This window comes from Chlorocebus sabaeus, chromosome 6, assembly GCF_047675955.1.
Source record: "Chlorocebus sabaeus isolate Y175 chromosome 6, mChlSab1.0.hap1, whole genome shotgun sequence".
In the NCBI taxonomy this organism is placed as follows: Eukaryota; Metazoa; Chordata; class Mammalia; order Primates; family Cercopithecidae; genus Chlorocebus; species Chlorocebus sabaeus.
In genome coordinates this window covers 56,042,005-56,271,877 of record NC_132909.1, presented here as the reverse complement: position 1 = coordinate 56,271,877, position 229,873 = coordinate 56,042,005, and the positions used below count along the sequence as shown (strand labels likewise).

The window sequence follows — 229,873 nt, the reverse complement described above, 5'->3', positions numbered from 1 at the left end:
CTCATGTATAAGTGGGAGCTTAATGATGCAAACACATAGTAACGTGATGGGGAACAATACACACTGGGGCCTGTCGGGGGTTGTGGTAGGGGAGGGAGAGCATCAGGAAAACCAGCTAACAGAGGCTGGGCTTAATACCTAGGTAATGGGATGATCTGTGCACCAAACTGCCATGGCACACGTTTACCTACGTAACAAACCTGCATATCCTGCACATGTATCCCTGAACTTAGAAGTTGGATAAAAAATAAATAACTCCTATTTAAAAAATCAGGTTGTTGGGACACACGTTCTCAGGATCTCCTGTGAGCTGTGTCATGGGCAAAAAGTAACAAAATTATTTAAAAACAAAGAAAAAAAATCGAGACGGGAGGATCACCTGAGGTCAGGAGTTCAAGACCAGCCTGGCCAATGTAGTGAAACCCCGTCTTTACTAATAATACAAAAATTAGGCTGGCATGATGGTGGGTGCCCATAATCCCAGCTCTTCAGGAGGCTGAGACAGGAGGCTTGCTTGAACTCGGGAGGCGGAGGTTGCGGTGAGCAGAGAGTGTGCCACTGCACTCCAGCCTGGGTGACAAGAGCAAAACTCTGTCTCAGAAAAAAAACACATACACGAAAAAAACAACCAGATTGTTTTCTCACTTAAGTGTCAGTCAAACATTTATTAGCTAGCGGGGCCAGTGTTTGCACTGAAGAACAAACAGCACCAGAAAATGAATAACTTTGGAATGAAAGTAAGTCCAGATGAAAACTCTAAAGAAGGCCAGATCGCTGTCATGGTAACACCACCATGCTTTTTAATCAAGGGCAGGTGGTGCTGGAAAGAAAAAAAAAAAAAATGGAGATCATGCTGAGAAAATAAGCAGTGATTTAATGTTGATACATTTTTTGTTTTTTGTTTTGTTTTTTGTTTTTGTTTTTGTTTTTGTTTTTGTTTTTTGAGACAGGGTCTTGTGGAGTGCAGTGGTGCAAACACAGCTCACTGCAGCCTTAACCTCCTGGACTGAAGCGGTTCTCCCACTCAGCCTTTCGTGTAGCTGGGAACACAGGTATGCACCTATTTAGGTATGCCTATTTCCCACATAAACACCACGCCCAGCTAATTTTTTAAAATTTTTGTAGATAGCCAGGTGCAGTGGCTCACACTTGTAATCCCAGCACTTTGGGAGTCCAAGGCAGGCTGGCCACTTGAGGTCAGGAGTTTGAGATCAGCCTTGCCAACATGGTGAAAACCCATCTCTACTAAAAATACAAAAATCAGCTGGGTATGGTGGCACATACCTGTAATCCCAGCTACTCGGGAGGCTGAGACATAAGAATTGCTTGAACCCGGGAGGCAGAAGTTGCAGTGAGCTGAGAGCCAAGATCGTGCCGCTGCACTCCAGCCTGGGCAACAGAATGAGACTGTGTCTCAAAAACAAAACAAAACAAAACAAAACAAAAAATCTTGCCCAGGCTGGTCTCAAACTCCTGGTTCAAACAATCCTGCTCCCTCAACCTCCCAGAGTGCTGGGATTATAGGTATAAGTCACTGCACCTGGTCATAACTTAAAAAAAAAAAAAAGTTTTAATCCTATCACTGGATGTAAGTAGATCAGTGTCTTTAAGTAGTCCCCAAAGCAGCAGAGTGAGCATCACTTGGGTATGTTGCTATAAATGCACATTCTGTTCTTCTCCCACCCTTGTTTATGGAATCAGAAATTTTACGTGCTTGGACAGCAGTGGCTTAACCAACCCTACAGATGGTTCCAAGGCTCTCCTAAGTTTCAGAATCGCTGCCCCAGGTAAAGGGACAAAAATGGGAGTCAGGGGTAGCTATCTACCTTTTTTGTGTGTGTGTGAGACAGAGCCTTGCTCTGTTGTCCAGGCTGGAGTGCAGTGGCACAGTCTCAATTCACTACAGCCTCCACCTCCCAGGCTCAAGTGATCCACCTGCCTCAGTCTCCCAAGTAGCCAAGAATAAAGGCTCACAGCACCATGCTCAGCTGATGTTTGCATTTTCTTTTTTTGTAGAGACAGAGTCTTGTTGTTTCCCAGTTATGTTTCCCAGTCTGGTCTTGAATTCCTGGGCTCAAGCAATCGACCTGCCTCGGCCTCCCAAAGTGCTGAGATTATAGGCATAAGTTACCATGCCTGGCCAGCATCTGTCTTTGAAGGAAGCTTGCAGGAAATAATCTTTAGGCGATGCTTGCTACAAATATGAGCTTCTGGAACTCAACCCCCTTCCCCTTATGCAGTTGGGAAATTACCATTTAATTAGGTTCTACATTGTTGGGAATTTTCAAAACTGCATCCCTTGGACTCCCACTGGCTGAGGTGGAATACTTTGAACATTGAAAAGAAGAATGGGGAACGGCCACGCGCGGTGGCTCGTGCCTGTAATCCTAGCACTTTGGGAGGCCGAGGCGAGCAGATCACAAGGTCAGGAGATCGAGACCGTCCTGGCTAACACGGTGAAACCCCGCCTCTACAAAAAATACAAAAAAAAAAAAAAAAAAAAAATTAGCCAGGTGTGGTGGTGGGTGCCTGTAGTCGCTGCTACTCGGGAAGCTGAGGCCAGGGGAATGGCGTGAACCCAGGAGGCAGAGCTTGCAGTGAGATGAGATTGCGCCACTGCACTCCAGTCTGGGCGACAGAGAGAGACTCCGTCTCAAAAAAAAAAAAAAAAAAAAAAAGAATAATGGGGAAGGAACTGAATGTCTACTGACACATGAGCTGATAGACTAAACATGGCTTATCTGTGCAATGGAAGCTTATTCAACCTTAAAAAGGAAGAACATAGGATGTGGTGGTGTGCACCTGTAGTCCCAGCTACTCAAGAGGCTGAGACAGGAAGATTGCTTGAGCCCAGGAGTTCAAGGCTGTAGTGGGCTATGATTGCACTGATGGCAGCAGCTGGCCATCTGGACCAGCCACCACCATCATACTAGCTGCAGCACAGAGGCACGGCCAGGACTGCATGCTCCATAAATCTGGCAGAAGCTGGTGACAAGTGGGAGCCCCGCCCCTTCTGAGTTGAGGTGGGAGCTCCCTGGATGGTGCTGCAGCCACTCAAGCCACGGCTACAGACCTGGGCATTACTGGGCTCTCGGGCCCGGAAGCAGGCAGGAGCCCCACCCTCCCAGGTGCGGCTGCACTGTCAAAACTGCAGCTGTGGACCCAGGAATCCCTGCACTCCTGAGGGCCCGGGAAGGTTCCCCCTGCCCTTGCAGGCTCAGAAATATCTGCTCCCACTGCTTGCCTTCTCCCTGCTGTCAATGCCCACTCCATCTCAAAGCAAAGCTGGGGCTGAGCCCCAGAGCTGTTACAGGCAGGCAGGGTGTGCCCACACTTGGGGCAGTGCAGACATGCCAGCTCCCTGCTACCTCAGCCCCATCTGGACTTTGGGCACCAATGAGCATAGGAGGGAAGCCAAAGTGGGGCTGAGGACAGCTCAGTGCTGACCTGCATGTGCCCCTTGGCACCTATAGCCTGGGCACCATGAACAGCAGCAGGAGGCAGACAGGTTCCTGGGTGGAAGCAGATGGTCCCTGGTGAGGCCCCACCTTCAGGCCAGGGAGGGCCTGAAGGCTAGGGGCTGGGCTATTAGCCCCATGGACTGGAGTGGCAACATGTGATGCCTTTTCCAGGCCTGCTCATGGACCAACCAGAATGCACTTTTTCCCCTCTGAGGCCCATAAAAGCCCTGGGCTCAGCCAAAGCTGGGCAGACATCAGGATGACCAGCTTTGGAGAACAGCTACCCATTCCAGGGCCTCCTCTCTGCTGAGGGCTGCAGAGACATCGGGACTACCAGCTGCAGAGAGGAGCAACTTATTCTAAAGCCTCTTCTTTGCTAAGAGCTTGGATGAACATGGAATGACCTTCCTGCAGAGAGAAGCAACCCACCCCAGGGCCTCCTTCTATTGAGAGCTGCAGAGAATGATGGCACAACGTGCCTGCAGAGAGGAGCTACCACTCCAGGGCCTCCTCTCTGTTGAGAGCTGGACAAGCAATGGGACAATCTGCCTGCAGAGAGAAGCTACCCACTCCAGGGCCTCCTCTTCTCTGAGAGCCACAGAAAATAACAGGATGAACTGCCTGCAGAGAGGAGCTACCCAGTCCAGGGCCTCCTCTGAGCTATTCTGTCACTCAATAAAGCTCCTATTCACCTTGCTCACCCTCCACTTGTGCACATACCTCATTCTTCTTGGGCACAGGACAATAATTCAGGAACTGCTAAACAGCAGGGCTGAAAGAGCTATAAAACCCACAGGGCTGAAACATGCCCCTTGCCATGTTGTGGGTAAAAAGAAGGAGAGAAGAGCTGTGGCCCTTCAGGGACCTAGGAGCTCCCTGAGCCAGGACTATGACTCCCTCTCTGGGGCCTGGTGGTTCCTGGAATCTCCAAGCTTCTGAGTGCCACTGCATTCCCTGGTGGCAGCTGTGGAAGCTGCTTGTGGTGCACCTAGTCTGGCTGCAGCCTGTCAGACAGTCAGGGTCCCTGCCAGCACCTGGAGCTGCCTGCCCTGCTGCAGCAGCTGGTGTGCCTGGCTGCACGCAGTGGCCAAACCTCATGCTTACTTGCTCACACATCCCTCACCCTTCCATACCTGGCTCACCCTTGGCAAGTATGAGATCCAGCCTAGTAGTGTGAGCTGAGCACAGCCTGCCAGGCCGAGTGGGTGGACTGAGCCTAGTGGGCCCGAGCAAAACTCAGGCAAAGGTGCCACCAGCCACAGAGGTTTCCAACCAGAAATCAACACCCCAAGGATCCTACAATATTTTTGAGGGCTCGTCCAGGATCTGCAGAAGGGTGAGTGAAAGGGTGAGTAAAAGCAGATCTGCTCTTTCTATCCCTTTCTCAGAGTCCCTAAACTCAACAATAGCTAAAATGGAAGAAAAATACCAGGCCTCTATTAATAGTTAAAATTGACCAGCACAGCTGCTGGACTTAAGACATAGATGATAGGCTTGCTGGGGAGGACACTGTCGATCCCTCATCATCCTCAACTGTTGAAAAAGTTGGGTTTGTTTCAATCCTGTTTCCTTTCATGAGGTCTACCTGTTACATGAGACCAGAAGGAGGTCCTGGGACAACTGAGGGTATCTGGCTGAGGCTACGCCTCAGTGTTATCCAAAGGCCCCGGACTAACTCCTGCAACTCAAGTCCCTAAGCGTCCATTAGGGTGTTGGCACTAGGACCTCCAGTCTCCCAGTCTCCAATCTATCTTTCTTTCACGGTTGTCAAGGTTCTCATATCTTCTTTTTTTTTTTTTTTTTTTTTTTTTTTGAGACGGAGTCTCTCTGTGTCACCCAGGCTGGAGTGCAGTGGCATGATCTTGACCCCTGATCTCAGGTGATCCACCCACTTTGACCTCCCAAAGTGCTGAGATTACAGGCATGAGCCACTGCACCCAGCTCCTATCTCTTCTTTATATACAATGTTAAGTGTGTGTGTGTGTGTGTGTGTGTGTGTGTTTGAGACAGAGTCTCGCTCTGTCGCCCAGGCTGGAGTGCAGTGGTGTGATCTCATCTCACTGCAACCTCTGCCTCCAAAGTAGTTGGGATTTCAGGCATGCACCACCATGCCCAGCTAATTTTTGTATTTTAGTAGAGATGGGGTTTCACCATGTTGGCCAGGCTTGACTTGAACACCTGACCTCAGGTCATCCATCTGCCTCGGCCTCCCAAAGTGCTGGGATTACAGGCATGAGCCATTGCATCCAGTCTACAATGTTAAATGTTAAGAATGTTATTGCAAAACAGAGATATTACCGGGTAGAATGAGCATTTGGCTTAGACAACAAAAGTATAAAATGGAAGGTTAAGAGTAGCACAGATGAGCAAAGTGTGCCTTGGTGTCTGTACATAAATTTGTGACAAAAATGTTATTGTCATTCCCTTGGTTGCCACCTTAGTGCCAGGCACCTTGAGGCACAGAACAGAAGCATGGCCTCAGGAAGGAAACTTTTCTGTAAACACGAGGGCAAATAAATGGTCCAAGGTCCCATAAAAGCAGGCCTTCTTTGCCTTGCAGGGTAATCTGGACCTTTGCCGACATTGTAGGATTGATTCAACTGTCCTAATGGCCTTCTCAGGAAAAGCTGCAAGGGGTAATCCCAGGGAAATAGGGAAACATACCCCAGAGATACCTCCAGCAGGGGAATCAACCCCTTCAACTCCTCCCTACCTAGGTTCTCTCTCAAGCTTGCCCCAGCATAGGAATCCTTGTTTTAGGCAGGTCCCAGTCTCAACTGCCCCAAAACAGATGCCTGGTGAATATGGTCTCATTGAGGTTCAGGTCTCCTTGTCTCTATAGAACTTAAGGCAAATTTAAGGGGAAATGTTGGAAGTTTTCAGATGGCCCTCACAGGTATATAAAAGGTTTCCAGAACTTAACCCAAGTATTTGAGCTCTCCTGGAAGGAGGTCATGTTACTCTTGTTTTTGTTTTTGTTTGAGATGGGGTCTCACTCTGTCGCCCAGGCTGTAGTGCAGTGGCACTCTCTTGGCTCACTGCATCCTCTGCCTCCTGGGTTCAAGTGATTCTCCTGTCGCAGCCTCCCAAGTAGCTGGGATGACAGGCATGCACTACCACACTGGCTAATTTTTATATTTTTAGTAGAGATGGGGTTTTACCATATTGGCCAGGCTGGTCTCAAACTCTTGACCTCAAGTGATCTGCCCACCTTGGTTTCCCAAAGTGCTGGGATTAAAGGCATGAGTGGCACCCAGCTTCATGTTACTTTTGAATCAAACCCTGACCACCACTGAAAAGCAGGCCACCCTGCAAGTGGCAAAGAATTTGGGGGATGAGCTTTATATCTTATATAGGGCCAGGGAAGGGGATGAGACTCATCTGATTGGAAGAATAGCAGTGCCACTGAAGAACCCTAAATGAGACCTCAATGATGAAATAAAAGAATGGGGCCGGTCGCAGTGGTTCACGCCTGTAATCCCAAAACTTTGGGAGGCTGAGGTGGGCAGATCATGAGGTCAGGAGATCGAGGCCATCCTGCCCAACATGGTGAAACACCATCTCTACTAAAATACAAAAAAAAAAAAAATTAGCCAGGTGTGGTGGTGCTTGCCTGTAATCCCAGCTACTCGGGAGGCTGAGGCAGGGGAATCACTTGAACCTGGGAGGCAGAGGTTGCAGTGAGCCAAGATCGTGCCACTGCACTCCAGCCTGGTGACAGAGCAAGACTCCGTCTCAAAAAAAGAAAACAAACAAACAAACAAGAATGGAAGAGGAGGCCAGGCACTGTGGCTCACACCTGTAATCCTAGCACTTTGGGAGGCTGAGGTGGGCAGATCACGAGGTCAGGAGTTCAAGACCAGCCTGACCAACATGGTGAAACCTCATCTCTACTAAAAATACAAAAATAAATTAGCTGGGTGTGGTGGCATGTGCCTGTAATCCAAGCTACTCAGGAGGCTGAGGCAGGAGAATCACTCGAACCTGGGAAGTGGAAGTTGCAGTGAGCCGAGATCATGCCACTGCACTCCAGCCTCAGCAACAGAGTGAGACATCATCTCAAAAAAAAAAAAAAAAAAAGATGGAAGAGGAAACACTTTCAGGTGTGCATACCAGAGGGCATATGAAGGACTAGGACTAAGCCTCTCAATTACACCAAGCTATCCATGGTAGACCAGGGACTAGGCGTGAGTCCCGCTGCCTTCCTGGAAAGGCTAAGAGAGGCCTTGGTAAAACACACCTATGTCCTGATTGAGGAGAGGCACAGCTGATCCTAGAGGATGAGTTTATCTCACAGTCAGGCCCTGATGTCAGGAGGGAGCTTCAGAAACAAGCTGTGGGACCAGATGGTACTTTGGAGGGCCTCCTGGGAGTGGTCACCTTAGACTTTGCAGTGGGAACTTGAAGGAAGTCCAGAAAAGAGAGAGGAGATACAGGAAAAAAAGGCAAAAGCTCTAATACCTGCCCTGCAGCTTCACAGACTCCATAGTCCTTGAAATGCATCTGTTGTCTGCTGCAAATATAGCAGGCCAGGCCACTTCAGGAGGAGCTGTCTGGGCAGTGCAAGAAGGTCACCTCAACCCTGTCTGGTTTGCAATGGGGATCACTGGTGGGGAACAGCCTGTCCCTGGAGACACATGTTGCTGGGTCCAGGACCAGACTCCCAAATAGTCCAGCAGGACTGGTGGATTCTAGGGCTCCTCTCCCAAGCTCTGATGGTTCAGACCACTATTACCATCCAGGATCCCTAGGTGATTCTGGAAGTCGAAGGGAGGAAGGTACACTGCCTTCTGGACTCTGGAGCAGGCCTTTCAGTTCTCCTCCTGAACCCAGGCCCCCTTCCTCTCTTAGCACGAACATAAGCAGCATCTCAGGTCTTCTTCCTCCACCACACCAGGAGTCAACATAGTCTTGTGACTACAGGGAGCTTTTCTATGTGTGGGGTTACTTTTTTTTTTCCTTTAGGGAGTATATTAGTTCTTTTCATGCTACTGATAAAGACATACCCTAGACTGGGAAGAAAAATAGGTTTAACAGACTCACAGTTCCATATGGTTGGGGAGGCCTCACAATCGTGGTGGAAGGAGAAAGGCACTTCTTACATGGCGGCACCGAGAATGAGGAAGAAGTGAAAGTGGAAACACCTTATAAAACCATCAGATCTCATGAGACTTATTCACTACCATGAGAACAGGATGGGGGAAACCACGTCATGATTCGATGACCTCCCACCGGGTCTCTCCCACAACATGTGGGGATTATGAGAGTACAATTCAAGATGAGATTTGGATGGGGACACAGAGCCAAACCATATCTGGGAGGCACTTTATTAGGTCAGGTCCCCAATTCCCGGGACTCCCTTTCTCTCCCTTGTTTGAGAAGGACCTGGCCCCACAGCTTCACCTGCTTGTGATAAGGAGGCAGTAGAGGACCAGCCTCCTTCAGTTGCTATCTGCAATTTGATGAGGGCCATGTGGGACTAATTTAATGGGTCCATAGACCCATCTGAAGCACCTTTTTGTCCCATGCTTCAGTTTAAAGTCCTGAAATGGGACATTAGACCTGAGGCAGCGGGACTTGACAGTGGGACTTGAGAGGCACAGCCCAGGTGAGCATGATAATTCCTGCCAATTAGGCCCTCCTGCTTCATGGATGGAAGCATAGATAAGGTCTAGGGAACCCAAAGGTTACCAACAGTAGAAGGATAGGGTGGTATGTAGGTAAGTGCAAATATTCCTACCCACTAGGCCTTCCTGCTGCATGGGTGAAGGTCTCACTTGCACCTATGAGTGGCACCTGCAAAGGTCACTGGGACTCGGGGATATAAGGTTGGAAAAAGGAAAAAAGATGTCTTTTCTTTTTTAAATCTCCATCACGAACCCCAGGTATTCGCTGGAAGGACAGGAACAAAGAGATATCCTTTCCCTCTTTCCAGATGGGTAACCAACCAATCATTTTCAGCCTGCACTCCTCTCAAATGCATTCTAAATTACTGGAACTGAGCTGGTTGCAGCCGCTCATGCATGTAATCCCAGCACTTTGGGAGGTCAAGGTGGGTGGATGACTTGAGGCCAAGATTTTGAGACCAGCCTGGCCAACATGGCAAAACCTCATCTCTACTGAAAATACAAAAAAATTAGCCGGGCATGGTGGCACACGTGCCTGTAATCCCAGCTACTTGGGAGGCTGAGGCAGGAGAATCACTTGAACCCAGGAGGCAGAGGTTGCAGTGAGCTGAGATTGTGCCACAGTACTCCAGCCTGGGTGACAGAGCGTGACTGTATCAAAAAATAAAATTAAATTAAAATTTTAAAAAATCACTGGAACTCCTTTGACCCTTAGACTCTGGAGAAAAAAACATTTTTCCTTTATTCCTCCTCTGTCCTCTCTTCACAGATGGGTAATCACATCCCTGTACCACAGGATACTCTCCTGGGATCCATCCCCCAAACTGGGAAAAGTTCAATTTCCCCAAGTCTTTAACTGCTTGGCAATTTCTTGAGGAGGGACAACTCTTTGGCTGCTCCCCTTCACAGGACTCCAGGGTCAGTAGGGCTCCCTGGCTCAGGGGAATGGAACCCAGAAGCCTAACATGCTGGCAAAAGGGTAAGAGTTCTTACCAGTTGGACTTCTGGCTTCTCTCTGTGCAAACTGGTTGCAGGAATGACAAAAATCACTGTATTCTCTGCCCCTCCATGAGTTCAAAAGTCAGAAGTATTGGCCATTTGGCATGGCTAAGCTCAGGTAGTAACATATTTTAAAGTACCTCTTTTTTTTTTTTTGAGACAGAGTCTTGCTCTGTTGGCCAGGCTGGAGTACAGTGGTGCAATCTCAGCTCACTGCAACCTCCATCTCCCCCGGGCTTCATCAATTCTCCTGTCTCAGCCTCCTGAGTAGCTGGGATTACAGGCGTGTGCCAACGTGCCTGGCTAATTTTTGTAGTTTTTAGTAGAGACAAGGTTTCATCATGTTGGCCAGGCTGTTCTTGAACTTCTGACCTCAGATGATCCACCTACTTTGGTCTCCCAAAGTGCTGGGATTAGAAGCAAGAGCCTCTGCTCCCAGCCAGGACTTCTTAAAAAGGAAGTGCTATGGTTGGCCGGGCGCAGTGGCTTGCCCCTCTAATCCCAGCACTTTGGGAGGCCGAGGTGGGTGGATCACAGGTCAGGAGATCGAGACCATCCTGGCTAACATAGTGAAACCCCGTCTCTACTAAAAATACAAAATAATTAGCCGGGCATGGTGGCAGGCACCTGTAGTCCCAGCTACTCAAGAGGCTGAGGCAGGAGAATGCCACGAACCTGTGAGGCAGAGCTTGCAGTGAGCCAAGATCACACCACTGCACTCCAGCCTGGGTGACAGAGTGAGACTCCGTCTCAAAAAAAAAAAAAAAAAAAAAAAAAGGAAGTGCAATGGTTAAAAGTCAGCTTAATTAAAGATGGAGGATATCCAAACTATAGGTATATTTAAAAGGCCTTTATGTTGTTTATTTTTGTAGATTTTGTTTTCCTGGAAAAAGGTGTCTTCTTCTCAATCAACTGAACTATTTTTCTACATTTTTGTCTTGCCACTCTTTTTTTTGTTTGTTTGTTTGTTTTGAGACAGAGTCTTGCTCTGTAGCCCGGGCTGGAGTGCAGTGGCCGGATCTCAGCTCACTGCAAGCTCCGCCTCCCAGGTTCACGCCATTCTCCTGCCTCAGCCTCCGGAGTAGCTGGGACTACAGGCGCCCGCCACCTCGCCCGGCTAGTTTTTTTTTTTTTGTATTTTTAGTAGAGACGGGGTTTCACCGTGTTAGCCAGGATGGTCTCAATCTCCTGACCTCGTGATCCGCCCGTCTCGGCCTCCCTAAGTGCTGGGATTACAGGCTTGAGCCACCGCGCCCGGCCGTCTTGCCACTCTTAATGCACATATGAGAGGTTCCAGGATGACTTCTGGTGGCCTGAGACTCCTTGGGAAAAACAGAGGAGGCTCCACTGACCCATTTTGGGAAAAACCTCTGTTTTCCTCATGGCACTTCAGGGATTAGGGGTAGATGGATCCCTCTCAAAATCTATTTTTGTCTTCCAGCTATGCCTACTTATTAGGCCTTAGAAACTGCAAGTTTTCCTAGCCCTGATTCTTAAAGGGCTCCACCCCCAGGCCAGTAATCCAAATTAAGAAACTGGCACAAGAGGCTGGGTGTGGTGGCTCACACCTGTAATCCAAGCACTTTGGGAGGTCAAGGTGGGTGGATCACCTGAGGCCAGGAGTTCAAGACCAGGCTGGCAACATGTCGAAACCCCATCTCTACTAAAAATATAAAAATTAGCTAGGCGAGTTGGTGGGCACCTGTAATCCCAGCTACTTGGGAGGCAGAGGCAGGAAAATCACGTGAACTTAGGAGGCAAAGGTTGCAGTGAGCCAGGGTCATGCCAGTACACTCCAGCTTGGGCAACAGAGTGAGACTCTGTCTAAAAAAATAAAGAAAAAGAAAAAAAGAAAAATCTTACAACTACTACTGGATCTCCTTCTGTCTATCTGTGTAGTTATATATGTGTTACATGTGTGATGTTTATATAAAAGAGCTCTAATTGATTAGCTTAAGGAAAAATAAGCACTTAGGGCAAATATTCTTTTTTTTTTTTTTTTTTTTGAGACGGAGTCTCGCTCTGTCGCCCAGGCTGGAGTGCAGTGGCCGGATCTCAGCTCACTGCAAGCTCCGCCTCCCGGGTTCATGCCATTCTCCTGCCTCAGCCTCCCGAGTAGCTGGGACTACAGGCGCCCGCCACCTCGCCCGGCTAGTTTTTTTGTAGTTTTAGTAGAGACGGGGTTTCACCGGGTTAGCCAGGATGGTCTCGATCTTCTGACCTCGTGATCCGCCCGTCTCGGCCTCCCAAAGTGCTGGGATTACAGGCTTGAGCCACCGCGCCCGGCCAGGGCAAATATTCTTGAAGAAAAATAGAAACTGTAATGCCTTTTAGTTCTCATACTTTAATCTTAGAGAAATAAAAACAGTCTTAAAGATTATTGATAAAATAAAAATGTCTTCAAAATGTAGACATGTGGTCCAAATCATGCAGGTCAGATATTAGATTTGCTAAATGCTTTGAAGTCATAAACTGCTTTTTTGGCTTTTGAAAACTGTTTGACTTGCCTGCTTTACAGTTTGGTAAGGACTAGGTACATATGGAGTTAATCATGTCTGTAGATGTGCTGGAAATATTCAGATCTTATCAGCACCTAGGACATAATTAAAATAACTTACCAGGTTTTGTTTCTTTTCTTTTTTTTTTTTTACCAAAAGGAAGAATTGCTAAGAGTTACCATTATAACATGTAATTGAGACTGCTGAAAATAGATTTACATGCAAGGTGTGTAAGAAAAGTAAAATGTATCTTTAGTAATAAAGAATATAAGAGGGCATGGGAATGTGAATTTTTGCCAAGTTTAGAGATTTAAAGGATTGTTTCAAATTCGATAAGATAAAGCTAAGGGTTTAAACAAGTTATAGAAGGTTTGTAAAAATTAATCTTGTAAAAGGAATTCTGTGTGTAAACATATTGACTATTTTTTTTTTTTTTTTTTTTTTTTTTGAGATGAAGTCTCACTCTGTCACCCAGGCTGGAGTGCAGTGGCATGACCTTGGCTCACTGCAACCTCCACCTCGCAGGCTCAAGCAGTTCTCCTGCCTCAGCCTCCCTAGTAGCTGAGATTACAGGTGCATGCCACCACGCCTGGCTAATTTTTGTATATTTAGTAGAGACTGGATTTTGCCATGTTGTCCAGGCTGGTCTCGAACTCCTGACCTTAAGTGACCTGCCCACCTCAGCTCTCCAAACTGCTGGGATTACAGGCATGAACTACCATGCCTAGCCCACATTGACTAAATTCAAAAGGGTATTATTTGGTTTTCCTGTAAGTTGAACATTGGAATGGAAGCACAATCTGCTATTCTTAGGGCACTGATCTATTTCATAATAAGTGTTATAAGCCTTTAATATATTTGATAGGCTTCCTGAAATCAAATTTCAACTTCAAAATTGTCTTTTCTAACCCCTAATTTTTGGATGCTACAGAGGATCCCTGGAGTGTCCAGGGAAGAAGTAGACAGGGTGATTTGACATGTTTAGCTACATAGGGTTGTCAAAATAAGGTGGTGTTTGATCTCCTGCAGGTTACATTTTAATGAATGATGTTAATGTGTGTTCCAAAATTGTATGGGATTTCTAGAGTTCTGGTGTCTAAGGATGTGTTATGAATCATAATTAGGGTTATTGTGTTCATTTATTGTAGACCACAGCAGTTACCAAATTTCTTTGTCAATCATGATTTCGACTGTGACTCTCCTAGGACATTTTGACATTCATAGACAATTGTTGTCTTGTTTTGATCTTCTTCAAAGGATGGATTATAGACCTCGAGTGCAGGTTTCTGCTGGCTTTGGAGATTGTGAACAGGAGTTGACTGGGTGAACTGAACTAATGGAAGGCCAAAGTAATCTTTTCTGAGTGTTTGCTTGGAACATTGCTGATCCTTTGTTTTGTTTTTCAGAATCAAGGAAACTTGGGCCGGGCGCGGTGGCTCAAGCCTATAATCCCAGCACTTTGGGAGGCCGAGAAGGGTGGATCACGAGGTCAGGAGATCAAGACCATCCTGGCTAACACAGTGAAACCCCGTCTCTACTAAAAAATACAAAAAACTAGCCGGGCGAGGTGGCGGGCGCCTGTGGTCCCAGCTACTCGGGAGGCTGAGGCAGGAGAATGGCGTGAACCCGGGAGGCGGAGCTTGCAGTGAGCTGAGATCCGGCCACTGCACTCCAGCCTGGGCGACAGAGCGAGACTCCGTCTCAAAAAAAAAAAAAAAAAAAAGAATCAAGGAAACTTTTCTTTCAAGCTATTTGTAGCCTTTGACAATTGTGGGAGAGAACCAATCAGTGATCTCTGACTACAGCTCAGAAGAAACTAAAGGGACGGACTGTCAAACTCCAAATGCTCATGCAAATAGAGCCTCAGACGATGGCTCCCTTTTACTGCAGATCCTTAGATAGGCCCCTGAGGGAAAATCTGACTGCCATTTTTCCGAAAACAATGCCCCCTGTCAGCATGAAGCAGTTAAGAACGGTCATCATCAGCCAGGCTTGGTGGCTCACGCCTGTAATTCTAGCACTTTGGGAGGCTGAGGCAGGTGGATCGCGAGGTCAGGAGTTCAAGACCAGGTTGGCCAGTATGGTGAAACCCCATCTGTACTAAAAATACAAAAACCAACTGGGCACCGTGGCGTGCACGTGTAGTCCCGGCTACTCGGGAGGCTGAGACAGGAGAATCGCTTGAACTCAGGAGGCGGAGGTTGCAGTGAGCGGAGATTGCGCCACGGCACTCCAGCCTGGGCAGCAAGAGTGAAACTCCATCTCAGGGGAAAAAAAAAAAGAGAATAGTCATCATTCCTACCCTAATGACCATTAGATGTACCTCTTCAGAGGGGAGATTGATGGCTGTGTCAGGGTCAAGTGGGAGCCCCGCCCCTTCTGAGTTGGGGTGAGAGCTCTCCAGGTGCTGCTGTAGCTGCCCAAACCACAGCTGCAGACCTGAGCCTCCTACTCCACAGAGTAGGCAGGAATCCCACACACCCCCAGTGCAGCTGCAGCCACCCAAACTGGCTTCTCCCTGCTGTCGGCGCCCATTCCAGTCTCAGAGCAAAGTTGGGGACAAGCCCAGGCACTGTCACAGCCCAGCTGGGTGTGCACACACTTGGGGCAGTGGCGACACTCCATCCCCTGCTGCCTCAGCTCCCTCTGGACTTCGGGTGCTGATGAGCATAGGAGGGAAGCTGAGGGAGGGGTTGAGAGCAGCTTGGTGCTGGCCTACAGATGCCCCTTGGCACCTACAGACTTGGCACCATGAACAGCAGCAGGAGGCAGACAGGTTCCTGCGTGGAAGGGGGAGGATCCTCAGTGAGGTCCCACCTTCAAGCCAAGGAGGCCTTGAAGCTCATGCCTGCAATCCCAGCACTTTTGGAGGCTGAGGCGGGTAGGTTACCTGAGGTCAGGAGTTCGAGACCAGCCTGGCCAACATGGTGAAACCCCGTCTATACTAAAAATACAAAAATTAGTCGGGCGTGGTGGCACACACCTGTAATCCCAGCTACTCGGGAGGCTGAGGCAGGAGAATTGCTTGAGCCTGGGAGACGGGGGTTGCAGTGAGCTGAGATCGCGCCACTGTACTCCAGCCTGGCTGACAGAGCAAGACACTGTCTCAAAAAAAAAAAAAGAAAAAGAAAAGAAAAAGAAAAAGATAAAGATAAAGAAAATAGGCTGGTGCATGTCAGGGGCAGGGGAGGGTGCTGGAGAGTGAGTGTTTCATGGGGACAGTTTCATGCTGGGAAGATGAGAAGGTTTTGGAGATGGATGAAAAAGTCACTTTCACTTACAAGTAGTATCTAATAACGTGTACACATGGGCGTAGAGTGTGGAATGATAGACATTGGGTGGGCTAGGGTGGAAGGAGAGAAAGTGATGAAAAATTGTTTAACAGATACAAAGTATATTATTCAGGTGATGGATACACGAAAAGCCAAGACCACCATTATGCAATATACGCATGTGACAAGCTGCACTTGTACCCCTTCAATTTTTTATATATATATTTTTTTTTCTTTTTTTTTTTTTTTTTTTTGAGACGGCCTGATCTTGGCTCACTGCAAGCTCCGCCTCCCGGCTTCACACCATTCTCGTGTTAGCCAGCATGGTCTCAATCTCCTGACCTCGTCATCCACCCGCCTCGGCCTCCCAAAGTGCTGGGGTTACAGGCTTGAACCACCGTGTCCGGCCGAGATTTTTAAAGTCAGGGTCTCACTCTGTCACCCAGGCTAGAGTGCAATGGCACGATCACAGCTCACTGCAACCTCAACCTCCAGGGCTCAAGCGATCCTCCCACCTCAGCCTCCCCAGTAGCTGGGACCACAGGCATGCGCCACCACATCCAACTAATTTTTAATTTTTTTTTGTAGAGATAGGGTCTCCCTGCGTTGCCTAGGCTGGTCTTGAACTCCAAAGAAAGTAACATTTTGGATGTTCTGGTCTTGCTTTTGATCCGTAACTGAACAGTTACTGTTAATACATTAAGTCTCTTCCGCCCTCTAGTGGTTCACTTTATTTGCACCCCGGGAACAACATATGAGTGTTCCCTTTATATGATGGTCCAGCCCTCTTTTGGATATTTTTTGGAATCCCTTTGGCCTCCAGCCTGTTTCCTGTAACCTCCCAGTTTGCTGCCCGCCACAAAAGTATACACACAGCCACCTGTTGCAATATACATATATAAGTATATATATTTTTTGATATGGAGTCTGGCTCTGTCACCCAGGCTGGAGTGCAGGGACGTGATCTCGGCTCACTGCAACCTCAGGCAATCTGCTCACCTTGGCCTTTCAGAGCGCTAGGATTACAGGTGTGAGCCACTGCTCCAGACTTTTTTTCTTTTTCTTTTTCTTTTTTTTTGAGACAGGGTCTCACTCTGTCACCCAGGATGGAGTGCAGTGGTGTGATCACAGCTCACTGCAATCTCCACCTCCCTGGCTCATGAAGCGATCATCCTGCCTCAGCCTCCCAAGTAGTTAAGACCACAGGTGCACACCACCATGCTTGGCTGATTCTTAATTTGTTTGTAGAGACAGGGTCTCGCTATGTTGCCCAGGCTGGTCTCAAAAACTCCTCCCACTTTGGTCTCCCAAACACTGGGATTACAGGCGTGGGCCACCATACCCAGCCTGTGCCTGGAGTTTTGAGTTCACTTTTAAACTTAGAAGGAAGGCAGGCAGCCTAGCCCTCCTGGTGGCCACTCCTACCCATGAAGCCAGTCAGAGGGATAAGGAGAGCCTGGCCCTGGTGACATCATTTGAAGCCTGGACCCAGCCAGGTCTGCAGCCTGGGGCTGAACTTCAAAAGCATATATGCTGGCCGGGCACAGTCGCTCACGCGTATAATCCCAGCACTTTGAGAGTCTGAGTTGGGCAGATCACCTGAGCTCAGGAGTTCTAGACCAGCCTGGGCAACATGGTGAAAACCCACCTCTACTAAAAATACAAAAATTAGCCAGGCATGCTTGTGTGCACCTGCAATCCCAGTTACTTGGGAGGCTGAGGCCAGAGAATTGTTTGAACCCAGAAGGTGGAGGTTGCAGTCAGTCAGTGAGCCAAGATTGTGCCACTGCACTCCAGCCTGGGTAACAGAGCAAGACTCTGTCCCAAACAAACAAACACAAGTATATATTGCTGATTGTCCATTTGTGATTTCAGCCAGTTTGGGTTGAATATTTTGTCCTTTTTCACCAATAGACCTTCCTGATTAAGCAGACCACCTGAGGTCAGGAGTTCAAGACTAGCCTGGCCAACATGGTAAAACCCCGTCTCTACTAAAAATACAAAAATTACCCAGACATGGTGGTGGGTGTCTGTCATCCCAGCTGCTTGGGGGGCTGAAGCATGAGAATTGCTTGAACCCAGGAGGTGGAGGTTGCAGTGAGCCAAGATTGCACCACTGCACTCCAGTCTAGGCGACAGAGACTCTGTCAAAAAAAAAAGTATATATGCTGATTGTCCATTTGTGATTTCAGCCACTTAGGGTTGAATATGTTGTCCTTTGTCACTAAGAGACCCTCCCGATGGAGACTAGGGTGTACAAGGGTCATGTAGCTTGTTAGAATTACAGCCTGGAGTCCGGGCACAGTGGCTCACACCTGTAATCCCAGCACTTTGGGAGGCTGAGGCAGACGGATCACAAGGTCAGGCGTTCGAGACCACCCTGGCTAACACGGTGAAACCCTGTCTCTACTAAAAATACAAAAATTAGCCAGGCGTGGTGGCGCGCGCCTATAATCCCAGCTACTCAGGAGGCTAAGGCAGGAGAATGGCGTGAACCTGGGAGGCGGAGGTTACCCAGGCCTCCTGCTTTTCGGCTACCTTTATGCCCCAGGAGGAGGCTGTGAGGAGGGACCAGCGGAGCCAGAGGACAGATACTGGGGATAGAGTGGGATTTTTTCTTTTTTTTTTTTTTTTTTTTTTTGAGACGGAGTCTCGCTCTGTCGCCCAGGCTGGAGTGCAGTGGCCGGATCTCAGCTCACTGTAAGCTCCGCCTCCCGGGTTCACACCATTCTCCTGCCTCAGCCTCCTGAGTAGCTGGGACTACAGGCGCCCGCCACCTCGCCTGGCTAGTTTTTTGTATTTTTTTGTAGAGACGGGGTTTCACTGTGTTAGCCAGGATGGTCTCGATCTCCTGACCTCGTGATCCGCCCGTCTCAGTCTCCCAAAGTGCCGGGATTACAAGCGTGAGCCACTGTGCTCAACCACCCTCCCCAGGAAGATTTTGAACTGAGGTTCTCAACTCTTTGGGTGGTCAAACACCTCTTTAGGGGATGTCATGGAATCACAGCTCCTCTCCCCCAAATACACCAAGACACAAAACATTTCGTAGATAATTTTACAAGTTTATAGAAATCCCCAATTCCACCTCTTCCTACCACCATGATCCATCCTGGAGCCACAAGTGAAAAAACCTCTGGTTTCTAGGACAAGAAAGGAAGAAGGACCCAGAAGCAGATGACCAGGGATCTAGGTTCAAGTCCACTACTGACTCACTGCAGTGCAAGGAGCTTTGGAGGACAGACTGGGTTCGAGTACAACTGTGTGGCCTTAGGCAAGTGACTTGCCCTCTCTGAGCCACATCTATAAAATGAGAGTATTCTCATCTATCTAAAGTGATACACTCCAGGTGCCTAGATTGTATGCCCAAACACCATCTTTTGCACACAATGTCAAGTGGTCTGTGGAAGCTGAAACCCATCCAGGGCCCCCAGATTAAGAACCTCTTACTATGTGTCCAGGCTGGAATGCAGTGGTACAACCTCCACTTTCTGGACTCAAGCCATCCTCCACCTCAGCCTCCCAAGTAGCTAGGACTACAGGCTCATGCCACCACACCCAGCTAATTTTTTAAAAATTTTTCATAGAGAAGGGGTTTTGCTGTGTTGCCCATGCTGGCCTTGAACTCCTGGGCTCAAGCGTCCTCCTGTCCCAGCCGCCCAAAATGGCCTTGCCCTGGCTTTTGATATCGTTGGTTTCCTCTTATCATTGAGGGCTCAACTGCAAAACGCACTCCCTGAACCACCCATGTGATAGTGCTGCTCCCACAACCATCATCTTCCAGAATATTACTGTGTTTTATCTTTTTTAGCATCCATCAGTGTCTGGAAGTGCTTTGTGTGTGTGTGTATTTGTTTAATATCTATATCCTTCATTAGGGCAAGGACGTTGCATGTCTTTGTTCTCTTGGATCCCCAGAGGCTAGTGTCTGATATATAGTAGGAGCCCAATACATGTATGTGTGTCGAATGAGTGAATGAATGAGCAGTTGAAACGTAGATGAACAAAAGGATGGTTGCATGATTTGGATGGATAAATGAATGGACAAATGAATGGCTAAATATAGGTGAATGGATGGATGGACAGAGGGAGGCAGGGTAAGGTGATGGATAAATAATTGGGTAAATGAATGGATAAATGGCTTAATAGGTAGAGGAATGAAAGGATAATAAATGATGGATGATGATGAATAATTGATAATGGATGGATGAATGCATAGTTAGATGGATGATTCAATGGATGAATAGATACATTAATGAATGAATAGGTGGATTAAAGGATAGATAATAGGTGAAAGATAGAATGGTTGGATAAATTATTGGATGGGCAAATTAAAGGATAGATAGATGGATAGTTCAATGGAGAGTTCAATAGATGAATGAATGGATGGATGGATGGATGGATAGATGGATAAATTAATGGTGGCTGGATGAATGGATAAAGTAATGGATGGGTGAATTAAAGGATGGATGGAAGGATAGAGAAATTAATGTGTGCATGAATTAAAAGACAGGTAGATGGATAAACTAATGGGTAAATAAATTAAAGGATGGGTAGGTGGATGGATAGATAGATAAATTAATGGATGGATGAATCAAAGGATGGGTGGATGATGAATGGATAGATGAATAAATTAATGGGTAGATGAATTAAAGGGTGGGTGGATGGATGAATGAATAAATCAATGGTAGATGAATGAATGAATGGATGGATGGATGAATAAATTATGGGGCAGATGAATTAAAGATGAGTGGGTGGCTAGATGTTTGTCAAACTCTATGCTAAGCACTTCACACACATTCATTTGTTTTAACCCCACAAAAACCCCCACAAGACAAGGAATATTATGTTTATTTTACAGACAATGTCCTTGAGCTTCCAAGGAAGGAAAAATCACTTCCCCAACATTGTACAACTAGAAAATGGGGGAGCAGGAATTCTAACTCAGGTCTGCCTGACTCGAAGCCCCGTGCTCTTAACCATCATGAAAACCGCCCTTCCCCACCATCCCACCACTGCTTTAAAGACTATCCTCACTTGTCTCTCATGTCCACATGTCCCCAAAGCACACAGATTGCCCACTCTGGGACTCTGCTTTCCTCAGCTGTGAACCTGAGGACCTCACAATTACATGGGAGGAGGTGGGTGGGTCTGCACGCAATGTCTCCACATGTATGTGTGGATGTAGAATGAGGTGACTGGAAGTCATGTTCATTCTCTGGGGTGCCCCACAAGAACCAGGGACATTGCCATGGTCAAAGACAGATGAGGGAGTCTGGTAGTGACCACCAGTATTTAGAAGCTAATATTTATTTATTTATTATTTTTTGAGATGGAGTCTCGCTCAAGTCGCCCAGGCTGGAGTGCAGTGGCGCAATCTCAGCTCACCGCAACCTCCGTCTCCTGGATTCAAGCGATTCTCCTGCCTCAGCCTCCCAAGTAGCTGGGATTACAGACGTGCACCACCACGCCCGGGTAATTTTTGTATTTTTAGTAGAGATGGGGTTTTGCCATGTTGGCCAGGCTGGTCTTGAACTTCTGACCTCAGGTGATCCGCCCTCCTCGGCCTCCCAAAGTGCTGGGATTACAGGCGTGAGCCACCGCGCCCGGCCTGGAAGCTAATATTTAGATGCCACATCCTTCAGTCACCCCAGTACCTGGTGACTCAGCCCCACCAGCTCATGTGACAATGGTCACTGGGAGGCTGTGGACACAGAGGAGGAAATGAAAGAGGGTGTGGGGGGTCATGGAGGGGAGATGCGCGAGACAGCCCCCCACAGTCACCAGGTTGCTGCTCAGAGATGTCACAAAGTCCATCCTTGGCCTCAAGGCAGGGCAGCGCAGGACAAGGAGGACACAAAAGGGGAAACAGAGGAAGGAACCATGAGCGTCCCTCAGGTGCAAGTCCTGACTGGGGCTCTCTTCTCAAGACACAGGCAAGTTGAAGGGTAGTGGTTGCATAGTCAAGAGACTGGCAGGTCTCAGCAGTTCTTGTCATCACCCCGGATTTCCACATAGGGCAGCCCCACGGGCCAACTGTCCCGAGGCCAGTAGCGGACTTTGAGGGTTTCGCCTGGCATCTCATAGTTGGCATCCACCAAGGCCATGGTGACCATGCCATAAGGGAAGGTGATGCTGATGAGCACGTGCCTGTGGAATGCAGAGCGAAGGTGGTGATGGCATAAGATGCCCATAACCTCACACTGGCCCTCTTTTTATTTCTCATGGATCTTTTTTTTTTTTTTTGAAACGGAGTCTCGCTCTGTCACCCAGGCTGGAGTGCAGTGGCCCAGGGTCTCTGCTTACTGCAAGCTCCACCTCCCGGGTTCACGCCATTCTCCTGCCTCAGCCTCCCGTGTAGCTGGGACTACAGGCGCCCGCCACCACGCCCAGCTAATTTTTTGTAGAGATGGGGTTTCACTGTGTTAACCAGGATGGTCTCGATCTCCTGACCGCATGATCTGCCCACCTCGGCCTCCCAAAGTGCTGAGATTACAGGCGTGAGCCACCACACCCAGTCTTTTTTATTTATTTATTTATTTTTTTGAGGTGAAGTCTCCTTCTGTCTCCCAGGCTGGAGTGCAGTGGCAGGATCTCCGCTCACTGCAAGCACCGCCTCCCAGATTCACGCCATTCTCCTGCCTCAGCCTCCTGAGTAGCTGGGACTACAGGTGCACCTCACCACACCCAGCTAATTTTTGTATTTTTAGTAGAGATGGGGTTTCACCGTATTGGTCAGGCTGGTCTGGAACTCCTGACCTCGTGATCCACCCGCCTCTGCCTCCCAAAGTGCTGGGATTACAGGCGTGAGCCACGGCGCCCGGCCTTCCATGGATCCTGACCATCCAAAGGGACCTTCTGGGTCTGGCCTTCTGACTGCAGCCTTCCCCTACTGCTAGGACCCAGTATCTGGTTCTCCTCCCTCTGCTCCTCGACCCCCAGCCCCCAGGCTCCTACTCCGAGCTCTGGCATCTAAGATTCTCTGACTCTGGGCCCCTCACAGCCTCAGAGCACGCGCTTACCAGATGCTGTGCAGATAGAAGAAATGAATCCTCTGCCAGAAGCTGCAAAGCAGACGGTCACTGATCCAGCTGGTCAGAGCAACAGCCCATAAAACCACGGAGACCTCAATCAGGTGCCGAAGCTCCTTATTGCTGGTCCTAGAGAGGGGAGGGGGGATCAGAGAGCAGCACCTGAGGGGATTGATGGGAAATTCCTCCTTCCACAGTGATGAGGCTCAGAAGCTGGGAGAAGGGCAAGAGCAGGAATTGAGGGTGTGAGCAGAGGGGGCCCAATCTCGTGCTTAGAACTAACACTGAGCATTGCCAGCACACCAGGTGCAATTTCAAATGTCCTTCAAGCCAGGCAAAGCAGCTCATGCCTGTAATCCCAGCACTTTGGGAGGCTGAGGTTGGGAGGATCGCTTGAGCCCTGGAGTTTACAACCAGCCTGGGGGAAAGTAGCAAGACCCCTAAAAATACAAAAATTAGCCAGGCACGGTGGCAGGCCCCTGTAATCCCAGCTGCTCGGGAGGCTGAGGCAGGATAATTGCTTGAACCTGGGAGGCGGAGGTTGCAGTGAGCTGAGATTGCAATACTGCACTCCAGCCTGGAAGACAGAACAAGACTCTGTCTCAAAAAATAAATAAATAAACATAAATAAATAAATATAAATAAATAAATAAAGATAATGTAGGGTGGATGCAGTGACTCATTCCTGTAATCCCAGCACTTTGGGAGGCTGAGGTGGGTGCATCGCTTGAGCCCAGGAGTTCAAGACCAGCTTGGGCAACATGACAAAATCCTGTTTCTACAAAAAAATAAATAAATAAATATAAAAGTTATCCTGGCGTGATGGCATACGCCTCTAATCCCAGCTACTTAGGAGGCTAGAGTGGGAGGATTGCTTGAGCCCAGGAGATAGAGGTTGCAGTGAGCCAAGATCACACTCCTGCACTCCAGCCTGGGCGACAGAGCGAGGCTCTGTCTCAAGAAAAAAAAAGAAAAAAAAAAAAAAAAAAAAAAAAGGACAAGCTCTGCAGTCAGTCAAGTTCAAATTCTGGCCCTGCTGCTTGTTAATGGATGACCTTGGGGAAGGGACGTCCCCTCCGTGATCCTGGAGTCAGGGGTGTTAGGAGGGGTATGGGAGCCCCCTGCCCAGGCACCTGCAGTGTTCACTCACTTCCTGTACTCCTGGCACACGATGTAGACAATGTGCAGGGCAATGCTGTTGAGGACGTAGGCGTTGACCGTGGGCCGCAGGAAGGACAGGGGGGTGCTGACCACGGTGGTGACGAAGACCAGGCGGATGAACTGGGACCTGGGGAGGAAGGGCCTCAGCTGTAGGTGGGAAGGACCGTCGTGGAGTTGTCGGCAAGGTCACTTGGAGATCTCGAGGCCCAGGTGGGTGAGGAAAGGAAAGGATTCTGGGGAGCCCAAATAGGCTCAGAAAAGGGTCCTTGCCAGGCAGGGCACAGTGGCTCATGTCTGTAATCCCAGCACTTTGGGAGGCTGAGGTGGGCAGATCACCTGAGGTTAGGAGTTCGAGACCAGCCTGACCAACATGGTGAAACCCCATTTCTATTAAAAATACAAAATTTAGCCAGGTGTGGTGGCGGACACCTGTAATCCCAGCTACTCAGGAGGCTGAGACACAAGAGTCACTTGAACTCAGGAGGCAGAGGTTTCAGTGGGCCAAGGTCGTGCCATGGCACTCCAGCCTGGGTGACAGAGGGAGATTCTGTCTCAAAAACAACAACAAAAAAAGGGTCCTAGTCAGGCACGGTGGCTCATGACTGTAATCCCAGCACTTTTGGAGGCTGAGGCAGGAGGATAGCTTGAGCTCAGGAGTTCGAGACCAGCCTGGGCAACATAACAAAACTCTGTCTCTACCAAAAATACAAAAAAAAAATTAGCTGGGTGTGGCGGCGTGTGCCTGTAATCTCAGCTACTAAAGAGGCTGAGGCAGGGATCGCTTGAGCCTGGTAATTGGAGGTTGCAGTGAGCTAAGATTGTGCCACCGCACTCCAGCCTGGGAGACAGAGCGAGATCTCATCTCAAAAAAAAAAAAAAAAAAAAAAAAAAAAAAAAAAGAAAAAGAAAAATAAAGAAAAGAAAAGAAAACAGGTAGAAGAAGAAGAAGAGGAGGAAGAGGACGAAGAGGAAGAAGAAGGAGAAGGAGAAGGGGAAGAAGAAGAAGGGGAAGGAAGAAGAAGAAGGGGAAGGAGGAAGAAGAAGAAGAAGAAGAAGAAGAAGAAGAAGAAGAAGAAGAAGAAGAAGAAGAAGAAGAAGAAGAAGAAGAAGAAGAAGAGAGAAGGAGAAGGAGAAGGAGAAGAAGAAGGAGAAGAGGAAGAAGGGAAAGGAGAAGGGGAAGAAGAAGAAAGGAAGAAGAAGAAGAGGAGGAGGAGGAGAAGGAGAAGGAGAAGAGAAGAAGAAGGAGAAGGAGAAGGAGAAAGAGAAGGGGAAGGGGAAGAAGAAGAAAGGAAGAAGAAGAAGAGGAAGAGGAGGAGGAGAAGGAGAAGAAAGAAGAGGAAGAAGAGGAAGAAGAAGGAGAAGGAGAAGGAGGAGGAGGAGGAGGAGAAGAAGAAGAAGAAGAAGAAGAAGAAGAAGAAGAAGAAGAAGAAGAAGAAGAAGAAGAAGAAGAAGAAGAAGAAGAAGAAAGAAGAAAGAAGAAAGAAGAAAGAAGAAAGAAAGAAGAAAGAAGAAAGAAGAAAGAAGAAAGAAGAAGAAAGAAGATCCTGAGGCTCCCAGGTGTACTCAGCAGAAAGTCTCAGGGAGCCCCAGCAGTGACTAAAGGGGGATCCCAGGGAGGATTGAAGAGGATGAGAAGAGGGTCCCGGGGGCCCAGGAGACTGTGATGGTTTCCAGGACCCAAGTGAGGTCAGGCAAGGAGTTCACGGGAGCCCAGCTGGGCTGAGAGGATGGATCCCTGCATCCGGGTGAATTTAAGAGATGTCAGACAGTGGCTCTCCAGAACCCAGTAGGGATTAAGGAAACATGACAGGGGTCCCAAAGGACGATCGGGTGGGCTGGGGGGTCCTGGAGGGCTCAGTTGAGTTAAGCCGGGTTAGAAGAGAATTTCACATGCCTGTAATCCCAGCACTTTGGGAGTCCAAGGCAGGTGGATCACTTGAGGTCAGGAGTTTGAGACCAGCCTGGCCAACATCGTTATCCTGAGTTATCCATCTCTACTAATTATCCACCTCTACTAATTATCCATCTCTACTAAAAATACAAAAATTAGCCTGGCATGGGGGTGGGCACCTGTAATCCCAGCTACTTGGGAGGCCAAAGCAGAAGAATTGCTTGAACCCTGATGGCAGAGGCTGCAGTGAGCCGAGATTGCACCACTGCACTCTGGCGTGGGTAACAGAGTGAAACTCTGTCTCAAAAAAGAAGAAGAAAAAGAAGAAGAAGGAGAAGGAGAAGAGGGAGGAGGAGGAGGAGGAAAGAAGGAAGAAGAAGAAGGAAGAAGAAAAAGAAGGAGGAGGAGGAGAAGGAGAAGAGGGAGGAGGAGGAGGAAAGAAGGAAGAAGAAAGAAAGAAGAAGAAAAAGAAGGAGGAGGAGAAGGAGGAGGAGGAGCAGGAGGAGGAAAGAAGGAAGAAGAAGCAGAAAGAAGAAGAAAAAAAGGAGGAGAAGAAGAAAGAGGAGGAGGAGGGGGAGGGGGAGGAGGAGAACAAGAAAGAGGAGGAGAAGGAGGGGAGGGGAAGAGGGAGGAGGAGGAGAAGAAGAAGGAGGAGGAGGAGGAGGAAGAAGCAGAAGGAGGAGGAAGGAAGAAGAAAAAGAAGGAGGAGGAGAAGAAGAAGGAGGAGGAGGAGAAGGAGGGGGAGGGGAGGAGGAGGGGGAGGAGGAGAAGAAGGAAGAGGAGAAGGAGGGGAGGGGGAGAGGGAGGAGGAGGAGGAGGAAGAAACAGAAGGAGGAGGAAGGAAGAAGAAAAGAAGAAGGAGGAGGAGAAGAAGAAGGAGGAGGAGGAGGAGAAGGAGGAGGAGGAGAAGGAGGGGGAGGGGGAGAACAAGAAGGAGGAGGAGAAGGAGGGACAGAGAGGAGGGGGAGGAGGAGGAGAAGAAGAAGAAAAAGAAGAAGAAGAAAAGAAGAAGAAGAAGAGGAGCAGGAAGAAGGAGGAGGAGAAGGAGGGGGAGGGGGAGGAGGAGAAGAAGAAGGAGGAGGAGAAGGAGGGGGAGGGGGAGGAGGAGAAGAAGAAGGAGGAGGAGAAGGAGGGGGAGGAGGAGGAGGATGAGGAGGAGAAGAAGGAGGAGGAGGAGGAGGAAGAAGCAGAAGGAGGAGGAAGGAAGAAGAAAAAGGAGGAGGAGAAGAAGAAGGAGGAGGAGGAGAAGGAGGTAGAGGTGGAGGAGGAGGGGGGAGGAGGAGGAGGAGAAGAAGATAAAGAAGAAGAAGAAAAAAAGAAGAGGAGGAGGAGGAAGAAGGAGGAGGAGGAGAGGAGGAGGAAGAGAAGGAGGGGGAGGGGGAGGAGTAGAAGAAGGAGGAGGAGAAGGAGGGGGAGGGGGAGGAGGAGAAGAAGGAGGAGGAGAAGGAGGGGGAGGGGGAGGGGAGGGGGAGGGGAGGGGGATGGGGAGGCGGAGTAGGAGAAGAAGAAGAAGAGGAGAAGGAGGAGGATTTCACAGAGGTCAAGGGTGGGTGTGGGGATCAATTAGATCAAGAGAGGGACCCAGGGAGTCTAAGAAGATCAGATGAAAGCTGCCAGGGGCCCAGGTGAGAGGCTCAGGGAGCAGTCTCTTGGGGCCAGGTAAGTGTAGACATGAGGTCCTGGAACTCCTGTTGGATGCAACAGAGTCTGAAGAAAGTTCCAGGTTGTACAGGTAGGATCAGGGGAGGGATTCCAAAAAACCAGGTAAGCTCAGGGGAGGGGTCTCCAAAAGCCCACGTGAGTCAGACAGGGTCAGGAGAGAACCCGAAGTGGTCAGGGGAGGAATTCCAAGGGCCCCAAAAGGGGTCAGGGGTGGGGACCCAGGGGACTCAGGTGAGCTCAGGTAGAGTCAACTGAAGACTCAGACCCCACCCAGTCCAGATGGCCAGCCCCTGACCCACCTGTTGCCCCCCAGGAAGGAGGGGAAGTAGCAGCGGGGCATCCATATGCTATAGCCACTGCCCAGGAGCCACAGGATGGCGATCTCGTCCAGCAGCTGGCCCAGGAAGCTGAGCGTCATGTGGAAGTACATGGAGAACAGACCTGCAGCGGCAAGGGCAGGTGGTCAGTGGGGTCTGCCACCTCCTGCACCCCCACTGCCTCCCGACTATCACAGACCTGAACCACACCTCCCTACCTATGATCATGAAGAGGATCCAGAAAACGTAGATGTAGCGGGAGCGCTTCTGGGCATAGGGGTGCATCAGGAGCATCATCAGTGGCCCGAAGATGAAGAAGGGGATATTGGTGAACTGGAGCAGAGACAGTCATAGGGAGGAGCTTGTCAGATAGAGGAGGCGGAGGAGGCTGCCCTCTGTCCAGACCCTCAGTCACCAGCCAGTCGGTTACCTGCTGCATTTCAGGCAATTCATCAACCCAGGATTTGTCAATCACTCACCTGTCAACCTTTCAGCTGACCTCTTTTTTTTTTTTTTTTTTTTTTTTTTAGATGGAGTCTTGCTGTGTTACTCAGGCTGGAATGCAGTGGTGCCATCTCGGCTCACCGCAACCTCCACCTCCCAGGTTCAAGTAATTCTCCTGTCTCAGATTCCTGAGTAGCTGGGATTACAGGCACACGCCATCATGCCCACCTAATTTTTTATATTTGTGGTAGAAACAGGGTTTCACCATGTTGGCCAGGCTGCTCTTGAACTCCTGACCTCAGGTGATCCACCTGCCTTGGCCTTCGCAAAGCGTTGGGATTACAGGTGTGAGCCACTGCACCTAGCCACTTTTCAGCTGATCTTGACCATCAGCTGGTCATCCACAGATCAATTTCTCAACCTGTTATTGGTTCATTCATTCATTCAATGAGTGTGGCAAAGACTATCCACTAAACTTCCATATATATTCTCCTTCTTCTCTTTTACTTTTTCTACTTATTTATTTTACAGGCAGGGTCTTGCTCTCCGATGCCAGGCTGGAGTATAGTAGTGCGATCACAGCTCATTGCAGCCTCAATCAGCTGAGCGCAGAGGATCCTCCTGCCTCAGCCTCCCAAGTAGCTGGGACTACAGATGCCCACCACCTCACCTGGCTAATTTTATTTTATTTTTTGTAGAGAAGGGGTCTCACTATGTCACCCAGGCTGGTTGCAAGCTCCCAGCCTCAAGAGATCCTCCCACCACAGCCTAAAGTGTTAAGATTACAGGTATGAACCACTGCACCCAGCCTCTTTTCCTGTAGAAATAGTATCTCCCAAGTTTGAGATGGGCACACAGCTTACCCAGTGAAAGACTACATTTCCCAGCCTTCACTGCAGCTCACTGTGGCCTCGTGACCTGCTCTGGCCAATGAGGTAAGAACGTAAATGATATCTACTACTTCCAGGTCAGTCCTTTCAAAAACCACTTAAGGAAAGCTTGCCCCCTTTCCTCTTCCTGTGGACTGAAATGTAGACATGGGAGTCATGAGTTGACCTTGCCCTTGCAGACAAGGAAAGATGATGCAGTACCCTTTTGACAAACAGCATGAAGCAGACATGATACTGTGTGACTTCTGAGGTTAGGTCATAAAGGAACTGTGGCTTCCACCTTTCTCCATCTCATAGGAAAAGACGTCAGGACCCTAGGCCACCATGCAAGAAGACTGGCTACCCTTGAAGCCACCATGCTAGAGAAACCATGTGTAGAGACCACACTGAGATGGAGGGAGATGCCAGAGGAGGGCCAGTGGTTCAATTCTTCCCCATACAGTCATCAGACACATGAGTGAATGAAACTTCAGGTGATGGCTGGATGTGGTGGCTCATGCCTGTAATCCCAGCACTTTGAGAGGTTGAGGCAGGTAGATCACCTGAGGTCAGGAGTTCGAGGCCAGCCCAAACAACATAGTGAAATGCTACAAAACAGCACGTGAATATACATATATAATATGTGAATATATATTTCACAATAATGTTAAACAATACAAAAATTGGCCAGGTGCAGTGGATCACACCTGTAATCCTAGCACTTTGGGAGGCTGAGGCAGGCAGATCACTTGAGGTCAGGAGTTTGAGACCAGCCCGGGCAACATGGTGAAATCCCATCTGTACTAAAATACAAAAAATTAGCTGAGTGTGGTGGTGGATGCATGTAATCCCAGCTACTTGGGAGGCTGGGGTGGGAGAATTGCTTGAACTCAGGAGGCGGAAGTTGTAGTGAGCTGAGATCACACCATTGCACTCCAGCCTGGGCAACAGACTGAGACTCCATCTCAAAAAAAAAAAAAAAAAGTTACAAGAACATTTGCACCAAAATTAAATGGCTCAAGACCCTGACGTGCTGACGCCGGACTTTGACTCCCCACAAAATCTCTCCCTGATATGTCTGAGCCACAGCAGGTCTCTCACATGACAAATATTTATATAATATTGGTGGAAATGTAAATTGGTACAACCTCTATGGAAAACAATATGCAGAATTTTTTGGTTTTTTGTTTTGTTTTGTTTTTTTTGAGACAGAGTCTCCCTCTGCCACCCAGACTGGAGTCCAATGGCGCAATCTCGGCTCACTGGAAGCTCTGCCTCCTGGGTTCACGCCGTTCTCCTGCCTCAGCCTCCCTAGTAGCTGGGACTACAGGTTGCCACCACCATACCCGGCTAATTTTTCTGTATTTTTAGTAGAGATGGGATTTCACCGTGTTAGCCAGGATGGTCTCCTGACCTCGTGATCCACCCGCCTTGGCCTCCCAAAGTGCTGGGATTACAGGCGTGAGCCACGGCGCCCAGCCCCAGTTATTCCTTTAGAGCAACACAAACCGGACTAAGACAGATATGGAAAGAAAACCAAGCGATTGATATGAAATGGACAACGTCAGTAAATAGATTACTACAACAATTCTGGACTGCAAGCCCTTCTTGTCAGTGGTCCAAGAACAGATGAGACAGGGCCATGCCAACGTCTCCATGGGCCTCTTCTCAGCCCGTGACCCTAGCTCAGTTACCTCCGTTTGTGCTGATGCACACATACTCCCAAACAAACCCAATGCTCCCGCTGCCTCCAGCCAAATACCAGCCCTTGGATACCAATGCATGCCTGAAGATACTGACCCAACCACTTTCCCAGATTCAAAAGCATCTATTAAAACATGTCTGGGCCTTCCATAAATAAAGTCTAAACTCTTAAACTTGCCTTATAAATTCCTTCCATAACTCATCTCCAACTTTTTCTGTTGTTGTTTTGTTTTTTGTTTGTTTTGTTTTTGTGTTTTTGTGTTGTTTTTTTTTGAGACAGAGTCTTGCTCTGTCACCCAGGCTGGAGTCCAGTGGCGCAATCTCGGCTCACTGTAACCTCCGCCTCCTGGGTTCAAGCGGTTCTCCTGCCTCAGCCTCCCGAGTAGCAGGGATTACAGGCGCTCGCCACCATGTCTGGTTAATTTTTGTATTTTTAGTAGAGGCAGGGTTTCACCATATTGCCCAGGCTGGTCTCGAACTCCTGAACAAAGTGGATCCACTTACCTCAGCCTCTAAAAATCTCCATTTAAAAAGTGTTCAAACTGGGCGTGGTGGCTCACGCCTGTAATCCCGGCACTTTGGGAGGCCGAGGTGGGCCGATCACCTGAGGTCGGGAGTTCAAGACCAGCCTGGCCAACATGGAGAAACCCTGTCTCTACGAAAAATACACAATTAGCCGGGTGTGGTGGCACATGCCTGTAATCCCAGCTACTCAGGAGGCTGAGGCAGGAGAAACACTTGAACCTGGGAGGCAGGAGTTGCAGTGAGCTGAGATCACACGATTACATTCCAGCCTGTGTGACACAGTGAGACTCTGTCCCCCAAAAAATAAATAAAAAATAAAAAATAGGCCAGGCACAGTGGCTCACACCTGTAATTCCAGCACTTTGGGAGGCTGTGGTGGGCGGATCACAAGGTCAAGAGATTGAGACCATCTTGGCTAATACAGTGAAACCCCGTCTCTATTAAAAATACAAAAAAAAAAAAATTTTTTTAATTTTTTAAAAATTAGCTGGCTGTGGTGGCAGGCACCTGTAGTCCCAGTATTCCCAGCTACTCGGGAGGCTGAGGCAGGAGAATGGCGTGAACCCGGGAGGCAGAGCTTGCAGGGAGCCTAAATCGCGCCACTGCACTTCAGCCTGGGCGACAGACGGAGACTCCATCTCGAAATAAATAAATAGATAAATAATTTAAAAAAAAAACATGTTCATGCCTCCTGTAAATAAAATCTAAACTCTTTTCTTTTTTTTTGAGCTGGAGTCTCACTCTGTTGCCCAGGCTGTAGTGCAGTGGTACAATCTCCGCTCACTGCAAGCTCTGCCTCCCGGGTTCACGCCATTCTCCTGCCTCAGCCTCCTGAGTAGCTAGGACTACAGGTGCCCGCCACCACGCCCGGCTAATTTTTTGTATTTTTTAAAGTAGAGACGGGGTTTCACCGTGGTCTCGATCTTCTGACCTCGTGATCCGCCCACCTCAGCCTCCCAAAGTGCTGGGATTACAGGCCTGAGCCACCACGCCCGGCCAAAATCTAAACTCTTAGACATGCCATATAAAATTATTCCTAACTCATCTCTCCCCAACTCAAAAAAAAGAAAAAGAAAAAAAAAAAACAAAGGTGGAAAGACTAGATGGGGGGTGGTGATTAAGAGGGCGCTCCCCTGCTGCCTGACCCTGTGACTAATGCCTGTTGGTTTCTCTCTGCTTGTATCAGTAAAAGCAGAGTACATCATCAATGGTACCTTGCAGGCTGATATAGGGCATGCACAAGACAAGGCATTGCCCAGGATGTGATATGAGCTCAAAAAATAGCTGGGGTTGCTGCTGCTGTTATTGTTGAGGGAGAAAATAATAACAACAGGCCTGTTACGGGTATCATTATTCCAAGTTTAGGGGCCAGTAGAGTCCAGCCAGGGATTATCAACAGTGCTCCCAAGCGCTCAGAAGGAGGACAGAGCTGTGGGTGGAGAAACTGACTAAAGGAGGGCCCCGACTGGCTCCGGAGTCTCTGAGAACATCAGAAACCACCCGGATGCCAGGGTCTCCCTCCCTGTCCTCTGGGGCTCAGCCCCCACATTCCCTGCTTCTCACCCCACCCAGGCCCTCCCAGGGAGGGGAGACACCTGTCTGGGATCCCATCCGAAGCCAGCCCAGTCCTGAACTCTGGACACAAGTGAGCTGGACCTTCTGGGTCTCAGCTCCAGCAGGTGACATCACCTCCTTCCCTTCATTCATTCATTCATTCATTCATTCGTTCGTTCGTTCAAGCATCCCTTGAGTACCTACTATGTATGTGCTCAAGGACCATACCAGTGTCTGAAAACAAAGTCCCTGCATTCTTGGGGTGCATACAGTCAGGACAGCAGGACACGTCCTGTGCCTGGTTTTCCGGCTCCTACTTCCAGAGGCTGCTATGAGGATTACAGAGCTAAGTGCCACGGGACCAGGGAGCTCTGTGTGTTTTGCCCCCTCGCCACCCTGTATCTAGAACAGTGTCTGGCACACAGTAGGTGCTAAATACATTTTTGTAGAAAAGAATGCACGTAAATAATACAAACGGGGCCAGGCACAGTGGCTCATGCCTGTAATCCCAGCACTTTGGGAGGCTGAGATGGGCAAATCACTTCAGGTCAGGAGTTCAAGACCAGCCTGACTGACATGGAGAAACCCTGTCTTTATTAAAAATACAAAAATTAGCCAAGTGTGGTGGTGGATGCCTGTAGTCCCAGCTACTCAAGAGGCTGAAGCAGGAGAATCGCTTGAACGTGGGGCCTGCAGTGAGCCGAGATCACACCACTGCACTCCAGCCCCCGTGACAGAGCGAGATTCTGTTCCAAAAAAAAAAAAAAAGGAAAGAAAGAAAATGTGTTGAATACATCTCCAACATCTCCTCATTCTTTGTCCTCGTTACCAAAGCTCAAACTCTCTCCCACCACCCACACCTGGCCTCTGTCACCAGTTGGGGACAGCCACCTGAGTTCGTTCCAAATGTGCCTGCTAATGTTGGAGGGATGAAGCGTGCACCGGCCATAGCACAAGACTTAATTGCATGAATTAAAATGCACATATCTTGCTCTGTCGCCTAGGCTGGAGTGCAGTGGCGTGATCTCGGCTCACCCACCATACCCTCTGCCTCCCGGGTTCAAGCAATTCTCCTGCCTCAGCCTTCTGAGTAGCTGGGACTACAGGTGCGCGCCACCACACCTGGCTAATTTTTGTATTTTTAGTAGAGACGGGGTTTGCTATATTGGCCGGGCTGGTCTCGAACTCCTGACCTCAGGTGATCCACCTGCCTCGGCCTCCCAAAGTGCTGGGATTACAAGTGTGAGCCGCTGCACCATCCAAAATGCACACAATTCCTAATCACTCAGTAATTAAGTGGTCTCACCGCACTGTAGTTAAGGGAGAGACTCTTAGGACCAGGCTCTTGGAGAAGCTGTAACTTTTGCACAACTGTAATTTGCATACTGTGTGGCCCTGGGAAATAAATATACCCTCTTCTGAGCCTGGATTTCCCCATCTGAAAAATGGGGAGCATAATTGTACTTACTTCATAGGATTTTATGAGGATTGTAGTCGGTGCTAATTATTCAATGAAATGAATAAATATGTAATAAAATTAATGAATGTTACTTTCACATCTCTGGGTGCTGTATTCACTTGTAATAATAATAGCTACAATGTATTCAGTGCTTAGGATGTGCCAAGAGCTGTGGGCTGTGGGTTGTTTTTTTTTAAAACATCCCTATTTTTAAAATCTAGACATAAATCACATACTATAAAATTCGCTCTTTTAAACTATGCAATTCAGTGGGTTTTAGTATATTCATAAGGCGTGCAACCATCACACTAGCTAATTCCAGAACATTTTTTTTCTTTTTTTTCTTTTTTTTTTTTTTTGAGACCAAGTCTGGCTCTGTCACCCAGGCGGGAGTGCAGTGGTGTGATCTTGGCTCACTGCAGCCTCCGCCTCTTGGGTTCAAGTGATTCTCCTGCCTCAGCCACCTCAGTAGTTGGGACTACAGGTGCCCATCACCATGCTTGTTTGTTTGTTTGTATTTTTAGTAGAGATGGGGTTTTGCCATGTTGGCAAGACTGGTCTTGAACTCCTGTGCTCAAGTGATCCACCTGCCTCAGCCTCCCAAAGTGTTGGGATTACAGGTGTGAGCCACCACATCCGGCCAAAATACATTTTTCAAAAAAAGAGGGTGAGAGGCTGGGCACGGTGGCTCACGCCTGTAATCCCAGCCCTTTGGGAGGCCGAGGCGGGCGGATCATGAGGCCAGGAGATCAAGACCATCCTGGCTAACACGGTGAAACCCCATCTCTACTAAAAATACAAAAATGAGGCGGGCATGGTGGTGTGCATCTGTAGTCCCAGCTACTCGGGAGGCTGAGGCAGGAGGATGGTGTGAACCCGAGAGGCGGAGCTTGCAGTGAGCCGAGATTGCACCACTGCATTCCAGCCTGGGCGACAGAGCAAGACTCTGTCTCAAAAAAACAAAAACAAAAACAAAAAACAAGAAGAAAGTAGCTAGCCATGGTGGCAGGTGCTGTAATCCCAGCTACTCAGGAGGCTGAGGCAGAAGAATGGCTTGAACCTGGGAGGCAGAGGTTGCAATGAGCCGAGATCGTGCCACTGCACTACAGCCTGGGCGACAAAGCCAGATTCCACCTCAAGACAACAAGAACAACAACAACAAAGACCTTTACATATGCTATTCCCTCTGCCCCCAAAGCCTTGAGCTGGGCATGGTGGCTCATGCCTGTAATCCCAGCTACTCCCGGGACTGAGGCAGGAGGATCACTGGAGCCCAAGAGTTCAAGGCTGCAGTAAGCTATGATCACACTGCTGTACTCCAGGCAGGGCAACAGAGCAAGACCCTATCACTAAAACAAACAAACAAAATTCAAAGCCTTAGAGGACATCTACTCATTCTTTTTAGACTTGGTTTCCATGGTACTGTTTGTTTTCTGTTGTTGAGTCTGTTTTTGTTTTGTTTTGAGGCAGGGTCTGGTTCTGTCGCTCAGGCTGGAGTGCAGTGGTGCAATCATAGCTCACTGCAGCCTTGAACTCCTGGGCTCAAGCAATCCTTCTGCCTCAGCCTCCAGAGTAGCTGGGACCACAAGTGTGAGCCACCATGCTCGGTGTTTTGGGTTTTTTTTAGAGACAGATTCTTACTCTGTCCCCCAGGCTGGTGTGCAGTGGCGCGATCTCGACTGACTGCAAGCCCCGCCTCCTGGGTTCACGCCATTCTCCTGCCTCAGCCTCCCAAGTAGCTAGGACCACAGGTGCCCGCCACCACGCCCGGCTATTTTATATTTTTAGTAGAGATGGGTTTCACCATGTTAGCCAGGATGGTCTCAATCTCCTGACCTCGTGATCCGCCCGCCTCGGCCTCCCAAAGTGCTGGGATTACAGGCATGGGCCACCATGCCCAGCCTTTTTATTATTATTATTATTATTAAATTTTTTGTAGTGATGGAGTCTCACTATATTGCTCAGGCTGGTCTGAAACTCCAGCCACACCCATTTATTATCATACAGTCACACCTATTTATCATACAGCCACACCCAATTATTGTCATACAGCCACACCCATTTATTTATCTATTATCTATGGCTGGTTTTCAGCCACAGTGGCATAGTTGTGTAGTTGAGACAGAGTCTGGATGGCCCACAAAGCCAAAAATGTTGACCGGGTCTGGTGGCTCATGGCTGTAATCCCAGCACTTTGGGAGGCCAAGAAGGGTGGATCACCTGAGGTCAAGAGTTCAAGACCAACCTGGGCAACATGGTGAAACCCCGTCTCTACTAAAAATACCAAAGTTAGCCAGGCGTGGTGTCAGGTGCCTTTAGTTCCAGCTACTCGGGAGGCTGAGACAGGAAAATTGCTTAAACCAGGGAGACGGAGGTTGCAATGAACCAAGACAGAGATTGCACCACTGCACTCCAGCCTGGGCAACAGAGTGAGACTCTGTCTCAAAAGAAAAGTCAAAAATATTTACTAGCTAGCCCTGTACAGAAAAGGTTGGCACTGGGTGCAGTGGCTCATGTCTGTAATCCTATCACTTTGGGAAATGAAGGCACAAGGATTACTTGAGCCCAGCCTGGGCAGCATAGCAAGATCCCATCTCTATACAAAACAGTTTTTTTTAGACAGGGTCTCACTCCGTCACACAGGCTGCAGTGCAGTGGCACCATCGCCACTCACTGTGACCTCCACCTCCCAGGTTCAAGCAATTCTCCTGCCTCAGTCTTCCGAGTAGCTGGGACTACGGATGCATGCCACCATGTCCAGTTAATTTTTTTTTTTTTTTGATAGAAATGGGGTTTCATCATGTTGTGCAGGCTGGTCTTGAACTCCTGAGCTCAAGTGATTGACCCACCTCGGCCTTCCAAAGTGCTGGGATTACATGTGTGAGCCACTGTGCCCAGCACCCATCTGTATAAAAATTTAAAAATTAGCTGTGTTTGGTGGCACGCACCTGTGGTTCCAGCTACTTTGAAGGCTGAGGCAGGAGGATCACTTAAGCCCAGGAGCTCAAGGCTGCAGTCAGCTATGATGGCACCACTGCATTCCAGGCTGGGCAATAGAGTGAGACAGTGTCTCTAAAAACAGTAAAATAAAAATAAAATAAAATAAACATGAAAAGAAAAATGCTGCCACCCACCCCACCCTTTTGAACTGTATGATTTATTAGCTATAGGTTTGGGATACTCAGAAGAGTTTTGGAGGAGAAGGTCTTGGGAAAGCCCTTTCTCACATAACTCTGATTCTATTGATTCTATTCCTCATCCCCTGACCTGCTTGAATAGAGGCTTTTTGATAGAATAGAATAGAATAGAATAGAATAGAATAGAATAGAATAGAATAGAATAGAACCGAACCGGGTGTGTTTGTACCAGGGAAAGGTAAGTCTCATTTTGTGCAACTTTTGTTTCTGTATGATACACATCTGGAAAGGCAGGTATGGGACGATGATGATGTAAAATCTCTTTCCTAATAGGTGTCGTGATCAGAGGAGTTTGACACTTGCAGCCTTACCAGGTAGCTACAGGTGGCTCAATTTATTTTATTTGGGGACAGGCTACAGGAGAATCCAGTGGAGGACAATTTTGCATGCAGTAAGAACACACAGCTATACTCAGGCTCAGCACACACCTGAATCAGCCCTTTCTAGATGCCTTTTATTTTTTAGAGACAGGATCTCGCTCTGTTGCCCAGGCTGGAATACGGTGATGCAGTAACAGGGTACTGCAGCTTCAAACTCCTGGACTCAAGCAATCCTCCTGCCTCAGCCTACCAGATAGTTTTCATTTTTATTTTATTTTTAATTTTTTAATTTGTAATTTTTGGCTGGGTGCGGTGGCTCACGCCTCTAATCCCAGCACTTTGGGAGGCCGAGACGGGTGGACCACGAGGTCAGGAGATCGAGACCATCCTGGATAACACGGTGAAACCCCGTCTCTACTAAAAGCACAAAACAATTAGCCAGGCGAGGTGGCGGGCACCTGTAGTCCCAGCTACTCGGGAGGCTGAGGCAGGAGAATGGCGTGAACCCGGGAAGCGGAGCTTGCAGTGAGCTGAGATCAGGCCACTGCACTCCAGCCTGGGTGACTGAGCAAGACTCCATCTCGAAAAAACAAAAACAAAAACAAAATTTTTTAATTTTCAATTTTTTGAGATGGAGTCTTGCTCTGTCACCCAGGCTGGAGTGTAATGGTGTGATCTCAGCTCACTGCAACCTCCACCTCCCAGATTCAAGTGATTCTCGTGCCTAAACCTCCCCAGTAGCAGGGATTATAGGCATGCGCCACCATGCCCAGCTAATTTTTGTATTTTTAGTAGAGATGGGGTTTCACCATGTTGACCAGGCTGGTCTCAAACTCCTGACTTCAAGTGATCTACCCGCCTTGGCCTCTGAAAATGCTGGGATTACAGGTGTGAGCCAGCGATGCCCAGCCCACAGGTAGTTTTTAAATTTTGTGTAGGGACTGGATCTTGCCATGTTGCCCAGGGTAGTCTTTTTTTTTTTTTTTTTTTTTTTTTTTGAGACGGAGTCTCGCTCTGTCGCCCAGGCTGGAGTGCAGTGGCCAGATCTCAGCTCACTGCAAGCTCCGCCCCCGGGTTCACGCCATTCTCCTGCCTCAGCCTCCCGAGTAGCTGGGACCACAGGCACTCGCCACCTCGCCCGGCTAGTTTTTTGTATTTTTTTTTAGTAGAGACGGGGTTTCACCTTGTTAGCCAGGATGGTCTCGATCTCCTGACCTCGTGATCTGCCCGTCTCGGCCTCCCAAAGTGCTGGGATTACAGGTGTGAGCCACCGCGCCCGGCCGCCCAGGGTAGTCTTGAACTTCTGGCCTCAAGTGATCCTCCTGTCCTGACCTTCCAAAGTACTAGGAATAAAGGTGAGAGCCACCACACCCAGCCTCCCAGCGCCTTCTGCAGGGGCTCTCATCTGGAGGTGGGATGAAAAGAGAACACTGTACCGCAGTGGATGCCGGGGACTCCAGAGAGAAGAGCTCTAGAGTCCTTACCCATCATCTCAGCCTCCGAGAGCCAATCATTCAGCTCCCTGCCACATTACAGGTGGAACTGCTGAGGACCCGAAACCATCTCTGGCCAAGGAAGAGAAAGAATCGGTGAGACCATGAGGATCCCGGAGTCTCATAATCCCACTTCCCAGATATGGGAAACCCCGGGGTCAAAGGTAACAGGATCAGAGCAACCTGAGCATCCTAGAACTGAGCCTCCGACCCTCCTCCCAAAGAAGTCTCCTGGACTCACCAAGTTTTAAGTCCTGGCTCTAATAACCAGGGTGACCCTGAGCACAGCCTTCAAACTCCTTGAACACCTGTTTCATCACCTGGAAAATGGGAAGAAGTCTATATCATATAGATTGCGTCTAACTCCCAACGCCACTGTGCAGATTAAAGGAGGTGTTTCATGTAAAATGTTTGGGGCCATGCCTGGTACACAGCAAGCACTCTTTTTTTTTTTTTTTTTCCTTTTGAGATGAAGTCTCACTCTGTCGCCAGGCTGGAGTGCAGTGACGCAGTCTTGGCTCACTGCAAGCTCCGCCTCCCAGGTTCAAGTGATTCTCCTGCCTCAGCCTCCTGAGTAGCTGGGATTACAGGTACCCGGCACCACGCCTGGCTAATTTTTTGTATTTTTAGTACAGACGGCGTTTCACCATGTTGTCCAGGATGGTCTTGATCTCTTGACCTCATGATCCACTCCCCTCGGCCTCCCAAAGTGCTGGGATTACAGGTGTGAGCAATTGCACCCGGCCAGCAAGCACTCTTTTGCTCACCGAGCAGGGGTTATGTGCAGGGCATAGAACTAAGCACTACGAGGCCGGGCGTGGTGGCTCATGCCTGTAATCCCAGCACTTTGGGAGGCTGAGGTGGGCGGATCACCTGAGGTTGGGAGCTCCAGACCAGCCTGGCCAACATGGCGAAACCCTGTCTCTACTAAAAATACAAAAATTAGCCAGGCGTGGTGGTGGGCACCTGTAATCCCAGGCTGGAGTGCAGTGACGCAATCTTGGCTCACTGCAAGCTCCGCCTCCCGGGTTCAAGTGATTCTCCTGCCTCAGCCTCCTGAGTAGCTGGGACTACAGGCACCTGCCACCATGCCCGGCTAATTTTTGTATTTTTAGTAGAGACGGGGTTTCACCATGTTGGCCAGGCTGGTCTCAAACTCCTGACCTCAGGTGATCAGCCTACCTCAGCCTCCCAAAGTGCTGGGATTACAGGCATGAGCCACCGTGCCTGGTCTTTTCCTTTTTTTTTTTTTTTTGAGACAGGGTCTCCCTCTGTCGCCCAGACTGGAGTGCAGCAGTATGACCTCAGCTCACTGCAGCCTCCACTTCTTGGGTTCAAGAAATCCTCCCACCTCAGCCTCCCAAGTAGCTGGAACTACAAGCACGCACCACCACTCCCAGCTAATTTTTAAAAACTTTTTGTAGAGACACGGTCTTGTTATGTTGCCCAGGCTGGTCTGGAACTCCTGGGCTCAAGCGATCCTCCTGCCTCGGCCTTCCAAATTGCTGGGGTTACAGGCATGAGCCATGGCGCTAGGTACATCCATGACTTTTTAGCACTTCCCGTGTGGTGTTTTAACAGGGAAAAAGAAGACCACACAGAATGCCCAGAACTGAGGGGTTTCCCAGGAGGTGGGACTTTTTTTTTTTTTCTTTGTGAAACAGTCTCGCTCTTTCACCTAGACTGCTGTGCGATGGCACGATCTCAGCTCACCGCAACCTCTGCCTCCTGGGTTCAAGCGATTCTCATGCCTTAGCCTCCTGAGTAGCTTGGACTACAGATGCCTGACACTGTACCCAGCTAATTTTTTATTTTAGTAAAGATGGGCTTTCACCACGCTGCCCAGGGTGATCTCAAACTCCTGAGCTCAGGCAATCCACCCACCTTGGCCTCCCAAAGTGCTAGGATTACGGACGTGTGCCACCGCGCCCAGCCAAGAGGTAGAACTTTTTAAATACAGAAACCAGGATAGTCCTGGGCACACCGGGACAAGTTGGTCAGAGGGTACAGCTGCAAACAAGACAGACACAGTCACCTCTTCCAGGAAACCTTTCCTGATTGGCCCATTCCCTCTGGCTCAAGGGCGCCCTCTGCTTCCCCCAACCACAGCTACCTCTTTGCCCCCAAGAAGACACCATCCCTCCCGGTTGCAAATGCCTGCAGTCACATCAGCGTTAGCTTAGGGAAGACAGAGACCGGCTCTTTTCCTGGCCACCGATGTGTCTCTAAAACCTACCACAGAGCCTGGCATCAAGTAAAGACGAGTAAATGAATGAAAGCTGGCACTCTTTGGCTAACAGATGAGAAAACTAGGGCTCAGACAGGGAAACCACTCCAGCAAGATTCCCCAGTAAGGATGTATGGGGAGGAACCGGGATTCGAACCGGCAACTGGAGAGACTCCTTCACACACCCGCTCACTCACCGTGTTGTAGAACTCAGCCACCAGCTCCGAGTACTGGAAGTTGCTCTCACACCAGTCCACCTCGGAGCTCTGATAGGCGAAGATGCTAGGCATCTTGTCTCAGTGGCCACCGCCAGCCGGCTGTGCCCGGCAGAGAGGAGAAGGCAAGTTTGGGAAGGCCGGGCCCTGGTGAGGCGGGGAGAGGACAGCCCGGTGCCCCGCGGCAGGCAGACTGAGAGGAAAAACCTGCTGGGCCGCTCCCCAGTTGCACCAGGGCAGCCTGGCTGTGCAGTGAGAGCAGCCCTGGGCATAAGCCATGGGGCTAGCACTGTCCAGGCAGGGCAGGGGGCAGGTTTACGCAGGGAAGAGGCCTCCCATCCAGACTCCCCAGGAATAGGAACTGGGGTGGGGGATAGTGCAGGCAACTGTTTTTATTTTTTATGTACTTATTTATTTATTAGAGTTAGGGTCTTGCTCTGTTGCTCAGGCTGGAGTACAGTGGCATCATCATAGCTCACCGCAGCCTCAAACTCCTGGGCTCAAGCAATACTCCTGCCTCAGCCTCCTAAGTAGCCAGGACTACAGGCACATGCTGCGACCACGCCTGGCTAATTTTTTTGTTTGTTTGTTTTATTTTGTTTTGTTTTTGTTTTGAGATGGTGTCTCACTCTGTTGCCCAGGCTGGAGTGCAATGGCGCAGTCTCCCAGCTCACTGCAACCTCCACCTCCCAGGTTCAAGCAATTCTCCTGCCTCAGCCTCCCAAGTAACTGGGATGACAGGCACCCACCACCACACCCAACTAATTTTTGTATTTTTAGTAGAGGCAGGGTTTCACCATGTTGCCTAGGCTGGTCTCCAACTACTGACCTCAAGCAATCCGCCTACCTCAGCCTCCCACAGTGCGAGGATTACAAGTGTGAGCCACCACACCTGGACTATTTTTTATATACTTATTTGTTAGAGTCAGGGTCTTGCTCTGTCAGCCAGGCTGGAGTGCAGTAGCACAGTCATAGCTCACCGCAGCCTCAAACAACTGGGCTCCAGCAACATTCCTGCTTTAGCCTCCCAAGCAGCTGGGACCACAGGCACAGTCTGCCACCATGCCTAGCTAATTTTTTTAATATATATTTTATATTTTGTAAAGTCATGATCTTGCCATGTTGCCAAGGCTGGTCTCGAACTCCTGGGCTCAAGTGATCCTCATGCCTCAGCCTCCCAAGGTGCTGGGATTGAAGGGAGGGGACTGTTTTTAGAACTGTCATTCAAAAATAATAACGTAGAGTCCATTGAGATGAGTAGCATGGCTAGCCCAAGTTTACAGACGAGTAAACAGAGGGATGAAGCACAATCATTGGAGAGGGCACACAGGTGGTAACCCTAGGCTGGCTCTGAACTCAGGTTTTACTGCCCTGGCACCATCCAAAGCCACACGTTGCTGCTGCCTAGGTTGGGGCAGCAGTTGGACACCTACCCCAGTGGGCTCAGCTCAGCTCCCCTGAAATCCTTGTCTCTGTAACCATGACATTCATTTCCCCTTCAAGGACCTCCGACTTCCTGTTTCGGCTAGGGAAAGTGGGGCTGGATTGAGGCCCCCAACTCTTAGAGAGTGAAGACCTCATCTGCTCAGAATGTCCCATCTTCCACCAGAAGCCACTTCAAAGCCTCTGTGAGGAGAGGAAACCTTTGAGGTTTCAGGTCTAGGATCCACAGTCCTGGCTTCCAAGGGTTGCGGAAAGCTCTGAGTGACACAGGCTTGGGTTTGAATGCTGAGTTCCTCTACTTGCCTTTTTTTTTTTTTTTTTTTTTTTAATTGAGATGGAGTCTGGCTCTGTCACCCAGACTGGAGTGCAGTGGTGCGATCTCAGTTCACTGCAATCTCCGCCTCCTGGGTTCAAGCGATTCTCCTACCTCAGCCTTCCAAGTAGCTGGGATGACAGGCACCCGCTACCACACATAGCTAATTTTTTTTTGTATTTTAGTAGAGATAGGATTTCACCATGTTGGTCAAGCTGGTCTCAAACTCCTGACCTCAGGTCATCTGCCCGCCTCAGCGTCCCAAAGTGCCGGGATTATATACGCATGAGCCAACTCACCTGGCCTGAGTTCCTCTGCTTTAAGCTGTGTGACCTTGGGCGAGTGAATTTACCTCTCTGATCCTCTTTTTGCTCACCTGTCATACGGAGAGGATGGTGACAGAACCAACCTCAACAAAGGAAGATGGAGATAAAGCATGTCAAAGGCTTAGCTCACTGCCTATGTCAGAGTAGGCGCTCGATGGATGGTAGTGAGTTTTCTTACTGAAGCTGGCCTTGAACTTTAAGTCAACTTTGTGGGAATAATAACAATTATTATTATTATAATTAAAAGAGCCTGGCCTGGCCGGGCGCGGTGGCTCAAGCCTGTAATCCCAGCACTTTGAGAGGCCGAGACGGGCGGATCACGAGGTCAGGAGATCGAGACCATCCTGGCTAACATGGTGAAACCCCGTCTCTACTAAAAAATACAAAAAATTAGCCGGGCGCAGTGGTGGGCGCCTGTAGTCCCAGCTACTCGGGAGGCTGAGGCAGGAGAATGGCGTAAACCCGGGAGGCGGAGCTTGCAGTGAGCTGAGATCCGGCAACAGAGCAAGACTCCGTCTCAAAAATAAATAAATAAATAAAAGAGCCTGGCCTTAGCAAGCAGTTAGCAAAAGTGTGCATAACAATACTATTATGTAATTACTTATTATATAATAGCAATATTATTATATCAAAATATAAAATTACTATATTAAAAATAATATTTTATATAATATATTAAATATTTTAGTGTATTATTTTTAATATAATAATGTGATATAATAATTAACATATAATTTAATAACTAATTAATTATATTACTTATTATTTTTCTTTTTTAAGTGCTTGATGTTCAGTATCATCTCATTTAATGTTCTTTTTTTTTTTTTTGAAATGGATTCTCGCTCTGTCGCCCAGGCTGGAGTGTAGTGGCGCGATCTCCGCTCACTGCAAGCTCTGCCTCCCGGGTTCACGCCGTTCCCCTGCCTCAGCCTCAGCCTCCTTAGTAGCTGGGACTACAGGCACCCACCATCACACTTGGCTAACTTTTGTATTGTATTAGAGCCGGGGTTTCACCATATTGACCAGGCTGACCTCGAACTCCTGACCTTGTGATCTGTCTCAACTTCCCAAAGTGCTGGGATTACAAGCGTGAGCCACCGTGCCCAGCCTTCATTTAATGTTCTTAACAATCCTACCCCAGACGTGGTAGCTCACGCCTGTAATCCCAGCACTTTGGGAGGCTGAAGTGGGTGGATCATGAGGTCAGGAGATCCAGACCATCCTGGCTAACACGGTGAAACCCCGTCTCTACTAAAAATACAAAAAATTAGCTGGGCATGTTGGCGGGTGCCTGTAGTCCCAGCTACTTGGGAGGCTGAGGCAGGAAAATGGCATGAGCCCAGGAGAAGGAGCTTGCAGTGAGCCGAAATCGTGTCACTGCACTCCAGCCTGGGTGACAGAGCAAGACTCTGTCTCAAAAAAAAAAAAAAAAAAAATCCTAAGCCAGGAACTATTGTTATCCCTTTTCTTTTTCTTTTCTTTTCTTTTTTTTTTTTTTTTTTTTTTTTGAGACAGAGTTTTGCTCTTGTGGCCCAGGCTGGCGTGCAATGGCATGATCTCAGTGCACTGCAACCTCCGCCTCCCGGGTTCAAGCAATTCCCCTGCCTCAGCCTTCCGAGTAGCTGGATTTACAGGCACCCACCAGCACGTCCGGCCAATTTTTGTATTTTTAGTAGAGACGGGGTTTCACCATGTTGGCCAGGCTGGTCTCGAACTCCACCCGTCTCGGCTTCCTAAAGTGCTGGGATTACAGGCGTGAGCCACTGCACCTGGCCTCTTTTTCTCTTTTGGGACAGTGTCTTGCTCTGTTGCCCAGGTTGGAGTGCAGAGCATAGTTCACTGTAGCCTTGAAATCCTGAGCTCATGCGATCCTATCTCTTGCTAATAACCACTAGCAAGGAAACTAAAGCCCAGAGAAGTTAGGGAACTTACCATAAATCACACAATTAGGAAATGATAGAGACAGGCAAGCCACACCACCCGTCTGACGCCTCAGTTTCCTCACCTGTAAAGTGGTGAAAATAATAATGGTACTGCCCTCTCAGGCCTGTTGTGAAGATTTAGTGAGCTGACACGATGTTTCCATAGAAAGATAAACTGTGGCCGGGCGCGGTGGCTCAAGCCTGTAATCCCAGCACTTTGGGAGGCCGAGACGGGCGGATCACGAGGTCAGGAGATCGAGACCATCCTGGCTAACACAGTGAAACCCCGTCTCTACTAAAAATACAAGAAAATTAGCCGGGCGAGGTGGCGGGCGCCTGTAGTCCCAGCTACTCGGGAGGCTGAGGCAGGAGAATGGTGTAAACCCGGGAGGCGGAGCTTGCAGTGAGCCGAGATCGCGCCACTGCACTCCAGCCTGGGGCACAGAGCAAGACTCCGTCTCAAAAAAAAAAAAAAAAAAAAAAAAAAAAAAAAGAAACATAAACTGTGGGCTGGGCGCGGTGGCTCATGCCTGTAATCCCAGCACTTCACGAAGCCAAGGCAGGCAGATCACGAGGTCAGGAGATCAAGACCATCCTAGCTAACATGGTGAAACCCCGTCTCTACTAAAAATATAAAAAATTAGCCAGGCGTGGTGGCACACGTCTGTAGTCCCAGCTACTCGGGAGGCTGAGGCAGGAAAATTGCTTGAACCTGGGAGGCAGAGGTTGTAGTGAGCCGAGATCACGCCACTGCGCTTCAGCCCGGGTGACAGAGCGAGGCTCCGACTCAAAAAAAAAAAAAAGAAAAAGAACAGAACAGAAAAAGAAAAAGAAAAAGAAAGAAAGATAAATTGTGGTGCTATGTTGCCCTGCATTCCAAATCACTGAACTGGGCCAGGCGTGGTGGCTCATGCCTGTAATCCCAGCACTCTGGGAGGCTGAGGCAGGTGGATCATTTGAGGTCAGGAGTTCAAGACTAGCCTGGACAACATGGTGAAACGCCGTCTCTACTAAAAACACAAAAATTAGCCTGGTGTCGTGGCACACACCTATAATCTCAGCTACTCAGGAGGCTGAGGCAGGAGAATTGCTTAAACCCAGAAAGCGGAGGTTGCAGTGAGCCAAGATTGCACCACTGCACTCCAGCCTGGGTGACAGAGCGAAACTCCCTCTCAAAAAAAAAAAATAATAATAGTAATAATAATAATCCCTGAACTGTCTGAAAGTAATCAACTTTTTCAATTTCCAATTCTTGGAGGAGAGAGGCTCAGTCAGTGCTAATATGTTTTATGTCTCTTAACACTTAATGACTTTGACAAAAAAGAAAAGCCCTTCATTAAGCAACAGCACTCGCTTGGAATTTAGTAGCATGATTTGTTTACATTGTATTTATTTTTTGATAAACTTGTATTAATGGTAAGCCGTATCTACTTTCCATTCACAGTAGGGTTACAAAGTTTCCTTTTTTTTTTTTTTTTTTTTGAGATGGCGTTTGCTCTGTTTCCCAGGCTGGAGTGCAGTAGCATGATCTCGGCTCACTGCAACCTCTGCCTCCCAGGTTCAAGCAATTCTCTTGCCTGAGCCTTCTGAGTAGTTGGGATTACAGGCGTTAGCCACCCGGCCCGGCCAAAGTTTTCTTTTTCTTTTTTTTTTTTTTTTTTTTTGAGGCGGAGTCTTGCTCTGTCGCCCAGGCTGGAGTGCAGTGGCACTATCTCGGCTCACTGCAAGCTCCGCCTCCTGGGTTCACGCCATTCTCCTGCCTCAGCCTCCCGAGTAGCTGGGACTACAGGCGCCTGCCACCACGCCCAGCTAATTTTTTTTTAATATTTTTAGTAGAGATGGGGTTTCACCGTGTTAGCCAGGATGGTCTCGATCTCCTGACCTCGTGATCCACCCACCTCGGCCTCCCAAAGTGCTGGGATTACAGGCTTGAGCCACCGCGCCCGGCTTTCTTTTTTTTTTTTTTTGTAATGGAGTCTCGCTCTGTTGCCCTGACTGGAGTGCAGTGACGTGATCTCGGCTCACTGCAAGCTCCGCCTCCCGGGTTCACACCATTCTCCTGCCTCAGCCTCCCGAGTAGCTGGGACTACAGGCACCCACTACTATGCCCGGCTAATTGTTTTGTATTTTTAGTAGAGGCAGGGTTTCACTGTGTTAGCCGGGATGGTCTCGATCTCCTGACCTCGTGATCCACCCACCTTGGCCTCCCAAAGTGCTGGGATTACAGGCGTGAGCCACCGCGCCCAGCCCCAAAGTTTTCTTTTTAAAATAATAATATTTTGGCCCAGTGCAGTGGCTCATGCCTCTAATCCCACCGCTGCACTCCAGCCTGGGCAAAAAGAACGAAACTCTGTCTCAAAAAAAAATTAACTAATTAAATAAAATAAAAATAAAATAATAAATATATATTTTTTTAAGAGATGGAGTCTTGCTCCGTTGCCTAGGCTGGAGTGCAGTGGTACAATCCTAGCTCATAGCAGTGTCAATCTCCTGGGCTCAAGCAATCTTCTCACCTTTGCCTCCCCAGTTGCTGGAATTACAGGTATGAGCTACCGTGCCCTGGCCAAAATAAATTTAAGTTTTACAATTGTGGTTCGGCCGGGCACAGTGGCTCACTCCTGTAATCCCAGCACTTTGGGAGGCCAAGGCGGGCGGATCACAAGTTCAGGAGATCAAGACCATCCTGGCTAACATGGTGAAACCCCATCTCTACTAAAAATACAAAAATTAGCCCGGCGTAGTGGGTGCCTGTAGTCCCAGCTACTTGGAAGGCTGAGGCAGGAGAATGGCGTGAACCTGAGAGGCGGAGCTTGCAGTGAGCCGAGATTGCACCACTGCACACCAGCCTGGGCGACAGAGCGAGACTCCATCTCGAGAAAAAAAAAAATTGTGGTTGTGTTTGCACAAATCTATACATGTGATAGTATTGCATAGATTTGCTCCCATTTTTCTGAGAATATGAAAAGAAAATTGCCTAACACATGAATGCATGGGAAAAGCTGTTGAAATCTGAATATGGCCTATAGGTCATATTTATGTCACCGTTCTGGTTGTGAAATTGTATAGTCATAAAAGAGGTACCACTGGGAGAAACTTAGTGAAGGTTACCTGGGATTGTTCTATACTATTATTGCAGGTTCCTGAAAGTTTATAATTATTCCAATTTTTAAAAATGTTTTTGATAGACGGTCTCACTCTGTTGCCAGGCTTGAGTACAGTGGTGCAATCACAGGCCACCGCAGCTTCAAACTCCTGGACTCAACTGATCCTCACACCTTCGCCTCCCAAGTAGCTGGGACTACAGGCCAGGCAAATGTTTTCTATTTTTTTGTAGAGACGGGTTCTCACTATGTCTCCCAGGCTGGTCTCTAATTCCTGAGCTCAAGCGATCCTTCCACCTCAGCCTTCCAAACTGCTAGGATTACATGTATGAGCCACTGCACCTGGCCTAAAAATCTTTTTTTTTTTTTTCTTTTGTTAAGACCGAGTCTCTCCCTGTCATCCAGGCTAGAGTGCAATGGCACAGTCTCGGCTCACTGCAACCTCCGCCTCCCGGGTTCAAGTGATTCTCCTGCTTCAGCCTCCCAATAGCTGGGATTACAGGCACCCACCACCATGTCCAGCTAACTTCTACATTTTTAGTAGAGATGGGATTTCACCACGTTGTCCAGGCTGGTCTGGATCTCATGACCTCAGGTGATCCTCCCGCCTCAACCTCCCAAAGTGCTGATTACAGGCGTGAGCCACCGTACCCAGCCTAAAAATCTTTTTTTTTTTTTTTTTTTTTTTTTTTGTTAAAGGGATTGAGTTAGAGTTTTAATTAGTACATGAATGGATAAACACAATGTGTGTGGTTCATCCATACCATGGAATATTATTCAGCCCTGAAAAAGGAAAGAAGTTCTGACACAGGCAACAACATGGATAAACTCTGAGGACATCAAGCTGGGTGAAATAAGCCAGATACAAAAGGACAAATCTTGTGTGTTCCCATTCCTAGGAAGTCCCTAAAGTCCTCAGAGTCACAGAGACAGGAAGTAGAATGGGGGGTATGAGGGGCTGGGGAGGGGGATGTGCAGTGAGTGTTTCTTGGGAACAGAGTTTCAGTTTGGGAAGATGAGAAAGTTCCGGAGGGGATGGTGGTGACGGCTGCACAGACATGTGAATGTGCTTAATGCTGCTGAACTGTGCACTTGGTGATTAAAATGATCAGTGTCCTGTTATGTATCTTTTACCATAATTTTACAAAGTATTGATTTAGGTTTTTAAAAGAGGGTTTTGGGGCTGGGCATGGTGGCTCACACCTGTAATCCCAGCATTTTGGGAGGCCGAGGCTGGCGGATCACTTGAGGTCAGGAGTTCAAGACCAGCCTGGCCAACATGGTGAGACCCTGTCTCTAATAAAAATAAAAATAATAACAGGGTGTGGTGGTGCGTGCTTGTAGTCCCAGCTACTCGGGAGGCTGAGGTATGACGATCGCTTGAACCTGGGAAGTGGAGGTTGCGGTGAGCCAAGACCGCGCCACTGTACTCCAGCCTGGGGGACAGAGCAAGACTCTGTCTCCAAGGAAAGGCAAGTCAAGGCAAGGCAAGGCGGAAAGAAGAAAGGAAGGAAGGAAGGAAGGAAGGAAGGAAGGAAGGAAGGAAGGAAGGAAGGAAGGAAGGAAGGAGGGAAGGAGGGAAGGAGGGAAGGAGGGAAGGAGGGAGGGAGGGAGGAAGGGGGGAGGGGAGGGGAGGGGAGGGGAGGGGAGGGGAGGGGAGGGGAGGGGAGGGAGGGAGGGAGGGAAGGAGGGAGGGAGGAAGGGAAGGAAAGGAACTAAAGCTTGACCTGGCTCTGTATAGCACCCCTCCACAAACATACACCATTTAGCCACAGCCCTAGCCCCCAAATCCCCTCCCCAGGTGGACCACGAGGGCAGACAGACACCACCACTGCCACCCCAGCTCCCTAGTAGCGACCCTGACTCCTTCCCCATGGAGTAATTTTGAAACAGTCTCCGCTCTGTGTGTAGGTGGAGCAGATGGTCTCTGAGGCCCCTTTCTGCTCATAGCTGGAACAGGACCCAGCTGCTGAGATCCTGAATCTTGGCGAGGGTTTAATAGCAGGCAGTAAGGTAGTGACTGGCGCCCACGCCCAGCCCAGACTGGAGAACTTGGGCAATCATGGTGCTGACTGGGGAGGACAGAGCAGCCAGGCAGGTGGGTGGGAGCCTGGGGAGAGCTCTGCCTCTGCTAGGAGGAGAGGAGGGGCTAGAGAGAGGGTGACAAACAGAGGCGTGTGAGCTCTCAGTGGTTATTGTAACAGATGCCACAAATTTAATGACTTAGAACAACACACACTTACCATCTTACCTTTCTACAGGTCAGGACCCTGAAATGAGTCTTACAGGCTAAAGATGTCATCACAGCTATGTTCCTGGTCGAGGCTCCAGGAGAGAACCCATTTCCTGCCCTATCCAGTGTCTAGAGGCCACCCATGTCCCTCAACTCGGGGTCCTGTCCTCCACATTCACAGCCACAGTGCAGTCTCTTCCAGTCTCTCTCTGACTTTCTTTTTTTTCTTTTGAGACAGAGTCTTGCTCTGTTGCCCAGGCTGGAGAGCAATGGTGCAATCTCGGCTCACTGCAACCTCCACCTCCAGGGTTCAAGCAATTCTTGTGACAGGAGAATCATTTGAGCCCAGGAGGTGGAGGTTGCAGTGAGCCAAGATTTCGCCACTGCAATCCAGCCTGGGCAACAGAGCGAGACTCCATCTCAAAACAAAACAAAACAACAACAACAAAAAAAACAGTCCAGGCAACATGGGGACCCTATTTCTACAAAACATTAAAAAGTTAGCCAGTGGGGGTACACACATGTGGTCTTAACTTCTCAGGAAGCTGAGGTGGGAAGATTGCTTGAGCCTAGAAAGTCAAAGTTGCAGTGAGTTATGTGTGCACCACTGCACTCCAACCTGGGCCACAGAGCAACACCTTGTCTCAAAAAAAAAAAAAAAAAAAAAAAAAAAAGGAGTTATACCCATCTTAGCATTGGGCTTTTTTTGTTTTCTTTCTTTTTTTTTTTTTTAATTTTTTTTTTTAGGATGGAGTCTTGCTCTGTCACCTAGGCTGGAGTACAATGGTGTGGCCTCCACTTACCACAACCTCTGCCTCCTGGGTTCAAGCGATTCTCCTATCCCAGCCTCCCAAATAACTGGGATTACAGGCACCCGCCACCACACCTGGCTAATTTTTTTAATTTTTAGTAGAAACAAGGTTTCACCATGTTGGCCAGGCTGGTCTCGAACTCCTGACCTCATGATCAGCCCGCCTTGGCCTCCCAAAGTGCTGGGATTATAAGCGTGAGCCACCACACCCGGCAGTATTGGTCTTTATACTTACTTTCTATTTATTTAGTAGCTTTCCATGTAGTGGAGCAATATAAAATTTCCTTTTGAAGTAAAGGTATGCGTTAATGTTTTTGGAAAGTGAACTTGTTTAAAGACAATGTTTAAGTCAATAATGGTTACCGTACAGATTGGCAAAATTTTAGTCTGACAATGCCCAAAGTCACAAAGAACATTACTGGGTAATTGGTGAAATTTGAATATGGAATATAAAGTAGATAACAGTATTGTGTCCGTGTTCATTTTCTGAAGTAGATAAATGAATTCTGGTTGTGTAAGAGAGTTTCTTAGGTTTTGTTTTTTTTTTTTTTTTTTTGAGATGGAGTTTCCCTCTGTTGCCCAGGCTGGAGTGCAGTGACTTGATCCCGGCTCACTGCAGTTTCTGCCTCCTGAGTTCAAGAAATTCTCCTGCCTCAGCCTCCCGAGTAGCTGGGATTACAGGTGCTCGCCACCACACCCAGCTAATTTTTGTATTTATAGTAGAGGCAGGGTTTCAATATATTGGCCAGGCTGGTCTGGAATTCCTGGCCTCAAATGATCTGCCCACCTTGGCTTCCCAAAGTCCTGAGATTACAGTCATGAGCCACTGTGCCCAGCTCTTTTTTTGCAACCTCTGCCTCCCGGGTTCAAACGATTCTCATGCCGCAGCCTCGAGTAGCTGAGATGACAGATGCCTGCCACCACACCCGGCTAATTTTTGTATTTTTTTTTTTTTTAGTAGAGACAGCGTTTCCCCATATTGGTCAGGCTGGTCTTGAACTCCTGACCTCAGATGATCCACCTGCCTCAGCCTCCCTAAGTGCTGGGATTACAGGCATGAGTCACCGCACCAGGCCAAAAGATTTTTCTTTATTTTTTGAGACGAAGTCTCGCTCTGTCGCCCAGGCTGGAGTGCAGTGGCACGATCATGGCTCACTGCAAGCTCCATCTCCTGGGTTCACACCATTCTCCTGCCTCAGCTTCTCGAGCAGCTGGGACTACAGGCGCCCACCACCACACCCGGCTAACTTTTTGTATTTTTAGTAGAGACGGGGTTTCACCTTGTTAACCAGGATGATCTCAATCTCCTGACCTCGTGTTCCCCCACCTCTGCCTTCCAAAGTGCTGGGATTGAAAGTTTTTTCTTTAAGTTGCTGATGCCGAGTACTGGTGAGGGTGGGAAGTGGGGGAGTGGTAGAAACGTGAGAGGCCAACCACTTTGAAAAACTGTTAGAACAAGACAATTCAACAAATATCTGTGTCCTAAGAGTTATATCTCACATAAGCAAAGAGCATGGAGGGTGAAGTCATCCCAGAAGGCTCAGGCAAGTGAGAATTTAGCAATCCAGGCCCCTTCCTTCCTTCTCATGATGCTTCCATCCCAGCCTGTGGCCTCCATCCCAACACGTGATCTCCACTCACAAAATGTGGCCTCCACTTTCAACATGTGGCCTCCATACCCATCATGTGGCCTCCATCTCAACACGTGACCTCCACTCACAAAATGTGGGCCTCCTCCCAACTTGTGGTTCTCAATCCCAACATGTGCCCTTTGCTCCCAACATGTGGCCTCCATACCCATCATGTGGCCTCCATCTCAACATGTGGCCTCCACTCCCAATATGTGGCCTCCACTTTCAACATGTGGCCTCCATACCCATCATGTGGCCCCCATCTCAACATGTGGCCTCCACTCCCAATATGTGGGCTTCACTGCCAACTTGTGACCCTCAATCCCAACATGTGGCCTCCACTCCCAGTATGTGGCCTCCACTTTCAACATGTGGCTTCCATACCCATCATGTGGCCCCCATCTCAACATGTGGCCTCCACTAACAAAACGTGAGCTTCCTCCCCAACTTGTGGCTCTCAATCCCAATATGGCTTTGGTGTGCCTCCTATTGGTCAGAACTAGTCACATGACCTCCACTAGATGAAAGGGTTGCTGGGAAATGTAATCTCTAGCACAGCAGCCACTTCCTGGTATCCACTTTACCCTGTGGGAAAGGAGCCTGAATCTTTAAACTACAACAGGCTGCCTCCATCACATTTAGTAAAGGCAAAAATGAACATGTCCTACAACTAGGAACTCACTTCCTGGATTTATGTCCCCCTGAGAAACTCCCACAAACGGACCCAGGATTCCGGTACAAGATTATTCAGAGCAGCCCTGCCTGCAATAGCAAAACCATGGAACTATTCACAAACATGACTGAGTTAAAGACTTGATAAGTAGGCCAGGCATGGCAGCTCACGCCTGTAATCCCAGGAGCCCAAGATGGGTGGATCACCTGACATCCGGAGTTCAAGACCAGCCTGGTCAACATGGTGAAACCCTGTCTCTACTAAAAATACAAAATATTAGCCAGGCAATGGGAGGCTGAGGCAGAAGAATGGCATGAACCTGGGAGGTGGAGCTTGCAGTGAGCCGAGATTATGCCACTGCACTCCAGCCTGGGTGACAGAGCAAGACTCCGTCTCAAAAAAAGAGAAAAAGAAATTAGTCAGGTGTGGTGGGGATGCCTTTAATCCCAGCTACTCGGGAGGCTGAGGCATGAGAAGTGCTTGAACCCAGGAGGCAGAGGTTGCAGTGAGCCAAGATCGCGCCATTGTACTCCATCCTGGGCAACAAGAGCAAAATTCCATTTCAATTAATTAATTAATTAATTAAAGACTTGTTAAGTAAATAGTGGATTCTCCTGCCTCAGCCTCCCTAGTAGCTAGGACTACTGGCGCCCACAATCATGCCTGGCTAATCTTTTTGTATTTTTAGTAGAGACAGGGTTTCACCATGTTGGCCAGGCTGGTCCCGAATTCCTGACCTCAAGTGATCCTCTTGCCTCAGCCTCCTAAAGTGCTGGGATTACATGCGTGAGCCACCATGCCCGGCCTGTGCGGATGTAAGTTTTCAATGCATCTGGGTAAATACCAGGGGGCACAATTGTTGGATTATTTTGTTGTTTTTTTCTTTAAACCATATATGTTTGTTATATATCCTCTTGCGAAGGTATATTTCACAACAATCAATTTATTTTATTTATTATTATTATTATTATTACTTTGAGACGGAGTCTCGTTCTGTCATCCAGGCTGGAGTGCAGTGGCCGGATCTCAGCTCACGGCAAGCTCCACCTCCTGGGTTCACGCCAGTCTCCTGCCTCAGCCTCCTGAGTAGCTGGGACTACAGGCACCCGCCACCATGCCCGGCTAATTTTTTATTATTTTAGTAGAGGCAAGGTTTCACCGTGTTAGCCAGGATGGTCTCGATCTCCTGATCTCATGATCCTCCTGCCTCGGCCTGCTAAAGTGCTGGGACTACAGGTGTGAGCCACCGCGCCTGGTCTTTTTATTTTATTTTTGAGATAGTCTTGCTCTTTTTGCACAGGTTGGAGTGCAGTGGTACGATCAGCTTATGCAGCCTCCAACTCCTGGGCTCAAGCCATCATCCTGTTTGGCCTCCCAAGTAGCTGAAACTACGAAAGTGTGCCACCTGGCTAAGTTTTGTATTTTTGTGGGGTAGGGATGAGGTTCCACCATGTTGCCCAGGCAGGTCTCCAACTCCTGGGCTTAAGTGATCGACCCACCTAAGCCTCCCAAGGTGTTGGGATTACAGGCCTGAGCCACCATGCCTGAACAACCACCAATTTAAAAATTAGAAGTGTGGGCCGGGCGCGGCGGCTCATGCCTGCAATCCCAACACCTTGGGAGGCCAAGGCGGGCAGATCACGAGGTCAGGAGATCAAGACTATCCTGGCTAACACGGTGAAACCCCGTCTCTACTAAAAAATACAAAAAAATTAGCCGGGCGTGGTGGCGGGCGCCTGTAGTCCCAGCTACTCAGAGAGGCTGAGGCAGGAGAATGGCATGAACCCGGGAGGCAGAGCTTGCAGTGAGCCAACAGCGTGCCACTGCACTCCAGCCTGGGCAACAGAGCAAGATTCCGTCTCAAAAAAAAAAAAAAAAAAAAAAACATAGACAACTTATAAACAAATGGATGTGGCTGTGTGCCAATAAAAATTTATTCACATAACTTCATTTACAAACAATACACGGAGGCCAGGCGCGGTGGCTCACGCCTGTAATCCCAGCACTAGCACTTTGCAGGGCCGAGGTAGGTGGATCACCTGAGGTCAGAAGTTCGAGACCAGCCTGACCAATATGGTGAAACCCCCATCTCTACTAAAAATACAAAAATTAGCCAGGCGTGGTGGCGGGTGCCTATAGTCCCAGCTCCTCAGAGAGGAGGCTGAGGCAGGAGAATTGCTTGAATCCAGGAGGCAGAGGTTGCAGTGAGCCGAGATTGCGCCACAGAAACTCCAGCCTGGGTGACAGAGCGAGACTCTGTCTATAAATAAATAAATAAATATAAAACAAAATAAAACCCAAACAATACACTGGTTGCAGTTGCCAACGCCTGGCCTAGATTCTACAATTAACATTTTGTTCTATTTGTTCAATCACATAGCTGTTAATATATCCATACTTTCATCTCGTCATCACTCCATTTTATTTATTTATTTATTTTAATTATTTAATTATTATTATTATTGGAAACGGGGTCTCCCTGTATTGCCCAGGCTGCTTTCAGACTCCCAGCCTCAAGTGATCCTCCCACCTCAGCCTCCCAAGCTGCTGGGGTTCCAGGCGTGAGCCACGGAGCCTGGCCATCACATTATCTTCCGAGGTAGGCTAATTCCATGGCTTTCCGGAAGAAGGGTTGCCACATAAAATACAGGACACCCAGTTAAATCAGAATTTCAGATAAATGAGGGATAAGTGTTTAGCATAAATATGTTCCAAATATTGCATAAGATCGGATTATCCTCAAAATTATTCTTCATGTGTCTGAAATTCAAATTTAAATGAGCCTCCTGTATTTTTAGGTGCTAAATCTGGAAACTCTAATCTGGAAGTATCTCTTCAACTGAGTCTGTCTCATTCCTTCCTCCAAAAAAGAGTTTGAAAAAAGTTTTCATTAAGTGGCATTATGTCATTTCTATTGCCTCCTCTACCAAAATCCAGTAACCTCAAATGGATACTCTGAGGTTAACCTTTTATTTCACTCATTCTTTCCTCCTCCTCCTCCTCCTCCTCCTCCTCCTCCTCCTTCCCTCCTCCTCCTGGGCGACAGAGCGAGACTTCGTCTGGAAAAAAAAAAAGAACATTAAAGACTGAGCCCTGGAGCTCTCCAAGACAGAAGGGTCTCTTAAAGGACCAATCTGATGAGACGGAAAAAATCTTTCATCACAAAGAAAACATCCATTTACAGGGGACTAGTTAACTAAATTATGGGTTTTGATATCATGGACATGGAATGCTCCACAGGCATTTTAAAAAAAAAAAAAGATGACAAAAGTTCTGAGTCACCATTTGGATTCTCCAGAACAGATCCTGAGAAATAATTTGGGGTGTGAGATTTTTATTGGGAATCACAGTTGTCAAAGAAAGAAGCAGAGCAGGCCGGGCACGGTGGCTCATGCCTGTAATCCCAGCACTTTGGGAGGCTGAGGCGAGTGGATCATGAGGTCAGGAGTTTGACACCAGTCTGGCCAATGTGGTGAAAACCCGTCTCTACCAAAAATATAAAAATTAGCTGGGTATGGTGACGGGTACCTGCAGTCCCAGCTACTCTGGAGACTGAGGCAGAAAAATCGCTTGAACCTGGGAGGTGGAGGTTGCAGTGAGCTGAGATAGCACCACGGCACTCCAGCCTGAGCAACAGAGTGAGACGCTATCTCAAAAAAAAAAAAAAAAGAAGAAGAAGAAGAAGCAGGGCTGGGTTTGGTGGCTCACGCCTGTAATCCCAGTGCTTTGGGAAGCAGAGGCAGGTGGATAGCTTGAGCCTAGAGTTTGAGATCAGCCTGGGCAACATACGGAGCCTCAATCTCTTCAAAATAAAAGAAAGAAAGAGAGAGAGAGAAGAAAGGAAAGGAGGGAGGGAAGGAAGGAGGGAGGGAGGGAGTGAGACAGGGAGGGAGGCCAGACAGGACTGGGCAAAGGGAGAAGTTAAAGTGGTATTGAGCATGGACAAAGCCTTGGCTAATCAGCGAGGGACTCTAGAGCCAGCGCGCCCCATCAGAGCATCCCACGTGAAGTCAGAATACCTAGACCTTTATTCTTCTGCCTTGCCCAGTCACTGGCTGTGGGCTGCCCTGGGACAGATGGGGCTTTGAGAGAAGTGGCTCTCTGCACCTGAAGGTGACCCTAAACATGGAAGCCGGAGGTTTCTGCTCACCATACATCCCTTGGCTGGTCAGCAACTCCCTCCTTGAAAGGGGATCTGGGCGCCGGGCATGGTGGCTCATGCCTGTAATCCCAATACTTTGGGAAACTGAGGTGGAACAAACACTTGACCCCAGGAGTTCAAGACAAGCTCAGGCAACATAGCAAGACCTCGTTTCTACCAAAAATACAAAAAGTAGCCCAGTGTGGTGGTGCATGCCTGTGATCCCAGCTACTCTGGAGGCTAAGGCAGGAGGATCGCTTGAGCCCAGGAGGTTGAGGCTGCAATGAGCCATGATTGCACTATCGCACTCCAGCCTAGGCGACAAAGTAAGACCCTGCCCTGTGTCAAAAGAAAAAGGAAAGAAGGGAAAGGAAGGAGAGGGGAGGGAAAGGGAGGGGACGGGAGGGGCGAGGAGGGGAGGGGCCGGGCACGGTGGCTCACGCCCACATTCCCAGCACTTTAGGAGGCCGAGGCGGGTGGATCACAAGGTCAAGAGATCGAGATCATCTTGGCCAACATGGTGAAATCCTGTCTCTACTAAACATACAAAAATTAGCTGGGCATGGTGGCACACGCCTGTAATCCCAGGTACTTGGGAGGCTGAGGCAGGAGAATCGCTTGAACCCGGGAGGCGGAGGTTGCACTGAGCCGAGATCGTGCCATTGCACTCAGCCTGGGCGACAGAGCAAGACTCCGTCTCAAAACAAAGACATAAAATAAAATAAAAGATGAGAAAAGGAAGAAGGAAGGAAGGAAGGAAGGAAGGAAGGAAGGAAGGAAGGAAGGAAGGAAGGAAGGAAGGAAGGAGGGAGGGAGGGAGGGAGGGAGGGAGGGAAGAAGGGAGGGAGGGAAGGAAGGAAGGAAGGAAGGAAGGAAGGAAGGAAAGGAAGGAAGGAAAAGAAAGAAAGAAGATGTGGGAGCTGCAGAAGGAAAACTCCGTGAAAGCAGGGATTGTTATCTGTTTTTCTTTGCATTTGCTTGCTTTGTTTTATAGGAATAAAAACATCAGGAGCTGTACCCCAATGCTGTGTACATAGTAAATGCTCAGTAAATATCAATGGAATAAATAAACAAATTTCCCAGCTCCTCTGCAGCCAGGTGTGGCCATGTGAATAGATCCTAGCCAATAGAAACTTTGTGTGACATAATCACCCTGCCAACTCTGGATGCCAACCTCGACTGTGACTGGGAGAGAGAGACATGTCTATCTTATCTAAGTCTTTGGTATTTCTCTCCCTCACAATCATACTTAACCATGTAATTAAACCAGTGAAGGCACTCAATAAATATGAGTTACAGGCCAGGCGCGGTGGCTCACGCCTATAATCCCAGCACTTTGGGAGGCCGAGGCGGGCGGATCATGAGGTCAAGAGATCGAGACCATCCTGGCCAACACGGTGAAACCCTGTCTCTACTAAAAATACAAAAAATTAACCGGGCATGATGGTGGGCACCTGTAGTTCCAGCTACTCGGGAGGCTGAGGCAGGAGAATCGCTTGAAGCTGGGAGGCGGGGGTTGCAGTGAGGATCGCACTCCATTGCACTCCAGCCTGGGCAAGAAGAGTGAAACTCCGTCTCAAAAATAATAATAAATAAATAAGAGTTGTATTCCATACTATGGATGCTTGATAATTTGGTTTAAAATTTCGCCAGGCACAGTGGCTCATGCCTGTAATCCCAGCACTTTGAGAGGCCGAGGCAGGAGGATCATTTGAGACCAGGAGTTTTGAGTTCTGCCTGGACAACATAGCAAGACCCTGCCCTTACCAAAAAAAAAAAAAACTTAGCCGGGTGTATTGGCGTGCACCTGTGGTCCCAGCTACTCAGGAGGCTGATGCAAGAGGATCGCTTGAGCCTGGGAGGTCAAGGCTGCAGTGAGCCATGATTGGGCTACTGCACTCCAGCCTGGGTGACAGAGTGCGATGCTATCTCCAAAAATTAAATAATAAACTAGTTTTAAAATTCAAGCCATTTAAGTCGTCCCCTCTTACGAGGCATTTATTTGCAATTCTTTGCTAATATGGGTATGATAGACTGTCTCCAGAGATAGTTGCCATCACTTTCCATCCTGTTATGCCCCTGCCACTCCTCCCCTGAGTCTATTTCATTTCCTCTTCCCCTTGAATTTGGGTTGGGCCATGTGACTTGCTCTGACCAATGGAATGTGGCGGAAGAGCTACCATGTGGCTTCCAAGCCGAGCATTTAAGAAGACAAGTAGGCTGGGCGCGGTGGCTCACGCCTGTAATCCCAGCACTCTGAGAGGCCGAGGCAGGCGGATCACGAGGTCAGGAGATCGAGACCATCCTGGCTAACATGGTGAAAACCCGTCTCTACTAAAAATACAAAAAACTAGCCGGGTGAGGTGGCGGCCGCCTGTAGTCCCAGCTACTCAGGAGGCTGAGGCAGGAGAATGGCGTGAACCCTGGAGGCAGAGCTTGCAGTGAGCCGAGATGGCGCCACCGCACTCCAGCCTGGGCGACAGAGCGAGACTCTGCCTCAAAAAAAAAAAAAAAGAAGACAAGTAGCTTTTGCTAACTCTCTCTGAAGTCAGTTGCCATATGAGGAACAAAGACCACCATACTGTGAGGGAGCCCAAGCAGCCACGTGGAGAGAGAAGGACTCACTGGGGCTCCAGATATGTGAGTGGAGAATGTTCCTTGTGGATGTTCCAGCCCCAGGAAATCCTAGCTGAGCCCAGTCCAGATTCTCAAATTATGAGAAATGATAAACTGTGGTTGTTTCAAACTCCTAAGTTTAGGAGTGGTTTGTTACACAGCATTAACTAACTGAAACACAGGTGATGAACAACTCTGCCATAAGCAACTTTGTGGTCAAATCTTAGTGCACAAGTGCACACCTTTGATCATTTCCTAAAAACAAATGACTAGAAGTGGGTTCTGTGAATTTGAAATTTGGTGTCAACTTGATTCCCAGAGAAGCTGTAGGGCAAAGTCCATGAGCCATTTATTGACGCATCCATTCATCCACAGCCTCTTCAACACTGAGAGTTTCCTTTTCTTTTCCTAATTTTCCATTTCTATCATTTCAATAGGCCCATTTGCATTCATTCCAGAGAAGGTAACAGCGATGACAGCTTCTCTCTCATCATGGAGTGATAACCAAAAACCAGTAGGGCAGGTTGATTTGCAGCCAAGAGCCAAAATACTCATTCATTTAGAACTTACTGAGCAAGGTTTAGAGGAACAAAAACATTAAATATTTATAGAGTCCAGGTGTGCTGGCTCACGCCTGTAATCCCAGCACCGAGAGGCCAAGGCATGAGGATCATTTGAGGTCATGAGTTCAATATCAGCTTGGACAACAACATAAGAGAAATTCTGTCTCTACAAAAACAAAAACAAAAATTAGCTGGGTGTGCTGGCTTGCACCTGTAGTCTCAGCGACTTAGCAAGCTAAGGTGGGAGGACTGCTTGAACCCAGGAGGTCAAGGCTGCAGAGAGCCATGTTCACGCCATTGTACTCTAGTCTGAGTGACAAAGCAAGGGAGACAAACTCACCTTCAACTCCTTCGCTGTGTCGGCATCCCAGCACTTTGGGAGGCCGAGGTAAGAGGGTTGCTTGAGACCAGCCTGGACAGCATAGTGAGGCTCTGCCTCTACAAAATAAAAATAAATAAAGTTGTTTTTTTTTTTTTCATCTATTTCAGATCACTATCCACTTTCATCTAAATCGTGGTTCTTGGCCAGGTACAGTGGCTCACACCTATATTCCCAGCACTTTGGGAGGCAGAGGCAGGTGGATCACCTGAGGTCAGGACTTCGAGACCAGCCTGACCAACATGGTGAAACTCCGTCTCTACTAAAAATACAAAATTAGCCGGGCGTGGTGGCACATGCATCTATTCTCAGCTACTTGGGAGGTTGAGGCAGGAGAATCACTTGAACTGGCAAGGGGGAGGCTGCAGTGAGCTCAGATCATACCATTGCACAACGGCCTGGGCAGCAAGAGTGAAACCCCGTCTCATAAAATAAAATGAAATGAAATAAAATAAAATAAATCGTGGTTCTCAGGCCAGCTGTGATGGCTCACACCTGTAATCTCAGCACTTTGGGAGGCTGAGGCGGGTGGATCACCTGAGGTCAGGAGTTTGAGAACAGCCTGTCCAACACGGTGAAACCCCATCTCTACTAAAAATACAAAACTTAGCCAGGCATGGTGGTACATGCCTGTAGTCCCAACTACTTGGGAGTGTCAGGCAGGAGAATCGCTTGAACCCGAGAGGTGGAGGTTGCAGTGAGCCAAGATCACACCACTGCACCCTAGCCTGGACGCCAGAGCGAGAAACCGTCTCAAAAAAAAAAAAAAAAAATAAGTAAATAAATAAATAAATTGTGATTATCAGCTGGGAGCGACTCTGCCCCCTGGGGGATACTTGGCAAATGTCTGAGACACTTTTTATCGTTAGGGGAGCATTTTTTTTTTAATTGATGGGGGTAGGGGTGGGGGTGCTCCTGCTATCCAGTGGGTGAAGGCCAGGGATGCTGCTCAGCACCCTACAGTGGCCTGGGTGGCCTTTTGTCCTCTCAAAGAATTCTCCAACTCAGATTTTCAATCGTGCCAAGGTTGAAAATCCCTACTTTAAGTGAAATGCAATAGAATAGGATTAAATAGAATAGAAAATATCAAAGGACATTGCTCAAATAATAAGTTTCATTTCATAAGACTTTTGTATTTTTGTGTACTCAGACACTATATTAGATACGTTTCTCCTTGTGAGCCCGAACCAAAAAGCTTTAATGGACTGAGTGCAGCGGCACACGCCTGTAATCCCAGCACTTTGGGAAGCCAAGGCAGGAGGATTGCTCGAGCTCAGGAATTTGAGACCAGCCTGAGCAACATATTGATACCTTGTCTCTGCAAAAAAAAAAAAAAAAAAAAAAAAAAAAAACCACTTTAAAAACATTAGCAGGCCCTGTTGGCGTGTGCCTGTGGTCCCAGCTACTTGGTAGGCTGAGGTTGGGAGGATTTACCTGAGTCCAGAAGTTTGAGGCAGCAGTGAGCTATGCACCAGAGCCAAACAAGATAGCAGAATGTTCTGCAAATAGAAAAAGAAACAAATGGGCCGGGCGCGGTGGCTCACGCCTGTAATCCCAGCACTTTGGGAGGCCGAGATGGGCGGATCACGAGGTCAGGAGATCGAGACCATCCTGACTAACACGGTGAAACCCCGTCTCTACTAAAAATACAAAAACTAGCCGGGCGAGGTGGCGGGCGCCTGTAGTCCCAGCCACACGGGAGGCTGAGGCAGGAGAATGGCGTGAACCCAGGAGGCGGAGCTTGCAGTGAGTGGAGATCGTGCCACTGCACTCCAGCCTGGCAGACAGAGCGAGACTCCGTCTCAAAAAAAAAAAAAAAGAAAAAAAAAAAGAAAAAGAAACAAATGAATTAATGCGATTGTTTATGATGGCAGTCACACCAAAATAAAAATTAAACAAGGCAAATGTTCTAGAGTGCCTGGGATATTAGCAAAGCTGTTCAGGGAAGGCTTCTCTCGGGGAGGACATTTGAACTGAGATTTTTTTCTTTTTTCTTTTTCTTTTTTTGAGATGGAGTCTCACTTTGTCGCCCAGGCTGGAGTGCAATGGCGTAATCTTGGCTCACTGCAACTTCCGCCTCCCAGGATCAAGTGATACTCCTGCCTCGGTCTCCCAAGTAGCTGGGACTACAGGCACGGGCCACCGTGCCTGGCTAATTTTTGTGTTTTTAGTAGACACGGGGGTTTCACCCTGTTGGTCAGGTTGGTCTCGAACTCCTGACCTCAGGTTATCTGTCTGCCTCGGCCTCCCAAAGTGCTGGGATTACAGCCATGAGCCACTGTGCCCGGCCGTGAGTTGAGATTTACATGTTGGAAGAAGCCAGGACTCCAAGCAGAGTAAAGCAAAGGCTTTGTGGCTGGACTGAGCTTGGTGTGTTTGGGGCATGAAAAGCGGACCAGGGTAGGGAAGGAGATAAGGGGAGTTGGCAGTGGGGATGGGAAACCGTGGTTCAATTCAGCTTTCTCAGCTGAGCTCGGTTGCTCACACCTGTGATCCGAAGACTTTGGGAGGCCGAGGCGGGTGAATCACTTGAGGTCAGGAGTTGCAGACTAGTCTGGCCAACATGGTCAAACCCTGTCTCTACTAAAAACACAAAAGTTAGCTGATGAGTTAGCGTGATGGTGGGTGCTACCCGGGAGGCCAAGGCCCGAGAATCGCTTGAACCCGAGAGGCGGAGGCTGCAGTGAGCCAAGATCGCTTCACTGCACTCCAGCCTGGATGACAGAGCGAGAGACCCCGTCTTATTAAAAAAAAAAAAAAAAGAAAGAAAAATTGGCTTTCTTGGGGATCTCTTAGAGTGAAGAATGAAGAAGAGACAGTGCGTCACAGTGACATGGGCGAAACTGGAGTACCTGTTAGGGAGCTATTAACAATGAAGAAAGTGAAAAGCAGTTGCAATGCAGAGAAATGAAGCTGATTAAACAAAGGAAGACAGGGAGGGCATCTAACATCTAAGAGGACCTCGCCACCCCACGTCAGAGGTTGGGCAGGCAGGGGGTGCGGGGCAGCGTCCGGAGGAGTGGAGGAATGGCTGCAGGGATGGTGGCAGCTGCTGTCCTGGCCCTTCTCCCCAGGGCGGGGGCAGGAGCTGGGGCCCCGGGGGAACCGGCCCGGCAGGGCCACCCACCTGACTCACAGCAGAAACTGGGACAGCGGCTGTAATCCCAGCTACTTGGGAGGGTGAGTCAGGAGAATCACTTGAACCCAGGAGGCAGAGGACGCAGCGAGCCAAGATTACGCCACTGCACTCCAGCCTGGGCATTAAGAGCAAAAGTCCATCTCAAAAACAAAACAAAACAAAACAAAACAAAACGAATCACAGCAGACTCCTGAAGTGGATTTTGATGTATAAGAAGGAGTCTACCAAGCAGTAAGTGGTAGACTTTTTTTTTTTTTTTTTTTTTTTTTTTTTTGGTGACAGAGCGAGACCCTGACTCAAAACAGAAAAAGAGTCTATCGGCCGGGCGCGGTGGCTCATGCCTGTAATCCCAGCACTTTGGGAGGCAGAGGCGGGTGGATCCTGAGGTCAAGAGATCCAGACCATCCTGGCCAACATGGTGAAATCCCATCTCTACTAAAAAAAAATACCTCCTACCTCCTCAATCCCAGCTGGAAATAAAAGTAAGATTCCAGACTTCTGCCCAACACTCTTGAGCCCAAATGCCAGCTCTCCACCTTGAGGCCCTGTCTGCCAGCGTTGGCTGCTATGTAGGCTTTCTGCTTTGTGAACCTGCAAGACATTCGCCTAACTCTGTCACCTTCAACTCCTTCCCTCTGTCTTACTCCTGATTCTACGGAACTGGGAGTGTCGGTGTCCCCTTCTATCTCCCCATCGGACTGGAGTACCCTCGAGGTTACAGAGGGCACAAAATTATTCTTATCTAGGGTACCCAGCATCAAGTTTAAGAGTCTAGTGTCCCAGTACTTGGGAGGCCAAGGCAGGAGAATGGCGTGAACCCAGGAAGCGGAGCTTGCAGTGAGCCAAGATTGTGCCACTACACTCCAGGCTGGGCGACAGAGCGAGACTCCGTCTCAAAAAAGAGAGGGAAAAAAAAAAAAAAAAGTCCAGTGGTCGGGCATAGTGGCTCATGCCTGTAATACCAACACTTTCAGAGGCAGAGGTGGGCAGATCACCTGAGGTCAGGAGTTCGAGACTAGCCTGACCAACATGAAGAAACCCCGTTTTTACTAAAAATACAAAGTTAGCTGGGCGTGGTGGTGCATGTCTGTAATCCCAGCTACTTGGGAGGCTGAGGCAGGAAAATCACTTGAACCTGGGAGGCGGAGATTGCAGTGAGCCAAGATCGTGCCATTGCACTCCAGCCTGGGCAACAAGAGCAAAACTCCGTCTCAAAAGAAAAAACAGTCCAGCACAGCTCGGTATGATGGTTCATGCCTGTAATCCCAGCAGTTTGGGTGGCTGCGGCAGGAGGATCACTTAAGTCCAGGAGTTCAAGACCAGTCTGGGCAACATAGGGAGACCCTGTCTCTACAAAAAAATTTAAAGTTAGCTAGGCATGGTGGCATGTGCCTGTAGTCCTAGCTACTTGGGAGGCTGAAGTGGGAGGATAGCTTGAGCCCAGAGGTTCAAGGCTGCAGTGAGCTCTGATCACAGCACTGTGCTCCAGCCTGGGTGACAGAGCAAGACCCTGACTCAAAACAAAAAGAGTCTACCGGCCGGGCGTGGTAGCTCATGCCTGTAATCCCAGCACTTTGGGAGGCCGAGGTGGGAGGATCACGAGCTCAGGAGTTCAAGACCAGCCTGGCCAACATGGTGAAACCCCATCTCTACTAAAAATACAAAAATTAGCCGGGTGTGGTGGTGTGTGCCTGTAATCCCAGCTACTGGGGCAGCTGAGCCAGGAGAATGGCTTGAATCCAGGAGGCAGAGGTTGCAGTGAGCCAAGATCGCGCCACTGCACTCCAGCCTGGGTGACAGAGCAAGACTTCGTCTCAAAAAAAGAGAAAAAAGAAAACGAAGACGAATTGGTTGGTAAGAGGACTCGAACTGTAGACTCTAAAGCTTCTCCAGCCCCGCCCACTCTATTTACTTCACTGGCTCCTCCCTTTCAGGTTCCGATCCTAGCCCCGCCCCACCCTTAACGGCGCCCGCCCACACTCCCGGAAGTGGGCGGCCTACCGAGCGTGCGCCTAGGCGCAAAGCACGCCGGAAGTTGTAGTTCCGCCATCGGACGGAAGCCGAACGGGGCGTGTGGAGGGATGTGGCCCGCAATATTAGTTGGGGGGGCCCGGGTGGCGGCAGGCAGGTACCCCGCGCTGGGGCCTCGCCTCGCCGCTCACTTTCCAGCGCAGCGGCCGCCGCAACGGACACCCCAAAACGGCCTGGCCCTGCAGCGGAGCCTGCACGCGACGGCGGCCCGGGCTCTCCCGCTCATTCCCATCGTGGTGGAGCAGACGGTACGGCGGCCGGGCGGGGACACGGCCCGGGGACTCAGGGCTGGGTGGCGATCGGTGGGCTGCCCGCGACCCCTCACCTACATCTTTCTACCCCCAGGGTCGCGGCGAGCGCGCCTATGACATCTACTCGCGGCTGCTGCGGGAGCGCATCGTGTGCGTCATGGGCCCGGTGAGCGCGCCGGGACCCTCCCCAGGACTCTCCCAAGCGCCTGCCCAGACCCCCTGCGCCCCTCCTTCCCTGGCCCCAGACTTTCTTTCCCCAGGCTCCGCTCCCCTTCCAACCCCCTTCCCTCTCCTTCTGACTCCCCTCCTGGCTCCCGGTCTCCCCACCGGCTCCTCACCTCTTCCCCTCTGCTCCTCGCCTCTTGAGCTCCCACTGCCTTCCTGACACCTGGCACCGCTCTTCTCATTACTCTCCCCAGCCGTTCTGACCCTTTCCTTTCCTGTGTCCTGAGCCCCACCTGGGTCCTAGCCACTACTCTCTCCCCATCCGCTTCTGGGTCCTAAATTCTTCCCCACCCCTTTTATTTGGGCCCTGGTCCCCCTTCCTGGTTCTCTGACCCATCCCCAGCAGCCTTAAAACTCTCTCTCCCCACCCCGAATCTGGGAACACCCCTACCCTCTCCACCTGCAGATCGATGACAGCGTTGCCAGCCTTGTTATCGCACAGCTCCTCTTCCTGCAGTCCGAGAGCAACAAGAAGCCCATCCACATGTACATCAACAGCCCTGGTGAGTAGGGGCTTTCCTAGGTGCCAGGGGCGCTCGTCAGGGCGCACGGGTGACTCAGGGGACCAGAATCCCGGGTCAGGGATGTTCTCTCTCTGGGAAAGGGTGCAGAGCGTCAGAGTTCCAGAAGTGGCTTGAAACCGCCAAAAGGTGCCTGTTGCTGGCTTTTGAGCCTCGGTTCACAAGTCAGGATGTGGCCTCTTTGATCCTGCACATACTGGTCTGCCAACCTGACCCGGCTGACATTTAAAAATTGTAAATTAAAAAAAAAAAAAATTGTAGATTTTAGGCCGGGCACGATAGCTCTCACCTGTAATCTCAACACTTTGGGAGGCTGAGGTGGGCGAATTGCTTGAGCTCAGGAGTTCAAGACCAGCCTGGGTAACATAGTGAGAGCCCATCTCTACAAAAAAAGTACAAAGATGTGGCGCGTGCCTGTAGTCCCAGCAACTCGGGAGGCTGAGGGAGAAGGATCACTTGAGCCCAGGAGGTCGGGGGCTGTAGTGAGCCCGTCTCAAATATAATAATAATAATTGATAGATTTTCCCCTCCCCCAAAAAAGTAGTCAATTTGGATTGAGCACTTACAATTGAGGCTTTTTTTTTTTTTTTTTGAGACGGAGTCTTGCTCTGTCACCGAGGCTGGAGTGCAGGGTCGCAGTCTCGGCTCACTGCAATCTCTGCCTCCTGGGTTCAAGCGATTCTCCAGCTTCAGCCTCGCAAGTAGCTGGGAATTACAGGCGTGTGTCACCATGCCCATCAAATTTTTTGTATTTAGTAGAGATGAGGTTTCACCATGTTGGCCAGGCTGGTCTCGAACTCCTGAGCTCAAGTGATCCACCCACCTCGGCCTCCCAAAGTGCTGGGATTACAGGCATGAGCCACCACGCCTGGCCTGATTTCTAGTTTCTCTTGGAAATTTAGTAGATCTGGTCCCATGGGTCCACTGGCACATGTGGCAAGAGTCAGCATACTGTAAAGCAAGCACTCTCCCTTTTGCCTGCACCTGGCCCGTGTCACCTGTTTTTGTCATCTCCCACGGCCAGACTCTGTCTCAAAAAAAAAAAAAAAAAAATTAACCGGGCATGGTGGCGTACTTGTAATCCAGCTACTCGGGAGGCTAAGGCAGGAGAATTGCATGAACCTGAGAGGTGGAGATTGCAGTGAGCCAAGATCACACCACTGCACTCCAGCCTGGGTGAGAGTGAGACTCTGTCTCAAAAAAAAAATATATATATATATATATATATATATGTATATTTGGCTGCTTCTGGCTAGGCGTGGTGGCTCACATCTGTAATCCCAACACTTTGGAAGGATCACTTGAGCCCAGGAGTTCGAGACCAGCCTAGGCAACATAGTGAAACCCAGTCTTAATTTTTCTTTTTTTCTTTTTTTTTGGAGATGGAGTCTCGCTTTGTTGCCCAGGCTGGAGTGCAGTGGCGCGATATCGGCTCACTTCAAGCTCCGCCTCCCAGGTTCACGCCATTCTCCTGCCTCAGCCTCCTGAGTAGCTGGGACTACGGGCGCCCACCACCACGCCCGGCTAATTTTTTGTATTTTTAGTAGAGACAGGGTTTCACCATGTTAGCCAGGATGGTCTCGATCTCCTGACCTCGTGATCCACCTGCCTCCGCCTCCCAAAGTGCTGGGATTATAGGCGGGAGCCACCGCGCCCGGCGGTCTTAATTTTTAAAAAAGGAAGGAGGCTGCATCTGTTCCGCCCTCCCCAGGGTTAGGAGATGAAATAGGAAAAGGGTCGGGGGAGCTGGTCCAGCCCCTCACTTGCTCCCCTACTCACAGGTGGTGTGGTGACCGCGGGCCTGGCCATCTACGACACAATGCAGTACATCCTCAACCCTATCTGCACCTGGTGCGTGGGCCAGGCTGCCAGCATGGGCTCCCTGCTTCTCGCTGCCGGCAGCCCAGGCATGCGCCACTCGCTCCCCAACTCCCGTATCATGATCCACCAGCCCTCAGGAGGCGCCCGGGTGAGTGCCAGACACACGAGCTGCTGTCAGGATTCAGGACACAGTCTAGACAGAAGAACTGACTGGGCGGAAGTCAGGTGTGGGAGTGGATGGCTTAAAATGTGCAGGCAGTGCTGGGTGTGGTGGCTCAGACCTGTAATCCTAGTACTTTGGGAGACAGAGGTGGGAGGATCATGTGAGCTCAGGAGTTCGAGGCCAGCCAGGGGAACATAATGAGACCTCGTCTCTATTTAGAAAAAAAAAAAAAAGGCCCAGCATGGTGGCTCACGCCTGTAAATCTCAGCACTTTGGGAAGCTAGAGCAGGTGGATCATTTGAGGTCAGGAATTCGAGACCAGCCTGGCCAACATGGTGAAATCTCGTCTCTACTAAAAATACAAAAATTAGCTGGGTGTGGTGGTGCGCACCTGTAATCCCAGCTAATTCGGGAGGCTGAGGCGAGAGAATCGCTTGAACCCAGGAGGTGGAAGTTGCAGTGAACTGAGATGGCGCCACTGCACTCAAGCCTGGATGACAGAGCAAGACTCTGTCTCACAACAAAGAAAAAAAAAGAAAGTACACTCAGGAGTTGTTTGCTATCTCTTAAGAATTAGCTTCAGCCGGGCACAGTGGCTCACATATGTAATCCCAGCACTTTGGGAGGCCAAGGCAGGAGGATCACTTGAGGCCAAGAATTTAAGACCAGCCTGAGCAGTGGTGAGACCCCATCTCTACCAAAAATTTTAAAATGACTCAGGCGTGGTTATGCTTGCCTCTGGTCCCAGCTACTCAGGAGGCTGAGGTGGGAGGATTGAGCCTGAGAGGTCAGGGCTACAATGAGCTGTCTTGCACCACTGCAGTCCAGCCCTAGGGACAGAGGAAGACCCTGTCTCAAAAAAAAAAAAAAAAAAAAAGCAAGACTACAACAGGGCATGATGGCTCATGTCTTTAATCCCAGCACTTTGGGAGGCTGAGACGGGAGGATCACTTGAGGCCAGGAGTTTGAGACCAGTCTGGGCAACCTAGCAAGACCCCATCTCTTAAAAAAAAAAAAAAAAAAAAAAAAGGTTTAGCTAATGCAAGACAGAGAGACACTGTTCCTCCCAGTCTGCAAGGCTTCAGATGCAGAAAATAAGAAAACATACTTAATCCAGTCAGAAAGCCTTCCTGGTGGTGGGTGGCAAGATTGAAGGAGGATATCAGGGGATTTACACAACCCCAACCCACCAACCTCAAACCAGAAGCCCAAAGCCCAGGGAGGGCTCCTGAGTACCACCTCCAACCTCCCTGTGAGGGGCTGACACTGATGCCAACCTTTACCCCCTCACTTCCCTTGGACGTCCCTCAGGGCCAAGCCACAGACATTGCCATCCAGGCAGAGGAGATCATGAAGCTCAAGAAGCAACTCTATAACATCTATGCCAAGCACACCAAACAGAGCCTGCAGGTGATCGGTGAGCACCCTCCTTTATTTCATCCTGGTCCACGCACAGGCGGACTAGGTGTTGTTCTAAGCCAGGGCTTCTCCAACTGGGCCCTGTGGACTTTCAGGGCTGGATCATTCTCTGGGATGGGACCATCCCGGGCACTGCAGGATGTGTGGCAGCGTCCCTGGCCTCCACCCACTCCACGTCAGTACCCTTCTCCAACTGTGACAACCAGAAATGTCTCCAGACATCACCAAGTGTTCCCTGCTGGGCAGAATTGCCTCCAGCCAAGAAACGCTGTCCTAAGCCCTTTAAAAATATCCTTGGGCGTGGTGGCTCACGCCTGTAATCCCAGCACTTTAGGATGCCAAGGCAGGTGGATCACTTGAGGCCAGGAGTTCAACACAAGCCTGGGCAACATAGCGAAACCCCATCTGTACTAAAAATATAAAAATTAGCTGACCATGGTGGTGGGGACCTGTAATCCCCACTGCTCTGGAGGCTGAGGCACGAGAATCGCTCGAACCTGGGAGGTGGAGGTTTCAGTGAGCTGAGTTCGCACCACTGCATTCCAGCCTGGGTGACGGAGCAAGACTGTCTCAAAAAATAAAAAAATCAGCTTAGCCAGGTGTGGTGGTACACATTTGTAATCCTAGCACTTTGGGAAGCCAAGGTAGGAGGATCACTTGAGCCCAGGAGTTCGAGTCCAGCCTGGGCAACATAGGGAGACCCCATTTCCGTAGAAAATTTAAAAATTGGGCACAGTGGCTCACGCCTGTAATCCCAGCACTTTGGAAGGCCGAGGCGGGGTGGATCACCTGAGATCAGGAGTTCTAGACTAGCCTGGCCAACATGGTGAAACCCCATCTCAACTAAAAGTACAAAAATTAGCCTGGTCTGGTGGCAGGCGCCTGTAATCCCAGCTACTCGGGGGAGCTGAGGCAGGAAAATCGCTTGAGCTCGGGAGGCGGAGGTTGCAGCGAGCCAAGATTGCCCCATCACACCCCAGCCTGGGGGACAAGAGCGAGACTTTGTCTCAAAAAAAAAAAAAAATTTTTTTTAAAATTAGCCAGGCAGGCCGGGCGCAGTGGCTCAAGCCTGTAATCCCAGCACTTTGGGAGGCTGAGATGGGCGGATCACGAGGTCAGGAGATCGAGACCATCCTGGCTAACATGGTGAAACCCCGTCTCTACTAAAAATACAAAAAATTACCTGGGCGTGGTGGTGGGTGCCTGTAGTCCCAGCTACTCGGGAGGCTGAGGCAGAAGAATGGCGTAAACCCGGGTGGTGGAACTCGCAGTGAGCTGAGATCGGGCCACTGCCCTCCAGCCTGGGCGACAGAGCGAGACTCCGTCTCAAAAAAAAAAAAAAAAATTAGCCAGGCATAGTGGCTCGTGCCTTTAGTCCCCAGCTACTCAGGAGGCTGAGGCGGGAGGATCTGTGGAATATGAGAGTTTGAGGTTACAATGAGCTAATTTTTTTTTTTTTTTGAGACAAGCTGTGGCTCTGTCGCTCAGGCTGGAATGCAGTGGCATGATCTCGGCTCATTGCAACCTCTGCCACCTGGGCTCAAGCAATTCTCCTGACTCAGCCTCCTCAGTAACTGAGACTACAGGGATGCACCACCATGCCTGGCTAATTTTTTGTATTTTTTGTAAAGACGGGATTTCACCATGTTGCCCAGGCTGGTCTCAAACTCGTGGGCTCAAGTGATCCAACTGCCTCAGCCTCCCAAAGTTCTGGGATTACAAGTGTGAGCCACCACGCCCAGCCACAATTTTATTAAAATCAAAAACTGAGGCCAGGTGCGGTGGCTCACACCTGCAATCCCAGCACTTTGGGAGGCTGAAGTGGGAGAATCACTTCAGTTCAGGAGTTCAAGACCAGCCTGGGCAATATAGTGAAACCCCATCTCATAAAAAAAATAGGCCGGGCACGGTGGCTCACACCTGTAATCCCAGCACTTTGGGAGGCTGAGGCAGGTGGATCACCAGGTCAGGAGATTGAGACCATCCTGGCTAACATGGTGAAACCCCTTCTCTACTGAAAATACAAAAAATTAGCTGGGCATGGTGGCGGGCACCTGTAGTCCCAGCTACTCGGGAGGCTGAGACAGGAGAAGGGTGTGAACCCAGGAGGCGGATCTTGCAGTGAGCAGAGATAGCGCCACTGCACTCCAGCCTCGGCGAGAGCGCGAGACTCCCGAGTGTCTCAAAAAAAAAAAAAAAAAGGAAAAAAATTTTGCTGGGCGCCATGGCTCATGCCTGTAATACCAGCACTTTGGGAGGCCGAGGCGGGTGGATCATGAGGTCAGGAGTTCAAGACCAGCCTGACCAACATGGTGAAACCCTGTCTCTACTAAAAATACAAAAATTAGATGGGCATGGTGGTGCGCACCTGTAATCCCAACTACTCAGGAGGCTGAGGCAGGAGAATCGCCTGAACCTGAGAGGCGGAGGTTGCAGTGAGCCGAGATCACACCACTGCACTCCAGCCTGGGCGACAGAGCAAGACCCTGTCTCAAAAAACAAAAAAAAGAAAAAGTGAATGTACCACAGCATCACATATGAATCTTGCAAATATAATGTTGCATGAAAGAAGAATAAACACTCTGTGATTCCATTTATTTAAACCATAAAAACAAGCAGAGCTAATTTATGCTGTTAGAGGAGTGGTTGCTTTGGGGCATGGGGAGGGGGGTAGCAAGGATTCGTGACCGTTGTGGGCCCAAGTAGGGTTTCAGAGGTACTGGCAGTATTCCATCTCTTGGTCTAGGTGCTGGTCCTGTAGGGTATGTTCAGTCCAAAAATCCATCCCACCAGACATTTATGAATCATGCCCTTTCCTGGGTGTATATAATACATCAATAACAATTTTTATTTTATTTTTTTGAGATGGAGTCTTGCTTTGTTACCCAGGCTGGAGGGCAGTGGTGCAGTCTCAGCTCACTGCAACCTCCACCTCCCAGGTTGAAGTGATTCTCGTACCTCAGCCTCCCTAGTAGCTGGGATTACAGGTGTTTGCCACCACACCTGGCTCATTTTTGTATTTTAAGTAGAGACAGAGTTTCACCATGTTGGCCATGCCTCCCAAAGTGCTGGGATTACAAGTGTGAGCTACCGTGCCTGGCCCAGAAACAATTTTTTAAAAAACAAAATTGAAATTGGTATTTTACTGATACCTAGGGGAAACGGAGGCACTGCAGAATGAGGACATATCTCAGTCAGCTTGAGCTGCTTAACAAAACACCACAGACCTCCACAGAGATTTATTTCTTACAGTTCTGGGGGCTGAGACGTCCAAGGTCAGGGTGCCGGCTGATGTGGTTCTCGGTGAGGGCTGTCTTCCTGGCTTGCAGACAGCCGCCTTCTCCCTGTGTCTTCACATGGTGGAGAGAGAACAAGTACACTCGTGTCTCCTCTTACAAGGCCACTAATCCCATCAGGGGGCCCCGACCCCATCTCTCCCTAAAGACCTCCCAAGGACCCCGTCTCCAAATCCCATCCCACTGGGGGTTGGAGCTTCAACATACGAACTTGGGGTGATGGGCACAAACATTCAGGCCAAAACACGAACCAGACCTGGCCCCGGGTCTCTGCTATTACCCTAATGTGTATCACCTCCTGCTTCCCCACCAGAGTCCGCCATGGAGAGGGACCGCTACATGAGCCCCATGGAGGCCCAGGAGTTCGGCATCTTAGACAAGGTTCTGGTTCACCCTCCCCAGGATGGTGAGGATGAGCCCACGCTGGTGCAGAAGGAGCCTGTAGAAGCAGCGCCAGCAGCAGAACCTGTCCCAGCTAGCACCTGAGAGCTGGTCCTCCTCTCCAGAATCACATGAAGGGGCCAGAGGCCAGCCAGACCCCCAGCTGGGCCCTGCTCACCCCTTGCTGCTGGGCCTGGAGGGGCCCCTTGAGGAACTTTTAATTTGCAAGGGCGCCCCCTATGGACGGGGCATTCCAGCTGAGACACTGTGATTTTAAATTAAATCTTTGTGGTCTTTGCGTCTGGGACACCCTCCCTCTCTGCACGACGATGGCATGTACACATCTGTATTTCACAGGCCCCTTGTGTTTTTGTCCTGACCCCAAGAGGTAAGCCATGTCTTCCTTCAGCAGATTCTCCTGATCATATCCTATATTCCAGGCAGTGTTCTTTTGTGAAGAAGACACAAGCAACCATCCTCAAAAGAGCTCCATTCTTGTGGCAGTAGACAGTTATTTAAAAAAAAAAAAAAAAAAAAAAGGCCTGGCCTGGTGGCTCATGCCTGTAATCCCAGCACTTTGGGAGGCCGAGGCGGGTGAATCACAAGGTCAGGAGATCAAGACCGTCCTGGCTAACACGGTGAAACCCCGTCTCTACTAAAAATACAGAAATTAGCCAGGCATGGTGCACTTGTAATCCCAGCTACTCCAGAGGCTGAGGCAGGAGAATTACTTGAACTTAGGAGGCGGAGGTTGCAGTGAGCAGGATCACACCACTGCACTCCAGCCTGGGCAACAAAGCAAGACTCTGTCTCAAAAAAAACAAAAAACACAGGAAAGGTGGCATGCAAGTGTGAGGGTAAGTGTGTTACGGTTTTCTATGGGGTAATCAGGGAAGCCCTCACTGAGAAAGTGGTGTTTAAGCAAAGCCTCAAAGGAGGGGAGGGATGGAACCTGTGTCCAGGCAGAGGACACAGCCAGTGCAAAGGCCCTGTGGCAGGACGGTACCTGGCATGTGAGAGGACCTACGAGGAGGCCCGTGGCTGAGGGAAGGTGGAAGAGATGAGATCAGAAAGTAGAGGTGAAAATTAGCCAGGCATGGTGGTGTGCTTGAACCCGGGAGGCAGAGGTTGCAGTGAGCCAATATCACACCACTGCACTCCAGCCTGGGCAACAGAGTGAGATTCTGTCCAAAAAAAAAAAAAAGTGGAGGTGATTGAGGAGAATAGATTATAAAAGGCCTGACATCTAAAAGGAGGGAGGTGAACCATGGAGGGTTTTGAGGAAAGAAAATAAGGATGACTGTGACTCCTGAGGAGTGCACCCTGGATGGAAACTGGAGAGCAGTTAGGACAGCTGGAGTAATCCAGATGAAAGCTGATGGCAGGCCTGGCCGAGTGGTGAGACAAAGTCAGATTCTAGCTAGGTGGGATGTGACAGAGAGCAGTTTCCCGAAACTCCGAGCTGATGGCCCAAAGCAGGAAGATGGAGACCTGTCACCTGAGATGGGAAGTGTAGGGAAAGGAACAGGCTTGGGGAGGGATCAGGACTTGATTTTGGATATATTATACCTGGTGTTTGTTATGTCCCTCGACATCAGGGTCAAGAGGTTGAAATAAAAATGTAGGCAGCAGGCCGGGCACGGTGGCTCAAGCCTGTAATCCCAGCATTTTGAGAGGCCGAGACGGGCGGATCACGAGGTCAGGAGATCGAGACCATCCTGGCTAACACGATGAAACCCCATCTCTACTAAAAAATACAAAAAACTAGCCGGGCGAGGTGGCCGGCGCCTGTAGTCCCAGCTACTCAGGAGGCTGAGGCAGGAGAATGGCGTGAACCCGGGAGGCGGAGCTTGCAGTGAGCTGAGATCTGGCCACTGCACTCCAGCCTGGGCGACAGAGTGAGACTCCGTCTCAACAACAACAAAAAATGTCGGCAGCATTAGCATGTAGGTTAATTACCAGTCAGACTGAGACCTGGCTATTGGATTCGGTGCTGTGGATGTCACTGGTGGACTTAAATCAGGGCATTTCTGGTACTGTGGGAGCCAAAAGCCAGGCTGGAGTGGATCCAGAAAGAATAGGAGGAAACATCAGACATAGACAAGTCTTTCGAGGAATTACACTATCTCCTCGATAGTGTAGTGATTACTACACTAAGTGGAGCAGGGCGTTGGGGGGCGAATGTAGCCGGAGGGAGAAATGGGGTCAATAGTTTTCAAAATTCAAGCATTCGGAAGGGGGGCGGGCTATGCTTTGCAGTTACAGTGTTGCACTTTGCATTATGGACATGAAAAATACAAGGCTGGGCGCGGTGGCTCAAGCCTGTAATCCCAGCATTTTGGGAGGCCGAGACGGGCGGATCACGAGGTCAGGAGATTGAGACCATCCTGGCTAACATGGTGAAACCCCGTCTCTACTAAAAAATACAAAAAAACTAGCCGGGCGCGGTGGTGGGCGCCTGTAGTCCCGGCTACTCGGGAGGCTGAGGCAGGAGAATGGCGTAAACCCGGGAGGCGGAGCTTGCAGTGAGCTGAGATCTGGCCACTGCACTCCAGCCTGGGCGACAGAGCGAGACACCGTCTCAAAAAAAAAAAGAAAGAAAAATACATACAAAAGTACCCTGAGCTTTGAGAGGCTGAGGGGAGAGGATCTACCTGAACCCAAGTGTTCGAGGCTGCCGTGAGCTACGATCCTGCCCTTGCACTCCAGCCTGGGCAATAGAGGGAGAAAATAATAAAACATTTTATTATTATTCTGTAAAAAATAATAAAAAAAATATAGGCCGGGCATGGTGGCTCACTCCTGTAATCCCAGCACTTTGGGAGGCCAAGGCAGGCGGATCACCTGAGGTCAGGAGTTTGAGACCAGCCTGGCCAATGTGGTGAAACCCCATCTCTACTAAAAATACAAAAATTAGCCAGGCGTGGTGGCAGCTGCCCGTAATCTCAGCTACATGGGAGGCTAAGGCAGGCGAATAGCTTGAACCTGGAAGGCTGAGGTTGCAGTGAGCCAAGACCGCAACATTGCACTCCAGCCTGGGTGGCAAGAGGGAAATTCGGTCTGAAAAACAAAACAAAAAAAGTTGGGCATGGTGGTTTGGTGCCTGTAATCCCAGCTATTTGGGAGGCTGAGGCATGAGAATCACTTAAACCCAGGAGGCAGAGGTTGCAAATCTCCAGGGCCCAAGATCGTGTCACTGTGCTCCAGCCTGGGCAACAGAGTGAGACTGTCTCAAAAATAAATAAAAATAAATATAAACAAAAGTAGAGAAAACAGGGTAATGAGACCCCATGTACTTATCACACCAGTTCAACAATCAATTCACGGTCAAATGTGATTCTTCCCTACCCGACCCCGTCCCTGCCTCCACAGCCTGGATTTATGTGGAAGCAAATCCCAGAGATCTTTTCATCTGTAAATATTTTTTTTTCAGTTTGCATTTGTAAAATACGAGGACTTTTTTTTTCTTTTTTTTTTGATACAGAGTTTTGCTGTGTCACCCAGGCTGGAGTGCAGTGGTTGGATCTTGGTTCACTGCAACCTCCGCCTCCTGGGTTCAAGCAATTCTCCTGCCTCAGCCTCCTGAGTAGTTGGAATTACAGGCGCGCGCGCCACCACGCTCGGCTCATTTTTTGTATTTTTAATAGAGACGGGTTTTCACCATGTTGGCCAGGCTGGTCTCGAACTCCTGACCTCAGGTGATCCACCCGCCTCGGCCTCCCAAAGTGCTGGGATTACAGGCGTGAGCCACCACGCCCGGCCGAGGAATCAAAAAGACAACCATAATGCCATTTTCAAACCTAAAGCAAAGTAATACGGAGACAGAAATGAATGAAGAAGCCTTGCTTTGACCTTTGACCATAAGCCCTAACTCTGAAGAGCTGGCCCCACCACACACATAATCGTGGCCTTAACGTTAGTCCCCTAACCCCGGACCCTTATGTCGGCCTCACTGTACTCTGCCCTTAACCTCTAGCCCTAGTCGACTCCATAACTGTGGCCTTGGCCCCAGTCCCCGTGACCTCCGGACTTCAGACCAGATACTGCCCATATCCCCTTGTGAGGTCTTGGTCAAGCATCACCTGGGTTGTACGTTTTCTCTTTCATCATTAAAAAGGCGGTGCTAAGCTGCAGACAGACTTCCGACTCAGCCAATGGTGTAAGCCAGGCAGGCAGGTGGCGCCCAATAAGCTCAAGAGAGGAGGCGGGTTCTGGAAGGAAGCCAATAGCTTGTGACGGCGAGTCTAGCAGCAACCAATAGACATGAGGGAGAGGCGGGACTCCGAGGGAAGTAAATCGTTGGAGGCGTCTGGCGCAGCCACAGCCAATGACTTTTGGCGGAGGCGTTCCCCAACCCTGGCCTCTCCCATGACCCCGCTCCGGGGCTATGGCCGGGACTGGGCTGCTGGCGCTGCGGACGCTGCCAGGGCCCAGCTGGGTGCGAGGCTCGGGCCCTTCCGTGCTGAGCCGCCTGCGGGACGCGGCCGTGGTGCGGCCTGGCTTCCTGAGCACGGCCGAGGAGGAGACGCTGAGCCGAGAACTGGAGCCCGAGCTGCGCCGCCGCCGCTACGAATACGATCACTGGGACGCGGTGAGACTGGCAGCGCGGGGGGCGAGGGGCGGGGGCTCGTCGGGGGCGCGGCCTGGGGACGTGGAGCACCGGATGGGGCGAGAACACGCTGGGGGCGGTACGTAGAGCGGGGATTTGGAGCGGGGACAGAGGATACGAGCGCCGGGATGGGCCAGGGTTACACTGGGGGCGGTTACAGTGCAGTCTAGCGTTGGGGCGGGGCTACGGTGCTGGGTGGGGCGGGGCAGGGAGTCGGGCGCAGGGATGGGGCGGGGCCACGCTGGGGCGGGGACAAAGACCAGCTCAGGGATGGGGCGGGTACACTCTGGGGGCGGGGACAGGAGTCTAGCGTACGGACGGGGCGTGGCCACGTTGGGGGCGAGGACAGGGGACCTGTGCTGGGATGGGGCGTGGTCACGCTGGGGGGCGGTTACAGCTCAGTCGAGCGTGGGGGCGTGGCTAGGTGGGGGTGGGGCCAGGGAGTCGGGAGTGGGATTGGGGTGCGATTATACGCTGGCAGCGGTAGAGCGTGGCGGTTGGGATTGGGGCGTGGTCAGGTCGTCGTGCGCATGGATGGGGCGGGACCAAGCTTGGGGCGGGGTCCGAGGAGTCAAGAGCATAGATGGGTTGGGGCCATGCTGGGGCTGGGGGCCGGGAAAGTCGTTTAGAGACGGCAGAACCAGGCTGTGAGCGGAGATAGGGGAGACACACATGCTGGGATGGGGCAGGGCCTTGTTGGGGTCGGTAGCTAGAGCAGGGATTTGGGAGCCGGGCTATGGTGGGAGCTGGGCTGAAACTCAGGCTGTGGGAGGGGTGGGACCTGGGGGATGAGGACATTGGGGTCAGGGAGAGCACTTTTGCCATCTGGGACCAAGGTTAGGATCAGAAACGGATGTGGAACCAGATGATGAGAGACAGAGACAGGACACTTGGGTGGGGTCAAGTTGTAGGGAGACTCAGCCAATTGAATATTGGGGCCGGGCCAGCATTGGGGACCTGAAATTGTAGCCTCAGGGTGAGTACTAAGGGCTGAGGTCACACCTAGGTAGGGCCATGGTTGGGGGGCTAGGGGAGTTTGAGTTGAGGGCAGGGTCGAGAGTCACATTAGGGAAACCAGCCCCTTGCCCTGTTTTCTGCCCCTCCATGCCTCCATTTCCTTTTTCCCTCTGGGAGCTCCCAGGCTTGACCAAGCTCTCTGTGCAGGCCATCCACGGCTTCCGAGAGACAGAGAAGTCGCGCTGGTCAGAAGCCAGCCGGGCCATCCTGCAGCGCGTGCAGGCGGCCGCCTTTGGCCCTGGCCAGACCCTGCTCTCCTCCGTGCACGTGCTGGACCTGGAAGCCCACGGCTACATCAAGCCCCACGTGGACAGCATCAAGGTGGGCAGAGGTCTACGCCTTGGCACTCCCAGCCAGGGGGTAGGGAGGCCAGACCAGAGCCTGACCCATCCCCGCGCCCCTTTTGCAGTTCTGCGGGGCCACCATCGCCGGCCTGTCTCTCCTGTCTCCCAGCGTTATGCGGCTGGTGCACACCCAGGACCCGGGGGAGTGGCTGGAACTCTTGCTGGAGCCAGGCTCCCTCTACATCCTTAGGTACCTCCAGCCAGGCAGCTGATTGTGCCATCCACCCCCCCAGTGCCCTGGGTACCCTCCCTCACTCCAGCCCTCCCCAAAGAAGCCCTTACCCCAGGGCCTGTGTGGGAGGCAGCAGGGGGCTGGAATCCAGGTCTGCCTGGAGCAGGGGCTGCCCTCCTTGCACCCAGTCACAGCCTGTTTCCTCCTGCAGGGGCTCAGCCCGTTATGACTTCTCCCATGAGATCCTTCGGGACGAAGAGTCCTTCTTTGGGGAGCGCCGGATTCCCCGGGGCCGGCGCATCTCCGTGATCTGCCGCTCCCTCCCTGAGGGCATGGGGCCAGGGGAGTCTGGACAGCCGCCCCCAGCCTGCTGACCCCCAGCTTTCTACAGACACTGGATTTGTGAATAAAGTTGGGGAATGGACAGCCTAACTGGAATATTGCAGTGGCTGCTTGCTGGGGCCGGGATCTGCAGGGGAACCCAGGATGGCACTGGCCCACAGGGAGCTCCAGGTGTGGCTGGCTGGACACACGGTCAAGGTCACAAGGCCGGGAGAGTGGTGTCCTTTATTGCATTCATTGCTGGTCGCCCCAGCCCACTCCCCTCCTTGTTGTCTGTGCATCCAGGTCTCCAATAAATAAGTCAGCCGAGCTCCCCCAGCACTGCAGCTCCTGGGTGCCAGGCCGGGCACTCTCAGCCACCACAGCCGCAGGCAGCTGCCGAGAGCTGGGGCAGCCGCTGCCAGCGGTGGCGGTCGTCAAGAAAGGCCACGTCGGTGTAGCGAGTGGGCCAGCAGCAGGGCCCACCGTGGGCTCGGCCCTGGCCCTGCAGCCGGGCCAGCGCCAGGCCATGCTGGGTGCGGGCACCACGGGGGCAGCTGCCGGCGCAGTAGCGGAAGATGACCTTCTCCTCTGAGGCGTAGCCCAGGCCCAGCTCTGCCACCGATAGGGTCAGGCTCCACAGCTGGCATGGACCGGACGGGGCTCGGCGCAGGCGGGCAAGGGGGCGGTGGGTGCCTGTGGGAGAGAAGGGTGCTGACAGTGAGCAGGGTCAGGGCTGGGGGAATTTGGGAAGTCACAGAGGGTCCCTGGGGGTTCTTACCCAGCCAGGTCCCTCCAGCCTTTGCCACCTGCTCAGACGAGAACTCCCCATCGGCCACCGGAGCCCCACGGGCATCAGGGCCCCAGCCCTGTCCCAGCTGCAGGGACAGGAGCAGCAGAGAACCCAGCAGGACCTTCCCCACAGCCATTGTGACGGGCAGGTCCTGAGGGTGGGAGCTGTGCCCCGAATTTATGCCCTGCCTGGGCTGGAAGCTAACCTCTTCACTGCCGGCCCCTGCAGCCAGGAGGCCCCACGTCTCCACCAGCCCATCTCTTGCACCCTGGGATCCAGGCATCTCCTGCCCCGCACCCCACCCTTCTAAGGGTTAAGGGCTCACCCCCAGCCTACCCCACCCTGACATTCCACACACCCATTTCCTACGCCCCAGACACCCCCTGATTTACGAGTGCTGTGCTGGCGGCCAGGGCAGGCAACTGGTGTTCCCCCGACCTGCTGCCTGGAGCGGAAGTCGGGGGGCTTCGTTGGGACCCCATTGGGTTCCCTCCCCACTAAGTCAGGATGCTGGGGCTCAGGAGCCCCCACATGTATCATGTGCCAAGTGGGGCATATGTGAGTGCTGGGAAAGGTGGCTTGGCAGGGGACCGAGTCCACGGGAACCCTCCGTGGTGGCTCCCGCCTGGAGGATTAGGACATCATGCCCCTGTCTCCGGGCCTGGCTGAGCCAGCATCAAAACAGGAAAAGGGAGAGGCCTGGGGACAGCCAAGGGTGGGGACACAAGGGGACAGGGACGCCTGTCTCGGGAAGGCCAACCTAAGACTCCCATAACTGCAGCCCCATCCTGGGATCTGAGCGCGTCAGAGCCCCTGGGGTGATGGAGGCTGTCCAGGTCATGGTAATGCCTAGCATGATGCAGCCAGTGAGGATAGGGCTCTCCAGGCTTCCATACCCAGCCCTGTGTGAGCCCAGTCCCCTTCCCGGTACAGGGGAGCTCCTCAGAACCCGTCCTACTCAGCTTGGTGAGGAAATAAATGGGTACTTACAGAGTGTAAGGCAGTGCCCGTAGCTTTGAATGCAAAAACAAGCAAACAGCTTGTGATTGTCCGAAGGGGTACTTGACCCTAAGCACCCACAAGATTGGTGAAAATCAGAAAACCCTCACACACAGCCCGTGTGTGACCCAGGCGCGCCCCCGTGCTGTTCGTGGGGGTGTAAATTGCTAGCAGCTCTTTGGATGAGCACTGCTACTGGGGAATTGTAAATTACACCCTCTGCCCCAGGAGCCCTGTTTGTGGGGTTCCTCCCACACAGGCCAGTGAAACAGCTGGCACAGGGACGTCCGATGCCTTCTTCGTATTAGGAAAGACTGGAAGTGACCGCAACTCCATCCACGGGGGATTGTGACGATGATGATGATGATGTGGTTTTTCTTCCTGAAGTGCTTATTGAGATAATTTTCAGATGGAAAGAAAAGCCTGGGCTTGGCATGATGGCTCACTCCTCGGGAGGCTGAGGCGGATGAATCACCTGAGATTGGGAGTTTGAGACCAGCTTGACCAACATGGTGAAACCATCTCTACTAAAAATACAAAAATTAGCCAGGCATGGTGGTGGGCGCCTGTAATCCCAGCTACTTGGGAGGCAGAGGCAGGAGAATTGCTTGAACCTGAGAGGTGGAGGTTGCAGTGAGTTGAGATTGTGCCATTGCACTCAAGCCTGGTTGACAGAGTAAGACTCTGTCTCAAAAAAGCCTAGCCAGGCCCAGTGGCTCACACCTGTAATCCTAGCACTTCGGGAGGTTGAGGTGGGAGGATCATGGATCATTTGAGGTCGGGAGTTCGAGACCAGCCAGGCCAACATGGTGAATCCCCATCTCTAATGAAAATACAAAAATTAGGCTGGGCGCAATAGCTCACGCCTGTAATCCCAGCACTTTGGGAGGCCAAGGTGAGCAGATCACCTGAGGTCAGCAGTTCAAGACCAGCCTGGTCAACGTGGCAAAACCCCATCTCTTAAAAAATTAGCTGGGCGTAGTCCCAGCTACTCAGGAGGCTGAGGCAGGAGAATCACTTGGAACCCAGGAGGCGGAGGCTGCAGTGAGCCAAGATTGCACCACTGCACTCCAGCCTGGGCAACAGAGTGAAACTCCGTCTCAGAAATAAACCCAAAAACCAAAATTAGCTGGACGTGGTGGGGCATGCCTGTCATCCCAGCTACTCAGGAGGCTGAGGTAGAATTGCTTGAACCCAGGAGGCGGAGGCTGCAGTGAGCTGAGATCACACCACTGCACTTCAGCCTGGGCGACAGAGTGAGACTCCATCTCAAAAAAAAAAAAAAAAAAAAAAGCCTGAAGTCACCCAGATTTAAGCAACGGACCTGGCATTTGAACCCAGGTCCATACCTGAATGCAAAGCCCCTGCTCCTAACCACGGGGCCACACCACCCAGCCTCCTTAGATGAAGGTCCATGCAGTGGGGATGGCTGGGGCGAAACTGCTGAAGCAGCAGCTCCCTCTAGAGCTGCCTCTGCTGCCCAAGAAGGCCTGGTGGGAGAAGCAGGGAAGGGGGGGAGGTTGGCCTGAACTAGGACATTCCGAGGAATTAGCCGGACATCTCAGGCATTCCTGCTCGGCAGCCAAGGGCTGCAGAACTGGGTGGGGAAGACTTCCACCTGTAAGTTTCCAACCACCGGCAAGACGGAAGGGATCGCCTGGAAGATGGGTTCAGAAGTAGTGGCTGCAGCCAGATTCCATTTCCAGCTACATTGCTGACCAGGAACTGGAAAAGCCCTACCTTACAGAACGCCTGGCACTGCCAGATCAAATATATGCACGACCAAGCTTGTAAGAAGGGAAGGAAGCCCCCCAAAACATCACTGGGAACCTGAAACACAGGGACCCACAATCGGGGGGGAGAGGGGGTTGGCTTTGGTGGCCACCTAGGGACAAAGCCTGCAAGCCAAGAACCACACACAAAATGAGCTGGGTAGCTAGCAAAAGCCAAGGCAGAACCATCTGGAAGGACTGCCTGCAAAGTAGGCCACCCCGGATTCCCACAGAGCCCCCAGCTGGCCATGAGCATCCGATCCCAAATCACAAGAAAATCTATCACCACGGGGAGTCACAAGAAACAGAAGGCTGCCCAGGAACTTCAGCTTCTAGGTTTATCAGACTACAAAGTCAGGATGCGTAAAATAAAAACATCAGCCGGGCGTGGCTGGGTGCGGTGGCTCACGCCTGTAGTACCAATACTTTGGGAGGCCGAGGCAGGCAGATCACCTGCGGTCAGGAGTTCGAGACCAGCCTGGCCAACATGGTGAAACACCATCTCTACTAAAAATACAAAAATTGGCCGGGCGCGGTGGCTCAAGCCTGTAATCCCAGCACTTTGGGAGGCCGAGATGGGCGGATCACGAGGTCAGGAGATCGAGACCATCCTGGCTAACATGGTGAAATGCCGTCTCTACTAAAAATACAAAAAACTAGCTGGGCGAGGTGGCGGGCGCCTGTAGTCCCAGCTGCGTGGGAGGCTGAGGCAGGAAAATGGCATGAACCCAGGAGGTGGAGCTTGCGGTGAGCTGAGATCCGGCCACTGCACTCTAGCCTGGGTGACAAAGCGAGACTCCGTCTCAAAAAAAAAAAACAAAAAAAACACAAAAATTAGCCGGGCGTGGTGGCGGGTGACTGTAATCCCAGCTACTAGGGAGGCTGAGGCAGAATTGCATAAGCCAGGGAACTGGAGGTTGCGGTAAGCCAAGATTGCACCACTGTACTCCAGCCTGGACAACAAGAGTGAAACTCCATCTCAAACAAAACAAAACAAAAACACATTAGCCAGGCATAATCGTACATGCCTGGCTGAGCCATGAGTTCAAGGCTGGCCAGGGCAATACAGTGAGACCTCACCTCTACAAAAAATTTAAACATTAGCTGGGCATGGTGGTGTGCACTACTTGCAAGGCTAACGGGGGAGGATGGCTTAAGCCCGGGAGGTGGAGGGTGCAGGGAGCTGAGACAGTGGACACTGTAGTCCAGCCTGGACAACAGAGCAAGACCCTGTCTCAAAAACTAAAAAATAAAAATAAAACCATGAAAGGTGGGACCAAAACATAAGAAATAAGACATTTATCCTCAACAGAATAGCAGATCTAAAAAGGAAACAAAGAAATCTGAGCAATTTATTTTTTTATTTACTGAGACAGAGTCTCACTCTCATCCAGGTTGGAGTGCAGTGGCGTGGTCTCGGCTCACAGCAACCTCCACCTCCCAGGTTCAAGTGATTCTCATGCTTCAGCCTACAGAGTAGCTGGGACCTCAGGTGCCCACCACTATGCCTGGCTACTTTTTCGTGTGTGCCAGGATCTCATTCTGTCACCCGGGCTGGAGTGCAGTGGCACCATCAAAGTTCACTGCAGCCTTGAACTGGGCTAAGCCTCCCAGGTAGTGGGGACTGCAGGCGCGTATCATCACACCCAGCCCAAACTGAAGACTTCCTGGGCTGTGCGGTGGACAAGTCACGGCTGTAGAGAGAACTAAGGGAGTGGAAGGGAGAACTGTGGAAGTGGGCAGCACAGGCCCTTGGTCAGTGTGAGGGAGGCTGAGCCAGGAGAAGGAGGACAGTAAGAAGGCCTAACAGGCATCTGAAGATTCCAGAAGGAGGGGCCAGAGGAGGAGATGGCTTAACCTTTCCAGAATTGCTAACTCTGGGGCCCTGGGAGTCAGGGAGCAGGATAGTGAAGGGGCAGTGAGAGGCTGAGTTTCGGGGGCAGGGCTGTGTGCCGGACGGCGCCTCACTCCTTGAGGGAGAAGTGCATTTTGTCGTTGACCATCTTGCGCTCAGGGTTGAGGCGCTTGAGGATCTGGGCCAGCACGTTCACCGTCTGCTCGCTGCTCAGCCCTGTCTTCTTGGTCTGGAACTTTTTCAGCAGGTCCTTAGTGGTCATGGGCTTCCGTGTCAGGTAGCGGCGCACGGCATCCTCGGTCACCTGCACATCGCTGAGGATGGGAGGGTGGGGAAGGTGGCATCCGTGAGCTTGTCCCCGGTAGCCCTTGCCCTGCCCCCTGCCATCCTCGTCAGCTTACCCGCTACTGGGTGTTGACTTGCCCGATGGCGGCTGGGGGGTCGACTTCCCGGACAGGCTCTGGGGCCCCGCGTCCAGCCGCAACCGCTTGGCTACAGGCATTTCACTCACCCGCTTCCCTGTGGGAGTGGGGTCAGGGCTGAGTCTTGGGGGCAGGAGGCCGAACCCCTGAGCAGGACCCCGGGCTGGGCAGTGCCAGGAGTAGGGTTCAGGGGGATTGGGGACAGACAGGCCTCCACCCCCATCTCCATCTCCTCTCTGTCTTAAGCCCCAACAGAGGTCGGGAGGCCATGGCTGCAGGGAGTGAGGAGGCCACAAGCGCTCACCTTGCTCGAGTTTGCTGGCAGCCGCCCGCAGGGTGGAGGAGGTGCTGCTGCCCTCTGCGCTGGGCGTGCCTGGGCGGCTGTTGCCCCTCGAGCTCCCCCCCGACGGCTTCCGCTCTCTCTTGGGTGGCGTCTTCTTCTTCTGTGGAGGTCAGAGTGCGGTGAGGGGTGTGAGTCTGGAAACAGACGCCCAGGCCTCCCCTGTCACCGCGCTGGGCCTTACCGCCATGAAGAGGGCCGAGGAAGCCTCGCTGTCAATGTCACTCTCCTCTGAGCTGTCGGACTCCTCGCTGCTGTCTGCGGGGCACAGGAAAGGGGTCAGGGCCAGAGCAACCCCGGGACCCGGCATCCACCGGTACCTCCACTGCCAATGAGGGAGACCTGCAGGGGAGAGGGGAGGAGGCAGCAGAGGGCCAGGCCCTGACCCGAGCCTCCAACATGGGGGCCACACCTTTCCTGCGCTTCTTCTCCTGCGGGGTGGGCGCCTTCTTCTCCTCCTCCTCTTCCTTGTCCTCCTCGGGCGGCTTCTCCTCCTCACTCTCCTCGCTACTGTCGCTCTGCTCATCAACACCTGGGGGGACAGGGTATGAGCAAGAGCAGGGACGCACTGCCCGCATCTCCCCGGGGCCCGCCCAGCCCAGCCGCCGCCTACCCTTGGGCCCCTCCTCCTGCTGGGGCGGCTTGGCCTTGCTCTCAGGCTCGTCCTGGGAGCTGCTGTGAGACAGGGACGGCAGAGGGTGAGTGCGTGCCCGCAAGGCCGCACGGGGTCTCGCAGCCGCCTCGCGTCGGCCTCACCTGGAGCCGTCTGACATGTAGTCCACCTCCTGGCCCTCGAAGTCCCCATCATCGCTGTCCTCGAAGGCCTCATCATCGGAGCCCTTCTTCTTCTTCTTCTTCCTGCCACCCTTGGCCAGCGGCACCTTCTTCTTAGCCTTGGGGGCTCTGCCGCCTGGGAAGGGAGGAAAGGAAGGAAAAGGAGGGGGAGGCAGTGGGTATTCTGTGCAGTTTTGACATCCTGGGGGGCCTCACTGGCTGGGGAAACTGCCCCACCAAGGCCAGCCCAGGAGCTCAGCTCTCCTAAACTCCTGGTCCAGACCCCACACCCCAACCCACGTTCTCTAACGCTCACAGACCACTCCCCCTCTCCCAGACCACCCCAGGTGAGGCACCTGATAACCAGGGACAGCCCCTACAGCCCAGATCGCACAGGAATTACTGAAACTGGCCAACCCAGAGTTGCAGTTTCTCATAGGAACCCCCGTAAAGACCACAGCCAGGCCAGGTGTGATGGCTCATGCCTGTCAATTCCAGCACTTTGGCAGGCTGAGGTGGGAGGATGGCTTGAGCCCAGGAGTTTTCAGACCATCCTAGGCAACATAGTGAGTGAGACCCCAGTATCTACAAAAAATACAAAAATTAGGCCAGGTGCGGTGGCTCACACCTGTAATTGCAGCACTTTGGGAGGCCAAGACAGGCAGATTACCTGAGCTCGGGAGTTTAAGACCAGCCTGGCCAACATGGTGAAACCCTGTCTCTGCTAAAAACACAAAAATTAGCCAGGCGTGGTGGCGCATGCCTGTAATCCCAGCTACTCAGGATGCTGAGGTAGGAGAATCACTTGAACCTGGGAGGCAGAGGTTGCAGTGAGCTGAGATCGCACCACCGAGTTCCAGCCTGGGCAACAGTGCAAGACTCTGTCTCCAAAAAAAGAAACCAAAAATTAGCCGGGCATGGTGGTGCATGCCTGTAGTCCTGTAGCTACTCAGGAGGCTGAGGTGGGAGGATTGCTTGACCCTGGGAGGTCAAGGCTGCAGTGAGCTGTGATTGTACCACTGCACTCCAGCCCTGGTGAGAGAGAGAGATCCTGTCTCAAGAAAAAAAAAGAAAGAAGGGCCACAGCTCAGTTCTCCTGGGCTCTGGCTTTGCCTCCTGACTGACATCACTGCTCATCCAGGCAGCCTTGCCTGACTCATTCTTTTTTTTCTGAGACGGAGTCCCTCTCTGTCGCCCAGGCTGGAGTGCGGTGGCGCGATCTCGGCTCACCACAACCTCCATCTCCCAGGTTCAAGCGATTCTCCTGCATCAGCCTCCCGAGTAGCTGGGACTAGAGGCATGCACCACCATGTTCAGCTAATTTTTGTGTTTTCAGTAGAGACAAGGTCTCACTGTGTTGGCCAGGCTGGTCTCGAACTCCTCATCTCAGGTGATCTGCCTGCCTCAGCCTCTCAAAGTGCTAGACGACAGGCGTGAGCCACCGCACCTGGCCCCACGTGCCTCGAATTCTAGGGCCACTGTGAGCGACGGTAGACTTTGCCTTCACTGGCACCACCTGAGCAGGTACCTCTGTAGCCTAATGCCCGGGCCCCCGTGCTCACCCTCCTCACCGCTGGCGTCACTGGCATCAGACGACATCTCCAGGTCATCCTCCAGGTCGTGGATGCGCAGCTCGCTTGCCTTCCTGCGGCCGCGTTTCTCCTTCTCCTCCTCGTCCTCATCCTGGTCCTGATCCTTCAGCCGCCGCTGCTGCATGATGCTGAAGTGGTTCAGCACCTTGTTCCTCCTGGGGGCCAGGCACAGGGTGCTCATGCTGGGCCCGGCACCACCCTGCACCTGCGCTGGCAGGGGGCGAGCCCTAGGGCACCACCCACACAGCCTTCAATGCGATGTGGACCCCGGGGACTTGGGCTGTGGCCCAGGACTCCCTGAAACCACACGGATCGAACCGGCCCTTCCTGCCTTCCCTTTCCGCCCCGAGTCCCTCAAAGACCAGGTCCCTACGTGCTGCTGGAGTCTCAGCACCTCCCTTGGACTCAGAGTCTGGCCCCAATCCAGTCACACTGGTTTCTTGCTATTTTTTTTTTTTTTTTTTTGAGACAGACTCTCAGTCTGTCACAAAGGCTGGAGTGCAATGTGCAATCTTGGCTTACTGCAACCTCTGCCTCCCAGGTTCATGCCATGCTCCTGCCTCAGCCTCCAGAGTAGCCAGGACTACTCGCGCCCGCCACCATGCCCGGCTAATTTTTGTAGTTTTCATAAGGACGAGGTTTCACCACGTTGTGCAGGCTGGTCTCAAACTCCTGACCTCAGGTGATCCACCTGCCTCGGCCTCTCAAAGTGCTGGGATTACAGGCGTGAGCCACTGCGCCTGGCCAGATCTCTTGTTATCTTAATTTCTAGATGTCTTTTTCTTTAATAGCAAAACCTACTGTTTCCACTGGAACAATGTAACGTTGTCTCATTGCTCATGGAAGCTTCAAAAAACAGGAGTGCAGGCCGGGCTTGGTGCAGTGGCTCACGCCTGTAATCCCAGAACTTTGGGAGGCCGAGGCAGGTGGATCACCTGAGGTCAGGAGTTTGAGACCAGCCTGAACAACGTGGTGAAACCTCGCCCCTACGAAAACCACAAAAATAAGCCGGGTGTGGTGGTGGGTGCCTGTAGTCCCGGCTACTTGGGAGGCTGAGGCAGGAGAATTGCTTGAAGCTGGGAGGCAGAGGTTGCAGTGAGCCAAGACTGCACCACTGCACTCCAGCCTGGGTGACAGAGTAAGACTCTGTCTCCAAAAAACAAACAAACAAAAAAGACTGCATGTAATGAGAAGTGTTAGGAATACATGTAACATGGGCAAAGCCCAGGCTGGTGTGAAAGATAATGAAACTGCTGCATAACACTGTGAGCGGCTTTACCGCACTGAGCCGTGCACCAACAAAATGACAAGTTGGGTGCAGTGGCTTAAGCCTGTCATCCCAGCACTTTGGGAGGGGAGGCCAAGGCTGGATACTCGCTTGAACCCAGGAGTTTGAGACCAGCCTGAGCAACATAGCGAGACCCCATCACCATTTTTAATTTTTTTCTTGTTTTTTTTTTTTGAGTCGGAGTCTTGATCTGTCACCCATGCTGGAGTGCAATGGTGTGATCTCGGCTCACTGCAACCTCTGCTTCCCGGGTTCAAGTCATTCTCCTGCCTCAGCCTCCCCAGTAGCTGAGATTACAGGTGCCCACCACCATGCCCGGCTAATTTCTGTATTTTTAGTAGAGATGGGGTTTCACCAAATTGGCCAGGCTGGTCTCTTGGCCAGGATGGTCTTGAACTCCTGGCCTTGTGATCCGCTCTCCACGTGCCCAGCCTGAACAGTTCTTAGCTAAGTAGATTTAATATCTGATCAAGAGATGGCATTCTGGCTGGGCACCGTGACTCACACCTGTAATCCCAGCATATTGGGAGGCCAAGGCGGGCAGATCACTTGAGGCCAGGAGTTCGAGACCAGCCTGGGCAACACGGTGAAACCCCTTCTCTACTAAAAGTACAAAAATTAACCGGGTGTGGAGGCACACGTTTGTAGTCCCAGCTACTCGCGAGGCTAAGGCAGAATTGCTTAAACCCGGGAGGTGGAGGTTGCAGTGAGCCAGGGAGCTGAGATGGCACAACTGCACTCCAGCCTGGGCGACAGAGCGAGACTCTGTCTCAAAAAAATAAAAATTAAAAAAAGGCCGGGCACAGTGGCTCACGCCTGTAATCCCAGCACTTTGGGAGGCTGAGGCAGATCACAAGGTCAGGAGATCGAGACCATCCTGGCTTACACAGTCAAACCCCATCTCTAGTAAAAATGCAAAAAAATTAGCCAGGCGAGGTGGCGGGCGCCTGCAGTCCCAGCTACTCAGGAGGCTGAGGCAGGAGAATGGCGTGAACCTGGGAAGCGGAGCTTGCCGTGAGCTGAGATCGTGCCACTGCACTCCAGCCTGGGCAACAGAGCGAGACTCCATCTCAAAAAAGAGATGGCATTTCTCCTTTGGTTAACATCCAGGTTTTACACAATTCTATAAAATGCCAAATTCTTCTCCCTAAAACTTCCAAAGCAGATTCTAAGGAAAATGCAGCAAAAGGGAACCTGCCCTCCCAGCAAAGACTGATCGATGGATTTTACAATGGAGCCCCAGGAACTCAACCAACGTGGAGCAGGCAGGAAGACCGGGGGATGCTGTTCCAGGGTCCAGGGGCACAGAAACTGCCCCACAGGCTCGGAGGCTCATTACCTGGAGAGGAGGATGCTCTCACTGTGTGCTATTTATGGGGTTGCTTTTGGAGCTGAGCCAACCTACAACTCCAGAAATTTTAAAACCAAAAAAAATGACTAAAAACTAAAGCAGGCCAGGCATGGTGGCTCATGGATGTAATCCCAGTACTTCGGGAGGCCGAGGCGGGCAGATCACCTCAGGTCAGGAGTTTGAGACCACCTGGCCAACATGGGGAAACCCTGTCTCTACAAAAAATACAAAATTGGGCTGGGCGCGCTGACTCACGCCTGTAATCCCAGCATTTGAGAGGCCGAGGTGGGCGGATCACAAGGTCAGGAGATTGAGACCATCCTGGCTAACACGGTGAAACCCCGTCTCTACTAAAAATACAAAAAATTAGCCAGGTGTGGTGGCGGGCGCCTGTAGTCCCAGCTACACGGGAGGCTGAGACAGGAGAATGGCATGAACCTGGGAGGTGGAGCTTGCTGAACCCAGCAGGTGGAGCTTGCAGTGAGCTGAGATCGCGCTACTGCATTCCAGCCTGGGTGACAGAGCGAGACTCCGTCTCAAAAAAAAAAAAAAAAAAAAATTACAAAATTAGCCGGGCGTGGTGGTGGCCAACTGTAATCCCAGCTACTCGGGAGGCTGAGGCAGGAGAATGGCGTGAACCCGGGAGGCAGAGGTTGCAATAAGCTGAGATTGCGCCACTGCACTCCAGCCTGGGCAACAAGAGCAAAACTCAGTCTCGAAGAAAAAAACAAAAAACCACTAAAGCAAAGAGGGAAAAAGGTGTTTTTTTTAACCCTTTGTGAGCCATCAACTCTTTGAGCATCTGCTCATCTGTGACCTGTGCAAATCCCATTTTGCAGATGCATCCAAAGTGCCCTCCCCACCATCTGCAAGCACCCTAGGGTGGTGGTGGCCCTAAGGTCTCATCCAAAGCCATAACATCCAAGACCAAGTGCTCTGGGCCCCCAGCCTCGTCCCTCTGCCCACAGTCACTCTGCACTGGCCTCATGCACTGTCTCTCCACAGCCCTTAACTGTACCCGCCTCACCTCTGAGATCAATGACACTGCTAGAGAAACCCTCCCAGGATGCCCTGCGTGGAGCTGTTGCCCTGCAGTGGATCAGGCTGTGTGACCTGCAGCCTGTGAAAGCCAAGGGGGCAGTTAGATCCCATCCTGCTCTGCCAATTTCAGCTCCAGATCACCCCTTCCTATCTGTTTCCCCCTGAACTGACAGCTCCGAGATGGCTGAGTGGGGTCTGCCTGGTTACCCCTGAGTCCCCAGCTCCCAGCACAGGGCCTGGTGATATACCCACAGCAAGGCACCCCATTTCCCTCACTTCTGTCCCCAGCCGCCACACAGTCCACTCACCTCTCCCACTCCTCCTCAGCCTCCTCAGCAGTGAGCGTGCGGTGCCGGGCCAGTGGCGTGAAATTATACCAGTTGTGCACGGGGAAGGCCTCGAAGGCCCCGTCGGGGCACTGGGTGAAGATGTAGTAGGACGTGTTCTCTGTCACGCCTCCCTTCTTGATGCCCTTGAACCTGCAGGGAGCCACGGTCATGGCCTGGCCCACAGGGACCAGCCCAGCCCTGCCTGTGTCCCCCCAGGCCTGCCTCCTTTATGGCACTTGCCATAGGAGGAAGACCAACGAATGCCCATGAGGCCTTCAACCAGCTGGGCCTCGCCAATTCTCACATCTGGGAACAGCGCCGGCACACCTACACTGCAAAGGGCTGGGCATGTGCGCATCGGGATCATTTCTGGAAAGACCGTGTGAGATTATCTCAGAAGAACCCAACCCTGTAGTCAGACCATCTACATTTGCCTCCAGCTCTGCTACTTGTGGGCCATACCCAGGAAACTGAGGAGCCAAGTGAGAGGATGGGGCGGGAAGGCATGGCCAGATATGTTTTTTTGAGATGGAGTCTACTTATTTATTTTGAGACAGGGTCTCACTCTGTCACCCGGGCTGGAGTGCAGTGGTACAATCTCAGCTCACTGCAACCTTCGCCTCCCGGCTTCAAGCGATTCTCGTGCCTCAGCCTCCCAAGTAGCTGGGATGACAGGTGTCCGCCACCACGCCCAGCTAATTTTTGCAGTTTTAGTAGAGACGGGGTTTCACCATGTTGGCCAGGCTAGTTTTGAACTCCTGATCTCGAGTAATCTGCCCGCCTCGGCCTCCCAAAGGGCTGGGATTACAGGCGTGAGCCACCATGCCCAGCCATGGCATGGCCAAATCTGAAGTGGACACCTGGCCCAGGCCACCATTCCCTCAAGCCTAAACAACTGCCCAGCCTCCTAAGGCCTCCACTTCATTCTCTTCTACCCTAAAGGTCCAGGCAATCTGGGTGAGCGCCCCTTCCCTGCCTACAGCTTTCCAAGGCTCCACTGGGTCCAGCACATCCTGGCACCTACTGCCCTGTGTGAGCTGCCTGTCTCTCTCACTATCACCCAACTGCTGTGCCTGGAGCGCCCTTGATCAACCTAACCTAGACCCCTCCCATTCTGGCCTCAGTCTGCCCCCTCTGAGAGGTCATCTCAAGTGTCATGAGCCCCCAGGGTTGGCCACCCAAGCTTCCTGCACTGGGTACTCAGAGCTGCCTCAGAGCCAGGCACAAGTACCAACTCAGTGAACTATCTTCAAAAATACAACCCCAGGGCCTGGGCAGTGGCTCACGTCTGTAATCTCAGTACTTTAGGAGGCCAAGTTAGGAAGATCACTTGACCCCAGAAGTTCAAGACCAGCCTGAGCAATGCAGCAAGACCCCATCTCTACCAAAAGTACAAAAATGAGCCAGGCATGGTGGGGCACGCCTGTAGTCCCAGCTACTCAGGAGGCTGAGGTGGGAAGATCTTTTGAGCCCAGGAGTTGGAGCCTGCAGTGAGCTAGGATCGCGCCACTGCGCTCCAGCCTGGGCGACAGAGTGAGACCCTGTCTCAAAATAAATAAGTAGGCTGGGTGGCCGGGCACGGTGGCTCACACCTGTAATCCCAGCACTTTGGGAGGCCGAGGCGGGCAGATCACAAGCTCAGGAGATCGAGACCATCCTGGCTGACACGGTGAAATCCCATCTCTACCGAAAATACAAAAAAATTAGTCGGGCGTGTTGGCAGGCGCCCGTAGTCCCAGCTACTCGGGAGGTTGAGGCAGGCGAATGGCATGAACCTGGGAGGCGGAGCTTGCAGTGAGCCAAGATCAAGCCACTGCACTCCAGTCTGGGTGACAGAGTGAGACTCTATCTCAAAATAAATAAATAAATAAATAAATAAATAAAGTAGGCTGGGTGGGGTGGCTCACATCTGTAATCCCAGCACTTTGGGAGGCAGAGGCAGGAGGATCACGAGGTCAGGAGTTCGAGACCAGCCTGACCAATATGGTGAAACCCCATCTCTACTAAAAATACAAAAATTAGCCGGGCCTGGTGGTGGCAGGCACCTGTACTCCCAGCTACTCAGGAGGCTAAGGCAACAGAATCGCTTGAAACCGGGAGGTGGAGGTTGCAGTGAGCCAGGATCATGCCACTGCACTCCAGCCTAGGCGACAGAGCAAGACTCCATCTCAAAAAAATAAATAAGTAAAATAAGATAACATAAATAAATAAAAAATAAAACCCTACAGGGATGGAAGTGCCAGCACCTCCATCGCAGCAGTGGGAATCCGAGGTCCAGAGAGGGCACCCCACAAAGTATGTAAGTTGAGGGGGGATATGGACTGGTCGCTAAGCCGGCACTGCCACCGCCCCACCACTTACTTCCTGCCAGATTTGCCGTTGACCCGGAGCAGCCAGGGCTGGTCCTCGGGCCGGAACTCCTTGAGGACGATGCCATACTTCTTCCTCCGAGCCTCCTCCCGAAGCTTGCGGTTGAACTCACTGCCCGCGCCCGATTCGGGCATCTCCTCCTCTTGGTAGATTTTCTTGTTGCTCAAGTCCCGCTCCAGCCGAGCCTAGGGGAGCAGGAAGCAAAGCCTCTCAGGGTCCCTGGCTTTGCTTGGGCGGTGCCCCGCTCCAGGAATGCCCTTCCTCACCCTAGGCCAAGCTCTAGACGCTCAAAACCAACTTACCACTTGGCAACAAGGGAGGAGAATGGTAGCCTTTGATAAATCTGGGTAAAGGGAATTTGAGCGAGCCTTGTGTTCTATTTTTGCAACTTAAAAGCTTGAAATTACTTCCAAATTAAAATTAAAGAGAAAAAGACCACCTGGTGGCCATCGAGCAGGCCATCGAAGGCAAAATTCCTTATCTGAGGAAAGTAGAAGTAATGAAGACTTCCCTACTCTGTACAGCAGGCATCTGGTTCCAGGCTTCTTTTCCAAATTTTTTTTTGAGACGGAGTCTCGCTCTGTCGCCCAGGCTAGAGTGCAGTGGCTGGATCTCGGCTCACTGCAAGCTCCGCCTCCCGGGTTTACGCCATTCTCCTGCCTCAGCCTCCCAAGTAGCTGGGACTATAGGCGCCCGCCACCTCGCCCGGCTAGTTTTTTGTATATTTTTTAGTAGAGACGGGGTTTCACCGTGTTAGCTAGGGATCTCCTGACCTCGTGATCCGCCCGTCTTGGCCTCCCAAAGTGCTGGGATTACAGGCTTGAGCCACCGCGCCCAGCTCTTTTCCAAATATTTATAACTAACTAGAATGGCTACACATCTCCAGAATGCATGCATATCAAAACTCCTTGTGTGGTGGCTCGTGCCTGTAATCCCAGAACTTTGGGAGGCCAAGGCAGAAGGATCGCTTGAGCTCAGGAGTTTAAGACCAGCCTGGCATCAGAATGGCTTGAACCTGGGAGGCAAAGGCTGCAGTGAGCCGAGATCACGCCACTGCACTCCAGCCTGGGTGACAGAGTGACACTCTGTCTTATTTTAAAAAAAGGCCAGACGCGGTGGCTCATACCTGTAATCCCAGCACTTTGGGAGGCTGAAGCAGGCGGATTCACCTGAGGTCAGGAGTTTGAGATGAGCCTGACTAACATGGGGAAACCCAATCTCTGCTGAAAATACAAAATTAGCAGGGTGTGGTGGTGCATGCCTGTAATCCCAACTACTCGGGAGGCTGAGGCAGGATAATTGCTTGAACCCAGGAGGCGGAGGTTGCGATGAGCCAAGATCACACCACTGCACTCCAGCCTGGGCAACAAGAGCGAAACTTTGTCTCAAAAAAAAAAAAAAAAAACGGCCGGGCTCAGTGGCTCAAGCCTGTAATCCCAGCACTTCGGGAAGCCAAGACAGGCGGATCACAAGGTCAGGAGATCGAGACCATCCTGGCTAACACGGTGAAACTCCGTCTCTACTAAAAAAATACAAAAAAACTAGCCGGGCAAGGTGGCGGGCACCTGTAGTCCCAGCTACTCGGGAGGCTGAGGCAGGAGAATGGTGTAAACCCAGGGGGCGGAGCTTGCAGTGAGCCAAAATCCGGCCACTGCACCCCAGCCTGGGCGACAGAGTGAGACTCCGTCTCAAAAAAAAAAAAAAAAAAAAAAAAAGACCAGCCTGGGCAACATAGTGAGATTCTATATCTATTTTTAAAAAATAAAAAGGCCGGGCACAGTGGGAGGCTGAGGCAGGTGGATTACTTGAGGTCAGGAGATCAAGACCAGCCTGACCAACATGGCGAAACTTCATAAAAAGACAAAAATTAGCTGGGCGTGGTGGCAGGCACCTGTACTCGGGAGGCTGAGGCAGAAGAATGGCTTGAACCTGGGGAGGTGGAGATTGCAGTGAGCCCAGGTCATGCCACTGCTCTCCAACCTGGACAACAAGAGACTCTATCACAAAAAATAAATAAAATAAAATAAATAAAAAGAATCTCATTGTGCAATATTTGCTGACATTAAGGCACCAAAATCTCTACAAATGTTACCATTTATTGTGACCTATGTGGCTAATATGATCCGAATTACCCTTAAGCTCTTGATTTAAGGTCCATATATACCATTTCCAAAACACTCTAGAATCAGCCACATCTCATAACCTCCACTGCCCCCAGTGCCCACCAGGACTCACCTAGACCAGACCAGTTGCTTCTACCCGGTCTCCCTTTAACTGCCCTCAAACCCACAGTCTGTCTCCCTACAACAGCCAGATCACACGACAACCTCCCAGTTGAAGACACTTTAATGGTTCCCAAAGTCCTTTCTAGAGCCTCTGATGGCAGGGGCTCTGGGAAAGCCCCCAGCCCAGTCCCCTCCCTTGCCCAGATAAACCTTGGCCAAAAATGCCCATCAGTGGGCACAACTTCTAAATGTTCTCCTTTAAGGAGAGGCCTCCGGTGGGCCTACCAAACCTAACTTACAGGGACACCCAAGAGCTTGACCTGGGCCTTTGCCATTCTTTTTTTTGTTTGTTTTTTGAGATGGAGTCTTGCTCTGTCGCCCAGGCTGGAGTGCAGTGGCCGGATCTCAGCTCACTGCAAGTTCCGCCTCCCAGGTTTACACCATTCTCCTGCCTCAGCCTCCCGAGTAGCTGGGATTACAGGCGCCCGCCACCTCGCCCGGCTAGTTTTTTGTATTTTTTTAGTAGAGACGGGGTTTCACCGTGTTAGCCAGGATGGTCTCAATCTCCTGACCTCGTGATCTGCCCATCTTGGCCGCCCAAAGTGCTGGGATTACAGGCTTGAGCTGCCACACCCAGCTTTTTTTTTTTTTTTGAGACAGGGTCTTGCTCTGTTATCCAGGGTGGAGTGCAGTGGTACAATCATAGCTCACTGCAGCCTTGAACCCCTGGGCTCAAGCGATCCTCCTACCTCAGCCTCCTATATAGGCCTACAGACCCACACTACCAGCCCCAGCTAATTTTTTAATTTTTTTGTAGAGTTGGGGTCTTGCTATTATATTGCCCAGGCTGGTTTTGAACTCCTAGCCTTAAGCAAGCTTCCTGCCTTGGCCTCCCAAAGTGCTGAGATTAGGGGTGTGAACTACTGCACCCAATCCTTTGTCATCTATCTTTTCTTCACTTTGAGAAAAGTGAGAAAATTAAGACTTAGTTACTATGACAGTTAAGCAACTATTACAATCACCAAGGTCAGGGTCATGTTCTCCCACCACCCCAGCCCCCAACCCCCAGGACCCAGGGACTTACCTGATTCCACGTAGCAAAGTTGACTTTATCGGCTGCATTAAAAGCCATGATGTTATATTTTTTGGTTGTATTCCTGCAGTGGATTAGAAGAGGTGGTGTCAATCCAAACAGCAGTTCAATCATTAATTTAATGAATTAATGCGATTGAACCATTAATTCAATCAGCCCTCCAACTGGATCATTAATTCAATCAAATCGTTAATTCAATCGCTCAATCCAATTGAACCATTAATTCAATTCAATCATTCCATTCAACTGAATCATTTATTCAATTCAATCACTCAACAAACCCACCCCGATTCATTCAGCCTGTTTTGCCTGGCAACACTGGATACAGAAAACTCCAAGGATTCCCAGTCTGCCAGAGAAGCTAGACCCATCCCCTCTTGACCCCAGGCAGAAGAGCAGATGGAGGGACAAAGATTTGGGGGAACCCAAGATGTGGAGATTATTGTGAACTCAGCCTTGGGGAGGAGGGAGGACAGGCACGGAGTGCTTCCTGGAGGAGGAAGATACTGGGGCTCAGCTTTGCAGAATCAACAAGAATTCACCCAGCAGAGTCACAGTCTAGGGGTTGAGGGGAGGCACTCATGGCAGAGGGAACAGGATGTACAAAGGCCTAGAAAGGAAAGATAGCCCGACCATTTTGAAACAGGACGAGGAATATGTCCTTACAGCTGGCCTGGGCATCATGGGTTCGAAGGTTAGGCCAGGGGACTGGATCGCCGTGTTATTAATGCACTCATTCATTCATTCGTTTAAAAAAGCTGTGTTGTCCCCAGGGAAGCCTCAGCTTAATCTCAGCCCTGCCCTTCAAGTCTCTCCCAGTCTGGAGGGAGAATCACAGACAGGGCCAGAAACGCCTGGCTAAGAAGACCGTGAAGGTTTTCATTTTTGGAGGGTGGAGAGGAGTGGGAGATGGGCTGGGGACTTACTTGGGAACTCGAACGACGTATTCAGTGACATTTTGGCTGCTAGGGCCCTGCGGAAAAAGGAACCGGACGGTGAGTGAGGAGTTGCCGAGGTCGCCGTCGGGACCCCGGAACCCCGCCAAACCCACACTCACTAGGGCCGCCATGGGCAATGGTCAGTGGTTCCGATCTGGTCTGACCCGGGTTCCTTTCGTCTCCTCTGGCGTGCGCGTCCCTCGATCCCTGGGAAGCCGCCGCTCGCTGTCAGGTCTCTGTCCCTGAGCGAAGACCCCAAACCCAGGCGCCTCCGGCACTGGGAAAAGGTAACCGGAAGAGGCGCTGCAGCTACTCCGTCTATGCGTCTGCGGCCGCTTAACCCGGAAGCGAAACCCTCCAGCGGCCGCGTCGCGATGGCAACCTTCTTAGCGACTGTGGCCGCCTCAATGCGCAGTCACTTATGCTTCTCGGCGGCTATGGTCACCTCAAAAGGGCCACCACGGTCCCTTCTTAGACTCAGCAAACCCAGGCCGAGTCTGAGATAAACTAACCGGCCTCTGTCGCTGGCGCTCTTTTATACAACAAGGTTAACTTCATCAAATGGGGGACCGCCCTCCCTCGTGACGTCACGCCCAAGGACCGCGGGGCATCCTGGGTGGGGAGAGGGAGAAGAGTCCTCCTTGCCGGCCCCCAGGCACTTTGCGCATGCGCCATGTCGCTCTGGACCTGGGGGGTGCCCAAGAAGGCCGCGTCACCATAGCAACCGAGGCCTACTCCGGTCGGGTCGAACCGCCGCTTGGCTCCCCATGGGCCTGTTTGGGGTTCATTTCCTCCCCCTACCCCGAAGGGATGGACCCCGTCATTGTCGCAAAATGACCGGGGCGGGGACCCTTGTGACGTTGTGCCGAGCCAGGAGGGGTCAGAGCCTGGGTGGGGTCGGGGAGCGACCACCCCAAGGGCTGCTGGCTGGATGGGTCTCTGCAAGTCCAAGCTGCCCGAGATGGGCAGGGCTCTGAGGCCCCAGGAGAAGGGTAACGTCGCGGGGGCGGCTGGCTGGCTTCCTGGGGGGAAGGGAAGGAGGCTGCAGAGAACAGTAGGGAGATGCAGGATCCCCTACCCCGTTCCAGGCATGCACACACGCCCCAGTCATGGCAGTAACACAACTGCGCATGCTCACGGCGCAACCATTCATTGCTCCACTTCGGAAATACTCGAGCACCTCCTGGGTTCGGGGCCCCGCAAGGTGAATCTGTCAAACCAGCTCCCAACGGAGGGTTACAGTGCCCTCTCGAGGGTTACAGTGTCGTGGGGGAGACAGACTCATAACATGGGAATCTACAACCCAGGAAGGAGCAGGAGAAGCACAGTGGGCTCTGAGGGCTCAGAGAAGAGGGGAGGTTTCAGTTGGGCACTGAGGGATACATAGGAGTTGGCTAAGCAAAGGGAAGGGGAGCAAGACACAAAAATTGGGCCATGAACTACAGACACTGTCGATGTGTCTGGTTTCATTTATTCCTCATCCACCACTAAATGTGAGGAACTGCCAACTCCTAGGAATATAGGAATGAGAGAGGCAGAAATAGTCCTTGCTCTCATGGAGTTGAGTCTGGCATGGAGGAGACAAGAACAAGTAAACGGCCGGGCACGGTGGCTCACGCCTGTAATCCTAGCACTTTGGGAGGCCGAGGCAGGCGGATCACCTGAGGTTGGGAGTTTGAGACCAGCCTGACCGACATGGAGAAACTCTGTTTCTACTAAAAATACAAAATTAGCCGGTCGTGGTGGCTCATGCCTATAATCCCAGCTACTCAGGAGGCTGAGGCAGGAGAATCGCTTGGACCTGGGAGGCGGAGGTTGTGGTGAACTGAGATTGCGCCATTGCACTCCAGTCTGGGCAACAAGAGTGAAACGCCATCTCAAAAAAAGAAAGCAGGAAGAATAAAGAAGAAGAAGAAAAAAATAAAAAGAACAAGTAAACAGGGAAGATCATGACTGACTGTGGCCATTGCTGTGGAGGAAATAGGTGTCTGAGACAAGGAGTGATGGGGGGAAACTCTAGATGGAGGCTAGAGAAGGCCAGATGGAAGTTGTGGCCAGAAGGAACTGGTGCAGGCAGGGATTTTCCAGGCAGAGGAAACAGCAAAGGAGAAATGAGTTTCAAATTCAAAGAACTGAAGCCCCCTGGGGCTGGGACAGAGGAAACAGGAGTATGGGATGGGGCTGGGACAGAGGGAAGGGGAGTATGGGATGAGACTGGGACAGAGGGAAGGGGAGTATGGGATGGGGCTGGGACAGAGGGAAGGGGAGTATGGGATGAGACTGGGACAGAGGGAAGGGGAGTATGGGATGGGGCTGGGACAGAGGGAAGGGGAGCATGGGATGAGACTGGGACAGAGGGAAGGGGAGCATGGGATGGGGCTGGGACGGAGGGAAGGGGAGCATGGGATGGGGCTGGGACGGAGGGAAGGGGAGCATGGGATGGGGCTGGGACGGAGGGAAGGGGAGTATGGGATGGGGCTGGGACGGAGGGAAGGGGAGTATGGGATGAGGCTGGGACGTAGGGAAGGGGAGTATGGGATGAGGCTGGGACGGAGGGAAGGGGAGTATGGGATGGGGCTGGGACGGAGGGAAGGGGAGTATGGGATGGGGCTGGGACGGAGGGAAGGGGAGTATGGGATGGGGCTGGGACGGAGGGAAGGGGAGTATGGGATGACACTGGGAGCATGGGTAATTCCCTGCCTCTCTCTGAACCTCAGTTCCCTCCACCGTAAAATGGGATGAGACTGGGACAGAGGGAAGGGGAGGGGCTGGATGCTTTAAGGAGATGCCATGTGCGAAGGGCCTGGCCTGCTCAAGTTCACATCATTTTTTTTTTCTTTTTTTTTTTTTTGAGACGGAGGCTTGCTCTGTTGCCCAGTCTGGAGTGCAGTGGCGCAATCTCGGCTTACTGCAACCTTCTGCTCCTGGGTTCAAGCGATTCTCCTGCTTCAGCCTCACGAGTAGTTGGGATCACAGGCGTGCGCCACCACACAAGCTAACTTTTTTTTTGTATTTTTAGTAGAGACGGGGTTTCACCATGTTGGCCAGGCTGGTCTCAAACTCCTGACATCAAGGGATCCACCCACCTCGGCCTCCCAAAGTGCAGGGACTATAGGTGTGAGCCACCGCACCTAGCCTCAAGTTCACTTCTTCATCCAAGCGGCACAAACACACAACGTGCCTGGCTATACCCTTGAGAACAGAAACATACCTCCAAGATGCCACCCTACAGCAAAAGAGAGTATGCCAAGAGACTTTGTCCAGTGTCACCCAGGGACACCTGTGCCCCTACAGGCACTAACCCATCTCCTTCCCTCTTCCTGGGTGCCACAGACATCCTCAAGTCCCCTCTGATCATCTTCGTGATGGGCGGCCCAGACCGTGGCAAAGGGATGCAGTGCAAGAATATGGCGACCAAATATGGCTTCTGCCACGTAGGGCTGGGCCAGGTACTGCAACAGGAGGCTCAAAGGAGCACGCAGCGGGGCCGGCAGATCCGTGACATCATGCTGCAGGGGCTCCTGGTGCCCCCGGTAGGAGCTCATGGGAGGGGGTAGGAAGGAAGGGGGTACGTTGGGACAGCCACCCACCAGGAGGGCTCACAGGACCCAGAAGGTTGCAACTTCCCACGTGGCTATTGCCTTGCTGCACTAAGCTTTCATTTCCTTATCTGTGAAGAGGGGAGATCCCATCAAAAGGCTGTAGGGGTCCGGCCCAGTGGCTCACGCCTGTAATCCCAACACTTTGGGACGCCAAGGCGGGTGGGTCACCTGAGGTTGGGAATTCAAAACCAGTCTGACCAACATGGAGAAACCCTGTCTCTACTAAAAATACAAAACTAACTGGGCGCGATGGCGCATGCCTGTAATCCCAGCTACTCGGGAGGCTGACGCAGGAGAATAACTTGAACCCGGGAGGCGGAGGTTGTGGTGAGCCGAGATTGTGCTATTGCACTCCAGCCCGGGCAGCAAGAGGAAAACCCCGTCTCAAAAAAAAAAAAAAAAAAAAGAATCACTCACTAGGGAAGCTCTCGCTGTTTGGTGAAGTGGAGGGTGCCCCATTCATAAATTGCAAATAAAGGTCAATTTGAGCTAAACAAAAAATCACTCAAGGACAGGCACAGTGGCTCATGCCTGTATTCCCAACACTTTGGGAGGCCAAGGTCTGGGCATCACTTGAGCCCAGGAGTTTGAGACCACCCTGGGCAACATAGCAAGCCCTATCTCTTTTTTTTTTTTTTTTTTTTTTTTTTTTGAGACGGAGTCTCACTCTGTGGCCCAGGCTGGAGTGCAGTGGCCGGATCTCAGCTCACTGCAAGCTCCGCCTCCCGGGTTTACGCCATTCTCCTGTCTCAGCCTCCCGAGTAGCTGGGACTACAGGGGCCCGCCACCTCGCCCGGCTAGTTTTTTTGTTTTTTTTTAGTAGAGACGGGGTTTCACCGTGTTAGTCAGGATGGTCTCGATCTCCTGACCTCGTGATCCGCCTGCCTCGGCCTCCCAAAGTGCTGGGATTACAGGCGTGAACCACCGTGCCCAGCCAAGCCCTGTCTCCTAAAAAAATTAATTAATTTATTTATTTATTTTGAGATGGAGTTTCACTGTTGTCGCTCAGGCTGGAGTGCAATGGTGTGATCTCGGCTCACTGCAACCTCCACTTCCCTGGTTCAAGCGATTCTCCTGCCTCAGCCTCCCAAGTAGCTGGGATTACAGGCGCACACCACCATGCCCTGCTAATTTTGTATTTTTAGTAGAAACAGAGTTTCACCATGTTGCCCAGGCTGGTCTCGAACTCCTGACATCAGGTGATTCACCCGCCTCGGCCTCCTGACGTGCTGGGATTACAGGCATGAGCCTCTGTGCCTGGACTAAATTATCCATTATTTAATTTATTTGTTGACACGAGTCTCACTGTTACCCAGACTGGACAGCAATGGCATGATTTCAGCTCACTGTACCCTCTGCCTCCCGGGTTCAAGTGATTCTCGTGCCTCAGCCTCTTGAGTCGATGGGACTACATGCGTGCACCACCACGCCCAGCTAATTTTTGTATTTTTAGTACAGATGGGGTTTCCCCATATTGCCCAGGCTGCTCTTGAACTCCAAACGTCAAGTGATCCACGCGCCTTGGCCTCCCAAAGTGTTAGGATTACAGGTGTGAGCCACCATGCCTGGCCAAAACAATAATTTTTTTTTTTTTTTTTTTTTTGAGACGGGGTCTCACTCTGCCACCCAGACTGGAGTGCAATGGCCGAATCTCGGCTCACTGCAAGCTCCACCTCCTGGGTTCACGTCATTCTCCTGCCTCAGCCTCCCGAGTAGCTGGGACTACAGGTACCCGGGACCACGTCCGGCTAATTTTTTTGTATTTTTAGTAGAGACGGGGTTTCATTGTGTTAGCCAGGATGGTCTCGATCTCCTGACTTTGTGATCTGTCCACCTTGGCCTCCCAAAGTGCTGGGACCGCCCCTGGCCCAAAACAATACATTTTAAAAAGTTAGCTGGCTCTACAGGGAAAAGGTATATACTGAAAATGAACCAAAAAAAAAAAAAAATTTTAAAAAGAAAAAATTCAGCTGGGCATGGTGGCATGAATCTATAGTTCCAACTACCTGGAGTCTGAAGTGAGAAGATTCCTTGAGCCCAGGAAGTGGAGGCTGCAGTGAGCCATGACTGCACAACTGCTCTCCAGCTTGGGCGACAGAGCAAGACCCTGTCTCAAAAAAAAAAAAAGAAAAAGAAAAAGAAAAGAAAAAGAAAAGTTCCAGGCGTGGTGGCTCATACCTGTAATCCCAGCACTTTGGAGGCCAAGACAGGTGGATCACAAGGTCAGGAGTTCAAGACAAGCCTGGCCAACGTGGTGAAACCTCTTCTCTACTAAAAATACAGAAATTATCCGGGCATGGTGAGGGGTGCATGTAATCCCAGCTAATCGGGAGGCTGAGGCAGGAGAATCGCTTGAACCCGGGAGGTGGAGGTTGTGGTGAGCCGAGATTGTGCTATTGCACTGCAGCCTGGGCGATAGACCCAGACTCAGTCAAAAAAAAAAAAAAAAAGGCCGGGTGCGGTGGCTCATGCCTGTAATCCCAACAGTTTGGGAGGCCAAGGTGGGTGACTCACTTGAGGTCAGGAGTTCAAGACCAGCCTGGCCAACATGGTGAAACCCCATTTCTACTAAAAGTACAACAACAACAAAAAAATCAAAATTAGCCGGGCATGGTGGCACGCACCTGAAATCCCCAGCTACTCGGGAGGCTGAGGCAGGAGAATCTCTTGGACCCGGGAGGTAGAGGTTGCAGTGGGCCGAGCTCATACCATTGCACTGCGGTCTGGGCAACAAAGTGAGACTCTGTCTCAAGAAAAAAAAAAAAATTGGCTAGGTGTAGTGGCTCATGCCTGTAATCCCAGCACTTTGGGAGGCCAGATCACCTGAGGCCAGGAATTCGAGACCACCCTGGCCAACATATAGTGAAACCCCATCTCTACTAAAAAACACAAAAATTAGGCCGGGCACGGTGGCTCACGCCTGTAATCCCAGCACTTTGGGAGGCCAAGACGGGTGGATCACGAGGTCAGGAGATCGAGACCATCCTGGCTAACACGGTGAAACCCCATCTCTACTAAAAATGCAAAAAAAAATTAGCTGGGCGTGGTGGTGGGCGCCTGTAGTCCCAGCTACTCGAGAGGCTGAGGCAGGAGAATGGCGTGAACCCGGGAGGCGGAGCTTGCAGTGAGCTGAGATCCGGCCACTGCATTCCAGCCTGGGCGACACAGCAAGACTCCGTCTCAAAAAAAAAAATACAAAAATCAGCTGGGCATGGTGGTGTACACCTGCAATCCCAGCTACCTGGGGAGCTGAGGCAAGAGAATGGCGTGAACCCAGGAGGCAGAGGTTGCAGTGAGCTGAGATTGCGCCACTGCACTCCAGCCTGGGAGACAGAGTGAGACTCCATCTCTTTAAAAAACCAAAACAAACAAACAAAATCACTCAACAGAATTAGCTAGTATTTATTTCCTTTGTCACCCCGTGAAGTCGCTTCCTCAACCGGAAAATCAAGGGGACCTCAGTACCTGCCTCACAACTGACCTCAAGTGATTTGCCCGCCTCGGCCTCCTAAAGTGCTGAGATTACAAGCCTGAGCCACCATGCCGGCCTGTTTTTTTTGGTTGGTGAGGACAGGGTCTCACTCTGTTGCCTAGTCCGGAGTGCTGTGGTGTGATCATAGCTCACTGAAGTATTGACCTCCTCCCACTTCAGCCCCCCAAGTACTTAATATCTTTTTTTCTTTAAGACAGAGTCTCTCTCTGTTGCCCAGGCTGGAGTTCTCTGTTGCCCAGGCTGGAGTGCCATGGCGTCATCTCGGTTCACTGCAACCTCTGCCTCCCGGGTTCCAGTGATTCTCCTGCCTTAACCCACCGAGTAGTTGGGATTACAGGCGCCTGCCACCATACCCGGCTAATTTTTCTTTTTTTTTTTTTTTTGGTATTTTTAGTAGAGATGGGGGTTTCTCCATGTTGGCCAGGCTGGTCTCGAACTCCTGACCTCGGGTGATCCACCCACCTGGGTCAGCCTCCCAGAGTGCTGGCATTATAGGCATGAGTCACCGCGCCTGGCCAAGTATCTTTTTTATTTTTATTTTTTTTATTTTGATTGTTTGTAGACATAGGTTTCCTCTATGTGGCTCAGGCTGGTGTCTAACTCCTGGCCTCAAGCAATCCCCCCACTGCAACCTCCCAGTGTGCCGGGAGTACAGGCCTGAGACCCTGCACCTTCCTGGGAAACGGAGTGTTCTATTATCAAGGGAAGGTCAGGGTGTTGGAAGTTTCTGGGACTCTGATAAGGAGTTAAGGAGCTCTCTGAGGGCAGGGAGGAAGTCATTTCAGTATCTTCCTGCCCAGCTCCGGGCATGTGGTGGGTGAACCATTTGCCCACGGAATAGCGTGTGGGTTTAGCTCCTCCCTAGGCCACACAGAGGGATTCGTGTTGTTCGTTCGTCTGTTTCTGCAACCACCTGTCCCCGAAGTGTTCTTAGAGCAAGCCCTGCCCTCAGGGCTGCGGTTACAGAGTTTACAGGATGCCGACATCAGAGTGGGAAAGAGAGGCACGGAGTCATGCCGAACAAAGACATTTCTGGGCCGGGCGCGGTGGCTCACGCCTGTATTCCCAGCACTTTGGGAGGCCAAGGTGGTCGGATCACCTGAGGTCGGGAGTTTGAGACCAGCCTGACCAACATGGTGAAACCCCCTCTCTACTAAAAATACAAAAAAAAAAAAAAAAAAATTTAGTCAGGCATGGTGGTGCGCGCCTGTAATCCCAGCTACTCAGAAGGCTGAGGTACGGGGATCGCTTGAACCCGGGAGGCGGAGGTTGCAGTGAGCTGAGATCGCGCTGATGCTGGGAAGGTTGGAGTAAATTTCTTCAGGTGATTTTCACACTTCAGCGTGGCTTTTGTGCAAGCAGCTGTCTGAACACATGAACAGTGATGATACTGTGGACTGAGCAAGCAGGAATCTTTTTGATTCCATTTGGAAACAGTTGAGCAGGAAAAGAGAGGCCGGGTGCAGTGGCTCATGCCTGGAATTCCAGGACTTTGGGAGGCCAAGGAGGACAGATCGCTTGAGCCCAGGAGTTCAAGTCCAGCCTGGGCAACATAACAAGACCTCTGTCTCTACAAAAAAATTTAAAACATTAGCCAGGCGTGGTGGTGCATGCCTGAAGCCCCAGCTATTCAGGAGGCTGAGGTGGGAGAATTACTTGAGCCCAGAAGGTGAAGGTCACAGTGAGATATAATTACACCATTGCCCTCCAGCCTGGGTGACAGAGCGAGACCCTGTCTCCAAACAAACAAACAAAAAACAGGGAGGAAAAGAGAAGAGAAACTGTCCGTCAGGCTACAGACCTTGAAGCTTCTCTGAGGATTGCTGGATTCCAGTTAAAATACCTTTCGATTCGAGATCAGCCTGACTAACATGGAGAAATCCCATCTCTACTAAAAATAGAAAATTAGCCGAGTGTGGTGGTGCATGCCCGTCATCCCAGCTACTCGGGAGGCTGAGGTAGGAGAATGGCTTGAACCCAGGAGGCAGAGGTTGCAGTGAGCTGAGATCGTGCCACTGTACTCCAGCCTGGGCAACAAGAGTGAAACTCAGTATCAAAAAAAAAAAAAACCTTTTGAAGAAGCACTTTGATGGAATCAAAGGTCATAGGGGCCAGGGCAGCTGTCCCCACCTGCAGGTGGGGGCCCTGCCCTTTGTTCACACCTACAAGCAAGGAATTCTGTTGGGCTCGTAATTCTCGTTGTGATGGGGTTAAAGGGCAAATCTCAGGCCCCCGCCTCAAGACTGGGAGTTCTCCGAGGGCAAAGGCTGGGCTCATTCACTTCTATGCCCGCCCCAGCCTCAGGCCAGTGCCCGGAAGAAAGCAGGTCCCCAGCTCCACCAGTGTCTTCTAAATCTCAGAACAGAGGCTACAGACCGTGGCGTGGGCCCCTTTGGGTCCACCAAAGTGTTCGGTTTGGACTTTACAGCATTTCGCATTTTCCTTTTTGGATTCACGGCCAACATTCGACAACAGGGAGCTTCCACATCAAAACTCCCAGCTTCTCTTGAAAACCGACTGACTTGGCAACGCAGGGCCTGCACGTCCCCATGGCAACAGCTGCGTGAACGCTCCCTGAGCTTTTATTGAGCCCAGCTCTGTTCTCAACACTCTGCACGGATGAACTCATCTTCTGGAACGTTCCAGGCATTAGCATCCCGATGTTTTGCAGAGTGATCAGGAAACTGCAACAGGGTCACACAACGTAGGTGGGGGAGGCAAGGCGGAAGCCCAGGCAGCCCCACGCCTTGGGCCCATATTTTTTAACTTTTTATTTTATTATAGAGATGGGGGCCAGGCCTGGTGGCTCACACCTGTAATCCCAGCACTTTGGGAGGCTGAGGTGGGTGGATCACCTGAGGTCAGGAGTTTTGAGACCACCCTTGTGTGATGGCCAACATGGTGAAACCCCGTCTCTACTAAAAATACAAAAATTGGCCGGGCGTGGTGGCTCATGCCTGTAATCCCAGCACTTTGGGAGGCCAAGGCAGGTGGATCACTTGAGGTCAGGAGTTCAAGACCAGCCTGGCCAAGATGATGAAACCCCATCTCTACTAAAATACAAAAATTAGCCAGGCATGGTGGTGAGTGCCTGTAATCCCAGCTACTCGGGAGGCTAAGGCAGGAGAATCGCTTGAACCCTGGAGGCACGTGTTGCAGTGAGCTGAGATTGCGCCACTGAGCTCCAGGCTGGGCAACAGAGCGAGCCTCCCTCTCAAAAAAAAAAAAAAAAAAAAAAATTAGCTGGGCTTGGTGACGTGAGCCTGTAATTCCAGCTACTCAGGAGGCTGAAGTAGGAGAGTCTCTTGAACCTGGGAGGCAGAGCTTGCAGTAAGCAGAGATCGCACCACTGCACTTCAGCCTGGGTGACAGAGCAAGACTCTGTCTCAAAAAAGGGGGGGGTCTTGCTGTGCTGCCCAGGCTGATCCTGAACTCCTGGCCTCAAGCTCCCACCTTGGCCTCCCAAAGTGCTGGGATTACAGGCGTGAGCCACCATGCCCAGCCACCAAGGCCCCAATTTTATTTCCTCTGCTGTGCAACTGACTTTGCCACAGTCACTGCTACAGGCATTTGAGTCTGCAGTGGCCCTGCCTTAGAGTCTGTCCATTAGTTCCTAGTAGCACAGCATCCCTGGAGCCTGAAACACAGACCATGCCTAGCCCCATCTGGGACCCCAGCTGGCTCATGCGTCTTTGTTTGGTGCATTTTGGTGCAGCAGGTCTGGCTTGATGATGGGTCCCCAGGATGGAGATCTCCGTGCACAAGAACACGATGTGCAGGAAGCGTGTGTTGATTCCCCTTACGATTCCCACTGTCCTGTATACTGCAGACACCATGGGGGGCCGTCCTGGATCAACCCACTGAAATCCACGGGAAGCCAAGGCTGCACACAGCCTCAGCATTCCAGGGAGACTCTCGCCCCTATTTTACAGATGCGGAAACCAAGCCCCAAGGAGGAAGGGTTGCCTCCTCTTAATTAAAAGTTGTAGGGCTGGGTGAGGTGGCTCATGCCTGTAATCCCAGCATTTTGGGAGGCTGAGGCAGGTGGATGGCTTGAACCCAGGAGTTCCAGACCAGCCTGGGCAACATGGCAAACCCCCCCCCAAAAAAAAAAATTAGCCAGGTGTGATGGTGAGCACCTGTGGTCCCAGCTACTAGGGAAGCTGAGGTGGGAGAATTGCTTGAGCCCAGGAGCGTTCAGTGAGCTGAGATTGTACCACAGCACTCCAGCCAGGGCGGCAGGAGTGAAACCCTGTTTCAGAATAAATAAATAAAATATGTGTTTTTGTTTTTCTTTTTTTTTTTTCTTGAGAGAAGTCTCGCTCTCGTCCCCCAGGTTTGAGTGCGATGGCTTGATCTTGGCTCACTGCAACCTCCGCCTCCCAGGTTCAAATGATTCTCCTGCCTCTGCCTCCCAAGTAGCTGGGATTAAGGTGCCTGCCACCACGCCTGGCTAATTTTTATATTTTTTATAGAGATGGGGTTTCACCATGTTGGGCAGGCTGTTCTCGAACTCCTGACCTCAAGTGATTCCCCCGTCTCAGCCTCTCAAAGTGCTGTGATTATAGGCGTGAGCCACCTCGCCCAGCCATGATGTCTTAATTTATGGAACTGATGGTCATGTAACATCAAAACCAGCCAATTGACATTGATATGTATTTGTTTATACAATTACCTGCATGTGGAGATGCCATTGTCTTTTTTAAAAAAAAAAAAAGGTTGCCAGGCATGGTGGCTCACACCTATAATCCCAGCATGGAGGATCTCTTGAGCCCAGGAATTGAAGACCAGACTTGGCAACATAGCAAGACGCCATCTCTACAAAAATAAAAATTAAAAAACTAGCCAGGTGTGGTGGCCCACACCTGTAGTTCTAGATACTTGGGAGGCTTAGGTGAGATGATGGCTTGAGCCCAGGAGGTTGAGGCTGCAGTGAGCTGTGATTGAGCCACTGCACTTCAGCAGAAGTGACAGAGTGAGACCCTGTCTCACAAAACAAAACAAAACAAAACAAAAAACAGATCACTTAAGGTCAGGAGTTCAAGACCAGCTTGGCTAACATGGTGAAACCACATCTCTATGAAAAATACAAAAATTAGCCGGGCGTGATGGTGGGCGCCTATAATCCCAGCTACTCGGGAGGCTGAGGCAGGAGAATCGCTTGAACCGGGAGGTGGAGATTGCAGTGAGCCAAGATTGCATCATTGCACTCCATCCAGCCTGGACAACAGAGTGAGACTCTATCTCAAAAAAAAAAAAAAAAAAAAAAAAGAGAGAGAGAGAGAGAGAGAGACAGGGTCTTAAGAAAAGACCTGTCACTGGGGGTAGGAAGGAGGGATAGCATTAGGAGATAAACCTAATGTAAATGACGAGTTAACGGGTGCAGCACACCAACATGGCATATGTATACATATGTAACAAACCTGCACGTTGTGCACATGTACCCTAGAACTTAAAGTATAATTTAAAAAAAAACAACAGCAACAAAAAATATATATATACAAAAAACAAGAAAGAAAAGACCTGTCACCCCGACTGGAGTGCAGTAGCGGAATCGCGACTCACTGCAGGCTTGAACTCCCTGGCTCAAGCGATCCTTCTGTCTCAGCCTTCTGGGTAGCTGGGACCATAGGCCACCTCTATTTTTCTTTCTGATGCTAGAGTGGTCACATCTTGGGCTATTAGGAGCAATTTCATGTTGATGCTGGTGTCCTTTTGGGTTGAAGGCTGCTTTTTTTTTTTTTTTGAGACGGAGTCTCGCTCTGTGGCCCAGGCTGGAGTGCAGTGGCCGGATCTCAGCTCATTGCAAGCTCCACCTCCCGGGTTTACGCCATTCTCCTGCCTCAGCCTCCCGAGTAGCCGGGACTACAGGCGTCTGCCACCTCGCCCGGCTAGTTTTTTGTATTTTTTAGTAGAGACGGGGTTTCACCGTGTTAGCCAGGATGGTCTCGATCTCCTGACCTCGTGATCCGCCCGTCTCGGCCTCCCAAAGTGCTGGGATTACAGGCTTGAGCCACCGCGCCTGGCCTTTTTTTTTTTTTTTTCTTCAAGACAGAGTTTCGCTCTCCGCTCACTGCAAGCTCTGCCTTCCGGCTTCACGCCATTCTCCTTGCTCAGCCTCCCGAGTAGTTGGGACTACAGGCGCCCGCCACTGCACCCGGCCAATTTTTTGTACTTTTCTTAGTAGAGATGGGGTTTCACTGTGGTCTCGATCTCCTGACTTCATGATCTGCCTGCCTCGGCCTCCCAAAGTGCTGGGATTACAGGCGTGAGCCACCGCACCCGGCTCAATTTTTTGTATTTTTAGTAGAGACGGTTTCACTGCGTTAGCCAGGATGGTCTCGATCTCCTGACCTCATGATCCACCCGCCTCGGCCTCCCAAAGTGCTGGGATTACAGGCGTGAGCCACCGCGCCTGGCTGTGGTTGAATGCCTCTTGTTTTCTGGTACAAGACTTTAAACTCCCAGTTTTTTTTTTTTTTTTGAGACAGAGTTTCATTCTTGTCACTCAGGCTGGAGTGCAATGGCGCGATCTCAGCTCACTGCAACTTCTGCCTCCCAGGTTCAAGCAATTCTCCTGCCTCAGCCTCCTGAGTAGCTGAGATTACAGGCGTCCGCCACCACACCTGGCTAAATTTTGTATTTTTAGTAGAGATGGGGTTTCACCATGCTGGCCAGGCTGGTCTCGAACTCCTGACCTCAGGTGATCCACCCACCTCGGCCTCTCAAAGTGCTGGGATTACAGGCATGAGCCACCATGCTCAACCTCGTTTTCCTTTAATATGTAGGCCCTCTGTATCTATGGGGGATTGGTTCCAGGACCTGTCTCAGATACCAAAATCCATGGATGCTGAAGTTTTTTTGTTTGTTTGTGTGTTTTTGAGACGGAGTTTTGCTCTGTCGCCAGGCTGGAGTGCAGTGGTGGGTGCAATCTCGGCTCACTACAACCTTCGCCTCCCTGGTTCAAGCGATTCTCCTGCCTCAGCCTCCCGAGCAGCTGGGATTATAGGTGTGCACCACCACGCCCGGCTAATTTTTTGCATTTTTAGTAGAGACAGGGTTTCACCACGTTGGCCAAGCTGGTCTCAAACTCCTGATCTCGTAATCTGCCCACCTCGGCCTCCCAAAGTGCTGGGATTACAGACGTGAACCACCACACCTGGCTGCTCACATTTCTGATATAAAGTAACATAGTAGTGGCCAGGTGTGGTAATCACACCTGTAATCCCAGCACTTTGGGAGGCCAAGGTGGGAGCCCAGGAGTTTGAGGCCAGCCTGGGCAACATAGTGAGATCCCATCTCTAAAAAAATTACATATTCAGACAGGGTGCGGTGGCTCATGCCTATAATCCCAGCACTTTGGGAGGCTGAGGCGGGCAGATCATGAGGTCAGGAGATCGAGACCATCCTGGCTAACACGGTGAAACCCCGTCTCTACTAAAAATACAAAAAATTAGCCGAGCGTGGTGGTGGGCACCTGTAGTCCCAGCTACTCAGGAGGCTGAGGCAGGAGAATGGTGTGAACCCGGGAGGCAGAGACTGCAGTGAGCTGAGATCGTGCCACTGCACTCCAGCTGGGGTGATAGAGTGAGACTCTGTCTCAAAAAAAAAAAAAAAAAAAATTACATATTCGAAGAGTTAAATAATAAAATACCGTAGTATTTGCCTATAACCTATTATCACCCTCCCATATACTGTAAGTCATCTGTAGATGACTTGTAATACCTAAAACAATGTAAACGTTATGTAAATTGTTGTTATAGTGTATTGCTTAGGGGATAATGACAAGGAAAAAATTCTGGGCTGGGCGAGGTGGCCCACGCCTGTGGTCCCAGCTGCTTAGAAGAGTGAGGTGAGATCGCTTGAGCCCAGGGGTTCAAGGCTGCAGTGAGCTATGATTGCGCCACTGTACTCCAGCAAGACCCTGTCTCAAATTAAAAAAAGAATTTTAATTTGGACATTATGAGGTATGGGGAAAAAACCAGACCCTGTCTAAAAAAAAAAAAAAAAAGTCTATACATGTTCAATACACAGGCAACTTGTTTTCCAAATATTTTCTTTTGTTTTTGTTTTTTTTTATTTTCTGAGACAGTTTCCCTTTTGTTGCCCAGGCTGGAGTGCAATGGGGCCATCTCGGCTCACTACAACCTCTGCCTCCCTGGTTCAAGCGATTCTCCTGCCTCAGCCTCCCAAGTAGCTGAGATTACAGGCGCCCGCCACCACGCCTGGCTAATTTTTTGTATTTTTAGTAGAGACGGGGTTTCACCACGTTGGCCAGGCTGGTCTCAAACTCCTGACCTCAAATGATCCGCCCGCCTCGGCCTCCCAAAGTGCTGGAGTTACAGGCCTGAGCCACCATGCCAGCCCTTTTGTTGTTGTTGTTGTTTAACTTTGCCATATATCCAGAAGCTCTCACATTAGTGTAAAAAGATCTTCCTTGTTCCTTTTTTTACAGCTGTGTAGTATTCCATTGTTTGGCCATGCCATTGTATATTCAGCCAATCTCCTATGGGCCATAAATTACTTTCAATCCTTTGCCACTACAGATAACGCCACATTAAATAATAACCTTTGCATGTCACCTTTTTGCTAGTATCCTTGAAATAGATGAAGGGTGCAATAGCTGGAATAAAGAGAAATGCATAATTTTGCTAGCCATCACCAAATTCCTCTTCATTTTACATTTACAGCAAGACCTACAGAACATGCTGCCAAGCTTTTGGATTTTTGTCAACCTGTGTAGGTGAGAAGTGGTATTTCAGTGTGGTTGTAATGAGCATTTCTCTGGCTACAATTGAGTGTTAATATCTTTTGCAAAGTTTAAGGGCCACACTGGGCACAGGGGCACATACCTGTAGTGCTAGCTATTCAGAAGGCTGAGGTGGGAGATCGCTTGAGCCCAGGAGTTCAGGGCTGCAGTGAGCTATGATCTTGCCACTGCGTTCCAGCCCAGGCAACGGTGAGACTCTGTCTCTAAAAATACAAAAAGCTTGAGAAGTGTTTTGTTGTCTTCTTCAGTGAACTCTTTATATCTCTATATGTTTGGGGTCTTTTTTCTAACAGGTTGTTGACTTTTTCCTTCTTCTGTTTGTTTTGTTTTTGTTTGTTTGTTTTTTGAGGCAGAGTCTTGCTCTGTTGCCCAGGCTGGAGTGCAGTGGTATGTAATCTCTGCTCACTGCAACCTCCGCCTTCCGGGTTCAAGCGATTCTCCTGCTTCGGCCTCTCTCGAGTTTGCTGAGACTACAGGTGTGCACCACTATGCCCGGCTAATTTTCCTGTTTTTAGTAGAGATGGGGTTTCACCATGTTGGCCAGGTTGGGCTGGAACTCCTCATCTCAAGTGATCCACCTGCCTTGACCTCCCAAAGTGCTGTCATTACAGGCTGAGCCACCATGCTCGGCCATTGCATCACATTTGGATCACATTACAATTATAAACTAGTTTGGGGAGACTCAACTCCTTTATAATGTTGAGTCTTTCTATCCAAGAATATATATCTGATCCTTTTGTGCAAGTATCTTTTTGAGTCACTTAAGAATATTTTACTTTCTAGGCCAGGCGCAGTGGCTCACGCCTATAATCCCAGCAATCTGGGAGGCCAAGACGGGAAGATCACCTGAGGTTAGGAGTTCGAGACTAGCCTGACCAACATGGCTAAACCGCGTCTCTACTAAAAGTACAAAAATTAGCTGGGTGTGGTGGTGTGCACCTGTAATCCCAGCTACTTGGGAGGCTGAAGCAGGAGAATGGCTGGAACCTGGGAGGAGGTGGTTGCTGTGAGTGGAGATCTTGCCATTGCACTCCAGCCTGTGCGACAGAGTGGGTCTCTGTCTCAATACATACATACATACAGACAGACAGACAGACAGACCAGGGCGGCCTGATTATTTCTTATACCTGGTTTCCAGGGACCACCGTGCCTGGAACCTCCTCATCCAGCCCCCTTGTTTGGGTTCCTAGGTGGGCCGGACCCCCAGTGTCGTCATTATATTTGACTGCTCCATGGAGACGATGGTCCAACGAGTGCTACACTGGGGCCAGATGAAGCAACGGGCAGACGACTTGGAGCTGGCCATCTGCCAGCCTGGACACGCACTACACCTTGTGCGAGCCAGTCTTGACCTTCTACCAGAAGACCCTGCTCCGAAACGTCGGTGCTCCCCGCTTCTGGCTCACTACACCCCAACCCCTAGCGAACAAGTCCTGCTTCAACAGCCCAGGGTCACCTGGGCCTGGTCCTCGCTTTCCTACCAGGTAACCTGGGGGATTCCCATTCTCCCAGGAAATGCCCTGGGAACCCAGCCTCAGCTCACGTGGGCAGGTGATGGGACGCTGGTGGGGCCTCCCTGCACACCCTCACACAGCAGTCAGCAACGCAAGCTTTCCTGACCCTGTCCCCACTCTCTCTTCACGTGCATGCCTCTGGGATTTTCCCACAATCTGAGCGGGAGAGGGTGATGTCCCTGCCGTGGGGCCCAGACCTGACCCCTGCGGCTCCCCCTTCTCTAGATCCTGGCAGAGGAAGCACCAGAGAACATCTTTGCCAAGCGCTGCTCTGTGATTGAGAGTCTGCAGTGAGATGGAGGGACTGGGGGCGGGCCTTGCTCCTCACCAGAACCCGCGCAGGACCTGGGAGGGGTGCATGCCTGGGAGATGAGACCTCCAGGAATGAGGGATGATGCCCCCTGTGATTCCAGAGCAACAGCTTCCCCTTCCCTGGGTCTGCTTCCCCATGAGGCAGGTTGGCCAGGGGCCACCAAGGAACACGCCCCACCAGGCCAGGTGCCTGGCACACCTGCATGGGTTGGGGGGCTGTAAACAGCCCCCCCTAGAGACCACATCTGTTACTGGAACCTGCTGGGGCTCTCACCGGGCCTGTGAGCCCAGGACATTTGAGATGAAGCCAGTTTTAAATGCTGGCATTCAGCCACAACCTCAGAGACCCCGCAGCTGCATGGGGAGTTACAAGATGCCCGCCCAGGTCCAAACAGCTCAGGTGGGCCCTCGGTGCCCTCTCCCACCTCACATCCGGTCCCGTCACCCACGGAGCATTGGCACGGGCCTGGCTCCTACCTCAGAGCTCTGAATGTTAACAGGCCAGAGGACTTCCTGTGGCAACAGCCCATCCATGGCAACACTGGTCCCTGAGGCCCTCCTGAGCGCCTTGCTCCCCAAGGTGCTGGAAGGAAACTGGGTTAGGGAAGACAGCAGTGCTGGGCTTGGCCAGCCTCCCCTTCCCACATCGGAAGGGGAAAGTCTTGGGGGGCCACACCCCACTCTAATCGGCCGAGACTTGCTCCTCAACTTGTTTCCTCTCACAAACACAACTGCGGCCGGCACGCAGTCTTTTTTTTTAAACAAAAAACACTTTATTTAACAAAAAAAAAAGTGAGGGGCAGGGTTAGGAAAGCACATTGCGCCTGAAGAAAACTATTTTCTCTTATATTTTTCTTAAAAAAAAAAAAAACAGTTTGTAATTTTCAATCACCATTATCAGGCTTTTTAAACAACATCTATAAAGAACAAACATCTGCTTCAAAACTACAGGGAGGGAGGGCAGGAGCGGGGGGAGACAGACAGCACCCGCAGACGGGGAGGTTTTGTTATCATTTATTTGTGAAGTTAAAAACGAGCGATAAAAAGTAAAAACTGCCATACAATTTTTTTTGTTGTTCTCATTTTGTTTTCAGTTTCAATCTCCTCTTGAACAGATGAAAAGACAACAGACCAGTCCTGGGAGGGGGGACGGGCGGGGCCGCAGGAGCTGAGCCAGGGCGGGAGGAGAGGAGAAGAGGGGGCTTGGCTGCTGGGGGAAGGGGTCCTGCAATACAACACCTGGTCCAAGGAATGTTCCACCTCTAACTAAAAAAAAGAAATAGCAAGAGTGACTTTTTTTTTTCCTTTTTAAAAGTTTATTTTAAAAACAAGAGGGCCGAGGGTGGGAGAAAATGAATTGCTTTATCCTCAGAGAGGCAGGTTCAGGAAGGCTGGGGGGTGAAGAATAGAGACTTTTTAATATATATATATATAATTTTCTAAGTTCTGCTTTGCTCTTTGTGTTTTAATGTTTAAGGTGTTTTTGGCAGAGATCGAGATCTCGCTATCTTCTCTGGCTGGCTCAACATGAAGAATCCCAATTTTGAAAGAAAAAGCATGTGAGACACAGAACAGGCGAGAGAGTGAGGGCCCAGCAAGCCCCCAAGCCCCCTCCCACCGCTTGCCGCGAGGGCTCCCCGATACTCCCCACGGCAGCCATCGCTCTCTCGCCAAACAAAACAGAACCCCCAAACAGAACAAAATGGAAAAAAAAATAAAGATTTTTCACAGATGAAGAAGTTCACATTCATTCGATTCATTGAGCCTGCGGAGAGGGAAGAGATAGGAATTGGTCACTACGGGGAGGGGAGGGTGGGAGACTAGGGGGCGGAAGAGAGGAGGGGCTGGAACACCGTGGGGGGGGGGGCAGGAAGCCCCCTCCCAAACCTGCGCTGGCTCAGGCTGGAAGGACGTGCTTGTTAACTGTCTAGCCAGGTGCTCGCGGGACTCGCTGAAGTCACGCTGCTCCCTGATGGAGAAGGAGGGACAGAGCAGGAAGAGAGGAACGGGGGCCGCGGAGGGTGGAGGCGCTAGGGTCGGAGGGGAGCTGCCCTGTCTCCGGAGGGCGGCGGCTCCCGGCGCAGCACAACAACATGAACAATCCAGAGATCATGGTGTCCCCACAACACCCCTGTGAGGTAGGTTGGAAGGTGGCAACGATCTTCACGCCCACTTCACAGACAAGCCCGGGACACAGGCAAGCGCGAGCGCATGGGAGGCTAAGCCCGGCGGGGCAGGGGCCTGGGCCGCTCCCCGCGTCCCCACCAGTCCCTGCCAGAGCCGGGCCGCCTGCAACACAGTCACTTGGACACGGGAAAAAAGATCATGGGTTAAAAAAATAAAAGAATAAAAAGAACAAAAACCAAAAAAGTGATGCAGAGAAGGGGAAAAAATAGACGTTTTCTTCCCAAGTGGCCAGATTGTGAGCAAGGTGGCGGCACCGTCCGCGCTGTCTGCCTGCCCCCCGACTCCCCAGCAGTTCAGAAGTCCCGCCTGCGAGTCTCAGCGCTCCCCAGCATCACGACAGCGGCACACAGGAACGAGCAGCCGGCGCAGGGAGGCCTCTTCGTTTAACCTCTGGACCCAGCGAATGCTTGCCTGGTGGTGCGTGGGGACTCCCGGAGACCTCCAGCCACACGGCCCCCGCTGCAGGCATCAAGGGCACACCCCGCAGGGGAAGGGGTTTCCGGCGCTACCCACTAAGGCAGGATGGACGGTGGCCGGGGGTTGGAAGGAGAAAGGAGGAGGAGGAGGGTGGCAATTCCCACTTGCCTGCTGCTGTCCCTGCTGCGTGGGCGGTGGCTGGGGGCCGCCAGGACCTGGGGTCTGTCCGTAGTAAGCGGCCTGCTGTCTGTAATATTCCGCCCAGGCGGCACTGTAGTCTGGCTGGGAGCCTGGGGGAGCTCCTGGACCCCCTCCGGTGGCCACTTGCGCTGTGGGTAGACAGACACAGGTGAGAGGCTGTGGGTGAGGGCTGCCCCTGCCCCTGTTCCCAATCGGTGGCCACTCACCTTGCTTCTTGTAGTACTCCTCCCAGGCCTTCGTGTAGTCCTGCTGTGGGGGCGCTCCGGGCTGCTGGGGCTGCTGGCCTGTGAGGGTGCCAAGACAGGTCAGAAACCACTCCCCCGGCAGGGCTGGAGCCCCCCCGCCGCCCTGCAGACTCACCGATCTTTTTGTAATACTCTTCCCAGGCCTTAGTGTAGTCCGACTGGCCGGTGGGTGGGGGCTGAGGGGGCTCACCCTGAGCCGGTGGGGCCGCAGGGGCCGGCGCAGGGCCTGGGACGGGGCCCGGGGGCTGCTGGTAGTAGTGTGAGTAGTAGGCGGCCCACGCGGCGTTGGGGTCCGCGGCCGCTGCAGCTGCTTTGCCTGCAGGAGATACCCCGGGTGAGACATGGGCACAGAACAGGGCCCGCCCTCCCCAGGCGGCCCATCACTTACTTGGGTCGTGAGGAGCAGGTGGTTGCCACTGGGGGTAGGTATTGCCCCAGCCCTGGGGTGGGTACTGATGAGGAGGGGGCCCCCCGGCACTGCAGGAGAGAAGAAAGGGATGCTTGAGCAGCGGTGCAGGGGTGGCCGCGGTCGGCCCACCTGGGGTGGGGATGTTTTTCAGTGGGGGGGAACAAGAGACCCAGACCACCAGGCTCAACAGGGTGCCTGGGAAAAGCCTAGACAAGAGGCAATTCGAAAGACATGCACTGTGAGCTCGAGGACACGAAATAAGCCCCTGAAACTTCCACGTGGGCAGAGAGATGCTGAAAGGCGTATGTGCTGTAGCAGTGGACAGGAGAGGGCCTGTTGATGGTATCCACAAAAACGGGCTGGATGAGGCCCCCCACCTGCACTTCTAGGGAAAGGGGAATGGGGTCTGTTATTCTTCTTGCCAGCTCAATGAACCCCCGCCCCCAAAGCCCAGGAGGCAGAGAAGGATACTCACTGTGGGGGAGCCCCGGGTGGCCCCTGGTTGAAGGGCCCAGGATTGAAGGGCCCCATTGGGCCAGCAGGGCCTGGGCCGCCTGGGCCTGGTCCAACTGGACAGAGAGGACCCTGGAAGGAAGGAGAGCAGCCGAGGTGAGTGGGCTGGGATCCGGGCTGCGAGCCCAAACCCCCAGAGCCCGCCCCAACCCACCTCGATCTTCTCCTCGATAAGCTGCTTGGCGTGGTCAATCTGCTGGGGCGAACCCCGGATGATGAACAACTTGAAGTTGGGGTCCCCGTTGGGTGGCAGCTGCCGGGAGATCTCTACGAAGGCTCCCGTCTGCTGGTTTATGGCTTTCACATTCTCGCCACCTGCAAAAATGCAGAAGGTGAAGGTGGCCTGCAGTGGTGGCCCAGGAAAGAGGGGGCAAGGGGCAGGGGGCCACACTCACCTCGGCCGATGACCAGCCCACACTTGTGAGTGGGGATGGAGAAGGTCATCTCCCCACCAGGGGGACCCCAATTGCCTTGGCCTCTTCCTCGGCCTCGCCCCCCTGGGGGCATGCCTGGACCCCCTGGAGGACCTGGGGGACCACTCTGCAAGACAAGAGGAAGATGAACCCTGGAAGCCGGTCTGGTCTCCACACTCCCCTGGAGGCCCTGCCAGCCCCTTCAGCACCCGGGGCCACCTACCCTGAGGCTCTGGAGGAGGTCGTTGATGATCCGGGCTGCGTGCTCGCACCTGTCTGGGGGCCCCATTATATGAGCAATCTTCTCGGGCCCTGTCCCGTCATCTGAGGCCAGCACCAAGAGAGCAGAGAGACAAGTTTAAAAGAGCCCACCCCAGAGCCCTGCAATGCCGCCTCCAGCGCAGACACCACGCTGGCCTGAGATCTCAGACGCGCTGCGCCGCTCCCAGCCTCCACCCGCTCAGGGATCGAGGGGGAGGCGGCCCACATTCCCAGAGAAGGAAACCCACGGCCAAGCCAGGGGGTGGCTCAAGCTTCTTCCAGCACACAGCACCCCCAGCACTGTGAGACTTTACACAACAATAAATATCTGAAAAGCCAGAGGGGCCCTTCTCCCCACAGCAGGCAGCTCAGAGACTGGCTGAGGACTGGCAAGAGTCCAGAGCTGAGGTGGAGTGACCTGATCCAGCCTGTGGGACACCCAGCGCTGTCCTGTCAGGATGGGCTCCATCATGGGGGGAGGAAGAGGAGATCTGACAGGGACAGGAACACATGGTCCCCCTGGATGTGGAAAGCCCATGTCACCCCCTCATGCAGCCGTCCCAGAGGAGAGAAGGGACTGGGCATGTTCTGACGGCTGGACTAGGAGCCATGAGGTGCTATGGAGGCCACCTGGCTGACCACGGTGCCCAGCTCCCTCAGAGCCTGCCTCCTGAAGAGGGTGGGGGGAGGGGCGCTGGCCAGGCCCTGACCTTGCTTGAACTGTATCCGCACGCCAGCATCATTCTGGATCTTCTTGATCATCTCTCCGCTCCGGCCAATGACCACGCCAACAGAATGCCTGGGCACTGGCACCTGAGGAAGGAGACGGCAGGGTCGGCTCGGCCCGCAGCTCTGCTGCCCTCTGCTGTCCCCTGGCCACGAGGAGCCACTCACCCCGGCCCCTCCCTCCACCGGGGGGTGAAGGCAAGGCCCACACTCACATCAATGCCTCCGCCAATCCGAGATCCGTACTCATTCCGGTCCCCAAAGCCGCCTTGGTCACGTTCTCGGAGGATGTCCATCACCATCTCGCAGGCTTGCTGCGAACACACAGGAGAGGCAGCCCTCACGGGTGAGTCTTGCTGTCCCACACACCCCCTACCTTCTCAGGGGATGTGGGCCTCAGCAAAGGACCCATGAACCCTGGCTGAGCCCAGCATGGCACCCTACTAAGCTTTCTACCTGCCACTTGAATGGGGAGGCACTGCCAACAGCCCCATTTCCAGATAAGAAAGCAGAAGGTCAGAGGTGAGGCCGGTGCCTCACACACACAAAGCTGGGAGTTAGTTCAGGGCCGCCCTCCGAGCTAGCGTTCCTGCAAGCCTCTTGGTGTTATGACCGACTGTTCATGTATCTCTCCAGCGGAATGCAGACCCGAGGCTGCTGGCCCTGGCCACCTGCCCATGCTGCTCCAGAGCCCCGTCCACCACCCCAGGGTGTGCTCACCTGCACTTTGTAAGGATCCCCAATGATTCGGAGAGGTTTGTCCACATTCGTATTCTGAGATCCGTCCTGAATTAAGATCATCTTCACTCCAGCACGTTCCTTTACAACCAAGGTTAACTGTTAGTGCTGGGCTCTCCCAGGACTTCCTGGGCTGCTGTGGTGGTGGGGGGTGGTGCACAGATGCGGAGGAAGCTGCCCAGGTGCTGCCCTCACCTGCAGCTGCTTAATGGTCTCCCCGCCCTTGCCGATGACCAGGCCGGCCTTGCCCGCAGGGATCATGATCTCCTGCACGGTGCCATTCTGGCCCCCGTTGGCGTTGTCGTGGAACTGTCCTGGGGGGCCCCCACGACCCCGAGACACAATGTCGTCCAGCATCATCTTCGCTTTCCTGGGAAGGGGAGGAGTGGGTGCTACCACTGGAGAAAGGTACTTGGTCTGGTGGCCCACCCAGCTCAAAGGGAAGGCGACCCCAACATGTACAAGGATGACAGGGAAGAAAGGCCAGTCACTGGAGCTGTTCAGGCTCCAGATTCCCCAGGTCTTGGGCTGCTAGGGAATCAGTCTAATGTTAACATGGCTCTCTGGAGAAGGGGGCAAGAGTGGAGCACATGCGAGTTCCTCCCAACTTTCAATTCAAAGGGACGGAGCGGGCTTCTGCCTGTCCCCCACATCACAATGAGAGGTCCTGCAGGGACTTACTGGACAGATTCTGGGGCTCCTGTCAAGGACACACTGCGCTCAGGTAGGCCACCGCTGTCTGGAAAGAGGAAATAGGGTCAGTGCCCTCCCTGGCCCACAGGCAGAGAAAGGCCTGCCTTGGACATGAGGAAACTTTCAGAACAATCAAGAGTCACTTCTGTCCCATTCAGCAGCTTGACAAATCAGTTTACTTCCCCTAAACACCTGGGAGGCTGCTTGAGGCAAGGCCAAGGTTGGGAAGGGATCCCAGAAGAGAGGCAGGACTTTTAGGGAAAAGGATGAGGTGGAGGGAATGGCAGATTCCAGAAGGTCCAGGATCTGGCCACCCCCACTACTAGCGGTGACCACCAGAGCCTCTTCTACAGACAGCATGTGCTACACACCCACATGAAGCCTCAGAACCCCCTACCAAGCAGGCTTTCTGTACCTCAGGACTCTGAGATTCAAAGAGGTAACTATATCGCCTAAGAGCAGATGTACAGCCAGAACTGGGATTTGCACCTGGGCCTGACCTCAGAGGGATCCCTCTTTCCAAGGCACTACCTGCCTCATGCAGTCTTGCCGGGGTGCTTTCACTCACACGGCAGGTCAGTGCAGTGCTGCGGAGCTTGGTGTCTGCAACCAGGCCCCTGTGTGAAACGCTAGCCCTGCCACCTCAGTCCATCCCTACCCACTGAAAATAAGTCACAGCTGCGCCCCGTGGGCAGTACCAGTGCAGTGAGATACTGCACTGAGCCCAGTCCATAGTAAGCACCAACAAGCGCCAGCTCGCTTCCTGTCCATAGTCCCCGAGAAAAGTAAGTAATTAAAGGAAAGTGCAAAGGGCCCAACCCCGGCCCCTTTTCTGGCAGGAATCTGACGCTCTTGTACCTGGAGAAATCTGTACTTTGCAGCCTGAATCCTGTTGGATTTTGTTAATTTGTTCACCTCCTCTGCCAATAACTGGATGGAGAAAGAAGGAGAAAAGCAAAGCATGATGAGGGAAGGGAGCCCGGGCCTCAAGAGACTGCGTGGCCAGGGCCCCAGCCCCTCTGATGTTCAGGAGGGCAGCAGTCCTCTAGAGGGCTCCTATCCTCTGCCCAGAGGGGACGAAGGAGGGACAAATGAGAACAGCACACAGGAGCTCTCTCAGACCAGGGCTTCTGGGCTGGCAGGAGCTCACAGGACACTTCCTCCTGGGGAAGAGTGGGCCTCCCCACCCAAAGTAACCCACACTCACTCAGGCCCACCATGCCGTCTGGGACCCTGTACTCTTCTGTCATTGAAGTCCTGTAGAGAGACATGCCCAAGGTCAGTCCTCAAGTGGGAAGGGAGGAGGACAGAAGCTCTGGAAGGTCTACTTGAAACCAATGCCACCGTAGGCCTAAGCAGAATCTGACCAGACAGGCCACCAAACCTCTGGAGGCCTCAGTTTCCCCATCTGTGCCCTGAGAGGTTTGGTCTGGGCATTGTGGCCTGTGGCCTGGTGCCGTCCCATTGATTCAGGGCGAGAGTGAGCACTGAGACTCATAGCAAACTGACAGTCACTCTAAAAAAGCTGAGCTCTAAAAAGCCAGCTGTATGTCCTTTTCATCTTATTTTCCTAGTATTTTATGAAACTACCAGCCCATTAAAATACAAACAAACAAAAAACTGGCCCCCGACAACTGCCCTGTGTCAGGTTCACCTCAGTCCATTTGGTCAAAGAGCCCTGAGCGCCACAGCACGGAGTGGGATGGGCACTTGCAGATGTGGGAGGGAGGGAGGCAAGGCCCTCCCAGCCTCTTCCAGGACGACAATATTTGTTCTGCTCAGAGTCCCCACCCCAGTGGAGGAAGCCATAGGGTGTGGAGACCACCCTGTCTCTACAGTGACTGCCACGACCCTCTCCTCCCACAGCCCTACAGACAAGGGGTACGAGGAACGGACACAGCTCCTCTGTCTCGTTCCCGTCTGAGCACTCTCTGGTCAACTGGTACTGGGGGATAAAACCTGAGAGAGGCGCCCCTAGTCAGAACCCTCCCAAGTCAGAAGAAAGGCCAGCCTGCTGGCCACCAGACAAGAAAGCAGTGTGGGCCCCACCGTGGCTTACCTTGGAGGAGGATGGATGGGTCCAAGTTGAGAACTGATTGCTGTAGAGAGAAAACCCAAAGCAAAGACTGGCTTAGCTCCTCCTTGGGCACTTGGCACTGCCTGCCCCAGGGCAGTGGGAGCTGAGCTTGGCACCATGGTCCCCAGCCTGCTCCAGTGCCTGATGGATGCTGTGGATCCCCTCCCCATAAAAGCAGAGTTCATCTGCCTCAATTTCAGGGGTCCTGGGATCCCTCAAATGTACGGGCCCCAGAATGGAAGCACCAGGCGCCTCTGTACAGAGCTGCCACCTCCTCACTGACTCCTGAAAACCTCAACCGATTGAAGCCACGTATCTGCCTGCAGACCCCCTGGACTTACAGTCTCCCTGGGAAGCCAGCTTCTTGCTCTCCGGTTGATCTGGGAAAGAGAGAGGGTGGCAGATGCAGCACCCACCCACCCACGGCCACCTCAAACCTGACGCTGGTGCCACATGTCCAAGGTAACCAGTGCCCCTCAGCCCCCACTCTTAACGAGAGCTGAGACAGGAGCCTAGGAGAGACCGGCCCCTGATGGGGCCAGACTCCGCCAATCCCGCCACCAACGCCCAGAGTAAAAAAGCCTTCGGAACACGCAAACACCACCAGGCACCTGAGTCCTCCCGGTTTAGGACAGCACCCGCCTCTAGCAGGGAGGGGTGTCATGGATAACAGTGGAGTTGGTCAGGAGATGATCACCCACTACTTGCGGTCACACGACGCACCCCAGGGCTGGGCCAACTTCACATCAAGCCTCACTAACTGCTCCTGGTTGCCTCAGCCTCCCAGAAGGGGAGGAATCACCTTGGGAACTTACAACTTCGACCCAGTCACAATCAATCTGCCCTCCTCTCTGCCACCTGATACCTCAGGATGGCAGACGGAACAAAAAGAATTAACAAAGCCGGGATTGCTGAAGTTTTAAAAGACCAGACAGCAGCAACACCCACCCACTCTGAACCACACTCAAACAAAAGCACCCCTTTAGGCCCCCAGCCCTTCCTCCTAAGCTAAAGACGGCAGCAGGGAGTTACCTCCATCTTCCAACTGTCTCTTTTGGCCCCCAAAACCAAAATCAGGAGTGCTGTTATTCACTGTTGTGGCAGCATCGCCTCCAATTTTGGCTGCAATCTAGAATAAAGTAGTAAGCACAGAAGAATTACCACCAAAAACAACCCTCCATGGCACCCAGGTCAACTTCTCAGAACATTTCCTGGATACGAAAGCCCGTCAGGTCTTGGTGTCTGGCCCTCCAATTTAGGGAACAGTCAGCTGGTTAAGACATCCTAGAACGAGTTTTGAACCTAGGCCTCAAGGTTCTCACCAGTTATCCGGGATTATCAAAATTCCTCTCTTCCCTTCTGCTGTGATTTGTGTCTTAACTGTGGCCAGCCCATAATCCACACTGACTTCATTCTAGGGCTGACGGGAACACAGGCTCAGGTGCCAGGGAGGGTCCCCAGGTCATCTCCAGGAGCTTTCAGACACTTCCTTCTGCCAGTGGCCCCAGCTCACACAACCAGAAAGTGTGTGATTTTTAGCCCAGTTTTCCTGGGATGCTGAAGAGTTCAACTTTCCCTTATCTCCTCCACTCTCAAAATCCTTTTTTCAATTTACTGAATAAATTTGATCAGAGTGATCACTTCAAGGGATATGAAATCCTCATTTGACCAAAACAGAAAACAGAAGATTCTTTGGATGGCTGGACGCGGTGGCTCACGCCTGTAATCCCAGCACTTTGGGAGGCCAAGGCGGGCAGATCACTTCAAGTCAGGAGTTCGAGACAACCTGGCCAACATGGTGAAATCCCATCTCTACTAAAAATACAAAGATTAGCTGGGTGTGGCGGTACACACTTGTAATCCCTGCTACTCAGGAGGCTGAGGCAGGAGGAGCACTTCAACTGGAGAGGTGGAGGCTGTGGTGAGCTGAGATCGCGCCACTGCACCCCTGCCTGGGTGATAGTGCAACTCGGTCTCAAAAAACAAAACAAAACAAAAAACGAAAACAAGACTCTATGGGACACAAGTTCCATCTCAGATACGTGAAGAGCAACTTTAAAGAAACCTCAACCCAGCAAACTTAGGATCAGAGTCCAGGTTTAAAAACCTAAATCACATTAAGAATCTCCCTTTCTACCAGTCTCCATTTTTCTATGCTGCCCTAGAGCCAAAGTTCATGGGGACGCCCTCAGGGGACCTGTCCCCACCAACTGACAGCACCAGCTCCCTCCCTTCAAGCTGCCGCAGAATCAAGACGGTTCCATGGGCAATAAGACCAAGCGCACGCTAGAACCCACCCAACTCCAAGCATGAGTTAGTCAGAGACCACAGAGGGCCAGAACACAGGCGTTCACCTAACGGGACCTCCCACCTTGGGAGGAGCCAGTCTCTAGCCCCGGAGGTACTGGGACAGCCCAGGAGCCGGTCGGTTTCCCGAAAGGCTGCAAAGTCCTCCCATTCTACAGACCACCAACCCTCCAGGCCATGAGGAGGCTGCAAATGGAGCTGGAGAGGTCAGTGCTAGTAGCATGTGACACTTCCTTGTTGTCATCACGCCTTAATACACGGTGGTGGGAGACCCTCCCTTCTTTCCCCCGGAGAGACAGACCACGCTTTCAAGCCACCAAAGCATCCAAAAGCCAGTCCCCATGTTCGTCTTCCCCATTTCGCACAAGTGCTCAGTCCTAGACAGGTCCCCATCCACTTTCCCGACTCAAGAGCAAGGACTGTCCCTCCCACCCCCACAACGTCCCTTCCTTCTAGGGAGGGAACAGAAATGGGACAGGGTTGGGGGCAAACACTGCCCTTTGCCCTGATATGGAGAGGAGAGTAAAGGCTCTCCACCCGGGAAGGTGGACCCCTGCCTCCAGGCATGTCCTAAGGCGGGGGGCTAAGGGGGGCTCCCAAAAGTGCGTCCCCGAGCTCAGGGGCACCTGCACACCCAGGGGCCGCTCCTGGTGACCCCCAGTGCGCCCCTACCCCCTGCAGGGGGGTCACCCGCAGGGAGCCCACTCGAGGCGCAGCGGGAGGGCCAGGCCCCCGCCTACCGCCCACGTGACCCCGCGACGGCCCGGGCCCCCCCTCCGCGACCCCGCGCGCGCGCGCGCACGTGACCCCCGCCCCCTCCCCCGCCTGCGCGCGCGCGCGAGCGCGCCCCTCAGGCCCTCGGCCTCCTCACCTGGCGGGCCCGCTGCACGGCATCGGCGAAGGCGTCCTTGCGGATTCCCGGGCCGCCTCCGCCGGGTGGCTGAGAGGGGCCCCCGGCCGACCCCCCGCCCGGGCCGCCGCCGCCAGGGCCGCCGCCGCCCCGGTCCCCCGCGCCTGGCGGGCCCGGCGGAGGGCCTCCCCCGGCGCCTCCGGCTCCCCCGCCCCCGCCGGCGGGTGGCGGCGGCCCGGGCGGGGGTCCTCCCGTGCTGTAGTCCGACATGGCGCGGCGGGGCCGGGCCTGGCGCGGAGGCTGAAGCTGAGGAGGCGGCGGCGGCGGCGGCGGCTCAACGCGGGAACAAGGCCTCGCTCCACACGGCCGCGGAGCACTCTGGGAACCCAGCCGCTGGGAAGACGACGAGGGGGGAGAGGGTGGCCCCCTCCCGCCGCCGGCGTGACGGACGGCTCCTGCGGGCCAATGGGAGGCAGCCGCTGCACCCCGGACGCCAATCGCGAGCTCTGAAGGAGGTGGCCAATCGGAATGCAACGAGGGGCAGTGGGCGGGAGGCTCAGATTGACTGACAGCTCTCAGAGGCAATAGCTGCGAGCTGCCGGTGCTGGGCGGGGAAATGAAGGCGATCTGAGAAAGCAGGAGGCCCAATGAAACGCGAGTGCCAGATTCGCGGGGCGGCTTCAGAATTAGATTGACGGTGCTGAAGAGTCACGTGGACTGTAAGGCAGGGCCTAGTGAAAGACTCCTATGGACTGGCTGGGTGGGCGTTCGGCTTGATAGTCGTGGACAGAAGCCAATGAATGCACGTGAGAGGTGGTGATTGTAAAGATGGGCAGTGAATTTAATCCAATCCCTGACGAGTTCTGGGTGATGAGGTTGGCTTTGGACTTTAATTGCTTCCCTTGTTAACCAGAATCCCTTTCTAGCCCTGACTTCTAAACCAATGGCTGAGCGACATGGGTGGGTGTTCGGTGACTGACACTGGTCTGGACAAATGGGAATGAAGGAAATCAAGGCGCCCAGTTTTGGTGGGAGCCAGTGGAAGTGCCGCTGCATTGGGGCGGAGTCGGCCACCAGACAGTGAGAGGGGATTAGCGGGAGCTGTAGTGAATGGCAGCCGACGTGGGCGGTGGCAACCGGCTGCCCGAACTCAGGCCTGACGTCTGGGTTAGCTCCCTGGGAGCCTGGCTGGGTAGGCCCGGCACGTGGCCCGCTTGAAGCGTTAGAGATCGACCGCTTCTGGGGGTGGGGAGGCCGGAAAGCAGGAAACCTGGGATCCTCTGGGCCCTCTTCTCTCTCGACCCCCCATCTAGAGCGTCCAGTTCTCTTGCAGGACTCAAGGAACCAGCCCCCCTACCGAGTCCAGAGCCGTTCCAACAACCGGGATCCAGGGATCACAGCCCCTCACTTCACACCCCTCACTCCCTTCGCATAATGCCCTGGGAATAGAGCCTCAAGCTCCTATCCTAGGTCCTCACCTCCTCTCCTGGACACAAATTCCCATTCAAGACCCAGAGGCGCAAGGTCCCCAGCTCCCCTACTGGGTCCAGGGATCTCATGCACCCGGTTCCACTCCTAGGCCCAGGTATCCAGACACGTTCAACAGAAACCATCTCTTTATTCCTCGTTGTGTGACATGTTCACCATTTCGCCCTGGAGCCAGGACGACCCACAAGGAGCCAGACTGGAGTCCATGTTTCTTGTCTCAGGCTGCACCGTGGGGAGGGAGCCCCGGGAATCTTCTGACGCAGCATCACCCCCCACCCAACAACCCCAGCCTCAGGAATCTTCTGACCCAGCGCCCCACCCCCACCCCACCCCCAGCCTGCTTTTGCCACCACCAACTGCTGCAGGGCCTGAGCCTTGAGGCCTTGAGGGCTCTTTGAGGCCAGGGGTCATCAGGTCCTCCTGTCCCATTTCTGCCTAGGCTGTGTCGTCCAGCTCACAGCCTATACGCCCAGGGTTTTCTTCATGGCTTCGTACACCACATAGCTGATGCCACCTGCTGGTAAGACCTTCAGTAGCGTGGGGGTCATGCCTCGGTACAGCCCTAGCCAGCCCTGCTGGGCCAGGATCCGCTGGAGGACTCCGCGCATGGTGGGATTTGAGCCCTCCACGGTATCTGCAGGGACACAGACAAGATCAGAACTAGGCCAGAGATGACCCGGCCTCCTAGGAGTCTGGAATGTTGCAGACAGGTGCTGAAGCCACCAGTAGGGGCCCCAGGGGTCAGTAGGAAAGGAATTTCGAAGAGTCTTAGAGGAAATTGGTCAGTTTTAGGAAGAGTGGGGGAGTGTTTGAGTAGGAGTTTTCAGGATTAATTTTAGGAAGTTTTCTTGGAGGGTGGCAGTGGGGATAGGATCTGGCTCTGTCACTCAGGCTGGAGTGCAGAGGCACGATCATAGCTCACTGCAGCCTCGACCTCCAGAGCTCAAGGGATCCTCCAGGCTCAGCCTCCCAAGTCGCTGGGACCACAGGTCTGTATCACCATGCCTGGCTACTTTATATATATATATATATTGAGATGGAGTCTCAAAAGCCATCAAAAGTGGGCTGGGATCAGACATGGAGGGTGCCGGACTCAGTTTTGGGGGATGAGAAAATTAAGACAGCCAGGGCCTTGCAGGGAATGGGCATGCGTGGTGGCCGCTGGGGGCAGGCTGACCTTGGGCCTGCATCCTGGTGCGCACCAGAGTCAGTGGGTAGCTGGCCATCTGGCCACAGGTCGTGGATAGCGTCACAGATGACAGACTGACCAGGCCACTGGGGTCCCCCATATCCCTGCCTGACTTCAGCCAGAAGCACTGGAGCATCTGCAAGAGAAGGGGGACCAGGAGAAAGCTCACTAGCAGCCTGGGCTCCGGCCACCCCTGCCACCCCCTCTGCAGGACCCATACCTCGTAGACAGCCAGGTCGGTGCAGGCGTAGGGGATGATGCCGAGCATATTGGGCAGGTAGCCGCGGTAAAGGGCGCGCGTGCCCTCGCGCTGCAAGATCTGCCTGGCGCAGTCCAGCAGCCCCTTGTACTGGCCCGTCCGTCGCAAGGTCAGCCGTGTCTTCAGCACCTGGGGATGGCGGGGAACAAGCAGCTTATTCAATTGAATCCTGTCAATGATTCTCAGGGGTAACCATTGTCCCCACCCTACAAACAAGGAAAATGAGGCTCAGGACGGCAAAGAGCTGGGTTTCAGACCCAGATCTGTCAGAGTCCCTGGGATGCTATCTGAATTTTGAGTTCTGAAGGACAAATCCTGGCAAAGGCCAAGAGAGTGAGGGAAGAAGGCTCACGTCTGTCATCCCAGCCCTTTGGGAGGCTGAGGCGGGAGGATCGCTTGAGGCCAGGAGTTTGAGACCAGACTGGGCAACAAAGCGAGACCCCATCTCTACAAAAAAAAAATCAATAAAATAAAAATAAGATATATATGGAAACATCAACATAGGAGAACAGCCTGGAAAACTGATTAAGAATAACAGGGAAGGGAGGCAAGAAAACATACCATCAAGCCTCGAAAATTGAAGACAGCTGGCAAAACTTTATGGCAAAAAGATCAAGCACTGGGGGGAAAGAAAGGGAGTGAATAGGTAGAGAACAGGGCCTTCCTAGGGCCGTGAAACTACTCCATAAGATACTACAATGGTGGATACAAGTCATTATACATTCCTCAAAAGCCATAGAACTGTTACTTTAAGAGTGAACCCTAGGTCGGGTGCGGTGGCTGACGCCTGTAATCCCAGCACTTTGGGAGGCCAAGACAGGTGGATCACTTGAGGTCAGGAGTTTGAGACCATCCTGGGCAACATGGTGAAACCCTGTCTCTACTAAAAATACAAAAATTAGCTAGGTGTGGTGGCAGGCACCTGTAATCCCAGCTCCTCGGGAGGCTGAGGCAGGAGAATCGCATGAACCCGGGAACTGGAGGTTGCAGTGAGCAGTGAGTCAAGATCGCTCCACTGAAACTTCAGCCTGGGTGACAGAGTGAGACTCTCAAAAAAAAAAAAAAAAAAAAGAGGGTTCCAGGTCCTCAGATGAGGAATAAAAATATATATGTATACATATATATGGTATATATACATATTATCATATATTTTGCATATATTATATATAACATGCATATATATATTTTATATTACATATCATATAATGTAATATAATTATATACATTGAATTATATATAATATATACATGTTATATGCACAGTATATAACTAATATAAGTAATGTATATATGTGCATATTATATATAAAACATATATATATTTTTTTGAGACAGGGTCTCCATCTGTCACTCAGTCTGGAGTGCAGTTGTGTGCCATCACAGCTCGCTGCAGCCTCGACCTTCTGGGCTCAAGTGATCCTCCTACCTCAGCCTCCTGAGTATCTGGGACTACAGGCGTGCGCGCCACCACATCTGGCTGATTTTTTTTTTTTTTCAGTAGAGATGGGGTCTTGGTGTATTGCCCAGGCTGGTCTCAAACTCCTGGGCTCAAGCAAGCAGTCCTCCCTGCTCAGTATCCCAAAGTGTTGAGATTACGGGCGTGAGCCACCGTGTCTGGCCTGAAAACGTTTTATATGTATATACATACACACATATGTACATATACATATATAAATACATATCTATATATTGTATATATGTTATATATAATATATACATATATAAATTTAGAGAAAGGAAGAGGAGATTGGAGAGGAGGAGGAGAAAGAGGTAAAGGGGGAGGAGGGAGAGGAGGGAGAAAGGAGGAGGAGGGAGAAAGGAGGAAGGGAAGTGGAGGGAGAAAGGAGGAGGAAGAGGTGAAGGGGGAGAAGGGAGAGGAGGGAGAAAGGAGGAGGAGGGAGAAAGGAGGAAGGGAAGTGGAGGGAGAAAGGAGGAGGAAGAGGTGAAGGGGGAGAAGGGAGAGGAGGGAGAATAGAGGAGGAGAAAGAGGAGAGGAGGAGGAAGGAGAAAGATGGAGGGGGAGGGAGAAAGGGGAGGAGGAGGAAAACGTGAAAGGGAGGAGGGAGAGGAGGGAGAAAGGAGAAAGGGAGGAGGAAGGGGAGGAGGAGGAAGTGGGAGAAAAGAGGAGAAAGGAGGAGGGAAGGAGGAAGAGAGGAAGGAGTAGGGGAGGAGGAGGGAGAAAGGAGGAAGGGAGGAGTAGGGGAGGAGGAGGGAGAAAGGAGGAGGAGAGGAGGAGGGAGAAAGGAGAAAGGGAGAAAGGAGAAGGGGAGGAGGAGGAGAGAGAGAGGAGGTGGGGAGGAGGAGGGAGAAAGGAGGAGGGGAGGAGGAGGGAGAAAGGAGAGGGGAGGTGCAAGGAGAAAGGAGGAGGGAGAAAGGAGGGGAGGAGGAGGAGAAGAAAGTGAAGGGGAGAAGGAGGGAGAAAGCAGGAGGGGAGGAGGAGGGAAAAAGGAGGAGGGGAGGACAAGGGGAGAAAGGAGGAGGAGGAAGAGGTGAAGGGGGAGGAGGGACAAGTGGGAGAAAAAAGGAGGAGAAAGAGGGAGGGGAGGAGGAGGGGAGAAAGGAGGAAGAGGAAGTAGCCCAGCAACGTGGGTAACTAATTTACACAGCGTTTCCTCACCTGTGGGGCAGATGTTCTCTTACCTCCATGGGGTTGATGAGGGTCTGGGAGATGGCCACAGCCAGGGAACCAGCGAGGAGACGCTCCTGGAAGGGCGGGGACCCATGTATTCCACAGAAGTAATTCTTGCACTGGGAGAGGAGAGAGGAGGATGAGAGAGAAGTCAGCCACCCTCCGACACAAAACCCACGCGGGAAAGAGGCCTGGGGTCTGCAGGGTGAGCCTGTGTCTTGAACAAGGGCCTGGAGTTTTGGGGTGTGGGAGGGGTTTGGGCTTGAGCTGGGGGAAGCAGACCCCTCATTCCCCACCTGCTCGAATACGGAGAACTTGATGGCATACTCGGGAGCAATCTTGAGCACGTTGATGCCGTTGCCCCGCCACAGGGAGCGGAAGCCTCCCTCCTGGACCATGCTCTGTAGCCCCCCCAGCAGGTTGGTGAAGGTCGTCTTGGAGGAGTAGACCTGGGTGGAGGGAGGACCCTGGAGGAGCCCCTCCTTACCTCTGTCTCTGTCCCCATCCCCACCCCAAGCGCAGCCCCACGGGGAACTTCCCAGCCACCATCCCATCCCCATCCCATCGCCATTCCTTCTTCAGCTCCTTCCCCAGCCAGTTCTAGAATCGCACACAACACGGACCCAAAGCCAACATTGACCCACATTCCTGCCTCATCCCTCTTCTTCATCTTCTCCTCAGTTCTTTTCTCTCTCTTTCTTTCTTCCTTCTATCCTTTCCTTCCTTCCTTCCCTCCTTCCTTCCTTCCTTTCTTCCGTCCGTCCTTCCTTCCTTCCTTCCTTCCTTCCTTCCTTCCTTATTTTATTTTATTTTATTTTATTTTTGACGGGGTCTCACTGTGTCTCCCAGGCTGGAGTGCAGTAGGGGGATCTCGGCTCATTGCAACCTCTGCCTCCCTGGTTCAGGCAATTCTCCTGCCTCAGCCTCCCGAGTAGCTGGGATTACAGGCTCGCATCACCACACCTGGCTAATTTTTGTATTTTTAGTAGAGACGGGGGTTTGCCATGTTGGCCAGGCTGGTCTGGAACTCCTGACCTCGGGTGATCTGCCCACCTTGGCCTCCCAAATTGCTGGGATTACAGGTGTCAGCCACCATGTCTGGCCTTGTTTTTCTTTTCTTTCTTGTTTTTTGTTTGTTTATGTTTTTGAGACAGGGTCTTGTTCTGTTGCCCAGGCTGGAATGCAGTGATGCAATCACAGCTCACTGCAGCCTCAGACTCCTGGGTTTAAGTGATCCTCCCACCTCAGCCTCCCAAGTAGCTGGGACTACAGGTACATGCTACCATAGCAGGCTAATTTTGTAAAATGTTTTGTATAGATGGGGTCTTACTAGGTTGCCCAGGCTGGTCTCAAACTCTTGGGCTCAAGCGATCTTCCCACTTTGGCCTCCCAAAGTGCTAAGATTACAGGTGTGAGTCACCATGCCCAACTCCTTTTTAAATTTTTATTTATTTAATCAATTTATTATCATTTTGTAGAGATGTGGTCTCACTATATTGCCCAGCTGGTCTCAAACTCCTAAGCTCAAGCAATCCTCCCTCCTTGGCCTCCCAAAGTGTTAGGATTACATACGTGAGCCACTGCACCCATTTATTTTTTTAGTCAGGGATCTCGCTCTGTCACCCCGGCTAGAGTTTGTGGCATGATCATGGCTCACTGCCACCTCCAACTCCTGGGCTCAAGCGATCCTCCTGCCTCAACCTCCCGAGCAGCTGAGACTATAGGTGTGAGATATCCTGCTTGAGATAGCTCCAGTCCTACGCTGCCTTTTTCTTTTCTGAGACAGAGTCTCACTCTGTTGCCCACGCTGGAGTGCAGTGGCGCGATCTCGGCTCACCGCAGTCTCCATCTCCTGGGTTCAAGCAATTCTCCTGCCTTAGCCTCCTATGTAGCTGGGACTACAGGCACACGCCACCACGCCCGGCTAATTTTTTTGTATTTGGTAGAGACAGGGTTTTGCCATGTTGGTCAGGCTGGTCTCAAACTCCTGACGTCAGGTGATCTGCCTCCCCTGGGCCTCCCAAAGTGCTGGCATTAGAGGCATGAGCCACCATGCCTGGCCCCTACCCTGTCTTTAAACTCTTCCAAAGACCCCATCCCCAATTCCCTGACCTCCAACCCCTACCTTGGCCCAACGTTGGTCCCTGTCCCTGGTTAAGTTCTCTCAACTCCTCTAACTCGACTCCAAGCCGGGTCCACACCAGCTCCATCACCACCCACAACCTCAATCTCAACCAGTCCAGGAGAGCCCAACTCCAACCAGTACTCCCATCCTGAACTCCATGTACGTCAACTCTATCTGTCCTCACCCCATGTTCTCCCCAGTGGCTCCAACACTGCGTCCCGTCCTCCCTCCAACCCACACACACCTGCATGTACACTTTGGCTCTGTCCAGAGGTGCCGTGCCTGTGCGAGACACCGCCCCAGCCATAGCTCCTGAGAGCAGAAACTTCCACAAGGCCCCCTCGTTATCCACTTCCAGGACTTCCACAGGAACCATCAGCTGCTCTCCTGTGTCCAGCACCTGCAGGACAGACCCGGCCCTCCCTCATCCTCAGCCAGGTTGGGGCACCTTCCCCAGACACACATCTAGGGCACCCTCCTGGTGAAAGACCCACCAAGTTTCCCCCAGTCTGCATTTTTTTTTTTTTTTTTTTTTTTTTTGGGATAGAGTCTTGCTCTGCTGCCCAGGTTGCAGTGCAGTGGCATGATCTCAGCTCCCTGCAGCCTCCACCTCCCAGGTTCAAGCAATTCCTGCCTCAGCCTCCTGAGTAGCTGGGATTATAGGTGTGCACCACCACACCTGACTGATTTTTGTATATTTTTCTTTTTATTAGAGACAGGTTTCACTATGTTGGCCAGGCTGGTCTCTAACTCTTGACCTCAAGTGATTCACCCACTTCTGCCTCCCAAAATGCTGGGATTACATGCGTGAGTCATCGCGCCCTGCCTCCCTGCCCTGCCCTGCTTCAAGGTGGAATTCTAGGTCTGCTAGCGGGAGAGTGGGCCCATAGAGAGTGGGGGTAGCCTGGGCTCTCCCTGCAGTCCCGACCAGAGGCGCTCGGACACCGGTGTTTCCTGAACTCACCTGCTGTGACGGGAGATGGTCAAGGTTGTTGTCATGCATATGTCCAAACACGTATCCATACACGTGTGTACAGCCAGGGTTCCAGGATGGGGGTGGGGGTGGAGGTGGCGGGGGAGGCGGGGCTTTGATGAGTAAGGTCTTGACCCTCCTAAAGAGCGTCTGGATCCTGGAGCAAGGGTTCTGAGGTTCTCCAGGCTGAGCGCCCATGGAGGAAGTTAGGACACCTGGCTTCAAATCTCTAAGCAGTAGTTTGCCGCTCCAGCTACCATGCGGGAGTGTCTAGTGGGAGGGTTGTGTGGGGGACCAAGAGGAGGATGAAGTCACAACCGCCCCTGTGACCTCACTGGGTGTGGTGGGCAGCTTGATGGCCCCTTTCCCCCAAATGTCCACCTCCTGATCCTCCCAACCAATAAATATGTTATCATTATAAATTGAATTGTGTCCCATCAAAATTATTATTTTTATTTATTTATTTATTTATTTGAGACGGAGTCTCACTGTGTCGCCCAGGCTGGAGTGCAGTGGCTCGATCTCGGCTCATTGCAAGCTCCACCTCCCAGGTTCACACCATTCTCGTGCCTCAGACTCCTGAGTAACCGGGACTACAGGCGCCTGCTGCCACGCCCAGCTAATTTTAATTTGTAGTAGAGACGGGGTTTTACCGCGTTAGCCAGGATGGTCTCGATCTCCTGATCTCGTGATCCGCCCGCCTTGGCCTCCCAAAGTGCTGGGATTACAGGCGTGAGCCACTGCACTCGACCCCAAAATTATTATTATTATTGTTGTTGTTGTTTTGATACGGAATCTCGCTCTGTCGCCCAGACTGGTGTGCAGTGGTGCGATCTTGGCTCACTGCAACCTCTGCCTCCTGGGTTCAAGTGATTCTCGTGTCTCAGCCTCCCAAGTAGCTGGAATTACCAGCATCTGCCACCACGCCTGGATAATTTTTGTAATTTTAGTAGAGATGGGGTTTTGCCATGTTGGCCAGGCTGGTCTTGAATTCCTGACCTCAAGTGATCCACCTGCCTCGGCCTCCCGAAGTGTTGGGGTTATAGGCGTGAGCCAGCACGCCCAGCTCAAAATTAATTTTTTGTTAATTTTTTTTTTCAGAGAAGGGGTCTTTCTCTATTGTCCAGGCTAGGTTGGAGTGCAGGGGTGCAATCATGGCTCACTGCAGCTTCAATCTCCTGGGCTCAAGTGATCCTCCCACGTCAGCCTCCTGAGTGGCTGGGACTACAGAAGCACACGCCACCAGCCTGGCTACTTTTGGTTTTCGTTTCTGTAGAGGGTCTTGCTATGTTGCCCAGGCTGGTCTTGAACTCCTGGCCTCAAGTGATCCTCCTGCCTCATCCAAAGTGTTGGGATTATAGGCATGAGACACCACACTGGGCCCTATCAAAATTCTTATGTTGAAGCCCTGTCTCCCAGTGGGCTGGAATTTGGAGGTAGGGCCTTTGGGAGCTCATTAGGGTTAGATGAACTCATGAGGATGGCCCCTGCAAGATGGAATTAGTTCCATAAGAAATAGACAAACCTGAGCTCTTTCTCTCTCATTTTTCCATGGGAGTACACAGCAAGAAGGCATGGTAGGAAGAAATCCCTCAGCAGGAACTGAGCTAGCCAGTCACCTTAACCTTGGATTTCCCAGCCTCCAGAAATAAATGTCTGCAGTTTTTTTTTTTTTTTTTTTTTTTTTGAGACAGAGTCTCGCTCTGTCGCCCAGGCTGGAGTGCAGTGGCGCAATCTCGGCTCACTGCAAGCTCCGCCTCCCGGGTTCACGCCATTCTCCTGCCTCAGCCTCCCGAGTAGCTGGGACTACAGGCGCCCGCCACTGCGCCCAGCTACTTTTTTTCTATTTTTTAGTAGAGACGGGGTTTCACCATGGTCTCGATCTCCTGACCTTGTTATCCGCCCGCCTCGGCCTCCCAAAGTGCTGGGATTACAGGTGTGAGCCACCGCGCCCGGCCCGTCTGCAGTTTAAGACCCCACTCTGTAGTGTTTCCTTATAGCAGCCTGGGCTGACTTACATTTGTTACATGGCAAAGGGGAATTAAGTTTGCAGATACAATTGAGGTTGCTAGGCCAGATGTGCTGGCTCGCGCCTGTAATCCCAGCACATTGGGAAGCCGAGGCGGGTGGATCATCTGAGGTTAGGAGTTCGAGACCAGCCTGACCAACATGATGAAACCCAGTCTCTCCTAAAAATACAAAAATTAGCCAGGCTTGATGGCGGGCCCCTGTAATCTCAGCTACTCTGGAGGCTGAGACAGGAGAATTGCTTGAACCCAGGAGACGGAGGTTGCAGTGAGCCGAGATCGGGACATTGCACTCCAGCCTGGGCAACAGAGCAAGACTCCATCTCAAACAAACAAACAAACAATGACAACAACAACAACAACAAAAAAAAAAACCTTGCTAGGCTGGGCGCAGTGGCTCACACCTATAATACCAGCACTTTGGGAGGTTGAGGCAGGTGGATCACATGAGCCCAGGAGTTCGAGACCAGCCTGGGCAACATGGCCAGGCTCCTGTCTCTACAAAATATACAAAACTTAGCTGGGCATGGTGGTCCATGCCTGTAGTCCCAGCTATCGAGGAGGCTGAGGTGGAAGGATTGCTTGAGCCTGGGAGGTGGAGGCTGCAGCGAGCTGAGATCTTGCCACTGAACCCCAGCCTGGGTGACAGAGCAAGACCCTGTCGTCTCCAAAAAAAAAAAAGAATTACAGTTGCTAAACAGCTGATGGGAAGATGGTCTCACTCTGTCACCCAGGCTGGAGTACAGTGGCACAATTAAGATCAATCCCCTCGACCTCTCTGCTCAGGTGGTTCTCCCACCTCAGCCACCTGAGTGGCCAGGAACACAGGCGCGGACACCACACCTGGCTAATTTTTTTTTTTTTTTTTGAGACAGAGTCTCGCTCTGTCACCCAGGCTGGACCCAGGCTGGAGTGCAGTGGTGTGGTCTCGGCTCACTGCAAGCTCCGCTTCCCAGGTTCACGCCATTCTTCCGCCTCAGCCTCCAGAGTAGCTGGGACTACAGGCGCCCACCACCACGCCCGGCTAATTTTTTGTATTTTTAGTAGAGATGGGGGTTTCACCATGTTAGGCAGGATGGTCTCCATCTCCTGACCTCGTGATCCGCCCACCTCGGCCTCCCAAAGTGACGCCCAGCTAATTTTTAAAAATTATTTTTGGCTGGGTGTGGTGGCTCACACCTGTAATTCCAGCACTTTGGGAGGCCAAGGCAGGTGGATCACCTGAGGTCAGGAGTTTGAGACCAGCCTGGCCAACATGATAAAACCCCGTGTCTACTAAAAATAACAAAAATTAACTGAGTGTGGTGGTGCACGCCTGTAATCCCAGTTACTCAGGAGGCTGAGGCAGGAGGATCACTTGAGTCCAGGAATTCAAGACCAGCCTGGGCAACAAAGCAAGAAATTTTTCTACAGAAAATTTAAAAAATTAGCCAGGTGTGGTCCTGTGCACCTGTAGTCCCAGCTACTCGGGAGGCTGAAGGGGGAGGCTCCCTTGAGCACAAGAATTAGAGGCTGCAGTGAGCTATGATTGTGCCACTGCACTCCAGCCTGGGTGACAGAGTAAGACCCAGTCTCTTAAAAAAAAAAAAAAAAAGTAGTCAGGCATGGTAGTGTGCACTTGTGGTCCCAGCTACTCTGGAGGCCGAGGTGGGAGGATCGCCTAAAGCTGGGAGTTTGAAGCTGCAGTGAGCCATGACTGCACCCCTGCACTCCAGCCTGAGGAGGGGACAGAGTGAGATCCTGTTTCAAAAACCAAAACCAAAACCAAAAAAAATGTGACAAAATCATATACATGCAGGTGCATATATATTAGCCAGCTATTGCTATGTGATGAATTACCCACCGCCAAAGCTTGGCAGCTTAACACAACAAATATTTATCATCTCACCCATGTTCTGAGCATTAGGAACTCAGGAGTTGCTGAGCCTGCTGTTCCTGTGGTTCAGTGTTTGAAGTATAAGAGTCTAAGATTCAAGATTCAGGTACTGGGATCTAGTTATTCTGGTGGAGGGATCCCCAAAGCTTGGACTATCCAGGGCATGCAACTGGTAGAATTGCAGTGAGATGTTGGCCAGGACAGCAAGATCCTCTTCCAAGTTCAGTTACATGGCTATTGGCTGAGTTCCTCACCACATGGTCCTCTCCATAAGGCTGCTCATGGCATGACCACCGGCTTCCTTCAGAGCAAATGTTATGAGAAAGGGAGAGAGAGCAAGAGAGAGCATATAACCAATAACCAAGATGGTAGCTACAGTGTCTTTTTTTTTCTTTCTTTCTTTGAGATGTCGTTTCCCTCTTTCGCCCAGGCTAGAGTACAGTGGCACAATCTCGGCTGACTGCAACCTCTGCCACCTGGGTTCAAGCAATTCTCCTGCCTCAGCCTCCTGAGTAGCTGGGATTATAGGTGCCCGCCACCATGCCTGGCTAATTTTTGTATTTTTAGTAGAGACAGGGTTTTGCAATATTGGCCAGGCTGGTCTTGAACTCCTGACCTCAGGTGGTTCACCCGCCTCGGCCTCCCAAAATGCTAGGATTATAGGCATAAGCCACTGCACCCAGACTTTTTTTTTCCTTTTTTTGAGATGGAATCTCGCTCTGTCGCCCAGGCTGGAGTGCAATGGTGCAATCTTGGCTTACAGAAACCTCCGCCTCCCGGGTTCAAGTGATTCTCCTGCCTCAGCCTCCTGAGCAGCTGGGATTACAGGCATGTGACACCACGCCTGGCTAATTTTTCTATTTTTAGTATAGACGGGGTTTCACCATGTTGCCCAGGCTGGTCTGGAACTCCTGACCTCAAGTGATCTGCCCGCCTCGGCCTCCCAAAGTGTTGGGGTTACAGGCGTGAGCCACCGTGCCTGGCCTACAATGTCTTTTATAACAGAATCTGGGAAGTGATATGGGATCACTTCTGTTGTATTCTCTTAGTCAGAGAAGCCTACCCTGGTACAACCTGAGAGGGGCTACACAAAAGTGTGAATTCTATTAAAAACATTTTTTTAACACCTCTGCTGGCAGGAAGAGAGTGTGAATTCTTTTTTAATTTGAGACGGATCTTGGCTCTCTGCAACCTCTGCCTCCTGGGTTCAAGCGATTCTCCTGCCTCAGCTTCCCTAGTAGCTGGGATTACAGGCGTGCTCCACCACACCCAGCTAATTTTTATATTTTTAGTAGAAACAGGGTTTAGCCATGTTGCCCAGGCTGGTCTCAAACTCCTGGGCTCAAGTGACCTTGGACTCCTGAGCTCAAGTCATCCTCCCATCTCAGCCTCCTGAGATGCTGGAACTACAGGTGTATGCTATCATGCCCAGCTAATTGAACATTTTTTTGCAGAAATGGGGTCTCACTGTGTTGCCCAGGCTGGTCTCAAACTTCTGGTCTCAAGCGATCCTCCTGCCCTGACCTCCCAAAGTGCTGGGTTTACAGGCATAAGCCTGAATTTTCTATTTTTTCTACAGTGAATTTGAATTACTCGTTGCGGGTTGAACTGTGTCCCCTAAAAATATGTGTTCAAGCCCTAACCCCTGTAACCTGCGAATGTGACCTTATTTGGAAATAGGGTCTTTGCAGATATAATCAAGTTAAAATGAGGTCACACTGCATTGGAGGGGTGTCCTAATCTGATGACTGCTGTCCTTCAAGACATGGAATCGGCCGGGCACGGTGGCTCATGCCTGTAATCCCAGCACTTCGGGAGGCTGAGGCAGGCGGATCACGAGATCAGGAGATCAAGACCATCCTGGCTAACATGGTGAAATCCCGTCTCTACTAAAAATACAAAAAAAAAAAAAAAAAAAAAAAAAAAAATTAGCCGGGTGTGGTGGTGGGCACCTGTAGTCCCAGCTACTGAGGAGGCTGAAGAAGGAGAATGGTGTGAACCCAAGAGGCAGAACTTGCAGTGAGCTGAGATCGTGCCACTGCACTCCAGCCTGGGCGACAGAGCAAGACTCCATCTCAAAAAAAAAAAAAAAAAAAAAAAAAAAAAGATATGGAATTTGCACTGTGGGAGGCCGAGGCGGGTGGATCACTTGAGGTCAGGAGTTCGAGACCAGCCTGGCCAACATAGCGAAACCTGTCTCTACTGAAAATACAAAAATTAGCTTCCCAGGTTCCCAGGTGGTGTGCACCTGTAATCCCAGCTATTCTGGAGGTTGAGGCATGAGGATCACTTGAATCCAGGAGGCAGAGGTTGTAGTGAGCCGAGATCACATCATCATCGCACTCCAGCCTAGGCAACAGAGCAAAACTCTATCTCAAAAAAAGGATGGAAATTTGGGCAGAGAGACACAGACACACAGAAGGCAGCATACAGCATGAGGATAGGCAGGCAATGGAGTGATGGATCCATCATAAGCCAAGGAATACCAAGGACCAAGTGCGATGGCTCACACCTGTAATCCTATCACTCTGGGAGGCTGAAGGTTGACGAATTGCTTGACCCCACAAGTTCAAGATGAGCCTGGGTAACGTGATGATATCCTATTTCCACAAAAAAGAAGTAATAATAATTAGGCCAGGCACGGTGGCTCACACCTTGAATCCCAGCACTTTGGGAGGCTGAGGTGGGCAGATCACCTGAGGTCAGGAGTTCCAGACCAGCCTGGCCAACATGAGAAAACCTGATCTCTACTAAAAATACAAAAATTAGCTGGGTGTGGTGGTGCACGCCTGTAATACCAGCTATTCTGGAGGCTGAGGCAGGAGAATCGCTTGAACTCGGGAGGCAGAGGTTGCAGTGAGCCGAAAGCAAGCCACCGTACTCCAGCCTGGGAAACAAGAGCGAGACTCTGTCTCAAAAAAAAAAAAAAAAAAAAAAATTAGCCAGGCATGGTGGCATATGACTGTGGTTCTAGCTGCTTGGGAGGCTGAGGTGGGAGAATCGCTTGAACCTGGGAGGCACAGGTGGCAGTGAGCCAAGATCGTGTCACTGCACTCCAGCCTGAGTGACAGAGCAAGACTGCATCACAAACAAACAAGCAAAGAAATAAACAGAAAGTTAGCTGGGCATGGTGACGGTTGCCTATAGTCCTAGCTATTTGGGAGGCTGAGGTGACAGGATCACTTGAGCCCAGGAGGTGTAAACTGTAGTGAGCTGAGATCGCACCACTGCACTCCAGCCTGGGCGACAGAATGAGATCCCTGTTTCAAAAAAAAAAAAAAAAAAAAAAGGCTGGACATAGCAGTGCATGTGCCTGTGGTCTCTGTGGTCCCAGATACTCAGGAGGCTGAGGTGGGAGGATTGCTTGAGCCCAGGAATTCGAGGCTGCAGTCAGCTATGAGTGTACCACTGCACTCTAACCTGGGCTGCAGAGTGAGATCCCATCACACACACACACACACACACACACACACACACACACACACATTGTTTTAAGCCATCCCGTTTGTGATAATTTGGTCTGGCAGCCCTAGGAAACGGATAATTTGAAAAAAAATTGAAATTTCTAATTTGAAAAAAAATACAGGGCTGGGCGTGGTGGCTCACGCCTGTAATCCCAGCACTTTGGGAGGCCGAGGCGGGCGGATCACGAGGTCAGGAGTTCGAGACCAGCCTGGCCAACATGGGGAAGCGCTGTCTCTCCTAAAAATACAAAAAATTAGCCAGGCGTGGTGGCGGGCGCCTATAATCCCGGCTACTCAGGAGGCTGAGGCAGGAGAATCACTTGAACCCGGGAGGCAGAGGTTGCAGTGAGCTGAGACCGTGCCACTCTACTCCAGCCTGGGCAACAGAATGAGACTCTGTCTCAAAACAAAAAACAGAAAACAAAACACCAGAAAATTTAGAAGGGGTTATAAACATGGATTCCCTAACCCTGCTCCCATTTTATAGATGTGTAAACTGAGGCTCAAAGAGGGAATCGTTTCCTGGCTCTTGGAACTGTGGGTCGGGAAGCAGCCCGTTATCCCTTCCCTAGGGGTAGGCTAAGATGGTCCCATAGCCACCCACCCCCTTTTCAGTAAAAACCACAATAAAAGAGCTTAGAAAATTTATTCCTTTTGTTCTTTTCCTTTGAAATAACACACACAGGCAGGGAGGTGGGGCGCAGTGGAGGTGGAAGCGTCCGGAAGTCCTCCAGCCCCTCCCCGAATCCCCATTCCCCTTTCCAGGTCCCTGCATGGGGTCTCCCGATGATCCTAAGCTCAGAATCCAACTATGAAGTGCAGAATGTATGGAGGTAGGGGAGGGGGACTTTGCTCCTCTCTCTCGTAGAAAAATAGATCTGGAATGAATTTGGGGATTTGGCGTTTTTTGGTTTTGTTCTTTGCATAATTGGGTGCTTGGGTTCAGGGAAGGGTGGTCTTTGCCGAGTTTCTCCTGGTTTTCAACTCTGGAAGCCTGGGGTGGGGCTGGCAGTGCTGGGGTGGGGACATCCCTTCATGTGTCCCTGGCCTCAGACTGTCTCCTTGCCAGCCGCCAGGAGTGAGTGATTCCTCGGACCCCTTGGAGGGACACAGCTCTGGGGACTATTCGCCTAGAAGGTGGGAGGGGGATGGAAGATGCTGTAAAGTGGGGGGATGCAGGGAGTGGGGTGGTTCGAGGGAACAGTTTCCCCACAGGGCTGGGAGGGGGTGGCCATGCAGAGGAGGTGAGGTGAGGAGGAATCCAGCATCCGTGCAGGTCGCAGGAGGTTCATCTCTGCCCTTGCTGCCTGTGATGAGCTGTATCAGGACCTGGGACCAATCCCCCGGGGTTTTCTGCAGCCAGGACCTGGGCTCCCTTTCCCACAGGCTATGCAATTTCACGTCACGAGAAGCCGGCTCTGGGCACCAGTGTGTGTGGGATACTGTGTAATTGGGCTGCCAGGATCTAGACTTGGGGCCTGAACATGTGAGACCTGGCGCCTGGAAGATTCAGACCAGAAACCAGGGGTTAAGGGCTTGGGATTCAGTGCCTTGGAATATCAGGGTCTGCCTTTAAGAGATGAGGTTTCAACATCGAGGGACTGGGCAGAGGGATTGCGGATCTAGAATGTGGAATCCAGCAGCTGCAGTTGCCAGGATCCACTTGCTGTACTGTTGGGGTCTCCACACTTGTTTTAGGAGCCATAATCCGGTGGGTGAGGGCTTGGGGGATCTGGGATCCAGTGGCTGGGGGTGGAAGGCGTAGTGCTTGAAATGTAGGGATCTGGCAGTCAGAGTAGAAGGATGTGAGACCCAGTGTCAAGGTTAAAAAACAAACAAATAAAAAACCAATGCAGGAATCCAGTGGATGGGGTGAGGGGATCTGGGATCCAGGGATGAGGGCCCCAGGATCTAGGCATTGCGATTGTCAGGATCCGGTGGTGAGGTCTGTTGACATCCAGAATCCAGCAGCTGAGCATGAAGATCCAGGGCTCGAGGCATGGGGATCTGGGGTTGGGGATCTAGGATCCAGTGTTTCACAGGGACACTGGATCTGGTGCTCGAGGGAGGCGGGGTCTGGGTGTTGAGGTACACAGGGAATTCGTGCTCCTGTGGTTGGGGCGTTGGGATCCATTCACTGATTTGTGTGGGATCCAGTGGTTAAGACGTGGAGGTCCAGGATCCAGTAGGGGGGACAGGGAAGCGTGGGATCCACCTTGGGATGTGGGGCTGCAGGATCCAGTGATTTGGGGATGGGGATTAAGGGCTGGGGTGTGGATAATCTTGGATCTTGTGGTTAGGGTAGCAGACTTGAGTTGCTGAAGTAAGGGATCCACAGTTATGGTTACAGGGGGATCTGGGATCTAGAGATAGGGTACTGGGATCTAGTGGCTGAAGGGTGGGGATCCCATGACCCAGTGGTTGGGGCATAGGAGTCTAGGATCCAGGATCTGGGTGCTGGGATCCCATAACCCAATGGTTGGGGCATAGGAGCCTAGGATCCAGGATCTGGGTGCTGGGATCCCATAACCCAATGGTTGGGGCATAGGAGCCTAGGATCCAGGATCTGGGTACTGATTTCTCGTGGCCAAAGAGTAGGGATCCTGTGGTTGGATCATCAGTCTCCAGTGGCTGAGGTGTGGGGGACGTCATGCCTGGGGTGACGGATCGGGGGGACAGGCTCCGGGTCCCTCACCTGGACGTGACCCCCAAGGCCTGCTTCATGTTCTCGTAGACCACATAGGAGATGCTCACAGCTGGAATAACCTTCATGAAGTTGGGGGCAATGCCCCGGTAGAGGCCCCGCATGCCCTCCTGGGACAGGATGTGACGTAGCAGACCCAGCATGGACAGCTGGGGGCCACCCTCGATGGAGGCTGGGAGGGGGCGGGGGGGCACCAGGTAAGGCCAATGTTCCCCTTTCACTTCCCCCTCCTACCCCCCAGGGTTGGGCCAGGTGGTGTCATTGCAGCAGGAGGGAAGGAGGTTAGACTAACAGTGGGACCTACCACTCAGAGGCGAGACTTGTATTGACCTTGGAACTGGCTGCTCACCTTTTCGCCCCAAGTTTGGGGACAATTAGAAATGGAGCAGGTATGGGTGTGCAAGGTGGGAGAGGACAGAAATGTCCTCCTCCTGGAGCCAGGTTCCCTTCCTCCTTTCCCAGCTGACTCCTACTCATCCTCCTAACCCCTATCCCAGAGCCAACTCCCCAGGGAAGTCCTCCTTGGTGCTCCAGTCTAAGTCAGGCTCCTCCCTGCACTCCACCCACTTTTCTTTTTCCCCAGAGATGGAGTTTCGCTCCTGTTGCTCAGGCTGGAGTGCAGTGGTGCGATCTCGGCTCACTGCAACCTCCGCCTCCCGAGTTCAAGTGATTCTCCTGCCTCAGCCTCCCAAGTAGCTGGGATTACAGGCATAAGCCACCACACCAAGCTAATTTTTTTGTACTTAGTAGAGATGGGGTTTCACCATGTTGGTCAGGCAGGTCTTGAACTCTTGACCTCAGGTGATCCACCTGCCTCGGCCTGCCAAAGTGCCGGGATTACAGGCGTGTGCCACCGTGCCCGGCCCTTTTTTTTTTTTTTTTTGAGCCTGTTGCTCAGGCTGGAGTGCAATGGCACGATCTCGGCTCACTGCAACTTACACCTCCTGGGTTCAAGCGATTCTCCTGCCTCAGCTTCTTGAGTAGCTCAGATTACAGGTGCCCGCTACCACGCCCAGTTAATTTTTGTATTTTTAGTAGAGACGGGGTTTAGCCATGTTGGTCAGGCTAGTCTCGAACTCCTGACCTCAGGTGATCCACCCGCCTAGGCCTCCCAAGGTGCTGGGATGGCAAGTGTGAGCCACTGCCCCTGGCTCCCACCCACTTTTTTGAGACAGGGTCTCACTCTGTCACCCAGGCTGGAGTGTGGCAGCATAATCATAGCTCACTGCAGCCTTGAACTCCTGGGCTCAAGTGATCCTCTGGCCTCAGCCTTGCAAGTAGTTGGGACTATAGGCACCTGCCACCACGCCTGTCTAATTTATTTCTTCATTTTTTTTAAAAAAAGATGGGGTCTTGCTATGTTGCCTGGGCTGGTCTCAAACTCCTGGCCTCAAACGATCCTTCCTCTTTGGCCTCCTAAAGTCCTGGGATTACACATGTAAGCCACTGTGCCCGGCCTCCTTCTCCCCTTTATACAACCCTAAATCAATACTTAATTCCAGAATTATTTATTTTGCATCTTCCTTCCTCTCCAGCCTATGAGCTCTACGAGGGTGAGGACCGTGTCCATCTTGTGCACTGACACATCCCCAGTGAAAATCACAATACGCAAGCACTAAAATTCCCAAGAAAATTCTCAAAACAGATTCAGAAAGAATGGGAGGGTAGTGGTGGAGGGGAAAGGGGGGAAATAATTCATAAAAGAAAAATACAGACAAAAACAATAACCAGTCTGGCCCTGACTGCTCCCTACCCTTGGTCCTAGCCTCCCACTCACGATAACCCAGGCTTGCAAATTAGAGTTCAAGTTACCAGCCTGGAAATGCTAGATATTTGCCAGCAGTGACAATCCAGCTAAGTCTGCAAGGGATCTCTTCCTGTACTCACTGCATCTGTTTTCCTAGTTAATCCTCAGCTCCATGAAAGTAAAGGACTCCCATTTCAATGTCACAAATGGGGAAAATGAGGCCCAGAGAAACCCATCCAAATCCAGGAGGGGGTCCCAGCCCAGGGCTTTACCTGGGAGAAGCTGGGGCCCAAGCGATGAGACTCTCCCTGCCCCATCCTCCCGCCCAGGCCTCACCTTGTGCCTGCATGCGGGTCCGGACCAGGGCCAGGGGGTAACTGGCTATCTGGCCGCAGGTGCTGGATATGGTACCGCAGGCCAGGAGCACGAGGATGCCTGGGTCTGCCGAGTCGTGGCTGTACTGCTGAAGCCACCAGTTCTTCAGAGTCTGGAGTGGAGAAGGGAGTAGGGAAGGTTGGGGTGGGTGACCCCAGGACCCTGGCTTCAAAGGCCTTGCTGGCCGGTTCTGTATCCCATGACAGCTGCTACTAGCTGAGCACTTACTACCTCCTAGGGGCTGAGCCAGCCCTTTCCCTGCATCCCCTCACCCAGTCCTCATCTGGACCCTCTCTGGTAGGTGGAATAAGGGTCCCCTGTACTGACTATGCCCTAATCTCTGGAACCTCTGCATATGTTACCCAAGATGACGCAAAGGATTTTGTAGATGGGATTCAGTTAAGGATCTTGAGATGAGAATATTTCACATTATTGGAGTGGCCCAATGCCATCACAAGGGTCCTTCTTTTTTTTTTTAATTATTATTATTATTCTGAGATGAAGTCTTACTCTGTCGTCTAGGCTGGAGTGCAGTAGCACGATCTCGGCTCACTCCAACCTCCGCCTCCTGGGCTCAAGTGATTCTCTTGTCTCAGCCTCCCAGGTAGCTGGGACTACAGGTGTGTGCTACCACACCTGGCTAATTTTTGTATTTTTAGTAGAGACAGGGTTTCTACCGTGTTGGCCAGGATGGTCTCAATCTCCTGACCTTGTCATCTGCCTGGCTTGGCCTCCCAAACTGCTGGGATTACAGATGTGAGCCACTGTGCGCGGCCTCATTATTTTTCTTTTTATATAGATGGAGTCTCATTATGTTGCCCAGGCTGGTCTCAAACTCCTGGGCTCAAGCGATCCTCCCTCCTCAGCCTCCCAAAGTGCTGGGATGACAAGCCACCATGCCTGGCACAGGGCCCTTCTTTTTTTCCCCCCCCCCAGAGATGGAGTTTCGCTCTTGTTGCCCAGGTAGGAGTGCAATGGTGCAATCTCGGTTTATTGCAACGTCCGCCTCCCGGGTTCAAGCGATTCTCCTGCCTCAGCCTCCCAAATAGCTGGGATTACAAGTGTGTGCCATCATGCCCGGCTAATTTTTGTATTATGAGTAGAGACGGGGTTTCACCATGTTGGCCAGAGTGGTCTCAAACTCTTGACCTCAGGTGATCCACCTGCCCCAGCCTCTCAAAGTGCTAGGATTATAGGCGTGAGTTACCGTGCCTGGCACAAGGGCCCTTCTAAGAGCTGGAAAAGTAGGTTTAAAGACAGAAGAAGCAGCAAGAGAGAGATTGGAAGATGCTATGCTGCTGGCTTTGAAGATGGAAGGGACCACAAGCCAAGGAGTGCAGGCGGCCTCTAGAAGTTTTGTCAAGGCAAGGAAACAGATTTTCTCCTGGAGCCTCCAGAAGGAACACAGCCCTGCCAACATCTCGATTTTATAAAGCCCAGTAAGACCCCCATTTTGGATTTCTGACCTCCAGAACTGTAAGGTAATACATTTGTGTTGTTTTAAGACACTAAGTTTATAACTTGTTCGCTTGCAAGAAGGGTAAAGAATAAATTAAAAACGGCTGGGTGCGGTGGCTCACGCCTGTAATCCCAGCACTTTGGGAGGCCGAGGCGGGCGGATCACGAGGTCAGGAGATCGAGACCATCCTGGCTCACACGGTGAAACCCCATCTCTACCGAAAATAAAAAAAATTAGCCGGGCGTGGTGGTGGGTGCCTGTAGTCCCAGCTACTCAGGAGGCTGAGGCAGGAGAATGGCGTGAACCCGGGAGGTGGAGCTTCCAGTGAGCCAAGATCACGCCACTGCACTCCAGCCTGGGCGACAGAGCAAGACTCTGTCTCAAAAAAAAAAAAAAAAAAAAAAAAAGAATAAATTAAAAACAACAACAGCAACAAAAGGCTGGGCATGGTGACTCACGCCTTTAATCCCAGCACTCTGAGAGGCTGAGTCAAGAGGATCTTTTGAGCCCAGCAGCCAGGGACCAGCCTCAACAACATAGCCAGACTCTATCTCTACAAAAACAAACAAACAAACAAACAAAAAAACTGGATGTGATGGTGCATGCCTGTGGTCCCAGCTACTCAGGAGGCTGAGGTGGGAGGATTGCTTGAACCCAGGAATTTCTAGTGAGCTGCAATGCATTCCAGCCTGGGCAACAAGAGTAAGACTCAGTATCAAAAAACAAAACAAAACGAAACAAAAAAAGGTTGGGCCTGGTGTCTCACGCCTATAATCCCAGTGCTTTGGGAGGCTGAGGTGGGCGGATTTCTTGAGGTCAGGAGTTCGAGACCAGCCTGGCCAACATGGCAAAACTCCATCTCTCCTAAAAATACAAAAATAAACTGGTGTGGTGGCAGGCACCTGTAATCCTAGCCACTCAGGAAGCTGAGGCAGGAGAATCGCCTGAGCTGGGGAGGCGGAGGTTGCATCGAGGCAAGATCACACTACTGCACTCCAGCCTGGGCAATAAGAGCAAGACTCTATCTCAAAAACAAACAAACACTCTCCAAAGACTGTCCTGTGGCAGATGCTGTGAGTATACCACCTTCATCCCTTCCCACTCCAATTCAGACCTGCCGACTTCTTACCGCCAGCATCTACCCAAAGACTTTGCTTGTGGACTTTCTCTGAACCGAGGCCAGCCTGCTCTGACCACTTAGGAATGGGCAGGAAGCACTGGGAAATTAGCATCTTCAGATGCAACCTTCAAAAGACTGGCTTGGTGTATCAATACCCCAGCTCCCTCACCTCTCTGATGCAGAATGTCCTATGCTGCCTCCCACAGGTTTCTAGAGGGCTGGAACTCCATTTGCTAGGAATGGTAACTTGCTTGATAACCTACTATTATGGGTTGAATCATGTCCCCACTTTGGGGGGGAACATGTTGATGTCCTGACCCCCAGTACCTTAGAAGGTGACGTTCTTTGGAAATAGGGTCTTTGCAGATCTAATTTGTTAAGATGAGTAGGGTAGTAGGGTAGACACTTAGGCCAGTATGACTGGTGTCCATAGAGGAGAAAGACAGAGACACACATGGAGAAAGACAGCCAGGTGACAGGAGAGGCAGAGATTTGAGTGAATGTATCTACAAGCCAAAGAATGTCCAGGGTTGCTGGGAACAAGTAGAAACTGAAAGAAGGAAGGAAGGATTCTCTCCTACAAGTTTGAGAGGGAGTATGGCTCTGCTGACACCTTGATTTTGCACTTCTGGCCTCCAGAACTGTGAGACAGTAACTTTCTGTTGTTTTAAGCCAACCAGTTTGTGATACTTTGTTACAGCAGTCCTAGGAAACTAACATACTCATACTGTATGCATTGACTCCCTGTCTCATTACCTCCCCAATAAACCACTCACGTCCAATAAATCCCCTCATGTCCCAGTTTCAGGGTCTGTTTTGGAAGGATCTCAAACTAAGACCAAAACTATTATTATTATTGAGACAGGGTCTAGCTCTGTCATCCAGGCTGGAGTGCAGTGGTACAATCTCAGCTCACTGCAACCTCTGCCTCCTGGGCTCAGGTGATCCTCCCATCTCAACCTCCCGAGTAGCCAGGATTATAGCTGTGCACCACCACACCTGGCTAATTATCTTTATTTTTATTTTATTATTATTTTTTGAGACAGAGTCTCACTCTGTCACCTGGGTTGGAGTGCAATGGCACCATCTCGGCTCACTGCAATCCCACCTCCCAGGTTCAAGTTATTCTCCTGCATCAGCCTCCCAAGTAGCTGGGATTACAGGCATGTGCCACCAGGCTTGGCTAATTTTTTGCTTTTTTTTTTTTTTTTTTTTTTTGAGACGGAGTCTCGCTCTGTTGCCCAGGCTGGAGCACAATCTCGGCTCGCTGCAACCTCCACCTCCCAAGTTCAAGCAATTCTCCTGCCTCAGCCTCCCAGGTAGCTGGGATTGCAGGCACACACCATCACAACCAGCTGATTTTTGTATTTTTAGCAGAGACGGGGTTTTACCATGTTGGCCAGGATGGTCTCCAACTCCTGACCGCAAGTGATCCGCCTGCCTCTGCCTCCCAAAGTGCTGGGATTACAGGAGTGAGCCACCACACCCCTTCCCTATTATCTCTATTTTATAGAAAAGAAACTGAAGCTCAGGGAAAGTTACTTGCCCAAAGCTACAAAATAAAGGTGAGAACTAACATTCACAGCCACATGTGAATCTAGAACTGTACGCCTGAAGGCTTTAGGGTGGCTAATCCCTTCTGAAGCCTTCTGCCAAGGTGACTGTAAGAACAAGACCTTCTTTGCCTTGTGGCTGGGAGAAGCTTATAAGTTTCATTTCCTATGCCAATTCTAATCCACCAGAAATTGCTGCCTGAAACTGGAATTGTGTTGAGGGGGACTCAGTGCTGTGATGGATTAGTAATGCCTAGCCCAGGCACAGACTGGGTAAAACAGGCAAGTACTTAACATTATTGCCTTTGCAACTTTAGAAGCCTTCTGTTGGGTCTAGAACAGCACTTGCCAAATAGATGTTTAATGGGTTATTATTAAGATTAATCTATTGAAAAGAAGTTCTAAAGATGGCTGGGTGCAGTGGCTCATGCCTATAATCCCAGCACTTGTTTTTTTTTTTTTTTAGAGATGCAATCTTGCTCTCTTGCCCAGGCTGGAGTGCAGTGGCGCGATCTCGGCTCACGGCAACCTCCGCCTCCCAGGTTCAAGCAATTCTCCTGTCTCAGCTTCCCGAGTAGCTGGGATTACAGGTGCCCACCACCACACCCAGCTATTTTTTGTATTTTTAGTAGAGACGGGGTTTCACCACGTTGGCCAGGATGGTCTTGATCTCATGACCTTGTGATCAACCTGCCTCGGCCTCCGAAAGTGCTGGGATTACAGGTGTGAGCCACTGCGTCTGGCAACCCCAGCATTTTGGGAAGACGAGGTGGGCGGATCACTTGAGGTCAGGAGTTCAAGACTAGCCTGGCCAACATGGTGAAACCCTGTCTCTACTAAAAATACAAAAATTAGCCTGGCATGGTGGCGCACACCTGTAATCCCAGCTACTTGGGAGGCTGAAGCAGCAGAATTGCTTGAATCCAGGAGGCAGAGGTTGGAGTTAGCTGAGATCGCACCACTGCACTCCAGCCTGGGTGAGAGAGAGAGAGACTCTGTCTCAAAAAAAAAAGAAAAAAAAAAGTTCTAAAGACTAGATTAATATGGAAGGCACTGGGTTAAAAACAAAAACGTTAAATCACTTTACTAAGAGACTTCTTGGAGCCTTTAAGGGACAAACACAGATTTTGAAACTCCAAGAGGGTCCAGGTTTCTAAAACCTCTTAGACTTCTAAAGTCCCTTTTTGGGCAAATAATGCATTAAATAAGATTTTGCCTCCTTTCTTTTTCTTTTTTTTTTTTTTTTTTTGGAGACAGGGTCTTGCTCTGTTGCTGAAGCTGGAGTTCATTGGCATGATCACAGCTCACTGCAACCTCTGCCGATTGGGTTCAAGCAGTTCTCCCATCTCACCTTCCTGAGTAGCTGGGACTACAGGTGTGCACCACCACACCTGGCTCTTTTTTTTTTTTTTTTTTTTCCCTGAGACGGAGTCTCGCTCTGTTGCCCAGGCTAGAGTGCAGTGGCGCGATCTTGCTCACTGCAAGCTCTGCCTCCCGGGTTCACGCCATTCTCCTGCCTCAGCCTCCCGAGCAGCTGGGACTATAGGTGCCCGCCACCACATCCGGCTAATTTTTTGTATTTTTAGTAGAGACGGGGTTTCACCATGTTGGCCAGGATGGTCTCGATCTCCTGACCTCGTGATTTGCTCGCCTCGGCCTCCCAAAGTACTGTGATTACAGGTGTGAGTCATGCACTCCGCCACCTGGCTAATTTTTAAATTGTTTTGTAGAGACTGGTCTCGAACTCCTCGGTTCAAGCAATCCTCCCACCTCGGCTTCCCAAAGTGCTGGAATTACAGGCACAAGTCACTGCGCCTGGCTGCATCTTATTTCTACTCACAACTCTTTTTTTGTTTTCGAGATGGAGTTTCACTCTGTCACCTGTGCAGTGGTGAGATCTTGGCTCACTGCAACCCCCACGCCCCGCCCTGGGTTCAAGCGATTCTCCTGCCTCAGCCTCCTGAGTAGCTGGGATTATAGGTGCACACCACCACGCCTGGCTAATTTTTGTATTTTTAGCAGAGACGGGGTTTCACCATGTTGGCCAGGATGGTCTTGAACTCCTGACCTCAAGTGATCCACCGGCCTTGGCTTCCCAAAGTGCTAGGATTATAGGCGTGAACCACCGCGCCCAGCCTCTCCTCACACTTCTTTGTTTTTTTTTTTTTTTTTTTTTTGAGACGGAGTCTCGCTCTGCCGCCCAGGCTGGAGTGCAGTGGCCGGATCTCAGCTCACTGCAAGCTCCGCCTCCCGGGTTCATGCCATTCTCCTGCCTCAGCCTCCCGAGTAGCTGGGACTACAGGCGCCCGCCACCACGCCCGGCTAGTTTTTTGCATTTTTTAGTAGAGACGGGGTTTCACCGTGTTAGCCAGGATGATCTCGATCTCCTGACCTCGTGATCCGCCCGTCTCGGCCTCCCAAAGTGCTAGGATTACAGGCTTGCGCCACCGCGCCTGGCCTGTTTTTTTTTTTTTGAGACGGAGTCTCGCTCTGTCGCCCAGGCTGGAGTGCGGTGGCGCAATCTCCACTCACTGCAAGCTCCGCCTCCCGGGTTCACGCCATTCTCCTGCCTCAGCCTCCCGTGTGGCTGGGACTACAGACGCCCGCCACCGCGCCCGGCTAATTTTTGTATTTTAGTAGAGACGGGGTTTCACCGTGTTAGTCAGGATGGTCTCGATCTCCTGACCTCGTGATCCACCCATCTCGGCCTCCCAAAGTGCTGGGATTACAGGCGTGAGCCACCGCGCCCGGCCTCTCCTCACACTTCTTAATGGCTTCTTATTGCACTTAGAAGATCCTGTCTCCTGCCTTGATCAGTTCCCCCCAGCCACCTAAGACTTCCACTCCTCCAAAAGGCGATATTTGTTCCTGCTTCCGGACCTGGGTACTAGATTTGTGCACACTCCCTTGTGATAATACGCCCAACCCATGGCTTCAATGTCACCTTCTTGGAGGTGTTCCTCAACCCCCTCCCGCCCACTGTTACTGAAGATGACAAATCCTGTCTTGTGATCTTCTGAGAGCTTTTCTAGGAGCTGAAACTATCTTATTTGCTGGTTGATTGCCTGCCTCGTTTATGGAAATGGGCATTCCAGGATGGCAGGGACCGTGCTGGTCTCAATCAACACGACATCCGCAACAATCTGCACAGGACCTAGCACAGAGTAGATGCTCAGTAAATAGTCACTAAGCGAATGAGTGAACAATAAAATCAAGGAACAAATGAATGAGTGAGCAACGGTCTTGTCTCATGTGGTTGTCTAGATGCCAGGCGTTGGGGCGGGCAGGTAAAGACGGCAGGAACAGAGTCTATTAGATCAAAATCAGCTACGTAATTTGCAGGATCCCGTGCAAAATGTAAAAGGGTGAGGGTCCCTTGTTCAAAAATTATTGACCAGGTGTGGTGGCTCATACCTGTCATCCCAGCACTTTGGGAGGTTGAGGTGGGGGGGATCACCTAAGGTCAGGAGTTTGAGACCAGCCTGGGCAACACGGTGAAACCCTGTCTACTAAACATACAAAAATTAGCCAGGCATGGTGGCAGGCACCTGTAATCGCAGCTACTGGGGAGGCTGAGGCAGGAGAATTCCTTGAACCTGGCAGGTGGAGGCTGCAGTGGGCCCAGATCGTGCCACTGCACTCCAGCCTGGGCAACAGAGTGAGACTCTGTCTCAGGAAAAAAAAAAAAATTAAGAATTTCAGGCCTGGCATGGTGGTTCACACTTGTAATCCTGGCACTCTGGGAGGCTGAGGTGGGTGGATCACTTAAGGTCAGGAGTTTGAGACCAGCCTGGCCAACATGAAGAAACCCCATCTGTACTAAAAATACAAAAATTAGGCCGGGCGCAGTGGCTCTCGCCTGTAATTCCAGCACTTTGGGAGGCCAAGGTGGGTGGATCATGAGGTCAGGAGATTGAGACCATCCTGGCTAACACGGTGAAACTCCGCCTCTACTAAAAATACAAAACAATTAGCTGGGCATGGTGGCGGGCGCCTGTAGTCCCAGCTACACAGGAGGCTGAGGCAGGAGAATGGCGTGAACCCGGGAGGCAGAGCTTGCAGTGAGCTGAGATCACACCACTGCACTCCAGCCTGGGAGACAGAGCGAGACTCCGTCTCAAAACAGAAAAAAAAAAAAAGAATTAGCCAGGCATGGTGGTGCACGCCTGTAATCCCAGCTATTCGGGAGACTGAGGCAGAAGAATTGCTTGAACCCAGGAGGTGTAGGTTGCAGTGAGCCGAGATTGCGCCATTACACTACAGCCTGGGCGACAAGAGCAAGACTCCATCTCAAAAATAAATAAATAAATAAAAATAATTTCAAGACAGCAGCAGCAGAGCGTTGCACCAAGCATAGGGCCCTTCTGAGCATGGGGCCCTTTGCGACTTCACAGGTCACATGCCCGTGAAGCAGACCCTGTCTTGCATACAAAGATTTTGGGGGGAACGCTTGGGGACATCCAGGAGCATGCTAATTGGGGAGACCTGGCGATCCCACTAGGAGAAGCTAAAAACCACAGATAAGGCCCCTGAAAGAAAAAGAGCAAGAACTGTCTGGACCTGCCTGTGTTGATAAAGGTCTCAAGATGCTGGTGATTGGGTGTGGTTCTTATGGTAACAGCAGATGCTCAAATGGGCAGGCCCTGAAGATGACCTTGACTTAGAGACAGAGGCCGGGTCCGACACGTGCTTCGGGGAAGTTGGGTGTCTTTGAGACTCATCTTTGCCTGCTTTTTCTTTTTCTTTGTTTTTGAAAAGGAGTCTTGCTGTGTCGCCCAGGCTGGAGTGCAGTAGCGGGATGTTGGCTTACCGCAACCTCTGCTTCCCAGGCTCAAGCAATTCTCATGCCTCAGCCTCTTGGAGTAGCTGGGATTATAAGCACACACCACCATGCCTGGCTAATTTTTGTAATCTTTGCCTGCTCTTATGGTTCTGTCAGCTAGAGTGGTCCCTAACTTTCAGGTGGCCCAGGAAGGCTGAACTGCTAATCAAAATTAAGTGGAGAAGTGGGAGAGTCCAATACCTGGAAGGGTTCCCCAGGATTCCCAGGTCCAAAGTGCTCCTCACTTCATAAATGCCTTTCTCTAGCTATAGAAAGTCAACTGAGCCAGCCCCAGGGGAAGGGGAAGGGGTGTCCTGTGGGCAAATCCCAGAGGGGAGCAGGGAGGGAGGGGCGGGCTGCCCACAGACCTCATAGACAGCCAGGTCGATGCCCGCATAGGGGATGATGCCCAGCACGTTGGGCAGGTAGCCGCGGTAGAAGGCACGGGGCCCCTCCCTCTCCAGGATCCGCCTGGCGCAGTCCAGCAGCCCCTTGTACTGGCCCGTCCGGCGCAAGGTCAGCCGTGTCTTCAGCACCTGGGGAGAACCTGGTTATCCCTGGAAAAGCTGCCCCCACCAAATCACTACATCCAGCAATGAAGACACCTAGAAATAGCTACTCTTGAAAACAGATGCCCTGAGAACCACTGAATTTGAAAAACCACCTACTCCAGAATCTTCTGCTATCCCCAAATCTCTATACCTAGAAATAGGTGCATCTACCAAAGTGCATGCATGTGGCACCACCAGTAACTGTGTCCTGATATCTTTATTTTTTGGTCATTTCTGTAGAGATGGGGACTTGCTATGTTGCCCATGCTGGTCTTGAAATCCTGGGCTCAAGCGATCCTCCTGCCTCCACCTCCCAAAGGACTGGGGTTACAGGCATGAGCCATCATGCCCAGACCTCCAGTATCTTGTTCCCTTCTGCTTTCATACAGAAACTGTAACTTTCAGCAAGCACACAGCCACTAGAAAGAAAGATGACATTTCCCAGATGCCCTGGGTATGTGGTTATGTCACTATGTCCTAGCCAAAGAAATAGAAGGAAGAGAAAGAGGTACACATGAGGTTCAGAAAGCATCCTTAGAGGTGGGGAGATGTTTCCTCTTTTGTCTCTTCTTCCTTCTTGGCTGGACTGTGGAATACGATGAACGGAGCACAAGCAGCCACATTAGTCCACAAGGTTGTGTAACAACAAGATAGACAGAAAGAACCTGCATCTCTGACACTCTGAAGCTATCATCCCAGCCTGAAATGCTCATCTGTAGACTTTGTTGACATGATTGAAGTTTTTCTTTCTTTTTCTTTTTTTGAGATGAAGTCTTGCTCTGTTGCCCAGGCTGAGTGCAGTGACACGATCTTGGTTCACTGCAACCACTACCTCCCAGGTTCAAGTCATTCTCCTGCCTCAGCTTCCTGAGTATCTGGGATTACAGGTGCCCACCACCATCCCCAGCTAATTTTTATATTTTTAGGAAAGACAGTATTTCACCATGTTCGTCAGGCTGCTCTCGAACTCCTGACCTCAGGCAATCCACCTGCCTCGGCCTCCCAAAGTGCTGGGATTACAGGCGCTAGACATCGTACCCAGTTGACATGATTTAAGTTTTCTGTCACTTTCAGAATCTGAACAATACACTGCATAACCTGAAACCTGAAATAATTTATCTGAAAACATGTAGCTAGGACAGTCTATCCTTAGAAGAGGCATATTCATAAACAGTTGGTGACACCTAGACACAACGTCCCTGGGAATGTGTACCCTATCCTTAGAGGATGCATATTTATAAACAGCTGGCTCCTGCAACTACCGTTCAAACAAGGATAACCAACACTACCTTCCCCAGAAATTATATCTCAATTGTAATACCCAGACAGGCTACATATGAAATAGCATTACTCTGATGAGCTATACTCCAAATCAGAGAGACAAAGGTATAATCCCAATGGATATCATGAAATGTGGAGTAAGATGGGTATAGCAGGACCCCCACCCTGCCATGGGGCCTCCACCGGGGTCCCTCCTTCTCACCTCCATGGGGTAAATGATGGTTTGGGCTGTGGCACCAGCCAGGGAGCCAGCCACGAAGCGCTCCTGCACATGCAGCGTCTCCTGCTGCCCCAGGATGGCCCTCTTGATCTGAGGCGGGGAGACACAGGGATGGGTAGGACCATGGGGGTTGAACCTTCCTTGCACTCCACTGTTCTCCTGGCTTCCACAGAACTGGCCTGCTGTGGGCATTCATGCAGAGGAGCAGATGCCTGATCCTGGGGAACTGTGTTCACCACCCACCCCCCAAGCCAATTCCGTAAATCTTTATGTACAGCCCAGTCTTTCCTGTGGCAAGTATATTCCTCCCTGTACCTGCCCTCACCTGCTCATAGGCCATGAACTTGATAGCTGACTCAGGGGCAATCTTGAGTACATTAATACCATTGCCACGCCACAGGGAGCAGATGCCCCCCTCGAGGACCATGCTTCGAAGCCCCCCCAGGATGTTCAGCCGGTTGGTCTTTGAGGCATGGACCTGAATGGGGAGACAACAGTTTGGAGGTCCCCTCCCAGATGTCAGGCCTTGGGGAGGGGGCAGATCTCTCCAGGGTCCCTCACCTGCATGAAGACCTTGAGGCGGTCCAGAGGGGCCGTGCCTGTCCGTGACACGGCGCCTGCCACTGCGCCAGCCACCAGCTGCTTCCACCACATGCCCGTCAGTTTTTCCTGCTTTGAGAACTCATCCGGCACTGTCAGGCATTCGCCAATGTCCAGGACCTGAAGATACAGGTGCTGGGGGTGTCATGCCATGGTAGGGACAGGGAGATGTGACTCAGTCCTAAATAGGGGAGTTTCCTCCATGAATCCTAGGATATCCTAGAGTCTGCCAATGACTCTTGCTTGGAGATCCCAGAAGAGTCCTGTTGGGTCCTACCAGGTATCACCAAAGCATCTAACCTAGCAGCCTCCTTAGAAGATCCCAATATCCTACTACCAAATCCGACTATAGGATCTGCCAAATCCCACTAAAGAATCCTATTCAAGTATCTGCCACATAAACATCCCTCCAGGCTGGGCGTGGTGGCTCACATCTGTAGTCCCAGCACTTTGGGAGGCCAAGGTGGGAGAATTCCTTAGGGGCAAGAGTTCAAGACCAGCCTGGGCAACATAGCAAGATCCCATCTCTATAAAAATTGGCCAGGCATGTGCCTGTAGTGCCAGCTACTCAGGAGGCCAAGGCGGGAGGATTGCTTGAGCCCAGGAGTTCGAGGCTACCATGAGCTATGATCATACCACTGCATTCCAGCCTGGGCAACAGAGTAAGACCCTGTCTCTAACAGCAAAAAGATCCCTCCAGGGCAAATGAGATTCTACTGAAAGATATCACTCAAGGGTTTTCCATATAATGATTCCAGAAGATCCCTCCAGGGCCATACAAGATCTTACCAGGCACCTCCCATATAAGGACCCCAGCAGATCCTTCTCAGGGACCCACCAGATCTCATAGGGATCTCCTCCACAGGGAGTCCCTGTGCAGGAATTATCTCCTGTCTAGAATTTCCAACCGAAGTCCCCATAAATCCTCTGGGGTGGGAGTCTCTGGATCTCCAAAGAGGTTCTCACCAGATCCCACAGATGGATCCCCCTCCGGATGCCATCAGATCCTACCGGACACATTGCTCACAGATACTTCACCCAGGAACTAGGGATCTACAGCAAATCCCCACTGCCCTCTTTAGTGGCTCCCACTGGATCCTCTGAAGACTATGGGTTTTTTTTTTTTTTTTTGAGATGGAGTCTGGCTTTGTCGCCCAGGCTGGAGTGCAGTGACATGATCTTGGCTCACTGAAAGCTCTGCCTCCTGGGTTCACGCCATTCTCCTGCCTCTGTCTCTCTAGTAGCTGGGACTACAGGTGCCCGCCACTGCGCCCGGCTAATTTTTTTTTGTATTTTTAGTAGAGATGGGGTTTCACCATGTTAGCCAGGATGGTCTCGATCTCCTGATCTCGTGATCCGCCTGCCTCGGCCTCCCAAAGTGCTGGGATTCCAGGCGTGAGCCACCGCGCCCAGCCAAGACTGTGGTTTTTGAACGATTCCGTTCAGCGGTAGAATCCTTTATCCAGGCAGAGAACCCAGCAGAAGGGAGCTGTGTGGGTGGAAGGTGGGAGGCCTGGTGCCCCATCTGGTGAGCTCTTTCTTTCCTGTACCCGCAACCCCCGCATGCTGTCCCCAGAGGCCCCAATGTAAGTCTCAAGGGCTGTGCTTCAATCAGACAGCAGAGATGTCCCAAATGGGACCCTTGAACCCCAAGTGTAGAAAGAGAGGAACAGACCCTCATCCCTCAGCTGCTGCCAGTGCCTCCTCCTTCTGGAAAGTCCTGGCCCAGCCCGTCCAAGCCCTGGGGAGATCGGAGCAAGGCCCCCCTGGGGAAGAGGGCACAGCCTTCAGCCAGGGAAAACCACCCCCACCTCACCGTGGAATGCTTCCAGAAATACAGCACGTCCTCCACATTTTCCAGCGAATGCAACAGGAAGTGGTCGCGCCATTCTTGCCAGTCAATGGTCATTGTGCCATCTCGGTCCATGCTGGGGGGAAGAGTGAGGGGGGAGGAGGACAGGCTCAGTGCCTGTGGGTGGGCTAGGCTTGGGTGAAGTTCTGCTAGGTTTTGCAGTTTGGGAGGTTCAAGTCCTCGTATCAACCCTATTGGAGACGTAGCAGTATTGCCATCATTTTCTTTTTTCTTTCTTTTTTTTTTTTCTTTTGTTTTGAGACAGAGTCTCGCTCTGTCGCCCAGGCTGGAGTGCAATGGTGCGCCTCCCGGGTTCAAAAGATTCTCCTGCCTCAGCCTCCCATGTAGCTGGGACTACAGGTGCACACCACCACGCCCAGCTAATTTTTGTATTTTTAGTAGAGTCGGGGTTTCACCATATTGGCCAGGATGGTCTTGATCTCTTGACCTCATGATCCACCTGCCTCAGCCTCCCAAAGTGCCAGGATCATAGGGGTGAGCCACCATGCCCAGCCACATTACCCTCATTTTCTAGAGGGGGAAACTGAGGCTAAGAGAGGCAACTGGTCCCAGATCTGTCTGGCTTCAATTTGAATTTTTCTTTTTTTTTTTTCCAGACAGAATCTCACTCCGTCATCCTGGTTAGAGTGCCCTGGCATGATCTTGACTCACTGCAACTTCTGCCCTTTGGGTTTAAGGGATTCCCGTGTCTTAGCCTCCCAAATAGCTGGAATTACAGGCATGTGCCACCATGCCTGGACAATGTTTGTATTTTTAGTAGAGATGGGGTTTTACCATGTTGACCAGGCTGGTCTTGAACTCCTGACCTCAGGTGATCCACCTGCCTCCATCTCCCAATGTGCTGGGATTGCAGATGCGAGCCACCGCACCTGGCCAGATCTGTCTGACTTCAAAGCCCCAACCTCTCAGCTGTATCCTCCTTGGGACTGTCCCAGAAGACAGAGATGGCCAAGGGGTCACTGCGTCCTGAGTTACTTTGGATTCCAGACCCCCAGTGACTCACCTGTGCAGGATTTTCTCCGCCTGCTCCAGCGTGATGGAAATGCCCAGAGCTCGGAAACTCTGTTGGATCTCGGAGACGTCAATGTGACCTGGGGAGGGGGTCGGAGGGGGGGAAGGATGTGCGTGTGAGGACACCTGGGGAACCCCAGGACCAAGAATCAGAACAGCTTGGAATGGAGGTGGTCTAGCAAGATCAGGGGCTCCAGAAACCCAGGACGAGGTTTGCAGCAGGGCTGTGGGGGGATCCCTGACTCACTGGGGTCAGAGAGGTGGAACCGGGAAATACTGGGGCGGCTTCTCTGTTCTGTGAATGAATGAAGGAATCCAGGGGTAACTGGGGGTCTCTGTGCCATGGGGAATTGAGAGGCAATATCCGCAACCCAGATGCTGCTATGAGGGGATCTCCGCCCTACAGGGTACCCAGGAACAGCATGGGGTATCTTTGCCCCCTAGAAAAACCTAAGGGTGCCGGGCGCGGTGGCTCACGCCTGTAATCCCAGCACTTTGGGAGGCCGAGACGGGAGGATCACAAGGTCAGGAGATCGAGACCATCCTGGCTAACACGGTGAAACCCCGTCTCTACTAAAAAATACAAAAAACTAGCTGGGTGAGGTGGCGGGTGCCTGTAGTCCCAGCTACTCGGGAGGCTGAGGCAGGAGAATAGCGTGAACCCGGGAGGCGGAGCTTGCAGTGAGCTGAGATTGTGACACTGCACTCCAGCCTGGGCCATAGAGCGAGACTCCGTCTCAAAAAAAAAGAAAAAAAAAAAAAAAGAAAAGAAAAACCTAAGGGTAATTATCAGGGTTCTGCCCCAGAAGGGAAAGGAGGTGGGATGGGCTGGCTGGGCCTCGAACCACCTAGCTGGGGGGTGAGGAGCACTCCTGAAATAGCCTGTGAGTCATCGGGGAGAAGCGGCCCTCCCCCTCTCCTCCTAGGCTGCCAGTTCTAACCCCATTGATGTCTCTAGGGCCCCCACAGCCCTATCCCTGGGGGCCTGCAGGCAGGCCGCCCCACCTTACCGTCCTGGTTCCGGTCAAGACTGTGAAACATGAGCAGCAGACGCTGTTCCCGCTCCTGTAGGTAGCAGGAAAATTCCTCCAGGTCAAGCCCGCCATCTGGGTCAGTGTCCCCCTCAGAGGAGATACCCTGGCAGAGGAAAAGGGGACAGAGGTGACTCCAGCAACCTGCTCCTGATCTGGAGGGGACGCACGTCACCTTATGCCTTAGGAGCCCAGAGCCCCCAGTGCCTTGAGGAAGGGGACAGAAGATATCACCCCACTTCTCCCTCAGTCGGCTAGCTTCTCAGTCAGATCCCTACAGCCACCACAGGTCTGTGCCATGAGTGAGTGGTTCCTGGTGAGCAAACTGAGGCTCTGCAAGGTCAAGCCACCAGTTCAAGGTCACAGAACCAGGAAATGGTAACCTTGGGTTCTCGTCTCTAAAGCCTGTCCTCCCAGCTGTCTCTTGTTTTTATTTTTTATTTTTATTTTTAGGTACCTCATTCCTGTTGAACCCAACTGCCTCTTTAAAAAACCCTGTCCACATGGGGGTCCTAGGAGTTCCCTTTGGAGACAGCCCTGGGTGATGTGGGGTAGGAGAGAACCAAGCGGAGTGGCTGAGGCCTTCGTTTTTCCCAGTTGGGAAGTGGGAGGTTGGACTGGTCTCCGGGACGCTGTGGTGGTTTTAGGGCGATCTGGGGCTACAGGTGTGGCAAGGGCCTGCAAGGTGTAGGTGGGGGTGGCGGGGGACAAGTCCTAGTGATAGGTGCATTTCCAGCTGCCGGTGACCGCAGACAGGATCGGGTCCCTGGCTGGGGCAGCCCGGGACAGTGAGCCAGGCCCGTGAACAGCCCATGAAAGGGCAGGCCAGGGAATGTAAACACAGGGACGGGGGCAGCTGCAGGCCAGGGCAGTAGGTGCCCAGAGGATGGAGGGTGTGTCTCCTGGAGGTGGGAGCAGGGCACGTCTTGGGCTGTGCAGTCCGGAGGAGGGTGTGTCCCGGGCAGTGGGCAGGAAAGCGCCCCCATCTCTTCCCAGGCAGACACCCCCTACTCCCAGGGAGGGGGATCGGGTGTTGGCCGCGGAATTGCAGACTTGGGGCCTCGGCGGCCCTGTCTTGAGCGATTCCGTTAGGCCAAACACGAGTGGGTAGGGGGAAGGAGACAGAGACACAGACCCTGGAGTCCAGCCACAGGTAGTCCCTGGTGGCTCCGGCCGCCCCATTCAGGGGCTTGGGTGACCGGGAGCGGGCGGGGCCGGGAGGGGAGGAGATCCCCGGGAGTGGGGGTACCTGTTGGGCGCCGGGGTCTGGGTTGCCCCCGCCCAGCCTGGCCAGCCCCTGGCGCAACTCGTGCACGTCCACGCGGCCATCCTTGTTACTGTCCAGCTCCTCAAACAGGCGACCCCAGCGCTGCCGCCGCTCCGCGTCACCCGGGCTCCCCCGCATGGCGCCCGCCCGGGGGGGAGGGGAGGCCCGGCAGCGGCGGCCTCAGCGGGGGCTTCTCGGCTCCCCCTCCCCCCCGGGACCCCGCAGGGTCAGCTCCCGCGGCCGCCTGCTCCGCAGCCTCCGTGCAGCCCGCTGGGCTCTGGCACTTGCGGGAGGTGGTGACTGCTAGCCGTCGCCGCCCGCGCCAGAACTTGCGTCTCCTCCCCCGACCGGCATTGGGGGGAGGGGACCGAAGGCGGAGCTGGGGGCGTGGGGAGGGAATGTCTGGGATGGTCTGGTATTGCACAGCCGAGGGAACACAAGAGTTCTTTCTGGGAAGAGGGGCTAGGGAGCTCAGTGGTCTCAGAGTTCCGCCTCTGCGTGCCTCAGTTTACCCTTTTCCCCTTTGCCCAAGGGGGCAAGGTAGAGAGCTGTCGGGGATTGGGTTTCATAATCCCCTTCCACTTGACCTCCCCGCCACACGCACTAATCTTCAGGAACTCAAGTTCTCGCTTCTGCCAGACGCACGCAAGAACCCTGCAACATCTCGCTCGCTCTCTGCCCGCCCACGCCTGACACCTTCTCCTCTCGGCCGCAGAAACAGAAGATCCAGGCGCTATGCGCTCCCACCGTCCCTTCCTCCCGCCCGCGCGCCTCCTTTCTCGGTCCCAGTCCTACCGGGAAACAGAAAATCAACACGCGGCGCGGCTGCAAAGTCGGTTTCCTATTGGTCAGCGCCGCCTGGGCTGAGCCCGCCCGCCCCGCCTCTTCTCCCACCTGGGCGGGGCCTCTCCGCGGACCCCCGGCTGCCTCCTGCCCGCAGTCCAACTACCTGCCAGGAGATCTTAAAGAGGCCGCGGCCGCATTCAGACGCTGCGCGGCATGGGGAGGGGGTGGCTCAATGTCCCGGACGCGGGGTTGAGGATCCCAGTGTTCGAGCGCTGGAGGCGGGGCCCCAGCCTGTAGCGCTCGCTGCACCTGCGGAATGTCCCTACTACTAGTTTCAGGCGCAGTTTCTCTATTCACCATTAGGGGGAAGGGAGCCCAGACCACTTGACAGCGAATAATAACAAAAGCTCACTTTGATTCAGTGCGTTGCACATGCCAGGGCTTTTACTCACCTCTCGCGTCGTCGTTGCCGAAACCCTATAAGGTAGGTGGTACTGGCGTTCGCACTTTGCAGATAAGGAAACGGAGGTTAACTCATTCTTAGTGGGCATTCTCTGATGCCCACTAAGGGGCAAAGTAGGGGTTTAAAGAGATCTGGGATCCTTAACCATCACTCTATCCCCTAGAAGAAATTAATCCTTTTTTTTTTTTATTTTTGAAACGGAGTTTCTCTGTTGTTGCTTAGGCTGGAGTGCAATGTCGCGACCTCGGCTCACTGCAACCTCCGCCTCCCGGGTTCAAACGATTCTCCTGCCTCAACCTCCCGAGTAGCTGGGATTACAGGCGCCCACCACCAGGCCCAGCTAATTTTTTTTATTTTTAGTGGAGACAGGGTTTCACCATGTTGGCCAGGCTGGTCTCGAACTCTTCACCTCGTGATCCACCCGCCTCGGCCTCCCAAAGTGCTGGGATTATAGGCATGAGCCACCGCACCCAGCCGTGAGTTTTGTATTTTTAGTAGAGATGGGGGATTTCACCATGGGGGCCAGGCTGGTCTCGAACTCCTGATCTCAGGTGATCCTCCTGTTTCAGCCTGCCAAAGTGCTGGGATTACAGGCGTGAGTCACCGCACCCGGCCTGGCCTAATTATTCTTTAATCATCACTCGTCACCCAAGGGTCCTTAGGAGGGGGTCTTGTTATTATCATCATCGTTTATCCAAAGATACAGCATTGGCCAGGCTCAGTGGCTTAGGCCTCTAATTCTAGCACTTTGGGAGGCTGAGATGGGAGGATCGTTTGGGGTCAGGAGTTCGAGACCGGCCTGGGCAATATAGCAAGACACCCATCTCTACCAAAAATAAATAAATAAATAAATAAATAAATAAATAAATAAATAAAAGAAAAGAGAGAGAGAGAGAGAGAAAACAAAGATACAGCCGTGAGGGCATATTTGGGTCACTCCCAGCCTCTGCCTAGACAGGTGTGCTGGAACAGATGTGCCCCAGACAAATGAGTCTCTTCTAAGAGACGCCCCTAGCAGAGATTTTCATTCACGGTTGTTCCTTGCAGGTGCCATACGGCATGGAGTGATACAGAGGTTTTTTTCCGTGTAAGTGCCCCCAAATAGGTGTTTTCTCACAGATGCATCCTTGACAGGTGGGCCTCAGTGTATGTGAGCCCCTGCCCTGATGGTTTTACCCACAGATGTGCGTCAATGTGAGTGTGCCCCATGCAGAAGTTCCAAGTTCTTCCCCTCACTTGAGCTCAGTCTCATACAGGTGTTCCTCCTACAAGGTGCTTTCCCTTACCTCACAGGTATGTTTCTGAACAGGTTTCCCTCCACCCATGAATGCATTCTACAGTCTCCCGCCCCATAGGTGTGTTTCAGTAAAGCATACACCCATCTGGGTATGTTTCCATATAACCAAGTCCCATATAGGTCTACGTAAATGCAGGTATGTCTCATACAGGTATTTACAAGACACTGACACCCCAGTAATTCCCCAATACAAGTGCTGTACATTTCATAGGTGAGCCATGCAGATGTGTTCCTAAAACAGGTCTATTCCACATCAGAGTGCCTTAGCTGTTTGTGATGATAACGCAGGCGTGTTCTGTGGAGATATTGTCCACCCTGGTGGTATGTATCCATTTGGTCATATTTCTTTTCTTTTCTCTTTTTTTTTTTTTTTTTTTGACAGAGTCTTGCTCTGTCACCCAGGCTAGAGTGCAGTGGCGTGACCTCGGCTCACTGCAACCTCCGCCTCCAGGGTGCAAGCGATTCTCTTGCCTCAGCCTCCCAAGTGGCTAGGATTACAGGCGCCCACCACTACGCCAGCCAATTTTTGTATTTGTTTTAGTAGAGACAGGGATTTCACCATCTTGGCCAGGCTGGTCTTGAACTCATGACCTCGTGATCCACCTGCCTCGACCTCCCAAAGTGCTAGGATTACAGGCATGGGCCACCATGCCCAGCCTTGGTTATAATTCATATAGCTGTGATTCAATGCAGATTTTTTTTCTTTTTATGGGATGGAATTTCACACTTGTTGCCCAGGGTGGAGTGCAATGGCCCAGTCTCAGCTCACTGCAACCTTTGTCTCCTGAGTTCAAGCAATTCTCCTGCCTCAGCCCCCGAGTAGCTGAGATTACAGGTGCCTGCCACCACACCCAGCTAATTTTTGTATTTTTAGTAAAGCCAAGAGTTTCACCGTGTTCGCCAAGCTGGTCTGGTCTCGAACTCCTGACGTCAGGTGATCCTCCCGCCTAGACGTCCCAAAGTGCTGGGATTACAGGCACGAGCCACTGCACCTGGCCACATGTTTTCTGTGTGTTCTTATAGGTGAATGCCTGTGCAGTAGTTGTCTTCTGTACAGGTTTGATTCCACACAGGTGTTAACCGTACAGGTGTTTTATCTTTTAAAAATTTTTTTAGAGACAGGGTCTCACTTTGTCACCCAGGCTGGAGTACAGTGGTACAATCATAGCTCACTCACTGTAACCTCCACTCCTGGGCTCAATCCATCCTCCCACCTCAGCCTCCCAAGTAGCTGGGACTACAGGTGCGTGCCATCACATCCGGCTAATTTTCGTATTGTTTTGTAAAGATGGTGCTCCCTATGTGGGCCAGGCTGATCTCGAACTCCTGGCCTCAAGTGATTCTCTTGCTTTGGTCTTTCAAAGCGCTGGGATTACAGGATCACGCCAGAGCCCCGGGCTTATTTTCTTCTTCTTCTTCTTCTTCTTTTTTTTTTTTTTTTTTTTGGTAGAGAATCAGGCCTCGCTGTGTTGCCCAGGCTGGTCTCGGACTCCGGGCATCAAGCGATCCTCTTGCCTCAGCCTCTCAAAGTGTTGGGATAACAGGCATGAGCCATTGTGCCTGGGCGGGTGTTTTTTCTCATTGAGCGCTCCCCATCCAAGTCTGCCCTAGGTAGGAGTGCCTCGTGCACGGGTACATACATACCCCGTGCGTCTCCACACCTGTGCGCTCCTACACATGGCTCGCAATGCAGGTGTGAGGGTCCCGTTACAGGTGTGCCCGCAGCGCGGCCCCGCCCCCTTCTTGGCTCCGCCCTCTTATCGAGGCTCAGGTGCACAAGCCGGAAGTGCGCTCTCCTCCCAGGTGAGTGACTAAACTTTCCGGGTCACGTGAGCGGGCGGAGCCGGTGGGATCGAACCCAAAGACCGACCGACGGACCGAGGGTTCGAGGGAGGGGCACGGACCAGGAACCTGAGCTAGGTCAAAGACGCCCGGGCCAGGTAGGAAAGCAGGACGCACCGCTAGGCCTGCGCCCTCGCCCGTCCACCCTACCCGTCCCGTCGCCTTCCTTTCCCCAGCCCAGGAACGCGCTCCCGGGAGTTAATCTTTAATCGCTGACCTCTGGCGGCTGGGGCGGGGCGGGACTCATGGGTGCCCTGGCGCCAGTTGTTTCTCCTGTGGGCCTGCGCCTGGGTCCAGACCCCGATCCCAATGCCCAGGCCTCTCTCCTTCTCCTGCCCCCAGGTGCCCCGCCGCAGGTGCCCCTGGCCGGAGATGCGGTAGGAGGGGCGCGCGCGAGAAGCCCCTTCCTCGGCGCTGCCAACTCGCCACCCAGCCCATGGCGAACCCCGGGCTGGGGCTGCTCCTGGTGCTGGGCCTGCCGTTCGTGCTGGCCCGCTGGGGCCGAGTCTGGGGGCAACGTAGGTACCAGCTGAGGGCTCTGGGGGGAGGGGTCCGGATTCCTGGATCTCTGCTGGGGACGTGGCTTAGAAGCGCTGGGTATCTGGGGCACAGAGAGGGTCAAGAATTGGGAAGCGGGCAAGAAATACCTTCGGGAGGGGTCTACAGGGTTAGGGCTCAGGGAGATTAAGATTTCTAGTTTCTTCCTTGGACCTTGGGAGGTGGTCTAGGAGACCTGAGTTCCTGAGCGAGGTGGAATTGTGTGTTGTAGTGGGGACTCCTCAGTAGGACTTGGTGGGAGGTAAGGGCTGTGTGCCTGAGTCCTGGCATAGTGCAGGTGTTTTGGGTGAACTGGGAGCTGGGAGGAAGCCTGCCAAGCCCGGTCGACCTGGTTGGCTGAAGGTGTAGACCCCAGCCATTCAGTCTTAGATTTGTTTTGGGAGCCTGGGGGGAGGGGTGAGTCAGACACTCCAGGGAAAAGCTAGGCCCGCCCAGATCCTTAAGCGCCCAGGGCCGGGTGGTGAGTGGGGGAGGGTTGGACTTCCGGACACCCTACTGGGCTCTGCTGGGCTGGGTGGGGGGGTGTCTGGAGGAGCAAACACCTGAGGGACAGGTCCTGCCTGCAAGGCGCCCACTGTCTCTGCGAATGAAAGGCAGAGTCTGAACTGGGACTTGCTGGGGGGAGGTGAAGGGGAATGACCAAAGCAGGTGCCCATGGGCGGGGATGGGAGAGAAAGATGGAGACTGATTTATTCTCTGCCTTCAGCCTCCACAGGATTGACCTCTTCTGCATATGGCAGTAGCACTGTTGGGCCTTCACCCACCAGCCCCAGCTCCAGCTCCAATGGCAACTTGGTGAGTTGGAGGTATATGGGGGAAGATGGCAGCAAGGATGTTATCCAGGGGCCACACGTACAGCATGTAGAGAGGACTGGACACCCCCTTCCCCCAGAGGTGGCAGGTCAGGGTGGCTTTGGAGAGCTCTAAGTAGGAGAGACCTGAAGTCTTAGACCAGGAAGACTAGGAGACCCTAGAGGGAGTGGGCAGGAACACTGTAGCTGTCAGATGTGGGGGCTCAGGAACTCCACATGCCTCTCAGGTGGGTGGGGAAGCAAGGAGCTCAGACTTGGTAGATATGATGAAAGCAGGAGTCCCGGCTGGGCGCGGTGGCTCACACATGTAATCCTAGCACCTTGGGAGGCTGAGGCAGGCAGATCATGAGGTCAGGAGTTTGAGACCAGCCTGGCCAACATGGTGAAACCCCATCTCTACTAAAAATACAAAAAATTAGCCAGGCAGGGTGGCACACGTGTGTAATCCCAGCTACTCGGGAGGCTGAGGCAGGGATAATCACTTGAGCCCAGGAGGCGGAGGTTGCAGGGAGCTGAGATCGTGACACTGCACTCCAGCCTGGGTGACAGAGCAAGACTCTGTCTCAAAAAAAAAAAAGCCCAAGTCCCAGACATGGCAGGTGCTTACGAGGGGTGTCCCAGACATGGCAGGTGGTGGGGAGCCTTAGCACCCCAGATAAGGTAGGTAGGGATCCAGGAAGCCCCAGTGTAGGGATCAGATCACCAACAGTGGCAGATATGTGTGTGTGTTGTGGGTTAGGGGTTGATGAGGGGGGTGCAATTCAGGTGGAGGTGGACAGGCTACCCAGGCTCAGGTGATTCACCCCTGTCCCCTCTCTGAAGTCTCAGGAGGCCATCACTGCTATCATTGTGGTCTTCTCCATCCTGGCCATCTTGCTCCTGGCTGTGGGGCTGGCACTGTTGGTGTGGAAGCTTCGGGAGAAGCGGCAGACGGAGGGCACCTACCGGCCCAGCAGCGAGGAGCAGGTGGGTGCCCGTGTGCCACCGACCCCCAACCTCAAGTTGCCGCCGGAAGAGCGGCTCATCTGAACGCTGGGGCCTGCTGCAGTCACCAACACTGCCCAGGACTGCGGGGTGCTGGCTTGTACACTGCAGCTGCCACCGAGACACCAGCCTCTGATGGCTCAGGAGGACTTGTGGGGAGAGGCTGGGGGCACCCACCTGGTGGGCTCTGTGCAGCATGTTGCCTCTGCTTGGCTGTGCCTGAAGCTCAGGGTGCTGGGGCTCGGGACCCACCTCCCCGCTTGCGGAACCAACTTTTCTCTATGTGTCCTGCAGGCTCCACAGCCCCTTCTCCTTTCTTTCAGTTCTCCCATGCAGCTGAGGCCCGGGCCCCTCAGGACTCCAAGGAGACGGTGCGGGGCTGCCTGCCCATCTAGGTCCCCTTTCCTGCATCTGTCTCCCTTCATTGCTGTATGACCTTGGGGAAAGGCAGTGCCCTCTCTGGGCAGTCAGATCCACCCAGTGCTTAAGAATAGCAGGGAAGAAGGTACTTCAAGACTGCCCCTGAGGTCAGGAGAGGATGGGGCTATTCACTTTTATATATGTATATAAAATTAGTAGTAAGATGTAATAAAAGCTTTATTGGTGTGTTTGAGCTGGTGGGAGCATTAGCTGAGATGGAAGTGACGAATGCCGAGAGGAATTGTAAGGTTGCCGGGATTCTAGAGGACCAGGAGGCTTCCTGGAATTCCCCGCTACGACTCAGAGAGGCTGCCCTTGGAGGGACAGAGGTGGGTGGGATGGATTTCTGAGCAGAATGAGGGCACCAGAGAAATTCACCAGGAAAAAACCAGCTTTGGGTTCCTGTGGCTTTACTGAGGGACTGGGGTCTCTCCTGGACCCCTGATTCTTAACCCTCAAAGCACTTCTTAAGATCAGCGACTCTGGGCCGGCTGCTGGGCTGGAGTTTTTGCCAGTTGCTGGTGGGTGTAGCAGGGGAATTTGGAGCTCCTGGTTCCTTGAGTGGCTGGAGGTGAGCGTGCTCTGCTAGCAGGGCCTTGGGAGACTGGGCTCTGGGGTCCTCCAGAGAACTGGGGTCTGAGGAAGGATCAAGGGGCTGGGACGTCCAGGCTATATCAAAGTTGGGCTTTGTGGGGGCCAGAATTTGGGGGCTTTCTGGAGGGCTGGGCTCAGTGGGTGCAGTGGAGAGCCAGGAAGTGGGGTTTTCCTGGGTTCTAGAATCTTCAGCTGCCTTGTGGGAAGGGGCGAGATGAAGAATTAGGGGCTCTGTGAGAGGAGAGGGTTCGGGGTCCCCTCGGCTGCTTGGGTCTGCAGAAGCTGTTGAGGACTGGGATGGAGAGATGATTTCTTGGTCAGACTCTGAGGGTATTAGCTGGGACCTGGGGTCCTTTGAAGAGCTGGTGGCATCCAAAGACGAGGTGCTTTGCAGGGATGGCAGGGACAAGGGCTGGGGCTCTGGCTCTGGTAGTTTCTTATCGTCTGGTTGCCATCTTGGTATGTTAGGCTAGGTGGGATGGATAGGGAAGTTGTGGCTTTTAGATGGCAGAGGGGCTGGCAAGTTGGATGGACCATTAGGGGAAGACCTGGGGGGGGGTTGGGGGAGTGGGCGAGGCTCTCACCAGGCTGAAGCAGCTGTCCAGGTCTCCTCTGTGACAGCAGTCTAAACTCTGGCTCGGTCTCAGGCTGCCTGCACTCTTGGCTCCCACGCTAAGACTGTCCAGGATCTCGCTCAACAAATCCAGTTCTTCTCCAGACCCTAAGAAGCTGCTGTCCAGAGCTTCTTCTGCCCACGGGCACCCCTCATCCTCAGAACTCAGAGGGGGTGTCCTGGGTGAGGATGGGCAGACTCAGATATTTGCCCGAGACCCCCCAGCCCTGGTCAGGCTGCTCTGGAGTTTGGGGACCCTCTTCCCCATCAGTCCTGGCCTCCCACTTTCAACACCGCTGTTCCCTTTTAGCCTTACCCCACCCCTGGGGGCTCGGAAGGTCCCTCTTCCAGCCGGGGTCTCCTGCTGGGGCGAAGGGGCCGGTTCTGCAAAGGGTGGGGGTGATAGGACCTCAGGAGACTGCAGAATCAGGGGACTGAGGCTTGCTAAAGGAGGGTGAGTGTGAAGTGGGTGCCACATATTTGGGAAGTTGAAGAAGGAGGTGAGATGTCTGGATGGGGACTGGGATGGGTGGAGGATTCAGTGATAATTCTAGGTGTGTGCATGGCGGGAGGGGGCGCTCTCACCTGTCCAAAGTGCCGAGTGATTGGGAGGCGTTGCTGCAGGCGGTCTGAGCGGCTGGTGAGGGCTGGGACCCTCAGAGAGCCCCCCCTCTGCAGGATAGAGTCCCCATCCTAGGAAGAGAATGCATGAACTGGGAACCTCTGCCACGAAGTCTCCCCATCACCCCCTACCATTGGTCTTTAGTTAGTCTTTTTTTTTTTTTTAAATGAAGCTTCACTCATGTTGCCCAGGGTGGAGTGCGTGGTGCAGTCTTGGCTCACTGCAACCTCTGCCTCCGGGGTTCAAGCGATTCTCGTGCCTCAGCTTCCCAAGTAGCTGGAATTACAGGCATACGCCACCATGCCCAGCTAATTCTGTATTTTTAGTAGAGATGGGGTTTCACCATGTTGGTCAGGCTGGTCTCAAACTGCTGATCTCAAGTGATCCACCTACCTCGGCCTCTCAAAGTGCTGGGATTACGGGCGTGAGCCACCGCACCCAGCCAGTCTTCTTCTTCTTCTTCTTTTTTTTTTTTTTTTTTTTTTTTTGAGACAGAGTCTCCCTCTATCACCCAGGCTGGAGTGCAGTGGCACGATCCAGGTTCACTGCCCTCTACCTCCTGGGTTCCAGCAATACTCGTGCCTCAGCCTTCCAAGAGCTAGGATTACAGGTGCCCACCACCACGGCTGGCTAATTTTTGTATTTTTTTTTTTAGTAGAGACAGGATTTCTCTATGTTGGCCAGGCTGGTCTCAAACTCCTCACCTCAAGTGATCGGCCCTCTTTGGCCTCCCAAAGTGCTGGGGTTACAGGAGTGAGCCACCGCACCCAGCCACAGTCTTCTTTTTTTTGAGACAGGGTCTCTCTCTGTCACCCAGTCTGGTGTGCAGTGGTGCTATCTCAGCTTACTGCAACCTCCGCCTTCTGGACTCAAGCAATCCATACTCAGCTAATTTTAAAATGTTTTTTTTTTTGTAGAGACAAGGTCCCACTATATTACCCAAGCTGGTCTCAAACTCCTAGACTCAAGTGGTCCTCCTGCCTCGGCCTCCCAAAGTGCCAGGATTACAGGGGTGAGCCACTGCACCCGGCTGGTTGGTCTTACCTTATACATTAGAAGGCTCTGCACCCCCTTCAAGCCACTCTTGGCCTATAAAGCAGTGGAGAGAGAATTACCCGAGGGTGGTGGGATCCTCAGCATTTGAGAGCTCAGCCTTCTGTCCCCTAAGATAGCTTTATTTTGCCATCTGCGTGTCTCAAATATATTCACCACCCGCCATACACCACCTAAGAAGTCAATGCAAACTTTTACCCCTTTGACTAATATAAAATTAGTATTCCCAAAGTCATCCCCAAATAAAATGGGGAATGGTGAAGCAACAGGGCAAGGTGTTCCTGTCTCAAAGTTGTGAAGAATAAAATCGCATGGACAATTTTAAGCTGCAAAACTGGTCCCAGGAAACTTCTGAGCTTGGGAGAAAAAAGGCAGAACCTGGAACTGTGGCATCCAAGGACAAAGAATGTTTGCCGGTGAATCTTGGCTGTCAATTTTACAGGGGGGTGGGGGGTAGGATTCCAACAAAAATGAGTATAGTAAATAAAAAAATAAAAGGGGGAAGAGCTGTTAAGGGTTTAACTGCTGGTTCAGTTCTGATTAAATCATTTGTGTTTAAAGTGTCTGCCAGGGTCAAAATACTCCATCCTTGGGAGGTCAAAGTGTCCTCTGTCCCCTCCCCCTCGTCACCCCAGCGAGAGTGGCCTGTCCAGCTCAGCCTCACCGAGCGGTACATGTTCTTGACTGCTGGTTGGGTCTTGGCCTTGACTGAGTGCAGGAGGGCACCACCGCCTTTCTGCAGGAGAGGAAACACCAAGGGGGAGGGGCTAGGGCGAGATCCCACCTCCCCATCCCAGGTTGTGTGGTGCTGATCAAGCCCCTTTCCCCCTCTGAATCTCCATTTTTTCACCTCCATAAATGAACACGATCGTAGTCATGACCCTACCTGCTGACTGTTGTGGAATTAAATTAATCCATTGAGACACACTTAAGTGTTTTTTGTTTGTTTGTTTTTGTTTCTTGAGATGGAGTCTCAAAGAACAGAGGTTTTTGTTTGTTTGTTTGTTTGTTTTTGCTGAAATGCAGTCTCACTCTATCACCCAGGCTGGAGTGCAGTGGCGCCATCTCGGCTCACTGCAACCTCCGCATCCCGGGTTCAAGCGATTCTCCTGCCTCCGCTTCCCGAGTAGCTGGGACTACAGTCGCCTGCCACCATGCCTGGCTAATTTTTCTAATTTTAGTAGAGATAGCATTTCACTGTGTTGGCCAGGATGGTCTCGATCTCCTAACCTTGTGATCTGCCCACCTCAGCCTCAAACTCCTGATCCCAGGCAATTCGCCTGCCTCGGCCTCTCAAAGTGCTGGGATTACAGGCGTGAGCCACCGTGCCCAGCCAACAAGCGGTTTTTGAGACAGGGTCTTGCTCTGTCACCCAGGCTGGAGTGCAGTGGCACGATCTCGGCTCACTACAACCTCCACCTCCTGGGGCTCAAGCCATCCTTCCACCTTAGCCTCCCGAGTAGCTGGGACTACAGCCACACCTAGCGAATTTTTGCTTTTTTTTTTTTTTTTTTTTTTTTTTTTAAGAGATGGGGTTTCGCCATGTTGCCCTGGCTGGTCTCAAACTTCTGGTCTCAGCAATCCTGTCTCTGCCTCCCAATGTGTTGGGTTTACAGGCCTAAGCCAAGGCCTATTGTTTTGGTGGTCTTACCTTTAGATTGTCTGCCCAGAGCTGATAGGATCGAATGGTCCCTGGGGTAAGGAGAGAGTGTGGTGGTCACCAAAGGCTGGCTGAGGCTGGGGGTGCTGGTGGGTTGGGGGGACCCGGGGACTGGACTCACGGCTCACCTGAGGAGGCCCCGCAGCCGGTGATCTCCTGCTCAAATTGATCTGAGAAGCCCTCCCCATTGTTGAGCTTCTCCAGTCGGGCTTCGATGAACTGGGGTGGGGGACAGTAAATCAGAAGCAGCAGGAGACACATCTGAATGCCAGCACTTTGCAGCCTGCCTGCTATCAAGATGTAGAAGCCATCTCTGGCCTCCAACCTGCCCACCCCCAAGCACCTGGGAAACTGGAGCCCACTTTATTTTTTATTATTTTTTTTGAGATGAAGTCTCACTCTGTCACCCAGGCTGGAGTGCAGTGGCAAGATCTCAGCTCACTGCAAGCTCTGCCTCCCCGGTTTAAGTGATTCTCCTGCCTCAACCTCCCAAGTAACTGGGATTACAGGGGTGCACCACTATGCCCAGCTAACTTTTATATTGTTTGTAGAGACATGGTTTCCCCATGTTGGCCAGGCTGGTTTTGAACTCCTGACCTCAGGTGATCTGCCTGCCCTGGGCTCCCAAAGTGCTGAGATTATAGGCGTGAGCCACTGCCCCCAGACCAGAGCCCACTTTAGGAACCAGAGATCCCACCTTCTCCTCTCTCCCCAAGTCAGGACCTGTCCCCAGGGACCAAGCCCCGCCCCTTTCAGGGACCCAGAAATTGATTTCTGCCTCCTCTAGACCTACCCACCTGCTCTCAGTGAGCCAAGAGTAGGTTGACCCCATCTTTAGGGATCTTGTGGTCCAAGCTACCTTCTCCCAGGGGCCTAGAAGTCCAGTCCCACCTGCCACCCCTTCCCCCATATCCCTAGGACTCAGGAAATCCTGGGATTTCACAGTTAGGATCTGTCCCCTCTGGAGTCCAGCTTGGGCCACCACCCCAGTCCCAGAAAGATACCTGCTTAGGGACCTGGGATTTGGTTCCACCCTGATTTCTCTCAGGGACCTAGGAGTAGGTCTTGTCCTCCAGGAACCCAGGAGTTGGGGGCTCCCATGTTTTTGTTTTGTTTTGTTTTGTTTTATTAGAGACAGAGTCTCGCTCTGTCATCCAGGCTGGAGTGCAGTGGCATGATCTCAGCTCACTGCAACCTCTGCCTCCCGGGTTCATGTGATTTTCCTGCCTCAGCCTCCTGAGCTGGAATTACAGGCGTACCGCACCACGCCCAGCTAATTTTTTAATTTTTAGTAGAGATGGGGTTTCACCATGTTGGTCAGGCTGGTCTCGAACTCCTGACCTTGTGATCCACCTGCCTCGGCCTCCCAAAGTGCTGGGATTACAGGCATGAGCCACTGTGCCCGGCCGGGGGCTCCCATCTTTAGGAATCCAGGAGTTCAATCCTTCCCCACTTGGGAACCCTGGAGTAGGGGATCCTGCTGGACTGTCTACAGCGATACCCTCAGGGACCCAGGAGTCTGCCCTCAACCCTGCCAGTTCAGACAAGCCCTCAGGGTCTCAGCAGTCCACCTCCAGCCCCAGCTGGACCCTCAGGGCTCTGGCATACCTGTTTGAACAGCTGCAGGTGCACAGCCCGCCGGTGGAAGGCCTGCAGAGGTGCCCCAGGCTTCTGGGCCAAGAAGGCTTCCTCACTGAAGGTCACTGGCTGGCCCTGGAACAAGCGTTGGAGTTCTGAGCTCCCTGGGGTGTTCCTGGCCCTCCCTCATTCTACTATATATTTAGGTAGCAAACATTGATTAGGCACCTGCTGTGTGTCTGACCCTGTGTGGGGCCTCGTGGATGGCAGGGAGGACTTAAGCTGTTTTGTTGTTGTTGTTGTTTGTTTTGTTTGTTTTGTTTTTTGAGACAGAGTCTCACTCTCTCGCCTGGCTGGGATGCAGTGGCGCAATCTCAGCTCACTGCAACCTCCGCCTCCAGGGTTCAAGCGATTCTCCTGCCTCAGCCTCCTGAGTAGCTGGGACTACAGGCACGTGCCACCACTTCCAGCTAATTTTTGTATCTTTAGTCGACATGGGGTTTCACCATGTTGGCCAGGATGGTCTCGATCTCTAGACCTCGTGATCCACCCGCCTCAGCCTCCCAAAGTGCTGAGATTACAGGTGTGAGCCACTGTGCCCGGCCCTGTTTTTTGTTTTTTTTTTTTCATTTCTTTTTTTGAGTCAGGATCTCACTCTGTCACCCATGCTGGAGTGTAGTGGTGTGATCTTGGCTCACTGCAACCTCTACCTCCTGAGCTCAAGTGATCCTCCCACCTCAGCCTCTCAAGTCGCTGGGACTACAGGTGCACGCCACTATGCCCGGCTAATTTTTGCAGTTTGTGTAGAGACAGGGTCTCACTATGTTTCCCACGCTGGTCCGAACTCCTGGGCTCAAGCAATCCACCCACCTTGGCCTCTCAAAGTGCAGGGATTACAGGGTGAGTCACCCACCTGGCTGATTTAAGTGTTTATCTTGAGTAAGGTGAAGACCTGCAGGGCTGTGGGCAGGGGAGGGAAATGATCTGACTCAGGTGTTCACAGGTGACCTCTGGTCACTGCGGGGAGGACAGACTCTGGGAGATAAAGCAGAAACCTGCTTGCAGGGGGCCGGGCGCAGTGGATCACACCTGTAATTCCAGCACTCTGGGAGGACGAGGTGGGTGGGTCACCTGAGGTCTGGAGTTTGAGACCAGCCTGGCTAACATGGTGAAACCCCATCTGTACTAAAAATACAAAAATTAGCCAGTGTGGTGGCACATGCCTGTAATCTCAGCTGTTCGGGAGGCTGAGGCAGGAGAATTGCTTGAACCTGGGAGGTGGAGATTGCAGTGAGCTGAGATTGTGCCACTGCACTCCAGCCTGGGCAAGAGAGCAAGACTCTTCTCAAAAAAAAAAAAAAAAAGAAGGAAAGAAGAAGGCTGCTTGCGGAGGAGTCCCAGAGTAGAGATCAGTGCATTAATTTTAGGCAAACAATGACAGGGTCCAGACCAGGGCAGAGACAGAGGAAGTGGGTGGTCTGTGTGCAGATTTGGGATGCAGAGATGACAAGAATGTCAGATGCTCAAGTGATACTGGACCCCCCTGCCCCAACAATTTTATAGCTTGGTTGTGCAAAACAGGGGAGGACGCTTCAGAGATCGAGGCCCTGGCTTCAACATTCACCCACTGTGGGACTTCTCCAAAGCCTTGGTTTCCTCATATGGAAAATGGGACTATCGCAGTATCCATCTCAAAATGTCATGAGCATTAAATGAGATAATAGCAGCAGTAGGAGCTAGCATTTATTGAGTGCTTGCTGTATGCCAGGTACGATTCAAAGTGCTGGGAAGATACTGATTCACTGATTCTAATTTGGGTGGCACTATGGGGTCCCATTTTACAGAGGGGCAAACAGAGGCAGAAAGTAAGCACTCCATTAATGCTACCTATCATCATTATTATTTATTTATTTATTTATTTATTTATTTTCTTTTTTTTTGAGAGGGAGTCTCTCTCTGTCGCCCAGGCTGGAGTGCAGTGGTGCGATCTCCACTCACTGCAAGCTCCACCTTCCGGGTTTATGCCATTCTCCTGCCTCAGCCTCCCGCGTAGCTGGGACTACATGTGCCCGCCACTGCGCCCGGCTAATTTTTGTCTTTTTAGTAGAGATGGGGTTTCACTGTGTTAGCCAGGATGGTCTCGATCTCCTGACCTCGTGATCCGCCCGTCTCGGCCTCCCAAAGTGCTGGGATTACAGGCGTGAACCACCGCGCCCGGTCTATTTTTTTTTTTTTTTTTTTTTTTTGAGACGGAGTCTTGCTCTGTCGCCCGGGCTGGAGTGCAGTAGCCGGATCTCAGCTCACTGCAAGCTCCGCCTCCCGGGTTTAAGCCATTCTCCTGCCTCAGCCTCCCGTGTAGCTGGGACTACAGGCGCCACCACGCCCGGCTAGTTTTTTTTTTTTTTTTTAGTAGAGACGGGGTTTCACCGTGTTAGCCAGGATGGTCTCGCTCTCCTGACCTCGTGATCCGCCCGTCTCGGCCTCCCAAAGTGCTGGGATTACAGGTTTGAGCCACTGTGCCCGTCCTCATTATTTTTTTAATTAAAAAAATAGAGAGGGTGGCCGAGCATTGTGGCTCACACCTGTAATTCCAGAACTTTAGGAGCCCGATGCGGGCAGATCACCTGAGGTCAGGAGTTCCAGACCAGCCTGGCCAACATGAAGAAACCCTGTTTTTACTAAAACTACAAGAATTAGCTGGGCGTGGTGGTGCGCACCTGTAGTCCCAGTTATTCGGGAGTCTGAGGCGGGAGAATCGCTTGAACCCCGGAGGTGGAGGTTGCAGTGAGCCGAGATCATGCCACTGCACTGCAGCCTGGGCGACAGAGTGAAACTCCGTCTCAAAAACAAACAAACAAACAAACAACAACAGATGGGGGGGGTCTCACTGTGTTGCTCAGGCTGGTCTTGAACTTCTGGGCTCAAGCAATTCTCCCATCTCGGCCTCCCAAAGTGTTGGGATTACAGGCGTGAGCCACTGCGTCCGGCCATCTACCGTACCTATCATTATATTACGATTCATTCAGGAACCCACGGGACCTCTCCCGCAACGGCCCCGCTGCTCACCGGGCTGCAGACAAGTGCATCACGGTACCCTCCGAAGAGCAGGGCCTGGGCTTTGAGGAAGAGACGGGACACCCCTTCCCCGGGGGCCAGGGCGACCTTCCTGAGTCGGAGCCTCAGCAGGGACACCTGAAGCACAAGGGAGTGGCCCTGAGTGGGCAGGTGTGGGGCCCTCGCCTCCCGGGGCAGGAAGGTGGGAGGGGCGACACTGACCACGTCTGGAGGCAGCGCCTGCACATCGTTAAATGTTGTCTCCAAGGTATTGGCGTCGACGTTCAGCACCACGACGTCCTCCAGAGCTTTTTCTCGTACTCTCTGCGGAAAAGCGGGGCCGGCCGCTCAGAGTCCGAGAGTCCTTGGCAGAGGAGGGCATCTGGGGATGTAGAGGGAGGGGGAACCCTCACATCCCCGCCGTCTGGGTGGATACGCGCTCACCTCGGCGAGACTGGCGTGCACTCCAATGAGGTAGGGCATGGGCGCGCTGCGGACCGAGGGGACGGGGTCATGCAGGCACCGCCTCCAGGGCCTGCCCCCAGGCCCGGCCCCTCCCAGCTTCCCTCGCTCACCAGCAGTAGTCCAGCAGGTGTGGGGGCAGCGTGGGGATCAGCACGTGCTCCCAGCGCATGGGGTACAGGAGCGCGCAGGACGCGTGGACGCACGAGGTCAGCTGGGGGGCGATGGCGGGGCGTGAAGTCATGGCCTGGACCCTCTAGCGCGGGGGTCTCTTCCAGCTGCATTTCCCACGTCCCCAGTCTCCTGTTCCCCCTTCCCATCCACTGCTGGGTAACGAGTGACAACTCGATCCCCTTTAGAAATCATGTGGAGACCAGGAATTTGGCCACTTAACAGTGCTTTAAGCAGGTGAAGCCAGGACTTATCCCGTCCTGATCCCTCTCTCTAAGGGGCGCAGTTAATAGGCAACACCCCTGAGTCTTCCCGCATACAGGTGGAGCAAGGACTGAGCCTCCACGCACTCCACCCCGAAATAGGTGGAGCTATGATGTAGCCCGCCCTTGTCCCGCCCCTAGGTGTGGGGCCACGACCTAACTAACCCCACCCAAAGAAGTGGAGCTGGAATGCAATTATTCGGCCCCGCCCCTAGGGGTGGAGCCAGTCTCCGCCTCTGCCTTTGACCCTGGGTCTCGGGGTCCCTGGCAGTATGGGTCTCTAGTTGTTATCTGAGTCCCTGTGATCCTAGGTCCCTGGGTATTCGGGTCCCTGGGTCCCTGGGTCCCTGGATCTCTGAGTCCCTGAGTCCCTGGGTCCCTGAGTCCCCATGTGTATAGGTCCCTAGTTCTCAGTGTACCTGAGGGTCCGGAGGGGTGGAGCCAGACCTGTTGTGGCCCATAGTAGGTGGAGGCTGAGCACAGTACTCCCAAAAAGGAGGAGCTAAACGCAGCCCCCTCCCACAAGGGCGGGGCCAGAATTCAACTCTCCGAGACCTTCGAAGGGGCAGGGCCAGGGCTTCGCCCTCAGGTCTCGCGCAGTCGGGTTAGAGCCAGGAATCAGCCCCGTTGTCCCGCCCCCAGGGGCGGAGCCAGACCCTGCTCCCACCCCCGCCCGGCGGGCCCCGCCTCACTGTGCTGAGTTTGCTGGCGGTGAGCAGGACTCTTCTCTCCGCCAGGAGCGCCGCGAACAGCGCCACGATGTTCTCGTCTGTCACGGCCACCACCAGCTCCGTTAGGTTCCTCTGAGGATCAGAGAGGTTCGCTGGGCGTGGACTGGCCCCTGGATCTTGCATCCCCGGTCCGGGTTTCGGGACCTGTTCCCATCCCCAGAGACCCCTCCTGGGTCCCCACTCACGTTCTCAGGGATGGATGGCAGGCGGCCGGAGTCCGGGGCCACGAAGCAGGACAGCTGGTGGGGGTATTGGCAGGGGGATCAATCAGTCAGGAGGCTGGCCTCACCTGGACCCCCGACCTTCCAGGGTTCCCGAGCCCCGCTCACCGGCTTGCTATTTCCCGGGGTAGGGGGCAGGATACCCTGCCCGCTGGAGACGGTCACTCCACTGCCCTGGGGAAGAGGCACGATTCTGTGGTCATCAGGGCTGGGGCGCAGCCCTCCCATCCACCTAAGGTCCAGCGCCCAGGGAATGGGAGCTACTCACCAGCTCCAGCCCCACTGAGGCCTGGGGCCCAGACAGGGACTGCTGAAACAGATTTTGAAGAAGTTCCTCTGCCTCGGAGACCTGGGTGGGACGTGGAGGGGGTGGGGGGGGTGGCTGAGCCAGATGTGGGGATTGGGGATTCCGAGGGCTCTGAGTAAGCTTGAGTGGTCTGGGAGGAGCCAAGGGCTCAAGTCAGGCCTGGGAGGGTTTTTTTTTAATTTCTTTAAAAGAAATTTAATAATAATAATAATAGAGACAAGGTCTCTTTTAGAGAGGTCTCTAATAGAGACCAACCCAGGCTGGTCTTGAACTCCTGGGCTCAAGGGATCCTCCTGCTTCGGCCTCCCAAAGGGCTACAATTACAGGCGTGAGCTACCGCGTCCGGCTTTTAAAATTTTTTAATTTAAATGTTTCCTTGTAGGCCGGGTGCGGTGGCTCACGCCTGTAATCCCAACCCTTTGGGAGGCTGAGGCATGCGGATCACCTGAGGCCAGGAGCTTGTGACCAGCCTGGCCAACGTGGTGAAACCACGTCTCTATTAAAAGTACAAAAAAAAAAAAACAAAAAAAAATTAGCCTGGCTGGTGGGCCAGGGTCTTGCTCTGTGTCCCAGGCTGGAGTGCAGTGCTGTGATCATAGCTCACCATAACTTCGAACTCCTGGGCTCAGACGATCCCCCCACCTTACTCTTTGGAGTAGCTGGGACCACAGCTGTGCACCACCACGTCTGGCTAATTTTTCTTTCTTTCTTTTTTTTTTTTTGAGATGGAAATTCACTCTTGTTGCCCAAGCTGGAGTACAATGGTGTGATCTCGGCCAACTGCAACTTCTGCCTCCCGGGTTCAAGCGATTCTCTTGCCTCAGTCTACGAGCAGCTGGGATTACGGGCATGTGCCACCACACTGGGCTAATTTTTTTGGTGTTTTTAGTAGAGACGGGGTTTCACCACCTTGGTCAGGCCGGTCTCGAACTCCTGACCTCAGGTGATCTACTCGCCTCTTCCTCCCAAAGTGCTAGGATTACAGGTGTGAGCCACCGAACTCGGCCAATTTTTTAAAAGATTTTGTAGAGGCAGGGTTCTCACTATGTTGCCCAGCGGGTCTCAAACTCCTGGGCTCAAGCGATTCTCCCACCCCAGCCTCCCAAAATGCTGGGACTATAGGTGTGACACAGTGTGCCCTGCCAGGCCTGGGAGATCTGAAAGGGAGGGGTTGGGAAGTTGGGGGGGTGGGGGCTGGGACTCCCACAGGAATGAGAGAGGGGCTGGTCTCACCTGGTCCTGGGCTAGGAGGTCTCCCACTGTGTTCAGTAGCTTGTAAAACACCTCGAACCAGGGCAAGTGGCTGTGGAGAGAGGAGACACGTTCCACGAAGTGTCCCTAAGCCTCAGCCTTTCCCATCCCCCCCGCATCCAACCCCCATATCCCGCACCTGAGGATGCAGAGACAGCTCTGGGTACCCGCCCGTAGGCGGCAGAAACCAAATCTGCGGTTGCCGGCAAGGTCTGTGAGGGCGAAGGTGAAATGCTGCACGACGGGGCTGGGGGGCTCCCTGGAGTGGGAAGGGCTGTTAGAGAGACCTGGACATCCCAGCTGTCTGAGGATGTCCTCCCTCCCCAGCAAAGTTCCTGGGATCCTGAGTGTATGGGTCTCTAGTTGTCAGGATCCCTGCAAGCCTGGGTCCCTGGGTCTCAGAATCCCTGGGTCCCTGAATCTCTGGGTCCCTGGATCTCTGGGTCCCTAGGTCCCTGGATCTCTGGGTCCCTGAGTCCCTGAGTCCCTGGGTCCCTGAATCTCTGTGTCCCTGGATCTCTGGGTCCCTGAGTCCCTGGGTCCCTGAATCTCTGGGTCCCTGGATCTCTGGGTCCCTGGATCTTCTTGGTCCCTGGATCTCTGGGTCCCTGAGTCCCTGGGTCCTTGAGTCCCTAGGTCCCTGGGTTCCTGAGTCCCTGGATCTCTGGGTTTCTGGATCTCTGGGTCCCTGGATCCCTGAGTCCCTGGGTCCCTGGGTCCCTGGGTCCTTGGGTCTCTGAGTCCCTGGGTCCCTGGGTCCTTGGGTCCCTGAGTCCCTGGGTCCCTGGGTCCCTGGGTCCCTGGGTCCCTGGGTTCCTGAGTCCCTGAGTCCCTGGGTCCCTGGGTCCCTGGGTTTCTAAGTCTTTGGGTTTCTGAGTCCTTGGATCCCTTAATCCCTGAGTCCCTGAGTCCCTGAATCCTTGAGTCCCCGAGTCCCTGAGTCCCTGAATCTCTATGTCTCTGAGTCCCTGGGTCCCTGGGTCCCTGAGCCCCTGAGTCCCTGGATTCCTGAGTCCCTAAATCTCTGAGTTCCTGAGTCCCTGAGTCCCTGGGTCCCTGGGTCCCTAAGTCCCTGAGCTCCTGGGTCCCTGGGTCCCTGGGTTCCTGAGTACCTGGATCTCTGGGTCCCTGAGTGTCTGAATCCCTGGATGCTAATGCATATAGGTCCCTAGTTCTCAGGGCTCCTGAGCACCTGAGTCTTTGAGTCTCAGGGTCCTCTAGTGTATGGGTTTCCAGATGTCTGAGTCTCTAGGTGTTGAGTCCTTGGGGCCTCTGAGAGATCTGAGTCCCTGAGTCCTTGGATCTCCCCGCCCTTCCATACCTTTCCACATCAAAAGGGAAGCAGAATTTAGGCACCATCTGCATAGCTTCCTGGAGATGAAGAAAAGTGCAGACTGCTTGGCCACTGAGGTTGGGCACCGCCTCCCTAGGCTCCAGGTCCAAGAAACAGAGTCCCCTCCCCCTGGGGGACAGGCCCTGGCCCTGGGGGAGCAAGGAGCCAGCTTGAATACCTGGTCCCTGAAGTCTGGAGGGAACTGCCGCAGGATGGGGGGATCTGTAGAAGAGAGCAGGCCTCTAAGTTCAGTGACCCAGGCCCACCCTCCCCTCCCACTCCCTCACTCCCAGGCTCCCAACTCACCCTCCTGCAGGGAGGCGGGGCAGGCCGCTTCGAAGAACCAATCAAACACGGCAGGGGAGCCCCCTCTGTGGGATGCAGAAGGGATCCAGAGACTTGCTTCTAGGCATGTGTGGTTGTGTCTGCCACTTTGCACACAAGCGTGGTTGTGTGTGGCTGTGCCACAAGGTGCGTCGGCATGTACATGACTTGGGCTCTGTGGCTGTGAGTGTGTGGTTGTGTGAGGCTGTGTGTGCAGCAGTGTTAATGGTGCGCACAAGTACAGGATGGAGTGAGAAAGTGTGGCTATGTGTGTGTGGCTGTGTGTGATTGTGTGTGACTAAGTGTGTGGCTTGTGTGAGCAGGCAGTGAGTGTGTGTGTGATCCTGTCTGCTGTCTGCCTGAAAAGACGAGACTGTCCCCTATATCTGTGGGGTGGGACTGCATGGATATAAAGGACAGCCTGTGCAGTCTAAAGCTAAGTGAATGACTATCTATCTATCTATCTATCTATCTATCTATCTATCTAATTTTTTTGAGATGGAGTTTTGCTCTTGTCACCCAGGCTGGGGTGCAGTGGCACAATCTTGGCTCACTGCAACCTCCGCCCCACCCAGGAGGTTCAAGCAATTCTCCTGCCTCAGCCTCCCTATAGCTGGGATTACAGGTGCCTACCATTATGCCAAGCTAATTTTTGTATTTTTAGTAGAGACAGGGTTTCACCATATTGGCCAGGCTGGTCTCGAACTCCTGACCTCAGGCGATCTGCCCACCTTGACCTCCCAAAGTGCTGGGATTACAGGCATGAGCCACTGCATCTAGCCACGACATCTGTATTTTCTTGTATAGATGTGAGTGTGTGTGCCCGAGCAAGTGAATGACGTCTATATTTTCCTGTACAGCTATGAGTGTCGCTGGGTAACTGCGTGGGATCCTTGTGGGCCGTCTGTGTGTCTCTGTGTGTGAGACCCCATAGAACCCTGGTGGCTGATCCCACATGTCTCATCAGAGGAAGGAGGGCAGGATACCTAGGTACTTACTGTAAGCCCTGCAATCTCTGCTTTCCTCCTCTGCCCCCATATCAAGCAGAAGATGCAGCCTTGGGCTCAAGGAGAGAGACAGGAGATCTGGAGGGAGATCAGCTGCAGACACACTGTCCTGCCCAGTTGCACACACAGTCTCTGCCATGCGGCTCCCCAGCACTTCACCCTCACGCTGACACACGTCACACACGATCACCCACTCATACGAACACCCAGCCTCCCCTCTGCCCTGATCGCCCCCCGTGGGCCCCCCTGAAGCCATCACTCAGATATACCAAGGACAAAGCTCAGAGGGGTACACGCATCCACAGAGCTACAGACATAATCATAGGAGCTGAATATACAGAGAGAGACAGGAGGGGACCAAGAGTGGCGTGTCCCAGAGTGGAGGTCATAGTGGAGGCTCGTGGAGTATCTGATTCCAACCACCTGCCCCTGCAGGTCACTGCACCTCCCAGGCCTGCTCCAGCCCCAGCTCCCCTCTGCCCTGGCTCAGGCCTGGCCTGGGAATCTTGTACTAGAGAATGAGGGATGGGGAGACTCTTACTCAGTTCTGGATTCCATGGTCCCTGCAGGGCCAGCCCAGCGGGGCCCTCTCCCCAGGGGTCCTGGGGGCCTGTGTTTGCTGGGCCCCAAGCCGGCTCAGCTTCCTGTGTGGCTGAGAGAGGAAGTTTAACGGGTGACGTCCCCGGACAGAGGCCCTGCCCCCACCCCCTGTGAGAAACCCAGGCATCCTGCCTGCTAATTATGTTAGGGATGGGTGGGCAATAAGTGGTCAGCCTGGGAAGGCAGACCCCCAGGTCCGTCCCTGCCAGGTTGGACTGTGTCTGGTCCCCCGTATCGTGCCTGGGTCCTTGTCTCTCCTTCCCTGCTCTGCAGCAGCCAAGATTCACAGTCTGTCTATTAATAAAATGCCTCCCCATCTCTTAACTCTTTTTTCCCTTGGTCCATTTGGCCTGGATGGTCACTGGTGGACCACCAGAGGGAGCCACCTGTAAAGTGGATGGTGGGGGTGCCAGGGACGGGGACAAAGAGCACAAAGTACAGGCACAGGGACAGACAGACAGACACGGACAGTTACACACTGAGGAAGTCACCAGCACAGACAGACCGAGTCCAGAACAGCCAGAGACCACAGACATGGAGAAATAGGGAGTCCTATAGCCGGATCATGGTCCCAGGCCGGGCACAGTAGCTCATATCTATAATCCCAGCACTTTGAGAGGCTGAGGTGGGAGGATCACTTAAGCTCAGGAGTTCGAGACCAGACTGGGAAACATGGCGAAACTCCGTGTCAACCAAAAACTACAAAAATTATAGCTGGGTGTGGTAGCACATACCTGTAGTCCCAGCTTACTCAGGAGTAAGGCCGGGCGCGGTGGCTCACACCTGTAATCCCAGCACTTTGGGAGGCCGAGGCGGGCAGATCACCTGAGGTCATGAGAGCGAGACCATCCTGGCTAACACGGTGAAACCCTGTCTCTACTAAAAATACAAAAAATTAGCCGGGTGTGGTGGCGGGCACCTGTAGTCCTAGCTGCTCTGGAGGCTGAGTTAGGAGAATGGCATGAACCCGGGAGGTGGAGCTTGCAGTGAGCCGAGATTGTGCCACTGCACTCCAGCCTGGGCGACAGAGTGAGACTCTACCTCAAAAGAAAAAAAACATTTTTTTGTAGAGATGGGGTTTTGCTTTATTTCCTGGTCTGGTCTTGAACTTCTGGCGTCCAGCAATCCCCTAGCCTCGGTCTTCCAAAGTGAATGGGATTACAAGTGTGAGCTACTGTGCCCAGCCTGTTTTTATTTTTATTTTTAATTCTTATTTTAAGAGATAGGATCTCCCTCTCTCTGTCTCCTAGACTGGAGAGCAGTGGTACCATTATAACTCAATGCAACCTCTAACTCCTTAGCTCAAGTGAGCCTCCCACTGCAGCCTCTTGAGCAACTAGGATTATAGACACAGCCGCCACACATGGTTAATTTTGTTGTTGTTGTTTTTTGAGACGGAGTTTCGCTCTTGTTGCCCAGGCTGGAGTGCAATGGCACGATCTTGGCTCACTGCAACCTCCGCCTCCCTGGTTCAAGCGATTCTCCTGCCTCAGCCTCCCTAGTAGCTGAGATTATAGGCACCCATCACCATGCCTGGCTTATTTTTGTATTTTTAGTAGAGACAGAGTTTCACCATGTGGCCAGGCTGGTCTGGAACTCCTGATCTCAGGTGGTCCACCCACGTCAGCCTCCCGAAATGCTGGGATTACAGGTGTGAGCCATGACGCCTAGCTTTTTTATTTTTTATTTTTTTATTTTTTTATTTTTTTTTGAGACGGAGTCTGGCTCTGTCGCCCAGGCTGGGGTGCAGTGGCCGGATCTCAGCTCACTGCAAGCTCCGCCTCCCGGGTTTACGCCATTCTCCTGCCTCAGCCTGCCGAGTAGCTGGGTCTACAGGCGCCCGCCACCTCGCCCGGCTAGTTTTTTGTATTTTTTAGTAGAGACGGGGTTCATTGTGTTAGCCAGGATGGTCTCGATCTCCTGACCTCGTGATCCGCCCGTCTCGGCCTCCCAAAGTGCTGGGATTACAGGCTTGAGCCACCGCGCCCGGCCGCTTTTTTATTTTTATTTTTAATTTTTTTTTAGAGACAGGGTCTCCATCTGTTGCCCTGGCTGGAGTGCAGTGGTGCGATCGTGGCTCACTGTCATCTGGAACTCCTGGGCTCATGTTATCCTCCCATCCCAGCCTTCCAGGGAGCTAGGACTACAGCAATGTGCCATCACACCCAGCTAACTTCTTAGAACAATTTTCATAGAGATCAGCGTCTTGCTATGTTGCCTAGGGTGGTCTCAAAGTCCTGGCCTCAAGTGATCTTCGTGCTTCAGCCTCCCAAAGTCCTGGGATTACGGGTGTGAGCTACAGTACCTGGCCGAGTCAGTAGCATTAATCTTCAAATCTCTCTCACTTGCTGGGACTCTGCTTTTGTCCTCACTTCTTCTCTGACTCTGATCCTCTGTCTCCCTCTTATAAAGACCCTTGTGATTATATTGGACCCACCCAAATAATTTGCCATAATCCTCTTATCTTAAAATCCTTTACTTTTCCTGGCATGGTGGCTCACGCCTGTAATCCCGGCACTTAGCGAGGCTGAGGCTTGAGGTCAGAAGTTCAAGACCTGGGCAATATATCACGATCCCGTCTCTACAAAAAAATCTAAAAAATATCCGGGTGCAGGCCAGGTGCGGCGGCTCACGCCTGTAATCCCAACACTTTGGGAGGCTGAGGTGGGTGGATCACCTGAGGCCAGCAGTTCAAGACCAGTCTGGCCAACATAGTGAAACCCCGTCTCTACTAAAAATACAGAAATTATCCAGGTGTGGTGGCGCATGCCTATAATCGCAGCTACTCGGGAGGTTGAGGTGGGAGAATCGCTTGAACCTGGGAGGTGGAGGTGGCAGTGAGCTGAGATCACGCCACGGCACTCCAACCTGGGCGACAGAGTCAGACTCCATCTCAAAAAAAAAAAAAAAAAAAAAAAAAAATTAAAAGATTAGCAGGGTGTGGTGGTGCACGCCTGTAGTTCCAGCTACTCAGGAAGCTGAGGTGGGAACATTACTTGAGTCCAGAAGGTCAAAGCTGCAACTGAATCGTGATCATGCCACTGCTCTCCTGGCAATTGAGTGAGACTGTCTCAAAAACAAACAGACAAAGCTTACACTTGGCCGGACATGGTTGCTCGCTCTTGTAATCCCGTCACTTTGGGAGGCCGAGGCCGGTGGATTGCTTGAGCTCAGGGTTCCTCCCACCTCAGCCTCTGGAGACCAGCCTGGGCATCATTGTGAAATGCCATCTCTACAGAAACACTAGCTGGCATGGTGACACATGCCTGTGGTCCCAGCTACTTGGGAGGCTGAAGTGGGAGGATCACTTGAGTCCAGGAGGTCGAGGCTGCAGTGAGCCGTGATTGTGCCACTGCGCTCCAGCTTAGATAACAGAACTCCATCTCAAAAAAAAAAAAAAAAAAAAAAGTTGAACCCCCGCCAAAGCAACTGCCTCATCAAAGTTTGGGGAAATACTACTTAAAACAACAAAACAAACAAACAAACAAAAAACCAGGCTGGGTAGGGTGGTTCACACCTAATCTCAGCACTTTGGGAGGCTAAGGCGGGCTGATCACCTGAGGTCAGGAGTTCGAGACCAGCCCCTGGCCAACATGGTGAAACCCCATCTCTACTAAAAATACAGAAAAATTAGCCAGGTGTGGTGGTGTATGCCTGCAATCCCAGCTACTTGGGAGGCTGAGGCAGGAGAATCATTTGAACCTGGGAGGCGGAGATTGCAGTGAGCCGAGATCGCACCACTGCACTCCAGCCTAGGCAACAAGGGCGAAACTCTGTCTCAAAAATAAATAAATAAATAAAAAATAAAAGAAGAAAGACAAAAAAAGCAAATAAAAAGTCTATATACTTCTGAGTAGTTAAGTACCTTCTGCAAGGAAGGAGGAGGAACCCAACCCAGATCTATTCACTATGCTGCTACCTAAGTCCTTTGTGTTGCTGGTCTACCACCCAGTGCTGTGCTGTGCTGGGCCTGCTGAAGTTGCTGTGGGCTGATGTCCATGCTGCTTGCCTCATGCCTCTCCTTACTCCTGGCTGCAGGGCCTAGCAAGAAGACTGGGGCTCCAGCCTGGGTCTGGTGGTCTAGCACAGAGTGGTGGACATTACTGCTTGGCTTTCCACGTGTCCCCGCTCACCTACCCGTGCCCCTGGCTTGTCTTCCTAATGCAGAGGCTGCAAAAAACTCCTCCAAACCCTACATTTCCCAGATGCCTTTGCAGCTCCGTTTTTGGATGCAGAATTGGTTCTACCAATGAGAAATGCTCATGAGAGATTTAGAAAGTGGAAGCGAGGCAGTGTGGGCGTGTGCATATGTCTTGCTGAGAAGCAGGATTGTGGACCTATACATTTTATTTTCATGAATTTGTGTGCTTTGTTGGACCCGTTTCGAGGTCATAGTTCTGGTAACTGCCTCTTTGTTCTCCACCTTTCTCCCTATACAAGGGAGCTGCTCCTTGGTGACCCATTTCCATGGTGTCACAAGGGTCCTACCTACTCCAGGGCTGCTCAATCTATGGTCTTATTCACACATCTTTAGCATCTCCTGAGAGCTTGTTAAAAATGCGGAGTTTTGGGCCCCACCCCGGACCTACTTACTGAATCTGAAACTGAGGGGGTGGGACTGAAGAAGCTGTGCTTTAGCAAGTTGTTCTACCGATTCTTTTGCACAGAAAAATTTGAGAAGCCTACGGCCCACTCTCTCAGTGTCTTCCAGTGATTTTGCAAGCACCATCAATTCTTGTATTAAGTTATTTTCTGCTTAATATATCTAGAATGGTCCCCACGTGGAACCCCGGCTGCCCGTGTCAGGGTTCTAGAGTTCAACTAGTAGGGTTCGAATTCCAGCTCGCTGTTTAATAGCCATGTGACCATGGGCAAGTGACTTTGTGTGGCAAATTGTAATTTATTCCTACCTTCCTTTTTTCCTTCTTTCTTCCCTTCCTCCCTTCCTACTTCCCTCCCTTCCTTCCTTCCTTCTTTCCTTCCTTCCTTCCTTCGTTCTTATTTCCTTCCTTCTTTCTTTCCTTCCCTCCTTTCTTTTCTTCTTTTCTTTTTCTTTTTTTTTTTTTTTTTTTTTTTTTTTTTTTTTTTTTTTTGAGACGGAGTCTCGCTCTGTCGCCCAGGCTGGAGTGCGGTGGCGCAATCTCCACTCACTGCAAGCTCCGCCTCCCGGGTTCACGCCATTCTCCTGCCTCAGCCTCCCGTGTGGCTGGGACTACAGACGCCCGCCACCGCGCCCGGCTAATTTTTGTATTTTTAGTAGAGACGGGGTTTCACCGTGTTAGTCAGGATGGTCTCGATCTCCTGACCTCGTGATCCACCCATCTCGGCCTCCCAAAGTGCTGGGATTACAGGCGTGAGCCACCGCGCCCGGCCCTTTTCTTTTTCTTAAGACAGAGTGTCACTCTGTTACCCAGGCTGGAGTGCAATGGCGCAATCTCAGCTCACTGCAACCTCCACCTCCCAGGTTCAAGCGATTCTCCTGCTTCAGCCTCCCGAGTAGCTGGGATTACAGGTGTGTGCCACCATGCTCAGCTAATTTTTTGTACCTGTAGTAGAGATAGGGTTTCACCATGTTGGCCAGGCTGGTCTTGAACTCCTGAACTTGTGATCTGCCCGCCTCAGCCTCCCAAAATGTTGGGATTATAGGCGTGAGCCACTGCGCCCAGCCCCCTTCCCTTCCCTTCCTTTCCCTTCTCTTCCTTTCGCTTTTCTCCCACAGTGTCTCACTCTGTCACCCAGGCTGTAGTGCAGTGGTGCAATTACAGCTCAGCTCACTGCAGCCTTGACCTCCTAGGCCTGGGTGATTCTCCCACCTTGGCCTGCTGAATAGCTAGGGCTACAGGTGTGCACCACCATAGCCAGTTATTATTATTATTTTGTATTTTTTGTAGAGATAGGGTTTTGCCATGTTGCCCAAGCTGGACTCAAACTCCTGGACTTAAGTAATCTGCCCGCCTTGGCCTCCCCAAATTTTGGGATTACAGGAGTGAGCCACCACACCTGGCCAAAAATTTGTAATTTCTAAAGATGGCCATGGCTCTATTGCTCTCCCTACACGCTCTTCTAGAATCTTGCCACTCTACCATCAAGAGCTGGAGTGTGGGCTGGGCATGGTGGAACATGCCTGTAATCCCAGCACTTTGGGAGGCCAAGGCGGGTGGATCACCTGAGGTCAGGAGTTTGAGACCAGCCTGGTCAACATGGTGAAACCCCATCTCTACTAAAAATACAAAAATTAGCTGGGTGTGGTGGCGGGTGCCTGTAATCCCAGCTACTCAGGAGGCTGAGGCTAGATAATTGCTTGAGCCCAGGAGGCGGAGGTTGCAGTGAACCAAGATTGCGCCATTGTACTCCAGCCTGGGCGACAAGGGTGAAACTCTAACAAAACAAAACAAAACAGCTGGAGTATGGACCAGGTTTGGTGGCTCATGCCTGTAATCCCAGCACTTTGGGAGGCTGAGGCAGGAGACTAGCCTGGGCGACATAGTAAGACCCTATCTCTAATCTCTACTAACAATAAAAAAAGTTAGCCAGATGCGGTGGCACATGCCTGTAGTCCTAGTTACTCTGGAGGCTGAGGGGGGAGGATCGCTTGAGCCTAGGAGTTTGAGGTTTCAGTGAGCCATGATCACACCACTGCACTCTAGCCTGGGTGACAGAGTGAGATCCTGTCTCAAAAAGAAAAGAGTTGGAGTCTGTACCTCATCCCCTTGAATATGAACAAGGCTTAGTGACTTCCCTTGATGGTGAGTCCTGAATAAGTGACACTGTATGACTTCTGAAGCTAGGTCATAAAGATGCAATCCATTCTTCTTTTGCATTTACTTCTGTCCTGCTCTCTTGGGATGTTTGCTGTGGGGGAACCCAGTGGCCATGTTGTGAGGAAGCTCAAGCAGACTATGGAGAGACCTACATGGAGAGACACTAAGGCCTTTGTTCTCCTTCCTCCTGCTGAGCCCCCAGCTGATAATTGGCACTACCTGGCCAGTCAGTTGTGAGCCACCTTGGAAATAGATCCCTCTACCTCCAGCTAAGATGCTCTGGCTGATGTAATGGGGAGCCTAAATGAACTGCCTCACCAATCCTTGCTCAAATTACAGATATGAGAGCAAAATAAATACCTGTTTTTGTCTTAAGCCATTAAGTTTTGGGGGATTGTTTGTTACACAGCAAAAGCTAACTGATATGCTTTTCTCTCTCTAAACCTTGGCTTGGAAGGGATAGAAGCTCAGGCCTTCCAGGGTTGGTGTGAGGCTTGCATGAAATGAGGCATGAGTCAGGCACACGAAAGAACTTCATGTGGGTGAGCTGTGTTGTTACTCTGGCAGGATTGCCACTTGGGTGCCAGCCGAGGCTGCCATCTTCCTGGCACCCTTCCCTAGAGATTCCCCTTCCTGCCTTCCATATTTGCAAGGTGCTGCACAGAGAACAGCAGTACCTCTGCCATCAAGCACCCGATCTGTGCCCCTGAGATCTCCTCAAATCCTCAGGAACAATTCCGAGGTGGGCGTGTCAGAGACGTGTGAACCAGAACAACTCCATCTTGAATAGGAGTTTGGTAAAATGAGGCTGAGACCTGAGACCTACTGGGTTGCATTCCCAGATTGTTCAGGCATTCTAAGTCACAGCATGAGATTGGCATAAGACACAGGTCATAAAGACCTTGCTGATAAAACAGGTTGCAATAAAGAAGTCGGCCAAAACCCACCAAAACCAAGATGGCTGCGAGAGTGACCTCTGGTTGTCCTCACTGCTGCACTCCCACCAGTGCCAGGACAGTTTACAGATGCCATGGCAACGCCCTCTATGGTCTAAAAAGGGAGACATGAATAATCCACCCCTCGTTTAGCATATCATCAAGAAATAACCATAAAAATGGGCAACCAGCAGCTCTCGGGGCTGCTCTGTTTATGGAGTGGCCGTTGTTTTTTCCTTTTTTTTTTTTTTTTTGAGAGTCTTGCTCTGTCCCCCAGGCTGGAGTGCAGTGGTGTGTTCTCGGCTCACTGCAACCTCTGCCCCCCAGGTTCAAGTGATTTTCCTGCTTCAGCCTCCCAAGTAGCTGGAACTACAGGTGCCCGCCACCACGCCCAGCTAATTTTTGTATTTTTAGTAGAGATGGAGTTTCACCATGTTGGTCAGGCTGGTCTCTCCTGGCCTCAGGTGATCCGCCCACCTCGGCCTCCCAAAGTGTTGGGGTTACAGGCGTGAGCCACCGCACCTGGCTCCTTTATTATTTTTGAGACGGAGTGTCACTCTGTTGCCAGGCAGGAGTGCAGTGGCGTGATCTTGGCTCACTACAACCCCTCTGCCTCCCAGGTTCAAGAGATTCTCCTGCCTCAGCCTCTGGAGTACCTGAGACTACAAGCGCCCACCACCACGCCTGGCGAATTTTTAAATTTTTAGTAGAGATGGGGTTTTGCCATGTTGATCAGGCTGGTCTCTCCTGTCCTCAGGTGATCTGCCTGCTTCGGCCTCCCAAAGTGTTGGATTACAGGTGTGAGCCACTGTGCCCGGCTCCTTTACTTTCTTAATAAATGTGCTTTTACTTTATGGACTTGCCCTAAATTCTTTCTTGTGTAAGATTCAAGAACCCTCTCTTGGGATCTGGATCGGGACCCTATTCCTGTAACAGTTGTGAGAGGATCCTGGGGGAAAATACATGATCCCATTTTACAGGTGGGAAGACTGAGGCTCAGAGAGGGCAAATGGCTTAGTCAACACCTCAGCATTAGTGGGTGGCCTAGCCTGGCCTGTCTGATCCCTCCCCACCCAGAGATGAGATGTCATTGGTACCCTCCTCCATCCTGTAGAGGAAAGCCGGCATTTGCTCTAAGAGAGGAAAGAGGAATTTGGCAGAAACATCCAGGACAACAATCAATTTATTTATTGAGGGCAAGGCAGGGAAGTGGGAAGGGAGGGCAGGGGCAACCTCTCTTCCTCACAGGCACCGGGCCTTGTTTCTCTCCCAGATAAGCTAAGGTCGGCAGGGGCTGAGGGGAGTGAGGCAGGGAGGATGCATATGGGGCCTGTGGGAGCCAGGAGAAGCTGGGGTCAGAGGTAGGAGCTGGGGCTGTGGGGAGTGAAAGGTGAGGCAAGTTCAAAGGTGAACTGCAGCTCGGAGGGAGGGGTCCAGTGCAAACCAGGACTTACAGGTGTAGAGGTAAAATGGGACTCATGGGGGTGAAAGAGAAGTTGGGGTCAGAGGGGATTCAGAGGTCAAAGAGAAGTTGAGGTCAGAGGTAGGAGGTGGGGCTCAGGTGACGGGGTTAAAGGTGAGGCAAGGTCAGAGGTGAAGTGCAGCTCAGAGGGAGGGGTCAAACATAAACCAGAACTTCTAGGTCTAGAGGTAAAACGGGATTCATGGGGGGCAGGGGTCAAAGGTGAAGCAGAGGTCGGGGTGAAGGAGGACCCGCAAAGTTAAAGGCGCGTTCCCAAAGTCAGAAGGGTGAAGCGGGGCTCCTCCTGGGAATGTCAAGGTTGGAAGAGCTCAAGAGGGTCAAAGATAAATTAGGGCTCAAGGGTCAAAGGGGAGCCAGGGTTGGAGATGAACTAGCCAGAAGTAAAGCGAGCTCCAAAGGTATTGTTAGGGTCAGGGCCAAGTCTTAGGGTTGGGGGGAGTCAGGCTTGGAGGGAAAGTGGGGCTCCAGGGGTCAGAGGTGGGGGGTCTAGGGGGTCAAAGGTCAGAAGCCTCAAGGGGAAAGGTGGGAAGCAATGGGAGCAGCCTAGGCCACCTCCTCCTCCGCCTCCTCCTCGAACTCGCCCTCCTCCGCAGTGGCATCCTGGTACTGCTGGTACTCAGATACCAGGTCATTCATGTTGCTCTCGGCCTCAGTGAACTCCATCTCGTCCATGCCCTCGCCCGTGTACCAGTGCAGGAAGGCCTTGCGCCGGAACATGGCCGTGAACTGCTCGGAGATGCGCTTGAACAGCTCCTGGATGGCGGTGCTGTTGCCGATGAAGGTCGCGGCCATCTTCAGGCCGCGGGGCGGGATGTCGCACACGGCCGTCTTCACGTTGTTGGGGATCCACTCCACGAAGTAGCTGCTGTTCTTGCTCTGCACGCTCAGCATCTGCTCGTCCACCTCCTTCATGGACATGCGGCCCCGGAACACGGCGGCCACGGTCAGGTAGCGGCCGTGGCGCGGGTCGCACGCGGCCATCATGTTCTTGGCGTCGAACATCTGCTGGGTGAGCTCAGGCACCGTCAGGGCCCGGTACTGCTGGCTGCCCCGGCTGGTCAGGGGCGCGAAGCCTGGCATGAAGAAGTGCAGGCGAGGAAAGGGGACCATGTTGACGGCCAGCTTGCGCAGGTCGGCGTTCAGCTGGCCTGGGAAGCGCAGGCAGGTGGTGACCCCGCTCATGGTGGCCGACACCAGGTGGTTGAGGTCCCCGTAGGTGGGGGTGGTCAGCTTGAGGGTGCGGAAGCAGATGTCGTAGAGCGCCTCGTTGTCGATGCAGTAGGTCTCATCCGTATTCTCCACCAGCTGGTGCACGGACAGCGTGGCGTTGTAGGGCTCCACCACCGTGTCCGACACTTTGGGCGAGGGCACCACGCTGAAGGTGTTCATGATGCGGTCCGGGAACTCCTCGCGGATCTTACTAATGAGCAGCGTGCCCATCCCAGACCCCGTGCCACCTCCCAGCGAGTGGGTCAGCTGGAAGCCCTGAAGGCAGTCACAGCTCTCGGCCTCCTTCCGGACTACATCCAGGACGGCGTCCACCAGCTCCGCGCCCTCCGTGTAGTGCCCCTTTGCCCAGTTGTTGCCAGCTCCGGATTGGCCTGGAGAGGGAAGGGGAGGGGACAAAGCGCAGGCAGTTATGGGGAGCCCCCACCCTCGACCCTGTCTCTCCACTACCTGGAGGAATACTAGTAGTTGTATTCCTATTACTAGTATTCTAGTAGTTGAATACTAGTAGCTATCAAAAATAATAACAATTAGCCAGGTGTTGTGGTAGGCACCTGTAGTCCCAGCTACTCGGGAGGCTGAGGCAAGAGAAACGCTTGAACCTGAGAGGAGGCTGTGGTGAGGCGAGATAGAGCCACTGCACTCCAGCCTGGGTGACGAGCCACTGCACTCCAGCCTGGGTGACGGAGTGAGACTCCATCTCAAAAACACACACACACGCACACAACACCCTCCTGCCCCCCACCACCAAAAAAAAACAAAAACAAAAACAAACAAACAAACAAAAAAAAACAACCAAGACTGGGCACGGTGGCTTAAGCCTATAATCCCAACACTTTGGGAGGCCGAGGTGGGAGGATTGCTTTGCTTGAGTTCAGCAGTTCAAGACCAGCCTGGGCAACATAGTGAGACCCTGTCTCTAAAAAAAATATGTATATGTATGTATATATATATATATTAGCCAGTCATGGTGGTGGCACACCTATAGTACCAGTTACTAGGGAGGCTGAGGTGGGAGACTGCTTGAGCCCAGCAGTTGGAGGCTGCAGTGAGCTATGATCACACCACTGCACTCCAGCCTGGGAGCCAGAGCAAGACCCTGTCTCTAAAATAAATAAACAACAATAAAAAGATTAATAATTAACATTATTATTATCATTTCCAGGCAAGGTTTTGGTATGTTGCCCAGGCTGGAGTACAGTGGTGCAATCATGGCTCACGGCAGCCTTGACCCCCTAGGTTCAAGTGATCTCCTGCTTCTGTGATCTTAGTCTTCTGAGTAGCTGGGACTACAGGCTTATGCTACCAGATCTGGCTAATTCTTTTATTTTTATTTTTTTGTAGAGGTGGGGTTTCATCATGTTGCCCAGGCTCGTCTTGAACTCCTGAGCTGGAGCAATCCACCTGCCACGGCCTCCCAAAGTGCTGGGATTACAGGCATGAGCCACCATACTTGGCCTGTTTTCTTGTTAATCATGTTGTCTGTAAGCTCACTGTGGAATGTAAGCTCCATGAGGAAAAGAATCAGTATTAGAATATTGGCTGGGCGTGGTGGCTCACGCCTGTAATCCCAGCACTTTTGGAGGCTGGCGGATCATGAGGTCAGGAGATCGAGACCATTCTGGCTAACACGTGAAACTGCGTCTCTACTAACAACAGAAAAAAATTAGTCAGATGTGGTGGTGGGCGCCTGTAGTCCCAGCTACTCGGGAGGCTGAGGCAGGAGAATGGTGTGAACCTGGAAGGTGGAGCTTGCAGTGAGCCGAGATAGCGCCATTTGACTCCAGCCTGGGCGACAGAGGGAGACTCCATCTCGAATGAAGAAAAAATATTGGCCAGTATTACTGTGAACAGCTAACGTTTTCTTTCACCCCTTGTCTGTTTCCACCTTGGTTCAGCTCCAGCATTGCCCTCCTGGATAAGTTCAGTTCCCTCTGTCCTGGTCCCCTGGCTCCTATCCTCATCCCCCAGTCTGTCCTTTCCACAGTACCCACAAGATGACACCTGAGAGCACCTGAGTTAAGTCCTGTCCCTCTTCTGCCTACAGCCCTCCAGGGCTCCCACCTGCCTTGGGGTCAAAGCCTAAATCCTCCCTGCAGGCCACAAGGCCCTGCCGGACCTGTCCCATCCCCTCCCTCACTCTGCTTCAGCCACCGTTGTTTCTCCAACTTTCCAGGTGTGGTCCTTCCCTGGGGCCTTTGCACTAGTTGTTCCAGCTGCCTAGGCGGCTTTCCCACCAGGTATTCACATTACTTTTTCCTCACCTCCTTCAGGTCTCAGCTCAATGCCACATCCTCAGAGAAGCCATCTCTGGTCACCCCCACCCTCCTCCTCCCCAGCCTGGTGGTTTGGACTCCAGCTTCTCGGGACTGACAAGACAAACTGTGTGACCTTGGACGAGTGACTTCTGTTAGAAGATTTCAAAACATAATGATGCTGTTCTGTGGCCGTGGCCTATAATAGGTCCTTGGGAAATGGCTGGGTGAAATCAAGATGAAATGAGATTGGCCAAAGGGTGTGAGTGATTTCAGGAGGACCACAGAGGGTTTGCAGTTGGGCCAAGAGAATCTACAGTCTCTGGGTGGCCAGGGGGTGGGAGGAGCATTAAAAGTGTGGATTCAGACTGGGTGTAATTGCTCACACCTATAATCCCAGCACTTTGGGAAGCAGAGGCAGGCGGATCATCTGAGGTCAGGAGTTCGAGACTAGCCTGGCCAATATGGTGAAACCCCGTCTCTGTTAAAAATACAAAAAATTAGCTAGGTGTGGTGGCACGTGCCTGTAGTCCCAGCTACTCGGGAGGCAGGAGAATCGCTTGAATCGGGAAGGTGGAGGTTGCATCACTGCACTCCAGCCTGGGCAACGGAGACTCTGTCTCAAAAAACAAAACAAAACAAAATGTGGACCTAGTAGTCAGACCCTCTGGCTCCTGGCAGCCTCACTGGCTTGTGGTGTGACTTTCTGCATGTCACCTAAAGTCTCTGTGCCTGTTTTCTCCCCTGTAAAATGGAAGCAAGAGGCGAAGGGGAGGAAAAGATTCAGAGAGATAGGACAGGTCCTGCGTTTAGCACATCTTAGATGCTGGGAGTATTGGAGGCGGGTGGAGCCAGGGCCTGAGGCCAGGGTGGGGACATGCAGCCAGATGGAGCCAGGAAAGCTTCCCCGGAAGGATTGTCCCAGGGTGTGGACGCCTCGCTATCTTCACATATGCTGTTCCCTCCGTCTTAAACATCTTTCCTCCCTTCAATGCCCTTTGGCTAGTCCAAATCCTACTCACATTCTAGACTGCAGATAGTAATGAAAACAATGACAAATGCTTATTTACCTCTTTCTCTGTGTCAGGCATTGTTCTAAATTCTTTACATATATTAATGGCTTTACGCCTCACCTTTTTTTTTTTTTTTTTTTTTTTGGAGACGGAGTTTCGCTCCTGCCCAGGCTGGAGTGCAGTGTCGTGATCTTGGCTCACCACAACCTCCGCCTCCTGGGTTCAAGCAATTCTCCTGCCTCAGCCTCCTGAGTAGCTGGGATTACAGGCATCCGCCACCATGCCTGGCTAATTTTTTATTTTTAGGAGAGACGGAGATTCTCCATGTTGGTCAGGCTGGTCTCAAACTCCCGACCTCAGGTGATCCACTCACCTCGGCCTCCCAAAGTGCTGGGATTATAGGTGTGAGCCACTGTGCCCACCCTAAGCCTCACTATTCTAATAGTTAGCATTCTAGAATCCCTGTTTTATTTGATCTTTTTTAGAGGTGGGGTCTCATGCCATTGTTCAGGCTGGAGTGCAGTGGCACCATCATAGGTCATGGCAGCCTCGACCTCCCAGGCTCAAGTGCTCCTCCTACCTTAGCCTCACGAGTAGCTGTGGCTGCAGGTGCATACCACCTCACTAAATAAATTTTTTTCTTTTTGTAGAGACAGGGTCTCACCATGGTACCCAGGCTGGTCTCGAACTCCTGGCCTCAAGCTCTCCTCCTGACTTAGCGTCCCAAAGTCCTGGGTTTACAGGCATGAATGAACCACCATGCTCAGTGAAATCCCTGTTTTAAAGACGAGGAGGCTGGGCGAAGTGGCTCATGCTTGTAATCCCAGCACAGCTGAGTTGGGTGGATCGTTTGAGTCCAGGAGTTTGAGACTAGCCTGGGCAACACAGAGACCCACCTCTCTACAAAGACTAAAAAATTAGCTGGATGTGGTGGTGCACTGTAGTCCCAGTTACTTGGGAGACTGAGGCAAGAGGACCACGTGTGCCTGGAGGTGGAGGCGACAGTGAGCCGCGATCATGCCACTGCACTCTAGCCTGGGTGACAGCAGGACAGACAGACCTTGTCTGAAAAAAAAAAAAAAAAAAAAAAAAAAGAGGATTTTGAGGCCCAGAAATGCTGAGGAGCCCATCCTAAGTTATCCATCTGAATCAACCCCTGGCCGAGGTTTACTTATTTATCTCCTTCGTGGCCTATCATCTTCCACCAGAATGTGAGCTGCACTGGGGCAGACAGGGAGCTCTGTCTATTTGATTCTTCCCTGTATCTCCAACTGCTAGAACAGGGCCTGGTATGCAGTAAGTGCTCACCATTTGTTGAATGCATGAAGTGGCAGAATTGGGATGTGCACCCAGGCAGTCTGGTTCCGGTTCAGACTGTTGAATTAAAATGCCACCTCCTCCAGGAAGCCTTCCCTGAACCCCTCTCTGTATCCACCCTCCCCAGGGCTCTCACAGTGGCCGGAGCGTCCCCCATCACAGCCCTGGATGCAGGGCTGGTGGCTGATGCCCTGTCCAACCCCTCTCTGGTCTGTGGGCTCCGGTGGTGGCTGTTGACTCAGTGGTGTTAGCAAGAATAAGGAGGTTTTCCAGCCTCTGCTCCCTGCTGGGGGACTCACCAAACACGAAGTTGTCCGGCCGAAAGATCTGACCGAAGGGGCCGGAACGGACAGAGTCCATGGTGCCGGGTTCCAGGTCCACCAGCACCGCTCTGGGGACATAATTCCCTCCTGCAGGGAAACAGATGGAGGGCAGTTTGGTGCGTGCCAGGAGCCACAGGAGCCCGGTAGCATCCTGTTCCCTCCCAGCTGCCCCTCCCCACCTGGAAGGGGCCTCCTTCGCCCTACCTGTGGCCTCGTTGTAGTACACGTTGATCCTCTCCAGTTGCAGGTCACTGTCCCCATGGTAAGTGCCTGTGGGGTCGATGCCATGTTCGTCACTGATAACCTCCCAAAACTAGAGAGAGAGGTGGTCGGAAGAGTTGAGAGAGGGGAAGCCGGTGGCCAGGCGGAAGAGTACCGCCAGCCCCCAACTACCTCCCCAGCTGCCACCTCTCCCCCAGCAAGGTGAACGGGGGACCTAGAGGCATGGTGTCGGGGCGAGGATGAGGCAGCAAGAAGGAGCGGTGGGGGCGGGGTGCAGCCGAGTCAGCACCCAGCGGGGCCGGCTGGTGCCAGCGCACCCAGGCTGCAGCCCGGGGGAGGCATGGGGGTTCTTTGTGCGTGAGGAGGGGACAGTGGCCCAGCTGTGGGCCCAGCTGTGACAGGCGGACAGAAGGCTGGCTCCCACTCTCCCGCAGCCTCTTTGTTCCCAGCCTGGCCCTGCCACCCCCACCCCGCGACCCTTCCCCCACGGCCCCTGGGACGCGCTGGCCTCCTGGGGACCTCATTCCTCTCCAAAGGCTCCCAGGTTGGGGGTTGCCCCGGAGACCGACCCCACGCCGCTCCCCGGGGTCGCTGCTTCCTCCCCGGGCCCCGTCTCCCGCGCACCTTGGCCCCGATCTGGTTGCCGCACTGGCCGGCCTGCAGGTGCACGATCTCCCGCATGGCGGTGGCGCTGAGGGTGGACGCGGCGGCGGTGGCGCGAGCGCGGGGAGCTGCGGCGGCGGCACGGGTGGAAGATGCGGCGGAGACGGCGGAGCACGGTCCCTGCGCCCCCGGGAGCCGCTATATGAGCGGGCGGGGCACGCGTCACGGCCGGTCACCCTCCCGCTCCGCCCCTTGGTCCCGCCCCGGGATGATAGAGGGGGCTGGGGTGGGGGGAGGTGGTGCAGGGACCTCCCTCCCCAGCGGCCTCCCAGAGACGTCCGGGACCCCACGTGCTCCGACCCCTGCCTTGTGGGTGAGGCCCCTTAGGGCTCCACCAGTGCCTTCTCCACCGTCCCAGCCCCCAGCCAGGCTTGACCACCCGCAGAAATTGGGCGGAGGAAGGGAGGGGAGCGCCTGGTAAACAGGCATCTGAGAAGTCCTGCCCCTCCCCCTTAGCCTCCACCCTCCTGTCCCAGGCCTTGCCTCAGTTTCTCGGTCCACAGCCCCTCTTCTCATTCTACTTAGACCGCATTCGCCAGAATCCTTGCATTAACCGCCAGCCCTCCCAGTGGGGCTGGGCTGGGGGCTCCAGAGCGGAGATACGGTTTGCAGGTTGGGTCCCGGAGGGCTTGTCCTGAAGCTGCATAGTAAAACCCCGATTTTCCTCCTATGACTGGGTGCAGATGCTGGTGGGCTCCCCTGGTACACCTCTACTGGGCATTGAGCTCGTCCCAGGTGGGTCACCCCCAGCCTGGCCCAAGGAGGAGAGTGGAGGAGTAAGACAGCTGGGTTACCTATTGGGAGGGGATAGTGAGTCGCCAGGGCTGCCTCGCTCTCCCAAAATAACCCACTCCTCTCCAGTATTATAATATATCTATATCTATATCTATCTATATCTATGTCTATATCCATATCCTTTTGCCGTTTTTTTTCTTTGAGACGGAGTTTCACTCTTGGTGCCCAGGCTGGAGTGCGATGGCGCGATCTCGGCTCACTGCAACCTCCGCCTCCCAGGTTCAAGTGATTCTCCTGCCTCAGTCTCCCGAGTAGCTGGGATTACAGGTGTGTGCCACCACGCCCTACTAATTTTTTTGTATTTTTAGTAGAGGCAAGGTTTCTCCGTGTTGGTCAGACTGATCTCAAACTCCTGACCTCAGGCCATCTGCCCACCTCTGCCTCCCAAAGTGCTGGGATTACAGGCGTGAGCCACTGGGCCCGGCCTATATATATATATATATATATTTTTTTTTTTTTTTTGAGACAGGATCTTGCTCTGTCCCCTAGGCTGTGGTGCAGTGGCATGCTTAGAGCTCACTGCAGCCTCAATGTCCTGGACTCAAGCAATCCCCTCACCTCAGCCTCCCAAATAGCTGGGACTGCAGGTGCACGCTATCACGCCTGGCTAATTTTCAAGATTTTTTGTAGAGATGGGGTCTCGCTATGTTGTCCAGGCTGGTCTCCGACTCCTGAGCTCAAGGGATCCTCCCACCTCAGCCTCCCAAAGTGCTGGGATTCTAGGCGTGAGCCTGGAATTGTATTTTATTCCAGTGTTCAGTATTATAATCTATTATACACCATATGCCCTGCCTCTGCATTTCCTGTAACGTTAGGTATATATATGACCTTGCCCTGGTGCTCCTCTCTGTGTCTGAATTTCACATTTGCACGCTGGGGTGGTGAAGAAGGCCCACCCTCCAGGGTCTGATGATGCGAGACCCAGTTAAGAACATGGTGCTAGTCTCCCCTTCCACAGATTCAACAATAAATTGTATCTTTCACGAGTCTAACTATTATCAGAGGCTGGACTGGACTTCCTGTGCTGCCTCTCCTGTGAAGGTCAGGCCTCCTGGGGCTGCTTCCTTGGACAGCCTCCAGTCCCACCCTCCCAGGAAGTCTCCTCCTCACCTCCCGTCCTTGACTTCCCCACTCAAGGACTGTGGTGTATTGCTGGTGGGGGGTGGGGTAAGCCATCCTGGCCATGTGGTTGGGACGTCACATTTGCCATGGCCACTAATTTTTTTTTTTTTTTTTTTGAGACAGAGTCTTGTTCTGTCACCCAGGCTGGAGTGCAGTGGCGCCATCTCGGCTCACTGCAGCCTCAGCCTCCTGGGTTCAAGCCATTTTCCTGGCTCAGCTGCCCCAGTAGCTGGGATTACAGGCGCGCACCACCATGCCCAGCTAATTTTTGTATTTTTAGTAGAGATGGGGTTTCACCACGTTGGCCAGGCTGGTCTCGAACTCTTGACCTCGTGATCCTTGGCCTTCCAAAGTGCCGGGATTACAGGCGTGAGCCACTGCGCCTGGCAAATTTTTTTTTTTTTTTTTTCTGAGACAGGGTTTTGCCCTGTCATCCAGGTTGGAGTGCAGTGGCATGGTCATGGCTCACTGCAGCCTCGAACTCCTGGGCTCAAGTGGTTCTCCCACCTCAGCCTCCCAAGTAGCTGGGACTACAGGCATGCACCACCATGTCTGGCTAATTTTTGTATTTTTTTGCAGAGATAGTGTCTTGCTGTGTTGCCCAGGCTGGTCTCCAACGCCTGAGCTCAAGCAATCCTCCCACCTCAGCCTCCCAAAGTGCTGGGGTTACACGTGTGAACCATTGTGCCCTGTCCAATAACCACTAAATTTGACTAGTGGTTCTCAACAGTGTGTGTGTGCGTGTGTGGGGGGGAACGCGGTGGGGGGGGCGGTGAGGTTGCCCTCCCAGGGCACACTTGGCAATATCTGAAGATGTTTTTGGTTGCTGTACCCAGATGGGGGCGGGTGTGTGCGTGAGACTGTGTGCACTACTGGCATCTAGTGGGTGGAGGCCAGAGGTGCTGCTGAAAGCCCTTCAGTGCACAGGACGGCCCCACCCCAGAGAATGATGTGGGGCCAATGTCAACAGGGTTGAGGCTGAGAAATCCTGTGTTAATGATTTCGGGGGAAATTTGTGTTAGCCCCTTTGCTCACACTAGATGCCAGAATAAATTCCAGGGGGGCTAGACCTTATATGGGTTTGATGGGGTGATCCCTTAGCTTCTGTGACTTACATACTCTCTCTCCCCCAACTCAGTTAGTGTGTGTGTATGTATGTTTTTATTTCTTTAGCAAGGCCTTTTTTTTTTTTTTTTGAGACGGAGTTTCGCTCTTGTTGCCCAGGCTGGAGTGGAGTGGTGCGATCTCTGCTCACCGCAAACTCCGCCTCCTGGGTTCAAGCAATTCTCCTGCCTCAGCCTCCTGAGTAGTTGGGATTACAGGCATGCATCACCACGCCTGGCTAATTTTGTATTTTTAGTGGAGACAGGGTTTCTCCATGTTGGTCAGGCTGGTCTTGAACTCCCGACCTCAGGTGATTCCCCTGCCTCTGTCTCCCAAAGTGCTGAGATTACAGGCGTGAGCCACTGCACCCGCTCGTCATTTTTTTTTTTTTTTTTTTTTTGAGGCAGTTTCACCCTGTTGCACAGGCTGGAGTACAGTGGGGTGATCATATCTCACTGCAGCCTTGACCTCCCAGGCTCTGGTGATCCTCCCACCTCAGCCTCCCGAGTAGCTGGGACTCCACGTGGGCACCACCATGCCCGGCTAATTTTTGCATTTTTTGTAGAGATGGGGTCTTGCTGAGTTGCCCAGGCTGGTCTCAAACTCCTGGGCTCAAGTGATCCTCCTGCCTGTCAGGCCTCTGAGCCCAAGCTAAGCCATCATATCCCCAGGGACCTGCACTTATCCATCCAGATGGCCTGAAGCAACTGAAGATCCACAAAAAAAGTGAAAATAGCCTCAACTGATGACATTCCACCATTGTGATTTGTTTCTGCCCCACCCTAACTGATCCATGTACTTTGTCATCTCCCCCACCCTTAAGAAGGTTCTTTGTAAATCCCCCCACCCTTGAGAATGTACTTTGTGAGATCCACCCCCTGCCCCCAAAACATTGCTCTTAACTCCACCGCCTACCCCCAAACCTGTAAGAACCAATGATAATCCACCACCCTTTGCTGACTCCTTTTTCGGACTCAGCCCGCCTGCACCCAGGTGAAATAAACAGCCTTGTTGCTCACACAAACCCTGTTTGGTGGTCTCTTCACACGGACACATGAGACACTGTCTTGGCTTCCAAAGTGCTGGGATTATAGATGTGAGCCACTACGCCTGGCCAACAATTGATTTTTTATTTACTTGCATGTTATAGCTCCAATAGGAAAGTAATTTGGCTTAGCACTCTTTACAACTCCAGTACAATCTTGAAGGCATCCTAAGGTTTCAGTGACCCACACCTAACAGTGCCTTTAAAAAACCCTCCAGGCCGGGCGCGGTGGCTCACGCCTGTAATCCCAGCACTTTGGGAGGCCGAGGCGGACGGATCATAAGGTCAGGAGATCGAGACCATGGTGAAACCCCGTCTCTACTAAAAAATAGAAAAAAATTAGCCGGGCACAGTGGCGGGCGCCTGTAGTCCCAGCTACTGGGGAGGCTGAGGTAGGAGAATGGCGTGAACCCGGGAGGCGGAGCTTGCAGTGAGCCGAGATTGCGCCACTGCACTCCAGCCTGGGCGACAGAGCGAGACTCCGTCTCAAAAAAAAAAAAAACAAAAAAAAACCCAAAAAAACCCTCCAAAACCCCTCCCCACCTATACTTCTTTTTTTTGGAGATGGAGTTTTGCTCTTGTCACCCAGGCTGGAGTGCAGTGGCATGATCTCAGCTCACAGGAACCTCTGCCTCCCGGGTTCAAGCAATTCTCCTGCCTCAGCCTCCCGAGTAGCTGAGATTACAACAGGTGTGCGCCACCAACCTCGGCAAGTTTTTGTATGATTAATAGGGACAGGGTTTCACCATGTTGGCCAGGCTGATCTCAAGCTCCTGACCTCAGGTGATCCACTCCCCTCGGCCTTCCAAAGTGTTGGGATTACAGGCATGAGCCACCGCGCCCGGCCCCTATACTTTTTATTTTTTTTATTTTTTATTTTTTTGAGATGGAGTTTTGCTCTTGTTGCCCAGGCTGGAGTGCAATGATGTGATCTCCAGCTCACCACAACCTCTGCCTCCCGGGTTCAAGCGATTCTCCTGCTTCAGCCTCCTGAGTAGCTGGGATTATAGGCTTGTGCCACCACACCTGGCTAATTTTGTATTTTTAGTAGAGACGGGGTTTCTCCATGTTGGTCAGGGTGGTTTTGAACTCCCAGCCTCAGGTGATCCACTAGCCTCGGCCTCCCAAAGTGCTGGGATTATAGGTGTTCATACTGGGCGTGGTGGCTCACGCCTGTAATCCCAGCACTTTAGGAGGCCGAGGTGGGCCGATCACCTGAGGTCGGGAGTTCGAGACCAGCCTTACCAACATGGTGAAATCCTGTCTGTACTAAAATATACAAGAGTTAGCCGGGTGTGGTGGCAGGTGCCTGTAATCCCAGCTACTAGGAAGGCTGAGGCAGGAGAATTGCTTGAACCTGTGAGGCGGAGGTTGCAGTGAGCTGAGACTGCATCACTGCACTCCAGTCTGGGTGTCAGAGCGAGACTCTGTGTCAAAAAAAAAAAGGCTGGCAGTCCAGTGAGTTGTCTTTCAGGAGGAAAATGTTGCTGGTGTTGAGGCAGCCGTGTGACTGTCACGTGCTCCGTGGCCTGGGCCTCTCCGTGTCATGTGTCTGCCCACCACGGTGCCTGGTGTTCCCGGCTGGCTCCGACGTGTGCTGTCAGCTTCCAGCATCGGAATCTGTGCTGTCTTTGTGTACTTGGCCTGTGGGTCACTGGCCCTTTTCCCAAGGTCCTTGCTGCCCCCTCTTCCCGGCCCCTCCTTCCACCTTCCCACCCAGACGGTAGAGTCTGATTTCCTTTTCCTCTGCCCGGGTGGAGCCCAGCCCTGGGCACAGACACAGCCAGCACGGACCCTCTCCAGCTAGAGGCAGCAGAAGACAGAGGGTTGGAGGGGTTACTGTTCTGAGACAGGGATGCTGAATGAGTCTTAAGAGAAGCCCTTCCAACTCCAGGGGCACACACAAGCTCTGTGAAAGCCGTGCCTGGCACTGTTGGGACCAGTTATGGGGTGGGGGGTGGTGGAAGGGGTGGGAGGTGGTGGAAGGGGTGGGAGGTGGTGGAAGGGGTGGGGAAGGGGACAATGGAGCATTCTCCGGCCTTGCTGGGCCTCCCGCCACCAGATACACAATGCAGTACATCCCGAAGAAGGCGTGTTCAGAATATAAGGATTTCCTAGTGGCTCACGCTGGTAATCCCAGCACTTTAAGAGGCCAAGCAGGGAAGATCGCTTGAGGCCAGGAGTTCAAGACCAGCCTGGGCAACAAAGTTAGACTCTGTCTCTAATTTAAAATAATTAAATAAATAAACTAGAAGGATTTCCCGAACCAGGCGTGGTGGCTCATGTCTGTAATCCCAGCACTTTGGGAGGGCGAGGTGGGTGGATCATCTGAGGTCAGGAGTTCGAGGCCAGCTTGGCCAACACAGTGAAACCCCGTCTCTACTAAAAATGCAAAAAATTAGCTGGGCATGGTGGTAGGCACCTGTAGCCCCAGCTACTCAGGAGGCTGAGGTGGGAGAGTAGTTTGTACCCGGGCAGGGGAAGTTGCAGTGAGCCAAGATTGCGCCACTGCATTCCAGCCTGAGAGACAGAGCAAGACTCCATCTCAAAAGAAAAAAAAAAAAAAGAAATAGAAGGATTTCCTGGGATGGGGAGGGAGGAGGGTTGAGATCAGCTAGGACTGGGGCTGGGATGGGGAGGGGACACTTACTGAACTCCTTCTCCCTACCCACCCCGTTGCCTGGCAGTGAGGACCTTGTCTGGGGCGCCTGGTGCAGGTGCAGCTGGCGTGCAGCTGCTCTCACAGTTTAAGGAGGCCGGATCTGGCAGGCACATGGTCAGAAAGTGGGGCTGCAGGCTCTCCAAGGTCATCTTGGAGATTCTGGTCAGGGAGAGCTGGCCATGTCACCAGAGACAAAGGTGCCCAGCTGCTCGTAAACCATGACCATGTAGGTTTTGCCCTTGAAGGCTGGCAAGCTCGGCTGCAGGTTCTGGTTTTGAAAGAAAAATCAATATTGGGGCTCCCAGATCACTAATGGAAAAAGTCAAGCTGGGAACTGCTTAGGGCAAACCTGCCTCCCATTCTATTCAGTCACCCCTCTGGCTGGGCGCGGTGGCTCATGCCTGTAATCCCAGCATTTTGGGAGACTGAGGCTGGTGAATCATCTGAGGTCAAGAGTTCAAGACCAGCATGGCTAACATGATGAAAGTCTGTCTCTACTAAAAATATAAATAATTAGCCAGGCCTGGTGGCCCATGCCTGTAATCTCAGCAACCTGGGAGGCTGAGGCAGGAGAATCACTTGAGGCAGGGGGAGGTTGCAGTGAGCCAAGATCACACCATTGCACTCCAGCCTGGGCGATAAGAGGGAAAGTCCATCTCAAAAAACAAAAAACAAGGGCCGGGCGTGGTGGCTCATGCCTGTAATCCCAGCACTATGGGAGGCCAAGATGGGCGGATCACGAGGTCAGGAGATTGAGACCATCCTGGACAACACAGTGAAACCCGTCTCTACTAAAAATACAAAAAACTAGCCGGGCGAGGTGGCGGGCGCCTGTAGTCCCAGCTACTCCGGAGGCTGAGGCAGGAGAATGGCGTAAACCCGGGAGGCAGAGCTTGCAGTGAGCTGAGATCCGGCCACTGCAGTCCAGCCCGGGCTACAGAGCAAGGCTCTGTCTCAAAAAAAAAAAAAAAAAAAAAAATTAGCCGGGCGCGGTGGCAGGTGCCTGTAGTCCCAGCTACTTAGGAGGCTGAGGCAGGAGAATGACGTGAACCCGGGAGGCGGAGCTTGCAGTGAGCTGGGATCGCGCCACTGCACTCTAGCCTGGGCGACAGAGCGAGACTCCGTCTCAAAAAAATCAAGAACAAAAAACCACAAAAAACAAAAAACAACAAGAACAAAGTCCCCACTCTGCTCACTGAGATACATGTCTGATTGGCTCCTTTGGAGAGGTTCATCAGAAACTCAAAAGAATGCAACCATTTGTCTCTTATCTACCTATGACCTGGAAGAGTCCTCTTCCGGCTGTGAGTTGTCCCACCTTTCCAGACCCAACCAATGTTCATCTTGCATATGCTGATTGATGTCTCACGTCTCCCTAAAATGTATAAAACCAAACTGTGCTCTGACCACCTTGGGCACATGTGGTCAGGACCTCCTGAGGCTGTGCCACATACACGTGTCCTCAACCTTGGCAAAATAAACTTCCTAAATTAACTGATGGTTGGGTGTGGTAGCTCACGCCTGTAATCCCAGCACTTTGGGAGGCCGAGTCGGGTGGATCGCCTGAGGTCAGGAGTTCGAGACCAACTTGGCCAACAAGGCGAAACCTCATCTCTACTAAAAATACAAAAATCAGCTGGGCGTGGTGGCACATGCCTGTAATCCCAGCACTTTGGGAGGCTGAGGTGAGTGGATCACCTGAGGTCAGGAGTTCGAGACCTGCCTGGCCAACATGGTGAAACCCTGTCTCTACTAAAAATACAAAAATTAGCCAGGGGTGGTGGTGTGCACCTGTAATCCCAGCTACTTGGGAGACTGAGGCAGGAGAATCACTTAAACCCAGGAAGCGGAGGTTGTAGTGAGCCAAGATTGTGCCATTGCACTCCAGCCTGGGCGACAGAGCAAGACTCCGTCTCCATAAAAAAAACCCCAAAAACAAAAAACACAGTACAGACTCGGGTACACACATACTACAAACATGCAATCAAACATAACACACAGATATGCAATGCACCCGCACAGCCCTACAGACAGACCTGGATATACAACTCAAAAAAAAAAAAAGAAAGAAAAAAGGCCAACACACAGACCCAAGGAGCTGGCAACACACAAAGGTGCTTTGGACACAAAAGCCACACTGTAGGGAGTTTTTTCTGTCATTCACTCAAACACACGTTGACCCAGATGCCCCCCACACAGGGACACACACGGATGGACATACACACGACAGCAGTCCACAAGCCAGGGAAGACTACCTTCCCCCAAGCATCAGACAGAAAATGTCAGAAGCATCCAACATCTTTTTTTTTTTTTTTTTTTTTTTTTTTTTTGAGACAGAGTCTTGCTCTGTTGCCCAGGCTGGAATTCAGTGGCACCATCTTGGCTCACTGCAACCTCCACTTCCTGGGTTCAAGCAATTCGCCTGCCTCCAGAGTAGTTGGGATTACAGGTGCCGGCCACCAGCCTGGCTAATTTTTTTACATTTTTAGTAGAGTCGGGGTTTCACCATGTTGGCCAGGTGGTCTCGAACTCCTGACCTCAGGTGATCCGCCTGCCTCGGCCTCCCAGAATGCTGGGATTACAGGTGTGAGCCACTGCGCCCGGCCCTTTTTTTTTTTTTTTTTTTGAGATGGAGCTTCACTTTTGTTGCCCAGGCTGGAGTGCAATGGCGCGATCTTGGCTCACTGCATCCTCTACCTCCCTGGTTCAAGCGATCCTTCTGCCTCAGCCTCCTGAGTAGCTGGGATTACAGGCATGTGCCACCACGCCCGGCTAACTTTTTGTAATTTTAGTAGAGACAGGTTTCACCACATTGGCCAGGCTGATCTGGAACTCCTGACCTCAGGTGATCTACCCTCCTCAGACTCCCGAAGCGCTGGGATTACAGGCGTGAGCCACTGTGTCCAGTCGCATCCAATATCTTGGTGGTGCAGGAGCTCCAGTGGAGTGGCTGGGGGGGGCGTCCTGTTTGAGTCCCCAGGTCACAGGCGCTGAGAAAGGATTCCTGCTGGGGTGGGGCCATGATCCCATGTGGTGACCTTATCCACTTCGGGGGAGCAGAGGGTGTTGGGATGGGTTTGCCCACTCAGACTAGGCCTCATGGAGGAAGGGTAGGGCGGAGAAACCGAGGCCTCCGTAGCTCCTGTTAGTGATTTAGGACACAGCCCCCACCCCACACCAGGGGCGTGGCAGGTCTGGGGTGGGGTCTTGGTGGATGTACATGGGGATTATGGGTGAGGGCAGAGCCTGCATGTTTGGAGGGCAGAACAAACGGGGTGAGGCCTAAAGGAATCAAGGGGCAGAGACCCGCAGGCGGCTGCAAGTCTCAGCGAAATTGGCGAGGGATGAGCATGGCTTGAAAACCTGGAGAGGGAAGAGGGTGCAGGGCTCCGGAAAGGCGGGTACCCAGAAAAGGGGCGAGAGTTTGAGACAGGACAAACTCTCAAAGGGGTAGAGGGGCCGAGCCTGAGGAGACGGTGGTATGGACTAAGAAAAGCAGAAAAGTGCCAGGCGCGGTGGCTCACGCCTGTAATCCCAGAATTTTAGGAGGCCGAGGTGAGTGAATCACCTGAGGTCAGGAGTTCGAGACCAGCGTGACCAACATGGTGAAATCCCTCTCTACTTATTCATAATATAAAAAAAATTTAGATGGGCGTGGTGGCGCATGCCTGTAATCCCAGCAACTAAGAGGCTGAGGCAGAAGAATCACTTGAACCCAGGAGTCGGAGGTTGCAGTGAGCCGAGATCGCGCCATTGCACTGCAGCCTGGACGACAAGAGCGAAACTCCATCTCCAAAAAACAAACAAACAAACAAAAAAGCAGGAAACGGAATGGGGCAAGAGGAGTCTCCAGGCCCTATTCCCGGGCTACTAATGATTGGGAAATGGGCGGGGCCTGGGAGAATGACAGGGAGGTGTGAGGGACTGAGGAGTGGGCAGGGCCTAGGAGGCTGATGACAGGGGAAGTGGGCGGGGCCTGGAAATAATGTTGGGAGAAACTGTGGCGTGGGGGGGCCTGGAGCGGACGGCAGGGGAAGTGGGCGGGGCCTGGGGAGAATGACAGAGAAGTGGGAGGGACTAAAGAGTGAGTAAGGGCTGGGAGACAAATGACAGATGAAGTCGGCGGAGTCTAGGGGGAATGACAGTAGGGTAGAGGAAGTGAGGTGTGGGCTGGGCCTGGGAGTCTGACTGCTGGGGAAGTGGGCGGTCCTCGAGAGAATGACAGGAAAGTGGGAAGGACTGAGGAGTGGGCAGAGCCTGAGAGGCAAAAGGATGGGTACGCGGGCAGGGTCTAGGGAGAAGCTAGGGAGGTGGGAGGAGGATGACAGCGGAGTGGGGTTTCGGGAGACTGACAGGGGTCAGTAGTGGAAGGGGTGGGCACATCTTTCTCTTGGACCCGCGAGACAAAGTCACGTTGGTGCTGGTGATCATCCAGGCTGAGCGCTGGGCATTCCCGATCTCGGGCGATTTCTTGGCGGTCAGTTCAGGCTGAGAGCCATGACTAGGAGACGGCCGTGGGACTGAAGACCTCTCACCCTCAGCACTCCAGCCGCCCCGACCCTGCCCTTGCTGTGCCTAGTTGGGAATGCGCCTCCGGGGTCTTCCACGGTCCGGGAGCCGCACCTGCCGGGTGGAGACGCGAGGCTGGCTGGGGTGCGGGTATGAGAGGTCTTCGGTTCCACGGCCTCCAACCCATTCCTGCTTCCGAGGTTCCGTTCCCGCGCTCAATGCCCTGCCTGATCCAGTTCCGGCCGCCCCTCTCCCCGCTCCCGCTTCTCCACGCTCTTTCCTTCCCAGGCTCTGCAGTGAATACACCCAGTCCGAAACCCCCCGCGCGCCTTGGCTCTGGGCCCCGGCTCCGTGCGGCCCGGGACTGCGGCTCCAGGTCCACCAGGGGGCGCCCGCCGCCCAAGCTGGGTATCGCTGCGGAGAAAAGGGGCCCAGAGTGGTTCCTCAGGGGAGGGAGGGGGCGGCCCCCAGACAGAAGGGCCTGGGTTTCCTCTGGGAGGATGGATCTTAGGTGATCTGAGGGGTGAGTCCTGGGTTCCCTGGCGGAGGTGGATCTTGGGTGGTCCTCTGTGGGTAGAGGGTGGAGCTTGGGTGTTCTGAGGAGTAGTCCCTGGGGACTCCTCTGGGAGCGGGGCAGACCTTGGATGGTCTTAGGGTTGGACCTGGACCTCTGTGTGTGTGATTGTATATGTCCATAACGTGTGTTCTTGCGTTATGTCTATGGCTAGCCATGGTGCCTGCCATGTGTATCTATGATTGTGTCTTTGGAGGTCTGTCTCAGTGTGTAACTGTGTATATGTGTGTGTTGTTTCTTCATGTCTGTTTTGGTATGCGTGTGATGGTGTGTCTGTGTTGGTGTGTTCCAGTCTTGCTGTGTTTGGTTATATGCCCTGAATATATGTATCTTTACTCTGTCATCCAGGCTGGAGTGCAGTGGCACCATCTTGGCTCACTGCAACCTCTACCTCCCGGGTTCAAGTGATTCTTCCATCTCAGCCTCCTTAGTAGCTGGGACTACAGGCGCTCACCACCACGCCCAGCTAATTTTCTTTTTTTTTTTTTTGTATTTTTGGTGGAGACGGGGTTTCACCATGTTGCCCAGGTTGGTCTCGGACTCCTGACCTCAAGTGATCCGCCTGCCTTGTCATCCCAAGGTGCTGGGATTACAGGCGTGAGCCACTGCACCCGGTCTGTGGCTAGCTTTGATGGTTGTTGTGTATCTATGATTGTGTGTCCAGGTGTGTGTGTGTGTGCGATTGTGTGTACGTCTGCATGGTGTATCTGTGTGTCTGTCTTGGTTCGTGTGATTGTATATGTCCAGAATGGGGGTGCCTTTTGTGTTTTGGTGTCTGTGTGTGTCTAATTGTGCCCCTCCCCGAGGGGAGTTGGAAAGTCTTTCCAGGTGGTTACCCTGCTGGGATTCCCTTTCTGAAGTTGGTTGACTTCCCAGCACCGTGAGCTGCCTCTTCACGCTCTTTGAAGGGGTCCCTGGGTCTGCCCCAAGTCTGCCTGGGTCTTCCCCATCCCTCACTCCCCCTTCCACTGCCCTTAGCAGGGAAACACCATTTCCTGCCTTTGATGTCACTAAGTGCTAAAAGTTTCCTTCCTCCAAATGGCTCTGGCCACTGGTTTCTTTCTGCGTGTGTGAAAGCTGGCCACGATTCTGTGCTTAAAGTTAAAACAAAAAGAATAAAACAAAGCAAACAAAACTAACCCATGGAAAATGCAAGCATGCAAAATCATATACCATGAAACGTCCACATCTTCTCACCCCTAATACCCTCAATTTTTGCATATCTTTCTGAAAAAAAATTTTTTTTTCTTGCTCTGTCGCCCAGGCTGGAGTGCAGTGGCGTGATCTTGGCTTACTGCAAGCTCCGCCTCCCAGGTTCACGCCATTCTCCTACCTCAGCCTCCTGAGTAGCTGGGATTACAGGCGCCCGCCACCGTGCCCAGCTAATTTTTTGTATTTTTAGTAGAGACGGGGTTTCACCATGTTAGCCAGGATGGTCTCGATCTCCTGACCTCATGATCTGCCTGACTTGGCCTCCCAAAGTGCTGGGATTACAGGCGTGAGCCACCACCTCTGGCCGAAATGTTTTATACGAACCTATTTCTGCTCTGAAACCCAAAGCATGCATTCAGTACATAGCAGCCTGCACCTTGCTTTCGTTTCTTTTTTTTCCTCACTTACTTATTCTTTTAAAGTTTTGTTTTGTTTTGTTTTGTTTCTGAGACAGAGTCTCATTCTGTCGCCTAGGCTGGAGTGCAGTGGCACGATGATCTCAGCTCACTGCAACTTCCACCTCCTGGGTTCAAGTGATTCTCCTGCCTCAGCCTCCTAAGTAGCTGGGATTACAGGCATGCACCACCATGCCTGGCTAATTTTTGTATTTTTAGTAGAGATGGGGTTTCCCCATGTTGACCAGGCTGGTCTCGAACTCCTGACCTCAAGTGATCCACCTGCCTCAACCTCCCAAAGTGCAGGGATTACAGGTGTGAGCCACCGTGCCCAGCCTCTTTTTTTTTTGAGATGGAGTCTCACTCTGTCATCAGGCTTGAGGGCAGTGGCATGATCTCGGCTCACTGCAATCTCCACCTCTCAGGTTCAAGCGATTCTCCTGCCGCAACCTCCTGAGTAGCTGGGACTACAGGTGCCCGACACCACACCTAGCTAATTTTTGTATTTTTAGTGGAGACGGGGTTTCATTACGTTGGCCAGGATAGTCTCGATCTCTTGACTTCGTGATCTGCCCAGCTTCGCCTCCCAAAGTGCTGGGATTACATGTGTGAACCACTGTGCCCGGCCGCCCAGGCTCCTTTAAAGGTTTTGTAAGCGATCTGCCCAAAAAAGCAATTACATAAAATAATCAAGTCAAATGTTCAACCTAAAGTTCAAACAGGACAGAGACTCAACCTGATGGTTAAGGCCCATTTCACACTAAAAACCTTAATCTTTGAAAGCGTAGAGGAGGCCAAGTCTGAATGCCTTGTTCTCTTAGCCCTTGGAGATCTCTATCAAGAGATGACTCAGACATGTTTACCGCTTAATTTTTAACTGATTCTGTGAGTAATAATCTGGCAGTTTTCCTTCTGATGACCATTGCAGTTATTTCCATCCTCAACAGTTTTGCACCATATGTTCCTGCCTGCCCGTTGTTTCTATTTTGTTTTTGTTTTGTTTTGTTTTGAGACTGAGTCTCTCTCTATTGCCCAGGTTGGAGTGCAGTGGCATGATCTCAGTTCACTGCAACCTCTGCCTCCTGGGTTCAAGCGATTCTCGTGCCTCAGCCTCCCGAGTAGTTGGAATTACAGGTGCCCATCACCATGCCCAGATAATTTTTGCATTTTTAGTAGGGACAAGGTTTCACCATGTTGGCCAGGCTGGCATAAGCTACCGCACCTGGATATATATTTTTTTTTTCTTTTTTTTTTTTAAGATGGAGTCTTGCCCTGTCACCCAGGCTGGAGTGCAATGGCGTGATCTCGGCTCACTGCAACCTCTACCTTCCGGGTTTAAGTGATTCTCCTGCCTCAGACTCCCGAGTAGCTAGTATTACAGGTGTGGACCACCACGCCTAGCTAATTTTTGTATTTTTAGTAGAGACGGGCTTTCACCATGTTGGCCAGGCTGGTCTCGAATCCTGACCTTGTGATCTGCCCGCCTCGGCCTCCCAAAGTGCTGGGATTACAGGCGTAAGCGACCGTGCCCAGCTTTTTTGTTTATTTGTTTTTTCTTTTTTTTTTTTGAGACAGAATCTCTAGGCTGGAGTGCAGCAATGTAATCTTGGCTCACTGCAACCTCCGCTTCCCAGGTTCAAGCGATTCTTTTACCTCAGCTTCCTTAATAGCTGGGACTACAGGTACCTGCCACCACAGCTGGCTAATTTTCGTATTTTCAGTAGAGACAGGGTCTCGCTATACTACCCAGGCTGGTTTTGTACTCCTGAGCTCAGGTGATCCACCCCGCTCGGCCTCCCAAAGTGCTGGGATTACAGGCGTGAGCCAGCACGCCCAGCCCTGCCCGCTTTTTTGCCCAGACAAGATCAACCCTTGTACACCGTCACGTGGAGGCACCGCACTCTCAGCCCACTGGCAGCAATTATGACGGGTCCTATTGGGCAACTGCTGTATGCCAGGCACTATTCTGGTTCCCTGATTCTGGACAACAGTCCCATAAGGTGGTCACTGGTGTTAGTCCCATTTTATATATGGGGAAACTGAGGCACAAAGAGATGGAGAGATTTCAAGGTCATGTAGCCAGCAGAGGCAGAGCTGGGATTTGAAGCCAAGTGAGTTAAATCCTGCGCTATAGTGCTGTTCCACTGGAAACACACATATGCTGGCATGCATCCTCCTGAGCACACAGCGGAGACGCTGTATATCACGTCGGAGACACTTGGTCCCAGAGTAGCAGGGTGTGTGCCCCAACTTCACAAAGCTCAACTGCTTTGCACAATCATACCTTGCAAGCTGGGAGTGGTGGTTCCTGCCTCTAATCCCAGCACTCTGGGAGGCTGAGACAGGAGGATCTCTTGAGGAAATGTTGTGGTCATTTCTTCAACTTCAGGGGTTCCAGACCAGTCTGGGCGACATAGGGAGAATGTACCTTGTGACTCTTTTTTTTTTTTGAGATGGAGTCTTGCTCTGATGCTGAGGCTGGAGTGCAGTGGCACAATCTCGGCTCACTGCAACCTCTGCCTCGCGGGTTCGAGCGATTCTCCTGCCTCAGCCTCCCAAGTAGCTGGGATGACAGGCACCCGCCACCGCGCCCGGCTAAGTTTTTGTATTTTTAGTAGAGACGGGGGTTTCACCATGTTGGCCAGGATGGTCTCCAACTCCTGACCTCAGGTGATCGGCCTGCCTAGACCTCCCAAAGTCCTGGGATTACAGGCGTGAGCCACCATGCCTGGCCTGTACCTTGCAACTCTTACACAAAACCCCAGGTGCACACACTCGGGTGCCAGCCCGTGTTTTCCAGAGACCCGGATGTAGCTTTTCCAGCAACTGGACTCATTTGAACTATGTAATTCCCCTCTCCGTGTCTCTTTCCTCCTTCAACATGTGTAAACACTCCTTCATGACTCAAGATCAATCTCAGGCTGGGTGCTCATGCCTGTAATCCCAGCATTTTGGGAGGCCAGGGCAGGAGGATCACTTGAGCTCAGGAGTTTGAGATCAGCCTGGGGAATATAGCGAGATCCTGTCTCTAAAAAAAAAAAAAAAAAAAAAAAAAAAAAAGGCTGGGCAGAGTGGCTCATGCCTGTAATCCCAGCACTTTGGGAGGCTGAGGTAGGAGGATCATGAGGTCAGGAGTTTGAGACCAGCCTGGCCAACAGAGTGGAACCCCATCTCTACTAAAAATACAAAAAATTAGCTGGGCTTGGTAGCAGGTGCCTGTAATCCCAGTTGCTTGGGAGGCTGAGGTGGGAGAATCACTTGAAGCCGGGAGGCAGAGGTTGCAGTGAGTTGAGATCGAGCCACTGTACTCCAGCCCGGGTTACAGTGCATGACTCCATCTCAATAAATAAATAAATAAATAAATAAATAAATAAATAAATAAAGCACGGTATGGTAGTGTGTACCTGTAGACCCAGCTATTAATACATGGGAGGCTGAGGCAGGAGGATCGCTTGAGCCCAGGAGTTCCAGATCAGCCTGGGCAACATAGTGAGACCCCATCTGTACAAGGAATAATAATAATAATAAAATAGCTGGGTGTGGTGGCATATGCCTCTAATCCCAGCTACTCAGGAGGCTGAGGTGGGAGGATCTGGGAGTTCAAGGTTGCAGTGAGCCATGATTATGCCACTGCACTCCAGCCTGGCCAACAGAGCGAGACCCTGTCTTTAAAAAAAATAAGATCCACTTCACTCCATACTTTCCTTCCCTCTTTTCTTCAGTTCCATCTGGTCCCTAGCTTACTCTGTAACTGTCTGACTCATGCAAATTGCTCTGCTCACACCAGTAATGCTCTGTGAGGCTTCACCTCTGCCCCGGGGTAGACAGAGGACCCAGGCCAGGGAAAAGTTAACACTCAAAGAGGTCACTGGCAACGTGATGGGAAACACACTACAGAGACCCTGAGAGGAGAGGATTTTTGCTAGGAAACAATCAAGGTGGACTTTATGGGGGAGGCATCTGTTCACTCAACCTCAGAGGCAGAAGAAGGAGGGGCCCCCTGGCACAGCCTGGGGTGCTGTCCCTTCCAACTACTTCCTGTGCAATCCCTCCCTCAAGGCCTGTGATGGTGAGGGTGGAGAGTGGGGCCCTTCCCCAGTGGGTGAGGAAAACCAGAGCCCACGCTTACTTCGAGGAGACAGCTGAGCACAGAGGTGTGACTCCAGTAAACGTGAGGTGCTAAGAGGGTGACGTTGTCTCCACGGTGGGCGGGGCTGCCTGGCTCAGATGTCCCAACCACAGCACGTCACGGTGCTCCCTGACTGCGGCCTGAGCCTTCCCCAGGCGTTGAGGTCTTGTTTTCCTTCCCTGGGGTGCACCTTCAGAACTCCGCCAAGCCCCCCAGCACAGATAGGAGTTCAGACCAGTCACAGTGAGACCTTGGCCAAGAGACCTCACTTTCTGGAGTTTCAATTTCTGTGCCCACGTTTTAGGGATGATGGTGTACCACAGAACTGTAGAGAAAATTCAGTGACCATCACAATGACAAGTTGCCTTTATTGAACATTTACTATGTGCTTGGCACAGCGCTCAGAGCAAGCTTTCCACCATTCTTTGAGATCCACTATGATTTCCATTTAACACATCTGAACAATGAGCTGAATCAGAGAAGTGAAGCAGTTTGCCCAAGATCACACAGCAAAAACTCCCACACACTCTCTCTCTTTTTTTCTTTTTCTTTTTTTTTTTTTTGAGACAGAGTCTTGCTGTGTTGTCCAGGCTGGAGTGCAGCAGCACAATCTCTGCTCACTGCTTCCTCTGCCTCGCGCATTCAAGCGATTCTCCTACCTCAGTCCCCTGAGTAGCTGGGATTACAGGCATGTGCCACCATGCCCAATTAATTTTTTTTATTTTTAGTAGAGATGGGATTTCACCGTGTTAATCAGGCTGGTCTCAATCTCCCGACCTCAGGTGATCCATCTGCCTTGTCCTCTCAAAGTGCTGGGATTACAGGCATGAGCCACTGCGCCCGGCCTTTTGTATTTTTAGTAGAGCTGGTGTTTCAGGATGTTGACCTGGCCTTGTTTTTTGTTTGTTTGTTTGTTTTTTTTTTAGAGATGGCATCTTGCTATATTGCCCAGGCTGGTCTTGAACTCCTGGGTTCAAGCGATCCTCCCACCTTGGATTCCCAAAGTGTTGGGATTACAGTCATGAGCCACCACACCCATCCCACACAGCAAGAACTCTGAAGAGCTGGAATTGAAGACTCCAGGGGCAGCAAACATTTTTCTGAGAAGGACCAGACAGTAAATATTTTGTGCTTTGTGAGCTAGTCAGTCCCTCGTCACGACTCTTCAACTCCACTATAGTGTCAGGAAAGCCACCATAAACAATACGGAATGAAGGGAGGATCACTTGAGCCTGGGAGTTCGAATGAATGAAGGCCGGGTGCAGTGGCTCAGGCCTGTAATCCCAGCACTTTGGGAGGCCAAAGAGGGTGGATCAGGAAATCAGGAGTGCAAAACCAGCCTGGCCAAGACGGTGAAACCCTGTCTCTACTAAAAATACAAAAATTAGTCGGGCGTGGATGCGGGTGCCTGTAATTCCAGCCACTCGGGAGGCTAAGGCAGAGAATTGCTTGAACCTGGGAGGCAGAGTTTTCAGTGAGCCGAGATCATGCCATTGCAGCCCAGCCTGGGCGACAGGGTAAGACTCCATCCATCTCAAAAAAAAAAAGACAATACGGAATGAATGAGTGTGGCTGTGTGCCAGGCACACTTTATTTATGGACAATAAATGGGAAATTCATATCATTTGCACGTGTCAGGAAATGTTATTTTTCTTTTGATATTTTTCCAGACATTCAAAAACAAAAACAATTAAGTGAAAGAATCTTCATTTGCAAGGCTGCACAAAAACTGGCAGTGGGCCATATTCAGCTTTTGGCTGGAAGTTTGCTGATCCTGGCTCTAGAGTGCTCTTAACCTTTATGCTATAATTATTTCTTGTTTCCTTTTGTTTTGTTTTTGTTTTTGTTTTTAGAGGTAGCGTCTCACTCTGTCACCCAGGCTGGAGTGCAGTGGTGCGATCCTAGCTCACTGCAGCCTCAGCCTTCTGGGTTCAAGTGATCTTCCAACTCAGCCTCCTGAGTAGCTAGGACTACAGGCGTGAGCCACCATGCCCTGAGGCACCAGTATCTTTAAATCTTTTTAAAATTTATTAAATTTTATTTTATTTTTTTGAGACAGAGTCTTGCTTTGTTGCCCAGGCTGGGGAGCAGTGGCGTGATTGTGGCTCATTGCAACCTCTGCCTCCCAGGTTCAAGTGATTCTCCTGCCTCAGCCTCCAGAGTAGCTGAGATTGCAGGCTCGCACCACCACTTCCATCTAATTTTTGTATTTTTAGTAGAGATGGGGTTTCACCATGTTGGCCAGGCTGGTCTCAAACTCCTGGCCTCAAGTGATTCGCTTGCCTCAGCCTTCCAATATGTGGGGATTACAGGCGTGAGCCATCGCGCCCGGCCTAGAGTGCTCTTAACCTTTACATTTCTTTCTCTTTTCCTTATTTATTTATTTTATTTATTTTTTTAAAGATAGGGTCTCGCTCTGTTGTCCAGTCTGGAGTGTAGTGGTGCAATCATAGCTCACTGCAGCCTTCACCTCCTGGACTCAAGCAGTCCTCCCACCTCAGCCTCCTGAGTAGCTGGGACTACAGGCATGAGGCACCATGCCCAGCAGCATCAGTATCTTTCAATCTTTATTCCTGGCCTGGCACGGTGGCTCATGTGTGTAATCCCACCACTTTGGGAGGCTGGGGCGAGTGGATCACGTGAGGTCAGGGGTTCAAGACCAACCTGGCCAACATGGAGAAATCTTGTCTCTACTAAAAGGAGGCAGAGGTTGCAGTGAGCCGAGATGGTGCCACTACACTGTAGCCTAGATGACAGAGCAAGACTGTCTCAAAAAAAGAAAAAAAAAAGTCTTTATTCCTGGTTGGTCAGCTTCCTTGGAGAGGGACCTTCTACCTATCCATCTTCTGGATCCTGGACGCTGAGGGAGTATAGGTAAGCGCTGAGGGCATGTGTGTGTCTTAATTTCAACATTCACATTCCAGGTTCAATGAACACTCCTGTTTCCCACTACCCACAATTTTTTTCTCTCCCTTTCCAGAAACTCTGCCATTTTTCTTTCTCTCTCTCTCCTTTTTTTTTTTTTTTGGAGACAGAGTTTCACTCTTGTCACCCACGCTGGAGTGCAAAGGCGTGATCTCCGGTCACTGAAACCTCCGCCTCCCGGGTTCAAGCAATTCTCCTGTCTCAGCCTCCCGAGTAGCTGGGATTACAGGTGTGTGCCACCATGCCTGGCTAATTTTTTTTGTATTTTTAGTAGAGGCGGGGTTTCACCGTGTTGACCAAGCTGGTCTTGAACTCCTGACCTCAGGTGATTCACTCACCTAGGCCTCCCAAAGTGCTGGGATTACACGCATGAGCCACGGTGCCCAGCCCATTTTCCTTTCTGTCTGTTTTTTGTTTTTGTTTTTTTTTTGAAACGGAGTCTTGCTCTGTCGCCAGGCTGGAGTGCAGTGGTGCGATCTTGGCTTACTGCAATCTCCGCCTCCCAGGTTCCAGCAATTCTCCTGCTTCAGCTTCCCGAGTAGCTGGGACTACAGCGTGCGCCACTATGCCCAGGTAATTTTTTGTATTTTTAGTAGAGATGGGGTTTCACCGTGTTAGCCAGGATGATCTCAATCTCTTGACCTTGTGATCCACCCGCCTTGGCCTCCCAAAGTGCTGGGATTACAGTCGTGAGCCACTGCCCCTGGCCTTTCCTTTCTCTTAAGGAAAAAAAAAACAAAAAAAACAAAAAAAAACTGGACGCAGTGGCTCACACCTGTAATCCCAGTACTTTGGGAGGCCAGGGCAGGAGGATCCATTCAGCCCAGGAGTTAGAGATCAGCCTGGGCAACATGGAGAGACTCTGTCTCAATTAAAATATAAAATAAAATATCCTGTGTGCATTCACTTCGGAAAAAAATGCAATAAAATAAAATAAAAAATAAAAAAGAATAAAAAAGGGCCTGGCGGCCCAGCAGCCCATCAAGGTAGCTCACGCCTATGATCCCAGCACTTTGTGAGGTCGAGATGAGCGGATCAGTTGAGCCAAGGAGGTGGACTGAGCAATATCGTGAAATCCCATCTCTTCAAATAATACTAAATTAGCTGAGCATCGTGGTGCGTGCCTATAGTCCTAGCTACTTGGGAGGCTGAGGTGGGAGGATTGCTTTAGCCTGGCGGTTGAGGTTGCTGTGAGCTGTGATTACCCACTGCCTGGGTGACAGTGTGAAACCCTGTCTCAAAAAAATAAAAATGATTTAGAAAGGGCCAGGTGAGGTGGCTGTTACCTGTAGTCCCAGCACTTTGGGAGTCTGAGGCGGGAGGGTCACTTAAGCTGAGGAGTTCGAGGCTACAATGAGCCGTGATGACAGCACTGCACTCCAGCCTGGACAACAGAGTGAGATGCTATTATTTTTGAGACAGAGTCTTGCTCTGTCACCAAGGCTGGAGTGCAGTGGTGCAATCTCGGCTCACTGCGACCTCCACCTCCCAGGTTCAAGTGATTCTCCCGCCCCAGCCTCCCAAGTAGTTGGAACTACAAGCATGCGCCACCACACCCAGCTAATTTTTGTAGTTGTTTTTTTTTTTTTTTTTTTTTTTTTTAGTAGAGACAGGGCTTCACTATGTTGCCCAGGCTGGTTTTGAACTCCTGAACTTAAGGGATCCACCCGCCTCAGACTCCCAAAGTGCTGGGATTACAGGCGTGAGCCACCAGGCTGGGCCGAGAACCTATCTTAAAAAATTCCTTCTCTGATTCTATCTTATGGAAAGTGGAGAGGAGCTCATGTCCCTTCCGCATTTTTTTTTTTTTTTTTTTCTTTTTGAGATAAGAGTCTTACTTTGTCACCCAGGCTGGAGC

The 229,873-nt window shown here is 52.0% G+C and overlaps 12 protein-coding genes across 24 annotated transcripts; 4 read left to right on the top strand and 8 right to left on the bottom strand.

Annotated features, from left to right (window-relative positions):
- Positions 1-20,688: 20,688 nt before the first annotated feature.
- Positions 20,689-62,127, bottom strand: ACER1 (alkaline ceramidase 1). Of its 3 annotated transcripts, XM_073017057.1 has the most exons (7): positions 62,037-62,107; positions 37,420-37,543; positions 28,135-28,249; positions 27,899-28,040; positions 24,036-24,173; positions 22,877-23,014; positions 20,689-22,004 (listed from the first exon to the last, which is right to left on the bottom strand). In XM_073017057.1, exons 3-7 carry the CDS (start codon positions 28,211-28,213, stop codon positions 21,836-21,838), a joined length of 666 nt encoding a protein of 221 aa, XP_072873158.1. In that variant the 5' UTR covers positions 28,214-28,249; positions 37,420-37,543; positions 62,037-62,107; the 3' UTR covers positions 20,689-21,835. The 3 variants fall into 3 exon arrangements, with proteins under 3 accessions (XP_072873158.1, XP_072873157.1, XP_037850384.2); XM_073017056.1 differs by lacking the exon at positions 37,420-37,543 and having other exon boundaries at positions 28,135-28,349; positions 62,037-62,127; XM_037994456.2 differs by lacking the exons at positions 37,420-37,543; positions 62,037-62,107 and adding an exon at positions 41,906-42,922.
- A 5,118-nt stretch (positions 62,128-67,245) lies between these two features.
- On the top strand, positions 67,246-75,620 carry CLPP (caseinolytic mitochondrial matrix peptidase proteolytic subunit). The gene is made up of 6 exons (XM_007994972.3): positions 67,246-67,493; positions 67,591-67,662; positions 68,128-68,224; positions 70,024-70,211; positions 71,538-71,643; positions 75,255-75,620. Exons 1-6 carry the CDS (start codon positions 67,296-67,298, stop codon positions 75,425-75,427), a joined length of 834 nt encoding a protein of 277 aa, XP_007993163.1. The 5' UTR covers positions 67,246-67,295; the 3' UTR covers positions 75,428-75,620.
- Positions 75,621-79,625: 4,005 nt separating this feature from the next.
- ALKBH7 (alkB homolog 7) lies at positions 79,626-81,896 on the top strand. The gene is made up of 4 exons (XM_007994971.3): positions 79,626-79,913; positions 81,096-81,269; positions 81,358-81,482; positions 81,676-81,896. The coding sequence occupies exons 1-4, from the start codon at positions 79,710-79,712 to the stop codon at positions 81,836-81,838; spliced, it is 666 nt and encodes a 221-aa protein (XP_007993162.3). The 5' UTR covers positions 79,626-79,709; the 3' UTR covers positions 81,839-81,896.
- Positions 81,897-82,012: 116 nt separating this feature from the next.
- PSPN (persephin) lies at positions 82,013-86,582 on the bottom strand. The gene is made up of 2 exons (XM_007994975.3): positions 82,567-86,582; positions 82,013-82,481 (listed from the first exon to the last, which is right to left on the bottom strand). The coding sequence occupies exons 1-2, from the start codon at positions 82,859-82,861 to the stop codon at positions 82,159-82,161; spliced, it is 618 nt and encodes a 205-aa protein (XP_007993166.3). The 5' UTR covers positions 82,862-86,582; the 3' UTR covers positions 82,013-82,158.
- A 109-nt stretch (positions 86,583-86,691) lies between these two features.
- On the bottom strand, positions 86,692-101,499 carry GTF2F1 (general transcription factor IIF subunit 1). Of its 3 annotated transcripts, none has more exons than XM_037994453.2 (13): positions 101,087-101,499; positions 100,956-101,002; positions 100,021-100,093; positions 96,703-96,896; positions 94,321-94,491; positions 90,312-90,487; positions 88,723-88,876; positions 88,580-88,641; positions 88,379-88,498; positions 88,151-88,224; positions 87,931-88,069; positions 87,606-87,723; positions 86,692-87,518 (listed from the first exon to the last, which is right to left on the bottom strand). In XM_037994453.2, exons 1-13 carry the CDS (start codon positions 101,096-101,098, stop codon positions 87,314-87,316), a joined length of 1,545 nt encoding a protein of 514 aa, XP_037850381.1. In that variant the 5' UTR covers positions 101,099-101,499; the 3' UTR covers positions 86,692-87,313. The 3 variants fall into 3 exon arrangements, with proteins under 3 accessions (XP_037850381.1, XP_037850380.1, XP_037850379.1); XM_037994452.2 differs by having other exon boundaries at positions 88,580-88,638; positions 90,303-90,487; positions 101,087-101,498; XM_037994451.2 differs by having other exon boundaries at positions 90,303-90,487; positions 101,087-101,496.
- Positions 101,500-101,873: 374 nt separating this feature from the next.
- Positions 101,874-119,574, top strand: LOC103233767 (adenylate kinase isoenzyme 5). Its single transcript, XM_073017058.1, has 4 exons — positions 101,874-101,959; positions 104,301-104,500; positions 118,023-118,212; positions 118,572-119,574. The coding sequence occupies exons 1-4, from the start codon at positions 101,899-101,901 to the stop codon at positions 118,625-118,627; spliced, it is 507 nt and encodes a 168-aa protein (XP_072873159.1). The 5' UTR covers positions 101,874-101,898; the 3' UTR covers positions 118,628-119,574.
- An 84-nt stretch (positions 119,575-119,658) lies between these two features.
- Positions 119,659-131,085, bottom strand: KHSRP (KH-type splicing regulatory protein). 5 transcript variants are annotated; one of them, XM_037994448.2, is made up of 20 exons: positions 130,717-131,085; positions 128,571-128,667; positions 127,880-127,918; positions 127,521-127,560; positions 126,669-126,718; positions 126,320-126,391; positions 125,450-125,507; positions 124,964-125,138; positions 124,751-124,849; positions 124,246-124,344; positions 124,015-124,117; positions 123,267-123,367; positions 123,026-123,170; positions 122,785-122,945; positions 122,593-122,702; positions 122,097-122,185; positions 121,899-122,024; positions 121,670-121,747; positions 121,431-121,591; positions 119,659-120,423 (listed from the first exon to the last, which is right to left on the bottom strand). In XM_037994448.2, the coding sequence occupies exons 1-20, from the start codon at positions 130,963-130,965 to the stop codon at positions 120,415-120,417; spliced, it is 2,061 nt and encodes a 686-aa protein (XP_037850376.1). In that variant the 5' UTR covers positions 130,966-131,085; the 3' UTR covers positions 119,659-120,414. The 5 variants fall into 5 exon arrangements, with proteins under 5 accessions (XP_037850376.1, XP_007993173.1, XP_007993174.1 ...); XM_007994982.3 differs by having other exon boundaries at positions 121,824-122,024; positions 130,717-131,084; XM_007994983.3 differs by having other exon boundaries at positions 119,659-121,591; positions 121,824-122,024; positions 130,717-130,817; positions 130,950-131,080.
- Positions 131,086-132,293: 1,208 nt separating this feature from the next.
- Positions 132,294-143,161, bottom strand: SLC25A41 (solute carrier family 25 member 41). Its single transcript, XM_007994995.3, has 7 exons — positions 139,349-143,161; positions 138,629-138,784; positions 136,556-136,708; positions 136,271-136,378; positions 133,593-133,760; positions 133,361-133,508; positions 132,294-132,817 (listed from the first exon to the last, which is right to left on the bottom strand). The coding sequence occupies exons 1-7, from the start codon at positions 139,553-139,555 to the stop codon at positions 132,645-132,647; spliced, it is 1,113 nt and encodes a 370-aa protein (XP_007993186.1). The 5' UTR covers positions 139,556-143,161; the 3' UTR covers positions 132,294-132,644.
- Positions 143,162-143,309: 148 nt separating this feature from the next.
- On the bottom strand, positions 143,310-168,614 carry SLC25A23 (solute carrier family 25 member 23). Of its 3 annotated transcripts, none has more exons than XM_037994546.2 (10): positions 168,321-168,614; positions 167,051-167,177; positions 166,033-166,120; positions 164,973-165,084; positions 163,118-163,276; positions 162,882-163,034; positions 162,539-162,646; positions 160,873-161,040; positions 151,512-151,662; positions 143,310-143,561 (listed from the first exon to the last, which is right to left on the bottom strand). In XM_037994546.2, exons 1-10 carry the CDS (start codon positions 168,474-168,476, stop codon positions 143,413-143,415), a joined length of 1,371 nt encoding a protein of 456 aa, XP_037850474.2. In that variant the 5' UTR covers positions 168,477-168,614; the 3' UTR covers positions 143,310-143,412. The 3 variants fall into 3 exon arrangements, with proteins under 3 accessions (XP_037850474.2, XP_007993182.3, XP_007993184.3); XM_007994991.3 differs by lacking the exon at positions 143,310-143,561 and adding an exon at positions 147,354-149,600 and having other exon boundaries at positions 168,321-168,609; XM_007994993.3 differs by lacking the exons at positions 143,310-143,561; positions 160,873-161,040 and adding an exon at positions 147,354-149,600 and having other exon boundaries at positions 168,321-168,612.
- Positions 167,820-175,693, top strand: CRB3 (crumbs cell polarity complex component 3). 3 transcript variants are annotated; one of them, XM_073017055.1, is made up of 6 exons: positions 167,820-168,224; positions 168,953-169,608; positions 169,810-173,248; positions 173,991-174,079; positions 174,919-175,062; positions 175,404-175,693. In XM_073017055.1, exons 3-6 carry the CDS (start codon positions 172,972-172,974, stop codon positions 175,473-175,475), a joined length of 582 nt encoding a protein of 193 aa, XP_072873156.1. In that variant the 5' UTR covers positions 167,820-168,224; positions 168,953-169,608; positions 169,810-172,971; the 3' UTR covers positions 175,476-175,693. The 3 variants fall into 3 exon arrangements, with proteins under 3 accessions (XP_072873156.1, XP_007993177.1, XP_007993180.1); XM_007994986.3 differs by lacking the exon at positions 167,820-168,224 and having other exon boundaries at positions 168,791-169,608; XM_007994989.3 differs by lacking the exons at positions 167,820-168,224; positions 168,953-169,608 and having other exon boundaries at positions 172,688-172,824; positions 173,069-173,244.
- Positions 175,660-191,456, bottom strand: DENND1C (DENN domain containing 1C). Its single transcript, XM_007994985.3, has 23 exons — positions 191,286-191,456; positions 189,720-189,784; positions 189,592-189,635; positions 189,402-189,451; positions 188,220-188,339; positions 188,063-188,132; positions 186,791-186,871; positions 186,631-186,696; positions 186,487-186,540; positions 186,263-186,373; positions 185,250-185,350; positions 185,119-185,164; positions 184,897-184,998; positions 184,687-184,812; positions 181,651-181,755; positions 180,171-180,261; positions 180,034-180,074; positions 179,047-179,118; positions 178,374-178,418; positions 177,293-177,400; positions 177,024-177,091; positions 176,679-176,886; positions 175,660-176,563 (listed from the first exon to the last, which is right to left on the bottom strand). Exons 1-23 carry the CDS (start codon positions 191,300-191,302, stop codon positions 175,949-175,951), a joined length of 2,406 nt encoding a protein of 801 aa, XP_007993176.1. The 5' UTR covers positions 191,303-191,456; the 3' UTR covers positions 175,660-175,948.
- Positions 191,457-200,205: 8,749 nt separating this feature from the next.
- Positions 200,206-207,711, bottom strand: TUBB4A (tubulin beta 4A class IVa). Its single transcript, XM_007994997.3, has 4 exons — positions 207,505-207,711; positions 206,863-206,971; positions 206,635-206,745; positions 200,206-202,124 (listed from the first exon to the last, which is right to left on the bottom strand). The coding sequence occupies exons 1-4, from the start codon at positions 207,559-207,561 to the stop codon at positions 201,067-201,069; spliced, it is 1,335 nt and encodes a 444-aa protein (XP_007993188.1). The 5' UTR covers positions 207,562-207,711; the 3' UTR covers positions 200,206-201,066.
- Positions 207,712-229,873: the final 22,162 nt, after the last annotated feature.

Excerpts from the sequence above, each read along its gene's own strand:
- ACER1 (XM_037994456.2), bottom strand. The coding sequence starts at position 41,998 with ATGCCTAGCATCTTCGCCTATCAGAGCTCCGAGGTGGACTGGTGTGAG. Across the intron at positions 28,041-28,134 it reads GATCCTCTTCATGATCATAG|GTCTGTTCTCCATGTACTTC; the intron begins GTAGGGAGGTGT and ends TTGCCGCTGCAG. Across the intron at positions 24,174-27,898 it reads TCCTTCCTGGGGGGCAACAG|GTCCCAGTTCATCCGCCTGG; the intron begins GTGGGTCAGGGG and ends CTTCCTCCCCAG.
- CLPP (XM_007994972.3), top strand. The coding sequence starts at position 67,296 with ATGTGGCCCGCAATATTAGTTGGGGGGGCCCGGGTGGCGGCAGGCAGG. Across the intron at positions 68,225-70,023 it reads CATGTACATCAACAGCCCTG|GTGGTGTGGTGACCGCGGGC; the intron begins GTGAGTAGGGGC and ends CCCTACTCACAG. Across the intron at positions 70,212-71,537 it reads AGCCCTCAGGAGGCGCCCGG|GGCCAAGCCACAGACATTGC; the intron begins GTGAGTGCCAGA and ends GACGTCCCTCAG.
- ALKBH7 (XM_007994971.3), top strand. The coding sequence starts at position 79,710 with ATGGCCGGGACTGGGCTGCTGGCGCTGCGGACGCTGCCAGGGCCCAGC. Across the intron at positions 79,914-81,095 it reads AATACGATCACTGGGACGCG|GCCATCCACGGCTTCCGAGA; the intron begins GTGAGACTGGCA and ends CTCTCTGTGCAG. Across the intron at positions 81,270-81,357 it reads CCCACGTGGACAGCATCAAG|TTCTGCGGGGCCACCATCGC; the intron begins GTGGGCAGAGGT and ends CCCCTTTTGCAG.
- PSPN (XM_007994975.3), bottom strand. The coding sequence starts at position 82,861 with ATGCCTGGATCCCAGGGTGCAAGAGATGGGCTGGTGGAGACGTGGGGC. Across the intron at positions 82,482-82,566 it reads GGCTGGAGGGACCTGGCTGG|GCACCCACCGCCCCCTTGCC; the intron begins GTAAGAACCCCC and ends TCTCTCCCACAG.
- GTF2F1 (XM_037994451.2), bottom strand. Across the intron at positions 100,094-100,955 it reads TACGTCGTTCGAGTTCCCAA|GAATACAACCAAAAAATATA; the intron begins GTAAGTCCCCAG and ends AATCCACTGCAG. Across the intron at positions 87,724-87,930 it reads TGCCAGCAAACTCGAGCAAG|GGAAGCGGGTGAGTGAAATG; the intron begins GTGAGCGCTTGT and ends CCACTCCCACAG.
- LOC103233767 (XM_073017058.1), top strand. The coding sequence starts at position 101,899 with ATGGGTCTCTGCAAGTCCAAGCTGCCCGAGATGGGCAGGGCTCTGAGG. Across the intron at positions 101,960-104,300 it reads TCTGAGGCCCCAGGAGAAGG|ACATCCTCAAGTCCCCTCTG; the intron begins GTAACGTCGCGG and ends TGGGTGCCACAG. Across the intron at positions 118,213-118,571 it reads AGAAGACCCTGCTCCGAAAC|ATCCTGGCAGAGGAAGCACC; the intron begins GTCGGTGCTCCC and ends CCCCTTCTCTAG.
- KHSRP (XM_007994981.3), bottom strand. The coding sequence starts at position 130,965 with ATGTCGGACTACAGCACGGGAGGACCCCCGCCCGGGCCGCCGCCACCC. Across the intron at positions 124,118-124,245 it reads GGATTGGCGGAGGCATTGAT|GTGCCAGTGCCCAGGCATTC; the intron begins GTGAGTGTGGGC and ends CTCCTTCCTCAG. Across the intron at positions 123,171-123,266 it reads ACCTCCTCCAGAGCCTCAGG|AGTGGTCCCCCAGGTCCTCC; the intron begins GTAGGTGGCCCC and ends CTTGTCTTGCAG.
- SLC25A41 (XM_007994995.3), bottom strand. The coding sequence starts at position 139,555 with ATGGGCGCTCAGCCTGGAGAACCTCAGAACCCTTGCTCCAGGATCCAG. Across the intron at positions 136,709-138,628 it reads GAGCCAAAGTGTACATGCAG|GTCTACTCCTCCAAGACGAC; the intron begins GTGTGTGTGGGT and ends CCCTCCACCCAG. Across the intron at positions 133,509-133,592 it reads CCGACCTGGCTGTCTACGAG|ATGCTCCAGTGCTTCTGGCT; the intron begins GTATGGGTCCTG and ends CTTCTCTTGCAG.
- SLC25A23 (XM_007994991.3), bottom strand. The coding sequence starts at position 168,476 with ATGCGGGGGAGCCCGGGTGACGCGGAGCGGCGGCAGCGCTGGGGTCGC. Across the intron at positions 166,121-167,050 it reads TCTTGACCGGAACCAGGACG|GTCACATTGACGTCTCCGAG; the intron begins GTAAGGTGGGGC and ends CCCCCTCCCCAG. Across the intron at positions 163,277-164,972 it reads ATTTCTGGAAGCATTCCACG|GTCCTGGACATTGGCGAATG; the intron begins GTGAGGTGGGGG and ends CTGTATCTTCAG.
- CRB3 (XM_073017055.1), top strand. The coding sequence starts at position 172,972 with ATGGGTGCCCTGGCGCCAGTTGTTTCTCCTGTGGGCCTGCGCCTGGGT. Across the intron at positions 173,249-173,990 it reads CGAGTCTGGGGGCAACGTAG|CCTCCACAGGATTGACCTCT; the intron begins GTACCAGCTGAG and ends CTCTGCCTTCAG. Across the intron at positions 175,063-175,403 it reads GGCCCAGCAGCGAGGAGCAG|TTCTCCCATGCAGCTGAGGC; the intron begins GTGGGTGCCCGT and ends CCTTTCTTTCAG.
- DENND1C (XM_007994985.3), bottom strand. Across the intron at positions 188,340-189,401 it reads TTCCCTTTTGATGTGGAAAG|GGAGCCCCCCAGCCCCGTCG; the intron begins GTATGGAAGGGC and ends TTCCCACTCCAG. Across the intron at positions 176,887-177,023 it reads TCCGAGCCCCCAGGGGTGGG|GACACCCCCTCTGAGTTCTG; the intron begins GTAAGGCTAAAA and ends ATCCTCACCCAG.
- TUBB4A (XM_007994997.3), bottom strand. The coding sequence starts at position 207,561 with ATGCGGGAGATCGTGCACCTGCAGGCCGGCCAGTGCGGCAACCAGATC. Across the intron at positions 206,972-207,504 it reads GCAACCAGATCGGGGCCAAG|TTTTGGGAGGTTATCAGTGA; the intron begins GTGCGCGGGAGA and ends CTCTCTCTCTAG. Across the intron at positions 206,746-206,862 it reads GTACTACAACGAGGCCACAG|GAGGGAATTATGTCCCCAGA; the intron begins GTAGGGCGAAGG and ends GTTTCCCTGCAG.